Source organism: Lissotriton helveticus, chromosome 1_2 (assembly GCF_964261635.1).
Source record: "Lissotriton helveticus chromosome 1_2, aLisHel1.1, whole genome shotgun sequence".
NCBI lineage: Eukaryota > Metazoa > Chordata > Amphibia > Caudata > Salamandridae > Lissotriton > Lissotriton helveticus.
Genome location: NC_136058.1, coordinates 146,911,371 through 147,149,198, shown reverse-complemented (window position 1 = coordinate 147,149,198; position 237,828 = coordinate 146,911,371). Strand labels below are relative to the sequence as shown.

Sequence of the window (237,828 nt, the reverse complement as noted above, 5' to 3'; positions counted from 1 at the left end):
CTGGGAGTATCTATAAAAGGCATGTATTACATATAAGGCCTTACACCTCAACGCTCCAACGTTCTTCGTCTCACTCTCCTGGAGGTAACAAATTGCCTGAGGAACAAGATCGCCTTTCGTCTCAATCTACTTAAATGTAAAAAGTCATCCATGCTGAAACATTATTTCTCTAGAAATGCCCCCAAAATTTGAAATACTCTGCCTCCAAATCTATTAACCTCTTTCTTTGCTTTATTTAAATTGAAAATAAAATATTTCTATTAAACAACCTAAACCATTGCATTCTTTTAACTTTAAACATTCTTTTAAATCTTGACTTTAACTTTTGCTAGATCAGCCCTCATATCATCCCTGCCAGTTTTGGATGTCACGCCAACCTCTACACTTTATAATCCTCATTCTATAATGTAGATATCTGAATATAGATTTGCATGCTTGTTATCATTCATTATGATTGCCTGTTTAATATAAAGCACTCTAACTTCCTAGTTGGGGTTGAGTTGCACCTTAAAAAGAATAAGCATTGGCAAAGCTAATAGTTATTGCCTATGCGAGGGATTTTGGCTTTGGCAAGGTGTTTTAGTTATGTTGTACACCATCGTGGCTTCTGTTCAGCATGTCTAAAAGTTAGTGTGTGGTGTGGCATGGGATGGGGTGGGGTAGAGTGTAATGGAGAAGGTTGTGGTAGAGTGGAGAGGGGTAATGGGGTAGATTGGAGTGAAGTGAACCGGACTAGATTGGGGTAGATTAGAGTGAGGTAGATTGGAGTGGGGTAGATAGGGAAAGGGTAGACTGGGGTAGAGTGAAGTTGGGTAGAGTGAGGTGGGATATAGTGAGGTAGAGTGTAGTGGGATATAGTGGGGTAGAGTGGAGTGGGATATATTGGGGTAGAGTGGAGTGGGATATACTGGGGTAGATTGGAATGGAGTGGGGAATAATGGGGTGGTTTGGAGTGGAATGGGGTAGAATGGAATGAGTGGGGTAGATTGGGTGGATAATAAAGCAGAATGGAATGGAGTTGGGTTATATTGGGGTAGATTGGAGTAGGGTAGTTTGGAGTGGGGTGGAGTAGATTGAAGAGGAGTGGGCTGGATTGGGGGAGTGGGTTAGATTGGACTTGAGTGGGGTAGATTGGGTCGAGGGGAATGGAGTGTAGTAGTTTGGGTATAGGGAAGTGGGGTAGATTAGGTGGACTGGAGTGGGTAGATTGGAGTACGGTAGAGTGGAGCGGGTAGATTTGAGTGGATTTGGTTCGATTGGCGTCGAGTGGAGTGAGGTAAATTGGAGAAGAATGAAGTGGGGCAGATTGGAGTTGGGTGTAGTGGGGTAGATTGGGTGGATTAGAGTAGGGTAGATTGGAATAAATTGGGGTAGTTTGGAGTGAGGTAGATTAGAGTGGAGAGTGGTGGATTAGAGTGGGGTGGGTGTAGATTGCAGCGGGGTTGATTGAAGTGGAGTAGGTTGTGGGGGAGAGGAGGCGATTGTGGTGAAGTAGGGTAGATTTGAGAGGAGTTTGATAGATTGCAGTGGAGTTTTGAGTAGAGTGAGCCAAATTGGAATGGAGTGGAGTAAATTGGTCTGGGGTAGATTAGATTGGAATGGAGAGGGTTGGATTGGAGTACACTGGAGTAGGGTGGATTGAGGTAGATTGGAGTGGATTAGAGTGGGGTAGATAGGAGCAGGGTGGGGGTATTGTGGTGGAGTGGAGTGGAGTAGACTGGAGTGGGATGGGGCTAGATTGAGTGGAGTGGGGTAGATTGTAGTGGAGTAGACTGGATTGGGGTAGATTGGAGTGAAGTGAGGTACACCGGTATAGACTGAAGTGGGGTATATTGAAGTAGGGTAGATTGGAGTGGGGTAAATTGGGGTGGGGTACATAGGAGTGGGATAGATTGAAGTAGAGTTGGGTAGATTGGGATAGACTGTAGCGAAGTGGAGTAGGGTAGAGTGAAGTGTTGTGATGTGGAGTGAGTGGCATGTCATAGACTGGAGTGTCGCGTCACTGAATAGAGTGGTGTGGCATAGAGTGGAGTGGAGTGGAGTGGTGTAGTGTGGTGTATGCATGGTGTGGTAGTGCACTGCCATTATAGTTAACACATTTTCAATTGAAATGACCATTACAATTGCACCAAAATACTGTTTTACTGCACGCAAACCATAATGTATGCAAACGTCATCACCTAGTGTATTGATGTGTTTTATTCAAATATTTGTTTCCATCACACTTCAGAATTACAAAAAGAATGTGCTTGATTTGCACTCTTTGTGAAAGATTCTGAAACATCAGCACAGTTAAAAAATGTATGTTGTGTGCTAAAAAAAAACTCTCCTCCTACGTGGGTACTCAGCTCAATCGTCACATAAATTCTCTCACTTTGAAGTCAGAGAAAGAAAAGTAAACACCAATCTCAATCAGAAGACAGCTTGACATTTGACTTCTGTCTCTGAATGCACAGCACATGTGACAAGATAAGAACAAGATTCAAAGGCCTATTTACAGAAATCGAGTGTGTGGAAGAATACAATAAACAAGGTTTGGGCCACAGGATGGACAAACTGAAGCTGAAAGGCCTAAAAGCCAGCAAATAGAAAGGCAGAAAAATGTGAGAGGATTTGGCACTGCGGCCAGAGTTGCAGATTCAGGAGTTGGGGATTAGGGTTCGAGTCTCAGTGTTGGGGCAACATCATGTAATTCTGGGCAAATCACGTAATCTCCCTGTGCTCATGGACAGCGCCTGAATACCCTCACAGTTGATAAGCCGCATTATATAAATCTACAAACTTTAACTGAGTTACAAACTACAAGGCCAATGGTCAGCAATGGATGAAAGGCATTCCTAGGTTAGATTAATGAAAGGCCCCAAGATGTATTTAGCAAACCAAACGGCCATGCTGTCTGGTAGGCTTCGACCCTACAAAAAGGGGAAGAAAACAGGCCTGCATTACAGTAATGGATGAAAATGTAATGTGTGATGAGGGAATAAAGATGATGGGTCTTATTGTTAGAAATCATGGTGGCCTTGCTTCGATTCAATCCCAAACTATCTGGGAGGCTTCTAGAAAAGAGGAGATAAGGTTAGGGGAGTAGATGACATGGAAAATAGGGTACATAAGAGATTTATAACCGACTTGCTAATCCAAATGTTAAAAAAGTTGTTATGGGTAAAAAGACAGGCGAGGGAAAAAATGTGAATAAATCCTTTGGTGATAACTTGCAACCTTTTTCACCTAATAGATTTACTATGTTGAATTTTGTGGTTTAAGGTGAATCTAAGCAGAGGAGAAAAGACAAAGAAGGCAGTTCCTAAATGATGGTAGATGTAGGATCTTTTCTTAAATATCCTGAGGAATGTACAATTGCTTAACTCCAGGAACCTCGGCACCAGTAAACACCACACCTTTCACGTTAGTGGCTTTTAGAGATAAAATCTGGACTTTACTGTTGGATTGGAGAGATAGGACAAGCGGGTCCAATGATTGAGCCACAAAAGTGCTGGTGGCTCTGGTGTCTCCAGAAATCTTCATTAAGGGCGCTCAGATAGAAGTGGAGATGGGACCAGTAACAGCATCCCTCTTAAGGAGTACTCCTTTTCCTCTCTAATGGCCGTTATACCCAAGACAGATTCAATATAAGGTGTTGGCAAAATGAGGACACAAAAAAAAACAATAAACACCACACCTTTCACGTTAGTGGCTTTGGCCCAGATTCTTAAGAGCGTTAAGAGGAGATGTTTTTTTGTTAACCACAGATTTACGTTTGAGTGTGATGCTGATTGCCCTGGGATCAGTGTAGTCCCAAGAGGATATAAGGATAAAGCGGTGTCCACCTTGGATCTTTGTTTCAACATTTGCATGCAGGAGCCCCAAAGAAACCGGTGAATTGGGCCCCAAAGAAGTGTGTTTGGTATGTATAGGTGATCCAGTACTAACGAAGAGCCATTCTACTTTGCAGATTGCGACCCAGAGGAAGTCATCTTTTGGATGCAGGTATTGGATCCGAGCTGAAATAACCCTCCAGCAGATGTTGGGCCCATCATTCCTTATCTACCCCACTACCATAATTGGTCTAGAGTTCTTCTCATATATATCTTTCCTCTGGAAGCTAGAACGAGTACCAGAGCCTGTGAAAAAAGTTCACAGCATTTATTTCCTCTTCTCTGAGATTCCCACATAAAAGCAGCAAAAGATGACTGGTCCCCAACGGATGTATATATGCATGTTTTTTGTGAGCCAGCCACGTGACGATGCATTCCACAATCCATCCTTGCACCCTTTAAAACCAAACAGTAAAAAAGAAATTGAGAAAGGAAAATCCAAATGCCCAGAATGTGCAAAACCAGAGGAGAGACACAAAAATCAGAGAGAAAAAGTAATTTATGCTGAAGGCGATGATATGGTTAAAATACCTCAGTAGCACAGGTACTTTGCTCACACCTGAGTAAATAGGTGTGCTGAGACCCCCTGCGCCTAGTAGCGCCTTAGATTCATTCTCACCCCCTCCCTGTAGCTCCGGTCCTGCTTCGGCCGAGTGTTGACGGCGAGGGCAGGGCGCCGGTTTTGGCGGCCATCTTGGGTCGGGCTGGGCTGGTGACGCGATTGACAGCGCTATAAAAACAGACAGTGATGGCTTCGCGCAGCGGACGCGAACAGCGGACGCGCCGGACCTGCGCCGGAGTCGTGCCAGAGTCCTGCCCGTCTGTGCCCGTCCGCGCACGATCGAGCACAGGGCTCAGGAACTCTGGCACACACATCACCTATACTACTAATGATCTCCTAGCACTGAACTCTGACAGGCACAGTCTGTCTCCCACCATATGCGCCACTCTCAAGGAAAATAATATCCTCTGTATCCCCAGCCCTAAGAATTGCAGCCTTTTACTCCCTTTAAAATTAGCTACCCTCAACACTAGGTCACTACAGAAACACCACCTGGAAATTTTCACCCTCTTACAGGATGAGACTATCGACATTCTGACACTCACCGAAACTTGGTTGAGTGACACCTCCTCCCCGGGTATCATAGCCGCCCTCCCTAGCGGGTATGATATGATCTGGCATAACCGCCCAGATGGGGCCCGAGGCGGCGGTGTAGCAACGATCTTTAAAAAACAGTTTACGGTGACCAAAATCCTAACTGAGACCATAAATGCCGTCGACTTATTGGGGATAAAAATCACCATGAATAATTCCTGTCTTATCATCTTAACAGTTTACTGCCCACCCCAAAGTACTCCAATGTTCAATGATCTCTTTTTCCCTATAATATCGGATCTATGCACACGTTATAAAAATATTGTGGTGACCGGTGATTTTAATGTCCATAAGGATAAAAGGGATAAAGATCTATTAGCTCAGAAACTGCAGATTTCCATGACCGCTCTTGGACTGGCACAAGTAGTGGAGGCCCCAACCCACATAAAAGGGCATATTCTCGACCTCATCTGGTCCTCTATACCAAAGGTGGCTCTCACAAATATTACACCTTGTATCTGGTCGGACCACTATCTAATCTTGTGTGATATACCACAAAGCAATTCCCAGGCTAAACTCCCATTAAAAACCAAAAAAGTGCGCCAATGGAAAAAAGTCAACCTTGAAACCCTGACTAAAGTCCTGTCCAAATACAAGCAGAAAGCCATAATTCCATTAGATGGCACTGACCTAGATCTAAACTATGACATTATTGCAACCACCCTCAGACAATCAATTGATGTGATAGCCCCTGAAAAAACACAAAAAATAAAGGGTGTAGAAAAAGGGGCCCCCTGGTTTACCCAAAGCTTGCGAGATCAAAAAAGAAAGCTCCGTTATCTTGGAAGATGCTGGAGGAAATCTAAAAAGGACACTGACAGGGAATTATACAGATCATCGTTCCAACTGTATAAAAAGCTCATCGTATCAGCTAAGAAGGACTACTATGAAACACGTATGAATAATGCCACAAATATCCAGAAAGAAACCTTCCAAATACTGAAAGAGCTAAGCAAAAAAGAGGAAAAGGCAGATACATTGATTGATTGCGACACTTTCCAAGGATATTTTCTTGAAAAAGTAGCGACCATACTGTCAGATATTAAGAAAGACAATTCAACTATACACACCATGCCATTGTCCCCTTTAAACCCCTCAACCCCTATCATCACTAGATTTCCCGAAATTGATTCCACTACCCTTAGACAACTAGTAACATCTACCAAATCAGGTTCCCCCGCCGATCCCTGCCCTCCCGATATTTTTCGATTAGCAATTCAGATTTTAGAGGACCAGATCTTAGACCTCCTAAATAATTCATTAGCTACTGGATCATTACCAACTACCTTTAAAGAGGCACGGGTCAGACCCCTGATAAAAAAACCTGGGGCAGATCCAACTAGCCTGAAGAACTACAGGCCAATTTCCCAGCTGCCATTTCTATCAAAAGTACTAGAACAGCATGTGTTAAAATCATTGTCATCCCTTCTAGAATCTCACCATCTCCTCCAGGAGCGGCAAGCTGGTTTTCGTGCCCACCATAGCACGGAACTAGTAATGCTATCAGTACTGGATGAGCTCAGATGCATGGCTGACAGTAAAAAGCCAAGCGCCCTGATATTATTAGACCTTTCAGCGGCGTTTGATACTGTCAGCCATGCACTGCTTCTGGACAGACTAGCCAGGTCCGGGATAAGAGAACTAGCTCTCCAATGGCTAACGGCCTTTTTATCGGGGAGGACGCAGAGGACCCAGCTAGCAGATCAGGTCTCCGACGTGGGCGCCTTAGTTTGTGGAGTCCCGCAAGGGTCCGCGCTCTCTCCACTTTTATTTAATCTGTACTTACAGCCATTGATAGAATCCCTGGCAAACATGGGCTGTAAAGTTTTTAACTATGCCGATGATACTCAGCTGCTGCTGAGTATCGACAACACAACATCGGCTCAGTCCATAGCCCAAAATATACTACGGTTCACAGTAAATTGGATGTCGTCCAACTTATTAAAAATCAATCCAGACAAAACGGAAGTCCTCGTAGTCTCAACCTCTACTTCCCCCTGGAACGATCTGTTCTGGCCACAGGAACTTGGACCTACGCCAAAACCGTGCCCTAGTGTAAAGAGCCTCGGTATGAAAATCGATCAGGAACTCTCGATGACCAACCAAGTGTCCGCTGTGGTTGGCTCCTGTACCAACCTGATCAGGCAGCTACGTAAGCTCGTCCCCCTACTCTCAATGAATATGCTCCGAACTATTGTTTCAGCCACAATAGTGTCCAGAATCGACTACGGAAACGCGTTATACCTAGGTCTCCCAAAAAATTCCATCAATCGTCTTCAAGTTATCTTGAATGACGCAGCCCGCCTAATATTCGGAGTTCCCAGGCGGACCCATGCCTCCCCCCTGCTTTATAGATTACATTGGCTCCCTATGAAGCAGAGAGTCGAATTTAAGAGAATGTGCATTTGTCACAAAGCAATTCATGGACAGGCCCCAGCCTATATAAAAGATAGGCTGGAAGTGTATGAACCTAGACGCGCCCTGCGATCCTCCGACTCCTTTCTGCTATCCTGCCCACGCTTTAAACTGGCAACTAAAGGAGGCAGATCCTTTTCAGTCCAAGCTACCTCCATCTGGAACAAGCTGCCGGAGGTGCTTCGTAGAGAACCCAATCTTCTCCGCTTTAGGAAATCCCTGAAGACCTTACTTTTCAAGGACGCGTTCACATCCCCGTAAGATTGGCCGATATTCCATATCTTCCCTTCTTGTTTCTTGTTGCTGTACTCGGTCAGAAGCGCTTTGAGACCTGTCCGTGAGTTGGCGCGATATAAAACCCAGATACAAATACAAATACAAACCTTAACTAGCTTACACTGAGTCCAACTTAGGCAACAGAATCGTAGTGGTAGGTGACCAGAGCCATCCAGAGTGGAAGCATACGAGTGACCCATTGTTCAGCATATTTTTTAAACCTCCAAATTGAGAATATTGGGACGAGTGGGGTGGGGGCAGACTCTCTTTTTTCCTTTTGGCATCTTTCTCTCCTGACTAAGACATACCCTGTCGTGGTGCAGCGACTCCATACACCGCTGTTGATCCAGAGCATAAATGTACCTTGTGATTGTCTTATGTGCATCAATATACTGCAGGCTGCCACACAGTTATATGCAGAGAACTGCAATGCCTTGCACGAGAAGTGGTGCCAGACAGAAAATGGTGGATACCACTAGTGTTTTTAGAAGCTTTGTTTTGGTGTCCACTCAACGGATAAGGGGGGATACCCTTTCACTCCCCTACTTCCCGAAATCCATAGCACTGCCAAAGGAGAGGGCTGCAGATCTTATATCAAGGTGTATTTTGAACATAAAGTGAAAAGTTTGTCAATGTTTTCAATAGTTACCTCTTCGGCAAATATTAAATAGTGCACACCCAAGGCTCCACCAGATAGCTTGGAGATATATGAATATAATTTGCATGGTAAGAGGAAGGAGAAGTGAACCAAATTGTAATTTAATTTTGTATGTAGTAGTATACAATATAACAATTCCTGGTTTATTCTAAGATTATATTGAACACAGATGACACATGTGATGACCAGGTAGCAGATGCAAGGCCAGAAGAACCCTGCTCCATTTGGAAGTCTGCTGATGAAATCACGGGTGGCAAGGCTTTTTCCTATTAAGGAATGGACCTCTGCTGACATGGGGAGCTAGATTCATAGCTGGACTGTGTCAGGGCTTCATTTAATCACAGCCACATTATAATTGAATCACCCATCTTAACAAGTTGAAGCACATGCTGAAAGTGAAAAACATTGGCTTAAAGGTATTTTCTTTGTATTGTCGTTTTTGATTCAACCTTTTTAAGAACACTTGAAGCAACAAAATCCTTGGTTTTTAATACAATAATAACATTTCATAATTTGATATTTTGGCTGCACGCTAGTTTTTAAAACGATGCTGCTCGATCACTTAGCCTGCGCTTTCTGAAGTCAGTTTTCATTGTGTCCAGCAAGAGTTTCACTAGGTCCATTTTCCCCATGGCGATCATTGCTTTAGATAGTTCAACAATCTCCACTGTATGATTCCGACAAACCACCTGTAGCTCCTGACGGACACGCACAATGGGGTACTTCTCCTCAGCCTTCTTCACCCAGACGTCAACCTCTTTTATCAGGGTCCCGGCTGTCATCCTTTTTTGACTAAACAGAGTGAGAAGAGTTTCCATTAGACAGCGAAAGCTCTCAGTGTGCGAGGACCCAATGTCGTCCAGTTCTATTGCCCGCTTGAAGCACTCGACAGCATTAAGTTCCTCACTTTTAACCCTCAAGCACTTTCCTCGGAGGAGCTGAATTTCAGGTAAGGTGTCTCCAGGATCAAATTCCAAAGCTTTCGCAAAGAACACCAGTGCATCGTTCAGGGCATTTTCATCCACCAGAAACTGTTCTTGCATGGCATCAACACCCATGTAGTAACAGACCTTCAAAGACATGAAACATGAATTACTGTAAGACACAAAGAGTTCAACCCATCAAATGTTTCTTAACATTGCTAAGATATTGAGCCCTCTCTGACAAAATCACTCAACATTTCATATTTCAGAGGGCCTGGTTGTATCACTAGTGAGCTCGGAGAACACATCATTCTTTAGGGAGGAGTACTAGGCCTCTGTAGATTGTAAAGCAAATCTCAAGTGAAATGATAATTGAGAATGAATAGTATCCCCAATAGCAAATATCTTCTACACTGTAGGTTTAAATGGCACTTGTCCAGACACATCTTTTTCTTTTTCATTGAAAATTGAAGACCTTTTATCTTCTTTGCCAAACTCCGAATTATTAAGGTTCTCGGATGAGGCACAAGCTAAATTTCACTTGGTATGTAGTGGATATGCAAGCGGTGATATACAACTGTACTCTCACCAGAAACAAAGCCAAGCTCACATAATCTATTTCATAACTAGACAGAACAATTGCTGGCCAGGGTTAGACAACATCAGTTTGTATTCAGCAACCTTAGCCCTACAACCTTGTCCTTTGAGAACTTCAGCCTCTATTTTAGAAAACCTTGCCTTTTATTGCTCCGATATAAGCGAAATCACTTCGGGCCAGATGTAGGTAGCCTAATACCGGTCGATAATGGCCGAAATTACCAAATTTCGGCCGTTACCGACCGGTATTAGGCTTTTGAGATGTAGGTGGCCAATTTACAGACTCGGTAATTTACCGAATCGGTATTTTAAGGAATCTGTAAATTACGATTCCTTAAAATACCAATTCGGTAAATTACCGAATATGCAAATGACCGAATCTGCAATGTAGGGAGCACTCAAATGAGTGAATTGCATAGTTAAGGATTCGGTATTTACCACCAACTCAAAGTTGGTGAAAAATATTGAAAACCTTTGGTAAAGCATTTTTGTGCATTTCCAAAAGTGCCATGTGGCAGACATACATGCCCTTAGGGTGTGTATGTGTGCCACATGTGCACACATGCACGATTCAAGGGTGCAACAGGGTGTCAATGTGACACCCTGCCACCCTTGAATGTGTTCCCCCATCACCGAATCGGTATTTACCGATTCGGTAAATCCCATTCATTCCTATGGGCCTCCAGGCCCATAGGAATGAATGGGAATTACCGAATCGGTTAATACCGATTCGGTAAATACCGAATCGTACCGATTCGGTAATACTTACCAAATTTTTTCCTACATAGCATTTACCGATTCTAAAATACCAAATTGGTTAAATTCGGTATTTTAGATTCGGTAAATTTGGATTACCTACATCTGGCCCTTCATCTTTTAAAATTGCGCTCTGATTTTATGCAACTGACCTCGTTTTGCACTAAGAACTGGGGAATTTAATCAAGCAGACTGTGTTTTTAAAACGATTATATTTGTTTATAAAACAACTGAATTTGTCTTAACTTTAAAACCGACCTGTATTTGCACTTCGCACTTTGGAACAGCAGGGACGTTTGGGCATCTTGGTGGGGCTGCCAGTTTGATTTCAGTCTGCAGTCTACATGCCAAATCCCAATTGAAGCATCGAGCTTAAAAAGAGCTTTGAAGTCGTGCCAAAGGCAAGCCCGTCTGCGCCCTTCCGTGCCTGGACAGCAGGAGGAAACCTGCCCCTCCCAGCCAAAATAGGACAGTCTATTTGCATCCAAGCTTCGCTCCTAAGACAAGCCCCACACAACAACTATTTGTACTATTGGGCTATAAAGGAGGAAGCATTTAGGTGCAACAATTACGGATTTGAGCCAAACACATGCTGCATCACTGCATCAACAAACAATTATGAAAACTGCCACCTCCTTTAAATTATTCAGCGTCAACTGCCATTCTTTAGTTGACCATTATGCTAATTTCTCTGATTCTATCCAAGATCACCTACTCGATGTATTGTTTCTTACTGAAACTTAGCTTGGGCAGTCCACAGTCGCAGAGCATTAGCATTTCCCCCGGTTAAAATATTTAAAAATGCAACAGAACCAACGGCCGAGGAGGTTGCATAGCCATTGTGTACAAAGCGGCTATAGGTTGTAGTCTACCCGCGTGCACAATCCAGGATTGCCCATTTCAAAATCTCCCTAAACAACTTCTTCACTTTACAGGGCTGCCAATTTACCATCCCTTGGGCCAGTTCAAAGCATTTAGAGAAGCACTCACAGACGGACTAGCCCCACTAGCGATAAAACATACAAATGTCACTATTATTTGAATGTACACTTTGACTCAGATCAGGACAGCGAAGTTTCCAACTTTCTGGGCAACTTTACAGACCTGCAACTGTCCCAATTAGTTGTGGGAGCTACACACTTTGCCGGCCACCTTCTCGGTATTTTGTACATTTGTTAATTTCTCAGTGGTTATTGATCCACATATACAATACACTTATTGGTCTGTGAGAAACAAATTCACCTGTCTAGAGAACTTGCAGACATACATAAACATAACAAGTAAAATTACCATCACAAGACATAAACATTTAAATAAAGAAACAATTAATGATTACATTCACAAACAATTTGAGAGCTTCTTTCCAACCCACATGTCCTGGACTGACCATTTATTTATTTATAAAGTTTTATATAATATGGTCCCCATGACTATTAATATCATCTTCCAGGCATGCACCTGGGCCACCCACACTATTCTGAAAAGACAATGGCAGAAACTGGATCTGCATGAATTTGGGAATTGTATTCAGGCTTATCATCCTCAGTTAGACTTCAATGTGGAGGCTGCCTTAAACAAGGTAAAGGCTTTTCTTAGTTCAACTCTTGAAGTCTTTATCCCCGATCGTCAGGCCCTGATCAAAAAGAATACGTCGACCCCATGATTTAATGAGACACTAGTTGCTGAAAAAACTTGCTGTAAAGAGCTTGAACGGGCCTGGAGGTAAACCTATGATATACCTGCCATGGGACAGATGTAAAATGTTACCACAAAATGATCAACAAATCCATGGCTGAGTTCTAGCAAGAATCCAGCAAAATACATTTTTACGTTAGTCAATAGCTTTATGAAACCAGCTTTATCGGCTGAGCCTATTGAGGCCTCTAACAAACACTGCAGCAAAGTAGCAGATTATTTCATTGGAAAATTCAAGGACATCTATTCGCACTTTTCTTCAAGCACTATTCCCACTTTGCCGGGCAGTGCCTGTTTGCCTCTCTAGAGGCCCTCTGTAATCAAGTCAAATATGGATTTCCCAGTGACCCTATTAGACCCAACCTATCCTAATATTCCAAGATCTTTTACTTCCATTCTTTTAAAAATCATTATTCTCTCTCTGACATATGCTACTGTGCCTGCTGCCTGGAAGCACGCCAAAGTAATTCCCTTGCTAAAGAGACCTTCCCTGGACCCGATAAAGCCAGAAAACCACCATCCCCTCCTTCTTCTACCTTTGTTTTAGCTTAAGTGGTGGAGAAACCTGTCAATAGCTCATTGACAAAGTTCCTGGAGGAGAACCAAATTTTGGACACTTCCCAAAATAGTTTCAAGGCTTCTCACAGCACAGAATCTGCACTCCTAACGGTGTCAGAGACACTTTGCAGTGCCTTGGATAAAGGAAGATCATCAGCCCTAATTCTGCTGAATCTAACCACTGTGTATGACACGGTGTCACATAAGGTGCTCCTGCAAAGATTACATGATATAGAGATACGAGGGTCAATTCTGACCTGGTCCGCCTCCTCACCTGACTCCAGACAAACTACAGGGGTGTGGAGACAGCTTTGTGTGAGGACATGCACAGCCCTATTCAGGTGTGTCAACCCCTCACATCACTCTAGCCCAGGAAGGCTCATCAGCCTGGTAATGGTCTATCAGGATATTCAAGGCATACCTTCAGCTTCCTTTGTGTGAAAGTCTAGAGTGAATGCACAAGAGCCCAACTGTCATCCTAACTCAGGTGTAGATTCTACAGACCGGCAGAGGCACGGAATGGCTAAGCAAGAAATTGCTCACTTTCTAAAAGTGACATTTTCAAACACACAATTTAAAAACCAACTTCACCAAAAGATGTACTTTCAGATTGTGAGTTCAGGGACCCCAAACTCATCTCATCTATGCTGCTTTTAATACAGTACTTAACCCAGATACGGATGTCACCCCTCTCACTGACGTCAGCCCCAAGGACAAGAGGCTCATGGCGTTCAAACCCATCACCTTAGATTCTGCACTGTGCAAACTCCATCTATGTAAATCAGGCTCACCCTTAGATCCGATGCCTGCTCACGTTTTCTCCACAGTTGCTCCTGCGATTGTGCAACCTCTGCTATCGATATGGAACTCCTCCCTTAGATCAGGACAATTTCCGGACACTTGGAAGCAGGCAATTCTTATCCCCCTCTTAAAGAAACCCGACGCGGACCCTGCTGTTCTCAGTAACTACCGCCCGATATCCCTGCTACCAAAACCTGCCAGAATTTTGGAAAAAATAATACAGGAACAACTAGCGGACTATATTGAAAGCCATGACCTGTTGCATGACTCGCAATCCGGTTTTAGGACCGGTTATAGCACGGAGACGGCACTACTAGAGGTGGCAGAGACCGTGCGGGAGACTGTGGACAGGGGAGAGGTAGCTATGTTAGTGCTCCTCGACCTGTCTGCAGCCTTCGACACGGTCTCCCATGCCATCCTCCTGGGGAGACTCCGTGAGATGGGGATTCACGGCACACCTTTGGCCTGGATTTCTTCCTTTCTCACAGGCCGCACACAACAAGTCTGGTGCCGCCCTTTCTGGTCCAGGGACAGGAAACCACTTGACTCCGGGGTGCCCCAGGGTTCTGCTCTTAGCCCCCTCTTTTTCAACATCTATGTCGCACCCCTAGCAAAGGTAATCGAGTCTTTGGGGGTAAGAGTGATATCGTACGCTGACGACACTCAGCTTATCTTTTCTTTTAAAGATCACTCACCCTCAGGTTTCGACAATTTCAGAAGCTGTCTTTCCAATATCGTGGCTTGGATGACCTCAAACACGCTAAAATTAAATACGGATAAGACTGAGGTGCTATTTTTTAATCAGACGATTCCCCTACCCCCCTCTACATGGTGGCCTGTGGAACTCAACCCTCCACCTGCCCCAGTGAGGGTGGCCCGCAATCTCGGAGTTCAATTTGATAACGACCTATCTTTTAAGACTCAGATTCAGAAAGTCACCTCAGCATGCTTTGGGAAACTTCATATGATAAGAAAAATCTCCCCCTTTCTTCCCAAGGAAGCTCTGAAAACAGTGACACATGCTCTAATTACGTCACACTTGGATTACGCGAATAGTCTGTACGTGGGACTTCCTGCCTACCTGCTTCACAGACTGCAAATTGTGCAGAATGCTGCTGCCAGGCTAATTTGCAAAGTCCCCTATCGTCACTCAATCTCCCCCCACTTGAAGAAATTGCACTGGCTACCGATCACTGCTCGCGTTAAATTCAAGGCCCTGATACTAGCCTTTAGAGCTCTTAATGGGAAAGGCCCAAATACCTGAGTCACTGACTAAAACCAGTGCACTCCACTCTTAACCTCAGATCGAATCACCTTCACCTGCTGTCAACCCCCCGATTTCGTTTTGCGAGAAAGGGTGGTAGAGCCTTCACAGTGGCAGTATCCAAACTGTGGAACTCTCTGCCCATCAGTCTTAGGATGACTGACACTGAATCTCAGTTCAGGGGCAAACTGAAAACCTTTTTATTTTCAGCCCACTAAATCAATAATATAAACAAGCAACTGCCACTCCTTCCTGCATTCCTCAGCGCCGGGACAACCCCGTTGGGGGTAGCTGTGCGCTTAATAAATGTCAAATAAAAAAAATTAAAAAAATAAACCTCCAAATCTCTTTCAGCTCCCAATGGGAAATTACACGTAAAAGATGTTTCAAGGCAATCCCAATGTTACCCTATGGGAGAGATAGTCCTTGCAGTAGTGAAAACCGAAATTAGCAATATTTCACTATTGGGACATGTAAAACACACCAACACATGCTCTCTCTTTTAAATACACTGCACCCTGCCCCGAGGGCTGCCTTTGGCCTACCTTAGGGGTGACTTACATGAAGTAAAAGGGAAGGTGGATGGTGGGATTGCCCTGTAGAGTGGGAGAACAAAATGGTTAAGAGAACATGGAGGAGGAAGAGAGGGGCGATGAGAGATTGTTGGTTGGAAGGTGAGATGGATGAATGTGTGGACTAATAAATGAGTTTACTTAAAGAAAGAGGGGAATAAACAGAATGGTGGATCAATGACAGGGGAAAGGAAGGACAGAAGGAAGTAAGGGCTGAGAGAAATTTGGATGAACGAAAAAGACAGACAGGATGGAAAGAAGTGAGGAATGATCACTGATAGAGAAAAAGAAATGAACAACAGAAAAACGGGAAGGAACGAAAGAAAGCTGGAAAAAAGACAGAAGTAATGTTCGAAAGAAGGAAGGATGGAAGGTAAAAGACTAAATAAAGGTTTGAGGAAAGGATGGAAATGTCAGAATTTCCTAAAGGAGACCATTCTCCTGAGTAGCTGACTGGCTGGCTGTTTTTTCTCAAATGGTAGCTCATTCCAATTTGGGATATAGATCAAAGTGAGGGGGAGTTTTACTGCCTTGGATGTACACCTGAAACAATCTTGTATTGTTCAGCTACCTGCGTAATGGTCCTATTTATAAAATGAAAAGTGATAATGATAAAGCTGGTTTGAGGGGCCCAGAGCTCTTGTATATGACTGAACAGGCTCTAGTTTATACAGCATGGGTGGTCCAATGCCTGACTCGGCTGCTTTAATGGTAATCAATAGGACACAATGTATTAAATGTTTCAGAAGGTGAAGCAGACAATTTGTAACTATATACATTAATTTCACAAAAATTGCTAATAGGGCATTAACTTTCCACTAATACTACCTGGCAAATGAGGTCTAAATAAGTGCTCACGCCTATACATTAGAAGCTTTTGAGAGCTGGAAAAGAGATGCAGAGGAGGCTCAATGTCACCCATACAGGACGTTAGCAGCTAAGTCCCGATGAGTTAGTCAAATACATTTAACCTTGCCACCAATCTCAGTTTTTAAGGGTTTTTTCTAAACATCAAGCAAATATTGCATAATTCTGACCATATAGCCTAAACTTGAAAAGAGTGCTTACATTTAACGAAAGTCTATAATGCTTAGAGTCTATCACATCTTGGCTCTTGAAATGAGAAAGTGTTGATTAGGTTGCTGAGCTGATACTTTTACTTTCTTGTTACAACTGAAGACTGTGGTCTTCCTTTCTCATTATCTCAGTCTCTGGCTCTTGTGTATTCTCTTTGTTTTATAAACTCATGTGACTCCCACTGGAAGTCTCCTTGTAATATACTATGGGCCAGATTCACAATGGTAACTTACACTTTTGAGTACGTTTACTACTTTTTGACATTTACAAACTCTGAGTGAAAGTTACTACTAAAAAGAAAAAATAATAGTAAATCCAGCACTACACATGGTCAATAACTGGTACTGCAACTCCCATAGTGAATAATGGAGGTAAGGACTCAAAATAAAACCCCATAGGAAATAATATTAAATTAAATGATTTAAAATAGTTACAGATATAAATACAATATACATTAATGTTAACAAAATATAAAAATAGTACATGTTTATTATTTAATTGTAAAATATTTTACTAACCTATTTTGAATTAAAAAATAAAGTAACAATACTTTTTATTAAAAATAATGATATAAATGTTCACTCATTCTATACATCAATTAATAAATATTAATGCACATTAAAAAGTTTCTTTAGCTGGGAATTCTTTTTTTTATTCATATTTCAGAAAAATAGTTGTTCTAATTTAATATATTTAATAGTGCTTTAGAAATGTTTACTTTGTTCTATATTTAAAGTAAATATAAAATGAATTTGCATTAATATTTAACACAGACATATTTGTAGTATTTATTTTTCAGTTAAATTAATTTTTTAAAAAATCCTTCAATTTATCATAGTGAGAGTCCACAGCCAGGGTGGAGATCTCTGCATGGTAAAGCATTTAGAAAAATAAAAAACATTAAGTGTGCTGGATCTGCTCCTTCTTAACAGATTGCACGCAGTCAGCCTGACTCCCTTCCCCTCAACTTCCACCACCTTCTTCTGCGGAGTTCCGCAAGAATTATCGACCAGCCCCACACTTCTAAATGCCTACATGGCCCCACTCGCCATGATCCTCCGCATCCATGGAATCAACATCTTCAATGCAGATGACACCCAGCTCATCTTCTCCCACTCCGACCAAACACTGAGCACTGGAACCAACTTCACTTCCTACATGTTGGAAGTCGCCAGATGGATGAAACCCCACTATCTCAACCTTAACACAGACAGAATGGAACTTGTACTCTTCAGCAGAGACAGATGGCTGTGGAACTCCACCTGGTGGCAGGCAGAATTCGGGCCCACCCACTACCCCAAGCAAACCAAGCAAAGAACCTTGGCATAATGATCGATGACCAGCTTGCCATGACCAGCCAATCGAATGCAGTTTCAGCGTCCTGCTTCCACACACTCAAAATGCTCAAGAAAACTCCAAATGGCTCCCAGTCAACACACACAGGGCCGTCACCCAGGTTCTCATCACTAGCAAGCTAGACAACTGCAACACGCTCTAACACCCAACGGATCAGAAGACTTCAGACCATTCAAACTCAGCTGCTAGACTTGCACTCAGACTTCAACCCTGCAACATCACCCAGCACCTCAAGGACCTCCACTGACTCCCCATCCACAAACATGTACCCTTCAAAATACTCAAACGCCCATACAAAGCCCTGCACAATCTTGGCCCTGCCTACCTCAACAGCTGCATAAACTTCCGTCACCCACCAGCCACATCCACTCAGCCGGACTAATGCTCGCCCACACCCCCACATACACAGAGCTGGAAGTTGAGCCTTTGCCTACCAGCTCCCAAAGCCTGGAACAAACTGCCCCTTTACATCAGAGCTGCTTCATCAGAGGTCTGAAAAAAACTGAAGCACTGGCTCTTCACTTACACATGGCATTGACACAGCTTAGGCGGCATCTGCGTATCAACGCTAGGATGCCCTCCAAGGTTAATTGTGCGCTCTACAAATACACATAATATAACAGAGGGAAATAGGAGATAGCACTGCGTTTACCTGGCCCATATCCAAGTATGTTTTGAGACAAGGACAAACATTTAAAATGCTTTCCAGATCTGATTTGGCATTTGTGAGATTCTTCCTTTCTGGCAGGCCACCAGCGCCCATCTTCACACGTTCAAGGTCTCTGATGTAAATCCTGATATAAATCTAGAGATAAGAGAAGTTGTCAGGCTGATTTCATCAACAATCACTTCAATTCCAACAAAAACACTTCTTATAGACACATATATTCATTCATATTGTCCTTGTTTATTATAATGTGCTTGTACAAGCAATGATTGAGATAGGTGCCACATTGAAAGCTGAGAATAATAAGGACGTTCACCACAATATCAGGAGTAGTCTAAATATCATGTGCAGTATCACCCAGCCAACTCTTCTGCTTTCCCCATCAACTCATGAGAAGTGGGATCGCAGGGAACCTGATGAAACGGCAGGACGTGATGTCACATGACCTTTGAACTTCATGACATTATTTCGGTTCAAAACAATCAGAGTCCAGGATTAATAAACTACCTAAATAAGAGACAAATGTGCTAAGATTGCAATGGCAAAAAGTTGTTGAAAATTGTGCACTGACTTTTTGCAAGTTGAACTGGATTTTGCAAACGGACTTTTCGTCAGATAGCAAAATCACCATTTGCAAGAGGTCTCAGAACAATGTGACAAATCGATATTCATTATGTAGCTAGCAGTTTGCAACACCCTGTGATTAGCTGCAAACACAAGGATGGTGGCCTCCAAGGGATAGCAGGCCATCATTCCTGTTAGCATTCGCAATCAGCAAACTATTTTTAAAACAAAAGCAGCCTGAGTTCCTTAAAGGAATCAGCGCTTCTTTTAAAAGATAAACTCAGAAGGGGTAAGCAGTGACCCTGTATCACTACCAACTCCACCTGAGGATGCCAACCCGAATCCCAAAGGGGGAGGGGTCCCAAGAAGACCTCTTATCATTTGCAAACTGGTTACCAGCTCCTTTGAGGAGTTGGTAATCAGTCAATGCTTTGGAACTAGCTTTGCAGTAGCAAACCACTGATACATAGATTCATTTCGAAGGAACACCCTTTCAAAATTGAGGTTCGGTATGGGTTGCAAAACCAATTTTACAAGTCGGAAAAACTTCTCCAACTCAGTTTTGAACATTACAAATGGGGATTTTGCGGTGGCAAACTAAGTGATTTCGCAAAACGGAAGGTATGCAACTGCAAAATCCTTTAGTACATCTGACCGTTCGTTACTAAAGTAAGTAAAACTTTATTTTACTCAAAGACCCAAATATTAGGTAGGGTGTTGCCATGATACAATAGGAGTGTAGACTTGATATGCCAGAGATGCGCAATCACATACCTAGATACTGTCATTGTTTGCACACTTCGACCTCAAATGCTAAAACACAAAAATCAAATGCCTAGTACCACTAATCACATACACAAGCACCTATGTCATCCACCAATGGCCTTAGAAAGTCATAGTAAACAGGCACAACAATAATATGCCAAGCTTCAAATGGCAAAATATAACCTAAAATGGCTCGCCACACCCAACCCATGTCCAAGCAAAACAAGATATGCAGAGGTATATCTTATAAGCTCAGGTGTGGCAGCACGTGACTGGTGCAGACCCAGGAATGCAACTATAGCCTCATAAGCTCCAGTACATATTCCCATTGTACCCTCACTGTTTTAAGGTGTAGCCTACAATTCCTATGACACACTCACTAATTTCAGGTTTAGCCTCAAATTCCAAGTGCAGTCTCCCCATGTACAGTTTCAGCATAACATGTCCAGTGCAGCCTCCTGATGCACAATTGAGCCAGAAATGGCTGGAATTTATGTAGAGTTTATCACCCCCGGGCATTACTGGGTGTGATAAAGTCTACATCCCCATACTGAATTTTGGCAGGTCGAACCTCCTGGATTTTAAAGGAAAAAAGTAGTTGATAATTACCGGAATGTGCAGATTTTAAAGCGGTATGCACCAAAATCTGAATGATATTCCCCATTATTAGGGGAAACTTGTTATAAGTGCTATTTATAACCTTACCTTGGGGCACTCACACAGAGGGCTCAGACCGAAAAGACCAGTGCAGGTTATCCATCATCAGGTTTAGTTGCAAATGTGCAGCATGTCCTTGTTCAGGTATGATGGGGCCCACAATGGCCAGGGCAGACTTCATATGCACATGGCTTGTCTCAAATTCCCAGTACAACCCAGCCAAGCATAAGTACAGGGACTCAAATGCCAAATGTGCTCTTTCAGTTTAGCTACACAATCCAAGTTCAGCCTTCCAAGACGCAGATATTCTTCAACTGCCTAGTAAAGCTTCCCTAGCACATATATAGCCTCAGATGCCCAATGCAGCCTCACCATGGAAACACATTACCTCAGATGGCTAGTGTACCCTCTTCAAGGGGTATATGACCTCAAATGAGAATACATCTTCCTATGCCAAGGTTTAAAGTCACATGCTCTGTGCAACTTTCTAATATGCAGAGGTATCCGTAAATATTCAGAGCGGTTTTGCCTGCCCCACCCATCCTTTAAATTCCATGGTCCCAAAGGCTAACTCATACAAGTAGATGGTGCAAGTCAACAACCATCTAGTTTAGATGTTAACTACTCACCATCCAAAAACGATTTCGATTTTTTGGGCAGATGAATTAAAATGATGATATGCATACCGACATCAAAATAACCTGTTGCATTGTATTAATGATATGCATACCTAACACATTTTGGTATCCCATCACCAAACTAATTAAACTTGGGGCCACTGAATTACTTCTTACCTCTCTGCTGCACTAGCCTCTGAAGAGGCAGGTGCCAGGAAAGTACTGCCATGCACCAGAAAAGGCCCAAGCACAGCCTACCAATTCCGATCCATTTGTTTACCAGTTTCAGCTGTGAGGCTCCACTCTAGAGGTTTTCTCATCCAGACATTTCTTTTCCTTCTTCTGATCGATCAAGGGAAGGACATGTTACCACTCACTACCCAACCTCTCACCCCTCAACACCACATCAGACATGCTGGTGTATTTCTGAACTGTACGATGTCGGTGTTGACTGGATCTGGTGTTAATCAAAACATTTAGATTTTACTGAAAATAAATATATATTCTTTTTACTTACTCGTAGGGACTTTCGGTCAGCCATCTTTATCCACTGGTCTGCTTTAGTGTCATTCACATTTTGCATCCACCCGCCACAGCATAGGGCACTGGGTTAGCCCACATCAGCCTTTGGTTACTTTATCTGTGAGTGACTCTGCTCAAGCACAAAGTTGTGACCCACAGAGGAAGTAGCCCCTTTTAATGCAAGAAACACGGGCCAAAACGTGTTTAAAAAAAAAGATCTTTAAAAATGTTTTAATAATATTTTTAAACTTTAAGAAGTCTGGCAGTTCCCTGACCCATAAATGCACTGCTTCCAGTTGCCATGTTTGTGGCAGTGATTTTCAATCCATTCCAAGATGGCCACCTTTCAACTGTATACAAACAGAAAGACAGCTACATAGGCAGTTTTTGTAAACCTTTATCACAAAACATTCAAATACAGCTTTCTGTGCATACGAACGCGTGAGCACGCACCAGCTGCCATTTTTCTTGTATTTGCTATAAAGATTTACAAAAACATAAAAAATTGGTAAAGCCAATAGATTGCCGGCCAATGCCAGACCTACTGGTTTTGCCAATGCCTGTTTTTGTATTTTGCACTAGACATGCTTGAATGAAGAGGGTTAAAGCAGTGTTTGATGGCCTGGAAGAGGGCCCTGGTGTTCCTTTCTGCCTCTGGCAGTGCGTTTTTCTCTAGGGATTATCAAGTTTCAGATTTCTGATATCCTGAGGCCTTAGAAGAAGCGCTTAATCTGATTAGAAAACTGCAAATAGCAATAAAATGTGTCTGAGTGGCTGTGTTGGGTAATTTAGTTTGTGACAGTGTGTCATTTATCAGACTGAGTGTGCATAATGGTCTTATTTGGGATTTTGTATGGGTATTTCAAGACACAACTAACTTTAAGAAAAAACTCGTTGTTCCACTGCAGGTTTTGGGTTTGTATAAAAAACAAAAATGGTAAGGGCACATTGTTCAGAACACATTAATGAATTAAGCATGCGTATAGATACACAATTTGAACCTTTTACTGGAGGAGAAGGCTGCTTTCAGTAGATGATCAAGTGTTGAAATGTGAACAAGTTCGGTCTAGCAACCGAATATATTTGCAATAGTATCAGAATTAAAGAAGATGAAAATTGAGTGTAGAACCGATGTGAACTTTACTGAAAATGGGGCAATGTGTTCGATTTGGCTTTACACCTCGGTGATTTTTGCGCTAAATTAATGAAACTGGCAATCTAATAAAACCCTTTCGAGGCTATAGTACACCACTAACAAAATGAACAAAAATTCCGACAAGTACCCAGTCACCCGTCCCAAAGGCGGCGTGCAACAGGGAGATGATATCCACCTTTGTGAGTTGTAACACAAAGTAACAGAGAGCCGAGCCAGAGTTGAGCCAAGGGTCGGCTCTGGCTCTACGATCCCGGGCACGAGCCGAGCCTTGGAAATATTTGGCTGATAAATCATTCAACAAAAATCAAGTTAGAATATGATAAGATGTCTTCAAAATGTAAATAAGTGTATTTATTAAACATGCCGAAGAGTTTTACAGCAGTATAACGAATTATATCATCCATTGAGAGCTATTTATTAACTCCTTAACCGCGGCGCAAATTCCACAGCGGTGCAGGAGTTCTAATGAGTGGGCGGGGCCGATGCGCGCACGGAAAGGGTTAAAAGCGAGTTTTTAACCGCTTCCGCGCTACCGCGTTTACCTGCTGTGCGCTGAAATTTGAAAAATGGCTTGATTGTGACAAAGCCAGCTCGTCATGCGCGCAGCGCAGGTAACGCCCATGACGAGCTGGCTTTGTCACCCGCGCTGAAGGGGTTAAACATGTCCTAGAGGCAAGTCAGTTGTTATGTGTACCTTACATGTGGCCAAAAGCCTTATTATTGATGAAGCAACATTATAGGCTACCAAAGCAAACACAAGAGGCGTTTTTGTTCCGTGCAGATCCAGAACATGCATATTTGAAGGCGCTCTCATATGTGATAATGAACAAAAAGAAGGCTCAGATTAAACTTGTACCCAAGATCACACAATTTGGTCAAGGAAGAAAGCTGGATTGATCCCAGATTCACACTGTGCAATTCGGCCACTAGATTAGTATGTCTTTCCGACATCAAAAATGAATGCTTTGCTCTTAATTCTTGGACAATTAACCTTTTATTTTTGGTAGTTTTACAGAGCGCTTAACAACATTCATACAATGCGGAGCCGAGGCCAGGATTTAAACCTAGCTCCCCCTGTTGCATGGTCAGTAACTCTAGCCAAAAAGCCATATGTCCTCCTTTGAAATCGTAGCTTGTTTTGAGCTCAAAGTTCCAGAAGGACCTCGAGCTAAGCCAGAGCGTTGCTTTTTTTAATTTGTTTTTTTATTGCAGATTTATATAGGGCGAACTCGAGCCAAAGGTATTGGAGTGCTTTACTTGAGCACTGGTTACGTTACACAAGGACACATTCAGGCACAGGGAGATTAGGGGCCATATTGTCAAGAAAGGACGATACATTATCGCCGCTTTTATCGGCAGGAAACTGCAGCTAAAGCGGCGATAATAGGCTTGATAATATGCCCTTGTGAATTCCCATAGAAGCCCACGTTCTGGTGTTAACCTGGGCTTCTATGGGAATTCACAAGGGCATATTATCAAGCCCATTATCGCCGCTTTAGCGGCAGTTTCCTGCCGATAAAAGTGGCGATAATGTATTGGCCTTTCTTGATAATATGGCCCTAAGTGATTTGTCCTGCGCACTGATTTGACAAAAATCTAGGTAATCTCTCTCCTTATCCTTTTTAGGGCTCGCCTGCTGATGCGCTTCAGCGCATAGCTGGCGAAGCTCTATAGGGGCTTATCCAGTGTTTATCCACTGGCGATTCCACTGGCGATTCCTTCAAGTGCATGTGCTTTTTAGGTCATTGCGCTTGCGCAAGCCCTAAAAAGCGCGTGCACAATGCCACCAGCCGCCTGCCTGCCTGCCTCGCATTACCACATCAAAGGCAGCCCTCCGAGCGCATTTCTCACCCCCTAATTATTCACGGCCGGCCGGCAGGCACATCAAAGGCTGCTGCTGCCGTGACTCGCATTTCTCCTCCCTCCTCCCCTATCACTGCCCAGGCCGGCCGTACTTTCTCTTTACAAGGGCGCCCATTCCTGAATCACTTGAAATCTCTCCACATTATTTGCATTTTGTTAATTAAAAAAATTAACTTCAACACAGCGTTACACATTTTTCTCGACTTCGGAAGGATGAGTCCCAATCTCATTTGTACAAAGTGTTGTAATGGGATTATTGGAGAGTTAGAGAAACGTGCTCACAAGTTACATTTTTATGCAAATCATCTGAGTAAATAAACAATAGCATGGTGCCGTTTGCGTCCTTGACTTGATCTGGTTTTTATTTTTATTTTGCTATTATTCTCACAAAGGCTAAGAAGGTCTGCCTACTTTAGTATTAAGTGCTATACGTCGCATAAGCAACAGCTAACCATTCACTCACCCACGCAACGCCACTCACCCATGCAACGCCACTCACCCACGCAACGCCACTCACCCACGCAACGCCACTCACCCACGCAACGCCACTCACCCACGCAACACCACTCACACACGCAACGCCACTCACACACGCAACGCCACTCACACACGCAACGCCACTCACACACGCAACGCCACACACGCAACGCCACACACACACGCAACGCCACACACACATGCAACGCCACTCACACATGCAACGCCACTCACACATGCAACGCCACTCAGCCACGCAACGCCACTCAGCCACGCAACGCCACTCAGCCACGCAACGCCACTCAGCCACGCAACGCCACTCAGCCACGCAACGCCACTCACACACGCAACGCCACTCACACACGCAACGCCACTCACACACGCAACGCCACACACACACGCAACGCCACACACACACGCAACGCCACACACACACGCAACGCCACTCACACACGCAACGCCACTCACACACGCAACGCCACTCACACACGCAACGCCACTCACACATGCAACGCCACTCACACACGCAACGCCACTCACACACGCAACGCCACTCAACCACGCAACACCACTCACCCACGCAACGCCACTCACCCACGCAACGCCACTCAGCCACGCAACGCCACTCAGCCACGCAACGCCACTCAGCCACGCAACGCCACTCACACACGCAACGCCACTCACACACGCAACGCCACTCACACACGCAACGCCACACACACACGCAACGCCACACACACACGCAACGCCACACACACACGCAACGCCACTCACACACGCAACGCCACTCACACACGCAACGCCACTCACACACGCAACGCCACTCACACATGCAACGCCACTCACACACGCAACGCCACTCACACACGCAACGCCACTCAACCACGCAACGCCACTCACCCACGCAACGCCACTCACCCACGCAACGCCACTCACCCACGCAACGCCACTCACCCACGCAACGCCACTCACCCACGCAACGCCACTCACCCACGCAACGCCACTCAGCCACGCAACGCCACTCAGCCACGCAACGCCACACACACACGCAACGCCACACACACACGCAACGCCACACACACACGCAACGCCACACACACACGCAACGCCACTCACACACGCAACGCCACTCACACACGCAACGCCACTCACACACGCAACGCCACTCACACACGCAACGCCACTCACCCACGCAACGCCACTCACCCACGCAACGCCACTCACCCACGCAACGCCACTCACCCACGCAACGCCACTCACCCACGCAACGCCACTCACCCACGCAACGCCACACACACACGCAACGCCACACACACACGCAACGCCACACACACACGCAACGCCACTCACCCACGCAACGCCACTCACCCACGCAACGCCACTCACCCACGCAACGCCACTCACCCACGCAACGCCACTCACCCACGCAACGCCACTCACCCACGCAACGCCACTCACCCACGCAACGCCACTCAGCCACGCAACGCCACTCAGCCACGCAACGCCACTCAGCCACGCAACGCCGCTCAGCCACGCAACGCCGCTCAGCCACGCAACGCCGCTCATCCACGCAACGCCACTCACCCACGCAACGCCACTCACCCACGCAACGCCACTCACCCACGCAACGCCACTCACCCACGCAACGCCACTCATCCACGCAACGCCACTCATCCACGCAACGCCACTCATCCATATGCAAAACGAAAAATGTCAAACTCTTCTATTGCGAGACCTATTGCATTTTCAATGCTTGTTTAGGATTTGGGAAGAGGAAGGGAAAGAAACTATTTCAAAATGTGAGAGAAATTGCTCTCTTAAGAATGCTCTGAGAATCAGGATGCCCAAGGTCTGGGCCAGAAAGCAGGCCTTGTTGTGTGAGTTCTTTGGAATGCACCAACCAGGGCGAATGCTGAGTATGGGACCTGTTGGGTTGCATTCTTTACATTTTCTGGTGCCATTATCCACACGCACCAGAAGAATGCACAGAAGGTTGTGGAGGGAGAATTCTGGAATGCAAGGGAGCGGGGACAGTTGGTGTGCTCCCAGAGGGTGGTTTTGGCTCCTGCTGACTTGAATACATTTTACAGACTATGCCTGGGTTCGCATTTTTACACTCGCGAGGAGTTGCCAGTCAGGAGGACGTCCCACATGTCTTCAGTTGCCGATTCTGGGCTGCACTGTTCCTCCGCCTGCTGAAGGGAGAAGTCCGCTGAAGAGAGAAGACTTCCTGTTTCTGGAACACGGTGTGGGGTATACATTACCCCATTCCAAGGTACTGTAGGAAATTCTTTTTTTTTATTTCAAGTCATTTTTATTGAGATTGTAATAGGAAACAAAAGTAAAGAACAATACAGTAAGTCTTCCGTTACATAGATGGCTCGATGATATCGTTAAAGGACAATTACACAAATCTAAAGAAAATCAAATCACATCACATGTTGCTTGCATAGCCGACATATAAGTACACACAAACATAATGCATGGGAGCAAAGGTTGAAGTCAGTAGGGGTATCATTATATATGCACTTAAATGTTGTATCTAAACCACCAAAGGGGCTTGACCCTTGATCACACTCTAACCAAAGCTGTTCTGAGTACACGATAGTCCCTATTATCTCAAGGTGGATCATAGTGAAAGGAAGATATGTCCAATGATTTCCATAATTTCTTATGAGAAGGCCTCCATGTAGACTCCTGGAGTGCACCTCTCAGGAATGAAAGCCATTCCTGCCAGATTTTGAAATTCACCTCTGCTGCATTCTTCCATTTGCATAAAATCACTTTACATGCAAGCGTTAGCATTAAGTCTAAAAGTTGACGATCCTGATCATATGGCAATTGTGGATCAAGCGCACCCAGAATGACATAAACAAATTCCTTTGCAGGCCTTATCTTGAAAATGTGGTGAATGCAGTCAAATATTTTTCCCCAATATATTTCTAGAGAAGGGCAATTGAATAGCATATGTGCGAGATCACCAGAGCCTGAATGACAGTTCCAACATGTAGGCGTATCCCTTAGGTTACATTTAAAAAGCTTTTCCGGGGTCCAAAATGCCCTATTTATAAGCATATATTTTGTCTGAAATAGGATGGGAGACACTTTGTGGGCTAGAGCCGTCTTATGTATCACTTCCCAGTCAAACCCTATCCCGGTGAGATTGGGTTCAGCTTCCCATTTCAATTCCACCTTTCTATGGGCTTTCTTAGGTAAGGGCAGTAACATTTTGTACACCTTAGAGACAAAGTGACCCGCAGAAACAAGTCGTGGAAGATGAGCTATTAACCACGGTGTATGGGGCGAGAAATTACGAGCTGTCAATATCGCCTTGATTTTTAGAAATTCATAGAAATCCATAGGAGTGAGGTCATATTTTCTTTGTAAAATCGAGAACGGGAGCGGGTCTTTACCGTCATACAGGTCCATTGCCATGTTAATGCCTTTCTTGGACCAGGCATCCCAATAATGACTTTTACCATTTTGCTTAAGATATGGGTTTCTCCATAAGGACATGTAGGATGATGTTTTAAATGTCATGTTCGTTTTGTGCGTTTGATCAAGTCGCAGCAAGGCTCGCCTAGTATTTAACATTATATATTTAGAATGAGGCAGGTGTGACAGGTCCATGGTGAGCAAGGTTTCGAGAGGGACGTGATCCGTAATTGATTTCTCAATATCAACCCATACTGGAGTGTAAGACGGGGATTTTATCAACCACTGCGTTCCCTGTTTACACAGGAAAGCTGTCTGATAGTTCCTGAACGAAGGAAGACCCAGGCTGCCTTTATCTTTTGCTAATTGCAGCTTCGTCAGTGATACCCTGGCTTTCTTGCCCCGCCACAGGAAACCACCAAACAGCCTATCCACCCTAGTAACAAAGTCATCCGAGAACGTCATGGGGAGCATGCTAGCCAGATAGTTTACTAACGGAGTGGACATCATTTTGAGCGTCTCCGCTCTGCCCCACCAGGAGAGGAATTTGGGGGACCAACCATCCAACAGCGTCGATATCTTTTTTAGGGTTAGTTCCTCATTTGTTTTCAGGGTGGATATCAGATCTTTACCGAAGTCCAATCCCAGATACTTAAAACACTTCGGTTGCCACATTAGACCGGAGTCTCCAATGATGCCCTTGTCACCTATGTTGTTCAGGAGTTTGACCTCCGTTTTATCTTTGTTTAGTTTGTATCCTGAGACCCTGGAAAAATCCTCAATATCGGACATAAGTGCGGGAATGGCTTCCTCTGCTCTTTCCGACATCACTAGGACATCATCCGCATAGGCTGTTAGTTTCACGGTGCAGTCCCCAAATGGGATGCCCGCGATGTTCGAATCGTGTCGTATGTGGTATAGGAATGGCTCAATTGCCAGTAAGAACAGAGAGGGAGACAAGGGGCATCCCTGTCTCGTACCCTGTTTCAAGCAGAAGGCAGAGGAGAAAGAACCGCCAGCCCTAACTCTCGCCGAGGGACAGCAGTATAAAGACATTACCAATGTTGTGAATGTGTCCCCCAAGTTAAATTTGTGTAATACTCAGTGGCGGCTGGTGACATTTGTAAGTGGTAGGGCGGAAAATGAATTTCATTGAGCACCGTAGCGAGTGAGCGTAGCGAGCGAGCCCGAACTCTTAGAAAAAAGAGTGGACAAATGGTGAATTTTCAAGCAAATTTGAGAAAGCCGTAAGGTTAAATTAAAATAAATTATTTGTGAAATAGGATAATAAAGCAAAGACTTAGGTACAAAAACATAACGCTCTAATGTTTACCTTACTGTTTGCATACAGCTCTTAGATGACAGTTAATAGCTCACTGTTCTATGTTAGCATTTTAACTTACAAACTGCAAGTAACAAAAGGATCTCTCTGACAAAAGCAATGACTTATTGACACTTTGGGGCCATGTGCATTAGTGGGTCAACGCCACAGACCACTGGAGAAGATGTACAAACGTAACCATTGTGGTGCCGGAAGTGGCAAGCAGAATACATAGATTTCCCTCAGGTAATCACTATGATATGTCAAGTATTGCAGGGTCCAGGGAGTGAGACGGAATGTTGAGTGGAAACAGAGATGACTGACAAGGTGATGGATAGCACTGTTGAGCAGAAGGGTCACGGTATAGTGGAGAATAATGATGGAGGAGAAATGGGTCAGCTCCTAGTGAATATCAATTAGAATATTGCCAACTTGAAGAAAGTCAAAAGCAAACACAGAACAGCACTGCTCCAAATAACTGTTCGAAACTAAAAGTAAAATGAAACAAACACCTTTGGGAAAATAGAAAGTAACGTTATTGTCTATGGGGATCATATCTTTCAAATCGACACAGCAGGTGACATTGGGTGCGTGCTTGTTGTACACTGCTATAACAGAAGAGCATTGCAAAAACGTTATTGTGTTGCATTTAATGAGACCAAGATGTCGTGTATAATTAGAATTGTTTCACTGGTCCTGGTTCCACACCCATCTCTAATGCACACTTTCAGATACAATAGAAAAACACACACTAAAACCCTGCCATGGTTTGTGATTGTGCATATAAAACAGCCCGTCCCTATCGCAGGGTAGTCAGTCATTACCCCGGCGCGCCTCTGCAGTTTCTCACCTTGCTGTCTGTGTTTGTATTGCTTGCGGTTCACACATGTCGAGCAATCTGCTTCCCTTAATTAGATTTCAGAAACTATCCTGCAATTTGAATATCTCCACAACAACGGCTTGTTTCTTTTTTTAATTATACAGCAAGGCATGGTGCACAGAGCAGATCTGACGGTCTTCTACTGCTCAGCAACACAGATCGATGGAATATTAGTAACCTTTGATCTGTTTCAGCGCTAAACAAAATGCGTTTTTCAAATCAGCAGAATATGCCGCAGATGTTGGTGTATGTGGCAAATTCAGCAAATCTATAAATATGCCGAAAACGCCACAGCCTCATCCTGATTATAGTCAGTGTGAAAGAGTGCCCATAGTGACGGTGCGCCATCCATCAAGCTTTATTATAATCGAGTGTCTCGTGCTCCCTCCCCGGCTCGCGCATGAACAATGTATGAAAATAAGTGAGATTTCCCAGGCCAGGAAATAATGCCCGGCGCTTTGACTTTGAATGTGCACTTTAGAGAGGGCCGAGCAAAATGCTCATGTTAATGTTAAGTCAAACTTAACTTACCTTAGGCTCTGCTTCCCGCCTTCAAGTCCCGACTCCCGCGGCGCCGTCCTTTTGAAATTCCCATGGTGCTCGACTCGTCGTGACGCAGCAGGAAGGCTGCAGGCACTGGCAGCCTCCCTCCCCTCCCCTCTACCACAGCACAGCGCTGTGATTCGTTCGGCCGGCTGCCCTCCTTACGTCATTTCTCTCTGTATGCTGGAGCATACAGAGAGCAGGGAGAGTGGGAGGGGTTACTCGAGGGCGGGGGGAGCGGCTTGCCTACTGTTGTTAATACTGTCTGTTTGGACAGCCTCTCAGGCTGTCCAAACAAACAGTATTAACAACAGTGGGAAAGCCACTCCCCCTGCCCTTGAGTAACCCCTCCCACTCTCTCCCAAACAGGAAATTCTATTTTCTCGCCGTGCGAGAAGGTAGAAACAAATGGTAGTTCTCTACTATTTGTTTCTGCCTTCTCGCACGGCGAGAAAGCAGTGGGGCGGCGCCCAAACGCCCCCATGGTGGATCCGCCACTGGTAATACTGCTCTCAGGAAAGACCAGTCGACCTTATCAAAGGCCTTTTCAGCATCCAATGTTATCGCTGCAGTTGGTGTGCGTAGGAGGTTTGCTTTCTCTAACACATGTGCCAGAACCCTTGTATTGTCGCTGGACAATCTATTTTTAAGAAAGCCTGCCTGAGATGGGTGAATTAACTGGGGAAGGACCTTCTGGAGGCGAGCGGCGAGTATCATAGCTAGGATCTTACAATCAATATTGATTAGTGAGATAGGTCTGTAGTTTTTTGGTTGCGTTGGATCTTTCCCATCTTTGGGGAGAACTGCAATGATGGCTTCTGACAAAGTACCTCTGACTGCACCCTGATCGTTTATTTCATGGAATAGGTGTAGTAGGGGTTCAACTAACAGAGAGGGAAAGGTTTTGTAAAATCTAGCCGTGAACCCATCCGGACCTGGAGCTTTCCCTGACTTCATATTTTTGATTGCTTGTTCTATTTCTAGAGCACTAATCGGTGCATTAAGATTAATTTGGTCACTAGTGGAGAGTTTTGGGAGATCGCATTCGAAGTAACTCTGTATCCTGCCCTCCTCTACGGATTCATTTTTTCCATAGAGATTTTCATAAAATTCCCTAAATACCTCTGAAATTTTGTCCGGTTCCGACTGTGCAACCCCTGATGCATCTTTAATGACATTAATAGTATTCTTCTGAACCTTAGACTTCAAATACGACGCCAGACTCTTCCCAGCTTTATTTGATTCGCACAGTTTGAATCTCCTTCTCTTATCTAGCCAAACCCCTGCTCTTTCGCTGATTATTTTGTTGTATTCATATTTCTTATTAGCCAGGGCATGTAGAGATAAGTCATCTCTGTTCCTCAAGTGCTTCCTCTCTAAGATTACAATTTCGTTCTCCAGGGTTTCTAATTTCGCGTTGTAATCTTTGTTCATCGCTGATCTAATTTTGATGCAAACACCCCTTATGGTGCTCTTCAGGGCCTCCCACCTTATGAGATCTGAAGTGTCCCCTTCTTTGTTATCCTGCAAGTAAGAAGAGATAGCAGATTGTACTGCAGTACGATGTTGTTCTATGCTTAGGATTTCATCATTCAATCGCCACGACGTTTGCCGAGAGGAGGGTATAACATTAGCAATGGATAAGGAGATGCAAGAATGATCGGACACGACTCGTGGCTCTATGGATGTGGAATCTTTTCGGGGGACCCCGTTTTGTGATATGAGAATGTAGTCGATTCTAGAGTACGAGTCATGGGGTGAGGAATAAAAAGTAAAGTCCCTACCCGTTGGATTTTGTAGCCTCCACGCATCCACTAAGTGAAAGCGTTGGCATAGGTTGAGAAGCGCTTTATGTGATTTATGTGGTTTGAAGGGACAGCGGGAATCCCTATCCAATGTTGCATCCATAGGGAGGTTGAAATCCCCCGCTAATATGTGAACCGCAGAGTCAGGGATGTTCTCAAATTGTTTATTCAGGTCATCCCAAAATTTGAGGTCGCTAGTGTTAGGTGCATGTATGTTCGTGACGTAGAACTCCGTATTGTCCTTACTTAGTCTGGCCGTGACCCACCTCCCATCGCCCCCAGTACTGGAAGATAGAACCTCTACCTTAGATTTCTTTGCTATAAGTATCAAAACGCCATTCTTTTTACCCAGGGCATCCGCACCCACTACTTCACTATAAAATTTGTTCCTCAGGTGGTAAAACTGCTTGTTCTCAAGTTTAGTCTCCTGCAACAAGACGATGTCACCTCTCAATCTCCGTGCATAATCTAAAATCTTCTGCCTCTTGACAGGTTGGTTCAAACCTTTAACATTCAAAGATAGTATCTTCAGTTTATCGATATTAGCTACCCCCAACGGAGTATTAAATGCATTATTTGTCATCAGCAGACATCGCAATCGTATCCTCAACCATATGACTCTAAGAGTACAAGAAGTAGCCTATATGGGTAACATGAACATGTGTCCTGTGAAGCCAACTCATGTGGCGACAGACTCCACAATTTTTCCAAATATCATGGACTGGTACAAAGAGGGCCATGCAAGCAAGAAAAAACAAAAGCATAGTACACAAAACACACACCCCACCCCACAATACCCTCATCCCCCCACCCTCCCCACCCCAACTGTAGATAGTAGACATGGTGAGTAGAGAGAGACTGCAACGTTCCCCCCCGTGATTATACACCAAGATGTAAATTTGGAACAAAGAAACTATGACAGCAAACCTATAGGCTATTGCCGAATAAACCATATGTACGTATTATTTCCTGGAAACCATTCACTTGTGCTCCGAAGCAAAGAACCCAAGAACAGAAGAGATGTGAGTACTATAGTCCTGTCTTGACACAAGGATCTAGTATGTGTTTGACAACAGAAGCAACTAACGTTTTCACCCCGTGGAAAGACATGGTGAGGGCAATAACAACATACAACCAAACTTCCTAATTTCCAGATGGCATTTGTAATAAAGCGCAAGATCCTTATTATATGGCAACAACGGAATATAGGATATGTGAGACCACTTGAAGGTACAAAATAACAATATGATAGGATAATGATAAGATAATGAACACATCAAAAGGTAAGTGGGCAATTACAGATGCATTTCCATGGCTAAAGAACGCCACAAAAAATCGTATCCAACAGTAAATGCAGCAAAATAGTAATAAAACTTAAGCAGAATCCGACAGGGTCATGTAGACGTCATCGATAAGAGAGAGTAGCACTTATGTAATGCTAGAACAGAGGATGCTCATTTGTAGCCTGAGGCCGAGGCCGATTCTGACAAGCCATCAGGATTATTAGTATCCATGTCTAAATCCTCAGGACCGTCCAGCATGCGTTTAAGTTTCATGGGATCTGAGAAGATGTGTGGGGAACCTTGGACGGTCACTCGATATTTCGCTGGACCCACAAAACCATACTGGAAACCCCTTTTCTTCAGTTGTGGGCGGAGCGCCAGAAACGCCTTCCTGACCTCCACCGTTTCCTTGCTATAGTCCTGCGAAATGTAAATTTTTGAAGACTTCCAGAGGATATGGTTGTTTTTCCGCGCAAAATCGAGAATCTGTTCTACATGCTGGTAGCGGAGTGGCTTGCAAACAATGGGTCTAGGGCCTTTTTGATTTTTGTGGATTCTGCCCGGCACTCTGTGCGCCCTATCGAATTCCAGTGGATGATGGAAAGTCATGTTGGTAGCTTGCGTAAACCAGGATTCTAGGAAGGTCACACAGGAGCCCAGTTGGTCCTCAGAACCTTCCGGAATTCCAAAGATGCGAAGGTTCCCCCTTCGGTTTCTATCCTCCAACTCAGCAAGTTTCCGCGTCGTCTGGTCCGCGACTATGGAGAGGCACTTAAGGGCGCCACAGGTCTTGACCTCTATGTCCTCAAGTCTGCTGACCCTAGATTCTGCCTCCAACAATCTCGCATTGGTGTCACGAATATCCTGTCTGATTGCCACTACCTCCTCTTTAGTTGATTTGGCTAGATCTCTTACCTCATCCAGTCTGTTTAATATCATCTCGATTGGGTCAGGGCCATCCTTACCCCCTTTGCTAGGTGAGTTCGGAGTTGATTGATTAGATTTGAGTCTTTTCAAACTCTTCGCCAGATCTTTGTTATCTGCCATTACTGCTTCTTAACTGTCCTTGAAGATATAGGAGCGATAGATTGCCAGCACCAGCACAGGGGTATATTCACGAAAGCAGACTAGCTGCACACAGGATAGATGGGTCGTGCAGGGTGCCTTCAAAGTGGGCCTTCCGTGTGTAAATGCAGGCTTCTGATCGAAAACTGAGAGCCTATGTTGCACCTTTAAAACACCGATTTGTGCTGATTCAGCTCTAAATTCTTTTGTGTTAGAAAATAAAGTTCTTAATCCATTGTTCACGTGTATTTCATTTATTTTTCATGAAAATGTATCTCTTATTTCACATGAGAATCCAATGCATTTCGGCAGTGTCTTCCTGCCTTCATCAGGGAAATAGTAAATCTACAATTTAAAGAAAAATTATTTTAACCTAGAAATTTTCTAAACATTTGTATACCAATAGACAACTCTGCTTTAAATTAACGTTTCTATTGAGTCTGACAAAACTCTTGCAATCAGTGTTTACAACAATAGATCCACAAACATATTATCTAAAAATAACTCAATAACCGTGTTGTTCGAATATTAGTGCTTATTAGCGTTTTAACTATTATGAGAATCTTATTCACCATAACCGTTATATCATGTCAACAACAATAGCGCTACTTGAATGTTACTTATAATAATAACCATAATAAACAATTGCGAGCGGCTTTATTCCTGAACGCGGGTAGAGACTGTTGCTTTGTTGCAATGTTTGACCGCGGGTCTAAAAAGCTGGCCTCGCGTTACGCGCTGGCAATATTCTTTGCCGTGTGTGACAAAACCTCACGGGTGTTTAAAATGAGGGTGCTTGAACTAGCGTGCTATCAAATGCTTACAGTTCGCGCTCATTCTAAAAAGGAAAGTTATGTTCATTCTACTCTAGCGCATTTAACAAATTTGTTACCGGCTGTCTCACTGCTCACCTCGGCGTTTCTGTTTCTCGCGCCATTCCTCTGCTAGACTGATCCACCTCTCTTCCGGTACTACATGCTTCGCGCATGCGCCCTATTTAACACTCGCTAGCCCATTTTTTTATGTGTTTGTTGTAACTTTATTGAGTTCCTGACTGTGGAGATCTACGCCAGTGCTTGCTTTCACTATGTAACTGTGTTGCTTCCAACAATAGCAACATGTGAGTCTCAGCTGTAAATACAATACAATTATGTACAATCACAATTTAAAGGTCATGAATTTTATAAGTAACAAAGAAATTCTGTTCTTTCGTTGAGTCCGCCCGGCTTCAGACTGCCCAAATTAAAAATCCAATAATTCTCCTGTTTGAGTAGTCTGTTTTTGTTCATTAAACCTTCCAATTTAGGCAATGTTTCAAGAACGCATACTCGTAGTTGACTGACGTTGTGTTGCATTTCAGTGAAATGTTCCGCCAAACTGGTTTTCTTGGATTTAAGTCTAATGGTGCTCTTATGCTCATTCATGCGGATTTTAAGTTTGCGTTCTGTGTGTCCTACGTAAACGTCTCCGCAAGGACATTTAATCAGATAGATTAAGTTGCTGGAGTCACAAGTTGCATTCACTTTTAATGGAATGGAATATCCTTTTTGTGGGTGTGTTATACTTGATCCCTTAATAATGTTGTTACATGTGCTACAATTATAACATGGGACTGTTCCACGAAATGGTATTTTGGGAGATTCCTCCTCCAATGGTTTCAAAAGATCTGCTAGATTTTTAGCACGAGTGTGTGCGAAGATTGGTTCCTCTGAGAAAATTCCTTTGAAGTCTGGTTCCATTGTGAGCATTGGCCAATGCTTTTTAATGACTTGTTTTAATTGGGTACTAACTGTGGAGAATTTACTCACGCATGTGATGCGTGTGTTAGGTGCTGTAGTTTTCCTAATTAGTAACTCTTGCCTGGATTTATGTTGGGCTCGTATTAATGCAGCTTCAGTAATGTCTGATGGGTATCCCCTTTCTGTGAATCTTTGTTGCATCATGTTTAATTGTATTCTACATGTGGAAGCCTCTGAGACCACTCTCTTCACCCGTAGCATCTGAGAATATGGTAGATGTTTTTTGAGCGCAGGAGGGTGGTGACTTTTATATTGCAACAAGTTATTTCGATCCGTGGGCTTTCGATACAAGTTTGTGGAAAATACATCAACCTCTTTCGTAATTTCAACATCCAGATATTGTATTCTAGATGCATGGATGTTCCATGTGAATCCAATTTGGTCCATTTTCATGTCCATACCTTGTAATTGCTCCTCCAGTAGGTTTAGGGAATCTCTCCATATTATGAAAATATCATCTATGAACCGTACATACATGACTATGTTATCAATCCACTTCGGGTCTTGAAATACATGTGCTTCCTCAAATGCTGCCATAAACAGATTCGCGTACGCCGGAGCGGCGCAATTTCCCATGGATGTCCCGCTTTGTTGCATATACCATTTTTTGTCTTGTTCAAAATAACTATGAAACAATGTGAACTGCATAAGTTCTAAAATGAATACTTGTTGTTCATGGGAATACTCACTATGTACTAGGGCACTTTCAATAGCTTCCAAACCTTGCGGGTGCGGTATTGAGGTGTAGAGTGCTTTCACATCGATGGTAGCCATGATCATGTTTTCTTCTGGTTGAATGGTAGATAGTTTTAACAGGAAGTCTGTAGTGTCTCTCAAATATGATCTTGTTTTCAATACTAGTGGTTGTAGGTATCTATCGAGATATTTCCCAACCGGTTCATGAATGCTCTGTTTTGTGGACACAATTTGTCTGCATGGCGGTTTTAGTAAGTTTTTGTGAACTTTGGGAACTAGATAAATTGATGGATTTTTATGATGTTCCTGTGTGAGATATTTAAAAGTTCTTTCTGTGATGGTTCCTTGATCGTGAGCTTTTTGGACGATGTCCTGCAGGACTTTTTTGATTGCTGCTGTGGGATTGATGTCCATCTCCATATATAAATTCGAGTCTCCAAGATGTTCTTTCATGGTGTCTTGGTAATATGTTTTGTTTAGGATGACTAACGCTCCTCCTTTATCTGCCTTTTGGCATATGATGTTCTGATTCTTTGCTATTGATCTAAGACTCCCAAATTCTTTTTTAGTGATGTTTGTTTTATGTGGTTTATGTTTGGTGTTTAGTTGTTTTAAGTCTTTACTACATAGTTGTTCATATAGGTCTATAGTCTGTCAGGAAGACACTGCCGAAATGCATTGGATTCTCATGTGAAATAAGAGATACATTTTCATGAAAAATAAATGAAATACACGTGAACAATGGATTAAGAACTTTATTTTCTAACACAAAAGAATTTAGAGCTGAATCAGCACAAATCGGTGCCCGGGGGGACAGCTACACCCAACCAGGTATAGGTTCAAGGAACCATCACAGAAAGAACTTTTAAATATCTCACACAGGAACATCATAAAAATCCATCAATTTATCTAGTTCCCAAAGTTCACAAAAACTTACTAAAACCGCCATGCAGACCAATTGTGTCCACAAAACAGAGCATTCATGAACCGGTTGGGAAATATCTCGATAGATACCTACAACCACTAGTATTGAAAACAAGATCATATTTGAGAGACACTACAGACTTCCTGTTAAAACTATCTACCATTCAACCAGAAGAAAACATGATCATGGCTACCATCGATGTGAAAGCACTCTACACCTCAATACCGCACCAGCAAGGTTTGGAAGCTATTGAAAGCGCCCTAGTACATAGTGAGTATTCCCATGAACAACAAGTATTCATTTTAGAACTTATGCAGTTCACATTGTTTCATAGTTATTTTGAACAAGACAAAAAATGATATATGCAACAAAGCGGGACATCCATGGGAAATTGCGCCGCTCCGGCGTACGCGAATCTGTTTATGGCAGCATTTGAGGAAGCACATGTATTTCAAGACCCGAAGTGGATTGATAACATAGTCATGTATGTACGGTTCATAGATGATATTTTCATAATATGGAGAGATTCCCTAAACCTACTGGAGGAGCAATTACAAGGTATGGACATGAAAATGGACCAAATTGGATTCACATGGAACATCCATGCATCTAGAATACAATATCTGGATGTTGAAATTACGAAAGAGGTTAATGTATTTTCCACAAACTTGTATCGAAAGCCCACGGATCGAAATAACTTGTTGCAATATAAAAGTCACCACCCTCCTGCGCTCAAAAAACATCTACCATATTCTCAGATGCTACGGGTGAAGAGAGTGGTCTCAGAGGCTTCCACATGTAGAATACAATTAAACATGATGCAACAAAGATTCACAGAAAGGGGATACCCATCAGACATTACTGAAGCTGCATTAATACGAGCCCAACATAAATCCAGGCAAGAGTTACTAATTAGGAAAACTACAGCACCTAACACACGCATCACATGCGTGAGTAAATTCTCCACAGTTAGTACCCAATTTAAACAAGTCATTAAAAAGCATTGGCCAATGCTCACAATGGAACCAGACTTCAAAGGAATTTTCTCAGAGGAACCAATCTTCGCACACACTCGTGCTAAAAATCTAGCAGATCTTTTGAAACCATTGGAGGAGGAATCTCCCAAAATACCATTTCGTGGAACAGTCCCATGTTATAATTGTAGCACATGTAACAACATTATTAAGGGATCAAGTATAACACACCCACAAAAAGGATATTCCATTCCATTAAAAGTGAATGCAACTTGTGACTCCAGCAACTTAATCTATCTGATTAAATGTCCTTGCGGAGACGTTTACGTAGGACACACAGAACGCAAACTTAAAATCCGCATGAATGAGCATAAGAGCACCATTAGACTTAAATCCAAGAAAACCAGTTTGGCGGAACATTTCACTGAAATGCAACACAACGTCAGTCAACTACGAGTATGCGTTCTTGAAACATTGCCTAAATTGGAAGGTTTAATGAACAAAAACAGACTACTCAAACAGGAGAATTATTGGATTTTTAATTTGGGCAGTCTGAAGCCGGGCGGACTCAACGAAAGAACAGAATTTCTTTGTTACTTATAAAATTCATGACCTTTAAATTGTGATTGTACATAATTGTATTGTATTTACAGCTGAGACTCACATGTTGCTATTGTTGGAAGCAACACAGTTACATAGTGAAAGCAAGCACTGGCGTAGATCTCCACAGTCAGGAACTCAATAAAGTTACAACAAACACATAAAAAAATGGGCTAGCGAGTGTTAAATAGGGCGCATGCGCGAAGCATGTAGTACCGGAAGAGAGGTGGATCAGTCTAGCAGAGGAATGGCGCGAGAAACAGAAACGCCGAGGTGAGCAGTGAGACAGCCGGTAACAAATTTCTTAAATGCGCTAGAGTAGAATGAACATAACTTTCCTTTTTAGAATGAGCGCGAACTGTAAGCATTTGATAGCACGCTAGTTCAAGCACCCTCATTTTAAACACCCGTGAGGTTTTGTCACACACGGCAAAGAATATTGCCAGCGCGTAACGCGAGGCCAGCTTTTTAGACCCGCGGTCAAACATTGCAACAAAGCAACAGTCTCTATCCGCGTTCAGGAATAAAGCCGCTCGCAATTGTTTATTATGGTTATTATTATAAGTAACATTCAAGTAGCGCTATTGTTGTTGACATGATATAACGGTTATGGTGAATAAGATTCTCATAATAGTTAAAACGCTAATAAGCACTGATATTCGAACAACACGGTTATTGAGTTATTTTTAGATAATATGTTTGTGGATCTATTGTTGTAAACACTGATTGCAAGAGTTTTGTCAGACTCAATAGAAACGTTAATTTAAAGCAGAGTTGTCTATTGGTATACAAATGTTTAGAAAATTTCTAGGTTAAAATAATTTTTCTTTAAATTGTAGATTTACTATTTCCCTGATGAAGGCAGGAAGACACTGCCGAAATGCATTGGATTCTCATGTGAAATAAGAGATACATTTTCATGAAAAATAAATGAAATACACGTGAACAATGGATTAAGAACTTTATTTTCTAACACAAAAGAATTTAGAGCTGAATCAGCACAAATCGGTGCCCGGGGGGACAGCTACACCCAACCAGGTATAGCTGCTACCATAGGTTCTACAGATATCACTCCAGACGGGGAGAGAGCCCCGGAGGCACGAAAAACACGAATACTTTCCTGTTAAAACCGCGGTGCTCTGTCCTATACCTACAGTTGGCACCTTTAAAACAGACACGTGTGTGAAAAACACTGTATGCACGAACTCCCATTATTACTGCCAGTCCTGTGTTAAGTGACCACATATGTCGGTTATCAGACCTCCCAGGCATTTAACAGGCATCTCATCGTTGCTCCTCGATTACACTACCCCTCACTGGAGATGTGGTCGCCATTTTACATGCATTCTACATGCATTCTACCCTTAGCTCCGTAGTCACAGCTCAATGATGGTACTCTGTCCAGAAGAAGGGCTGCTTGCATACAAATTTGTGACCCGACTTGATTATAGGCTTGTTTAAACCTATGTAGGCGAACCCAGCTGAGCAAGTGCACGTAGACCCAGTCCTTCATTAAGCACTGCTCTGTGTCCATACAATACAGACGCCTGGTGCTACTATCACCATTCAGGATTTGAAGGGCCCTCTGTGTCAGTCGTTAGCTGGAATGTATTCCCAATTGCTTTGTATGTGGTCCGCTTACCACATCGCGCTTCAAGAGAGACTGTGCCTGGCTAGACGCTGAAAGCGTTAATATCTGCAGTTGCGCCCGCCATTTTGAAAGTGCTCCGTGCGCACATTAAGGTCCTTGCGGTGCGGTCTAACGGCTGTGTAGCGTGAAAAGTACTCACACGCGGGCCAAAGAAGCCCGGAAGATCATCACCGCCGCCGCATCTATCACCGCACAGCGCGATGCGTGAGAGGAGCTCGCTCGTACTGCCCGCAGTAAGTTCGCCTGTCCTTCCGGCGTTTTGCAAGGTGCGCTCAGGAAAATCACCGATTGCAGGGCATCCTCGCCGACCTCGCTTCTGGAAGCCTGTTCGCCGTTTGCCCCTCACATTCCGACCCACAAAATACTCGATTGTGCCGATTTTAGATCGGTAAAAAAGGTTCCAATCCCGTAATTAGCCTTGTGTCACGGGAGGGGGAAAGCACTACGCCGCCATCTCCTTCTGCGTCCAAACCACGCCCCCGTACTGTAGGAAATTCACTTGTAAGCGCATGGAAACCAGGGCAATCTCAAGTGCGTTATTGGCAGTTTCCAGCATGCGCCCTCAGCCTGACTTCCAGTGTGTCCTCCCCTGCCTTCAGTGCGTGCCTCAATGTCAAGACGCCACCTATTTATTTTTATTTATTTATGTGTTTTGTATAGTGCCTGAATCACCCCCGAAGGGGTATTTCTGCGCTGCGGAAATGCGGGAGTAAACTGACACGGAAGGGTCTAAAACAGAACAGTTTTAAGAAGCCTTCTAAATTGGAGATGATCTGGACATTGCCTCATCGGAGTGGGAAGCTGATTCCAATACAGAGGGGCAAGGTGTGAGAAGGTTTTCCCACCCATCCTTGACTTCTTAACTCAGGGAACTATAAGGAGGGATTTTGTTCCCGAGCGTAGAGCCCTAGCGGTAGTGTAATGATTACATTTCTCGGCAAGGTAGGCAGGGCCCATGCCATACACCGCCTTATGGACGGTGCAGCAGATTTTAAACTTAATGCGTTTACGCACCGGGAGCCAGTGAAGCTGTTGGAGAAGAGGAAGAAAGGCAGTTCTTGAGGGGACATTTAGGACCAGACGTGCAGCGGCCCATGCCATACACCGCCTTATGGACGGTGCAGCAGATTTTAAACTTAATGCGTTTACGCACCGGGAGCCAGTGAAGCTGTTGGAGAAGAGGAAGAAAGGCAGTTCTTGAGGGGACATTTAGGACCAGACGTGCAGCGGTATGCTGGACCACCTGCAGATGGTCCAACGAAGACTCATTAGCTGATACCAGCAGAGCGTTGCAGTAATCCAGTCTGCTTAGTACCAAAGTCTGGATAAGGTTTTCCGTGTAGAGTCTGGGATAAAAGGGAAGACTCGCCCCAAAAAACTGAGCACATGGAAACAGGTCCCGACAGTGTGTGTCACACGTTCCTTCATAGTCAGTGCCTGATCTACGTAAATGCCTACACTTTTGACAACAGTCTTAGGCGCAAGGAGGGCACGGAGATCCCCTGGTCACCAATCCGGTGACTACAACAGCAGAGCCTCTCCGAAGAGCATGATCTCGGTCTTCCCTACGTTGACTTGGAGGAAGTTACTCCTCATCCAATTGGCTATTGCTATCATGCCTGAGGAAAAGGTGGACTGGGCGGAGAGAGCAGATTTATTGAATGAGAATATAAGCTGCATGTCGGCAGCACATGAGATTGGAGTAAAACTGGAAGACCTCAAGAGGTTGGCCAAGGGAGCGACCTAGATAGTAAACAACATAGGACTTAAACATGAGCCCTGAGGCACTCCCTCCTACGCGAGGCGGTCATCTTAGTTTGGAATCAGAGCTGTTTCACAGCGATGGGCACAACGCTTTGTCTGCGTGCATTTGTTTAGGTGAGTCACACACCGGCCCTTTCATACCAAACAAACATTGACATTTGCAAGAATCTGGAATTGTACACCACTTTCTAGTGTTTGTCTATTTGAGGTGACAGGCACACCTTGGCTGACCAGCTTTCGACCCAAGAAGTATTGGTACAGGTGCAAGTTGACAAAAGGTTTTATTGTGCTGGTCACACGTTTTTGGTGATTCGCACACCACTTTCAAGTGTATGTCTATTTGTGGTGACACGCACACCAACTCAATTATAGCTCATCGACAGTCACAATATTTTGTGCACCTGTGCAAGCGTGTACATCATTAGCACTTGGCGTAATGCACATATTTGGGGCATTCAGGGCCAGATGTAGGTAGGCTTTTACCGGTCAGTAACGGGCGAATTCGGCCGTTACCGACCGGTAACTGGAATTTGAGATGTAGGGGGCATATTTATACAGAATGGGTAAATTTACCGATTCTGTAAAATACCGAATCTGTATTTTTACCGATTCGGTAAATTTGATATGTAGGTGGGACTCTTCTGAGTCCCACAAGCCTTACCGAATCGGTATTTTACCATCAAATTCAATTTGATGGTAAAATACCGATTCCGGTGTGCATGCACATGTGTCCATGCACACCTGTGCCATATGACAGGCAGACCTGCCCTTAGGGCATGTATGCCTGCCACATGGCACCCGAACCTGTTTTGGGGGTGCTAGAGGGTGTCAAAGTGACACCCCCTGCACCCTTGTGAAATTCGGTATTTACCGATTCGGTAAATACCGTATCGGTAATGCCCATTCATTCCTATGGGCTTCTATGCCCATAGGAATGAATGGGCATTACCGGTCGGTATTTACCGAATCGGTAAATACCGAATATTACCGATTCGGTAAATGCACATCTGGATTTACCTACATCTCAGTACTTCTATTTTACCGATTCATAAATACCGAATCGGTAAAATTCGGTATTTATGAGTCGGTAAAATAGATTTACCTACATCTGGCCCTGAGTGTTTTGCCTTACCTTACTCTCATTACATTCCTAGGACCAGGGCATCATGCAACAAGCGATAGCGACACCAGTGGCATTTATTCCTAATCCAGCATCTCCAGAGTCAGATTGTAAGAGGTGGAGGGAAGAATTCAAAGCATATCTAGATGCCCTCGAGGGAGTCTTTCACACACAAGAAATAATATGCCATCCTTAGACATTGCTTGGGTTCAGAGGACTGTAACGTTTTGAAACACATCCCAGAGGTGGTTTTCATGGTCGACGGTGAGGGTGACTACATGGTTCAAAGTGTGAAAAAAAGTCACTTTTGAGAGACACATCTTCTACAAAAGGGTACAATTACCTGGAGAGTCCACACTACTCAATTTAGTGGCCTCATGTGAATATAAAACATTTGAAGAAAAAATGATAAAGGATCAATTAGTTGAGAAGACAAGTAATAGGAAGGTACAAGAGGCCCTGCTATCTAAACCTGATTTGACGTTGCAAAAAGCCTTAGATAGCAACGTGAATAGAAAGTACTATCTCATATATGGAACAGATGGCACTAACTGACGGGTAGTGCAGTCTCAAAATGTCCTAGCGGTCATAAGCGAGTACAAGATTGTTCAGGAAAAGGCTGACGGGACCAAAAGGAGTTCAGCTAGAAAACGTCTCAAGTGTTATAGATGTGGCAGTACGAATCATCTTGGGAATGCCAGAGTGTGTCCAGCCACGGACAAGATATGCGCTAAATGCTCAAAAAAGGGACATTGTGCAAGGGTGTGCAGATCATTTGGCAAAGGTTCATTGAAGAAAGTGCCCAATGTAGAACTATCCACTGAAGGGGAGTCGTCATCCAGAGAGGAGGATCAGATCTTCACCATCATGGACGAGGAAGGTGAAGTCCATGATGGGGACATTTGTGGTATTATTTCACAAGGATCAAAATGACCTTTGTGTTTAGTAAATATTAATGGTGTGGATGTCAGGTTTGAGCATGTCTCAGGGTACCCATTCAACCTTATAGTGAGAAAGTTTGGAAAGAGTTATTTCAAAGTCTGGATCTAAGAGGGACGTCTATATGCCATGTGGGCTATGGTGGGTAAATCACTGATGTGTTGGTGAATTTGATGCTGACTTCGAATTCAGGGGTAGTAAGTCTTGAGGAGTCATATTTGTGGCAAGGGATGATGCATGTCTTTTAGGGTGGCAGGATCAAGGAAATCTATTAATCATACTGGATCCGAACAATTCCCATCAAGTCATACTAAAGAAGGACTATATCCAGATACAAGCAGGAGACATTGGAGTCCATGTATCCTGACATTTTAAAAAAAGAACTAGGCTTGTTTAAAGGTTTTAAACATAAAATAAGATTGGTTGAGGGAACCCAGGTGGTGGTGCATAAGGTCCAGAGGGTACCTTTAGCCTTGCAGTCAGAACTAAATCAAGAATTGGACAAGTTGTGTGCCACTGGTGTGATAGAACCAATTGAGTTCTCTGATGTGTGTAGATTTGCGCTATCTCATTGAGCACATATGGGTAGATGACTACAACGCTCAAAAGGGGGTAAATGGTTTAGCCTATTGGATACGACATCAGCATATCACCAAATTGATCTACACCCTGATTCCAGGTATTTCACATCATTCATTACTCTGGAGGGTCTCTTCTAACTCAAGCACATGCCCTTTAGACTTGCTTCTGCTTCCACGATCTTGCAGAGGGTTGTGGAGAGGATGTGCAAAGGGATGCACGGAGTTATGGCTTTTCAGGATGATGTACTGGTGAATGGTGCTGGCCAGGACCAGCACAATGACAAGATCCACCAGGTTGTATCCTTGTAAAAAAAAAATGGGTGTGTCTCTTAGCATCCATCCACAAGTGTAGGTTGTATGTGCCCACAGGAGAGTACTTAGGCTACACATTGTCCTCTGAGGGGGTTGAACCTAAAGCCAGCTTAGTGAAAGCAATAGAAGATTCTGCATTCCATGTGGTAAAGACCAATTAAGGTCCTTTATGGGTCTTGTTGAATTTTATGCCAGGGTTGTCCCCAATTGTGCCGCCAAAACTTTGCACATGAGATGTCTTCTCAAAAAGAACATCAGGTTCAAATGAGACAGTGAATGTGTAAACGAATTTGACTAGATCAAAAAGGAAGTAGCACACGCCATTCTCCTCTAAGCTTCTGACACCAAGAATCAAACTATAATCATGACTGATGCTAGTCATTGGGGATCTGGTGCCGCACAGAGGGGGCAAAAATAGCTTTTGCTTTAAGAAGCTTCCGGGAGCTGAACCTACTTAATGCGTTATTGAACGGGAAGTTCTGACCTGCTGGTTGGTCATCACACATTTCAAGCTTTATTTGTGGGGTTCGAGGTTTATCGTACAAGTAGATCATAAACCTTTGTTACAACTCTTTGCCACAAAAGGGGGGAGAAAGCTACTCCCAGGATTGCTAAATGGCAGTATAGACTTATGGAACACAATTATAGTGTTGAACATGTTCCTGGGAAGAAGACTTTGTTGGTGGACTGCCTATCCATTCTTCCCAGTTATGAAGACAATAGTGAAGATGGGGAAAACAAAAGTAGTGACTCCGAGATAATGTAGTATAGATAGTCATTCTGAAGGTGCCATATCAGAACAGGAGTGGAGAGATGCCTATGAAGTAGACCAAGAAATCAAAGAGGTCATGAAGGACATAAGTAAGGGGTGGTCGGGAGGGAATTCTTGCCAAGGTCCTATCAGTAAGTATAAACATGTTTTTGATGAGTTATCGTTTGTCAATGGATTACTATATTGAGCATCATTATGTTTATGTTTATGTTTATTAGATTTGTATTGCGCACAAATACCCGAAGGTTTCTCGGCGCAGAGGATTGTCAATTGACATATTTCATGATGAAGGAAGGCATTGTTCAAAGAGCCAGGTTTTCAGTTGTTTACGGAAAATTAAAAGGGTTGGACTGGTCTTGATGGTAAAAGGAAGAGTGTTCCAAAGCCTCGTAGTAGCTACTAGAAAACGTCTGTCTCCCCAGGCAACTGTTCTAGTGGGAGGGAGAGGCAGAAGGTAATTGGATGCCGAGCGGAGGGGCCTGCTCAGAGTGTAGATCTTGAAGGCTTTTATTAGAAATTATGGTCCAGAGTTGTGGATAGCCTTATACGCAATACAAAGGGCTTTAAATTTTATGCGGCTTCTGACTCTCAGCCAGTGCAGTTGACGTATGGCCGCAGAGACGGAGTGATGCTTGGGGAAGGAAAGTCATACTCTTGCCGCCGCATTTTGGACCGATTGCAGTTTGTCCAAAACCTGCTGCTGGGCATTCAGCAAGAGGGCATTGCAGTAGTCCAATTTTGAAAATATTAGAGTGGTTATAAGAGTTTTTCCTGCCGCGGGAGGTAAATAAGGGAGTATTTTTTTGATTTTCCTGAGAGTGAAAAAGGAGGATGAGATCACTGCATTAACATGATGGTGAAATGTTAATTTGGTGTCGAATATAACCCCAAGATTTCTGACTTTGGCAACCTGGACTGGCGGGGGGCCCAGGTCAATAGGCCACCAGCTGTCCGGCCATACCGGAGACAAGTTGCCAAAAGTCATCACTTCCGTCTTGTCCGAGTTTAATTTTAAGCAGTTCATCGACATCCAGGACCCTATGGCTAGCATAGCCTCCTGGAATCTCGATGCAACTTCCAATCCATCCTTGTGAACAGCCAACACCAATTGGGTGTCGTCTGCATAGGTGGTTAAACTCAGCCCATATGATTTTATGACCCTCGCCAAGTCCGACACATAGATATTAAATAGTGTCGGACTTAGCGATGATCCCTGGGGCACCCCGCATGGCAACGTGGATGTGGGCGAGTAAAATGTGCCCAATTTCACCGATTAGGAGCGGTTAGCCAAGAACGAGGCTATGAGATCTCTGGCTAGATGGTTGACCCCCAGTGTTGAGACACGGTCGATCAAGGTGGAATGATCGACCGTGTCAAAGGCGGCGGAGAGATCTAACAATATGAGGGCCGCCGCCTCACCATGATCTAGAATTGTCCTGATCTCATCAGCCACCTTTATCAGTGCTGTTTCTGTCCCATGGCCTTGCCTAAACCCAAACTGGGTATCATCCAGCAAGTGATGTTGACTGATATATTCCGAAAGCTGATGGTTCATAAGTGATTCGAAAATTTTAGCTGGGAAAGGAAGGCAGGCTTTGGGTCTGTAACTGGCTAGTTCTTGAGGGTCTAGAGAAGGTTTTTTTAACAGAGGTTTTATTATTGTTTTTTTCCATATCTCTGGGTACTCACCCGTAAGAAACATGGAATTACAGCTATCAGTAAGAGGCGGAGTGATAGTCTCGCAAAGCAGATTAAGTACCGAAGGTGGGCAAGGGTCTAGAGGGGAGCCTGAAGTGATAGTTACTGTATATTTACTGATCATGTCAGCTGAAAAGGGATGAAAAAGAGGGAAGGTTGAGCCTGCTAGTGTAGGCACAGGTCAAGGGTCCAAGCCTTGTGAGTGAGTTAATGAAGAAAATGTTAAATATATATTGGTAACTTTAGTGGCAAAGTAATCCGCCAAGGAGTTGTAGAGGTCTTGAGATGGCTCAATAGCAGAAACTGATGGAGGAGTCGATAAGATGTTAACTGTTTGGAACAGTTTTTTGGATGAGTTTTGTGCAAGCTCAATTTGAGATAGATAGTAAAAACTCTTATCAGAGATTATGGCACGTTTGTAAATGGCTAAGGCAGCTTTATAGCATTGTTTGTCATGAGGGCTATAATGTTTACGCCAGTGTCTCTCAAGGTTCCTGCAGTGCTGCCTCTGCAGTCTGAGTTCCTCCGAAAACCATCTCGCAGACTGGGTGGATCGATTAGGAAAAATTTATTTAGTGGGTACAGCCGTACTGAGTGCGTCCAGGAGTCAATCCTGGTACCTGATAGACGCCTGAGTAGGGTTAGCAGCAGCCTCAAAAAGGGGGGTGGTGAGTAATTGAGTGAGAAGAGAGAGGTCTAACTTTTTCCAGTCTCGAGTACTTTGCGCAATTTGCGATTTATATTGTGCTGGATATGGGTTATGTGCTTTTATGCTTAAAATAACTACTTCATGGTCTGACCAGGTTAGGGGCAGCACGTTAATCAGAGATATGGCCGAGTTGTTAGTGAACAGCCCATCCAGGGTGTGGCCCGCTTGATGGGTCGGGACTGAGACTAACTGATGTAGTCCTAGCGCTTCCAGGTCGGTGGTAAGTTGAATCGTATCTTTGTCCAAGGGGGATTCAAGATGGAAATTAAAATCTCCCAGGACTGTGTAATCCGATGGTCCTGTGAAAGGTTCTATTATCTCACCAAGATTTGAGAGAAAATGTTTACGTGGACCAGGAGGTCGATAAAGAAGAGTACCCTTAAATACTTGGTTGTTATTTAGTATGATGGAAAACTTAAGGGCCTCACAGTCCAGAGAAGACATAGGTTCAGTTTTTAGAGAGAATCTAGCTTTGTGAACTATAGCAAGTCCCCCGCCCCTACCCAAGGGCCTGTCTAATTTGGATACGCAGAAACCCTCCGGGATAGCTGAACAGAAGTCAGGTCCCAAGGCCGCATCACCCCAGGTTTCTGTGATAAACAGAATGTCCAGCTCTAGGCTTGTAATTAGCTCCAAGATTTCCAGATTATGCCTAGGTAAGGAGCGTGCATTAATGAGAGCAGCAAGATAAGGGGGCCGTAGCTTTGGAAGGGAAGGCTGGATAAGTGGGCGAGGAACCGGGAGAGTGAAGAGGCATGTGGAACAGGAAGTGATGGGGATGTAAAAAACGACCCAATGGGTAAAGGAGAGCAACAGGATGGAAAAACACTTACATTTATCTCCTTTAACTGGTCAGCGGTATAACAAATACGCAGGGCTTGACGTGGCGAGGGGTTTCGCACAGGGGGGGTGGCCCTGGGCCCGGTTCCGGCGCGGACGGGCGCAGACGGGCTTGCCTTAAGCGCGCCTTTGGCGCGCCCGCTGCGCTCGTCCGCTGCGCTTCCGTAGGAGCATAGAGTTTAAATAGCAGAGTAGGCGAGCAGCTAGACTGCTAGCCTCTAAGCCCGGAAGTCAAGTGTAACCCTTCCCACTATGGCGGTCTATCCCTCCACAACAAGTCGAATCATCGGTGGTGGAACGGGGATCGCGCCTGTAGCAGCAATACACAAAGTAATTTCGTATTCAAATTATAATGTGCATAACAAAAATAGTGCAGAAAAATAAAATGCAACAATTTAAAACCGCTAGGAGCCCAGCGTGAGAGAGCGTCCGTCAGCGGGTTTCGTTTTAAAATCGGTATCTAGTGGCAGGAGGCGCGCTAGTACCAGCATGCGTTATCAGTAAGCATTCGCCATAAATGTCAAAAGAAATCCAGGGAGAAGGCTAAGCCAGGAGTTTAAATAGCCAAGTAGGCGAGCAGCTAGACTGCTAACCTCTAAACCCGGAAGTCAAGTGTAACCCTTCCCACTATGGCGGTCTATCCCTCCACAACAAGCCGAATCATCGGTGGTGGAACGGGGATCTCGCCTGTAGCAGCAATACACAAAATAATTTAGTATTCAAATTATAATGTGCATAACAACAATAGTGCAGAAAAATAAAATGCAATAATTTAAAACCGCTAGGAGCCCAGCGTGAGAGAGCGTCCGTCGGCGGGTTCCGTCTTAAAATCGGTATCTAGTGGCAGGAGGCGCGCTAGTACCAGCATGCGTTATCAGTAAGCATTCGCCATAAATGTCAAAAGAAATCCAGGGAGAAGGCTAAGTCAGGAGTTTAAATAGCCGAGTAGGCGAGCAGCTAGACTGCTAACCTCTAAGCCCGGAAGTCAAGTGTAACCCTTCCCACTATGGCGGTCTATCCCTCCACAACAAGCCGAATCATCGGTGGAGGAACGGGGATCGCGCCTGTAGCAGCAATACACAAAGTAATTTCGTATTCAAATTATAATGTGCATAACAACAATAGTGCAGAAAAATAAAATGCAACAATTTAAAACCGCTAGGAGCCCAGCGTGAGAGAGCGTCCGTCGGCGGGTTCCGTTTTAAAATCGGTATCTAGTTGCAGGAGGCGCGCTAGTACCAGCATGCGTTATCAGTAAGCATGCGCCATAAATGTCAAAAGAAATCCAGGGAGAAGGCTAAGTCAAGAGTTTAAATAGCCGAGTAGACTATAGTAGGTCCCGATGCCATGAGGGCCAAGGTACTCGCATTAGCTCATGAAGGCCACATAGACATGCGTGCCATGAAGAGGATGTTAAGAGAATAATTCTGGTGGCCTGCTTTAGGCAAACGTGGAACATTTTGTAAGGGACTGCAGGAGGCAACTGAAGTTTCCAGCAAAGCGTGGGTTAAACTGGAGATAGATATCATAGGTCCCATGATCTTGTCTGGCAGTGGACCGGAGTATGGTATTGTCCTCATGGACTACTATATTCATTTGCCTAAATCAAATTTGTAAAAGTTCCCAATTCTGTGTGTGTGATTGAATTTCTTCAATCTCTGTTTGCTAGAGAAGGGGTGCCTGATGAACTGCTTTCCGACAAGGGTTGTCAGTTTACTTCAGCGCAATTTGAGGAGTTCTTGAAGTTCATGTCCATTAAGCACACCAAGACATCCTTTTATCATCCTAGAAGTAATGGTCTTGTTGAGTGAGTTAACAAGGCTATTCAGGAGAATGTGCAACTGTCTAAGGCCAACTGGCTTAACTGCAAGATAGAACTCAAGAAACTGTTGTGGGCAGTGTGCACCACATCCAATACGGATACTGATGTGTCTCCATTCATTTTATTGAGGGTGCGTGTGCCCACTTCCAAAATGTTGAAGAGATGGATGGGTGAGTTTATGTTACCTGAGAAGAAAATAAGAGATGTAGGTTAAAAACGGGTCGAAGCACAGAACAAATATGATCAAATGTACCTCAAGCAGGGGCCTAGGGAACTGAAGGTTAATGTGGGTGATGTGGTAAGAGTGAAGTGTTCCAGGATTTTACCCAAAGGTGAATCTAGGTTCCCTGATCTCAAGAAAGAAGTGAAAGTCAACAAGAGTGCTGTGGAACTGGAGGATGGCAGATGGTAGATGGTGGAACTAGGGAAAAATAGCTGTGTCTAGAGTACGCCAGGGTGAGGTTGAAGGTCGTGGAAGATCTGCTGAAATGGGTCGTTCCCTGTCTACAAGAACTACCAAACTGCAGTCCAGGTTTCAAGATTATATCTTACAGTGATAAATAATGCTGTCACTCATTTTGTAGTCATCACACTATCTGTGCCTTTCTTCCCATGAAATGTATGTTTTATTTATGTTCCTCAACGCTCTCTTAACCGTATCTTGTTTATTGTAAATTCCGCAATATTGGGGAATTGTTATCTTTTGTATTTTGTTTTTATAGGGGTTGCATTCTTTACATTCTTCTGGTATCATTATCCAAGCGCATCAGAAGAATGCACAGAAGGTTTTAGAAGGGGAATTCTAGAATGGCAGGGAGCAGGGACAGTTGGTGTTTTTCTTCGTTGGCAGAAGGTGGTTTGAATAAATCTTACCGCCTATTCCTGTGCCCCTTCTTTACAGGACTCAAATGTTTTACATCAAAGTGTTACATCATCATAAAAGTTCTCCATAAGGCACATACTAGTCTTATTGCCGCATGCAACCATGAACAACTCAGAACAAGTACCTTAGCTTTGCCATTCTTTAGGTGGACATGTACAGCAAAGCTATTCTTCTTGATCAAAAAGTTGCCCTCCCCCCAGCCCAGCGGACCACCGGGGAAATGCCCTGTGCCCGCTATGGCCAGTCTGGCCCTGTCTCTACCTCATGACACACCATAGCGGTGTGTGTACTGGTATGCGCATGGAGCACTTTTGAGAGGGAGGTTTACTGGCGTGGATTTCCAATTGCTAATTATACTGCTTTCCCCAGAGCTGCAGTCTGTGGTTCTGGATTTATTGGGCGAGTTTTATAGCTCTTTTATGTTATGTTCTTTTTTCTCAATGTAAACATAACTCTGGGACTTTTGTTTGGAGGTCTTTTGTTTTGGATCAATGAGATACATAATTTTGATGACTTTCAAGCATACAGAGTGTATGTGGTATGTATATAGGGTTCTTTAGAACAAGTGATATGAGTCTTATGAGTGTATGAGAATACTATATGATAATACCGGCATTTATGTGGTGTTCGTTTAATTGCAATATATTTTCACAATCCTTGCTTTCGGCGAGGATGAAGGATTGAGATTACGCATTGCATAGATGATCTGCCACAAACTTCAGGGTCACAGTGTGTATATAATTACCTAACTTTACTTATAGAACATTAACATTTTTCAGACAGAGGATAGGAGACAATAATTGTCTTAGTTTTTTTTTCCTTACAGGTCTCCTTCCTTGCTGTTCCTTTCTCACTACCCTTTCCTTTACTCGATCGCCTCAAACTTCTGTACCTTTAGCATAGGCTTCTCATTCCATATAGACAAAGTCACCCAATTCAAGCTGCAAACTAGCAGGACCACCCGGAAATGGAACTCTGTGGATATGCCAGCTTTTTTAAACTCTTTAAACACTTCCCTTTCCCCACAGAGTACTGATGTGGAGGTAGCAGACCTTAGGCTTAAAGAATGGCTAAATACAGCCATCAATGTCCATGCTCCCCCTATTTGCTTTGGTAGCTCTAGAAGCATGGATGCTCATAAATGGTTTACACCTGAGCTAAAAAGATTAAAACTGGAAGTTAGACAACAGGAGAGAGTATGGCGATCTAACTATTGCCCACAAGCTAGGGAAGCCTACTGTCTAGCTAGGAAAGCATATTAAAAAAAATCTTACATAATCACAAGACTGTTTACTTCTCAACGAAAATCTTAAGTTCCACCAACAAGTCGAAAGAAATTTTCAGAATTGTGAATGAATTATGTAATGACGATAGAACCTCCCCTCCGGTAGTCCCTACACAAACACTCTGTAATTCCCTAAATATCTTTTTTAGCGAAAAGATACTTGCGATTATACAGAATATATCCAAACTCCCAGTTTGCGCCCCTTTGGATGACAGCTCTTTCAACCCATTAACACTACACTCTTTTCCTCTCATCGACTCAAAAGTTTTTTTAGACCTATTGACTAGAGTCAAATCAGGATCTCCTGAGGACGTCTGTCCCCCTCATATCATGAGGGAAATTGGTTGTGCCATCCCTCACGGCATGATACCATTGCTCAACAACTCACTCATGTCCGGGTCGGTCCCCCGCAGTTTCAAGCAGGCCTTATTGATTCCCCTCACTAAAAAACCTGGTATAGACCCTTTCGACCTCACTAATTATCGGCCTATATCTCTTCTGCCCTACCTATCAAAGATTTTAGAGGCTCATGTCACCAATTGCCTTTCAAACTTTGTGGAAGATTCTGGTTATTTGCAACCTAACCAGGCAGGCTTTCGGCCTGGTCATTCCACAGAGGCAGTGATATTGGCCGTCCAGAACACCTTGATGTCTAATGCCGACAAAAATCTACATCAGGCATTGGTGCTTCTTGACTTGTCTGCAGCATTCGACACGGTTGACTATTCCATCTTGGTCAACCGTGTCGAACAGGCCGGCCTCAGAGACTCTGCCTTGGCCTGGCTGCAATCTTTCATATCTGAACGCACCCAGTCTGTTCGGCTAGGGTCTTTCACAGCTTCCAAAATTAATTCCTTTTGTGGGGTCCCCCAAGGCTCCTCCTTGTCCCCATTGTTATTTAATTTATACATGCGGCCCCTCTTGTTTTCCTTGAGAGAGCACAAAGTCACTGCATACAACTATGCAGATGACTTACAGCTAGTTTTTACATTAAACTCACCTAATGCTGTTGAAGACTTTCATGCAACTATGATCCAGATTCAGAGGTGGATGTCCCTAAACCATCTCAAACTAAACCCGGGGAAAACAGAATTGATTTTGCCCGGGAAGAGCGAGATTAGTTGGGGCCCACATTTCTGGCCTTCAGATATGGGCCTCCCTCCCAAAAAGTCCCAATCAGTAAAGAGTCTGGGAGTGACTATTAATGAGGACCTTGCCTTAAATTCTCAGATCGGAACAGTAGTCTCCTCAGGGTTTTTCCAACTAAGAAAAATAAAAAAAATTGCACACCTTCTTACCCACTCAGCCCTGATTCAAGTAGTTACTGCCCTAGTCCTTTCCCACATCGACTTTTCGAACAGTCTCTACCTAGGTTTGCCTGTAGGCCAACTCAGAAGACTGCAACACCTCCAGAATTCAGCTGCCAGGCTGATCTGTAAGGTACCTAAATGGGAATCGATTAAATTAGGGCTCGAGAAACTGCATTGGCTACCTGTGGCTCAGAGAGCCGCATTCAAAGCCGGATGTATCATCTTCAAGGCTTTACAAGGCAAGGATCCCCTGTTCATAAGGCAACTGATAGGGAGATACACCCCCTCGCGCAGTCTGCGATCAGCCCACAAAGACCTACTTGAGGTACCCCGGTTCAAGAGAAAGCGACAGGGAGGCAGTTGTTTCCACTTTCTAGCAGCCTCCCTGTGGAACTCTCTGCCTCTAACCCTTAGACAGAGTAAGGACCTCCTTACCTTTAGAAAAGCATTTAAGACCTTCCTATTTACACAGGCCTACTTGAAATAGTGACTCCTGCTGGCATCCCTCTTGTTATGTTTTTTTATCTCTCCTCAGCGCCAAGAAGCCCATGGGCGTACGTGCGCTTTACAAATTTTAATTAACATAACATAACATATGTAGAACTGGGGATATCGAGGGGTAGTCCATAAACAAGCATCGTACTGATCCTGAGGATCTTGTTCTCAACACTAGTTTTTTTACACTTGAACCTGCTCCAGTTGGAACAGTCCAACTCGAGCTGCAAAGCCAGGTTCTCCTTGAACTGGCTTGAGAGATTGCCAGCGGCTTAAATTAATTCAAGCATTCCATCCATCACCTTGCTGTTTTTGCATTTACCGCCCTTAGTGCGGCAGGTATGCCCAGACGTGGTTTCCGGGCTCACTGTTCCACTGGAACCAAGCTATACCTGGCTGAAGAGTTGTAACTATGGCCAAACTGGTCCTAGGTTGCTTGTGTTACGGTTCATTGACAACCTGGCCTGGCAGTTCAGGCCGGACTGTTCCCATGATGAACAAGGCCAAGACTGATTGGCATATGGCTGGGTCAAAACTAAGGTGGCATTGTGGGCAATGAACAATGGATTGGGATGTGGCCCGAGCGATTGCTAGTGGCTAATATTAATTCAAGAATTCCGTCTATCATTTTGTTTTGCCTTGGTACTATACACAGCCTTTCTGATCGAAATGCTGTTAATAAGCATCATTCCCTACCATAGAGTTTCTGAGTGGACTAAAGACATGGTCTCATGTGTATGAATGCACTTACAAGCCCTCCAGAGGATTCCAGAGTGAGTGAGCAAGAGGAAGGAGGGGTATTGTTGCCTTGCTGAGTGCCAATAAAGATCTGTGGTATGGAAGGGCAGAGCCTGTTGTGAACAGTCTGAATGATTGTGGGCCTACAGAAGTGTGAACTTGAAATACGAATGTTCTGGCAGAATATAGAGGGTGCCAGGAAGAGTAGCACTGAGGGGGGAAGCTCAAGTTATGAACCTTTTTGAGTGCCACATCCTGGAAATGTCTACGCCCTTGGTGATCCAAGGGCTGTATAATCAGTCTATACTGATTGAAGCTACCAGTTGCCATATTCCCCCAGTTGTACTTGACAATTTCTGTACAGCAAGGAAACAAGAATCACTGGTCTCCGCTGAAGTAGTAAGTAGAAATGCACAGTAGGTAACATTCTTGAGTCACTAACCTGGGTGTGTCAGACAGGGCATATTTGGAACCCCTTAATGCACTCTCCATATCGCAGGGGCCTTTGGCAATCCCATGGGGACCCAGCTAAGCTGTAAACCAAACTTGCCCAGATAAAAATATTAGGCTTTTCCAATTAGTTCTGTGATTCCAACAAAGACTAAAGAGAGATCATCCCTCACAGGACTATTTACGCTGAGCTGCTGTATTATGTAATCATCCTTCGTATAGTTGGGACGGTATAGATACCCAGTCCCAGATAAGATTAAGTAACATAGAGAAACACATAGGTCCTGATTCACAACAAGCCTCCTCACTGGTGATTGAGGCCTTGCAGTCTTGGGGGGAGTCTCCGCAATTGGTGGGGATTCTCCGCGATGGGAATTCTTATTGCGGATATTCTGACCCGAGTGCAGAGCCCCCCCCACGATTCTAGGGCCTCTCAAACCCAAGGTCACTAACATAAGGGAAGTGTCTGGCTCCCAACATGAGAGTTGCCCATTGTGAAACCTAGCTATCTCGCTAGCCCTTGTCAGTCCCAGTTGTGTAAATATATAGTTTTGCCGTATAGCAGCAAAATAGCTTTGCTGGCCTCACTTTGTTTCAATCGTCTTGCTATAAAAGGCATAGGTTTGCACACAGCCTTTCATTTGAGAGAGAGCCTGTATTCAGTGATTTGTTTGAAGGTATCTGGCCCTGATGAACCAGTATTAAACAACATGAATACAAAGAGTAGGAGAATAAAATAAACAAGCATTTACAATGCAATGGTCTCGGCTTTGTTAAAGTTAGAGCTATTGGCATTCCAAAGGGCATTTTTTTCATTTTTTTTTTAAAACATAAACAAATGGTATTGTCATTTACAATGGCAATAGGTGAGCATTAGAGAGTAGTAGAGAGTATTAGCGGACACAGAGCCACACACACACAGAGAGCCACACACACACACAGAGAGCCGCACACACACACACAGAGAGCCGCACACACACACACACAGAGCCGCACACACACAGAGAGCCACAAACACACACACAGAGCCAAATACACACACAGAGCCCCCCACACACACAGAGCCCCACACACAAACACAGAGCCACACACACAAACACAGAGCCACACACACAAACACAGAGCCACACACACACACACACACAGAGCCACACACACACACAGAGAGCCACACACAGAGCCACACACACACAAAGCCACACACACACACACAGTCAGAGCCCCACACACACAGACAGAGCCCCACACACACAGACAGAGCCCCCACACACACAGAGCCACACACACATAGACATCCGTCAGTCTAGGTCAGCCACACACCCATCTCTGCCCAGTAACGCCCCAGGGAACAGAGGCAAGAAAAAAACAATGACAAGCAGGGAACGATCAGTAGCAGGGAACAGAAGCACGGAAAACGAACAGTAGCAGGGAACAGAGGCAAGAAAAAAAATCTCAAGCCAATGAAGTCATACTCCACAGAATCCACGACCACGGTGTGTCCAGCGTTGTTACCTCCCTGATAAAAACACAAAGGGGGCGTTTACTGTAAAATGTCAAATTAGTCCACTTCCTGCCAAAACACAAAGGTGGCACGGTTAGTGCCAGACTCCACTTGCTACACAACACCCGCGCCACTCAGTCAATGCCCATGCAGCTCAAGGGCGTGCCTGGCTGTCACTACTGTCCTGGAGCGTAGCTTTTATTTCTGTAGCAGGTGCAGTGGCGCCGTGCCCATAGGGGCCCACTGAACCTTCAGTATGACTATTTCACAGTTTAAACAGCGGGAGGAAAGGGAGGGTGGTAATACCAGGCACACGAAACACCTGTTACGCCACTGCAGCTGCCTTGTCTTACAGAACACCTGATCTAATAGGTGCATTCTTTCATTTGGTAACGTAGTGTCTGAAGAAATATTTTCCACTGAAATGCCCTAGTGGGCAATGTCGACACATCGTCCGTGAATAAGGATGCAGCATTTAATCAGTTGCGAAATTTTGACGATGCATTGTGGGTAGATCATAGCGTATTCGCCGTGTGAGATATGTATTATAGGCTAACATGGCAAAAGATAACCTCCGACCTGAAAATGGCTATCCTTTCACCGCAGTCGCCCATTAAAATGTACATTTCAATAAAGTGGACTGTCCTTCAAATTGACTAACTGACCTTCACATCTACCCCTCAATCAATAAACTCCCACCTCTGTGATGGGTGGTGCTTCCCGTCTCCTCTAAGCGAGCTCTTACCTGACACCTGCACACCAGGTCCGCGTCCGTGGCAAGCAGGTCGACTACCTTCCATTTCCCCCCTTATCACCCAGCTCTACTGTCACCCGGTTGCCCCCGTCGCCACCCTCCAGCGTCCCGTTGGTAATGCCGCTCAGAGCTGCCATGCTGCAATTAGAGAGCAGGAAAGGGTGGCCAAGAACCGCTTCCGCCCTCACCAACATGGCGGAGACCCCAGACTTCCCCATCAAATATGGTGGAGGGTCGTTTTCCGCTCTCACCATTGCAACATGATGCCACAGAGACTCACATCCGGTTTCGGCACGTTGCAGATTACTATTGCGTTCCCGCTGTGTTTTACTATAGAACCTACATTGTGTTTACGCAACAGCAGTGATATGGTAACACAATTAGACTGCTACATTCTACAATTGGATTCGAAGTATGTTTGCTGTATGCTTCAGTCTTCAGAAACGTAGTAAAATTAGTTTTGTATGTAGGCAGTGTGTGAAGAGACAGGGCGGCGCTCGTAAAAGCAACGAACGAGGGGGCAAGGGCAGGAGAGCAAGAACAACGAACAAGGGGGCAGGGGAGCAAGCACAGCGAGGGGGCAGGGGAGCAAGCACTCACCGGAGGACTCAGCAGCTTCTCTACTTCTTCGCAGTCGGGCAGAAATGGCTTCAGAAAAGCGCCGACATTTTCAGATTCGGGGGCGTGGTTTTCGTTCTCTCCTCTTCCCATTGGCTGGAAGGTAAAATTCCAGCCAAAGGGAAGAGGAGAGAAAGAAACCAAGAAAGAAGCGGAAAAAAAAACGCCCTGAATCTGAAAAAGACGGGGCTTAAAGGGAGTGATGCCTCTCTCCTCCAATGGCTGGCCTCCGTTTAGGAAGCCAGCCAATGGAGAAGAGGGGCGGGTTAGTGCCCCCATACTAAGAAACATTAAATCTCGGAGCGAGACTGCGCAAGCGCAGCCTAAGGTCCTCGACCTAAAAAATTAAAATTATGGAAAATAATTGTTGAGAACAAATCAAACAGTCTAAGGAAGACAGAGAGGAATTCCCCAAAATGACAAAAACTGTGGTTAGAAATAAACCTATCATTTGCATGATGTGATATAGTACACGTATTTAAAAATATATACAATATGCCGAGGAGATGATTGGAAGTAGGCCAGCCTACCACCATATGATACCTGATGTATCTGCAGTGGGCTGTAAAAGAAAACAAACTGCTAACTTACACGAAAATCCATACAAACAGTCAATTTCTATTTTATGCAGGTAAAATTGGTGAGAACTACAATTTCACAGCAAAAAGTGAAATTGAAACCTGGTACATACAAGTTATTCAGAAACAGCCTTTTTTTACCTGTGCTCGGGTGCAGTAGGCCTGCCAGTTTAGTTCTGGATCTTGTAAAATATCAAGCGCCATGTTACAGATGCCAATCGCCATTTCCTGCTTTCCAAGAAAATGGAAGATTTTGGCGAGCCGATTCAGTATGAGTGGATCATCCTTTGCAACTTCGATCGCCTGTTTGCCAGAAGGAAGCAATGAAAAAACACACAACACCTTACTTAACGTTTGCCTGTGATAGAACCAAATAAACTAGGTGAAACTGAAAACATTTCCTATTTGAGAATTTTATTAATCTAACCTGGTTTGAATTAGTTTTGTATATGATTAGACCACTTCAGTGCACCGAGTTAATAAATATTCAATTAAAACACTTCCTATGAGGTCTTTTATGGACACACCATCCTTCTCATCGCTCTCTATAAAGTGATTCCACTGAGAAAGGTAGCCCAGCATGGCATTTTTTTTTTTTTAAAGGTAAATGGAACTTCATTAGCAGTCTGAAATCCCTAATCAGCATTCACATAATCAGTAGGTAGGGGGACATTTCTGCCACAGAAAATATCATTTATTCCTGTGGGCAGTCCACTAGATTGTAAGATTGTCTTCAGGAGTAAACATCTGACCAGAAAAGGGACAGGGCTATTCTTCGTGATCAAACAGTTGTCACTCACACACTCCTAAATATGTGAGTACTCACACAGGTCTCTTTCTACTCTAGTGTGGGAAAGGAGCAGGCGCACACTAGCTGGGAGAGTATAATAAGTAGTTTCTCCACAAGGAAATATGTTACAAATATCTGTATTTGCAGATTTTCACCAGGAGCACTTCAGAGGATTGTTTCCATGTGGGATATGTACACTGTGCAATCAGTAGGCCATGAAATCTATAATGTGCTAAGATTTCCATGGCACATTAATTGTTATTCTAATGAGTACATGATTTCCAGCATATAAGGCTCATGTTGCAGTTCATGAGCCTTTCTTAGTGATGTACTAGTGCTATTGTGATGTGCTGCTCTAATCTAATCGTCAGTGTTTTGATCAAGTGGGCTGGGCTGCTGGATAATTCATATATATATATATTCACTGAAAAAACCATAGGTTATAGACCATATATAGTTAGGAATTAGCATTTACAAAACCTTGAAAATTCACTGAAAAAACCATAGGTTATAGACCATATATAGTTAGGAATTAGCATTTACAAAACCTTATTTTACTCACACAAAACCATTGAAATTCCATATATAGTTAGTTGCACTAACTATATATCGCGCACCCGCAATCCACTGCTGATGATGTCACATATTACATCATTCATGACATGGTCAGTGACATCACTGATGACATCACTGATGACATCTCAAATGACATCACTGATGACATCACTGATGACATCTCAAATGACATCATCTAGTGTCTGTGTGTTTTTGTAAAGTTTAAATATGTTTTACATATTGAAGAATGAGTGGATGTATGGAAGACTGAGTGTGTGTGTGGCTGGCTGGGAGGTGTGTGACTCTGTGCATATCAATGTGTACTTGTATCAGTGATTGTATAAGAGAGTAAGTATGTGTTAGTATATGTGTGAAAAAGTATGGTGTTCTGTGTTTAACTGTATAGATGAGGAAATCGAAGTGTGATTGATTCTTCACAGGACTGACTAGGTGTATGAGTGCATATGATAGTGTTGTAATAATGAGTGACTGTATGTATGAGTGATTGTATGGGTGAATGAGTGAATGTGTGTGTAGACGTAGGAATCAGTGAGTGCGTATGTAGTAACTGGTATTGGTGTGTCATGATGTCATCAGTGATGTCATTTGAGATGTCATCAGTGATGTCATCAGTGATGTCATTTGAGATGTCATCAGTGATGTCACTGACCATGTCATGAATGATGTAATATGTGACATCATCAGCAGTGGATTGCGGGTGCGCGATATATAGTTAGTGCAACTAACTATATATGGAATTTCAATGGTTTTGTGTGAGTAAAATAAGGTTTTGTAAATGCTAATTCCTAACTATATATGGTCTATAACCTATGGTTTTTTCAGTGAATTTTCAAGGTTTTGTAAATGCTAATTCCTAACTATATATGGTCTATAACCTATGGTTTTTTCAGTGAATTTCATTGGTTTTTTAACAGCTAATATCTGTAGCTGTAAAATGTATTCTTCTTTAAATCCAAAAATATATTTTATATGTTTATGAATAATTTTTTTTTTTAATATTTTTTTTTCTTCGTTCCCGCTTCGCGAATCGGGAAGCTTCCCGTTAGCTGACCTTGATGCCGCGAAATAGACCGCGAGCCGGTAAACGTTTCTTTACCGCAACTGCCGCGTTAGAAAACAACATCGTGACGCCTCCCGTCCGCATGACGTTTCACGTTGTCGCGTGATACGTCATATGACGTGCTACGTTAGCGAACTGGTACGCGAAGCGAGTCGCAAAGCGCAGGTTTCTGGAAGCAAACCGGGAGGCCCTGCAAAGCGCTTAACGTAAACACAGCAGGTCATGTGACTTGGTAATAACACTTTTCATTGGTTCATTTCACTTTTGGTTTCCTAATGATGTAAGACTAGGTCATATAATCTAAAATGAACACTTTTCATTGGTTGAGAACTCTTGTTTTTCCCAAATGATGAAAATCCCTCCTTCTTTCCTCACTCTGACTTTCATCATTGTGAGAGAAAGACCCTTTGTGATCACTGAGCAATGGCTTCTTTAGTAGCTTCAGCTGGTGCTTCCCCACCACCTCCACCACATCCAAGGAAGAGTGGACCACCTGCTCAAGTTATAATTCAACAAGAAGAGGAAGAAGAGGAACAGAACGACGAGCACGAAGAGAGGCAGTTTTTGCCTGAGGAGCCCAGGACGTCTCACCGGAAAGAAAACTTCATTTGGCAATTTTTTAAAATTCCCAAAGGTCAGAAAAAAGTAAATGCAAGATACGTAACTTGCCTTATATGTCAAGATAGACTGTCCAGAGGAACCGAGAAAAAATACAGTTTCGGAAACTACACAATGCATCGCCATATGACTAGGTGGCATCCTAACAACTACAGTGCTGCACAGTTTCGGAACGACCTAGATAATCTCCCTATTATGGCCAGAAGATCTGTTGTACCGGAAGTAACGGGACCAGAGGGCAGGGAGATGGTGCCAAATATACAAATGAGATTTGGTGAAGTAAAACACATCTGCGTATTTTGCGATGGATTCATTTGCTACGGAGAAAGAAGCATCACTCTGATCAACAGAGCTATTGACTATCATATGCAAGTTTGTACGAAACGCCCAAAATAATAAATACTTTTTTTTTGTTTTGTTGCTCCTGTTGAGCCCTTTACAATGAATCGTTTTCATTGCCCCCTCCAAGAAAAACCCCAAAAAATATAAAACTGTTCAGAAAAATTCAAAAAAAGTAAAAAAATGTTCCGAAAAATAATAAAAAAAATATAAAACAACAAAAACAATAAAAAAAAAAGTTCTTTTCAGAACTACCTCCCCGTTATTAAAAAATTGGTACAATATTTGGAACTGTGCCAACCTCTATTTCTCTTAGTTCGCTTCCCAGTTCGCTCACCGGTACGCGAACCGGAAGCGAACCAAAAACAGTAAGTATAAGGGAAGGAAACAGACACTTATGTTAAAAAAAAGACAGCTATAGGGGAGTAAACTAGAGATACTATTACCCGTAATCCACTGCTGATGATGTCACATATTACATCATTCATGACATGCTCAGTGACATCATCAGCAGAGGATTGCGGGTTTTTTGGCAACGTGCCTTATCCACGGTTTAATAACGCTGCCTTTTGCTTTATATAAGTTTTCAAATTGTATGAAATATATACCAATAGGTCGTTATGAACCTTTAGGTAGTGCTTTTCTTCATGAGGTCTGGTCGCTTCCATACACATACAGATGTTTCAAAGATGATCAAGAAGTTTATCTGAATGGAGAGGAATGCACTGAGACGCCAGATCATTCACTAATGTGTAGGCACATACAGTTACACGGTTCATGCAACAAACACCGACCAAATATGGCTTGCGTGTTGCAAGGCACGCCAGTTCCTGCTATCATCCCCACGTTCAAGTTGTTGGAAAATGGTAGTTATTTGATGCTCAATAATGAAGATTGTTCTGGGTTAATTAAAAGTATTCCTTTTATCGTAACAGTAAGTGAACGGGTTATTTGCTGCAGAAATGTTCTATTTCCTCCCACACATGAACATAGGGAGTTTTCAATCTCGCCACAAATACCAACCTTGGGAGCAGATTTCAACGGCATGGCAAGAATAAGAGCTCTTTTGTCTCAGAGAGAGGTGGCCTTGAGTTCGGCCCGTGAAACTTTCGTGCTTCACATAGCGAACACCCGTACAGAGGTGCAGACCCTTTTCAATTCAGATTTGCCTTTCCATTTCAGCAAGATGGTTCGGACTATCTTTAACGCATCCTCCACAAAGGCCCTGGCGCACTTTTTTAAAGTTGTTACCAGTGGTCTCGTGACTTCATTTGAGAAAATCTTTGGAGTCATCCCTGCTTTCTTTCATTCTATTTTTTCCACTCTGCTTCGTGGATTGCCATTTTTACTTGCATTACCAGCGGACGCTCTTGTGCTTTTTTACATTTTTAAATATGGATGTCCCTCCTATGCAACCTCCCACCCTGCAGCTGCTGACACTGTTCCGCAATCGCATGCTAGAATATTATGGCACAATGCCGTTGGCGATATTAAGCACGGCATATGGATTATCTTTTCGATTCTCCTACTTCACCTGTGTCCAGCCTGTATTTCACTGCCTGACCTGTGATTTCGATTGGGCCATTGATTTGTGTCTCTGCGGACCGGTTTCTCCTGACGTCGACTTTAATCAGCTGATGACTCCTATCATTACTCACGAGTTGGTTTGTCCTGGCGAAAGGATTATGGCTGTGGCATTGATGCATGGACTAATTGGTCCCTGGAATTTACTGGCGGCAACACAGTCTTTCTTGGAACAGAGCTTTCTTGAAAACCCACCAAGCTGTCCTCTGATGGTGATAGAGGATCCGGTGCTGGGAGAGCACGTATGTTCTTTTCCGCTTTTAAATTGGATGGCTGAACTGTTTTCGGATGAAGACGTGACTTCCTATTGGAGGCTGTTGCAGCTTATTTTGCATACACAGTTATGTCATAGACCTTTTTCATGTTTGATATGCTGAGTACTAGCATTTCATTGACAATTCATTGACTTATTTGTCAAGTTTTTATTATTTACCTTGCCTATTGGCTTAAGACTCGATAAAGTACTTGGCTGTTTTATTTTTCTTTAGCATTAAATTTTCCTAGTTTTTAATGCTTTACCTTGCGGACCGTCCACATATAAACTTGCAATCTGCTCTCATGAGATGGCACTTCTATTATCTTATTCAGTTCGTTTCCGGATCATGGGGAGGTGTCATCTAGGTCCTGGATATCTTTACACCGTGTTAAGTTAGCATGGGCTCATTACCGGTTTAAACGCCATTTTTCCTTTTTTGCAACTTCTGCACACGACACTTAGTTGTTGCTTTAGCTTTCAACCTAGTAGTTCATCGTGGTTTACATGAGAATAATATGTTATTGCTCTACTATCTGCTTTGCTTGTTAAACTATATCTGTACAGCGAGTGCTAAAGTTTCAAGAACAACACGATACAGAATTGTTATGAGGTCTGATCTCCACGACTTCATACTCATAACATAAGTGCAACTTCTGCCAATTCTGGGCATGAGGCGGGTTTTATATTGCTTTGCCGAACACACATACACAACACTTGATGCGGTTCACATGAAGAGAGAGCTGGTGTATGCTGATGTGATTCCTTCAAATCTAAGACACTAAAGTATGGGCACGCCCTAAACCAACACAAAGAGACCTTCTTAGCAAATAATCTAATATGTGTATTAGGGAGGGTGAGATATAAGCAGCCGCGGGCCGTGGAGGGAGTTACGGTGAGGCAGGGAGGCGGGGAGGGGGAGAAGCAGGGTGGAGCCCTCTCCACCCTGCCCCTCCCCCTCCCCGCCCCACCGTAACTCCCTCCACGGCCCGCGGCTGCTTATAAGTGTTGCTAACTCTTATTCATTTACAGCATGTTAACATACTGTCACCATTCGCTTTTTATGTACTAGTAACTATGCTGGTAATTTTGCTACTGATAATATGTGTACTTGTATTATCTAAGATACTACGCCTGAGAAGACGGCATTAGTAAATAAACATTTCAAATACACATGTGTTCTTCTTAACTCCATGTTCTGGTTTCTAAGAAATATATAACGACTGACTGTTCATGAGTTCCACGTATCCTGAGGTACTATAAGTTCATATTCTGGATTGTCTAAACATTGAGAGTTTGTTATATCCAATGTGACACTGTACCTAGCTTGCTAAGGGGTTTTTGATTACTAAGGTGAGTTTTGGGACACCCTAATTCGCCGAGGTTCCAATCCTCTGTCCACAGTTCTGTGTGAGAACAGAAACCCTGCGACAGGGGCACCCCCGACCCTTGCTGGAGCTTCATCACACTTGCGATACAACTCCAGCAATGCGCCACCTTTACGGCACAGATACATCACGCATCTGTGCTGTTTTTGCCCCATGATGCGCCGCATTGTAAATGCAGCACACCATAGGTGACGGAACAGCGGCACAGAATGACTAACACATCCCTGGTGATGCGCCAGTCATCATAAATCTATCCCTATGCTTCTTATCTTGTTAGAGATGAACCGCCATATGTATCATCAAAGTTTTTTGCATTTCCTAAATAGCGAACTTTAAGGAATAAATAGCGATTCTTTACCATTCCTAGTTTGCGATGAGCTATTTGCTAATTACAAATTACCCATTCATTTCCTTCATTTCCATAGGGCGGTTGGACTCACTTTTAGCTCGAACGGCTGAATGGATTTCCACGAAACTTGGCAAAATTGTAGGGACTGGTAGCCCGATGTGCCTTTGCTATGTCTCAAGATATATGCTCCAGTGGTTTTTACGAAAATTAACTTTGAAAAATATATATTGGGCTACATTGGCCTATATATATGTTGGAGCCCAAATGTAGCCCAATGTAGCCCAATGAAGCCCAATGAAGCCCAATGTAGCCCAATGTAGCCCAAAGATGGCCGCCAGAGACGAAAAAAAACAAATGTAGCCCAAATATCAGCCAGATGTAGTCCAACTATAGCCCAGTGACAGAATGACCAATCAGCTTCGCAAACCTCCGTTACGCGAAGCGGAGCGCTGTTACAGATATATATCTTTTTTTGAACGTTAATTTCTCAAAATCCACTGGAGCACATATATTGAGACCTAGCAAAGGCACATCGGGCTACCAGTCCCTAATATTTTACCAAGTTTCGTGCAAATCCATTCAGCCGTTCGATTATTATTATTATTTTTTTTTTTTGCCCCGCGGGGCCCTTTTAAAACCTCCACATCAAACCTAGGGGGTCAGCGAGGATCTACTATTCCCCCTTATGGTCATTTGCCCCTTCGCTTTCGCCTCCTCTTGTCTCTCGATCCTACCGAGAGACAAGATGGCGGCCGCTACGGACTGTTTGGAATGTTGACAGACGCCGGAGAACCAATCAGCTTCGCTTCACAAAGCTCCGTTGCGCGAAAAGTACGCGTCCTGGAGCGCTGCCCGGTCCGCTGTTACAGATATATATCTTTTTTTTAAACGTTAATTTCTCAAAATCCACTGTAGCACATATATTGAGACCTACAAAAGGCACATCGGGCTACCAGTCCCTACAATTTTGCCAAGTTTCGTGCAAATCCATTCAGCCGTTCGGGCTAAAAGTGAGGCCAACCGCCCTATGGAAAACTCAATGTTAAAAACACGTTTTGGGACCCCCCTTTTTTCTCGGCCCCCCTTGACGAACCCCCCCCAAATTTTCAAGGGCTGCTCAGAAACAAAATGTGCCATTTTCCTGAAGATTTCAGCCAATTCCGTCCACAAACGCCAAAGTTATTAGACATAGAATTTTCAAAAATCCCATAGAGAAAAAATCCTAACTATATATACCTACTGGCGACCGCCAGTAGGTAATATTTATATATATATATATATATATATATATATACACACACACACATACATATGTGTTTATATACTGAAAAACATAGCTTAGAGTGACGTTATAGTTAGGTGAACTTTTCAGTGACAACGTAAAGTTTTAAACTACAAAAACATTGAAATTCACCAGTTACAGCAGTTATAGTTCTCTACCCTATTGTAACTATAACTCGCACCCCATCCATGCACAGTTTTTGTCATCAATGATTTAATTTCAGATGTTGCAGTGATATTATCAATGTTTTCATAGAAGATATCATGAGTGATGTAATATGTGGAATAATTAGCTGTGCATGGCGAGGACGCGAGTTATCGTTAGAGATAACTACAGCTGGTTCATTTCAGTGTTTTTTTCAGTTTAAAACATTACATTGCCACTGAAATTTTCAACTAACTATAATGTCACTTTAACCTTTGTTTTTTTCTGTGAATATTCAAGGTTTTTTAACGTAAAGTAATATTTGATTACCATACATAAAGCCAATCCTCTGCTGCGCACGGCCTTCGGGCATGTGCGGTGGGGCTCTGCACCCAAACCCCCGAGGACAGCCAAGCCCGTGGCCAGTCAATCCTCCCATATTTTCTTTTTACCACAGCCATATGCAATGATTAAATTCTGAATCTGACACCTCTATACAAATGAACAACTTTATATGTAAGTTTAATTTACAGAAAAAAACGAGGAAAACGGAAACAAATGTACTTTGCCAAAGCAATCCAATGGATCTGTTCCAGAATAGCCGCAGTCATGGATACCCATCGGAGTCGTCGAGAAAGTGTCTTTTCTTTCGAGCATCATCCCTACATAACACCAGGCCAAACCTAAAGAGAGAGAGGCACATTACAGACATTTACCATTTATAAAATATCATTGCATTGAGGGAAATATTTACTTTCCTTTGACCCTTCTCTTTTGCAAGACTTGTAAAGTCGGCATGCAATATATTGTTATCCTTTCTACACGCTATCCTAAAAGACTGAGCCATTCTGCATTCAATGACATTATTAAGTTCCAAGGTGGCCATCAAGTTCCTAGAAGCTTAGACATAACCAGTTTTTAAAGCCAGGAAATGTCAACTACAGGCAAATGTGAGATATGTCAAACTTAATAGAAAAAGGTCAGTGATTAGTTAAAAATTAAGTACCAGGGCCCTTTTTAGGAGGCCACTGCAGCTTCCACCACCCATTGCCCCTGCCAGCACCACCAAATGCCAGTACCAACATATCTACTAACCGTAACACTCCTACAAATGTTACAATCCAGACTAATCCAGTCCTCCACAGCTATAAGAATGGTTTGGGCAGCACGCATTAGTTATGTTTAGTTTATATTGAATTAATAAAAACTTTTGTGCTTATCTCTAAACCAGACAAACAGTGCCACTGTATGGAAGACTGGCAAAAGTGCTAGGGTTGACAATTAAGTGCCAGTGCCGAGCATGGGAAACCACCAGCTCAAGTTAAGCACTGAGGAAGGCTAGTACTCAACTTTTAACAGCAAGTGTACAAACATTAGTTTTTTTTTTTTTTGGTTGAACTAAGGTCACTGAATTTGGTACATGCTATAACATGGATCTATCAAGCTCAACTTACTCTAATTCATGAGTTACAGACAAGAAACTGTTGTGGGAGCTGGTTTTCTACAAAACCACTGGTTTCTTGTCTACGCTGCCTACTGGCTCTCCTACACTAGCTTTTTTCCTGTGCTGTGGGTAAGTATATATCCTCCCACACCTTGCACCATGTTAATTTTCCAGATTTTTCTCTGCCCTTTATTAGCAAGGGAACTGTGGCTTCCCTCTTCTTCTCTCACTGTCTATGTCGTTTCCATACAGATGTAAGGAATCGCTTTTAAGTAGGTTCTTTGAAGCTGCCCCACAATGACTGAACCTCCAAGCCTGAGCACTCTTGGTCTAACTGTATGCTTTGCAATTCTGTGTCCTACAGATTTTTAAACAACAGGGTCCTGATATGTTTGTCCTTTACTGCAATAGGTTATTTTGGTATGCAACGTTTACAATGAAATTTTTACAACGCACTACCATTACAACGCAGGTATTACCACGCATACCATTACAACGCATTGCGCTGGGGGGCACTCTAGGGTAAGTAATAAGTTTAATTTTCTATCCAACACCTTCCCTAGTGTCCACGGGGACTGGAGTTGGAATAGAAAATTATACTTACCACTATCCAGCACCCCAAAGCGCTATGCGTTGTAACGGTATTCGTTGTAAATACCGCGTTGTAAAGGTATGCGTGGTAAAAGTATGCGTTGTAACGTCATACATCCGGTTATTTTGGGTGGATGGATGTAATTGCATGTGTACAGTGTGAAGTGCATGGAGATTGTGTGCAGAATGAATGGTGATCTCTGCTAGGAGAGACAGTGTGCAGCACAAGGTAGTGATTTTCTACATAGCATAATACCACTGTTCATTCCTAGTCCTTGTAGCTACCCCTTGTGCTACTCTTCGGAACCTGTCACAGTTTAGTCCTTGTCTGATTTCAATTACAATATATATGCAACTCACATCCATGCACAAAATGCAGGTTTGGCCAGGCCTTTGTGCTTCCAGGTTTTCATATAGATAGCTTGCCACCAGGTTGGCTCACTGTGAAGCCCAACATATGTTTTGTGGCTATACTAAGACAGGCAAGACTGGCAAGTCTATAACGTTTTTACAGGACTGAACCTTTTCTTGTCACTTGTTGCCTGCACTTCCCCATCTTCATCAAAGCCATTGAAATTAGGTTCTACACGTTGGTTAGCTGGGGTTATGACGATTGAACGTGGCACCCCAGCTTGATTCACTTTGGCTTCCTGCCAGCACCCACAGTATTAAATAAATATTGCCACCCTTGGATTATTTTGCTCTGTCTGTCTGAACCTCTGGAGACACTCTGATGCATGAGCACAGAGGGAAGCCTACCAAGCAAGGCATTCTTTTTCCCAAGGTTGAAAACAATCCCTAAACCCTAGAGAAAGTCCTGGTGCTGTGGCCTGGCCAGGAAGAAATAAAAGCTGTACTGCCCAGGGTAGAGAGGAGCTGGCCTCTAACTAACAGGAGAAGAAGTCAGGCCCCAGTGAACTGTCACTTGTGTAGAGGACATTTTGAGATAGTGAGACACAGGACTTGGAGGAGAACAAGTTACTAGCCTTAAGTAATCTTTCTGGTAGAGACTCTATCTAGACACAGATCCTTACCTTTTGAATAGTCACCAGGTGTCAGACTGGATCCGGAAACTTTTCAGAAGTACCTCTGCATGGCACCTGTAAATTCCACCCCTTGGATTTCCCATCCAGAAATTACATGCTGGCCTATATGGGCACCATTACTGCGCACTGATGTCAGTTGATTTCGAGAGTGTCCGTGCCCCCAGATGCAGACGCAGACCTAAAAGCAAATTGGTAGACAGTGTGCAAATTCCTAGATATGGGATCTGATTAATGTATAGAGTCCAATTAGAGAACGGAGAGGATGGAAGATCAGTGAGGAATATGCGGCTCAACCGAGTCTCTACAAGAAACAGCTTTACTAGTGGTTAATAACTTGTTCTTTTGATAGAGACTTCTAGCTGCAAATTCCTCACCTTTTGAATAGATAACAAAGCAGTACCTATTGGCGGAGGGTCTGTGAGATGACTCAAACAGGAAGTCCTGCAGGACCAAGTGGGCAAAATGACCCCCCCTGCAATCCTGACTGTCCGGACAATAGTTTTTTATGAGCATTTGAAGGGACGCCCACGTAGCTGCCCAGCAGATATTTAGGACAGGGACTTAGGGCCAGATTGAACCCTTATTCACACAGCGCAGTGCAGAAGCTGCAAGTGCTGCGCTGCGTGAAAAGGAGAGAGGAGGAGAGTGTCATATTTACAGAAATATGGCTCTCTTCTCCCCTTTCCCTAGTGCCGGTATTCAAATCAGCTGCGGTGCGCCACTGAGGCACCTTTGCAGTAGAGTGCAAAGGTGTCTCTTTATGAGTGTAGCATAGGTTTTGTACTGGAAGGATAGTGTTTCAGTGCAAAATACAATGACTAGACTTTTTCCCTCTTTGTATGTGTGCTGAAAAGTGCAGCACAAGTATAAAGCGAGAAAAGGAAGTAGAAATTACAGCATTTCTCCTTCCTTGTGCCTACTTCAAAAGGTTGCAGTTTTGTGACGCTAAACTCTGTCTTCTTTATTTAATAACTAGGGTTTAGCGTCAGAAACCTTGGGTGGTTGCATTGAAATGCATGGTACACCCCCTTGGCACTATGTAATGCAAAGCAGCTCTATGCGCTGCTTCACGTTACTTTCTCGTTCTTTCCAGCACTAAACAAGCTTAGCGCTGGAAAGTAAATTGGAAAAAAAAAGATTTTGCGCACATTTGCGTCACTTTTGTGATACAAACAGGGCGTAAACTTTTAGTAAATCCCCCCCTTAGTGTGCTAACGCAGTGGTAGCAGCTTTCAACCTGGTTGAATGAGGATGTAGTCCTTCTGGAGGCTGCTTTGTAGCCAATGTGTAGCAGATAAGTGTAGAGCACAATCTAGTGGGAGATGATACTTTTCAGCACTGCCTTGCCTTTTTCACTCCAGCAAACCCCACAAAGAGCTGATTGTCCACCCGGTGTTCTTTGGTATGATCTATGTAGAAGCTCAGCTGATTTCTTGGGGTCCAAGCAACAGAGTCTATCCTCCTCCTTTGACCAGTGCCATCACAAAGGGAGAAGGAGGAAACAAATGTTGTAGCCCTTTCAACAACTGCATCACAACTGGTGAATACATTAGACCTCATCTGACAACCTTAAGAAAGGCTGAAATATAACCCTCATCTGTGCCTAAACCAAAGCTTTACCTAGCAAGAGAAAGGATAAACAACAAAGCGTCAAATAACTTGGACTGAAGGCGGTCAATATGGAGTGCGCTTCACCAAACCACATATTTGTCTCAATAACAGGAATACACAGTTTTCTTCAAGGGATGCTTAGCTGCAAAGATGATATCAACCACCTCCGGAGCAAGGTCAAAGGTCTTCAGCTGTTGACACTCAATCTCCAAGCATGAAGGTTGAGTTTACCAAGGTATGTTGCAGAAACCCTGCCTTGTTGTTGCGACTTCAGGTTCTCCCAGAGGGGCAACCTGATCAGAAACAATGCACAAGCCCAGGAGGTCTGGATACCATACTCTATGTGCCCAATCCAGAGCAACCAGGATGGCTTGGGCCAGGTCTGCCCTGATCTTCTTGAGTAATCAGGGCAGGAGTGGGATAGGTAGAAAGGAATACAGGAGTCTCATGTACCACACGAGGTGGAATGTGTCTTTGAGCGAGAAATGCCTTGAAAACTCCCAATGCGCCAAAGTGTTGACATCGCATGTTCTCAGCAGCGAACATATCAAGCCAAGGTTCTCCCCTTCGCAGGGGAGACCTTGCACCACCTCCGTGTGTAACTACCATTTATGATCCATTAGGTGCAGACGACTGAGCTTGTCTGCCTGGCAGGTAGTTCATCCCCAAGAAAACTCCTTAGTGCTCCAGCCATTTCCAGAGGCACATGGCCTCTTGGCACAAGGTCCATGACCTAACCCCACCCTAATGTTGTAACACCACATGGCGGTGGTGTTGCCCACGAGTACCTGAATCATCCTCCTTTTGACTGATAACATAAAGGCTTTCAGTGCCAAGCAGATGGTCCTTAGCTCCAGAAAACTCCATGTAGGGCCGGGACACTGCTAGAGACCAGAGGCCTCCCATCTCCACCTCTCCCAAATGACCACCTTAACCTAGAATCAATGCATCGTCACCACTGTCAGCTCTGTCTGTGGAAAGGAGAGCAGTCTATATCTGACCCGTTCGCGATCAAGGACCACCACTGCAGATCTTTCGCAGTCTCCTCTAAAATCTGAACATGGTCAGAGAGGTCTCCTTGAAGTTGGGCCCACTGATACTTTGGATACCACTGCAGAGCACATACATGCCACCTGGCGTGCTCGAACAGAAGGATGGAGAACCCAATCACTCCCAGCAGCCTTAGAGTCTAACTCAATAAAATCCAGGACCAAGCCTGAAAGATTGGGATCTTACTCTGAATGTCCTGGACTCTTTTCCCCGGGGGAAAAGGTTTAAAACAGAACAGTGTCTAGAATTATTCCAAAAAAGGAGAGCATCTGAGAAGGAGTCAGGTTTGACTTTTTCATGTTGATAGTGAACCCCAAAATGATGGTAGGTTCTCTGTAGTCCGGAGGTGGCTGAAGATTGCCTGGGGTGTGCCTGCCTTCAAAAGCCAGTCATCAAGTTGTGGGAAGACTGGTACCCCAGACCTCCAAAGATGAGCTGCCACCACCATCATTTCTTTTGTGAAACCCAGAAGGGCACTGGGGAGACCAAATTGGAAGCACAGCAAACTGGAAATGCTCCTGTTCCACCATGAAGCGCAGGGGGGAACAGCGTTTACAACGCAACTTTTACAACGAAGTACCTTTACGACGCAATCATTACAACGCAACTTTTACAACGACTTGCGCTGGGGGGCGCTCTAGGATAGGGAATAGTTTTAATTTACTATCCAACACCTTCCCTACTATCCACGGGGACTGGAGTTGGAATAGTAAATTAAACTATTCACTATCCCGCGCCCCCCAACGCAAGTCGTTGTAACGATTTGCGTTGTAAAACTTGCGTCGTAAAGGCATGCGTTGTAAAAGCATGCGTTGTAACGACGTGCATCCAGCGCAAGTAACGCCGATGAGCCAGCAGTACTAGAATGTAAAAATAGGTACCTTGCAGGTCCACTGCCACCATCCAGTCTCTAGGCTCGAGAGCAGACAAGTCATGGGCCACGGGGGGCATTTTTAACTATTACTTTTGGGGGAAGGCGTTGAGAGGGTGCAGAGCTAATATAGGCCCCAGGCCTCTGTCCTTCTTGGGCAGCAGAAAGTAGTGGGTATAGCAACCGCGTTCCACGTCTGCTGCTGGCACCCTGGATTGCCCCTTTGGTGAAAAAGTATTTCATTTCCCGCTGCAAAATGGAGAGATGGTCCTTTGTCTGTCATTGGAGGGACAGTGGAAGGTGTGGTGGGGAAGAAAGGACTGAGAGATCATACCTTTTTTGAACTACCTGCAGGACCTACCTGTTTAAAGTGATCTCCTGCCAACCTGGACACAACTTTCAGATTCTCCCTGCCAAAAGTTAGCTGTGCTCTATCAAGGGCAAGCTAAAGAGGTTTGGCAAGTCAGGCTGTGGGTGGCAGGGAGTTGCAGACTGAACAAAAATGCTGAGTTCCCTTTTATGGTTTGACAGGCAGGGGGTAAGGGGTGTGTCTTTCAAAACCTCAAACCTGGTGTGGTTGGCGAGGAGTGGTCCAGGGAGCGAGCCACATACTTGCGCTCTTTAAGCTGCTCAAAGGCCGAGTCAGCCTTATGCCCCACAAAAAGCATCCCATCAAAGGGCATTTCCATAAGCATGAACTGGGCATTGGTAGAGAAGCCAGTAGAATACAGTCACCGGTAGCCGTGATAGCAACACTAAGGCAAATAGCTCACTCGATGGAATCGGTGATGTCCAAGCCACAACATATTGTCAACATCACAACCATCTTGAATTGGTCCCAGACACTGCAAAGGTTGTCTGGGACACCTGGGAGAACTTGAGCCACCAAATCCCAAGGGCATCATAGTAATGGCACAACAAGCAGGTGGCGTTGACAGAGTGGAGGGTCAAACTGGTGGAAGAGCAGACCCTCTTACCTCATGCCTACACGTTTGGATTACTGGTATGGAGGGGTAGAGGGACACGTGTTAGGATTATACTGACTTGTGGAGGAGGCCTAAACAACAAGGCTGTCTGGTGAAGGAGGTTGCAAGAGAAAAGCAGGGACGCCCGGAGCAGGATTATAGTGCCTGGCTACTTGCAGGCTGACAGCAAGGTTTGGCCAAGGTCCCTAATAAAGTGTCTGTCAAAGCCTCATTAAACTGGAGGAGAGGCTCAGCAAAAGTCTATCCAGGTTATAGACCTCAGTCAGAACATTTATCCCATGGTAGGGAAGCAGAGGTCAAGAACTTCAGCCCTACACATAACCATAGCTTACGAAACAGATTCCTCTCTGGGAGGTCCAGGAGGAGAAAAAAGGGCCATCTAAGAAGAAGTATCAAGTCCACTAGCATCCTGCATGTCTTTGTGCCAATTGTCATTGTTATAGTGCTGCGGGAACTTATCAACCTGATCATAGTCAACAAGGAGTTCCAGGTGGGCTTTCTCCCTTGAGGAATAGGAACATCCAGTAGGGCAAGTAGTGCTTTGTTCAGAGTCAGTGCGACGTTGGCCAAGATCAGGCTGTCACCAACTCGATATCGGAGAGAATGATTGGTTCCTCTTCCTCCTGTGTTGACTGAGTTGGCGTGGGCATCGAGGAACCCAGGGCTGGCACGGGTCTTGAGGCCAGAAGAGGGGGTAATAAATTCAGCCGGGCTCGGAGGGACCAACTGGCGCCAATGACAAACCTATGAGTGGTTTCCCAGAAGAAGGACCTGGTGGCTTCTTGGGGCCCAAAGGCACGCCAGAAGGAGTCAAAAGGGATCGAAAGAGCCAGATCATGGCTGCGCTGAACTCTTTGATCTGGTGTGGAATGGCATTTGGCCATGGACACTCGCATTGTGCTGGCACAAGATCCGAAGTCTGCTGTCCTCAGGAGGCAGGACAAGAAGAATGACACCGACTCTGCATATGCTCAGGCGAATGAAAGTGGCACGAGGGAGTGGAATCCCGCTTTTTCTTCTTGTGTTGTTTTTTAAATTTACCTGATGATTTGGAGGGCAGAGAGGACCAGCCTCTTGAGCATCTCCGGTGACTCTGGGAGAGTGAATTAACCTCAGACGCGGACCGTGAATTGCAGGTGCCCGACAAGAAGTCTTCTTATGCTTGGCGATGTAGAGTTTCCTGATGGCCTTTGAGTTCATTTACGTACAGTCAGTGCAGGTCTTTGACTCTTTGCTCGACCCCAGGCACCACCAGCATAACTGATGGGAATCACACACAGACATCTGTTTGCGACAGTCCCGACAGGACTTGATGCCTGTCGGTTTGGGTTGGTGACGTTTCTTGGACGCTGTGAAACTGTTTGAGGTACAAGTCAGCGGGAGCTCCGGATCCGCATCTGGTGGCAAGGAAAGAAAGGAACTGCTGTCATTGTGCAGAAGTGGCATCTATTTAAGACCTGCGTGTCATTTTCATAGAGGATCAGCGCCAGTGCAGAGATGGACGGCACCACCTTTTGGCCCACAAAGATACTGCTGAAAAGTTTCCAGATCCATTCTGACTCCTGGGGAATATTTATAAGGGGGTGCATTTGTGGCTAGACATCTCTCCGAAATTATAATACTCTTAGTGTCGTGAACCTGCTTGTGGGATATTGTGGGAGCCCGTATCACCTCAAAACGAGCACAAGGTGTTTTCCCCTTTCATCTTAAATCTTAGGGCAGATCTCCCTTGCTTGAGGGTGTTTTATCTGAACCTGTAAATATTTCAGTCATCTCTATAACCTTTACATATTCACAGATATTACACTATAAAGGCACCAAGAACTATAACCTCTAAAGCTCATTTATACAGCTGCTAATAGGAACAACGGGACTAATGGGTGCCTCATGTCCTGTGGGTACCTCTGCCATCTTCCTATGCCTCAAAAGTCGGCCAAGGCTGTTGTATAATTTGTGCTCAAATTCCGGTGACCCTGGTTATGATTGTCTTTACTTCAAAAGTAAGACTTACTGAATTCACACTCAGAAGGTCAGCAACCACATTTCTACCTTACCATCTGTGGCAATTACAGACTAGGAGGATATATACAGCCCCTTGGGGATGGTCAGTAATTTTAATGGGACTGGATAAGAAAAGGGAAAGCATTTAAACTTTCCTGCACACTCGTGACTGTAAAGCAAATTCAAAACGCATGGACTATACATCAAAACACAAACAGTAAGTATGTTATGTATCTGCTGTAGAATTCATGGATATATTGTATGGGGCTGATTCTCAAAAGTATTTATGAGTACAGGAACTAATACTACAGGAGTACTCTTTTGCATACTCTTATGTGCCTTTGTGAATAGACCCAAATATTGAAACTCCTTATTAGTAAGTGTGCCAAGTGAGCCCAGCAGCCTGCATCTTCAGGGGTATTTAACTGATTAATGAGCCTAAAAAAAGATACAATTTACTGACTGTATAAGAAACCTACTGGATACGAACGATTGACATGTCCTAAACCTCCCCTTTTCACAATATTGCACGGCCCAATTCTACAACGAGGCCTCAACCGGAAATACCTGATTAGCTTTCAGACATTGAGAGATCAGACACCTCTATCTGGGTTATGACTGGAGTGCTTAGACACACCCTGGGTGGATCTGCCTGCACAAATTGCAGTAGGAAAAACCTGGGGCCAATACCACTTGCAAACATTGCTGGATAATCTGATATTTTGCACTGTGGAAAGGGTAAAAATGTGAGAAATCAATGCAGCATCCCACATTCATAGAACTCAGACTGATGAGGTAATTGTGCACTTGTTAAATACCACACCCACTGTATTGCAAAGTACAGTGCACTCGGAGTGAAACCCACTGTGTTGCTGGGATTTCTCTTACTCACCTTGTCATTATATGGGTGCTTAATGACACTTAAACAATTAATGAATTTCGATACCCCAATCAGTATGCTTGAGTCCAGTCTTATTCTAAAACACTAATTATTTTCTAAGGTTATTTGCCATCATACAGGTTTTGAAAGTCTACTCTAAAGGAACATGTGAGGAAGGTTGAAGGTACAAAAACTTTCAGTTTTGTAAATAAAAATAATTTATGATAAATGTGGTATTTATAAATTAGATAAAAATGAATCCAGATGATACACAGCACCATATTTGTAATTGTTAACACATGAGACAACTATAACGCCAGATCTGTAATGTTAGTTGTTAAATATATGCAAGCGGTTGGTTCCTCCAGGCAACAAGTGGGGAGGGGTGCACCAGGCATGTTTGCCCCCAAAAACTGCTGCATGTAGAAATAATCAGGTGTAGTAGCCAAGACACTTTTGTGGGCCAAAACGTGTCTACAACAATTAAAAAATGGTGGCTTCTTGGAACCTTATCCATGACGGTTTAGCTTTTCCATATGACACCTTTGCACATACCTCGATAATGAGAGTTACTGGACTTAATGGCTTCGCGGAGCAGGACCAAAGTCCTGTTGAATGATGGCAACCTTTGATGCTTGGCATCCTCCTCCTTGTTCATCAGAATCCCATCCAGCCTGTAACAAATAGAGAGGTGTTCAGATACAGACTTGCTCCTGTTTACCTCAAAGAGAGACAGACACTAGAATGAAGATACCCCACACAGGCCCAGAAGGACCAGTTGCATGTAATGTTGTGGCATAACTTTAGAATTATTTAAATAGAGTGTGTGGGTGGTAGGTAAAGGGCAGTTTGCTGATACTCACTTCCTTCTGTTGTCATGACTGAACACTTGCTTTAATCCACCTTTGTGTCACAAGCAAGCGAAGAGAAGGACATGGCCCAGAAAACATGCCCCATTCACTGTCCATGACTTTGTAAACAATTGCACTTTAAGTGACCTGTGAACTCTCGTTTTTAATTTAGCTTTGCTGTTTGCTGAAGAATGGTGATTGCCCTTCTTTTGAGGAATGTTCCGAAGTTTATATTTCACTTTTTTGGGCCTTTTTGGGCAGCTGCACTTAGTAATAGAATACCTCCATTAGAAATTTGATTATTGTGCTATATTTGAATATGTTATCGAAGTATTTAGGACTTCCAGTTTTTATTTGCACAGATATGATCCATCACATTGTGGTAATTTGTACTTTCAAAATTAGATTCTGCTAAAGATTCTTCAAGACTTACTGACTTGATTATCCCTGAGCTGTTTTAATGTAATCAATATTCCCGTTTTTGGTATATTCGAGGTAGTTTTCCAGTTTATCGTTTACTTAAAAAGGGGTAGCATAGTGGAGTGAATCTCATCTGCATGACTCATCTTATTACAAAGAGAAATAAATTATTACCCAGTGTGCAGAAACCACCTTTGGGTAAGGCACGTTTTCTTTCAGAGAAAGGCAACAATTAAAATGTTTTTTCAAGTGACTAATGTGCCTAAATTTCCATCACTTATCATCCCTTGCAACAGAAAATGTCCTGCATAATTGTCAATGTTATTGTTCTCTTTTTGCGATTTTTGTTAGAAAGGTTGCCATTTCTGATTTCCTCTTATAGGCATAATCAATGGAGAAGTATTTACCACTGCATACCAATGCAGATATGGACCATATATATCACAACAATGAGTCATTCCCCCGGTAGATATAGTTTAAATAAAGAAAACTAAAATGTGGTCGCTTTGGAGTAACAGGAGTTTCGCAAACATAATATAAGATTGAACATGATTGGAGCCTTTCATTTTATCGTCTGCAAAGGACACGATCCTAGGCATGTTATCAATAAGCATCACAGAGTTGCAAGTAAAGAAACCTTTATATAGCAGTTGGTTTTAAAATGTTATGTGTATGGTATTACAATAAAACAAAAGCATTTGTAATAAAAATGAAAAATCCCTAAGTTTAATGAATATTAGGGCCTTTAATACATAAATTAATTTTTAAAATCAATCTCCTTTCCTTTCCAACAAAATCAACCTTCTACAAGCCTAAAGCAAATTGCATTAGGTAATCTATGTAAGAGTCAGATAATAGTCTAATCTTTTTCAGTACATGATGCAATTATTAAAAAAAACATTGAACTTTATGCAACACCCCTACCAAAAGCTGAGCAAATACAAATAAAATTTGTAAAATACTCCTTATTTTGCCTATTACATGAAGGAGGCATTACAACTCAGATAAAACCAGGTTTTGTATAAGTATTCAAAGAGAAATATTGAAATAGAAATTGAAAAAGTTGTTGCTAGATATGTGTCTTTAAATGACAACTAAGATAACTTTGTTGACCTAATGTGGAAAAGCTAAAGCTTAACCCTTTCAACGCACTGCGAATTCTCCCGCTGTGCGGGAGAATTAATGAGTGGGAGTATTTTGGACGGCCTCTGGCCGTCCTCCGCACATGCCCACCGTGACGTTGGACGGCCTGGGGCCGTCCTGAGCACTGAAGAGGTTAGAACTCTACCTAATCCACTTTTCAAAACATCCCAACATTACAATCAAAACAAAGTAGTTAAGCTTCCTCTTGAACAGTTTTTTTCAGAATCAATTTAACATACACCATCACTATCCAATAGATTCCTGAGATGATAAATCTCCATAAGGAGGCCTAGTAAAACAAGAATAAGGCTTAAGAAGGTTCTTAAGTAATTCTTCACATAAAAAAGATGGTATGCTTTCTTCAAAGAAAAAGCATTTTTTATAAGGGTTACAACTGTCTCCATGACAGCAGAAAAAATATTTAACTGGGCAGGGCGGATACAAGTCATTCAAACAAAAGAATGGTCAAGACTCTTTGCTCAAAGGGAGGGTAACACACAAGAAGAAGAAGAAGAAAATCCATTGAATAAGAAACAAGCACATGGGATTGACAAGAAACCCAACCATTGATAATTAATGGGCATATCAAAGCCCACTATTAGTACTGGTCTTGTAAACAATAGGTCGTTTGAAAGCAGACAGGTAAAAGCTCTCTGTAGGTGAGGCCTATCTAATTGGCCAGTTGGATGCACAACTGTAAAGTGGAATTTGTCTGTTAGCCCAATGGAGAAGCTTTGATATGTGATAAAAATAGAGAAGATGGTCAGACTGAGTATGATTTAAAATGTAAATAAATGTAAATGTGTTGTATTTGTAAAGCGCAAGGCTGCCCACGCGACGGGGCGTCCCGGCGCTGCACTCATACCGCTGTGGAACCCTTCCTGGCTTTTCCATGTGAAATGTCCACTCCTGGGCACCCCCAAGGTGAAGCCAGGCATTCATGCGCTGCTGGAGCCGTTGTGGAGATTAAGCAAGCTATTGCCCAGAGTCACAGAGTGGGACCCATGATTAGACAAGGCACAGAGGCGAGAATTATAAGGTCCGAGGAGATTGAGTCCAAGAGCTGCCGAGGCGGGAATTGAACCCTGGTCCCGGGCCAGACCTCTGCATCAGGGTCTGCCGCTCTAACCATTGAGCCACGCTTCTCCACTGGTACTCATCTGGTACTTGTGGTTTTGCTTTTACCCATTAGAAATGCAACATTGCAGACATCTAAAAGGAAAAACAGAACTGGATGAACAAGTCACGCCTCCCACGAACCGCCCTGAGAACCCTGACACTGAGTTCAGGCAGAAGAGTTATTAGTAATATAGGTTTAAATTTGTCACCGGGGGCTGCACAAGTATTCTTCATTCATTCAGTACACTTCCTTGAAATATGAATTTTGATGACTAAAACTTTAGGTTTTGATGCCCAAAACATAACCTTCCTCCACAGACTGGGTGCCGACTACTGTCCAATATCCCTCCTCAATAGGAAGTTAAAATCTTTGCCACACTGGTTACTACTCATCTCAAACAAGTCCTACACACACTGTTACATCCAGACCAATGCGGCTTTATGCCGGCCCATAGCACAAGACATTGCCTTCGATGCCTTCACAAGGCCCTGGCCCACTGTCCTCTTCTGCCTCCTGAATTAGCTTTACTTTTTATAGACTTTGAAAAGGCGTTCGATACCGGTGACTGTGGGTACCTACAGTTAGTGCTGATAAGGCCGGAGTCCGGCCTCGCTTCCGTAGAATGGTCCAGGCCCTTTACTGCAATCCCACAGCGTGGGTTCAGATCAATGGTGTCCTCTCTCATGCCTTCCCCATTGGACGAGGGACTGGGCAGGGCTACCCCTTTACCCCACTCCTTTTCATGCTGGCAATTGAACAATTTGAGCGACTCATCCGTACTGATGCTCAACTGCATGAGTGGAGATGGAGTGATGATCACGAAGATCGCATAGCCTTACACGCAGACAACGTCCTTCTCTATTCGGTGGACCCGCAACAAGTGGTCCTCATTGTCTCCACCTCCTGTGATACTTTGGGGAGGCCTCAGGTCTCCAGGTGACCACCTCCAAATTAGTGTTGGTGCCCTGGCCCCATTTCAAGATTGCTTTGACTGGCAGGAAACCATTCATATCTACTGTCTCAGTTTGAAATACCTAGGTATCTGGGTCGCACTACACCCAGAACTTACCTGGTTCCTTTATCTTGAGCCCCTGACATTGAGGTCCAAAGCCGACCTCGTTAAATGGCAGTCTTAATGGGTGGCAGTTATAATGGGTGGCATATCTCTGAATAAAATGATGATCCTGGCGCAGTTTTTTTTACATCTTTCAGAATCTGCCACTCATACCATCACAACCTCCTTCCTTTGGTGCGGGTTCTGACTCCGCCTTGCCTTTGTTCACTGCCAGCATGCCCCATACGACGATGGTAGCTTGGGTGTGACCACCGTGAAAAGTCCTTTTTAACAAAGGCTTTATTACGAATAGCCTTTGAAACGAAAGCAGCAGCACGACGGTGTCATTACTATGCTCATTTTTATGCCAAATCATTTATTATCATAAATGGAATCTCAATGCCAGTTTCCATTATGAAGATAAGGCTAGCGAAGCTGGGTCAGGGTGGTTTTAGGGCTAAGGGAAGAGGCATTTTTAGGGCTAAGGGTGGGGGGGGGGGGGGGGGGGGTTTCAGGATTGCGCTACGTCCTCTTGCCCAAAACACTTTGTGCCATCCCTGAGGCGCCGTGGCACGCATGAGGCAGAAGCAGTCTGCGCCTTCCCTGTCTCAGGCCACTGCTGAGGCATGGACCGCAGACTGTCCTGGAGTCGGCCCCGCTACCAGACCTGCCCTGTATAGCTGAGTCACTGCTCTCACAGGACTGCCTTGACGCACCCTTATGGCGTCAGGAACCGCCCGGGGTGATCCTAAAGCACGATGCGCCGTCACCAGTTGTAGGAAGTTTGGGCTATGAAGTTTCTTCGATCTGCAAAGTAGCAAGTTATCTGGCTCATTACAAACGATTTCCAATGAGCAAGTAAGTGGAATGTTTTATTACAAAATTATGCATTGTAAGTGGCCGCATCATTGTTTTTGTATATTTGATAGCACTCTACATGCCGATGTGCTGTTGTACTTAGTTCTAGAAACTAGTGTGATACTGCAAGCTTCGATCTAACGCTTTCGTTGTTGGAGCCGTCGGCCTTACGGCTTCATTCTAGCATCATACATCCATGACCAACCTCTAACTGTTATGTTATGTTATGTTAGTGACCTCTTATATAGCGCATGACTCACCCAGGGGCATCTCAGCGCTTACCCAGAGGAGAACCAACAACGGAGAATACAGATACCGGGGGCATTGAGAGGTGGATTGCGCTAGAACAAAAAGGCTTTAAGATGTTTTCTAAAAACATAATCAGAGGTAGATTCACATAAGGCTTCCGGTAACGTGTTCCAGTACTTAGGGGCGACGTATGAAAAGGTTTTGCCCTCTGTACGGCTAAGACGGATACGTGGTGCCTTCAACAGTGCCAATTCTCTATTATGAGTTGAGCCAATTCTCTATTTGAGTTATTACATAACTCTATTATGTAGCCTTTCACCTCTGAGCAATTCACGAGTGGTTTAATGGTGGCTGGTTGGATCCTGCTTACCAGTTGGAGCTATCCCTTCTAGGATTCCCTTAAATCCTAACAATGCTCTATGCCTCCCCAATCCCCAAAGCCATACCCCTGATGACCAAAATGGTTCTTCTAGCTGGGAGGGCCACATTGTGCCACACTCACTGGGACACAAGACTCACACAACAAACACCTCTCTAGCACGGCATCTGGTTGCGGGCGGTGACAACATTGCTGGGCTTTGGGAGATGGGATCTTATTAGCATTTCACAATGATGTCTGGTCGGGGACACACATGTGGTCTTTCCAGGAACTCCAAACCACTTATGCCCTTACCAACACACAATTCTACAAATACCTTCAATGAGACACACTCTTCAATTTCATGCCTCGCAGACCGACTCTTTCCCCGAGTTCAATCCGCTGAAGACTAACTCCTTATGGGTGATCTGAGTTATGGTGGGTTCTGAAAAATGTAACGCACTTTGATCATCAATGCCCCAGGCACTTTAGACCATCTTAGAGCCTAATGGGAGAACTGGATAGCTCCCCTAGAAATGATGATTGGAGAGACAACTGATGGTGCCTGTGGTTATCACCATTTCTTCCAGGTTGTGATTGATCCATCTCCAGCACAAGCCGTACAACCCATTCCTCCACCACCAGCTATTGCACGGCCAGTTCCCAAACCACGAACTATAGGTGCAGATCGTAGATTGGCTGATCTTCCAACTAGACAACCAAAGCCTGTCGTCACCCAAACTTCTGCACATCCCAATGTTGGTGCCCACTCAAGAACAACTGTTAGCAAAACAGCCTACCAACTGACCCAGGGCCCACGCATTAAAAATAATTTTCGAGGGGGCTATATTGATCTCCCACCGGAGGCTAATGAGTATGTGGTCGTGTTGACGGGTGTCCCCCAGATTGAAAACGACCAGCACGAGAACCACTGGTCACTGAAGAATAAGATCATGCACTGGCTCAACGTGAACAGACCGATTCCAAATGGTCGGAAAGGCAATGTCCTAATGGTCCGTCGAGTTCCATGGGTGGGTCCCTCAAAGAAATCTAGTCCCGGGGACTGTATAGTGGTAACATTTGAAGATCCATATACAGCACACCACATTTGCTCATGGCCTACTGATGGCGAAGGCCTATTTATTGTACCTAGGCCACTGTCCTTTTTTTACCCCCCGCGCACCACGGAGGGCGACTGGTCTTTGGTACGCCATCGGCCTTGGAGGGGGTACTCTAATAAAGATAAAGACCAAGAGCTATCAAGATGCTGGCTTGGGCTCCCAACTATGAATAGGTTTGGCTGCCTTGAGGATGTCGATTGACTCCCAACACAAGCTGTTCCCCCTGTGCCAGAAAAGGTTTTAAATCCCTTAGTCCTGTCGCAAGATTTTGAGGACACTAATTTTATCGCACCCATACAACGTATAATTCCCCAACTGCTAAATGTGGGGACCTTAAATCCTTTAAACAAATTAGGAACTCAAGTAGCTGCGCATGCCTTAGACGTTACCCCCATGATTGCTGTGTCACCGGATGTTCCGCTGGATGGTAGTCAACCCTCCATATCAGGGGCTCCTACCCGACCCCAGATTGATCCACTCCCTAGACAAAATATACCTGTTGTAGAGGCGATAGGGATAGAGCCTGATCCCAACATACCAGGTAGTTTGCCTAGACAGGCTACTTTAGGTGGAACGGAGTTAAAGATTCTAAGCTGGAATGTGGCAGGGCTTGCCCGGAATTTTGACAATCCAGATTGGAACTCTTTTTTGGATCCTTTTAGCATGTGTCTATTACAGGAGACTTGGTGCCTAGAACCCAGGCACAGGGTAGGCTTTACAACATATTTTGTTCCTGCCATCCAACAGCAGGGTAGTAAAGGTCGCCCCTCTGGCGGCCTTCTTATTTGGGTCAGTATTGCCTTGGGCTTAAGCGTAAAACATAAATCCACCCAATCTCCCGATCTCCAAAGAATATCAATATCTTGTAAAGGGGGGAGGAAGTTAGAGGTGTTTAATCTATACTTAAGGGGGGCCAGAGGAGGGGTTTCAACGATACCATCAACAGGATTAAATAGCGAACTTGAATCCTGTAACGTTGATTCCTATGTAATTCTCGCGGGCGACTTTAATTGCTGCTTCGAGCCTCTGGCAAGTGAGGACATCCTGGACAACTGGGATGACGACACAAGAAGGGGTATTCCCACGCTTGCCCTAGACCCGATCCATAAATGGACGCAGAGTGCTTTAGATATTAACTCACTTTGCATGGAACACGCCCTGAGAGCAACTAATGGTCGCTCCAGCTCAGATTCTGGGGGAGCGCACACTTATAATAGGGTGGGACACACCTCCAGAATAGACTACATTATGTTGAATTTCAATTTATGGCCATTCCACCGAGACATGGAAGTTATATCGTCTTGTGATAGCGACCATAATCCCTTGTCTCTATCCCTCATTTCGCTGTGGCAAGACAGGAAATGGGACAAGGCCAACCTTGTATGGAAAACATCTCATGAACTTGATCCTTCAAACTGTGGCAGGCGGCTAAAATGGGCAAAAGTAGCAGCTGATGAGGCCAGGATGGAACAAGCGAAGACTATAATGTCAGCAGTGGGGTTAAGTTTAGATGCTCCGGAAAATTCCGCTAATACAGTTCTGGCGACATTTACACAAACCATTTTGGCCCTAAAAGAATTGTTTATTATTCGGCAAAATAGGCCCAGGGCCGTAACGAAAGGTGTCTCTAAGTTCAGAGATAAATGGTATTCTTCCGAATGTCGGGTTGCTAAATCGGATCTCATTCTTGCGGTGAAATCTAAGGATCCAGGGAAAATTAGACTTGCTAGGAAAGTACACAAAAAAACCTTAGCCATGGCTAAGGAAGTACATGATTTTAATTTCTGGAGTGACTTAATGGAGGCTAGTTCCAAAAAAGACTCTAAGGGGTTTTGGGACCTGTTGAGAGCCAGGGATAAGCCCATTGATGCACAACTGACTTGTAACATCCCAGGAGAGTCTTGGTTTGCCCATTTTTCTAAATTATATTCTGTCCCCTCAGATGCATTAAAATCTAATATGGTTTTGCCACTCAGATCACCGGGTGCCTCAACAATAATTAATGACTGCCCCTTCAGTGTAAAGGAAGTAGAGGGGGCAATTAGGTGCCTTGTTACCAATAAAGCTGCTGGCCCGGATGGCATTCCTGGCGATCTGTTGAAGGAAAATGCATGTGTGTGGAGTAGACTAATTGCCTCACTTTTGAATGAGGCTGTTTTGGGTGGCTCCCTACCTGACTCTTGGAGGGGTGCTGAGGTCGTCCCGATTTTTAAGAAAGGCTGTCGGGACGACCCAGCCAACTACCGCCCAATAAGTCTGCTCGACTCAACCCAAAAGGTGGCGGGCAAAGTAATTTTAGGTAGGATTCTTCAATGGGCTGAAGAAAACCAGATAATATCGGATTTCCATGCCGGATTCAGACCAGGAACAGGTACCATCGAACAGACATTTCGTCTGTTAATGTTATATTGGAAAGTGGTTGTATTGGGCAAGGGCAGTCTGTATTTAGTCTTTATAGACTTGCGGACTGCCTTTGACCTGGTCCCACGAGCCCAACTATGGAACACCCTAGAAGGGTTGGGTATCCCTCCATATCTGTTGGGATTGCTTATCAAATTTCACGAACGCAGCTTTGCTAAGATTAGGTGGGGTGACCAGGGGCAAAAAACATCTTCCATTCCTGTAGATAGGGGCGTCCGCCAGGGTTGTGTGCTAGCGCCCACTCTGTTTACATAATATGTAAACGGAGTGGTTGAGCATCTTCTTCAACATCCATCAGATGCTCCCTCCCTGGCTGGCAGAAAAATACCTACGCTCCTATTTGCTGATGATACCCTCCTAATCTCAAAGACCCCTGCAGGTATTCAAAAGTTGCTTTCTAGCTTTAAGGACTTTTGTGACATCAAGGGCCTAGCTATAAATATAGGCAAAACCAAGTTCCTTGTTCTGAACCCCCCTAGGAAATCTGTAATCCCTCCTGTCCTAGACCTAGTCCCGCTTGAAAGGGTGAAGGAGTTTGACTACTTGGGTATACGACTCTGTGATTCGATGAATTGGAAGTCCCACCATCAAAAAAAAATTCTGAATTACAAGAGGGTTACAGGGGCACTGCTAAGAGAACAACGTGCCTCATCTTTAAAACCCATTGGGGCACTGTTGGATATCTACAGGGCAAGGGTGGTGAGCGCGGCCTTGTATGGTGCAGAACTGTGGGGTGTACAGAGGGTTAATACCTTAACATATCTCGAAAACAACTTCCATAAGGATTTAATGAAGTTGCCTCATAGTACCCCTACACTCCCCCTGTTACTAGACGCAGGTACACGTCCTATAAGTGACCAAGCCAGGTTACGCCCTTTGTTATTATGGGCCCGGATTTGGAATGTACCGCAACTGTGTAGCTATGCTGATGCCCTAAGAGAACTCCTTGCCTTACCAGGCTGGTATAAGGTCGCCTGGCTTAGGGAGGTTAAGCGCCTTCTCTATGAAATAGGTTTGGGGGACGCTTGGGTTAACAGAACAGCTCCAACAAAACAGTTGCTTAAGAAACTTTACTGGTCATGGGCGTCCAATGCAAGACTGAGCAATCCCAATCTATGTAGATAAGCTGCAGAGTTTCTACTAATTAAGGAGCTCCCATGTAGAGAACCTTATCTGGATTTGATCCTTAACCCGTGGGATAGATCGCTGTATTTTAGATTCAGGGTGGGAGTTCTTCCTCTAGGGCAGCTAACCTCTAGTTGGAAGCCTCCGCTGCAAACTATTCCATACTGCCCATTTTGTGAATCAAAAATTGAGTCCGCTGCCCACCTGTTGTTTGAGTGTCCCGCATACATAGTGCCCAGGTCCAGATGGCTGAAACCATTATGTAGGAGCCTTGGAACCAGATCGCATCTGGAGGCCTTAGGCATATTACGATCTGATGCACGTCCCGTGCTGGCCTGTTGCCTGGCGAAATTCCTGGGCTGGGCATGGCGGATAAGAACTGCAAGGAAACTCCTGCTTCAATAAAATGATAGTGGATCCAGCCCCTAACCTGCTTTTTACGCCTGGGCAATAGAAATTGTATTAATGTCTTTTTATTGACTTGTAGATTTGTCTATTGTTAGATTTTAAACGTATTTTTAATCTCTGTATTGTAATGCTTTTATGATATGTTAATATATCGAAATAAAGCTATTCATTGATCCAAAAGTACCTCTTCCCACCTAGACTACATTGAGTGGTCCTCCTTCCCGGGCACGCCTACCTCGTTGTGGTGACGCTCCCGACGATTTCTATCACATGGTCTGGCTATATCCTAAGATTTAGGAGTTTTGGGCTGTGGTGGTGGGAGAGCTAACTGACTTGCTGGGGTGGGAGGTCACACTTCTGCTGTGGATCCTCGATAGCGTTGGGGGCACTGTGCCTGATGGGAAACAACTTTACAACGTAACTTTTACAACGCACTACCATTACAACGAAACTTTTACAACGCAACATCCATTACAACGCATGCAAGTACAACGCAACCATTACAACGCATGACACTACAACGTACACCACTACAACGCATGTCATTACAACTCAGTCATTACAACGCATACCATTACAACGCATAAAATTACCATCCAACACTTACCCTACTGTTCCACCCCCTGGAGTTAGAATAGTAATTTTTACCTCTACACTATCCAACACTTACCCTACTGTTGCCCCCCAGGAGTTAGAATAGAAATTTCTACCCCTACACTATCCAACACTTACCCTACTGTTGCACCCCGTGGAGTTAGAATAGTATTTTTTACCCCTACACTATCCAATACTTACCAAACATGCAATGTAATGTTATGCGTTGTAATGGTATGCGTTGTAAAGGTATTATGCGTTGTGATGGAATGCGTTGTAAATGTCGTTTTTAAAATTTCGTTGTAATGGCATGCGTTGTAATGGAATGCGTTGTAATGGATGTTGCGTTGTAAAAAATGCATTGTAAAGGTATGCGTTGTAAAAGTGTGCGTTGTAACGTCATACATCCGTGCCTGATCGGTCCTTCTTGGCTATGGCTCTTATGGTTGCCTTGCGCGATATTGCCGCTCGCTGGAAATCTCCCACCCCTTGCAGTGGTGCAGGGGGGGGGTGGACTGGTGTGCCCAACAAGAACCAAAACGGTCTACGAGACCAGGGTTGGTCTCCTTCAATATGGTAGTTTCCGAGGCAAGTGGCTGGGTCAGTTAGCCTATGGGCCCGTCTGGAGACAATGATGTTGCTGTCGTTTTGTACTACTGTATTGTGTCATTTGGTAGCCCATGCCTAGATCAAACACTGTATAATCATCTCCGGCAAGCTACTTGTGTGTCCTGTTGTTCCTTCTATGCAAAAATCTATAAAAATCTGTTTATCTAAAAAACAAAAACTTCCGTTTTTACAGTGGTTACAGCCAGCTGCTACATAGTGACAAATGCATGTTTAATATGCACAAACTGCATCAGTGAATATCACACCCCGATGCTTGGCTCGCAGCCTGAAATAAGTATTACCCAATATTGCGAATTTGATCCTGTGCCAAATTTCACTCTTGCCAGGCATTTGTACATTTCATGGCCTCAGACAACCTGTTGGGCTGGAAACAGACTTCCAGTAAAACTCAATTTTGGAGGACACTGAAATCTGAGGTCAACGGTGAGTCAAGGATACCTTGCAGGAAAACTAGTATCCTTTTGTTAGCCTCTATGTCTGGCAGTAGACAGTACTCATATCAAGACGAAATCCTCTCTCCTAAGAGACCTGGAGGCTAGTTCCTTAGGTTGCTGGCGGGCTGACCCGGGGAGTTTAACGCTAAACTCTGTGATCTGTCAGTGAAGAGGTGAAACCTCAGCACTGCCAACGCAGCCTTCCATCTCTTCATCGTTGCAAATCCTGAATTAATTCAATTAATAGTAACACCTGTTATTCACAGTGCTTAGACACAACAACCAACTTTTCTGTGTTGTCTGGTCATTTTGGTTGATTATAATTCTTTTAGGTGACTCATTTTTGGGGCAAAAGGAGAATCGGTGTACACAAGAATGTAACTACTCAAGAGGTGGAGAAGTGAGAACCGGATGAATCTTCCTACTGTATGTCCATCGACCAAGCCTTTTCTCGTTGTTTAAACCTCGGGCTGGTCTCACCTGCCAATGTTTGGAGCGTATTATTTGGCTTTTTGTGGCCTGTTTTATGCGATGCTGAGCCCGCTTTTACTGTTGATTTTCCTGACATTAAAACAAACATTGCCTGCAGCAAGCTCCAAACCCAGGCAGTCTTCAGCGTGTCCTTACAAACAGTGCTTAATTTGTATACCAATGTGTGCTGGCGCCCAAAGTTGTGCTCAGAAGCCCACGATCAGCACTGTCGAACGTTCGGCTGCCAAATACCCTGGCTGCATAGTCTTGGTCCCACCTCATGCCTCTTCAATCCACCCCTAGACACCCCATTCCTCTTAATCTCATTCTTGCAGGTAATTTTCCATCCCATAGTTCTCCCTTTGTCACTGTTTTGCCATCTTTCTCTTCCTCCTTCTTTCCCCTATTTGTGTTTCTTTCTCTCTCTTTTTCTGGATAAGTCTGTTAAGAAAAAGTGAGTGCTGATCCCCCCAAAAAAAGAATGCTAGTTGGCCCCACCTGCAATCACTGGCTCAAATTAAGCACTACTTGCAAGTTCAAAACGGCCCTAATTTTCAAACATAAGCCACATTTTTAACTATGTAATTCAATGATGAGGGACATTTTTATCTTGGTGCCCAGGCTTATTTTCTGTCCAAGACTGATCCAGACCTACTTTAAGTAGGTGGTAGTTTTTGGCGAAAAGCTTGGTCTGGCAATTTTTAAATTTTTTTTAACAGAGTGTTATATAACACGAACTTGACCCGAATCGGGTATCAGAGCACTTTACATAGTACCAGTGGAGTTACATGAGGACACATTCTTTTTTGTTAGGCACGGGGAGATTAAGTAATGTGCCCAGAATCACAGGATGTTCAGCGTCATTACCGAGACTCAAACCCAGTTCCCCAGATTCAAGGTCGACTGACCTAGCCGTTAGGCCAAGATTAAGCTTTGCATCAAAACGTATGTGAACCCCTGGTTACCTGGCTCAAAAACTGGAATTATCAGGAGAAGGCAGACACACAAGAAGTGCAAATTCTCTACTACTGAAACCTCAGACCTTTTGCAAAGAGAAAATGAGGCTGCGAGCCTTCTTTGGCGCAGTTCCTAAGATATGGGCCTCTCCCACCAGAAATTCGCAGAATCCCCTACACTGCTGCTTTCAAACATGAAGTAAAAACAATCCTAATGAACGAGTTCCTGCCTTAATTGGTCAAAACGTTTAAAATAAATCAATTAAATAAATACAATATTTGGACTCCAGTGATACACCCGTAACTCAATGAGGTGCAGAGCATTTGTTGTGTTGAGAAAAGGGCAAGTTTTTAGAGCAAAACACCTATTGCACTGGATAGTAACAGCGGCGGCCATCCGATAAGGTGAAGGAGTGTTGCCCCACGGCTTGAAAGCAGTGCAAAGGATAAATAAAATGATAATAACAGGACGCTATTATCATATAATAAGTGGCATGACGGTTTGGTCAATATGGTCGTCCGTCTCGTGACGGCCAAACCGTCATGCGCACTTTGCATGCAGCCACGGCCGGTAGTGGGAGTGCCTGCAGGGCGGTGACGCGGGGATGGGCAGGGTGGGAGGTAGTAATGTATGGATCCCAGGTAAGTAAACATTTAAATAAATAAAACTAGCTTCATTGAGTGCACTGCATCCCCAAATGCGATGCAGTGCGCGCAACATTATTAATTATTTAAATGTTTACTAACCTGTAAAACTCCATAATCCATACATTACTACCCCTCTCCCTGCCCCTTCCCCTCCCCACGTCACCGCCCTGCAGGTACTCCCACTGCCGGCCGTGGCTGTTTGCATGTTCTTCACCAACTGTATTGCACAGCACAGGCTCCCAGTCCCTCTCTGAGCGCCAAACCATAGCATTCAGATCACTTACAACGCTGTAAAGCAGCGTCGTAATTGGTCAGGGGAGTCTGGGAGCTTCTTGGTTCCTGTATCTGAAAGGGCAGCGGCTGGTGATGGTGACCAGCAAGTACATTTTCTAATTTCTTTTCTTTTTTTTTCCTAACCGCTCCCCCCCCTCCCCAATGTCTAAGTTCCCTACAAGTCGCCATTGGATAGTAAATAGCATGTGTTATTTTGTACCCCCTTGCGTCACTTTGTGTTGCTTTTCACCAGGGCCGGAGAACCAAAACCAGCCCTGGCAAAGTGCTCGGCCGCCCCCCTTGCCCCAGGGGGGTTAGGGGTGCCGCCGAACTCTTTGCAAGGGCCGGTTTTTGGCCGGTTTTGTTACAGGGCCGATTTTGCAGCATGTTGGAAAAACGGCCCTGTAACAAAAACGGCCCCCAGGGGCCCAACATCGGCCCCCACCCGTGCGGCCCACCGGGGGATTGCCCGGTGCCCGCTAGGGCCAGTCCAGCCCAACTTTTCACGGACGTAATGTCTTAACAATTGTGACATATATTGTAGTGCACCATGATACTGACATCTGTGCGTGACCCGCAGGTCACAATTCGAGATCAAAACTGGGCAGAATCAGCTCTTTATCCTTCCGAGTTTGATGAAAAAGAAAGTACCATGAATTTGACTTTTAGCAAAAAGAATGCCAGTAGCAAGTGCTTTATTTTAATAGCTTTTTATTTGCTGAATCACGCATTGGTTGATGATATAATCGGCTCTTTTTAATGAGTCAGCACTTTACAGTAGAAATGAACATCGTGTTAAGACATCTTTAGGGTAAGCGGCAGAAGAGCAAGCTCGGGGAATCTAGCTCAATCATGCCTTACCACATTTTGATAAAACTTTTGTAAATTAGGGAAAATAGTTTATTTTAAGTGAAATGTATCTAACTGTAAGAAATTAAATGAAAAAAAGGCACATTTTGTATTCTGTATTGTCATTACTGACCAAAGCACAACACGATAATTTTACTTATCGAAGATCACTTGAATTATGAAGCAGAAATCGGATAAAATGGACTAAACTAATACAACACATAAATAGACCTGTGATCGCTCCTGCCTTTTTACTTCCCACCCTTTTCTCTCGCCGAAGGAACTCAGCAAATTGTTAATATCAAGGTTTGGAGTTAGTGTGTGTTCCAAGACAGATTTCAGAGCAGCCCTCCACCAGCCTCCCAAGAAATCCGATTGGCTCTCCCGATGTCTTTTAGCCATGTTGTACACGAGTTTGGCTGCTGTTCCGAATGACGAAAATGTAGTGGCGTGGAGTGTTGTGGCGTGGAGTGTTATAGAGTGGAGAGAAAGTGTCACAGCATGGACTAGAGGGCCATAGTGTGGAGTGGTGTTGAGTGGCACAGAATGTGGCAGAGTGGAGTGTCTGAGTGGAGTGGCGCAGGGTGTCGTAGAGTGGCGCGGAGTGGAGTAGAGTGTCGTAGAGTGGAGTGTCATATGATGGAGTGTTGCATAGTGGAGTGTCATATAGTGGAGTCTCCTAGAGTGGAAGGATTTGAGTGAAGTGGAAAGGATTACAGTGGTGTGGATTGGAATGTACTGGAGTGGACAGATGTGAATTAAAGTGGAGTGGTTTCGAGTGGACTGGAGTGGATTTGAGTGGAACGGATTAAAAGGGATTGGAGTGGATGGTGGGGTTATCCTTTAGAGTTCACTTTGACAAAGGAAAGCCCAGACAGCATGGCACAAGCTTTCTCTCCTGAGCAAAATATAATTTTGCCTTCCTGAAGTATTCTTCATAATTACAGCATAAATCTTGGTCTTCTTGTATCTGTAGAGGTTCAACGCCCTGGTCACCAGCATCTACCACTTCCATCTGTCTCTACGAAGAAGTGCCATGCATACTGTCTTTCTTCTCAACCACATTATCCCCTCCCTGACAGAATTACTATAGGTCCCCTTACATACACGCATTAGGTTCAAGAAATGCTGTATCATCGACTGGCAATGGCCAGTGTCTTTCCAAGCTGCATTTTGGGCTTGCCATCTGTTTAATCTGTACAAGAGAGACACCAAAAACAAGGCGCCACAGATGACTGCCTACTTCACCTGTAGATGGAAATGCCTTTGCCAGTAACTTCCAATTCCCCATTCTACATGGCTGAACGTATAACCATCTATGATGGCCAAAAGAACACGCAGAGCCAAATCAAAACAAAACTCGTGTCAAAAAACTCTGGATGTGAAATGGTGCCGCGTCCTAAATCAGACTTGTTCTTCCCTTTCAGAAAGGAGTTGAACCACAGTGCTTACAAGGGAGGGTATCTGTGCAGTCATCCCCGGATCCTCTTGTCTCAAGCACAAGACCCCACGTTTGACCTCTGCATGGAGGTCAATTGTTGCCCACTCTCATAAATGTACAGCGCTTTCTTGCTTCTCTGCTACGTTTGAGCTACACATATTCATATATATATAACTTCTTGATATAAAAAGTAATAATTTTACGTGTGCTCGAAGCTCTGAGACTATGAACCACTGTAAATACTATTTGCAGTGATATAAGAACTTTGCTTATGTTTGTAGGAAAATAACCTACTGGAATAAGCTATTAAAGTGAATGAGATCGGAACCTTACCTGATGTACATGGTCACCATAGTGAAATACCAGCTTCTTTTTTCTTCCACAGGAATCTGAAATATGGAAATGGACATTTAATACAAAAGTCTAAATATTTATTTTATACAGATGTATAAAATATAGTCCGAAATTGAAATGACACTGTACTTTCTTAGATCCTGAAAAGTATGCCGTATTCACCCTAATACACGTGCCTCCGCTTCAAGCAATCGGTGGCCTTAGTCAAAGCACTTTTTCTACCCACGAGCAGATTTGTAAAAAGGATTTGGCAAAGAACCACTGTATGTTTATGTGCTAAACATTTGTGTTATATTCACCAAACAAATGATACAGTTTCATCATTGCACAGTTTTGTTGCACTATGAAGAGGAATATCCTCCCTGGGGGCTCTTGGCGCTGTTGGGTAAACTAAACTCCAAAAGGAAAGGTCGGACAACAGCAGTGAAACAATAGTTGGCGCTGAAGCATAGCCTGGTCTTTAGACGTGATCTTCAGTGGATTACCAATGAATCTAAGCAGAGATGAGGCATGGACCTTCAAAGTTAACCCTTCACAACTAAGCCATCTACTTCCTGGACACCTAGACAGCACCGTAGTGCCAAGCCACCTCCTGGTTTAGCAGTATCTATAACATGACATAACACCCTAGACTAATATAGCAAGAAATAAGAATTCAGTGACTCAAAAACTTAAGTATGCATTGGATATAATGAGGAGAAACTAATATTTGTGTCTGTAGGGGCATATATGTTTTCTGTTTTTTCAGTTATTTTAGATTTCCTTTTATTTATTTTTATTTTCTTGTGGTATTCAACAATGTACTTTGCAATTAAAATAATCATATCCATTTGCACTATTTCACAACATCTCTGTGTATATGATTGAGGATGGAGCAAATGGCACGTACAGCGGGGCAGAACATGGAGAAAACCGAATTCACACTATTTTTGCTGAGTTTGCAAAATGAGAAACAGAGACAGCAAACTTTCAAAAGTGTAAAGTGGGACTACGTTTGAGGCAAAATCAGTTTGTTCCATTCTAATTACAGCACACGCAAAGAGAGTGCAAAATAAGTTTGCTGAACTAGTCTTTCTGAGGAAAAAAGTTTATAAAGTGTATCTATAGATCGATTTATTTTTGTGAAACACTGGACGGTATACCTACAATGATATATGTATGTGTCGCATACGGTTTTATGGCGTGCCATGATCCATTTCAGGCATTGTTGTCTTTTGGCAAGAATCTTTCGTAATATGGGCTGCAGTTCCATTCTTAAATATTCTCACACGCACTGCAAATTAGTTAAAAATGGATTCCCTCATTGTTTCACCAGTGCAGTTCAAATAATATGTTGAATGGTCTGAAAAAAAATCACTTGTGCTCATTGAAAACAAACTGCACTCACTGCTTCGTTCCTCAGATGGAAATGGGAATGAATGCGACCCTAGTTTGTTTTATGAAATACAGGTAAATCACACAGGTACACTGAAAACCATTTAAAGGGTTGTGGACCAGTGTTCAGAGGCGTTATATCCAGCGAAAGCGAATCTCCCATTGGTTTGGGCATTTTGAAACAAACCGCACCTATTGGACTTGCCATTGCTTGTTAGCAATATCAGGTAAATGAATAACAATAATTTTATTGTGACTAATTAGAATTAAAAATGTTTTTAAATTCTGAAAATATGAGATTGTCAATTATACTGTATTAAGGTGTAAGGAAGAGGTAATAGTTATCCTAGTGTCTCAATCACTCCTTTTCTCCCATACGCATCACTTTCCTCTGCTTCCCCCCACTCTGTTAGCCACTTCCGCCCTTTTTGTCCCCATATCTTTCTGGAATTCCCACCTGTATATCTCACACTTTCCCACATTTACTACTTGCACTTAGGCGACCATCCCTTTGTGCTTCAGCACACATTTATGACCCAACGACAGGCACAGTGAGAAATTCAATTTGTCTTCTGCCTCAGCATCTGAGCTCTCCATCATGTCCTGTCAAACACCCACCCATAACATAAAGTCACTCATTCACCTGTAGGAGACTGATCTCAGAGTATGCACATTCCAAGAGTCATATGTTGCATGAAAAAGGAACTAAAGTAAAAGAAAATACTTCTAGGTAAAGCAAGATGATGTAAAACGAGAAATATGAACTGAGATTGCATAGATGATATTGAATACCTCAAGCGTTTTTTCAGTCATTGATGAAAAATCAATTAGGGTCTAATTCACAGGGCCCCTGCAGTCGTAGGGGACTCTCCGCACTCAGGGCAAAATCTATGCAATGAGAATTCTCATTGTGGGGATTCCGCCCCGAGTGTGGACACTCCCCCTGCCTGCGGGGCCTGCGTCGTGAGTGCAGAGGCCCTTTGTGAATCAGGTCCTTAGGGCTTCATCTACAAGAAAATGATGCAGCACGGCACCGCAAGTCATTTAGGTGCGCCGTGCTGTGTCATTCTCAAAACACAGGGATGTGTTGTATTAAAAACAATACAATGCATCCTTTTTAGGTCGAGCTGGAGAACAATGCGAAGCATTGTCCAGCTCGACAACTATAGTTGCCCGTCTCCTGGGAATCTGAGATAGGGTTCGGGCACGCGCGCCGATTGGTGTCTGTGGACGCGCACGTCCAGGCCGGCGCTCCCCCCCACTCACTGGGTCTGTCGGACTCCTCGCGGTGATCGTACACCCACTCACTCGGGCTGTGGAAGGAGCGAAGACCTCAGCGCTGCCCGGGTGTAACTTGGCAGCCTCTCTCGGCAGGTAATCTCCTCGGGCAGCCTCTATTCGCGGGAGGGAGTCTGTCGCAGTCAGAGCGACCACCACGGCTGATAAGAGCGCGCACAGGAATCCGAGGAGATGAGACTATGCGCGTGTGGTCACGGGACCGCAGCGAACCAGAGCGCGACGTGACGTGGTAGAGGCCGGGTGGCTCTTAACCCACGGGTTGCGCAACAGAGAAGGTGCGGCGTAGTGAAGTTATTTTACTTGTTACTAACTCTGACTGTATTGATGGCATGCATTTACAATGGGGACAATCTTGATCACATTCCGACATCTGGGCTGTGCTCGCTGGGCCTTTGATAGAGGAGAGGAATGCCGTCCCTCCCTTTTCGTGGTCTTTGCGGCTGTCCGCGTTGCAACCTCGAGGCAACGGCCGCAGTAGGGGTGATTGGCAACTGGGGCGGTTGAGGCAGGGACCTCCAGGGCTGAGTTGAGTGGTGCCACGCTGTGAACAGCGGAGGCGACAGTGGTGCCAGGCAGGCAGGGACAGCAGGGCAGGGAGCTGCCGCCCGATTTCCACACCCATCAAAGGCATCGTAAGGAGCCTATTCCCACGCTTTGTGTTGTGACTGCTGCGAGTGCAGGAACTGTACAGCAGAGAGAGAAGCCCAGAGTGACCCGCGAAGGCGGGCGTCCAGAGCTGGGTGCAGCTTGTTTTCTTCAAATGACATACCTTTGCAGGCAGGACATGCTATCCCGCAACGGCCTTTTTTTAGCAAGTGTTGTGCGCCTTAACAAATGCATTTTATTAAAGCACTGAAACGTCGCGCTTTTACTTTAAATAATTCTTTTTTTCATCCGATTCCTTAAATGCATTGTAGGTAGCACTTAAAGCAGTGCACCTCAGCCTTAAGGAATCGCTATTTACCACCAACTCCAAGTTGGTGGTAAATAGCGATTTCCGTTCAAAAAGCACTTTTTTGCTTTTTGAAGTGTGCCATGTGGCACACATCCATGCCCTTAGGGCATGCATGTGTGCCACATGTGCACACATGCACATTTCAGGGGTGCAACAGACCTTGAAATACCTCCAATACCGAATTGGTAATACAGAATGTCTCCACATTCATTCCTATGGGCTTCCAAGCCCATAGAAATGAATGGGTAGGTATTCGTTATTACCGAATCTCAATTACAGATTCTGTAATAACGAATATTAAGAATTCGGTATTTTTTACCGAATTCTCACCTACATCTGAAAAAACGATTCCTAAATACCGAATTGGTAAAATTCGGTATTTAGGAATCGGTATTTCCCAGTTACCTACATCTAGCCCTTAGTCAGTAAAGTTAAAGACATGAACATAGAGACCGAGGGATCAGTTTCAAACTTGTTTTTTAATTACTGTCGAATCTGAGCCCCAGATGGACCTAGCCCAGTTAATGCACTGGCTTGCTCACAGGCGTTATATTCAACATCTTCAAAAAGCAAATTTGCCTTTGGTTTGGGCATTTTGAAAATAACCATTTTGTGTGTTGTAAGGCATTCAGAATTCAAGAATGATGCCGGCCAGTAAAGATTGGAGGATGCAACAGAATGTAAAGTGAGAGGAGCAGTTACTATTAATGTAAAATATACATCTCCAACTGTGGCAGAAAGAAGACAAATCGAATATTGTGCTATCTCCATTGTTCCCTGGGCCTGCACCATAGATTTCTTCCCCAGGCACCTGAGAACCTTTTGGCATCTGCGTACCTACATTTTCACATTAGCGGTGGCCCACACACTTAAGAAGCAGTTTGACATGATCATATTCAACATTAAGACTGCTCACATGCTGCTGGAAGTAATTCTCATTCTTCTAACCCCACTACATTTAAATGGCCTGAAAATGGTGCAACCTTTTCATTAGTATTTCCTTTTTTTGATTACAGCATTGAACAAGCATTAGCAAAGTCAACAGGTCTTGCAATGGGTGCTGACATTTTGGCTTTGCTGATTAATATTTAGTTTGTGACTCGTATTTATACGAAGGGATGCACTGTATTTAAACCAGCACTGTATTAAAACCAGCACTGTCTAAAAACAAAATGTATATACTTTTATGTAAAAGCGCACATTGCACCAGTTATCCCTGGCACTGAAGGGGACTTCTTATTGTATGGATGCGCACAAGAACAGCAGGCCATCAGTTACAGTCCGCATGTGGTATGCTGTGGTGGGCAGTAACAGAAGGTGAATGACACTACAGCAGACCAATGGATGAAGAGGACTGAGGTAAATTCCTTGTGAGGAAGGAAGCATTGTATATATTCACAGAAAAAAAACAAAGGTTAAAGGGACATTATAGCACAGTGTTGTCATTAATGATGTCATTTCAGAGGTTGCAGTGGCACTATCAATGATGTCATACAACATGTCTTCTGTGATGTGAGTTATAGTTACTTCAGGGCACAATTAACAGTTATTTGAGATAACTATAACTGGTGAATTTCAAGTATTTTGTTTGTTTAAAAATGGTGTGTTTTAAATGACATTTACACCTAACTAGAAGATCCCTTTAACATTTGGGCTTTATTCAGTGAATTTTATTACAAATTCGTAACTATAGCATCACTTTAACCTTTGTTTTGTTCAGTGTATTTCAATTTTTTTTAACGTAAAGTAGGATACACATTGTTGTGCATGGCGTGCGGTAAGCACAGGGCCTGGTCTGGCTTTAGGGCAGGCTCTGCACCAAATGCCCTGCGGGCACCCACCCCCTTAGGTTTGGGTGAAGGGCCTGGCCATTGCCAGGCCCTGAGCCAAAGGCCCCGCGCACGGCTAACTATGTCATGCAACAATATAAATGGTGCCATTTTAAGTAAAGCAGACCAATTGGCTTTGCCAAAGGGCTTGAAAGCCGTTTGGTTTCATCAAGAAGTCAGCACATCATAAAATAGACCTATTGGCTTTGTCAAAAAGTCGCCAATAACTACAATCACATTTATATTTAATATATTCACACATTGCAATGTTTAATATTAGTGAGTGTCACAAAATATTTTTGCAGCATTATTTAAAAAAAGACATAAAACATGTCTTTGAGGTATTTCTTTACAGCGGTTCAGACCACAAAATGCAACCATACAACCAACCACAAGGGGGCCCTACCCTCCAGCTGAAGAGTATATGTCTGCAGAGTGCTTTCAAAAAATATGGTAAGCTTTACTTGGGTCATGGTTTCAATGATCCAACTGTGATTTTTTAATAATGTTTCTGGGGGCTTGTACGCTAACAGTACATTAAAAAAATGCTTAGTGCCCCCCCTGCCCCTTCTAGTTGCAACACTAAGATACCAAAATATTATTAGAACACCCTTGCAGGGCATTATGAGGTGCCCCTTGAACGTAACAGTGATTTATGTCCATTCTTCCCTCCCTTTTGCCATGTCCATCTGTGCCAACAACATTAGGTACATATCCCATGTCCTTCCTTCCTTCCTCCTGGCCCTACAGTAGTTCAATGCACCACTGCAAAAAGAATGTAAACAGAAAAGCACCATATTGGTATTTCTTGAAAATTCCTCTGGAGCAGTTCAAGTATATTTCTTAAAGGCTAATGCTAAGAGATTCATCTTGTCTTTATCATATTTATACCTTCCCTTGACCCCAAGTCCTTTCAGAAGCGCCTCCTCCTCCTCCCCCGCATCAAGCAAGCCCATCCCTTGCCACATCCACTCTTCTGCTCTGTCCAATCCCTGCAATGGTACTTATCATCGTTTGAGCCCTCTGGATGTGCTGACTTTTTTTTCTAGCAGACCTCTTGTATTTTTTGCAAAAACTTTGAAAAATGTGTAAAGGGGACTACATTTGTGCAAAGTTTTCTTAAAGCAACGCTCACCTATTTCTTGGAAAAACTATGAAATGTATTCATAGATTGTCCGGTTATACGTGATTTGGCTTTTGCATGAAGAGTATGAATTTTGCAACGCTTTTAATGTTGCACAGAGGGCAAGGTTGGGGTGAGGGGGACAAACAAAATCTTCAGAGCACCTCCAGGGATAGCAAGGCCATCATAGCTTAACAGGGTCATTAGCAGACTAAAGTGCTACCTATGATGGCCCTGCTTTTGATCTTCTCACCTGCCCCTAATACTTGTGACTAATCCGTGGGTAAAACAATGAGGTAGAACTCATGAAGATCACTCCTGCCGTAAACCTTCTGCCCTTTTATTTAGACTTCAAGGCATTGCACATTCCAAGGTCCATGAATTATGAGTTGCTCCATGCCCAGTTCTTCATGGAATTTAGGGGCTTGTAGTCTTGTTTATGCCATTATAAAAACAAGACAACAAGTCCCAGAATTAAAAAATATCTCGACTGGAGCAGCTCATCTTGCGCGAACCTGGGAAATTTAGTAGCTATTGATCACCACGCGTTTGCCAACTCAAAGCCAAGTTTTACTCCTAAAGAGCAGATCAATTTGTTGCCCCACCCAACACCTGTAGACTGCCACTGTGAGGTAAGAGATCATTGTAACCATGTCCAAACAGAGACAGCAATGCAGTCCCTGTTTAAACTTTACCTTTCTTTTCAGTGCATAAAAACCATCGGAAGTGTGCTCTTGACTACAAAGGAGGAGGAGGAGGTAGAGATGTGGCAAAATACAATCACAAAATATTATTTAATCATTTTACTGACCTTTAACTTACAGACAACTTGTGAATACAGTTTTATTTATAGACCAAGTGCCCTCTTTGCCCCAATGTAAAGGTTCTATTTTTTTGTCTGTTTTATGAAATGTTTAATAAATATATTCTGATTTAAAAAGTGAGGATCCCAAACTCAAATAAACAATTAAAATCTTGAATTAATCATGTTTATTCTTGACTTAAATTCAGCATGGTTCTTTTCGATAAGTGGCTGTGAGATCCTCCCAATCAAGACCCTTTATATCTGTGCTACTCAATCATTTGCCAGGACTCCACAGCCAGAGGTGGAGTTGCTTGTGTAAATTAATCCACTCACTGAAACACTACAAATTTGAATGTCCGGTGGTAGGCTCTGTAGGGCTTCTGTCCTGAAGCTTTACTGTTTTGTTACCTTTCACCAGCTGTTTTCCCCACTCTCCATGTACCTACATTTACCTTTCAAAGATGTAATTTGCTACTTTTGGAATTCGTAATGGTCTCCAGATGGTGACTTTAATTCACATCAGACTAAGCACAGCCAGTCTTGACTTGTGCTATCATATTGCGTAGGGTTATTCTTTTATACATGTGTGCGTCAGCCAATTTGTGGTTTTTACCAATTCCCTTTTGAGTAATTCACCATGAGCAGGGCCACTGGAATGGGTTTCTACAGCTACTACATATTCTACATAATTATGGATTTGCCACATAATCCATTGTCTGCTGCATAATCTTCAAATATTAACAAAAAAAACGTTCTTGCTCAAAAGGATTCAAAGTTGCTAAACATGTAGCAACACAAACCGCCTTTCAGTGGAAAGCCATTCGTAAAGGTAATGCGCATTCCAATATGTAGCTGTTACGCTGGTACTAACCAGGTAAAACCTTTGCCCAGTGTTAACATTTGCAAAAATTTCAAAATAATAAAACTATACCATCACAAAATGTGCCGCATAATGTGCCTTTTATTGCTGCATACTTTAGTCAACCCTGCTACATAATTTGGTCCTCCTCATTACATAATTCCAGTGGCCCTTACAGTGGAAAAAAACTGCATATAATTCAGACTCCTTAAATGAAAAATAAATGAAAGATAATCTGGGTGAAATGCATTGCTTTGATAGTAAAGCTTAGTTGGTTGAAATGTTTACTTCAGATATCTGTGTGTATAATTTGTTGGTGCACTGGGGACTAATGACTTGTGTGTTTATGGACTTATGAGGTCCCAGCCTGGGAGAGAATACATTGTGAACATGTGGGTCAGTTTGATAGGCTGTACACAGTATAAAATACGCTGGCACAAAATAAGCAAAAAGTTTTAGGGGGAAATGCACTAACTTTTTTCAGCAGGGTTGCATCACAAAAGTGGCACAAACCCCGGGCAAAGTGTTCTGTTGGGATTTACTTTCCAACAGAAATCATGATTTGCTTTGAAAAGTTGGCTCACGTAACAGGAAGTAGAGTTATGCACTATTTGGGGCAAGAGGGCGTTCCGTGGGTCGTGCGTGGGCATTCCCGTGCAACCTTCATACAAAGTGGTAAAAGTATTACAATATGTGAAAGCATCGTTTATGTACTGGAAGGGTACCCTTCAACTACAAAGCTACGCCTGACATCACACGTCCACCCTTGCATTATTGCTGAATGTAAATAAAGCGTACTTGCAAACTGTGACTACATGCCTGTGCTGCAGCGAGTTGCTTCTGCTATTGAAAACACACACATATATATATGTGCACGTTTACGTTTAGTATAAAACATGCTACAATGAAAAAGTTGTAGTAGGTAACCATACTTAAATGTTGTAGGCCTGCACATATACAAAGTGCTGAATTAAGTTAGCCTAAATGCTGATGCCATGTTAACCGGAAAATAATGCATTAACAGAGAAAGGCCTGTTTTCACATTGAATAGTTGTTTGCGCAAGATGTTTTTCTTCAATTTACTGCAGATGTTGCATCTTCAGAAGCCTAGTGTTAGCTAGTGAATAGACATTTGTTTTACGACTGAAAGAATGATTCATTGAAAGAAGTTTTGGACCACAAAAAACAACATTGTAACTTTTAAAGGACTAATGTCTGAAAGGCTATTATGTTCTTGTCAGAGCATGGGGAGTGAACCTGTTCCCAGGAGTCTACTGATATTCTATTGGTGTGTGAAAAATGCGGAAGAAAATAATGTTGCCACACGGTATTTCATTGCTTTTTAGACTATATAAATAAAAGAAAAACAAATACGAAAGAAAATTATGTTGCCACATAGAATTTGTGTGGTTATATTAGCGCATGTTCCTGGAGTAGGCAGAACAATCCAACTGATTCCCACCCCTGCACTCTGACCGGAGGCTCATCTTTGAGTTTCTGATGCCTTTCTTCATGAAAGGTTACTTTCTTCGATTTTTCCCTAAAATGTCTGCTGTTATTTTTGAGTAGCATGCTTTCAGACTATAATGCAATGGCTTTATGCTTGTGCACTGATTCTCTGATTGGTACTCTGTATGGATATCTGAACTGACACATTTTCTCTCATTAATTCCAATTTATTAGGGGGGCGTGGCCGACCAAGCAACATGGCGGACGCAACTGGCTAGTGCTCCCGTACCTTGATCCCCTATTATCCGCAATAATTCTCCTGGCGGTGCTGGCTGCGACGTTAATGCCCAAGTCTGGATTCCGGAGGGTGTGCTGAGTCCGCAGAGTGCTAGGTCGTGCAGTTTGACCGGCTGGTTGAGTAGTGTTGCGGCAGACAAGCGCGCGGCCCTGGTGACGGTCGCCCTGCATGCGGGCATTTTGAATGTTGGCGCCATGCTGTGAGCTGATTGTCCTGAAATGCCGGCGGAGCCCCCGGCATCGGTGAGCATTGGCAGCGGAAGCACTCCCTCGCCCCTGAAGTCCTGGTGTCCTGCTGCGGAGACCCTCGAGACCACAGCAACAAGTGAGGGGGCGCAGCTGTGTGCATGAGGGCGCTCGTGCGGGGCAGTGGTGACTGAGCGACGGGGACAAAGCCTCGAGTTGGCGCTTGGGCTCCAGGGCGATCGAGCACCGCAGAGGCGGCAGCGAGCTCTCACCCCGTCCAACAGCAGCGGAAATTGATATAGACTGCGGGCGCACTACCTGCGAACCCTGGAGCTGCGGGCTGTGTGGGGCCAGTGCCAGCATGGCGTGGACACTGTAGGAAGCTGAGGAGTTGCTGTTGGAAGGGACTTGGTGCCGCCTAGGGCCCCGTGAGGCGAGACGAAGGGAGGCTTGAGGCATGGTGAGGGCCGGCGAGGCCCAGGTGGCTACTGAAGAGAACTGCAGGCACGTGGCGTTGCCCCCCTGACGGTTTGAAGAGCTGGTGCCCCGCTGTGGTGTCCCCTGTACCTACCGCGGGTGCGTGGTGGAGAGGAGACGGGAGGAAAAACACAGCACGCGATTGCCAGTGCTGGGGGCTTAAGACAGAGTGAAGGCCTGTACATGGGCGGGGGCGGAGATTATCCCCATCTACAAAAAGGGGTCACCTATGGAGCCGGCAAATTATAGGCCTATTAGCCTCATCGACGTGTCCCAGAAAATTTACGCAAGGATTTTACTACATCGACTGCAGGAATGGATTAGCGATCAAGCTATTCTGACCCCGTTACAAGCTGGCTTTAGGGCCAGAACGTCTACAATAGACCAGCTATTTAGGCTCCAGCTACTCCACTGGAAGCATGTTGTTCTGGAAGGGGGTAGCCTATACCTAACTTTCGTGGACCTGAAATCAGCATTTGATATGGTGGACCGTAACCAGCTATGGAGTATTCTGCTGGCTATGGGGATCCCACCATACCTATGCTTTCAGTTTAAACGACTTCACGAAGGGATGCTCGCCAGAGTAAGGTATGGCAAGAATGGTTAACTGACGGCCCCGTTTCCTGTTGCTAAGGGGGTTCGACAGGGTTGCATGCTTGCCCGACCCTCTTTTCCCTCTTCTTAAACGGGCTGATAGAAGACCTTCTCGCAACCAAGGACATAGACTCCCCAAAACTGTCTTTTTCGAAGATTTCCCATACTTATATTTGCGGGTGACACCCTGCTGCTCTCAAAGTCAGCCATGGGCATGCAGCGTGTGCTAAATAAATTCAGCCAGTTTTCTAAAAAGAGGAACCTTGTGGTCAACATCAATGAAACTAAATGTATGGTTTTCAATGCTAATTCCACGAATTGCCCACATCCGATGATGGAGGGTAGACCCCTGGAAAGGGTACCCATTTTTGACTATCTGGGTCTCTCACCGAGTGATAAAATGGGGTGGGGCCCCCAAATGGCCAAGGCCAACCTAAAACTTACACAGGCTGAGGGGGGAATCTTAAAAGTTCAGAAAAATTGTGTTTTAAAAACCATAAGCCCACCACTCGAAATATATAAAGTCCAAGCCAGGTCAGCTTCCCTATATGGGGCAGAAATGTGGGGGCATAAATTATCAAACGCTCTCAGAATAACTGAAAATAATTTCACTAGGCAAATCATGACCCTGCCAAGAAACACACCATTAGTGCCGCTAAGGATGGACCTAAATATTTCTCCAATTGCTGATGCCATGCATACACGTCCACTGCTGTATTGGCGGAGGTTGTGGAGCATCCCTGAGTTGGTTAGCTATAGGGAAGAATTAAAAGCGGTAATGGCATCACTAGGGGCAGGCAGCATTCCTCTTTTATTATTTGTAAGACACTCTCTTAGTGCAATTGGCATGGAGAACCTCTGGATTAATCCAGAAGTATCCTGCCCAGCCATCACTAAGAAAACTTTGGCTAATACAATAAAAGAGTACAATTTAACGAAAGTTTACCGGTCAGTAACTAGATCAAGCCTAACATATGGGTTCTTGGACTTTAAGTCCCATTATGAATTTGAACAGGTGATAGATTCCATACAACCCACATTAGCGAAAAAGCTGTTCCTTCAATTCAGATATGGAACTCTCCCGCTACATGCAATTACAAATAGGTGGGCGAGAGTCCCTAATCGTCTTTGTCCTGGATGCCTCATGGAGGAGGAAACTGTAGTTCATGTTATGCTCTTCTGTGCGGCATATAAAAGAATTAGGCAGAAATGGATTATTCAACTTTGTAAGAACCTGGGTATTAGGAATTACCTTGTCTTTTTTAGGATCCTAAAGACAGATACTGACCCAGTCTACGTGGTTGCAGTAGCAAAGTTTCTGTTCTCTATGTGGACAATTCACAGGAATCTGCTAAAAATAGATTAGAACTCTACCATCGGCAAAAAGGTCAATTCATGGAGCTTTTACTTTAGCTTGGGTGGAGGCGATCTTGTGGTATGTATCTTGGGATCGGTAGATTAGAGGGATATTTTTACTATTTTTATATTGGCATACTTAACTTACATTTATTATAGAGTGTTTTAAATGTATTCCCACAACGATGATTCTTAAAGAATGGCATTATTTTATTAGGAACAAATTTAATGTATATTATTATTTTACATTTGCAATTACCTTGGATCTGCAATTGTTGTAAAATGAATGTGCTTTTATTGTTATATACAACCGCAATAAAGTCTTTGAACTGAAACACCCAAGGGTACGGGCGCAGTGGCTGTGGAATTGCACTTCTGTTTGCGCCCATCTCATACAGGCGCTAGGAATCGCTACAGGTACTCCATCTATGGCCCCGATACGGAGGCCTTGTGCAGCGGGTGGAAGTGCTGTGAGTAAATTGCCCAGACCTGTGGCGGCCGCTGTGAGAGGGGGTTTAGAATCGCTTGAGGGTCCCGAAGGACAATGAGGTACATTCCCAGTAATACTGCATTGGCCCTCTGAGCGGAATGACTTGAGGATTATCCTGGAGACAGTCCTCTGAGCAGATATAGGCGACCTCGCAGGAGCCTGTGGGAGCACAGCAGAGCGGAGACGAGTGACGGGAGGAGCAGATGGCCCTGGTGGGAACACCTGAGGAGCCGCTGACCTTGCAGTGGTGTGGCAGCGTGATCAAGGAAGTGGTGGTGAGACTCGGTTGGGCTCGAAAGCTTCCGGAGCGGCCCTGGACCGAGGGGGTTTTGAGAACGAGCAGGCGGTGCTTAAGCGAGCATTGCCCGACAGAGACTGTAGTAGCGCCTTGCTCTTCAATTACCAGGACGCTGCTGTTGTTGTGCCGCTGCCTGCTGGAGGCCTTGATGTTGGCTAATTCTCCCTGACCTGCGGCGCAAACGCCACTGGGACTGAGTGCGCCACTACTTATGGCAGGCGAGATCTATTCTTCTGCTGGTGGGCTGATCTGGCAAAAGCGATACACGTGCCCCAGGGACTAGTACTTCAGTTACGACACACCAGAGGCGCAGAGAGTGGCCGGCTAATACCCACAGCGCAGCAACTGGTGATTGGCCGGATACGGGCCAAGACACAGCAGGGACTCCTGAGGGCCACCAGCCTTGACCCTATGCAGGGAACTACGGAAGAGATGTCAGAACCAGCGACCACAGCCCTAGCGGCCAAGATGGACTTTGTCCTCGCAGCGGTGGAGCGAATTGGTGCTGCACTGGATTATACTAGGACCTCTCTGGAGACCAGAATCGACAAAGTCACCTCGGACGTCACTTTACTTCACGCAGATCACCAGAAGCTCGCTGATAAATTGGCTGCACACAACCAAAATTTAAAGGAGCTCCAACCTGTGACGCAAAATCATACAGCCGCACTAAGGACTTGATAGACCGTGTACACATACTGGAAGATCTGGCAGAGGATGCGGAAGGGCGCTCACGCCGTAACAATATCCGCGTGGTGGGCCTACCGGAAGGCGAGGAAGGTAGGAACCCGGAGCAATTCACAGAACGCTGGCTGCGAGATCTGCTGCCCCAGGGTTCCTTGTCTGTACAGTTCGTGGTGGAGCGGGCTCACCGTATCCCGGCGCAGAAGCCACAGCCGGAGCCAGACAGCCTCCCTTCATATTCAAACTACTCAACTACAGGGACGCGGTGCTTCGTGAAACAAGGAAAATGGACCCTTTACAGGTGGGCGGAAGTACAGTTATGTTTTTCCCAGACTACACTGCTCTCGTACAGAGGCGTAGGAACAACTACACGGCAGTGAAACGTCAACTCCGAGCCCTGGAGCTCCCTTATTCGCTGCTGTTCCCTGCCCGGCTACGAGTGGTCACAAAGGATGGGGCCCGCTTCTTTGACTCCCCTGAGGAGGCATGGGACTGGCTAGAGGAGTCGGCATTGTGGACAGGCGTGCGGCCCGCGCGCCTGGATGGTGACATCCTGTCGAGCAAGAGACCGAGGCGACGACGACAGAGGGAGCAAATGAAGTCGGCCAAACCCAGGGGCCTCAGCTCCTACCCTAGACAACATGAGGAAGGAACGACGAGACGTGCTGGAGGCAGTCGCGACCCTTGGATCACCACAACCTCGTGAACGGTCCGACTGTTACAGACAAGCTGTGTTGGTGTCCAGTGGCTCCTCGTCATCATCCACAGAAATCTCGGAAGAGCTTGGTCTGCCAGTGGTCCCCCCGCAAACGGCTGACGCCGTTATTGGATGAAATGACGGACCGATGTATTTTAATGCGAACTGTTCTCGCAAGTAGAATGCTTTTCACTATACTGCATAACCTGGCTGGCTGTTACATGGGGGGGGGGGAGTGGATAGGCTCATTTGGGTTGCGCGTCACACGTCCTCCACATTGAGATGACATCTTGGTGGGATACCTGTCGCCGAGCGAACATGCCCCCCCTAGAGTGCCGTACATACATGCCTGGGTTCACAGGTTAACGAGCCAGTGGCCCCACAAGATATGTCTGAAGCTCAGATAGTTGGCACACTAAGCATATTGACAACAAAGGGGAAGATTATAACATAACATCACTGGCGCGCAACCCCATAGGTAACACATTGCCTTAGTTTAGGACTTGTCTGTGTTTCAGAAGTTTGGACGGCCATCACGAAATGACTGTCCCAGATGTTCAATTGGCTGTGGTTAGTTTTCTGTTGTTATATATCAGATGCAGCAGTTCGACACACTCATGCAGTCCATGAGTCTCCGCACCCCGCGAGATACCCCTCCCGATGCCTCACCCCTGGTATCTCTATTGATCATTACAAGCAGAAATGGCGCAAGCTAATATCATCACATGGAATATACATGGTATGTACACACCTGGTCACCGTTACTCCATATATGCATATTTACAGCGACACTCGGCTGCCATCGCACTGCTGCAAGAAACGCACATGACTCAGACAGAGCTAGATCGGCTGCATAGGCGCTGGAGAGGGCATATTTACGGCAATACATACTCGGCGCATGGGAGGGGCACGCTAACTTGGGCGAGGGCAGGTACCCCATTCGTTTGCGAGGACATTGTGACAGACCCTGATGGCCGATACACATTAGTGTCGGGAACACTTAATGGCCAGCAGGTCCTTTTAGTATCTATATATGCCCCAAACACAGATCAACCCTCGTTCTTGGTACGACTGTCTGCAATGCTGTCTCCCTACGCGGGGTTGCCCTGGCTGTTGGGTGGGGACTTCAATGCTGTCCTTGATGTGCACATGGACAGATCCTTCCCGCCCCTTCGGGCAACGTCTGTAACTTCCAATGCACAGGTGCTTGCGGACTGGTTGACACACAGGGCAATACAGGATATATGGCGTATAGTGCATCCCACAGACCGCATTTATTCCTATTTTTCTGCAGCTCACCGGTTGTGGGTTCGCAAGCTCTGGTCCCCTTGGTTGAGGTAGCGGAATACCTAGGTAGGACACACTCCGATCATAATCCTTTACGGCTTCGACTGAACTGGTATCCTGGCCGCCCCCCCCCATACCCACCTGGCGCCTCCAGCCTGTTACGCTGGAGGATCCAGAATTCCGTGCGTCACTGGGATCAGCTGCGCTGGAATATTTTGAGCACAACGAGGGGACGGCGAGTTCCGCACTGGTAGAAATGCAGCTGCGCCAATACGAAAGAGACGGAGAGGGTGGGGGTGGCCAGTCAGGACGATTGGAAGCCCTAATAACGCAGCATGCGGACCTTATGGAGAGATTGCGCTGCCATAATTTCACTGCCCACACGGCTCGCACACACGCCAAAGCAGACAGGGCAGGCCGACTTCTGGCCTGGCTGTTGAAACAAGAGAGTAAACATGCACCAATCGGGGCACTACGCATGCCGGAGGGCTTCCTGGTATACAAACAAAGGGAGATACACTGGGTGATGACGGAACATTACACACAACTGTACCAATCCAGGGGGCTGGCTCCAGGGCACATCAAGGGGTTCTTAATGGTCCTCTTACATTGGAGGAAATCGGGGAGGCGATTGGGTCCATGGCATCCGGGAAGACTCCAGGTCCGAATGGCCTGCCCGCTGACTATTACAAAGCTTACCGGGACATCCTGACGCAGCGTCTACACACTATCTACTCCACGGCCTTGATGCACAATGGGTTGCCACCGTCTATGCGGGAGGCTTATCTGGTGTCCCTTCTCAAACCGGGCAGGACCCCGAGAGCCTGGGGTCATACATGCACTTGGCGCTCCTGAATGCGGACTACAACATTTTTGCTAAGCTGCTGGCAGAACGCTTGGCGCCGTTGGTCCCCGAGTTGGTCCATACCAACCAAAATGGGTTTGTACCCAAGCGCAGCACGTCGTTGAACCTGTGGAGGTTCTTTTGAGTGGTGGCAGACAGCGGGTAGGAGTGGCCCAGGGCAGGGTGCTTGGTGTTGGATCTTCAGAAGGCATTTGACTGCTTGGAGTGGAGCTATCTGGCGGCGGTGTTGTCACGCTATGATTTAGGCTGGGGGTTTCTACAAATGGTGGGCCTGTTATATCACAACCCCACAGTCCAGGTGTGGCTAGGGCCATACATTTCCGAAAGCATCCCGATCTGTAGGGGAACCAGGCAGGGGTGCCCACTTTCTCCCCTCCTGTTTGCACTGGCAATCGAGCCTTAGGCAGTGGCCCTGCGAGCAGCATTGGGAGTGGGAATACCTCTGGGAGATGCAAAGCATCAGGTCTCGCTGTATGCGGATGACCTTCTAGTCTTTGTGAGGGATGTTGGGGCTATACCGGCTTGCCTAGAAGATATTTTACGCGACTTTGCTACGCTCTCTGGACTCTGGGTAAATGCAAATAAATCCTGCTTATATGCGTTCGGAGGGGACGTTCAGGATTCGGGCTATGTTCTGGCATGTGCGCAGTTGCAGTGGAATGCTGATACTTTCCGCTATCTGGGAATCCAGATATACCGTCAACCGGCTGACCTCTTTGACGGTAATTTGGGTTGGGCGGTGACAGCCATCAAGTTGCAAATTAACTTCTGGAAGACGCTCCCGCTCACGGTCACAGGCAGGGTGGCGTTATCTAAAATGGTGATCCTTCCACGCCTTCTATATTACTTCGCCAACCTGCCGCTGTATGTCCCGGCAACCTTCTTTAACAAACTTGCTACCCTCCTCAGAGACTTCTTTTGGGGTAATGCGCGCCATAGGATAGCGCTAGCGAAGTTATACTTGCTCACAGACCAGGGGGTCTAGCTGCACCCTGTTTTGAGCACTACTATTTAGCTGCTCAGCTGCAGTGGATAGCCCGATGGCTCGCAGACAGAGGTCAAGAGGATACGGCGACTACAGCCCCTCCCCTCTTTTTGGACTCCATTACTGGGCTTTTTCATCCGGCTGCTAAGTTACCCACGCCGGCTCCCCTCCGCTTGGCGGTGGCTTACAAATGCTTCCGCCGCTGCCTGTACGTCACTAGAGAGCTAATTCCTTATGCGCCTGCCATACCGCTAGTGGGCTCCTCCAGCGGGCCTGGGGTACTCACGTCCCTGGAGCTTCTGGAGTGGCACAACATCGACGTGAAGACTCTGGGAGATCTGTATCGGGATGGCATGCTTCTGTCATTTTAATCACTAGCTGAAGAGCTGGGGCTACCGCAGGGACACTTTTAAAGTCACTGCTCCTTGATCACTACACTGGCTCTAGATGGGGGATATGGCAGGGGAGCCGAGTCAACACCTCACCATACAATATCTCCACATATTGGGTCGCGGCCGACATTTAATCTGGTGGTTTGCGGCATCCCTCCGCACACATGCGGTGATAAAGTTAGACTCCCTTCAACGCGGGTGGGAAGAAGACTTGGAGAGGCAGCTGGAGGATAGGGAGTGGGAAAAGATATTGAAAAGTCCTAAGAGAATCCCCAGTACCTCACTCCTGAAAAGATCAACAGGTAGTTTCACCATGCGGATGCAGCCTGTCCCCGCTGTACAGAGGGGGCCGGCCTAGGGCATATGCTGTGGGGCTGTCACACACTGCACACTTATTGGCGGGCTATTAGTGAGACATTGGGCGCATGTACTAACCGCAGCATACCTTTCGAGTGGCCCACTTACTTATTACACCAATTTAGTAGGGCGCGACCACAAAAGTCACTTCTCGTTTCCTCGACCTGGGGCTAGTCGTTGCCAAGCGCCTTTTAATGAAGTGATGGAAGTCGCAATCCCCACCACACATGAGGGCATGGAGGTATTCCCTCATAGCATGGGCTAAAGCAGAAGGAATTGCTATCACACGGGAGGAAACGTTGAGCCTGCGTAAGACGCCAATAGCAGCGCATTGGGAGGGTCTGCTCCAGAATATTATGTGCATGGAGGAGGACACCATAGAGCAGCGGTCGCTTGTTGAGGGAGACACCCCTGCAACTTGAGATGGGCAGTATGTCGGGTGCACCCTTATCCCGCCACACAGGTGCATTTATACTGTCCACCGACTAAGCAGCGATGCACCTATGTGAATTGGCAGACGAAGCAGCTCTGTGGAGTGCTGTGAGCCAGGGAGTGAGGGATGGGGCGGAGAGGGGGTGACAGATGTTATTATCATGGGGGGAAGGTGAGGGGACTAAAGGATAAATGAAAAGTGGAAAAGATGTAATCAGAAGTCGAACTTAGCTGCTGTGGTTGGTTTCTTTCTTTAGTTACCGTTTGTTTACTCTATAACATCTGTGCATTCACGCAAGATGTATGATCTGTAAAACTCTACATAATATGTCTCCAGAACCGCATTATGACGGCATTGTGGACTTTACTTCTGCTGCAGCGACGCATATGTTGTAGTTCTATCTGGAACTGTGGCTAAAGAGTCACCAGAATACATGGTGACCATCCTGAGCTTGTATGTACGAACTGAGCGTCACTGTCTAAAAATTCTAATGTTACCAGTAATGTAATGCTGGAGATTATCTTGCATAAATATGTAAATGTTTTGGAAAATAAAAACAGATTTAAACAAAAAATAATAATTCCAATTTATTTTGAATAGGTGAAAATTCCTCTATGGAACACACTTGTTGTATTATTACTATACTAACTGTGATATTAACCAATATTTTGTTCTATGTTATAATCAAATATCGATAGATGGATAATAACTTTTAACGCTGAGATTTGCCTAATGAATAAGTAGATAAATAACTAAGATTTTTTTAAATAAAACCCTTTAACTCACGCTAAACTCTCTCAAAATCTGTGACTCAGCCAGGAGGAGCTTCAGCCAGGTGGGATTTCACAAGCATGGCATCCAGGCTCCAGACGAAGGTCCAGCAAGGCATCCAGGCTCCAGACGCAGGACCAGCAAGGCATCCAGGCTCCAGATGCAGGACCAGCAAGGCATCCAGGCTCCAGACGAAGGTCCAGAAAGGCATCCAGGCTCCAGACGAAGGTCCAGCAAGGCATCCAGGCTCCAGGCGCAGGTCCAGCATGGCATCCAGGCTCTCATCCTGGTCATCCTGGATGTTGCGTGACTTGAGGGGGTTGTTGATGTGTGCTGCACTTGGCCCTGGCTGCTCCATTCTGCATTTCATTGTTTTTTTGCCTATTTTCCATTGGAGGTCGACTGATAGGTGATTTTTTTCCATTAGACTAAAAAAAACTCATGCTGGGCTGACTTGCGTGCGCTTTTTTGCCGCTAATGGGCCTTTCATTGGTTTTCGCCCGCTAACCCTGGAATTGATATCGCCACGACGCTAATGTTAGCGGCAATTTTCATCGCTGATCCCTGAAGTTATCGCCATGTAGCGACGTCTTGTACGTACATCGCTAACAAGGCAATAGTTTTCAGCGATGCACAGCGGTAAGAAAAATGCCGCTAACTAGCATTAGCGGTAGTTTTTGCCAGTCCTTGTACATATGCCCCATAGCGTTACCCTGCATGCCACTTGCATATAAATGCTATTCTTCAGTCCCCCATCAATATATTTTGAGAACATGAGACGAAGAGAGAAGTTATATTGTTGTTTCAGTTACAGTTTATTGCTTGTACGAGTTCACGTGTGGAAGGGACGACTATTCTTTAACCTAAGGAAACTGAAAACAGGAAACTTCATGAACTAGGTGAAGGCCAATATTTGTGAATTAAGCAAACCTGTAAAGACATAATAAAACTTCGCAAACACTAGCACGGCTGCCTTTCCCACAATTTTCTCTATAAAAAATGTCTTTGTTTTTTTCAAGTTCTTTTTGGTTGATCATCGCCACAAAACTTTCTTTTTTCGTAAAATGTAACATTCTGGAAAAGATGCGGTATTAATTTGAAAAGTGTGTAGTTCTAAAATATTTTCACTCAAAAAGATTTTGCCACTCCCTTTCCTCAATATATTCGTAAATCACCGCCTAATCTAAATACAGAAAATAATTTTTCAACAAGGATATCACTTGTTATGTTATGTTCAAAATATTGCATTTTAAGTCTATAGTGTGACTGTCTTTAAAAGCTTTAATGGGCAAATAGAAAAACAGTTATCCGAACTAAAACTCCAGAGAGTTACTGTTTTAATTAAATAAAGTTATTCCCAAACGACTCTTTTGTATACAAAGTATCGCTGTGATTTTGAATGTACCCAGATTGCAAGCGTCTGTGCTGAAATACATTTAGGGTTTGGGGCGGGAACAGAAGACTGTTAGAATGGGGTTGTCATGTTTAAAATGTATCGAATCTTTAAGTTTGTAGGTATTCGCAAAAATTATACGTGACAGCAAGAATAATGTCATGTTCAAAATATTTGAAGTAAAGGTGGTTCCAGACTGACGGAAAGGAAGGCCTTCACACTAATGAAATTGTGGTATGGGGCAAGTGGTTTCTCACAATTGAAAACATTTTCCCTCTGCAGAAAAAAGGCAAGATGGATAAACGTGCCAATGCACATTTGTTTTTTTCTTTTTTTTATGATAACTATCTTCTGCAAATCAACAATGCACCTGATTTGTTGGTTTATTACCTGGAATTTTTTGTGAATCTATGAAATATACTCACACACTTTGAATTTTTTTTAAAGGGTTTTGTGAATGGGGCCTTCAGTGACTGAGAAATATAATTGTTAGTTTACAGTACACTGTGTAATTTAATATCAGGATACCGCACTGAAAATGGGTCCAGTAACCACAAACCAAACCGGCTTGGGATTGGAGCGGGATAGTTGAGTTTGCTGAATGCCAACGGTAGAGAGCTCTTGCAAATGAGGTTCTTTCTTAAGAAGGTGGAAAGAGAATACAACAGAATCATGAATGTGGTCCCATTCTCTGGGGCATTCACAAGCAGCAGGCAAGATATGCTGCATAGATACAGTGGGCCTGCAGTTTGTACTTCGAAATGAACTGGGAACATTTAAATATTTGTTTATAGAGTTGCCTAGAAAACTGTGTGTTTTGAAATAACTTCAGATTATGCTGTGCTACAGTTTCAAAAAGTATTCAAATTTGCCAGGCAACAAATATATACACATATACTAATCAGTGATCCTGGGGCGTACAGTACACATGTTGTACCCTTTCACAATCAATGCTGAGAAGCGATTTATTCTGTGTGTTTACTCTTGCATCTCTTTTGTTATTTTAAAAAGAAATGGTATGTGATATTGTGCTTTAGTATTCCAGCACAACAGAAGAAACCTCTCCCAGGGCGCTTGGCATCAATGACTGAACTCTGCTGCATTGGTTGGTATCAGGGGAGGTCTTGGGAAACAGCAAGAGCTTTGAACTTGCCCTCCAGTGGTTTACAGATTTAGTTATCCAAGCAGACACAACTTAACATTTTGAAAGGAAACCGCCCTCAATCCTGCCAATTCCACCTTTCAGTGTATCATAAATAGGTAGTAGGAAGGTCCTGTTACTAATACGACAAAGCACCAAAGGCCAAATAGATACTATAGCTTTGTGGTCACAAACCCTGCAATTTGCAAAATCACATGGTTTATACCTGCAAAAAGTATTTTGAAATGTATTATGCTCAATTTACGAGTTGCAGTGGCGCTGGTGACATTTGAAGTTGGTGGGATGTAAAAGTTGTGTATGACTTTAAAGTAGCGAGCGATGTGAGCAAGATAAATGGACGAACGTGGAGTCCATGGTGGGACCTCCTAATGAAAAACAAATTAAAAACGGCCTCACATCATACCTCATTAAGATGTTCAACAGTTACTGAAATGTGCAAATTGTACAGCATGACAACTTCAGCCCTTTAAATGTGCTTGCCCAGTGTCTTGCACTGCATGTGGCATCAAATTAGGAAGAAAATGCTTTAACTAGGCTTCGGGCAGCACCCATTGCTGCTGGCTGCAATCAGTCGTATAGAAATATTTGCAGACAGGTCTTGAACTGGGATGAAAAAAGTGGGGGCTCTCTAAAAGGGAACATGTAAAATAAATTTCTGTGATTACCATAGTGTGCCAACCAACCAGTATTTTGGTTTCTCTCTGAGATGTTTGTGCATCTAGATATATAACACAACAACTGACATACACTTAAAAGCCGTCAGTACAGTTGGCTTTGTCAACTGTTATTAGCTGATAACAGATAAATGAGTAAAAAATGATTTGTTATAAATAATTAACATCGGAAATGTTTAAATTCTGAAATTGTGAGTCTGTGAAATAAACAGTATAGAAACCTGTGGAAGGAGTTTTGGCCTTCAGTTATATGCACTTTGTGTTAGATATGTAAGCCCTTTCTTGCTGCATATCTACAACCACCTCTCTTTCCTCTTCAGCACCCTCTTTTCACTATTCCTCGAATGCACTTCCTTGCATCTCCCTTACTTTACCACTTACAAAGGATTCACAGCACCCACTCACGTTTAAGAAATGTATTTCCTTTTGCATTGTAAATATTTTGACATCTGTGTACCCCCTTCACACATATTTCCACAGAATTTCATATGCAACTGGAATACATGACCATTGTTCTGTGTGCTGTGCAGAGGGGCCAACCCACTGACAGCGTCAGAGCTCTCAATCATAGCCCCTCATAAACACCTAGCAAGGCTCAAAGTATGCAATATGCAAGAGTAATACGGTGCACAGAAAAAAGTACAGAAACACAACATAATGAAATACCTAACAGTCATGAAGAATCCAAGATTAGGTAAAACGTAAAATAGGAGAACAACTAATTCGCTGACATGCATTGCCTTAACGTTTTTAACATTCATGGTTCGTAAATCAATCCATGTTTTTGGCATTACTGTTAAGGGCATTAAGATGGGGCCCCTTTTATCGCTATATAGCAGATAACTGTCTTTACTATAAGCACATATTTCTCCCTTTGCGCTTGTTTTGGATATTTGGATCAACTTCCCAAGGGAACAAAAACCCTGCTCGTCTTTTGGATCAATTTAGCTGGGTAAAAAATAGAGCAGTTCTACTTCTAAAGCAGCCAGCGAAGGGCAGCCAAGGCCTGGGGTGTCACAGTGGGGGAGGTTAGCGTGACCAGGTGTCTCAGCACAATATACATAACACACAATTAGCATTATAACATTTACCATTACGGAGGACAAGACACCAAATCACACATGTGACGAATGGGATAGGGTGGGATCTATGCCTCTGTATGATGGATAGCTGCCCTCACACAGGGATGGAGAATCCCACATCCAAAACTGTGAAGCTGAAAGCGTCACTGGCCAATAGTGGATACTATCATAGACTACAATGGCAATGATGAGCTTTAGAACGGTAAGCCTGTGTCATGCGTCGTCACGGTTCAGAAAGTTGATTTACTGCCTGGCTTCTGTCTCCTGCTTCAGAGCAATGTGAAGCAGGCAGCATGAGACAGACAGACAAGACTTAACAACACTGATGTCTTTAAAGATACGATCATATCTCTAAATAAATAAATCAATTTATGATTAGTGTAGGAATTTCAGTGGGGAGCAGCCCTAGAGCCCTACTGGAGAAATGAAAAAGACTTCTAACTCATAAAAGGGGTATCACCCATTACAAATTACAAACAGGATGGGACATGAAAAGGGCACCCCCTTCCTATTTGGGAGTCACAGTGGACTGTATCAATTCTTTATAACCGCAAGTTTTATTGACACTGCATGGTGGGTGGTCTCTGGTTCACAAAAGGGAAACTGTTACAATGGAGCGGTCTTTCCAATGGGAATCGGGTTGGGCAGCATTGGGTGGGAGGAAGTAGTGATCCATGGGTCAACTGCCTGCTCCTCACAGTGGGTTCTCAAACTGCAACATTCTTTCAAAGCAGGCCTGTCCTTTTCGGGGCACTGGCTACTTTTTGTATTTGAAAAAATATGTTTGCTGTTTGTGAAAGTAAATGCAAGGATGGTTGTCTGCTGTCTCTTCCAGGACACTCTTTGCCATTCGCAGTCGTTCCACTGGGCGGAGAGGGGAGGGGCGGGTCGCAATTTGCACACTGCCCAATTAATATCGCTTAGACAGATATATGGTTTATACTGCATACCACAAACCTGTCAGTGTGCAAACTGGACATCCTGAAGTACAAATGTAGTGAGTATTTCCATTCTGTGTAATAAGAGAGACGATTAAGTCTAATAGGCTTACAAAAAACATATTGCACATCACTGGGTACCAGATTTAATAACATTCATGCAGAACTACGGATCACTGACAGAATATCGAAAACACAAATATCGTGTGGACAGATTATCGTGTGAAAAATATCGAGGACCAAAAAATCAAGAAGGTAAGTGCAAATAGGTATCTACAGATTTACTAGTCTTAACTCCAAATCTATGCACCTTGAATATATATAGCGTCATGGTACATATGTGTGGAGTTCAATCTAGTTAATCTTTGCTTACCTATAGAAACATACCTTCACAATATTTTTGGCATTCATATTTTTGACACAATATTTTGTCGCATTATATTTGTATTTTCAATATTCTGTCTAAATACCTTCTACGGAGCAAAGCTATTGAGGAGCAGTGCTCGAATTAGCCTGTGTCATAAAAGTGTTTGCATGTGAAACTTGATCCTTGCTGCCATTCGTGGTGCGAAATGCACTGCCATCCATCGCGTGAGCACCTGCGCAAACACAGAGAAAATCTGGCCAATATGAGTCATCTCTTTGCTGTGAACAGCTCTCCTCTGCCCGACAGGGCTAGACCCGCGCTATCTAAATATACCAGGTAAAATAAATAAAATGTATCACACCTTGATGCAAATAACTCCTTGGGGGGGATCTGTGCAATCACAAATCCAGCCGTTTTCTAAAACACATGAATGCATTCTTATTCTAGAAATCTACTTTTATATAGAGCTTTTTGCTTCTGTTTCTAAGTGCTGTAAACAATGTGTTACTTTGACCCTATTTAAGGTTTTTGTTAGAATGGATGGCTGAATTGCCATTGGTGAGTTTCAAATTCATGATTTATTGATTATACAGATGTCAGCAGCTAGGGCGTATTTCTGTCAGGTACCTTTTCGCAAAGCAGTGGCGTAATGCAAAACGATGTCCCGTCCCCCGCACAATGTCGTGAATGGCCCTTCCACTCCCATTTCAGTCATAGATAGGTAGTGCTTAATTTGTAAACATATAAGTTCCAGGGCCCAGGGTAGCGCTTAGGAGGCTGACTGCTGCTTGCACATTAATTTACTAGACTAACGTATTTTCCTATGGATAGGCCATCTGGTGAGCTGTCCTAAAAAGTGCAGATATTAAGAATTAAATGCTGGTGCTGAGCACCGGAAACACCGGCACAAATTAAGCACTTTTTATAGGTCCTGGGCTTCATTGAGGCCCCCTCAAGAGTGGTGAGCATTACGCCTCTGCATTGAAGCTTGATATGGAGATAATTGGATCTTTACGCAAGATTCCCAAGATGTCAAGGCTGGGGAAGCATTGGACTTCGCCCTTACTATCTCACCACCTTTTCTTCTTGGGGTTACACTAATATATAGGCAACGCGGTCCTGTGGGCTCCTTTCTAAAATCCTTGGATGAAGCCATTGCACCCAGGGCCTTGCACTATACTAATCTTTTGTTACTTGGCGACCTCAATATTCATTGGGACAGTAAAGAGTCGGCTGATACCAGTGCATTGAATGACACCTTAGGCCTTATCCACCTGACGCAATGGGTCAATTCCCCTTCACACAGCGGGGGCCATACTCTTGATGTGATCTGCTCTAACTTCTCCCTAACAGCTCAGGATCCCCTACCGGTTACGTGGTCTGATCACTCTCTAATCCACTTTTCCTGGTCGATTACACCTCCTGATCCGCCCTTGAGGCTAACTGAAGGCAGACCTCCCCCCACCTAGAGCTGGCAGCTTTTGGCAGGGTTCTGACAGAATTACGTCCATTGGCTGGGGAGGGACTGTTGGAGGCAGTAGGAAGCTTTCACAATTGGATTGTGAGAGCAGTGGATCAATTGTCCACACAACAGGACCACAAGAGAGTACGAATGACCTTGTCCAAACTCTGGTTCTCCAATGAACTTAAAGAACAGAAAAAAGCGTGTGAAAAATTAGAACACACCTGGCGACAAGCTTATTGCCCGCTGGCCAAAGTAGCACTCAGGAAATGTCAGAACTGCTATTATGACGCAGTTAAGAGTGCCATGGGTTTGTTCTATGCTGAGCGCATTGTTCAGTCCAGGAATAACTGAGAGGAAATATTTTCGATTGTTCAGAGCTTTTTGAAGCCGGTTGCAGAGCGTAAGGCTGCCCCCGCCTCCAATTCCTGGTGCGAGCAACTCTCTGACTTTTTTTATCAATAAAATATAAGCTATTCAGGATAGCTTGGGACCAGATGGCTTGGGCCTGATAGAACATTCGTCCCAGGTGGTTCGTGAGCCTGACCGCACCCACACGACTTTTACAGTATTCACGCCCATTCCGTTGGCTGATACCCTGACTATTCATAAAGCACTTAAATTAGGATCCCTTCAGACCCTTGTCTCGCCAGGCAGCTGGCAACAGTGGCAACTGTAGTCAACCCCGAAGTTAATAATATTATTAACTTGTCCTTGCAGTCCGCCACGGTGCCTGAAGAATGGAAACAGGCTAAGCTACTACCCTTGTTAAAAAAAATCCTCATTGAACCCAGACATCCTGGATAGCTATCGACCAATCTCACTCCTGTCGTGCCCACACGATGACACTAGGACCCTGAGGCTCAGGGTCAGGGGGACAGGGACACCGGACACCACATCCGGTCAGGGGGCGGGGGTCAGGGAATCACTCGCCTGCAGGACCTCAGGGCGAGAGGTCAGGGGACCACGAGCGCGCCGTGCAGATGCAAATACATGTATGATAATAAAGACAGACGCTGACCACCCTACCGTCTCATGTGCCTTCCTGATCCAGACCATCGCGACGCGACAACTGGCGACGAGGGTGGCGACATCAACCTGCGTGGATTCGTGGGCACCTCGTCGAAAAGGATCGATCAGTGTCAGGAGACTGGTGGCCAGGGTCAGGAGAAAACGGCTAGAAGACAGAGCGCAGCGACGCGGGAGCCCACCCCGGCCGCTGCGAGGAAAGACTGCCTGCCCCCGGTAAGCGCTGTGCATGAAAGCGCGAAGCTTGAAGATTTGCCGCGAGCTCTCGCGAGAGTCTCAGCGGCCATCTTAGGGGCAGGCGGGAGGACCAATAAGCGAGCGGCAAAGGCTTGGCGGCCATTTTAGAATCAGGCAGCACTTCCATTGGCTGCAAAACACCGCGTGACTATCGGGGACCATCTTAAAAGCAGGCAAATAAGCCAATCAGAAGCGAGATTGGCTCGGCGGCCATTTTAAGGCCAGGAAAAATCGATCTGCCCAAAAAAAAGTGCCGATTTTTTAAAAAAAAGGGCAAAAGTGCACATCAAGCACAGGCAAAATGAAGGAAAGAGATAAATGAAGAAATTAATAAAGGCAAAAAGGCAGAAAGAAAGAAAATAAAGGCAACAGAGAAAAGACAATAAGGAAACAATAAAGGGGCACAAACGGAAGAGAATTAAGGGCATAAATAAGGAGAATACAAAAAAGGAGAACAAGGAAAAAGACAAAAGAAGACGTGAATAAAGGCACAAAGACAGAAAATAAAGAAAATCAAATAAAAGCAACAGAACAAAGGAAACAAGGAGAACTGGCAGACCCGAAACCAAGTGCGCAATACAGAAGACCACTGCCATTCAGCCTGTCTGAACCGCAAACAGGGATAAGATGGGAGAAATGGCTCCGACGTTTCGAAAACTACGCTGACGCAACAGATGTCACAGCAGCCAAGAAACGAGGGCTGTTCCTAAACTACGTGGGCGATGAAGTCGAGGATCTGTTGGTGACACTGCCAGCTGCGGACATTGACACTTATGACAAGTTAACAAAGTGCCTGACAGACAAGTTTGATCCGCAAAGAAATGTCGATTTCGAGAGGTACAGTTTCACGATCGCCTTCCAACAGGCAGAGGAATCACTAGACGATTTCGCAACGAAGTTGAGGAAACTAGTGACTCACTGTGCATTTGACAAGTTTGATAACGAGCAGGCCATAAGGCTACTGATCATCGCAGGCTGTCGGGACATAGATTTCCGAACAAGAATACTGAAAGAACCGATAACGTTGGAGAATATCCTCGCCCTCGGGAGGGCAGAAGCGCGAGCAACAGCACACGCGAAAGAAATGGGACGTGGTAAAGGAAGAGGTGGAGAACAAATTAATCGGATGGCGAGCAACAACAACAAAACAGGAAACTGGAGACAAGACAGGGGCGGCCAGGCAGGGAGGAAGCAACAAGAAGGAACGTGCTACAGATGCGGACTAGAGTTCCCACACCGAGGCGGCCCATGCCCAGCATTTGGCCAGACGTGCCGAAAATGCAACGGCCGAGACCACTACGCAAGTGTGTGTCAAGGGGCACAGTTCAGAAATGACCGTGGAAGAACGAGTAGAGGAAGGATGCCGACGCGCAGACACATCAGGCATGTCGAGACAGGAGTGAGGAGTTCGTCCGCAGAATCAGGGGAAGAAGAAGAAGAAGAAAAAACGGAGCGGCTATACCTCATGACAGAGGTTAACACAGACTCAGAAGAAGAGGAAGAAGAATGCGACGAAATAATATGCCTGGTGGACAAAAAGAAAATAAAGAAAACGGAGTCCGTAACAATCAAAGTGGGACCACATGATACCACGTTTGTGTTAGACAGCGGCGCAACGTGCAATATCATGTGCGTCTCTGAATATGAGAAGATGAAAGTGAAGCCGGCTCTGAAGCCATCCCGAGTGAAAGTATTCACATGGGGGGCAAAGCGTCCAGTGATCAACCTAGGGAAGTTCAAAGAGGAACTACGATATAAGGATCAAAGGCTAACGGAGCAGATACATGTGCTCAAAGGAGACATCCCAGCACCATGCTTGTTGAGCAACGTCACGGCACAAGTGATGGGACTAATGGAAATGACATATCAGATGTCAGAGAAAAAAATAAACATTCTAAAAGAATATCCCAAATTGATAGAGGGTTTAGGAAAGCTGAAAGGACGGCAGATAACGTTGCACATAGATGAGACAATAAGACCAGTTGTGCAACATCACAGAAGGGTGCCCATACACCTACAGCCACAAGTCGAGGAAGAGCTGGAGGCCCTACTAAAACAGGACATCATAGAACGAGCGGATGGGCCGACACCATGGGTGTCACCCATCGTGGCCGTCCCAAAGAAGGACAAATCGAAGATAAGAATATGTGTGGACATGAGGATCCCGAACAAGGCAATTGAACGTGAGCGACACCCTGGCCCACATCTAGACGACATGATTAGCTGTCTCACAGGCATGAGAAGGTTCTCGAAACTGGATCTGTGCAAGGGATACCACCAACTTGAATTAGACCCTCAGTCGCGATACATCACGACGTTCTCCACCCACCTCGGACTATTTAGGTACAAACGCTTGAGTTTCGGGATCTCGTCGGCTGCAGAAATATTTCAGGAGACAATTCGTCAAGTCATCAGGCCGGTCAAGAACAGCCTGAACTACAGTGACGATATCCTGGTGTTCGGGAAGTCGGACGAAGAACATGACACGACCTTAAGGGAGGTATACTCACATCTAGAAGGAGCAGGTCTAACGCTAAATGAAGAAAAATGCGAACTGGGGCGAAACGAGCTAGTGTTCTTCGGTCACATATTTTCCAAAAAAGGAATGCGGCAAGACTGCAGCAAGGTAGAGACATTGGAAAAAGCAAAGAAGCCCACAGACGTGGCGGAAGTGAGATCGTTTCTGGGGCTAGCAAGTTACTGTGCACGCTACATTAAAGATTTCGCCACCGTCAGCGCGCCACTGAGAGAACTGACGAAACAAGGCCAAAAATTTCAGTGGACCAGCGAGTGTGACAAAGGGTTCGAAGAGATAAGAAGGGCAGTGACAGCAGTGGTTCATTTGGCATACTTCGACCCGAAGTTATGCACAGAGCTGACAGTGGATGCCAGCCCCGTGGGGCTGGGAGCAATTTTAGCACAACATCAGCCCGGGAGAGACTCCCCAAGACACATCGTTGCATACGGGAGCAAGAGTCTGACAGACGTTGAGAAAGGATATTCACAACCCGAAAAAGAGAGTCTGGCAGTGGTGTGGGCCTGTGAACATTACCACATGTTCGTATACGGAAAACCGTTCACGATCGTGACTGACCATCAGGCGTTGATAACAATCTATGGCAACCCGAATGCAAAGATACCGCCAAGAATAGAAAGGTGGGGAATCAGGCTCATTGACTACAGTTTTAAAATTATTCACAAGCCAGGAAAAGAACAAAACCCAGCAGACTATGTGTCAAGGCACCCCCTGCCGCAGAACTCACAAGCGACCACGATGGCAGAAGAGTACTTGAACTTCGCACTGAAACTCAGTACACCGGCGACAATAACAGAGAGTGAACTAAATCAAGAAACGAAACAGGACGCCACCATGCAGGAGGCGATGAGGATCACCAGGGCGCAGCGATGGAGACACGTAAACAACAACATGGTCGTAGGAAAGGGAATAGACAAAGAAGAACTGCTGGCATTCAAAAGAATAAATGAGGAGCTGTCAGAATGCGAAAATGGAACAATAATGAGAGGCATGAGGATAGTGATGCCCCAAACGCTAAGAAGAAGAACGGTGGATTTGGCACATGAGTCACACCGGGGCATGGTAGCCACTAAAAAGATGCTGCGGGAAAAAGTGTGGTTCCCGGGACTTGACAGCATGGTGGAAGAGATGGTGACAAAGTGCCACGTATGTCAAATAACAGGACCACCGTCAAAACCAGAACCCCTGCAAATGTCCCCGCTGCCACAGGCGGTGTGGACCGAGCTGGCAGCAGACTTCTACGGGCCACTAGAAACAGGAAGCTATTTCCTGGTTGTGATAGACGAGTACTCAAGATTTCCCCTAGTAAAGCCAGTGTCATCAACATCGGCGAATGCCACGCTACCAGTGTTAGATGACATTTTTGCAGCATGGGGCTCGCCGCAGACATTAAAAACAGACAATGGCCCACCCTTCTCAGTAGAAGAATTCAAAAGATTCATGGCGTACCTAGGCATACGTCACAGACGAATACGCCACTGTGGCCACAAGCAAATGGGATGGCTGAGCGGTTCATGGGGACCATCAAAAAGGCGGTGCAAAGAGCAAAACTGACTCAAATTTCGATCGGACAAGCCCTGTGCCAGGTACTCAGGGATTATCGGAACACACCACACAGTTCCACAGGGAAGTGCCCCGCTGAACTGGTACTAGGGCGAGTGAGCAGAACGAGACTGCCGCAGGTGAAGGAAGGAGAAAAAACGGAACAGAAGGACGTCGCTATCAGAGACAAGGGACAGAAAGCAAAAATGAAAGAGTATGCCGATCAAAAAAGGCATGCCACGCCTCACAAGTTAGAGGAAGGGGACATGGTGCTCGTGAAACAGCGGCAGGTGAGAAAGTCAGACAGCGCGTTCGCAAAGGATCCGCTGAAAGTGGTGAAAGTGAAGGGGCCCATGATCACCGCTGCTGCTGGCCAACACCAGATCACAAGAAACAGCTCCCACTTCAAGGAGGTGAAAACGGAAGAAGAAGGAGATATGCCAAAGGAGGAACCCACCAGAGAGACTTGGCAGGAAGATCCACCACCCGTTGTTGGAGAACAGCGACCAAGGCGAGAATGTAAAAAGACGAAGAGACTGATCGAAGAGATGTGAGGGGACTATCTCTCTCTCTCCCTCTCTCTCCCTCTCTCTCTCTCTCCCTCTCTCTATCTCTATCTCTCTCTACGATAATCAGCATGAGTCACAAGGACAAGTGGCAAGAAACTTGTTTCGCAACAAGGGGGGAGATGTCGTGCCCACACGATGACACTAGGACCCTGAGGCTCAGGGTCAGGGGGACAGGGACACCGGACACCACATTCGGTCAGGGGGCGGGGGTCAGGGATCACTCGCCTGCAGGACTTCAGGGCGAGAGGTCAGGGGACCACGAGCGCGCCGTGCAGATGCAAATACATGTATGATAATAAAGACAGACGCTGACCACCCTACCGTCTCATGTGCCTTCCTGATCCAGACCATCGCGACGCAACAACTCCTACCAGCTGTGGCAAAGGTATGTGAGAAGGCAGTCTTCAAACAGCTGTCTGCGCTTATTGAAACGTCTGGTGCTCTTCACCCGGCTCAGTCCGGTTTCAGAGCCCCATACAGCACAGAGACTGCTTTGGTTCGAGATAACAGAGGCTATTAAGAATTGCTGTGATTCTGGTGGCAGAGCGGTCCTGGTTTTACTGGACCTCTCTGCCCCATTTGATACGGTTGCACACTGTCAGCTTTTAGCTCACCTGTCTAATATTGGAATTTCAGGCCAGGTGTGGGACTGGATCGAATCCTTTCTGACCAACAGATCATAACAAGTGTGGGTACCGCCTTTTTCGTCCACACCAAGAAGTATTACTACAGGCGTTCCTCAGGGCTCAATGTTGAGCCCTCTACTTTACAATGTTTATGTGACTCCACTGATATATCTGGCGGAAGGGCTGCGAGCCGAAATTATAGCTTACGCTGATGACACCCAGCTGCTTTTCACATGGAAAAAAGATGAGGCTTCCGTGGAGTCAGCTAGAAATTGCCTAATGGGAGTTTTTAATTGGTTGGCGCAGGCCCAACTTAAATGTAATGAGGAAAAGTCTAAGGTCCTCCTCTTTCGCCGAATTTTCAGGATGACCTGTGGCCCGAGGGCTTCCCCATGCCAAAAACCTTGGGTAGTCCAGCAAAAAACCTGGGGGCATGGTTCAGTGAGGACCTCAGATTCTGAACTCAGATTAATAAGTTGGCAGGAGTGTGCTTTGGTACACTGAAACTCCTCAAGAAATTTCTGCCGCTCCTGCCAAAAGCGGACAAAGAAATGGTGACCCGCGCTCTCATCCTGTCGCCGCTTGATTATGCTAACTCTCTCTACATCAGCCTCCCTTGCTACCAGATAAAAAAAGCTGCAGACTATTCAGAACGCGGCCGCTAGAATGTTATTAGGCATTCCACGAAGCCTCGGAATCAAGCAGTTTCTCCGTGATTTGCACTGGCTTCCTGTTGACCAGCGCATTTTGTTCAAGGCACTAACCATCGCCCACGGTGCCCCTTACAAGTCTGGACCCTCTTATCTTAGGAGACGTTTCAAATTCTATACGCCATCTAGGCATCTCCGGTCAACGGGTCAATGCCTTGTTGCCAACCCACGATACCGCCTCGCCAGAACGGGAGGGAGCTCCCTTTCCTTAAGGGCGGCCAGGGCCTGGAATAGCCTGCCCTTCGAGCTCAGGAACTACCACGATCTTAGGACGTTCAAGAAACAATTGAAAACCTTACTTTTTGATTAAGTCGTTTAGATGCTGTTTCCACTTCTGCTTACTCCTGCATAGGCTTATCGAGCCAGGACACTTCCGAGTATCTGTGCGCGCTACAAATGACTGTTAACATAACATAACATAACATAACATAACATAACATATGGATGCCCAAGTGTTAGCACAGTGTAACTGAGCAGGAGTAAGTTATGTCTGTGCCAGCTACTTAAGGAACTTGGGAGGAGAAAAAATATACTATTACATTTTGAAGTGGCCAAACACATGTGTATCTGTCTCGCGAGACCTACACCTCTCTATCTTCATGCATGGCTGAAAAATGTTCAGACAACACCAAAATGCACAAACAATTTCTGATCTCAAGAAAATTGACACCTTTAATAAATGCAGGGCTGGAATTCTCACTGCTTGTAAACATGTCCATTTGCTCTCTCTTGTCAGAGGGCTGAGTTCATAAATCCCATTGCCAGTGTTACACACCGTACCAAGTTATGTACCCACTTTAGAGTGGTTGAAAAAAATGGTGGGATTCAATTTGTTGCTCCCAATGTGAAAGAAACATGTTAACCAAAACAAGCACTGACCAGGGCTTTAAGTGGGTTGGGTCCATCTGGGTCTCAGAACTGCTAGCAAATAAAAACGGACATTGATTTAAAAAACTTGAAGTTAATCCATGTCGGCAATCTAGTTACAGTTTATATTTCACATCTTTTATTTTATCTTGCATTCCCTAATAATGTTAGCTATTACCAGAAAGCTGTTTTTTTTAATTGTTCCCATTATCTTATTAGTCTTGTATGGTGCATACTTTGAAGTGAGTTGCCTCTCATGTTTTTACCGGGACATCATTTAGAGTTCATTGCGAGTTTCCCATAGTGCCTTCCCATAGTTGCCCAGTTTCAGATTGCTTATGTGTGACATTTTGATAACTTCAGTGTAATTATGAGTGACATTCAACGACTAGGAGCAACACTTACTCGTGAGCAAAATCAAGCAATGAAGACGAGGGAAACATATAAATATCTGAAATTCCATCCTTTTCAGCAACGAGATACTCTAAGAAGACCTTAAAACTGCTGCAAAGCACCAGAAATGGAAGGGCAATATTCTAGTAAAAAGGAGTAACTCACAGCTAATACTCATAAAATACAGTTTTGCAAATATGAAAACTGTCACTACACAGAACACTTCTTGCAGCACTCCATTATTCAGTAGAGCTATATTGACATTTTTACTGTTGTATGAAAACTCCTGGACATACAAAGAATTCAGCTCCACTGCCAGTTGGTGTTAAACCCATGTTATTTAAACAAAGCACCCTCCACCAGTCAGGTGAGCACAAGGTGCAATGTGCGACAGAGGTTCCACAAGTAAACAATCTGCGTGAGAAAAGCAGTACCTCATGGCTATCCTGGTAAAATACACAGTTCTGTGAATATGACTGGTTCATGTTCTTTGCAGCATGGATATTAACCCATGGCGCCTGGCAGTTTGAGAGATCCACTTGTAGAAGGTATCATTTAAAGAACGCGCAGTCCATGGAGAGCTGGCTATAAGTTTGTAGGTTTTTTTTCTGAGCTTATAAACAAAAGATTTTAGTGAAGGTTTTGCCCTGTATTATTCTTAAATATAGATATCCTAAACAGTTATTGTATATAAAATAAAGAATACAGTATAATTACACAAATTAAAATCAAAGAGGGGTCCTGCCGCCTCCATGCACTGGAAGCCACAGAGGAGGGGGCACAGATAAAACAGGGTAAACAGATTTTAAAAGTCTTTCTTGTAATACCTTCACTCCACTGCACTATAGATTGTCGGATTGAATATGTATTACCTCTCCATGACACACCTCAGAAATGGAAATACCGAGGAACCATACTACCTCGCCAGTGCGTTGCACCCATGTTATTATTATTATTATTATGTCGATTTGTAGAGCGCGATTGCTGCCCGGGGGCGTCCAAGCGCTAAGAAACCAACAGAACAAGAGGAGGTAGCCCGGTGTTATTGGGCAGCAATGAAGAGGAATGTTTTTAGCTGTTTCCTGAATGAGGTGAGATTGGAGTTTTTCCTTAAGTGGAGGGGTAGGGTGTTCCATAGCCTGGAAGCGTTGTAGGTGAAAGTCCTACCGCCAGTTCTGGACTTTTTTATTTTGGGAATTGTGGCCGTGAAGGTCTGGTTGGAGCGCAAACTCCTAGTGGGAAGGTAGTGTGACACTAGGTTGCGAGTGATGAGAGGGCCCGTTTTCCAGAACGCCTGGTGCGCAATGCATAAGGCTTTGAATTGTATTCTTTGGAGAGTGGGTAGCCAATGCAGTTTTTTCAGTCCATTTTTGACTGATTGACGTCGAGGGATCTGTAGCAAAGTGCGTGCGGCACAGTTCTGCACCGTCTGTAATCTCCGTATCGTGTACTCAGGGGCGGCGAGGTAAAGGGCGTTGTTATAATCCAGTCGTGACTGGATAAGGCCCTGAATGGCTACTTGTTTTGCCTCCATCGGTAGAAGATGGAGTACCTTCCTTAGCACTCTGAGGAGGCCGAAGCAGGTGGCTGCCAGTTTGGTAGATTGGGTGCCGAAGGACAGAGATCTGTCTAGCCACACCCCAAGGCTCTTGATGCTGTCCTTTGGGGCCGGAGGGGTGCCCAGGCAGGGTGGCCATAGAGTGCTGAGGGAGTTAGGGTTGGCAGGGCCCAGGAGCATAAGCTCTGTCTTGTCTCCATTCATTTTTAATGAGGAGGAGGACATCCAGTCCTTGACTTCCTCTAGGCATTTCCTCAGCCCTCCTTTTGAGGTCTGGTTAACTTCCTGTGCCAGTGAGACCACTAGCTGAGTGTTGTCAGCATATGAAATGATCTTAATTCCATACTGACGAACAACTTCAGCCAGTGGCCTCATATATATGTTGAAGAGCGCCGGGCTCAATGAGGAGCCCTGCGGGACTCCACATTTTAATGGTCTGCTGGTAGAAGAGGAAGTTCCATCAAATACCCGAAAGGATCTGTCCTGTAAGAAGGATTCAAACCAAGACAAGGCTTTGTCCTTTATGCCGATGTTTGCCATGCGGTCCAGCAGGGTGTCATGGCTGACCGTGTCGAAAGCTGCGCTTAAATCAAGGAGGATCACTGCCACTGATCCTCCCTGGTCCAAGATGTTTCTGGATTCCTCGGTGACCATGAGGAGCGCAGTTTCGGTGCCATGTCTTGGTCTGAAGCCCGTTTGAGTAGGATCAAGAAGCTGGTGGTTTTCGAGATATTTGTTCAACTGGCTGTTGATGTGTCTCTCTAAGATTTTACCAAGCCAGGGAAGGAGAGAGATTGGCCGGTAGTTACTGAGGTTCGAGGGATCCAGAGTGGGCTTTTTTAATAGTGCTCGTACCATGGCTTGTTTCCATTGTGGCGGAACTACGCCAGTAATAATGGAGGAGTTAAGGAGGTCCATGATGACGGGCAGGGTGATAGCTGAGGCTGACATAATGATGTCTGGTGGGGCTGGGTCCCCTGGTGACCCGGATTTGACTTTTTTTGCCAAGGACTCAAGAGTCGAGAGGTTAAGAAGAGCAAAGTGGTCCAAAGTGGGGGAGGAGTTCAGGTCAGAATGGCTTGCGATAAAGGTGATGCTGGGAGGAGTAGGGAAAGATTCATAAATGGTAGTAATTTTATGCAGGAAAAAACCTGCCATGTTGTTGCAGTGTTCTGCGGTCTTAGTCTCATCTAAACTTGGTGGTAATTTGGTGAGGCTTTTCACGATGCGGAAAATTTCCCTGGGTTTAGATTTCGCCAGGATAATTTCGTTGGCGAAATAGGCTGTTCTACTGGCCTTGATTTGTTCTTTATATATTTTGAGTAGTTTTTGGTATTGGATTTTGTTTTCTGGCAGAGAGTCCAGGCGCCATTTCCTTTCTGCTTGTCTACACTGACGTTTTGTAGTTCTGAGGGATTCAGATTACCATGGAGCTGATTTGTGACAGCGTTTTGTGGTGGTTTTCCGTTTAGGTAGGGAAAGGTCGAGTGACTTGGTAATCCATTCCTCATAAGAAAGGTTTGCTAAGCATGGGTCCACATTAGGCGAGGGTGTGTTACTGGACAGTTTTTTGGTCCATGTCTCGATAGGGAGGCGGGACCACGGTCTAGCTACTCTTATAGTGGGTTTGGTGGCTGGGGGTTTGGTGGTGTGCCATAGAAGAGGGACCAGTAGATGGTCAGTCCAGGGGAGAGGGAGGGGTGGACTAGTTGTCAAATTAGTACAATTACTGAAAACTGGGTCAAGCAGGTGTCCTTGATCGTGGGTAGGGGAGCTGACCAGTTGGTGTAATTGTAACGCGGCAAGATCGTCGGTAAGAAGAGCTGCTGTGTGATCTGGTTTGGAATCGAAGTGAAAGTTAAGGTCACCCAACAATGTGAAATTGGCGGAGCCGCTGACACGGTCTGCCACACTCCGTGCTAGTTGGATGTGGAATTGTTTTGGGGGGCCGGGAGGTCTGTATATGAGGGTGCCTGAGAAGCAGTTGTTCGGCGAGAGCTCCAGACTAAACGCTAGGCTTTCGCCATGTAGCGCCTCGTCCTGGTTATCTGATGACTTGTTCATACAGCCTCTTCCCATGAGGCTTCTTTCTGATGCCAGTTATTCGATGGATTGGAAGGATTAGAGAAACTTCTAGAGTACTTCACAGCCTCGCCCAGGCTGTCACTGACAGGTGCTACAGCTGAGCCAATCCCTGAGGCACCCATATATCTCTCTAGGGTGCCCTTTGCCCACCCCAGGTTGCCGAGAATTATAGAAGATCATCACGTCCATGGGCAAATATAGGAGAGCTTTGGATAAGACCCAGCTTTACTGTCAATCAAGAGATTAACAGAACCTTCACCAGCCTCCATGTTACACAACCCCAGAAATGAGGATCGAAGTGGTACTAGTGACACTTCGTATAGCGAGCAGTGCCGGTCAAGGCACGGGCCAGCTTGTTGCGATAACTCCCCCCTGCACGGGCTCGGCTGCAGCCGCTGTCCAGGAGTCGAGTTGGCAACTCGCTGCACTGGTCGCATCATTCTGAGATTATTGCTGCTCGGCCCAGTACGGCCGGACAACACTGCAGCAGGCTGACTGTGAAACATCACCATCACCCGCGTAGCTAGGGGGGGTGAGGGGGGCGGACCGCCCCAGGCGGCACTGTTTCGGGGGCGGCGCGCGTGCGGCGGCCTTTATAATTTATTTTGGTACACTCAGTGAGTGTCCCCAAATAAATTATAAAGGCCGCCGCAACGCCCCCATTTGAAGTGAAAGCAAGCTGCTTGCAATTGCTGCACACACGTGAGTCGCGACCGGGTCTCCCTACAGCTACGCCTGACGTCACCAGGCCGAAATGCGCAAGACCGTTGCAGGCAACTGCAAACGTGAGGTGCGTGCGTGCCGTCTGCAGAACACCGATGTACTGCAGAAAAGTCCAGATTCCGGTGAGCCAGCCTGTTATCTTTTCTTTTACCCGTCAGATGTAATCATATGTTTTTTTTAACTGTTTGAAAGAGCCAGGGCGTACACTGACTCCGTGACACACACATCTCTAGGCGGGTCAGCCCTGCTGCCTGTGGCATAGTTTAAGTGGTTTTTGGGAGCGCGCCGCCCGACGTACATTGGTGACCCATGGCCAGTCCGGACCAAGCTGCTGCAGTAGAGAGTGGTGGTGCGGCCTCAGCAGGCGGCTTGGCTGCGCTGCCCTGTTTAGAATCGTTGCAGTGAACCGACCCAGAATCGTCCTTCAGGATTGTAGCAAAAAGCAGTGTAATGTCCAGACCCAAATCCTTTCCCATGGTGCATCACAACTGCAGAGAGGTCAAAAATAAAGCATTCTGGTATGAGCGTGTTTGTTGATTACCTGCAACAGTAGGGCTCCACTACCACAATCAATCAATGCCACGAGAGCCACAAGGGGGTCCTGCACCGTGGGCGCTGCCCGGACCATCGGACAGTGCGGGGCGGGGGTGGGGGGGAGACCGACCATAGTGCCACACTGTTCCCCTGACCTGCCTACGAGGTTTGTTCAGTATGCAGCTAAAGTAGAACTCTGCGTCGTTGGCCCACTATATCTTATATTGCCAAGGGTTAATATGCCTGATGTAAAGAAAGTCTGCCACCATTACAGAACTGTATTGTATGTGGATAGCTCAGTGGGTTTCTGCTTTTGTGACAGAGATCCCTTTCTTACTTGTGGTTCAGCCGCACCTGGAGCTGAGGTCGGGGTGGAGGGTGTTGATTATTTAAAAAATAAATAATAGCTTTGAAAGCATCTGCTGCAGAGTTTAACTTTCTTGTTGCACAAATGAGTGTGATTTCCGATTTTTGTCTGTTTCCATGGACTTCATTGCATAATGTTGGTTGCAAGAAAGTCACTTTAAGTGTCATACATTTATTCACTGAATATCTCTCACAAATCCACTGAATCTATAAACATTTCACACACAAGCAATTTGAAACATTAGCAGCTGTGCTTAAATGGGTGTAATGTCTAATATTTATATGTTTCCCTTGTCTTCATTGCTTGATTTGCTTGCTATAAAGTGTCACTCATATTTGTGGAAATGCCACTCATAATCACACTGACATTATGAAAGTGTCACACATAGCATTCTGAAACCTTGGCAGCTATGGTGGTGAGGGGGAGTATTTTTGGACTAAGCCTGAGCAACCTGACTGATGGATGAGGTCGAGGATCGGTAGCATAAGGGAGACTAGTGGGCTCTTCATCCTGTGTGAGAGTACAGCAGAGAGAGAAGAGGGACAGATGGCAGATCAAGCAGTCAAAGCCTTCCCAACTGCGGCAGAAGACTGGCGGGAAGGTGGGGGCGGGGGTGTGCCACTCCCACCTTTTTCACTCCACCATTCCCTAGTTCAGATGTGACTAACTCTTCCTTCCTTTATGCCCGGCCTGCTGTTAGCTGTACATCCGGTGCCAGCTGCGCCCCTCCACGTGCATAAACCATGAGCTGAACATTGCAGGCATTACCCTACAATTGCAGAAAGTTAGACATGGTCGCCGGTTGTACAGTGGGGTGTCGGAGAACATTCCATGAAGTATAGAACCCTGCAAATGCTGGTCATTTCTACGTTTTTATTTATTTATTTAACCCCTTGCATGCTGATGACGGAACCGCTCCGTCATCAGCTGCGGGTGCGCTGTGCTGATGACGGAGCGGTTCCGTAATGGCCCGCCCCGCGAATTCCGCGCCTGCGCTGAGGGTTCTATTGAGCGGGGCGGGCCATGACGGAACCGCTCCGTCACCAGCATAGCTCAACCGACGCTGGTGACGGAGCGGTTCCGTCACCAGCATGCGGCCGCCGCGCCCCCTTAGCACTGCGGCGGAATAGCCGCCGCAGTGAAGGGGTTAAAATTTTATACTATACGCAGACGACAAAGTACTCTACAGTTTTTTTTTTACAAAAAAAATGTGAGAAATGATTTCAAGTAATAATCATACATATTTACAAAGAAATGTTCAGGATGACGTCAGAGCATTTTCAGAGAAGGTAATAACCAAGAGAAATAACCAAGGATTGGGAACACCCAGTGGTGCTCGAATAATTTTCAGAGTGGTGTCGCTGCCATCAATGCTTCATCACTGAACTCACAATGTTGTACATATATCATTAAAGCATGGTGTGTTCGCGCATTGTCATTTATAGACAGCACAATCTCCATTGAAGGGGTCACTTAACTTGCAAAGACATCCAGTTTTACAGATAAAACTAATATAGTGCACAAGCGATGTGTGGAAATCGGGTGTCAATCAATCAAACAAACAGGATTTGCATAGTGCTACTTATCTAGGCACTGGGGGGGTGGGGGTGGTGCTGCTGATGAGGGACGTTAATTGAATAACCATGTTTTTAGGCCCTTCCTGAAATCCTGCAGGGTGGCAGTCAGTGTGTTCTTCTCTGTACTGCCGGTCACCGGTGTATTAAACTGTGTAGCCTTGGACCGTGTCATGTATTGTGCATGTAACTTGCATGATCGAGGTAACTATTAGCGGCGATACTACGTGTCTCTGTCGTTTTTCATCAGCACCCCTCCACCCCCCCCCACCCCTCTCCCCAGGGGCGGCAATCTGAGGGATAGCCCCGGGCGCCACAAGCTCTAGCTACGCCCCTGATCACCATTGCGGCGTCGGCCCACATCGGGGCCCGCCACTATGGGTGGACATGGTCACATACGGCACAGTGAGCCAACAACGTACGGTGCGAGCAGCAGCGGGCGCACTGACAAACTTAAACTACAATCTGTTGCACCGCCCGCTAGCACAGCGGATGGCCGGGCCAGCCCGCCAATGTGTGAATGACACACAAGTTTCTGTCCTCTTCTGGCTGTCACTGCAGTAGCCATTTTGCAGATTGACTCACTCCATCACGTGACGTTACATTACAGTGAATCTGAACGGCGCAGGCGGGTGAATTAACTAATCTTATTACATTGTAGCCTCAGCCTGCCTGCCTAAGCCAGCCCAGAGCGAGGTGATCCAGCCACCCCCAATCCTAACACAAACAGCACTACCTGCGCACTTCAGCCAGCTTTCTGACTGAGATACTAACAGCGCTCTGGCTTGACAGCTGAGGAGGCGATATAAATGAGTGACTAGGCATTTCAGTGCATTGATGCGGATCACCACACTGAAATGCGTTAGTCTAACGTCTGATGCGTTGTACTTGGAATGGCTGCCTTTTAGAGGATCATATAGGTGGTCAAACTACCTGCTTATCCAATCCTCAGCTTCTAAGCAGAGCGCACAGAGCAATGGTCATGTGCTCCAGTTGCAATTGTAATTATGTGCAAATGTGTGAGAAGGGAAGTTACACAATAGTCAAAACATTGATAAAGTGTAAAAAGGAAAGGCAGTGTTTAAAGGTGAGTAGGTGTATTGTGTCTATCAGGGGTGGTGAAGTGGAGGATATGTGATGAAGTGTATTCAGGAGAAAGTGAAAATAGGATGCTGAATAGGAAAGGTGTAAGGTATGCAGGTGGAAATAAAGAGGGTGTACATGTCTAACACAGATCGAGACACTTCGAAGATCACTACCCCTTCAACAGGACACACAAATGTTTCATTCAGGCTCACAATTTCAGAACTGAATCCTTTTCAATATGAATTATTTATAACAAAATCATTGTAGTTAGGTAGGATCCTTATGCATGATTACCCCCACTTTTTTCCTGGTACTAAGCTGTTTTTTGATAAATCTGACTGGGATCCTGCTAACCAAGACCCCAGTCTATCTGCTTTCTCCCTTAAATTGGTATGTTTAGTACTTAGGTACATCCCAGATTAGATAGTGGGGTACCCATCAGTCCCTAGTATATGGTACTAAGTTACCCAGGGCATAGGTAGCCCAGAGGTCCCCCATGGGCTAAAGCATGCATTATGCCACCCATAGGAAACCATTCAAATGGGACTACAGTCCTGTCATTGTAGCCTGTGTAAGCTGGTGCTAGCACCACTTAATACAGATATAGGTTTCCTATATCTGGGGTCACAGCACTTAAAACCTATAAGTCACCCCTATAGCAGGCCTTATCAATCCTGAAGGCAGGGTGCTTGGTCCTAAGTGGGAGTGTGCCCCTGCATGAACAGGACACCCCTACAGCCTACGGAGTCCATTCTCCCGGGTTGGAAGTGAAGCAACCATATACTATATAGACGGGCATCGCATAATTATGTGATGACCATCTCGAAACTGGCTGCAATTAATCCTATCATGTTTGGTACCAAACATGTTGGAATCATAACCCCACACCATAAACGGTGAGGGGGGTATGATTCCAAGCACTGGAAGAGCTCTCCGTTAGGCTCTCCGTGCTCCCTGTACCAGCCTCCTTCACCCGGACAGCACAAAATGGTTGTTGCGACCAGAGACACAATTCTGCCCTCCTGCTGCTGAGCCAAGCTCGAGCAGGGGAAGGCAGAAAAATAGGCATCCTGTCACAGGGAGGTGTGACCACCTCCCAGACAGGATTTAGTATATTGGGGCAGGGTGGGTGCGCTTGCAAGCGCCACTCAGTCTACATGAGTGGCACATTTGGTGTCCCCATGCATAGTCCAGTTCAAACCCTTGGCTCTCGCTCTTCCGCGTAACTGGACAAAGGACATGGGGGTAACCTTCCCACTGTCCAGACCCTCCCCTGGGAGGGTCCCCTGTATAGTCCCAACCCTTTCCTAAGGGTACTTAACGGCTTACCTATGGGTGGGTGCCTAGATCTGTTGTGGGACAAGATTCAGAACAGACACGACTTGTTCTACCGTCTGGGCACTCTGGACTTTGCGGGACATCGTTTGGGCTCGACTTTGTCTCCCTTCCAGTCTGCTGCATTGTCTGAGCCTATGCACTAAACAGGAACCTTCCAAGGCCTGTGGGCATCAAAGACACCTGAAGCAATTGCCCTCGGAGTGAAGGAGTCACTCCCCTGCAATCGCAGGCACCGCAACTAAGTCGATCGGTCTGCTGATCCTGAGCTCCTCCGGACTCCGTAAGACACAGGTGGTGGTTTTGCACAGCTCTCGAGACTTTCCCTGCCCTCTCACCAAGTTTGAAGCCAGTATCCTTCCTGGGGATTGCAATAACCGATCCCCTGTGTACCGCGTCAACTTGCAGTTGCAAAGGCTTGTTGGCTTCCTTGCAATTAGTTCTTTGGGCTCCAAGTAGCCCCAACCTCGAGCACCTCCAGTGACCAGAATCTTCAGCCACACCGTATTGTGTGCATCGTACCCTGCATCTTTTGGTGAGCTGCTTGAGGTCCTCTCCCGACTCCAGTACCTCTGGCCTGTAGGTCCATCTGAGGGTCACCTTTGTTTCCTTTGGGCTCCCCTGATTGCTTGAGGTCTGCTCTGACTCCCCTGCTTTTCGTGAGTCCCCTGGACCTTGCTGGTCCCGACATCGCACCTTCTTCGACTTCTTTGTTGGTTGTATTTGCCAAGGCTTGTTGGTGCTCCCGCCGGACACCGACCCCTCAGCACCCGACATCTGATGTGGGACAGCTCGTGCACGGCTCCTGGTCTTCCTCAGCATCACCTGGACCTCACAGCTGCTGAGTCAAAGTCATCGTCATCCATCCTGCAACACCCGACATCGGAGGGCATTCGTCTACCAAGTCTCCTGGTGACTCCTGAGTGACATAGACACTGTTCCCTCTGCTTGCAGGTACCTGTCATCAAGAATCCATCCTCCGTTTTCACCGGACATTCTTCTCCTTCAGCAGCGGCACTTTCCTGAAGTCCTGCATTGGGTTCGACAACGGTTTCCGACACCAATTCACACCTATGCACCGGGCTTCCCTGGTGTAGGTAAGATTGGTACTAGGGTATCCGTGGGTGGGGTGGCTCTCCAACCTGTGTTTTATACGGGGTGTCTTCAGGGTCCACTGGGAAGGGGCCTTAATCTTTAAAATTCCAACTGCGACTTAGACAAGGAGTTGTACAAAGCACGCGTTAGTGTTCCCACACTGCACACGCTCTCCGTTGGGTCCCTATCTACTCACCTTGAGTGGTTCCTTGGGTCCCCAGCACTTCTACGTCCTCTTGACCATGTCTTGACCCGAGTCATGGTTCTTATACCACTTTCTAAGTATATGGTTTGGTCCACTGTATATTCTGTGCTACTTACTGTGTTTCTTAGCAAAGTATTGTGTGCATTGTGATTATATCCGGGTAGGAGATATCTAAACATGTTAGAGAGTATATCATAATAAATACATATATTTTTATAAATACCTTGTGTGGTTCTTTATCACTTAATCTATACTATAAGATTGCATTCTGGTAAAACAAGCTTCTTTACACTACTTCTGGACTAAGCCTAAAGGTTGTTCTCCACAGCTACCACTTAGAGAGCTTTCTAAGGTTGGCTAAGACCTCTTAAATCACCATACGGGTTGTCTGGACTGGTGCAAAGTGCCCACTTACATTAGTGGACATCATATACCAGGCCAGCTTCTCACACTCCTTCATCTTAAACAGCTACCGATCATTGAGAAAGACAATTTATTCTGGCTAGTGTTAGGTGAATGTCAGTTGTTGTGTTATAAATCAGGTTACAATAACAGAAAGCTCAGAGAGGCATCAAAGTACAGGTTGGGTGCACACCATGGGAATCACAGAAATGTGTTTATGTGTTTAAAACCATGCCCTCGATTACACAGGCCACACCCTTTTAGGGCTCACTGACAGAATATTGAAAACACAAATATCGTGTGGACAGAATACTGTGGCAAAAATATCAAGGACCAAAAAAAATCAAGACGGTAAGTGCAAACAGGTATGTATGGATTTACTATTCTGTACCTTCAAGATGTATATCACAAAGGTACATATATGCGGAGTTAATTATTGTTAAACTTTGCAAAGCAATCGAGGGTCGGTTAAAGCCCTGGCATTGATAGACACAATATGTTCCTCCCTTGTATGGTACTCACACACACTCATAGGCCACGCAGACAAACCCACTTACAGACACACATGTTCACAAAGTCCTAAAGATATGCAGACACCCATGCACACAGTCATGCAGGCATTAATGCACATGGTCAGTCATAACCCAGTGCAGATGAGGTTGAAGATCTGCATTAGTGTAGAACAGGGTGATGTGCAAAGGGGAACAAAATGAAATATATCTGCAGGCAATGTGATGCACAGCTTGGTGTGATGTGCACCAAGTGAGCACTAGTGATACGCTTAAGGGGAAAACATGGGGATGCACCACAGGGGAGTATTGTCTGAGGTGTTTCCCAGAAGCAGTGGGTGATTGCCCTCAAGATAACAGTGGATTCTGTGCATCGTGATGGAAAACAGGAGTCATGCATGAGGTAAGCATTACATGTTGTGCGTCACTGGAGAACTCGTTTATTTACAGTTCAGGGGCACACTGACGTGTGTATACTGAAGACTTTGGGCCTGATTCAAAAACTGCACTTTGTAATACGTTTTGTAGTACTATTGTACTGCTACAACAGTTACTATAAAGTACTATTCTCAAACTTCACTTTTGTAGTACCTTACACTTTTCAGTCAGCTTACTACTTTTCGGTATTTAAGCTAAAGAAAGTAAAGCATTGATAAGCTAATTGGTAGGCTAACAAGGTCATTTATCTGCTAGTTTTTGTGAAACAAGTTCACATCCTCAGGCGGTAATTGAATGAGCTTTAACAGAAATATGCAAAACCTTTTGGACACCAAAGTAGATATCTTATCTCACACCTCCTATAAATTACTTTAAGGAATGCCAGCCTGCCAGTATTATCGTTACACCGTTACTCAGAATTTCAACTTTTAAATCCTACACAAGAATTCATCTGAAGAAAGTAATTAACTGATACCAAAATTAGGCTATCAAAGTGATTTACCGATTATCGTTCATAAAAGAAGTTCACTTCTTCAGACAGTATTCAAATGAGCTTTAAGCATCTAGATCAGTAAGTATTCGGGAGCAGTGGCAATTGGTAGGAAACGGGGGTGGCGGGCGTGGGGAGAGTTGAAAAATACAAAATATAAACAAAAAACACTTACTTCTTTTGCCGTCTCTCCTCCTTTGTCTCTACGCTTCTCTTCCTGACTGAAAGTCTGGAAGAAGCAGGAAGCACCCAGGCTCCCCTAAGCCAATCACGATGCTGCTGTATCCATGACCGCAGCATCGTGATTGGTCTGAGCGCCGTGGTTCGGACAGGAACTGGGAGGCTGTGCATGTTCTCCACTGAAGCTATGCATTACAGTCCGGTGGAGAACATGCACAGTGCGCATGACTGTTTGGCTGGCCCAAAATCGCTAGCCAAACCGCCATGCTCACTTATTGTGCACAAACCAATCCTCCTCCTCTGGCACCAGCCCCGCCCGCCCTAACCCAGCCCCCCTAGCAATGAAATGATAGTGACTCTGTTATTATATTATTTTTCTTTTTCCCACTGTTCTGAGAGCAGTGAGACAATGTTCCTCCGCCTTAGTGGAGGAGCCGCTCCTGCTCGGGGGTACTAGAGCATGTTGGTCTAAAGGTGCACTGATAAACTATTCAGAGTTTTTGCACATCAACTGGTTACCAACCCAAGCATTTTAAACTCCAACAGATATAGAAATCTATGACAGCTCAAAATGGTCATTCAGAAGTTTTACCAAAAAAACCCTGCCTCTTGCATATTAATAAGCAGAATACCCCTAGTAAATACTGCCTACGGACTATGAATGTTGCATTGCCACATTTGCATTCTCAGAATACCAATATGGCATCCCCTGCCCCTTAACGGGACAGGAGCAGCATTTTTTTGTAAATGTGTCTTTATGTGAATGAACATCAGGGAAATAGGTAGTAGCCTCCTGGATAGCAGTCTTCTTCCCCCAGTGCCTGTATGTGGAAGTCTCAAAGTAGAAGCTGTCCATCATAGACCAATTAAACTTTAGACACTAGCCCCTTTGAGGTTTTGATAACTGACTGCAATTGTTGTTAGAAACCATTTATACATACCATTACCAACGTCTGCAACTTCGAAGCCACACAACTTATAATCACACATACCATAGATTACTTACAGTATCACAAGTTGGAGATGGCCTGCATACATGCTCGAGCTGTGAAGTCTCTTCTTAATGTCTATGTTTCTCCAAAACTCCATTAACACCTTCACTCCACACTTCAAAGAACTGCTAAACGCCTCAATAACATAAGGGTCAATCCCTCGAGCAATGAAACACATCATAGCAACTCCACTGTAAAATAAACTTCAGTAAAACTAGAACAGCTGTGCAACTTTTCCCAATGTCAACCCTACTCTAACCCCAGCATGATCAGAAAACAACACAACGAATATGTTGAGGCTCACCACTGACAACTGGGGATCAGGTCAGTCAATAGTAGTGATTCGGCACAAAATAACCCTTCAAATCTTGATAATGGCACATTTAATCTGATACTAATATATCTATTCATGACCTTTGTTATAGTACACAACAAGGCTCGTCTGGAGTGACAGAGAAGTGAACAGAAAAAACTCAGAAATGGCTATAAAATTGGTCAACGGTTTCTTTTTTGATAGCATCTAGCAAATTAGACTCCGATCTTCATTGTCTGCAGCAAAGATCATCACTTGTGAGGTTCACCACGGCTCCTTCATATCTCCATGACAGTCAAGCATCTGTTTGAAACTACGGTCATGTCTGATCTCACAACACCCACTTCAGTTCCAGATGTATGCTGGTGATGCTTGTGTATATCAAATACTAGGGAAACGCCCCAAGCATTATTGGAACATTGCTTACTGCCTATGACACATCTATTTTTACATGACCGATCAAAAATAGAACTTATATGGGAGGCATAAACAAGAGTTTGATTCCATTCGACTTGCCTCTAATCCTGGGAGCAACTCCAGAACTTTCTCCAGTTGTTACAATTCTATGCATTTGGAATGATGCTGACCGTATCTTCCCGCAAGGCCATACAGTAGTCAGAAATACTAAATTGGAGACCATGACAATGAGAAAGGTCCCCCTTTCCTCCAGTCACTGGGTGAACTAACAAGAACTCTGGTCCTGCCTTGCTTAGATTATCTTAACATAAAGTCTGCAGGAGCCCTCCAAAAAGATGTATGGAAGATGTAAATGATTCAGAACGAAGCTGACAGATTATGCCTTAACCTAGAGAGCTTGCAACATGTCACACCCACCCTAAAGGTTTTCCATCAGCTTGCAAGGCACCAGAGAATTATCTTCAAGGTCCTCTGCATCTGTTTTTGAAGTATATCACGGTTCAGGTCCAAAACTACAGAAGCTTACCCTAATATGCTACATCCTATAACCTGGGATCTATCACTGACAGATCGATTTACGAACCAAAATTCAGGAGCAACAAATATGGAGACAAGACTGAAAGTGCTGGAAGCTCAATTTTGGAATAACTTGAAAATGTATCTTGGAGCTCTGCCTGATATGGACAAGTCTAAAATGAGCTTGAAATACATCAGGTCTATTGTAGGAGGCATTCCTGACAAATCTCAGACTTCACAAATCCCATACCTATCAGCAGAGGAACTGGCCACTGTTTTTTCCATCTCCAAGCAGGTGTTCAACCCACAGAGAGCTCCTTATCTTGACAACCGTTTTACAGACTCACTGATCTTAGATATGCAAATAGGTTATAATACAACACATAGGCACACTACCAAATAGGGCCACTTACCCTCGAAGCAGAAGACACCACTGTTCCAGCTTGGAGGTGGGTGTTTGGGCTTACCATTTATGAGACTGTTTAGTTGAAACTCAGCCACGAGGTGCTCAAGCCCACAGAGAAGTCCAGCCTTGAAGCCAGAGTAGTGTAGAAGCCAGATCAGCGGACAGACCCAACATAGTCACATTGAAACATTAAATTATTCAGTGCCTCTGCCTCATTGACTATTTACTGACTAGCTGAAACAGACTATAATAAGGCTTATTTTTTGCAACTTGCAGAGGATATGCTATGCTTACCCTAAAGACTAATATTTGTCATATGCGCTATCTTATTTGAAATATAGTGCATAAATATTAGAATAATGTTTGGGATGGTAGGATCTTATGATTTTGTGTATTATTCCTAATTAACTGCTGTTTTTCTTTGCGTATTAATTGGAGATCGTATTCTTTCTTTACTGACTAGACAATGACCCAGATGCAGTAAATATTAACTCAGAACCCCTAACAATGCTAAGGGGGCCTACACGACAGACACTAAGCAGCTCAAACGTCAGAAGCAATCAACGTCTACACACTAGAGGATTTTTGTGCCTTAGGCTGACAATAAGGGCAGAGTTGAAATACTATTGCATGTTTAGCAACAGGACACCCTGATAAACTTTGCAAAGTGAGCATGATAGGGTAAGAGCTGCATGCATGCAAACACCTCTAAGATTCCATACATATCAAGATCAGCGAAATTCAAATTCAAAGTAGGGTGACCTTGCGTTGCTTGGAATCTTAGCACCAAATGAAATAAAATCACTAGCAATGGGCGAAAGGTAAATCACATTATTTTTCCACACAAAATACGTTTCATTGAAGCAAAATTCAGTTTTATTGTCAGCAATGCACACACAGTGTATCTTGCATAATGTCAAGACCTGAAACAGAAGTCATTTTTGGAAACCAATTAACATAATATTATATATACTTTGAATGCTTGCCTCAAGTTTGAATAGTTTCCCACCTGGCTAACCCCAGTTAGGCCAACACACACAGCAGAATAAAATGACAGGGCAACCAACCATGGTGATGTTTGTTCTTCAAACTCACGCGTGAGTGGTTAGACCCTTAAAAACAACATTTCAAGAGATGTTAGCCTATTCAAGAATACATCATGTAAAGTGAGTAAAAAATCAAGTTTTTTTAAATTAATTAAAAACATGCCATTATGATCTATTGACGGTCAGTTTCCAATCCTCAGCACTACAACATTACAGAACTAAGTATACCCCAAAAGCATTTTTGTGTAGGAGAGCAATTATACAATCTTGCAGGATGTGTCAAACTGAAATTTCAATATTCATATCTATTTACATGATATTTCTTCCTTACAAAACAAATGTCTTATAATTTCATTTTCCCTTCCATCACCCTGAGGAAATTCTATCACAACAATAGAAATGCACTGCGGGTTTATAAATAAGTGCCACAGAGTTTTCATAATTTTCTTGTAATGTTGACCTCTTCTTTGTCGAAACCCTCCATCTGATGAAAGCTCCAACCTCTCTGATTTATGTTGCATCAGGCGAGCCCTCTATTCTCTCCACAGTATTGTTTTCTTCGACATCTTGCTGAGCCTGCCGGATTTCACTGTAAACTGTGTCAGTCCCCTTCATCACAGGAGCTTTGTGAGAATCAGGTGTGTCTTGCATCACTTCAACGTATTCCACATCATTGCTTGTTTCATCGGGTACTTTCTTTTCTTCTGTAGGCTTTTCAATGTGATTTTCACCATTTTCATTGTGAGCATAGTATGGATCTTCTGTCGTATTCTGGCCTGTAGAGACTTTTGCATTGTTAGAATTGTTTGCTCTAGCCATTTCTAGAGAAAGCTGTTTGACCTTTTTCTTCCTTTGCAAGTACCACCATATCAATCCGGCAGCAACAGCAATGGAAATGGTGACGACAGATAATGCAATAATTGCCTTCTTCCAAGATGCAAGAACAACCTTTGCCGGCAGAAGGCTACTAGCTCTGGTTATTTTGGCTTTGTTTGAAGCTGTACAGAAGTAGGTTCCCTCTTTGGACTTATTGAAATCATAATAGATCCAAGAGGTATAGTGTTCGGGCACAGTTGTGACATTCAGAATTTGGTCCTTGTAGCTCTGGTCTCTATGGTAAAAGGTAAATGTAATTGGCAGAGAGCCTTGTTTTACTCTGCACATTAGGCTTAATTCATGTCCGTCCTCCACTTCTCCGTTTGGTGGAATCATGGAGAAAATTGTTTCTTGAACAGGAGCGGTCCCGCCCTGCTCTCTGGGGACATTTGGTCACATTGGGACTCCTGCAGGGACCACCAGCTCGGCAGCTGTGCTCCTCGCTGCTTGGCTGCTGAGTCGGTCCGGATTCTGGAGCTCCGAGTGGGCTCCCGCCGTAGACGTCTCCCGTTGCCCAGCAACTCACCGTGGCCCGGGTGAACTTGAAATTACACAAAATAGTGATTTACCCAAGGGAGGATGTGGGTCCAGAGAGGATTGTACTGGATAGTGTGTATTAAGTACAAAACTGACACAAAAAAAACTTCTCACTGGTGCTTACTCTAAGGGAAATACTAAATACTGTTTAGCATGACGCAAACAAGGCGTTTTTGAGTTGTGTGTGACTGATGTCATAATCAGCGCAAGGTGTAGTAAAACATTCACTGCACAATTTATTTGCCATTAACTCGGCAGGTTTACAAGCAGGGTTGCGTTGCACTAATCTTGAAAAATCTTTGCCACTGAGTTTATTGAGAGTCATTACTTTCATAATACATTATCTGAGTTTGCAGTCCACTTCTGCCACCTAAAGTTACCTTTGACTTCTCCACTCGCTCTCTTTAAAAGGCAAAGTGTACAAAGTGGAGTGTTATAGTACCCGGGTCCCGGAACGGTTCTTACCACAGTTGCTACCCTACAACTGCCTAGTACCAAGAGAATAATTATGAGATACATCGAGATTAAATTCATAACTGATTGACAGAAATAATTGCTAATGTGGGTACTAAATGCATGATTTCACGAAATGCCTTTTTTCTCAATCTATATCATCAAATTCTTTTTCTGATCTAAGACACTTTACTGGGTTGATACGTTGTCTAAAGTTGTTGTGTGCTGCATTTTGAATAACCTACAATTTACCAGTAAGGACATTTTAACGCCCTCACGAAGGGAATTGGAATAGTTCAAGTTTCTCCAGCTAGTAACTCAGGAGCTACTGGCAGCTCTCCAGCAAACTGTACGTAGGTCTCTTGTTTGCAGCCCAGCCTACTACATTAGAAGCTTTTGCTTGGAAAAAATAAAATTTGTAAACGAGAATTGAGAGGGTGTATTTAAAATGTAAATGCATATGTTTTCAAAACTCAGAAGATGGTGTTCAGAGAAAATGGGTTAAATTTCCAAAATATATTTGAAACTTACATCTGAGTGATAAATCATGTGGTGTTAGGGAGAATTATTACTAATATTATTACCTTGTCCCCATGGGCAATGCAGCCATGGTTCTTCATATTATCTATGTAGAGGCATTCCAAACTGACAAATGCTTTTTGAGTTCATGCTGGCAACCCTGACTAATGTACTGAGGTGATCACTGCTAGTAATCTTGCATATGGTGCCCACTAATGTAATCTTATCTGATGAGGTCAGTATTACAACACAAATAATATTATTAATAGGATTATTTTCATTGATCAAAAGTAGCTCTTGTTACATAAAGGCTAGGGACCCCTGCAGTATAACTTGGGTGAACGGAAATTTAATATCACTATTGCAACATCCTACTAGGTGAAAGACGTTTTTTATTTTTAGTGCAAGAAAAACAACATTTGAGAGTAGCTTTCTGAGGCTTTCCACCTTGGGCATGCTATGCAGATTCGTATGTTAAAGTGTAAATACTCTGGAAAAGGACTGACATTTTTGAAAGGCTCAAGCTGAACCACTTGTTCAAAACTAAACGCCAAATGTACAAAAATTGGGGATTTCAATTTCCCAATTGCGATTTTTACTGAAATGCAGCTAGGAATTTGCAATTCCAAATGTACTGAAGAATATATTTAAAGATAGCGATTCTTAGCCGGGGGGGGGGGGTCTCAAATGGACCGATCTCATGAATATTAACGAGGTAGGTTGCAGTTTGCAACCCATTAGGAATCATTGCCATCACAGAAATAGTGACCTGCTGCTGGGGCCAGCAGACCACCTAGTTTGTGATCGCTTTTAAATAAAGTAATTTTTTTTAAATGCAGCCCATTTTTCTTGAAGGAAAATAGGATGTGTTTTTAAAAAAAGAAAACAAAACGTTTAAGTTTCATTTTTTAAGAGTAGGCAGTGGTCAATGGGTCACTGCTTGCTCTAAAAAAGTAGTCTGCTTTTACATTCTGAAAGGGGAAGGGGTCTCTTGGGGACCCCATTCTCATTGTGAACAAGTTAGAACCCCCTTCGAGGTGTCAGTAAAATATTAATATTTGCGACCCAAATTCAACTGCAAAACCTTAATACATACCACTGCAAAATGGTATTTTGAAGGGACGCCCATGTGCTCCTTCCAAATACATATTTGCCAAGCCAAACTGCAATTCAGTAATACGTTACCGAACCGTAATTTGGCTTTTGTACATTACAAAATGGCTTTTTGTGGTCGCAAATGGCCCGACTCCCCAAGAAGATTTGGACATAAGGCACTACATTTTTGGCACTTCATGGCAAATTTTGGACTCTGGACGTATTAGAAGGTAGTGTTCAGTTCTGTTAAACAATACATTTCTTGAGAGCCCCAGATATTGCTAACATAGATATGAAATCTCATTCTTTGCTTTGTGTAGTGATTAATGAATATAGATAGTGACTCAGCTGGTTCCATCTTTTCTACCATCCATGCACTATGCAAAAACACGGCAATTTGTGACTGAGGTTTAGAACTCGTACTTCGTCTATCTCTTCTTAGTAACCTTGCAGCACCCTGCAATTAAGTGGTCATTTAATCCAAGTGGGGCTTTATGCACTGGACGTTCACAGTGCAAAAGATCTGCAATGTTAAAGCACCACCATAACAATTTAACTTCTGTATGACTTACAATTAAGCCTAGTAGCATCGTATGTTTTTGTGTTACCTGATGTGAAGTTAAAATAACAGAAGCATTTTAGTCTTATGTAGGCACTTACAAAAACTGGTGATAAAGCTGAGCTTAGAGGGGCAGCACATATCTGCACAGCTGATATAGTGGTGTACCATCTAACCATCAATGCCGCCACAGTGGAAACTCTTGTTATTTACTCCTGCTCTTTGATCTCTTCAGCTAGATGTAGGGTGTCAAAATGATCAATTGCACAGTTTTATTCGTCCTATGAAGCCCCAAAACATGGGCATTTTCACTCTGGGTGAGACTAGTCTTCTTGTTCCAGAGGATGTATTCCTTCTAGGTGGTTTGTGTACAGTGACTGATTTATAGCTAGAAAGGTCAAATCTCTTTATTGGAAAAAAAAGACTGTAGTCAGTTTCTTGCGCTTGATGCTCTCCTCCACTCAAAGCCAGTGAAGACAATGTAGGATGTGAATCACTGTGAGGGAGTGGTGAGTCCATACATCTATTACTCAGGAGTGAGGTGATATCGCTTGCTTTGATGCAAAAACTAAGTCATCTACTTCGCATCCTTCTTGAGTGGTGCGTAATAAGCCAAAAAAAGCTCCTACTTTCGTAAGAAGCAGCACACGGACTGGCACTGCTATCCAGGTGATATTTGTGAGTCTCCAAGACGAAAAAACCCTGATTAGCCCCTTGCCTTTGTAGCCCCCTTGCACACCATCTCCATTGCTCTGGCTGCCCCCTTACACAGTCTCTTCTGCTCCATCACCTGTCGCATATTCGCCACACCTGGAATTCACATGCAGCCATTTCCCAGTCACTGGGAAGCAGCCCAGATGTGTGGGCCTGTGAGTATGCAAAGTTTACATCGGGGAAGTCAGGTCAAAGTGGAAAACGTGACCCAGTTTGACCCTGGCAAACTTCCCATATTCGGTGTGGGGAGTCAAGGCGCTCTAAGGCTCAACGTATTGAGCTCCTACCTAGAGAATCTGAGCAGATTTCATATTACAAGCTTTGCACTGGTGCCAAAAACAGATCCAAAATAGATTTTAGATTAACCCATGCTGCAGAAATACATTGGCCCCAGGATAAAAACAGTGAAATTGGCAGTGCACTCAAAAGCCTGGGGCATATTTACATGAAAATGGTGCAGCGAGGTGCCGCAAGCAATTCTGCCGTACCGAGCGGCGTCATTTTCAAAATGCAGGGATGCCCTGTATTACCAAGAATACAGTGCATCCTTGTGCTCACCCCTGATACAAAAGCTGCCTAGCGCCAACGCAGGCACTTTTGTACTTTGGTGCAAGGGGGCCTGCATAGCAGGGATGATTGTATTAGTGCAGAAAGGGACACCTTCCTGCACAAAAACAATCATTAATGGCATTTTGCTCCTGTTAAGTGTGCTGCACAAGGCAGCACGCATAGAAAGAGCACAAAACGAGGAGAAATTAAAGTATTTCATCTTATTGCACCACATTAACACCTTCTTTTGAAAGGCATTTGTTTCTGGCGCTGCCTCCGATTAACAGATCCTTGTAAATCTGGAGCAGTGTCAGAAAGCCATGGGTGTTGCCGGGAACGCCCACAGCAACACCCATGGTACGTACGCCCCTTTGCTGCAGAAGGCCATATTTATAAGGCTGTGTTAAGCCACACAAAGTGGCTTAGCGTGCTATGTAAATTGGAGCTTTCATAGAGTGCCACCGAAGTGTCAAAAAATGTGGCGCTAGGGGCTTGGAACTATGCCCCTCAGTTTGGAGGGCAGTGATCGTTTTTGCCAAACTAGTTCTAGGGTGCCTAGACACACAAGTGTGCACAGCAAGACAGCTCATCTGGGAGATACTGCATCTTTTGGCTTGTGTAGGCCGAGGTGCCCACCTTTGATTGAACAGCTGCAGTAGGTATGACTGACGATGAAATACGCCCTGAACTCTGATACCGGGATACAGAAATCAAACCCGGAAATGCGTTAATTCTGGACAGTACTAACGTGAGGATGCAATATCATACCATCCATTATTAAAAAAACAGCATGAGATTTCTGCATTGCACTTTGACTTGCATTATGGCAAGGATATATTTAGTTCAGAGAAATTAAGATAAATACAAATTTATCAAATAAAAAACACGATTATCCGCCAAAACATTGATTAGTGCGATATTTGCAGGGCCACCTGCTGTTACTTATGTAAAGGCAATAAATTAAATATGTTTGCTCGATTTGTGGACCACCAGTAAGGGTTTCAGGATAACTGCTCAGTGATCAAACCCGAGTCCACGCTTGGTCCACTAAATACATGTGCATAATACATGCAGGTTGGAAGCCTTGCAGTCTCTTTCGTGAGAAAACTTTACCAAAACCAATGTATTTCTTGAAACAATGGGGAATATTTACTAAGAAATGACGCAGCGTGGCCCTGCAAACAAATTACCAGCGCCTTGCTGTATCATGTCAAAAACGCAGGGATGCGCTTTATTCACAAGAATACGACCAAACCCTGTGTTTTCTCTTCTGCTGGCACTAAAAAAGATGCCTCGCGCCAACGCAGACACCCTTGTGCCAGGATGCCTAAGTTGCAGACTTGATTGTTTATGTGCATGAAGGGACACCTTCCTGCACATAAACAATCATTAAAGGCGATTTACTCCTATTTGTACTGCAGAATGCAGCACACATAGAAAGGGCAAAAAATGAGGAGAAATAAAAGCATTTCTCCTCGTTGCGCCGCTCTAACACCTGCTTTTTAATGGCATTAGTTTTTGGTGCTTCCTCAGATTTACAGATCCTTGTAAATATGGGGCAGTGTCAAAAAGAAATGGGTGTTGTGGTGAAATGTCCACAGCAACACCCAAAGCACACCCCTTTGACACAGAAATCTGCGTGAAAGGGTATGATATTTACAATGCAGCATTAAGCCATCCAAAGTGGCTTAGCGTCACATTCTAACGCGACGTTAAAAGTGCTGCTCCGGTGGTGCAATGCCCTTGTAAATATGCCCCCATGTACCGCACAGTGTTTCCGCACACATCGTTTTCAAAGAGGCCTATTGCTTTGATGGGAAGAAACCCACACATTGGATATCCAAGGGCTACTGGATGAATGACGTACAACAAACAGGCCTTTAAAAATCCAACAGGGACTGAGTTATTACTACATTAAAAAATGCGTACCTTTTAATACAACACTACGCACATTGTAAAGCTACAATAGTGTTTGCCTACAGTTGTACGTTACTCAACGGCCTCACCATGCGAGATTCCTAAGGTAACAATAAAATTGGAATACTGAACTAAGCCCAAAAGAGGGGTATACATAGACGACATACATTATCATATTCACTTATCGATTAAACAGTGTCTACATTTTTTTTAAGTGATGGTATCACATCAATATAGTAGAAGAGTAATAACTAAAGTGATGCACAGCTGAAGTCTGAGACAATTGCCGTAACTACTTTCAGTCGACGTGACAATGTTATTACTTTGCTTGCTTTCTGCTTAATGTGTTTGGAGGACCTCCATGGATACTGTTTCTCAAAGTGATAAATGTGGATTTCTTTCAGTCCACACTTCTGTTGTTTATTCACAGCTGTCTGACACTACATTCACACTACTTTATCAGTTCATTTTGACCCTCATTCTCCCTGCATTCTTCATTCAACCATTTTTAAAACAACTTTACAAGTGCATGATATGGCATTACTGACCAATGCTTAATTTGTGTATGTGGTGGGCACAAACACTCCATTTTGGGGGACCAGGGCTCATTTAGCTTTATCTGTTTTTTTAGCCATGCTGTACAGATATGTAAAGAGTAACAAACAGGCAAACGCGTAGCTAGGATGGGCTGGTCTGCCCCAGGCGGCACCTTTTTTGAGGCAGCTGAGGCAGCCGCGCGGGCGAGCCGGCACTCTCACTCACTGACTGGAGGAGGCCCGGCCGAGGCCCGTTGTGGCCGCGGAGGCCTGTGAGCTGTGACTGTAGGGCGGCGCGGTGGCCCGTGGCTGGTGGTGCAGCGCTGCTTTACAAATAATCACGGTACCAGGACACTTTGAGTTTTGACCCGTGGGCCGGCCGTGACACCCGTCGGACGGGACAGTGACAGCCATCTCCCATTCTGATTTAAGCACACCATGCATTTAATTATAAATGTATGTCGGTTGATTCCACTTCCGATTCGAAGCAATGCAATCACGTCATCAACTCAGGGCCCCCACCTCCCAGCCTCGCTCACAGGGCCGTCAATCAGGTAGCGTGCGCGGGCGCACAGCCGCAACCAATGACGGCCATGTAACATTTTGGGCCAACCCTCTCGCCGCCGCACCGTAGCCAGCCAGCTGAGCCAGTGTGACGCGTTACGCGCTGCGGCTGCGCGCTCACCGCCCCAGCCCCTCCTGTCGTGTCGAGGAGTGACTGTGGAGACCACCACCACCATTTTTCCTGCCTGGCCTGGCCGGGGCCCTGCAGCCCTGCCCTGTTCAGCGCTTTACAGTACTGTCTCTCTCTGTGCTGTGGGCTGTGGCTGCGGGCGGGCGGCACTCTGCGCGACACACACCAACATAATTGAGGTGAGAGAGAGTAGGTCGCAGCGGGGGGGGGGGTTGAGTCGAGTCCAGAGATGGGTGCAGACATACCAGGGTGGTGGGGCTTGATAGCTGAGTTTCAAATCGCTATGTGTGACTGTGAATCTTCATAATTTCAGTGCAATTATGAGTGAGATTTCAACTACTATGAGTGGCACTGACTTGCAAGCAGAATATCATACAATGAAGACGAGGGAAACTTATAAATATTGGAAATTAGACTCACTTGAGCATAGAGAAACTCTGATAAGATCTTAAAACTGCCGCAAATGCCCGAGATGGCTGACTCACAATTACGAACTAAATTATCAAAATCATGTCACACCTACTAGCAATCTGAAACCTTGGCAGCTATGAAAGAGGGTGGGCATCACTTCACATGACAAAGCTTTGAAGACCATGCCCATACTTACATATTTCATAAAAGTGTCGATAGGAAGTATGTGTTTTATTCTATTGCTATTTAATTGCTGCCCGTGTACAATGCTGCTTGTATAATAAACTCGTGAATTTTGGATAGAATAATGTATTGACTAATAAGGAAAAAGGCGAAAATAATGCTAATTAGGCAAAAATAAAAGAGGAGCATGTTAAAACAAGGAGAATAAAACAAATCACTTTAACCATGTGGTGGGTGTTGTCCAAGTCGGGATCATGCAAAAAATGAATGTGATGGAAAAAGGTTCATCTCATGGACTGTTGTGAACGTAGTCGGTAAAGCTGCACTGCAGGGGCCACCTTATTCATAAGCAAATGTTGTAATCTGGAATGTAAGACGTTTCAAATAACTACTAATATCAGCCTCAGATGCCACCACTACAAAACAATAAAATCGGACATCTCTAAAACAGGTCACGTGGCTCTTCTAAGAATGAATACCAAGAAGAGCAAGGACTAGCGTTTAGACTGCAGAACCATAGGACCCTAAACCGGATGTGATGGTCCTAACACAGAGCTAAGCTGCCTCAGGCCTGTACCATAAATGAATCAGAGTCAGCTGACTCACCGACTCCAGCCGCCGCAATCCGCACATGACATGTGTTACAGCAATGATTGCTGGGCAGGCTTCAGGAGGGGCTGTGAGACACCCAGCTGGCTGTAGTATTTCTAAATGCCACACCAGTATGGTGAGAGTCCCCGGGTCCGGTGCACCGCCCCCTACACAGTTAACTTACTTGGACGAGTTAATAAACTATGAGAACTGCATGCACTCTGGAGACATTTTAGATTTAATGTATGCGGCGGGTCGCATAGTGCGCTCAGTAGCTCCAGAAGTTAGTTACAAAGATGGACAGCCCTACAAATCTTTTACTGTTGATTCTAGAGCATTATATTGCACAAAAGACCACCACAATTTAAAAAGGACATCTAGTTTCTCTTTTGAGAGGAGTAAACATCTCAATGCCCATTAGATTCCTCATGTTAGACTAATGTTCTGATTTGTTACCTTTGCCTCAAATTGTAAAGCGCTCTGATGGGAAACATCCTTTACAACGCAACTTTTACCACGCAGTGCCTTTACGACGCAATTTTTACAATGCAAACCATTACAGCGCATTGCGCTGGGGGGCGCTCTAGGATAGGGAATAAGTTTAATTTACTATCCAACACCTTCCCTAGTGTCCACGGGGACTGGAGTTGGAATAGTAAATTAAACTATTCACTATCCAGCACCCCAAAGCGCTATGCGTTGTAAAGGTTTGCGTTGTAAAAACCGCGTTGTAAAGGCATGCGATGTAAAAGCATGCGTTGTAATGTCATACATCCCGCTCTGATATCCTTCGGGTTCAAGTTCGCGCTATATAAAACTTTATAAATAACTAAATGTAACTTTCATGATCGAGGTAACTGTTAGCAGCAATACTACGTGTCTCTCCTCGGAGACTCGGACATCTTTCAAGTGCTCACCATCCTTTTTCCCCAGCACCCCTTCCCCCCCCCCCAAGGGGCGGCAATCTGAGGGGTAGCCCCGGGCGCCACAAGCTCTAGCTACGCCCTGGATAAAAAAATTACTTATAGTACCATATATCAAAAGGAAGTATAGGGTGATGGAAGAAAGAGACATGAGGCGTAAACAAGGCTAGGCTACATTGGCATGTAGCAATCCCAGCATTTGGAAGTGGGCGTCTATTAAAAACTTTGCACCCTGCACTTATTTTTTTATTTTTTTACAAATCAAGCACTGGTTGAGACAGCAGAAAAATTCTAGCAGTGGTTGAAGTACATAAATAAAGTATGGGAACTGTGATCTTGAATGCAATTGGGTAGAATCAGGGAATCTACTACAGGGGTCAGAGGCCTGGTTAAAAAAAACAAATTATTGTAAACTATTTTGTTTGCATGTTACCTTCAGGAAAATTTATATAACATAAAACACACACACACCTTAAATGACAAATAATTACAGGTTGTTTTAATTTATGGAAATGCTTTCTATTACGTTATTCAATCTCAGTTGGTTAATGGGATCTTTGTAGAAGTCTGTGGATCATTGTAGAAGTCTGTGTGTAACTCAAGAGGAACAGAATGGAATCATGCTTGACACAGGGTGTAGAATATTGACTTGTGCATTTATAGTGCTACAAGGTCTCAGCATGCAACTGAAATCACCTGGAATATGCAAGTCAATAGTTTAAAATCATATTATTCACAGTATAAGATATAGGATAAACTGCGACGGATTGTGCAAACTGATTTGGCGTCTCCAAGTGCTTCCAAAATATATAAATGTAATAATATGGAGTCAGACTGCATCTTGTGGAAACTAACTCAGCTGGTAACACTCTTACATTACCTTCGGAAAAGAATACATCTTTGTCACCATGAAGCTTAAAATGGCTCCATCGATTAAATATACCCTTTCCCAAGCAGCCTGTAGATTTACTAATTAACCAATTGCACGCATTTAATGTCTTTCAAATAACTGGCACTCTGGCCAGAAGGCTTGTGGCGCTATAGCTGTCTGCTCTGCCTTGTATTCACGGTACAGTTGACCCCCTTCCCTGCGCTTTCAGGGAGAGAGGCCGCAAGGTCGGCATTAACGGTTAGAGAATTGTTTTTTAACAACAAGTAGGGAAACTGTTTTTGTAAGTATAAAAAAGCCAATAGATCACGCCCACTTAAACCACTGATTTCTCACCTCTGGGGAGTATCGTTTAAGGGTGAATTGCAAAAAATTCTGCTTGAACAATCGTCGATGCCTGATTTATTTGGGGGGGTTTGTATAAGCACTGAGCATTGCTTAATATGGTTACGCAGTAAGCTGGTGTTTCACATGGAGATTCATTCTACTGCAAGAAGATGGAATACCATGGAAAGACAGCAGAAATCATCACAGTAAATCAGATTCATGCGTGTTAATCCCCCAAAAAATCCAATTTTGCTCACGAATTTACTGGGACCCCAAGTAATGGTAATTCCACACTGACATAAATTACCTGTTTCATTTTGCAGTACATTTTGTCTCCTAATTTCATAAACAACCTTTTTTTACTTTCGTCACAGCTAATCAGGTAACAAAGCAATACAAAATCAAAAAATTTATGAATGACTATGATATTCTTTTTACCCAGGCTAATCAGGCAATGAAGCAGCAAATCAAATATCAACGAATGAACATCACTGGGCTGTTCCACTCATCATCCTGACTAGAAATGCCACTGACCTCTTGCCGCCCGTGTGCCAGGGCCTTGTCGTACAGGTGGATGCCAGTGGTCAGTTTGTCCATCCGGTCCTCCTCGCTGACCAATCCCACGTCGAAGGCGTATGCGTAGCCCTGCTCCGCCAGGCAGCGCGCCGTGCGGAGCCGCGCGCCCCCCTCCGCGCGCCCCTCCGCCTCCAGGCCCATGAGCTGGGACAGCCTCTCCGCGCACGCGGACCCCTCCTCCTCCTTGTTCAGCCGGTCGTACACGTAGGCCAGGTTGGCCCAGGCGTTGAGGTTGTTCGGGTCTTCCTGGCTGATGTTGACGAAGATCTCCTTGGCTTCGTCGAAGTCCTCGAGGTAGAAGGCGAAGATGCCGAGCAGGTTCCTGATGGCGTACTGCTGGGGGCCGCTTTCAAACTCCAGCTGCACCTGCAGGCTGTCTCTCTTCAGCATGATGTCCCTTCGCCGGAAGTGCACCGGGGTGCAGGATTCGAAGTTTAGGTTCATTTCCAGGTGGAAGTGCCCCGGGATGTACTCCATCCCGTCGATCAGGGTCTCGATGTCTATATCGTCTGCCTCCTCCATTTTATGACAAGGACACTTCGGAGCCTTCGCTCTCACGCCTCAGCTGCAGCCTTTCCTTCACGCCGGGGCCTCTTCCTGGATACTAGTCATTCTGGTTCCTCTGATTCACGAGCCGCCTGGGAGGAGTTGTGAAAGGGAGCGGCTGCTGCACAGAATGCCGTGCACTGCCCGTCTGTGTGCTCAGAGGTCACCAGCGGGGGAAGAGCTGGGAGAGTAACCTGGTTTTACTCCTGCAGCTCCCGAGCTGCCCTGCTTTTCAACCTCCTACTGTCCCCACGGCATTTACTCTCTGTATTGGGGTGATGCCTTTCTCTCCGGAAAGGATATGTGATGGTGCATGTCTAAGACATTGGTTTGACTATTTAAAACGGATTGTCTGAAGACCAATATTTTACACAGACATCTACATAATGACAAGTTATGATGTAATGCTTAACTTTGATAGAGCGCGATTGTGATCTTTTCATTTGTAGAGGTGCATCATAATCACAAGTAGTTTGCACCTGCATTTATTTTTGTCGTATTAACATTTAGTCATTAGCATGTAATAATACGAAAAGGTAAAATGATAGAAATATTCTGTATAATGTGGAGAAATCCACGTGGCCGCGGTGCCATGAACAATGTAAATCTTAGTGTCTGTTTTATATTTGACTAATGAAGCTCATTTATGAAATGTAATGCATTGATTCAAGCATGCACCATATCAATGTCTGTACTCCGGCATGTTTAGCTGAAAATATTAACGTGTAGCATTTGTGTATGAGGCTTACAATTTTTACGTATTTAATGTGCTCATGTAGCGTGTTGCTTTAGAAATGCTTAGTAGACTGTACATTTACGCATGACTTCCATAAGGCCTATGTGCCTCACTCCTATGTTGGCTGGTTTCTGTAGGCCTTAAATGTATTCTCCCTGACAGCTCTCATAGAGGATTAAAAAGCTGAATCTCATGTGCACGTTGTAATTGTTCTGTTCTCACTTTTCTGTTGCAGGTGGAGAAATTCATCCTTGTTAATTAGAATAATGCTTTTGTTTTAGGAGTGAGGTTTGGGGAGGAGAGGATACTTTCGTACAAGGAGTGGTGATAATGTGGAACGGTGTTATTTCTCACTGGAGAAGGCCTGGGAATCAAGGTCATCAAGCCAGGAGCAGGGAGTATTGAAACTAAATGGAAAACTACCTATGAGGAGGCGCCTAGCGGGATGAGGTGATCGAATGTTACCCAATGGGCGTGTCTAGGATTTGGTGTTTTTGAATTAGGGACAGTGCCTCGGGGATTGAGGTAGGAGAAGAGAGGAGAGCGATGGAGCAGGAAGGAGCATCTTAGAACGAGCTCTGTAGCGTTATGCTACATGATTCATTCAACATGAGTGCACTTCTTAGGAAGTCTTCATGCGCTGTCACCTTTTTCCTAACTTGCCTGGGAAAATGTTAAGTAGGGATGTCACATAGTGGTAGAGTAGGGACAGACTAATGCTTTTTACTTGCGAATCTCCAATGAAGACTGATCTAGTCGTGGAGGCACTCATTACACTTCTACACCCTCGTCTTGAAGTGCCTGTATGATCAGTTATTTTTGACTTTGTATTAAACCCACTAAATTCAAAATATGGAGTCTGTTATTCTTTGGAGTCATGATTCTTTGAACCTGTGAGTCTGACCAAATGAGTTATTTCAACTCTCTATTCTTCTAAAGCAGGTACAAAAGTTGTGGGTTCCAGAGTACATTGATGAGAGGGAACCAGGCTCCTTCAGTTGGTAGAACTGTTGGATGGTTAACTCTTGGAATGAGGGGAACATTTACAAAAGTTAGGGTAAGTTTAGCCATAGAGCCCTGAAGAGCCCAAAGGATGAGAGCGCAAAGGACCAACCGAGAGTGGAGGACAGCGGACTTTGTCAGAGAGCGACGAAGAGTGACGGTACGGCGGATACAACAGTTCACAGTGGAGTTAGTATGAAGTGTGTGAATGCGTAAAGTAAGATTGTGAAGGAGGGTGAGCTGCTGTGTGAGGAGGAGAAGTGACGTCGAAGTGTGCCGCACTGCGATAGGTCGGTTGGTGTAAAGCTGCGCTGGGTTTGGTGGATTGTCAGCAGGAAGTTGAAACAAAAATATTTTGTGGGCAAAAAAACTTGATTCAATCCTGCGATGTTTTAGGGTGTTATGAGACCTTTGTAGGAGAGACAGAGGAGTAGTGACTCGAGTGGGTGAGGAGGAGCCACTCGAGGATACCACAGCACATATGGCCACAATTGTAAGACTCCATACCATAGTTTGGTTTCAAAATTGGCATAAGATTACCGAAAAGGATGGTGATTTGGCTTTCCCATGTTATGGTTCATTTAGATTGGAGGTGCTGTACCAGTGGAGTGGAGTGATGGCTTCATTGCGACCTCCGCCTAGACTGACACAGTTTGAGGCACATGATGCATGGATGAGAGCAGCACAGAAACATACTGTTTTTTAAAACTGAGGACTTTGATATGAACTCACCCCAATTTTTTTAATACATTTTTATTAAATTGTTTTATATGTGTATGGTCCACTTTTATGATTCTTGTGAATCGAATAAAGTTATTTGATGATGATGAGAGCAGCACAGACAAAGAGCAGAGAGCGTAGTCAGGGAAGGATGAAGAGAGCGATAAAGGCATATCAGGATGTGCGATGGGCCGCACAGTTGGAGGGTAGACACCATCGAGGGAGGGAGGCTATTCCCATTAATAGTGAAAACAGGATACTCTTTGAAGAGGAAGGAAGAGGATGATAGTGACACTGATGGCAGTTTGCTAGATAGGTTATTAGCAGAGCGTCTCTGCCATACTATCCAGAGTCAGATGAGGCAAGGTGAGCACTCATGGAGAAAACGGGAGAACCGCTGGCAAGCCGTAGTGCAAGAGTAGTGGGAAAGATTTCAACAGGAATGGAAGGATCAGGGATGCCAGCATTAGGGGGCACAGAGATGAGTGGAGTTAATGCTACTACGCGGTCACCAGAAGCCCTTATGGTACCGGTCACCATTGGTCTAATAGTGTCAGTGTATGATCCAGGTCAGGTAAAGAACAGTAGTCCAGCACGGTCCGCAGTAGGAGAAAGGATTAGGAAATGTGGAAATGGTCCATATTTGGTATGTGAAGAAGCTAGTACCCCATTGCCAGGCACGGCAGACTCTTCCAGAGGGCCCATTGGGTCTAGTGCACTAAGATCAGTGCTATTGGCAGACTCACTTTCGGACTTGAGGATGTGAAAACCTCCAGTCTGGGGACCCACAGGGAGGATAACGGCAGGAGGGATCGATCAGGGAACTCCTGGGAGTCAGTACGCTCTACAGCATACAACAGAAGAAAATCCCCGCTGAAATCAGCACAGGAAAGCAAAGAGGTGAGCAGTGCATCAAGTCAGGGAACGATCAACGATGAAGTAAAGGCAAAAGTGTTAGATGTAGTAAGCTAAAGGTAGAAGTGGATGAGATCATAAGCGGAAATTTGCACCTGGAAAGGAAAGAACTTTATGAACAGGATGAGCTGTTGTTTGTGGCAAAGGATGTTACCCATAAGGCAAAGAAGGCCCATGAGAAAGTGAGCGAATTGGCACAGAGGTATGATGTGGATTTTCTAGAACCAAAATGTTACAGGGAGGTCGTAGGTTAAATTACAGTGTTCAAGAATTAGTAGAGAAAAATCATAGGATTGAAGACCCACATTCGAGAATTGATTATAGGGATACGTGCATGAAGCATGCTAAACAAGTGGGAGGAAAGGTGGTCCAAGAAAAAGAGGGCCAAGATAGGAATAGGAGATAGGCCGCCTCCAGGAGTAGAGGGTTAGCCATTGCAAGAGGTACCAAGCGGAGGGTATGTGCATTGGCCCTGGAGCATGGGTGATTTGGCAGCATTTACAAATGATTTTCCTTGGCTGAGGGAAAAGTCTTTTGAGTGGTATAAGCAAGTTGATCGCTTTGTCAAGATGTCAAAAGTACTGTGGATTGATTTGAATACTCTGTTCGATATTGTGGTATCAAGTGATTTGTGGTCATCTTGTAAAATTGCTCTTGAATGGCCATCTACTGAACCTGAGCGAGACCCATTAACGCATGGACCTTCACCTATAGTTATGAAAAAGTTTGAGCAGGTGATTACATGGTTACAGTCCAAGATTTCCCCACAAGACATTGATTGGGTAAAAATAGATCGGACTACTCAAGAGCCCAAGGAATCAGTACGTGCTTACAATGAAAGGCTTTTACAAGCCTTTAAGCAGCACAGTGGATTGGATACGTTAGATTCTAAGGATATGAGACAGTTCGTATCAAAATTCATTTTAGGATTGAAGTCAGAAATTAGCTTTATGATCCAGCAGCATCTGATCTGTTTACTGTGACAAGGCCCAGGTCTTTACACTGAGGGGGTCTGAGTCTACAAGTGCAAGTTCCCCAACCTCCGATAATTCCACAGGGGAATTGAGTCTACCAGCAGATGCCCTTCATTGAAGCTTTTGATTAATTTGATCCAGACCAGTTTCAATGATGGTGCCTAAGTGGGGAGGAAGACTGTACCCATGGAGCAGTCTTGGAGGTAGACCAGAGAGGACTGTATGTGGAGGCAGATGTGGACGTTCATCCTATTACATTCTTGATTGATACTGGTGCTACCTGTTCTGCTGTGAAGTCCGCAGTAGTCCCAAACCTACCCCTCCCGGGACAATCGATCCAAGTTGTAGGAGTTGCTAATAGGAGAATGACCAATCCATTGTCAGATGAGATATCTGTGAGAATATAACCTTTCAGGATCAACATCAATTTGTGGTGTGCGATTCGAGTCCAGTCTGCTTGTTAGGTTGTGACCTTTTATGTAAATTGAATTGTACCATCTATTACACACCCAAAGGAGTGGAGTTGCAGACGAAGGATGATGACATTGCATTCAAACTGGTGAATCAGAATCTCTGCATAGAGATGTTTCCCATGTTGACAATAGAAGATCTGCCATACGACTTGAGAGACTCCGTCCCTCCAGAGGTGTGGTATTTTACAGGAGAAGAGATAGGACTATCCGAGGGGTTGAGCCAGTTAAGATCCAGATCAAGCAAAATGCTCAATTCCTGAGAACTCCCCAGTACAACCTGACGCCAGAAACAGTGGCAGGATTCCAGCCTGTAATTAAGTGCATGATTGAACAAGGTATCTTGGGAACCCATTCAATTTCCCTATAGTGGGACTGCAGAAGCCAAGTGGGAAGTTTCTGCAAAAGGTCAACACGATTGTAGTTCCATGTTGTCCTGTGGTACCGACTCCATCAGTGATCCTGTTTCAATTTCCTTTTGATTGACCTATGTCAGGCATTCTTTTTGATACCGTTACATGAGGAAAGCCAGTTTTTATTCGCTTTCCGCCTGATAATCGTGTGTTGACATGGTGTTGTATCCCACAGATATACTGAGAGTCCATCGATCTTTAATTGGGTCTTGAAGAAGAATCTTGAGAGCCTAGTGCTGCTGCAAAATTCAGTTCTCATGCAGTATATCGACGACCTCCTGATTGCATCAGAACCGTATGAAGCTTGCAGGATTGATACCGTTGCACTGTTGAATCACCTAGGAGAGAATGGACACAAGGTGTCTCAGAGCAGACTTCAGAACTGTTTGCCCGAAGTTCAGTATTTGTGTTATCGCATTGAGAAAGGCAAGAGGAAGGTGTCACCAGATCGCATTGAGGCGACCATGAAAATGAATGCGCTCACCACACAGAGGGAAGTCAGGATGTTCTTGGGAATGGTTGGGTATTGCCGTCCGTGGATTCCCAACTTCTCATTGAAGGTGAAACCTGTGCAGAGGTTGACACACAAGGAGGTGAGTGATCCAGCACCATGGGATAACAACTGTTTAGTTGTCTTTCTGGAGCTGAGACTGTGTCGCGTTCCAGCTCTAGGAATGCCTGATTTCAATAAATCATTTTCATTATTTTGTTGCGAGCACGAGGGTTGCACAGTTGTCAGCACTCACACAGACTCATTGAGGTGTCCGTAGACCAGTTGCCTACTTCCCAGCTACCCTAGATCCGGTAGCTTCACCATTGCCCGGATGTCTCAAATCTGTTGCTGCAACAGGTGTCAGCATTGAAAGATGAAGTATTGTGATGGGTCATCCTCTTACTGTATATGTTCCACTTTCAGTTGAGCTTCTAATAACGAGAACCAAGACACATCATTTGACAAATAACAGACTCACATGCTTTGAGCAATCAGAGAATGTGACTCTGAAAAGAAGTTCTGTATTGAATGCTGCTACTTTGATGCCTATTCCAGGTGTTGAGGATGAAGATTGTGAGGACCATGACTGTCTTGATGTGACTGAACTATGCACCAAACCAAGACCTGACATTGTTGAGGAACCTCTGCCTGAATCCGATGATATCCTCTTTGTAGATGGTTCATGCTTAAGAGACAATGCGGGTTCTTTGAGGGCAACGTATTCTGTCTGTACTACCTCTGGAGTTGTGGAAGCCACTTGTTTACAGGGAGTACACTCCACACAGGTGGCTGTCACCTTCTACACCGACAGCCAAGACGGGTTCAGTGTGGTTCATGACTTCGGACAGCTATGGTCACAGAGGGGGTTACTGATGTCATCAGGCTCTCCCATCAGAAATGGGGAATATGTGAGACAATTGTTGGAAGCTTTGCAATGACCAAGAGAAATAGCTGTGGTAAAGTGCCTTGCTCACAAGAGGGGGGATGAATGTGATGATTGGCAATAGGTTTGTGGATGAAGTTGCACATTTCTGCACTGAACAAGGATGCATTTTTAATGGGGAATACACGAGAGAGCACAGAGAGAACCGAGCTCAGCATGATGTTAGCCATAGCGGACACTAGGGATGAGGTCAAGGGTCTGGAAGGAGTGGTTGTCTGCTCAAGAAGCCGCCGGCTGGATTAAAGTAGCTTGTGAGGAAAGAGATTATGGCATTTGGGTTTCAACTGATGGTTGAACAGTGCTGCCAGATGATTATTGAGTCCTATAGCGAGGCAGATTCATGGAGCAGTTCCTATTGGAAAGGATGTCATGGTGTGAGTGTTTAGAAAGACGTGGTTCAATCCGCAGTTTCGTGCATTTGCTCTAACAGTGTGTCAACAGATAAATGCTGGGAAGAAGGCAGCCCTACGCAGGGAGGTCTGCTCCCCATGTAATTTGGGCAAGTGGAGCAGTCTGACGACCGCTCAGGGTTGGGCGTTCTTTGGGCTACTTTTGTAGTCCAAAGGGTTTATAGCCAGGTTTGTGGGAGGGAGGGGTTTTGGTCTGGGCTGCATTAGAACAGGTGCGCAGGAGTTATTGGTTTTTAATTAGGGTTGTCTCTTTGGAGCAGGTGCATATGTGGTTGGCAGAGAAGTTGCCATCGATTAACAAAGTTTAGTCTTGCTAACAGAGCAAATTCAGTCTGAAAGGGAACATGTAGATTAGTTCACACCTGAATTCACAGGAAGATCAAGGTTATGTAGGAAGTCTACTTGAGTAGGGGTTCATAGTTGTAGTAAATGGTTCAGGAGTTTAAAGGTCACAGTTACAGTTAAACAGATCCGGAGCGGGACCAATATTACTGCATTAAGTTGTTGTGGGGGTAGCTTAATATAGGTGAGATAAGTTGTATAGTGAGGTTTTAGTTTTATGGGGCTATTGCCTAAGTTGTTATTTGATATGCACCTGTTTCAATAAAGCAGCCTTTTTCATGCAATTCTGGTGTCAGTGGTCCGTGCTGCTCCCTTTCTTCCCCAAGTCGCGTTATGGGACTTCGGTAACTAGAAAACAATTACATTTGAATGAAATTCCTGAAAACAAATTAAAGAATGATTGTGAGAAAAGCACCCGCAGGTCAGAGCAGATCGGACTTAGAGATCGGGAATTTCTTTTTTTTAATAAAGCTAAACAATGGGCTGCATTGAATTGCCTTACTTGACCATATTTAGGCAAGGCAAATAACTTTATTTCAGTACATTGAACCATAAAAGTACAGATAGAAATAGTAATACATGATAAGATGCAATCAATGCTGTTTGATTTAAAATCTTAACAAATCAAATGAATACAAATAATTTAAAAGTATTACAGCCTTTGGTGTCTAAGCATGTACCTGCTGTGGCAGCCCTGCAAATCTCAGCAAAAAGTCCTGTGATATGGACTGGAAAAGGGTCCGTTGTGCCACCTGCAAAGACAGGGCTGGTAACAAATAATTTTAGCCTACGGCCAGCATGTAACACTTGAAATGGACAAATCAAAAATGCCTAATCATTTTTCCGGCAGTTTGCCATAAATCACAGTTAAAATATACAATCGAATAAAAATATTGGGATCGAAGGTGCCTTCAGTAAGATGCATAGAATTATAAAATAGATCTTAAATCGTGACAAAATTCTTATACAATATAAGTCATAACCATATGATCAGTACAGTCTGGCCTCCTCTAGTATTTAGAGTGCTGCACAGTTAGGGAAAGCATAGAGCCTCATGAGTATCAGGGAATTGATTGCTGACTCATCTTTTTCCTAATCCTCCACACAATTAACAAATAACGTGATACAGCAAAAACCAGGCTTTGCCTCATATCTGATTTTAAAATACGAAAGGCCTCTGCAAATTTCCTGACTCCTAAGTTCCGGAAAAACGGGAGTAACCAGCATTTAGAAACTTTCCTGGAAATATGATTGATGCCCGTCATGTATTTAGCAAAGTACATTTTTTCCTCTTTGACTTTTTGTAAGGAAAGTTCTCCTGCACTACCAGTTTATTCAGTATATATTCTACAGATAAGCTGAAAATGACAGGGCTTTCTGCTGAAACCTGATCTGAGTCACACTTTCTTGTGACTTATTAAGAAAGGAAGCAATTTTCAGCGGAAACTTGATCTGCAAGTGTTTCCCTTGGAACTTCACTGAGCTAGGCGATTGCAAAAGACCAGTCACTCGCAAGTGTTTTGTTTCACACACAAGTGATATTATTTAAAGTAGTTAGCAGCGTAAAATGCTATTTTAAATCCCAGGCTTCAAGAGAATTATAGGGAGTATGCTCTTTTCCGATCTCACAGAAAACATCAAGTTATTCTTCCTGTTCTACCTCAAAATTGGTTAATGTAAATTTGACAGAAGAAACAAAGCATCATGGGGCCAGTCACAGTCTCCTTAGTCTGACGCACTCCATCAAGTTTCTGGCAAAACCTTTTAAGTTCTTTTTTGGTCTCACCTGCTAACAGCACATACTTTGTGGCAGCTGTGAGAGATATTGTTTACTGTAAAAGACTTGGGGCCTTATTTATGAAGGCCTTGCGCCGCCGGTGCGTCACTTTTTCCCATTTTAAAAGTGGCGCACCGGCAGCGCAAGGCCTTCATAAATAAGGCCCCTGGAGCCCACCTATTACTTACCATACCGTGGCATTATTGTCACTGTTCTTTGCTGCTTTCTAATTTGTCAGCACATGCTGGACATCACTTCTTTTTATTTCTGTGGAGCATGGAATCAGCACAGATTGATTCATCTTAATTAGTGTAAATCCGCTGCTCATGCAGTGATTGAGGTACTATTTCTTCTTCCTCTCCTACCCTATTTCTCCTTGTTGCTTCTTCTACTCCCAACCCATCACCGCAACATCTAACTCCACAACACTGCTGCCAGCTAGCTCATCCGAGTTATCCCCGACTGATATCTGTTTTGCTCCATCACCCAATAGCCCCTCCTGGCCTAAAATGCATTTATTTGTTATCAAACCAGCTCTGCAGAAGAATTGTACATAATAACAAGCTCCTGCATCGGCTAAAAAATGTTTACATAGATCATAGATATTTACATAGATCATAGGTCGAGATAATTGGTAACATTTGATTATAATTGCATTTATATAGTATAAGGCTTTGAGGTGCAAGATGGGAAATTAATTGTCAACTCGGGCAACATTACATACCACAAAATTGCCAATCCACTTCATACCACACATTGCTACTCCACTCTACGCCACTCAATTTCACTTCACACACCACTCAGGTCCACGTCACGCAATTCCACTCCACACAATTCAACTCCATACCACACAGTTTTACCCCACAAAACTCCACTCCGTGCCACACAATTCTACTCCATACCAGACAGTTCCACGCAACACCACACTATTCCACATTCCTGTATGCCACACAATTCCACTCCACATAATTCCACTCCACACCATTCCACTCCATGCCACACAATTCTACTCCACTTCCCACCACACAATTCTATTCCACTCCATTCCAAGCCACTCAGTTTCGCTCCACACAATTTCACACCACACAATTACACTCTACACCAGTCTACTCCACTCAATTCCACTCAACGTCACACAGTTCCACTCCATGCAGTTCCACTCCACAGAATTCCATGCCACGTAGTTCCACTCCACACAATTTCACTCCACTCTACACATCTCCACTACAGGCCACACAGTTCCACTTCACAATACTCGACTCCACTCAATTCTACTCCATGCTACACAATTCCACTCCACACAATATAATTCCACTCCACATAATTCCCCTCCTGCAATTCCACTGCACTCCACACAGTTTCACTCCACACCACACAGTTCTATTCTGTGCCACACAATTGCACTCCACACAATTCCATTCCACTCTATGACATACAATTCCACCCCCCACAAATCCACTCAACAACACACAATTCCATTCCACTCAATACCATTCCACGCCACACAATGTCACTCTGCTCCACTCCACGCCACACAATGCAACTCCACTCAGTTCCCCTCCAAGCAATGCCAATCCATGCCACTCCCCTCTACCTCACACAATATCACTCCACAACACACCTCACAGTGCCACTCCACACCACACAGTTCCACTCCATGCCACACCACACAATACCTCTCCACACCACACAATGCCACACCACTTCATTCCACTCCAAACCACACAACTCTGTGTCACAAAATGACAATCTACAACACACAATTCCACTGCATGTAACTCAATGCCACTTCAGTCCACTCCACACCATGCAATCCCACTCCAACACACCCAATAGATCTCATATAGGCTAGTCCTATTGGCTTTGCCAGTGCTTATTTATATTGTAGATATGTCTGTCAGATGCTCATAAAAGTGGCATGAGGGCTTTGTGGCAGGCCCCAATTTTATATTTGTTGTGTTTTCGTTGCTGTCGAAGGAATAGCAGAAATTGCAGCATTTGGATGGGGGCTGCCTCACAATGTCAGTCATTGTATTTTTGTACTGTTGACCTTGGGTTTCGCTACCGTTTTCCCATAACACATGTAAGAGGATGGGGATGGAAGGGGCAGTGCCCCTCATTATTTGTGTTTCAAAATGTGGCTATGTCTTTGCCACTGAGTACCATGACTTGAGGGAGGAAGGTTCAATCATAGTGGTATCCTAGATTTTTGGATTTTTAAAAATATTTTGTATTATAAATAGGGCTGCCAGTTTTATGGCATTTATTTTTTTGACATTTCCATATGTATTTATGCATATTTATTTTTTGCTAATTCTATCTGTCTTGATCCATATTTATTTTCCATTTTGTGAAAAAAAGGTAGCTGAAACAAGTATATTTCCACATTTATTTAACCGATAAATGTACACTCATGGTTGAATGCCTGAGAGGTTTCAATGATAAATGAATGCACTTATATGAAAACATACACATTTCAATATCAACCTTGTGCATGTCTACTGTAGTTTCAGCCTCTTTATTAAAAATTACTTTATTTTCTTAACCCCATTGCCTGTCAATCTGCATAGCTATTTGCTGGCAGAAAAGATTGACAGCATTTAGACTCACTCAAAAAACAACCCAGTTTCCATTTTTATCTACATTAAAAAATATATACAGACAAGAAAATAAATGGTTTTCTCTCTGTTTCTGTAAAAACAGAAAACAGGGAGCCTTAATTATAAATGTAGTAGGTTGCTGGAGGCTTGATTGCCCTCAACTTTATTGCATTTTTGCTATTTGCTACATCAAGCCAACGTTAAGGAAGGCTCTCAGATGCATGCATGCACAAATCCAAGCCTGTGCTCATGCCTGGCAGTTATTTTGTGTTCCATGCCCTGTATGTGCTGGACCTGTCAGCGATTTTGTCAAGCATGCATATTTAGTCTAGCATTTTGGTTTGAGGTTGCCCCAAATGTTATGCATGGTTTGGGTGATGGTGCCATGATTCTTGGGGCTATAGGAGAATTCTTCCCCGATTTTTGGCAATTTCTGTTGTGACTGATCAGAGTCTTGGGGGCTTTGGGAAGCGCCTCATGAAAAAGTTACATTTGTTTACTTTAAGCAGTATGAAAAATGGGGGCTGTGGAACTGCATGCGATGCAAGCAGATTTTCCTTGTTTTATGGGTATTTTCTACTGGGGGATCTATCAGTCTAGTTAGCTATCTGGGGTTGCGTAGTTGTGATTTATTTTCTGCTGCAGTTGCTTTGCCTGTGGGGGGCAGTAAGAGGCATAGGTAAACCCCCAGAAGTTGTCTTAAATTCTGGGTAGCATCCAGAGTAAGATCCTTATCTGCATGCATGCTTAGACTGAGGCATGTGTTTGTACCCAGCACCTATTTCCTCTACCAAGTCACTTTCTGTGTGTATCAGGTCTTTAGGCTCTTCTGTGAGCATGTGGGTTAAGCTTGAAACCATTTTGTGTGCCATGCTTTTTTGGTGTGAGTGTTGGCTGCCATGAACTCTGGGGACTTACCAGAAGTCTTTGTTCTGTCGAAGTACCCGTAATACACAGAGGCTAGCTCCAACTCTCCCGAAAGGCACTCCACACCCATACAAATTCATTGTGAACCATGAATACCCAAGGGAAATGGAATAACAGCGAAATGATAGCTGGTGCAAGACTTTCTTCACATCAGACAGATTTCAGTAAGCACAACTTCTGTACTCTGGTCTACAAAAGAAAATGCAACTTTCTTTTGACTACCATCATAGGCTATTCTAGTATTACTTTATTTTAACGCAAACAAATACCTTGTTTGCAAATACCTCTTTCTCAACTGCTCTACTTAAATTTCTTTTAATATGTAAGTGTATCTATTACTTTTTATGCTGACATCCTCAACAAGGGGAATAATAAAATGGATGTTTAACTCACCCTACTTGTAATTCTCTAGAAGAAAGAAATAAAAAGTTGCAGATCATAAGAGGTGAGTTAACAGCACTCACAACCCAATAAAGTTCACAAAATATTTAGAAGATACAGTCTTTGACTTCTTATAAAATGATTCCCAGTTCAGCAATGATCATTCCATAGGGTGAATTGAGTCGCAAGCAAATCCTTACAAGAGATTATTAAAGTTCAGGAAACGACTGTCGTGGATACAGGCACACCCTTCTACCAGAGTCCTGAGACCAGTAGTAGTGATAGGAGATGCAGACAACCAAGGCAACATGAAGAACAAAGCGTGGTCCAAATATTCCTGGGTTTTCAAATCTCCAGCGGCAAGTTTAGGAAAGATTTGATTCACTTCACTATTCTCTTTTTATAGTGAAGAAGCAAGATGAGCGCTACAGAATCTCACAAGGTAAGATTTACAAGTCTTGTGATATTTCATTTTAATTTCACTTTCACTTGGTCTCATTTCTGACCACGGTGACCGCCATCTTGTATGAGGCAGTTCTGTAAACACATTTGTGCAATGGAAGTGTGTTAAGGCATTTTGCAGTAATATTCCATTTCCTTTTATTATAGCTTGTAAACCCACCTCTATATTCCTCCTTAGCCATATATACGATAATGACACTGGGCTTGTGGGGGTATTAGAACATCCTCAAAATATTCCTTAAAGTGTGGCCATATGTTTCAGGTTGTGTGCATCAAGCAGCATCTGCTTTGGGGTAACGTAGTACCAGTCTCCTAACTGTATGTCTATCTTCAACAGAATGCCACATGGTGGGTTTGGGTAGCCCAGTCTCAGACTTGCGATTAGGGTCCAGGACAGACAGTTTTTCAGGAAGAAATTCCTTTATGAGTAATTATGCATTATATCTGTGTTTAATGTTTTGTATTGTCACTGCCTTAATCTCACAACTTGCTGTGTGCTTGCTTTCTTATTTGTTCTTGTCTATAGGGTGGCCAAGAAGGAGCCATATTCCTAACTTTGAGAAGTTGTCTCAACTGAACACAGCACCTAGAAAACACTGGAGCTGCCAAGAAAATTTCCAGTAGCTCTAACATCTCCAAGAAAATCAACAGTGAGATGATCATGGCATACCTTGGGCAACCAGAAATTGTGGTGGGGACTATTTCTTTTTGCTAAAGATCTCATCTTGATAAGAGAGAGCAACATGATAGTTCATGTCTGGCATTCCCAGTTTAAATGATCTAGTCTGACTAGTACAAGTCTATGCATCCAAATACAACATGTATTCAAGCAACGACCTTTATATTTAGGTGACAGATGAGCCTATGTGAATTGACGCAAAACTATATATGCTGTTGATGGGTATGATGAAGCAGTGACCCACAATACATAGTAATGTTTACTAGAACAATTAATGATAATGGTGGGATGCTTGAACCATACTCTTACCTCTGTTTATTAGCTTATTAGAAAATGAAACAAATGGTGATTGTAAGGTTGAACCAAATAAAATACCCCCTTGCCTAAGGTGCCCAAATACTGAAACCCAAAAGGGATTCTGAAACAATAGGTGATTGTCCATGATGCAGCCGAAGACTTACAAAAATTCATTGCACTAAACACTTTTATTCATCATGGCTAGCTGGACCCAAATAAACCTTACAATGTATCCACCATCCTAATGATCAAACCTTGGTCCTCCAATGGATCCTTTTGTTGAGCTAACACGGACTTGGATATTTAGAGAACGTGAGGCAATTTCCTTACAAGGACCTTGAATAAAGAAATGCCAAATACATGTCTATTCATCACTTTTCTCTGAGACATCAAAACCACCTATCTTGAGACAAGAAAATTATGACGCAAAGAAATGACACACATACAAGATGATTACTCCTGGAAAACATTTATCTAAAGCCTCAATTTGAATGGATAGCACATAAAATTGCACGTCTTATCAGATTATATATTAGATAGTTAGTGCAGATAGCCACACATTACAAGCAGATTCAATAATGAACATTTGCTGGTTGCCTAAAGAGAGAGAGAGAAACAATTAAAATTTGAGATTTCGTATTTGTATCATACAAACCAAATATGGTTGAGAGAGAGTCCGTCTTCAATAAGGATCTGGCCAAATCAGAACTGTAACACAGCATGCCACAGAAGGTGTCAGTTAAACCTTCAGGCAAAAGGTTATTTCCTGCTCAACTTTACCAGCCGGCAAAGTGCATGTTCAGGACAGTCAGGAATTTTCAGTTCAAGGGTTTTGGTATTGAAGGGAAATCAAAGTTCAGTCCGACAGCATGCCAGGCAGGGAAATGGAAAAATGACAGCCAGCACCGCCTCCTCCTCCAGAGGGTAATTTTACTTCCAGAAGTTCATGGTTAACACCCACAAAGTGTCTTTTCCATCAGTCCATGTGGTTTCCATTGATTGCTCACGAATGGATGCTCATGGTGTGATCAATACCTCCCTAAGTATCCCGAAAGAGTTATGTAATCCTTTTGCAAAATTCATTAAGTTCCAAATGTCCATCCTTTCCACGGAAGTAAAAAACGTCCGTTTCACTCACAGTCTGTCCGTTCCCAGGCGTTATCCCTGGGTTAGCAATCATATTGATATGTTTCTGTCAAGAGTGTTGCTAAATCAAAAGTGAGCCCATTGTTGAATACAGAAAATAAACTTTGTGGAAAGGTCTCACAGCGTCTAAAGCGACTACTGTAGCTTGATTCTGCCTTTTGAGCAAGAAAGAAAAAGTATCTGAGGCCTACATGAAGTTTCGCTGAACCGTTACTGTGTTGATTATTATGAATCACACAACAATATTTGTATTTCGACTTCTCTTGATTAATTAAATCACCATTCTTCCTAAGCAGTTACATGTCACTATCAGGCACTACTAAGATTATTTTTTATAACATCTTTTGCATGTCCGTAATTTTTTAAAGCAAATATTAACGTGTCACTCTGAAATACACGTTTTTAATCACATTAACATTAGAGAAAGCTCCAGTTTTTCTTACTATCGATTATTCCTGAATTAAGCATTTTAATCATTTCAGGAGCTTTATTCTGCAACATCTTTTTATTTTGAAACATAGAAGTTATTGTCACCACAATCTCTATATTAACTAAGGTTTGTTTCTTAAAACACATTTCTACATAAATAGTAAAATATCATGTTTCTTCTCTCTCTTTGCTTCCATTTTGACTTTCTCACGTTTCAAACACTTCTGCATGCTTTTACAATGCAGTATGAAATCTCACATTTTTCAGCTCAACCTGTTTACATGTTTTCATTAATAAATAATTTATCGTAATCTCTATAAAAAGGGAGAATCTATAAAAGAAAACGCCATTTAACATTTGCGCTCCATCAATTTCCCCTTTGGTGGCGAATCAAGCCATCACACAATCTTATCTTTTCATCAGATCATATTCTGATATCACATTAGAATTCAGTCTAAATGTTTTCAGTGTAATCTGTTTCAAAATTTTCATGTCACATTTTCTATCTTCTAATTCAACTTCTCTTTTTCTTTTTCCCCCCTCTATTTTCCTCATCATTTCATCTACGTTTACAATATTGATGTATTAGTACTATTATTATCATACCAAAAGCAATTGTCATTGATAGGATTAGTCTCAAAATGTAAAGCTTTCCTTTATGTTGACCAACTAGAGTCATTACAGCGTATGTTTCTCACTTTTTATATTTACCTTCCCTATGTGCTCATGGAGGTTTTTTCATTTGTTTTTCAGATTTTTTCTTTATGTCCTCCCGCCGATCTACTGGATTTATGAAATCCTTTTCTACACTATGCAAAGCACAAGTCAGGTTATGTCGATGCACATATACAGTATCTATAGGTGATGTAGGATGGAAAAATTCCCCCATTATTTCAGCATCTCATGCATCTGGTACTACATTTAGATTTTTTTTAACTGGAACTTCCTAAAAAATCTAATCTTAATTTGAATAATAATATTGAAATTGCCCTTTACAATAGAACACACTTGTTAGTACACTACAAGATATACCCTATGTAAAAGGTAGGTGATCATAAGTCAACCCTTCAGACACAGAACTAGGTAATTGCATGCACACATAACAATCTCTCACATCCATAGGGTTGACGTACTCATACAAAAATTTAGTAAATACATTTAGTGAGAAATAGTTAATTGAACGATCATGGTGTGAGTCAGTACTTGTTAAATCACTAGTTATCATCACTCCTTCTTGTACTTTTGTCATCTCGGTCGTTGTGGTCTCATGTAAATTAGTATGTTTATTAGAATAAACATAATGAGCTAGATTTAGTATTATCAACAACAAGACAAGGATTAGTACAAAATCTGGTAAAAGCAAGCACATACGCTGACGCCTTAGTGAAGATTGATTTGTATTTTCCATCTCAGATGTAGAGGTACAATATTTTTTTAATAGAATGCTCTGGGGCACATGCATCAATGGAAATTGCATTCGCAAATGGTGCGAATCGCAAAATTCGGCCGTTTGCGAATGCAATTCCCATTTTTGGGATGCATTAACATTTTTGTGATTTTCGCAATTTAAGATTCGTAAAATTGCGATTTCTTAAATTGCGATTGCATTTAAGGAATCTCTAATTGAGATTCCTTAAATGCAATGCATCAAGCTTTAAAAATTTGCGAATTCGCAAATAAGGGGAGCAAATTACCATGAAGTTGACCTTCATGGTAATTTGCGAAAACTTTGAAAAATGCACTAAAGTGCATTTTTCAAAGTTCCATTTTACACACACACATGCCCTTGGGGCATGTGAGTGTGCAAAATGTACTTCTAAGCAGATTTCAGGGGTGCAACAGGTATCCTTTGGACACCCCTGCACCCTTGAAATTGCATTCTTAATTTGCGAATTTCTAATGGTGAATTGCAAATAAAGAATGTCTTTCCATTCATTCCTATGGGCCTCTAGGCCCATAGGAATTGGATGGGGAGGTATTCCTTAATTGCGATTCTCAATTAGAGAATCGCAATTAAGGAATTTTAAGAAATCGCTATTTTTTTTAGCGATTTCTTGATGCATTGCAGTTTGCAATTCCTTAATTGCGATTCCTTATTTTTCGCTATTAGGAATCGCAAAATGCAATATTGATGCATGTGCCAGCATGTATCATAATTCATTGTGCGGTAACCTTAGAACAGATTCTTATCACTTTGTCTTTATCCCTTACCTTTCTTTTGGCCTTTATTTTTTAGCACCTTTTCACAACAGTTCTTTCATGGTGGTTTTTGTGAGATGCAATCTTTGAAGCCAAACGTGTAATACTCTTTCTCCCAGTCGTTTGCAGCAGCTAAATACGTCCACTCTGGAGCTGCATATCTTTAACTTGGTGTTCGTGCTCTCTTTGTTTTGCGTACTGGAGATTTTTCTCCGTCTTTATCACTTTTCTAGGACTGACAGGAGACTTCAATCACAGTGGAAGGTATTTATCCTGTGGTCAGTATGTCTCGACCTTTCAGATTTTCTGGGCAACTGGTCTCCTTTTCACACTCGTTTTTCTGGTACACTGTTCACATCACTTGAGTCAATACTTCTCTTAGTTGAGTCCCCTTCGCTTTGAATCTCGTTTTCAATAGGGATCAACTCTCCTTGACTCTTGTTTGAACCAGTGTTTTGTGGTCCCAGTAGCTGGTAGCCTCCCTACTCTGTGCTCGGTCTGGACAGGACGTCTCTCTGTTACCACCGGTCCATTCACTACAGACCCGCACTTTCAAGAGGACATGGGACTCGACGAATGTGGGCTGCATGCACCCAATTAGGTAGGCCACCACATTTCACAGCAGTTATGGTTACAAGTATCACTTGATAAGGCCTATGCCAACGAGGTTCCAAACAGGATTTTTGTATTTGCTTCTTTACTAGTACCCAGTCACCTGGGCGCAAGCCATGACACTGCTCCTGCTGAACTCCAACCTGGTGAGATACAGAACGCACCACATCAGCCAATCCTTTACAATAATCGAGTACCAAGTCAGCAGAAATATTCATAAGCTGATTTGCTTGGACTATAGGCTGCCTCATAGCCCTCTCCATTATAATCTCATGAGGGGACAGTCCAGTTCTTGTGTCTGGGATGCTTCACAAACTCATCAGCACCAGCGGTAGTGAATCAGGCCATTTCAGGGATGTAGATGCACACACTTTTGCCAATCGTGACTTTATAGTTCCATTAACCAGTTCAACAACATCAGATGCTTCTGGCCGATAGGCACAGTGTAGTCTTTGTTCAATTTGCAATGCAGCACAAAGCATTCATACCACTTCATTGTTGAAGTGTGTACCTCTATCCGATTCCAACAAGACTGGAAATCCAAACCTAGGTAGCAGCTCTCTAAGAAGCAGTTTAGCTACTGGTAGGCTATCATTGCATCTTGTGGGGTAAGCCTCTACCCAACGAGGAAACAGACACACAATCACAAGGACATATTTCAATCCATTGCAAGGGGGCTTTTCAATGAAATTGGGCTGCATGCTGGTAAAAGGACCCTCCGATTTTCCAATGTGACTCGTATTGACCACTGTTTTTCTTCCTGCATTTTGTTGTTGACATATCACACATCTTTGACACATACTCTCTGCAATGGCTATAAATCACGGATTGCACCAGGTCTGGCGAAAGAGACGTAACTTAGCAGCTCTTCCCACATGTGTAGGTCCATGGCAATTTCTTGCCATAGGAAACAACAGGCTATCTGGCAACACAGGTTTCCCATCCATGCATACCCACACCTCATCCTCCTGTCTACAATTGCATCTGCTTTAATCCACCGCTCTTTCTCTGCTTGTGGGACTGTATCCTGTAATTCTCTGATCTTTTCCCAAGTTTCCACAACTGAAAACATCAATCTGCATTCTGTGTCATCAGACTGTTCCTTCAAAGAGTCCCCATTAAATGCGTAAGAATTTAGTGCGCAATAACGCACAGTCTCATCAGTGTAATGATTGCCAACAGACACATAATCATGAACAGTGTGGTGGGCGGAACATTTCGCCTCCCTAACCTGAGCCGGCAGTTGTAGTGCCATCAGTAGGTTTTTCAAGCCCTCTCCGAAGAAGTCATGAACCCACGTTGAGACCTCAATTGCCCAAAATCGTGTACCATCTTAAAAACCATATTGACTGTCAGTAAATATGGTTACTCTTATTTGCTCAGTAATGCTGCAAGCCCTGGTAAGTACAATCAATTCAGTCACCTGTGCAAAATACACTCCTTTAAACCATGAAGATTCAACCCCACCCACTTCACTACAGATTGCATACACAGCTCACAAGGTACCTCCTAAATCTCTCAAACATGATCCAACCACAAACAAAACATGATCTGACTCAAGCAACGGGGCATCTTGGATGTCAGGTCTTAGTTTGGTACACAATTCGTTCACGTCAAGACAATCATGATCACCTTCATCCATTACAACTTTATGTTCATCAAGATAGCTGGATTCAAACTCTTGCACCTTATCACAGTCACATTTTCCGCACCCAAGATAACTTGTTCATATTTTGCTAATCGACTACTCGTGAGATGCTGTGTTCGAGTTCGAGTCAACAGAATATGGCACATACACTTTCAAAGTATGACCCATCATGAAATTTTCACACTGCTACAAACTTACACATGTCCCAGCGCCAGCTTTCAAACATCCAGGTAAAGCAGCAGCTACAAGATCTAATGTAGCTGAAAAATATTCAACAGGTCTGCAAGCACTTCCATGCATTTGCTTTAGAACCAATAATGCACAACCTTTGCGCTCACTTCAAAACAGAGTAAAACTCTTGGTAAAGTTGGGCATTCCCAGTGCTGGAGCTCGACACACACTGTCTCACAGTTCAAGAAAAGAGCACATGCTTTCTTCATCCCATGGAACTGGATCTGACACATCTTTGTGTCAGTCTTTGTAGTGGCTTGGCTATCAGAGAAAAATTTGGTATCCACTGCCTGCAGTAACCAACCAGTTCCAAAAACATACAAACTTCCTTTTATGTGTTAGACAGATTCCTTTGCAAAATAGCAGTGATTCGGTCCTGTGACACTTTTCCTTTTTCAACGTAGTGTCCCAAATGAGAACTTCTCTTTTACAAAACTGAAGTTTTGCTGGTGACACCTTATGTCCACTAACTGCCAAATTATTCAGTAGGGTAACAGTATGTGTAACACAAGCTTCTTTAGTTCCGGATGCAATTAACAAATCATCAGTGTACTGCACTCGCACAGAGTGATTCGGCATTTCCAATTATTCCAAATTTCTCTTCAATATTTGATTGTAGATTGAACGACTTTCTGTATACCGTTGTGGAACTTGGCACCATGCCAAAACACGGTTCCCAAACCAGAACGCAAATAAATATTTATATCCGGATGTAAGAGAAGGGAGAAAAAAGCTTGACACAAATCAATCACCGAAAACCAAGCTTCACATGGGATCTAATACAGAATCACAGCAGGATTTGGTACTATTGGACAACAAGGTATCACAATTTAATTAATTTTCCGCAAATCCTGAACAATTCTATATTTCCCGTTTGGTTTTGGTATGCCCATGATAGCTGAATAACACAGACTTACCAAAATCTCTCTCAGAATTCCTTGTTCGATCAGAGTCTCAATCAACGGTATTATTCCAGCAATAGTCTTGGGGCTTACATTTTACACTGGAGTTCTTGGGTATTCTGTGTTTGGCTTTACTGTGGTTCAAATTGGAGCTGATCCTTTCATCAACCCAACGTCCTTTCCTGTGAAATCCCACACTTCAGGTAAGACTGCGTCTCTTAGCACAGGGGGTAAGTCATTTTCAGTAAGTAAGGGATACAAGCCCTTTACTTCTGTCTTTTGTTTAGACATTTTAAACACCAATCTTTGTCTTTAGTATGAAATGTTATTCCTTCTGGGGTACAATATATGTAACAATTCATTTTGCACAGCAAATCTCACCCTAACAAATGTACCGGACTAGAATCACACACCACACATTTATGTAAGTATTCAAAAGTTCCAATCTGCACTTGCATAGGCTCTGTCACTGGGGTTGAAATCAATTGATTTGATACTCCTACTACTTGAATTGTTTCTTCCGAGAGGGGTAGGTTGGGAATTTCCACAGTTCTCACAGTGGATCGTGTAGCACCAGTATCTACTAGGAATGAAATAGGTGTACCATTTACCTTGCCATCCACATAGGGATCATTCGGATCTACCTCTAAGGATGCGCAAGGCACGCATTCCTCCTCCCCTCTCAGGCACCATCACTGGGACGTGTCTGAGTCACTGTCATCCTTCTGCAAAAAATATTGTGATGCCACTTGCACAATTCAATTCACTTGATCATTTGTATGGAAACCCATATTCACATTGAATTACTGTACCTGTCCATTCAAATTTTGAATAGGAGCTTGAGGCATATTTTGATTCTGGCCCCTTATGTTTGGCATCCACTGAGCCATCATACCTTTATTCACCTGTGACTGGACCATTCCGTCTGTACCTGCCACAATTGTCTGCCCATTTACCTGATTAGCCATATTAGACTTACAACTCATGTTTCCAATGCCCGAACTTGATGCAACAGTGACACGGATACATCTTTTTCAAAGTCTTCATATTTGATCCTCGTCCTCTTCCTTGAGGCATCAAATTCTGCATGGGATTTACCATTACACCTTTCATTCCAGTTGTAGTCAGACCATTTCCCTGTATCATGCCTGAACAAGCATTGGCATAGCCAATAGTTCTCGCTTTTGGGACCTTATAAGTATTTAGTTATGCAGCACAATATCCTTGGTGCAACAACATCAACTGTTGCATGGGTATACACATATAAGGTCCCAAAAGCAAAACCTATTGGTTATGCCAATGCTTGTTTTCCTCTTTAAATGAGTGCTGCATTCTACAGCACACATTGGAAGAGCAAAATGACTGTAGTGATTGTCTTTGTGCAGAAAGGTGCCCCTTCCTGCACAAAAACAATCTCCCCATGACACAGGCATCCTTGCACCTTGATGCAAGGGTGCCTGCGCCGGTGCATGGCAGCTGTTTGTGCGCTAGCACAGGGGAGAGCACAGAAATTCTACATATTATTGTAAATATGTCACATTCCTGTGCTTTAAAAGTGCTGCAGCGTGCCGCGGCCAAAGCGCTTGCATTGCTGCTCTGCGGCATTTTTTTGTAAATCTGCCCCTTAAAGTTTATGTTACAAAATTACGTCAGTCTGCTTGTAAGCCTTGGATTAAAATGTTTAAAAACATTTTTTTGAAGTTTTATATAGCGCGAACATGACCCGAAGGTATCATAGCGCTCTACATGACCCCCAGTTGCATTACAGACAGACACATTATTTAGGCAGGGGGTGATTAAGTGATTTGTCCAGAATCACAGGATGTTTAATCCTCCCGCCAGACTCGAACCTATTTCCTAAGCTTTCTAAAAAGGCTGCATCACAACAGCTTCTTCACATGAAAAGTTGTTTAATGTGTACTAATATTTATGTGATAATATTCTCTGGTAAGTCGCAGTACAGTTTTCAATTAAAACCCCGCCGTCAGTACTGTGCAAGACCACAGCTCACAAATGTTACTTCTTTTAAAGGCTCTCCCTCAATGCGGCGTAACTATTACTCAACACAAGCAGCGAAGATCCATTCACGCCTTCCGTTTATTCACGGGCTCTGAGAGGCGCAGCTACGTGAGAGCTTGTGGTCAGGAGATGTCAGAGTCCCTGGCAAGCGTTAAGCACCTCCCCAGTGTGTAAATTAAGCATCGTACCCCAAGAATGGAAACAGAAGGTGATTTTAGCTCTAAAAAACAAGATTACGTTTTATGATGACCTTCTATATGAAGTGGGAAGGCGCGTTTTCACGTGAGAAATATTGAGTGGGAAGTCCAGCCGTGAGTCATTGAAATCCCCCTTCTGAAAACATTGTAATTGACACTTAGGGGTCGATTCCGATCCGGTAAAAAGCGCTCCGAATTGCCGTTCGGAGCGTTTTTCCAGTACGAATCGTACCCTGCAACGTCCCCCGTACGTACGACGAAGTACGATTCGTACCAGGAGCTGGACTCCGTACGAATCGTACAGGGACTGTACGAATCAAGTCCACGTATGAATCTCCCTCGGAACCCGCTGTACGCGACATCTGTACGGTTTGCGGCTGCTTTTTCTGACCCGGCAAGTACGATTCGTGTTGGGTACGCACCGTACGACCCTTTTTCTACGGTGTGTATGTGAATGTGCGCTTTTCCGTACGAATCGCCCTTACCTGACGTGGACCGTACGAATCGCGTCCTGATACCCCGGTCCGGATGGTACTCGTCGAGTCATACGGTGTGTGTACGAGTCGTACGGAGACGGCTCCGGATGCAAATCGTATGGACGAGAATTTTACCGGATCGGAATCGGCCCCCTTGTCTCCATATCTTCTTCTTGGAATCCCATTTTGCCTCTGTATATCGATTTAACGTATTTCAATACTTCCACTGACATTTCTCTTTTTCTATTCGATGTGCTTTGTGTTCCTCTTCTTCAAGAGCCTCATATTGCATGGGTCTAGGACTAGGTTTCACATCATTCATTTGTCTCCTCAAATTTTCAAAAATCCTTAAATTAAATGTCCCGTATTGAGGAAACACTAGGGACCATCCATCTCAGTGTATTCTACCTAATTCTCCAACCAGGTACAAGTGTGATCTCCTCTCTCTAATGACATCTGCAAAGCAGGTGTTCCTTCCGGAGCCACAGGTACTCCTTCCCTAGTAGGTTCATCTTTACATATTAAAGCCTTAAATAGCTTAAAGAATTTCATAATTTCTTTCCTTCAATGCAGTTTGTTTTTATTCATGCAAATCCTTCTTCCGTATTATTGTTTTTACTTCCAATCGCTCTACGTTCTCAACTACCTATCCCAGTGCGGCTCCACACCAACCACCAATACCAGTGCGGCACTTGTATGACGTCAGTCTAACTCCTCATTGCAACTGACCCTCCCTTCACAAACGGTTTCGTCGTCTTTTCCTCTTTCGTGTTTTCAAAACAAATTTCATGCAAAACAAATATGAACATAAAACAGCTTTTTCTGTCCACTAAATGAATTATAGGACCCACTCATTCAGAAAATTCTCATTTGCTTCCAGTGAAACCTCCTCCAGTGCGATTTCACCCTCTTTAAGTAAAAATCTTCAAGATCTTTCAAAGTGCGCTTCCTGAATAAACCTCAACAATTTCAACTTGGCACGCTTTAAAGTTCCCTTTCCCAGTACCGGCAACAACGACTCATGCAGAGAACTCACAAAACAACAGACAAACACACAGTGTATGCCACACTAAGACTCACCCATAGGGGCATATTCAGGGATCTTAGGCCTCGACGGACCCATACTCACTTAGGCCTCGATGGACCTAAACTCAATACAACATAGACATACAATTTCCACAATAGGACATCATACTTCTGTGATCACAAGTTCATTTTAGTCTTTGTCTAATCACAATTTTACCATTAGTCAGAACCCTACTATTTCTTCTAAGCTACTAGAAACACCCTTTTGACTACGTCTCCTTATATCCTAGTTTAATTAGTCAACCTAACCATCCGACAAGCAACCAAAAATCTAATGCAGCAGAAGACTTATCAAAGTTCATTGCACTAAACACTTTTATTCATCATCCCTAGCTGGACCTAAATAAACCTTAAAATGTATCCACTATCCTAATTATCAAACCTTGGTCCGCCAATGGATATTTTATTGAGCTAACAGGGACTTGGATTTTTAAAGAATGTGAGGCAATTTCCTTACGAGGACCTGGAATAAAGAAATGACAAATACATGTCTATTTCACCACTTTTCTCTGAGACATCAAAACCACCTATCTTGGGACAAGAAAATTATGACCCAAATAAATGACACACATACGAGAATGATTACTCATTGAAACGTTTATTTAAAGCCTCAATTTGAATGGCTAGAGCATGAAATTGGATTTCTTATCAGATTTTATATTAGGTAGTTAGTGCAAATAGCCACATGTTACAAAGCAGATTCAATAATGAACATTTGCTGGTTGCCTATAGAGAGAGAGAGAGAGATTCTGTTGTCATATCATACAAACCAAATAAGGTTGAGATATAGTCAGCCTTCAATAAGGATCTGGCCAAATCAGAACTGTAGTACAGCGTGCCACAGATGGAGTCAGTTAACCCTTCAGCTGAAAGGTTATTTCCTGCTCAACTTTACCAGCCGGCAAAGTGATGGTTCAGGACAGTCAGGAAAGTTCAGTTCAAGGGTCTTGGCAATGAAGGGAAATCAAAGCTCAATCTGACAGAATGCCAGGCAGGGAAAGGAAATGGAAAACTGACAGCCAGTACTGACTTCTCCTCCTCCAAGGGGCAATTATACTTTCAAATGTTCACGGTTTATACCCCAAAAATATCTTTTCCAACAGCCCATATGGTTTCCATTGGTTACTCACGATAGGCTGCTCATGGTGTGATAAATACCTCACTAAGTAATCTGGAAGCGTTATGTAATCCTTTTGCAAAATTAGTTACGTTCCAAATGTCCATCCTTTCCACGAAAGTAAGAAACTTCCATTTTACTCACAGTCTGTCCGTTCCCAGACACTTTTCCTGGGTTTGCAATCATACTGTTACATTGCTGTCAAGAGTGTTGCTAAATCAAAAGTGAGCCCATTGTTGTGGTAAACATCCTTTACAACGCAACTTTTACCACGCAATGCCTTTACGACGCAACTTTTACAACGCAAACCATTACAACGCATTGCGCTGGGGGGCGCTCTAGGATAGGGAATAGGTTTAATGTACTATCCAACACCTTCCCTACTATCCACGGGGACTGGAGTTGGAATAGTAAATTAAACTATTCACTCTCCAGCGCCTAAAAGCACTATGCGTTGTAATGGTATGCGTTGTAAAACTTGCGATGTAAAGGTAGGCGTTGTAAAAGTATGCGTTGTAATGTCATACATCCCATTGTTGTTGAAAACAGAAAAGAAACTTCCCGTAAAGTTCTCACAGCGTCTAAAGTGACTACTTAAGCTCGATTCTGCCTTTGGAGCAAGAAAGAAAAAGCATCTGAGGCCTACATGAAATTTCTCTGAATCATTACCACGTTATGATTATTATAAATCACACATCAATAATTGAATTTTGACTTCTCTTGATTAATTCAATCACAATTCTTCTTAAAAAGTTACATGTCAATATTAGGCAATATTAAGATTTTTTTTTAATAACATCTTTTGCATGTCCATCATTTTCTAAAACAAATATTAGCGTGTCACTCTGAAATACACATTTTTATCACAATACCGTTAGAGAAAGCTGCAGTTTTTCTTACTATTGATTATTACTGAATTAAGCATTTTAATCATTTCAGGAGCTTTATTATGCAACATCTTTTTATTTTTATACATATTAGAAGTTCTTGTCACCACAATCTCTATAGTAACTAAGGATTGTTTCTTACAACACGTTTCTACATGAATAGTAAATATCATTGTTTCTTCTCTCTTTGCTTACATTTTGACAATCTCATGTTTCAAACGCTTCTGCATGCTTTTACGATGCAGTATGAAATCTCATGTTTTTCAGCTTCACCGGTTTACATGTTTTCATCAAGAAATAATTTATCGTAATCTCTATAACAAGGGAGAATCCACAGAGGCAAATGTCATTTAATATTTGCGCCCCATCATCCACTTCCTCCTAGACAAGTGTAAGGGGCCAATCCTTTGAAGTAAATCATATGATTTCAAATTACACAAACAGTGATCATACATTAGTCACAAGAAATATCTAGTTTTAATTTAATGTTCTTGTGCTCATAGTATATATCATTATTGACATCTCCTGCTGCCAGTGGATGATACTGGCTATATTGATGCAGTCTATGAGCACCAGAAGAACAATAAGATACAACTAGAATCTTTTTTGTGACTAAGGTGTCACCAATATTTGTGTAAATTCATCAGTTTGTGTAATTTGAAAAAGTGTGAAACAGCCACACTATAAGAAACACTGGCCTGCCTTTCCACTGACAGACATCATAACTTATTTCATCAAACACCTCCAATATGTTCTTCAATTAAATGATGTAAGATAATTAATTATAAAGCAAAACAATATGTTTAATATACAGTGCACACAGTTAGTCCAGTAACATACTTTTAAGAAAGTTTATTCAATTTGCATCTATTTGTTTAGTGTAAGTTGCCCGTCCAACGGACAAGATTCTGGAAAGATGGAAGTTTCATTTATGAGAAGTTGCATGTCTAGCTCTTCTTAATCTTTCATTGATTTAAATCCTGTTAAATAGACAAATCGTCAACATTGAGACAAGTTTGTAAGCCCTGGGTTGCTCTAAGGCAGCAAATAAATGCTGTCCATGTATTTTTCAAAAGATGAACTTCAAGGCTCCAAAAGAATACAGTATTGTGAATGGTTCTTTTGATATTGTAACGATGTAACACTGCATAAAATATGTGAAGAGGGTGCTCCCTTCCATTTGTTCTGATCTCCACTCCCCGTTGGAGACATTCAAGGATGGTATTTGGCATGGGAAAGGGGACTAGCTATCAGTGGTGCAGTGGCACCGGTGCCTAGAAGTGGGAAGGGGCCCAGGCTGAGAATTTGTTTTAAAAGTGTCTGCCTGGGGCCTACCTCTGTGTTTACTGTTTGGGGAGGGTGAGTAGTGGATAGAGGGATATGGGAAAAAACTAGAAATGTAAAAGAGAGAGACAAATCGAATGAAATAAAAAGACAGGGTGGAAGGAAACAGAAGAGAGGAAAAAAGTGACAGACCAGGTGAAGGGGATAATGATGAGAAGAAAAGGAGTTAAGGAAAAGTCGAAAGGCAAAGAGAAGAGGAAGAGAATGGTGCTATAAATAAGGAAGCGAAGGGGGGAAGGGAGGACGGAAATGTGTTGAAGTGAGAGAAAAGGGGAAAAGAGTGATACAGATAGGGAAAGGAAGGAGAGGGTGAAAGGAGAGAGAGGAGAAGAATAGAATGAGTGTGAACATGGGGCCATTTTGAGTTTGAGCATGGACAGCGCATGCAGTATTAGAGTATACATTTGAAGCTCCCCCCACTCTCTGCCCATATTCTTTATTAGCTTGTGTCTTTGTCCTTTGTAAATTCTGGTTTCTTATTCTGTAATCAGCTTGTAAGCCCCTCCTTAGTACCTCCGTGTCTTCATTTGTAACGTCCAATGAGGACTGGCCCTTTTACTTTGGTTGTTACACTGGCTGTTATTTACTCTGTAAGCACTGTTTTCTTTAATGGGTTTCGCCCTCCTACAAGCACAACATGCTTTCCTTATATTTAGCGCACCATGCACGCTTTAACTTTCTAAGCAGCCAGGACATTTGGGGGCCGCTTGTTTAGGAGAGTTTGAGCTATTGGCATTGTAAATGACAATTGCTTAAACTCTCTCAAATGCAACACATAATGCTTTACAAATAGTTTTTGGGTGGATTGTTTCCAAGTGCCCCATGCCGTGCTTGCATTTAACCCTTTCGGTGCTCATGACGGAATGGTTCTGTCATGAGCACCGGTGCTTTTGTGCTCATGACGGGATCAATCCGTCATGAGGACAGGGGCAGGAAATCCCTCTGCTGTAAACAGCAGAGGGATTTCCATTTTTTTGGTGCCTCTGGATCTGGGGAAGAGCTTTTCCAACCTCCCGAGGCCAATCCCTGGTTTTGAAAGTAATGACGACCAGGCGCATGGCATTGAAAACAAAACTTAAACTGAGTTTCAGTTTCAGTGATCGTGGGGCTATCTCAGTCCCCCCTGAGCACCGACACACTTGGGAGAGGTATCGTTGGAAAGGGGAGAATATCCCCTTTCCAATGGTACCCTTCCATAGTGGATCCCTGCTTGGGGAATCACCCCAGGTGGGCGATCCCCAAGCAGGGTTCCACCCACTAGTGCCAGGAAGGGGGAGCGGCCCCTTGGGTAAGGGCCTTTGCTCCCCCATTGTGTTTTGGGCATACCAGCTGTTCTGCCCCCATGGGGGGCAGATGGGGACAGTAGCCCTCTAACACCAGGGATTTTTTTCTTAGGGTGGGGGCTGCCCCAAAACGGGCATGCCAATGCCCCCACCCCCTCACCAAAAGTACAGCCTTTTTGCCCCGCCTGGGGGGCAAAACGCCCACTAGACGCCAGGGATTTCTTTTAGGCAAATTAAATTAGGGTGGAGGCTGCCCAAAATGGGCATGCCAATGCCCCCACCCCCCAAAAAATGTGTTTTTCGCCCCCCGGACGGGCAGAAAGCCCACTAGCGCCAGGGATTTTTTACCGGCGATTTTACTTAGAGTGGGGGTTGCCCAAAAGGGGCATGCCAATGCCCCCACCCCACTAACATTAAAGCCTTTCTGCACCCCCTGGGGGTATATGGGGGCAGTAGCCCCCAGTCTGCCCCACCAGGGGGGGGCAAAAAGCCCACTAGATGCCAGGGATTTTATTTTGGGCAATTGAAATTAGGGTGTGGGCTGCCCAAAACTGGCATGTCAATGCTCCCACCACCCCAAAAAAAATTACAGTCTTTCTGCCCCACAGGGAGCAGAAAGCCCATTAGATGCCAGGGATTTTTTGGGGCAATTATACTTAGGTTGGAGGCTGCCCAAAACAGGCATGCCAATGCCCCAACTCCCCCCCCAGAGAAAGTCCAGTCTTTTTGCCCCCTTGGGAGGCAGATGGGGTAGTGGCCCCTGATCTGCCCCCGGGGTGGGGGGCAGAAAGCCCACTAGGGACCAGCGATTACGCTGGCTTTTTTTTTATGCCTCCCTTGGGGCCATATCGGGGCAACCCCTCCCCCCCCCCCCCTATTCCCCACCAGGACGACAGAAAGCCCACAAGGCACAGATTTTTTTTAGCAATGTGCCTACCTGTGGATTTTGGGCGCTAGTGCAGCCGGCACATAGGGAAATCTAGCAAACCTGTATATTTCTGGAAACTAGACACCCAGGGGAATACAGAATGGGGTGACTTGTCTGGCTCTCACCAGGTTCTGTTACCCAGAATCCCTTGCAAACCTTTAACTTTGTCCAAAAAACTAATTTTCCTCACATTTTGTGGTGGAAAGTTTTGGAATCTGCGTGGATCCACATAATTCCACCCACCCCGCATTCCCCAAAGTCTTCCAAGAAAAACAGTACCTCACTTGTGTGGGTAGGCCTCGTACCCGTGACAGGAAACGGCCCAAAACGCAACATGGACACCACATTTTCACATTGAAAACTGATCCTTTTTTTGCAGAGTGTCTAGCTGTAGATTTCGAACCCTAGCTCTGCCGACACCAATGGAAACCTAGCAAACCTATGCATTTTTTAAAGCTAGACACCCAGGGAAATCCAGTATGGGGTGACTTGTCTGGCTCTCACCAGGTTCTGTTACACAGACAAATCCCTTACAAACCTCAAAATTTGTCAAAAAAAACATTTTCCTGAAATCTGTGTGGATCCACAAAATTCCACCATGCCCTCATTCCCCAAAGTCTTCAGAGAAAAATGGTACCTCACTTGTATGGGTGGGTCAAGTAACTGCGCCCGGCAGGGGCACAAAACCTAGAGAGGCGACATCAAAATTACCAATCACAAACCAACCTGGTTTTCAAGGGGGGTCCCATGAGTTTTTGGCCCCGGGCTTGACGGCCATCTAGGGAAACCTACCAAACCCACACATTTCTGCAAACTAGACACCCGGGGGATTCCAGGGAGGTATGGCTTGCGTGGATCCCCTCACGTTTTCTTACCCAGAATCCCTTGCAAACCTCAAATTTAGCTGAAAAAAATCACGTTTTCCACACATTTTTTGTGGAAAAGTTGTGGCATCACCGGGCTGAAACAAATTTCCTACCACCTAGTGTTCCCCCAGGTCTCCCGATAAAAATGGTTCCTCACTCATGTGGGAGGCCCAAGTACCCGCGACAGGCAAGGGCCATTTAGAATCCCCATGATGTTGTAAAAAAGGACGCAAATTTGGCGTGGATAGCTTATGCGGTCAAAAAGTTACAGGGGCCTAAGTGCCAACTACCCAAAATACCCAAACAAAGGCTTAGCACAGGCGGGAAAAGGCCTAGCAGTGAAGGGGTTACTAGAGGCCATGCCTCTTTTTTAAACGTGGCTCGTCTAAAGAAAGGAGCGTGGCCTCCATTAAGTGCAAGTGCGTCATGGGGCGCTTGGAAACAAACAATATTTGCACAGTGGCGGTGCGTCCATTGGGGGCGCTGGGGCGTTGCTCCACTAATGCCACATGGCCCCATTCCAGAGTAATATAACTCGAGTATCGCAGTCGCAGGGCTGTCTCACGCAGAACGGATGGCTGAAAGTAAACGCTAATGTGTACCCAGCCCCCACCCTCTTCAGCCTCCGATTGCCTCGCGCTGAAGGGGGTGGGCAGGGCTGCGGCAGCACTCAATGGTTTGAGTGACAGTCAGACTGTCGGTGAGACACCGCGCAGGCTGAGGGCTGTTGTGCAGAAGGTGCAAGACCGGCCCAGGAGCAGAAGCAGTACCAAAGGGGGTGGTGATGGACGGAGCATCTGAACCAATCAAACACTCACACCGAGTCAACAGATCTGGGTTTAATCCATCACCGTTCTTTAGCCCACTCTGCCACCCCAGTTCAGACATGGCCATATGCAAATCAGTCTGACCCGGTGCCTCATGGGAACAGTCCAGCCCGAACTGCCAAGCCATGCCTTCCCTGGACGGATTCAAGCTTCCTAGGACCGGTTTCTGGCATTACAGCCGTCTTCAGCCAGGCTTACTTGAATCCAGTGGCAAAGTGAGCAAGGGACTCACGTCTGAGCATACCCTGCCAACTTATGGTGGCCAAAGCGGTACAAAAGGGGGTGGTGATGGACAGAGCATCTGAACCAATCAAACACTCACACCCAGTCAACAGATCTGGGTTTAATCCATCACCGTTCTTTAGCCCACTCTGCCACCCCAGTTCAGACATGGCCATATTAATATCAGTCTGACCCTGTGCCTCATGGGAACAGCTCAGCCCGAACTGTCAAGCCATGCCTTCCCTGGACCAGATTCAAGCTTCCTAGGACCGGTTTCTGGCATTAGAGCCGTCTTCAGCCAGGCTTGCTTGAATCCAGTGGCAAAGTGAGCAAGGGACTCACGTCTGAGCATACCCTGCCAACTTATGGTGGCCAAAGCGGTACAAATGGGGGTCGTGATGGACGGAGCATCTGAACCAATCAAACACTCAGGAGCAGAAGCAGTCAAGCAGAGGTGGCGCGGACCGGTCACAGTCAGGCACGTTTTAAAATTTTTATTAAAACTCCCCCGGCCGGCCCCCACCCCTGCGCCTCGAGTATTGCGAGCTGCGACTGAAAGTGCAGTGTACACAGATTAGTGCAGTGTGTGGCACAGAAAGAAATACGGTAACAAAATGTGTAGAATCCAAAAGTGGAGAGCGTGAGGCTGAACACAGTGCCCGTAGAGGAAGGAATATGTTTTTAGAGGCATGCAGATTTCAAGATACATGGCTATTTACAAATATTAAAAGTACAACATTCACCAACTCAGTGCAGTGAATGATACAAGTGAACAAAGGAGACATGGGAGAAGGCGGAAAACTATGGAAAGACTAGGGAAGTGGTGTGCAGTCTCCCCTCATGGCAGTAGTGCTGGAACAGCGTGAGAGTCGTTGGTGCTGGTGAGATACATCAGCTCTCTGAAGAACCAGTGGAGTGAAAAATCCACGAGCTTCTGAAGGAGCCAGGCCCTCCAAAAGGTCATAGGGGCAGATTTATGTTAACTGGCGCATCCCCAGGGATGCGCCAGTTAATGTGCGCCACAGTGCGCCACTGCTCCGCCACCCATGGTGCGCCGCATTTACAATGCGTCGCACCATGGTGCAAGGCAGTGAAGATGCGTGACGCATCTCTCGGCATACGGGCGGCTCATTGCAGGAGTCATGTCGCAAGTGCGACATGACTCCTGCAATGCACAGGGGCCACCTCTTCAATGCATGGTGAGTCACCCTTATGCCTGCTTCAAGCAGGCGTAAGGAATTGACGTAGAAAGTGACTGAGTGAAATCTCATAGATTTCACTCAGCCACTTTTAGGAGGCGTTCCTGCGCAGGAAGGCCCCCCCCGCACAGGAACGCCTCCTTATGGCGCAGGGCTTTCCAACGTGACGCATCTCCTAGATGCATCACGTTGTAAATAGGGCGCATTGTTTGCGCCGCCGTTGCGTCACATTAAGTGACGCAATTGCGGCGCAAGGAGGCGCAAGGGCCTCATAAATCTGCCCCATAGAGTTTCCATGGGTCTGCACCGCGCCCATCGGAATGATACACTGAGTGTGTGTCTCACACAGAGATTTCGACTGCGGTAAAACTCCAGGGTAAAATATGTGGAATTGGTGCAGAAACACTGATTTCCATATATCCTCAAAATGACATAGTTCCCACCAATTCCCTACCTCTGAATTATTGGGACAGGGAAATACTTTGGATTTTAACGAGACCCTCGTAATGAAGGCCCTAGTGTCCTTGAGGAGGGATTCTCCCTTTCATACAAGGGGGCAGTAGCGAAAAATACACTATCTGAAAAGGGGGGGCCCTCGGCCCCCCCGCACGCATGGCGGCGCGGCGACCGTCTCACCTCCTCTCCCGGGTCCTTCGACGGTGGGGGCGTGCCCGGGGGGCGCGGCCCACCGCCGATTGGCCGGCGCCCCTCCTGACCCGGATTCAATGGGACTGGTTCCGGGTCGGGGGGGGCGGGCGTTAGGAGGGGCCACCCGGCCCCTCGGGAATAAGAGGTAGGGAGCGCCCAGGAGACCCCCTTGTCCCTGGACGCTCCCTCGCTGAACGTTGTGCCCCGCGTTCGGGGCTTCTTTGTTTGAATAATTTTCCCGTTTTTTCTTACAGCGTGGTAGCAGTATCGCAGGAGGCATCGCCTTGGTCGGCGTCGGGACAGCGAGAGGAGACTCCGGCTGGATCGCCTTTGTTCGGCGTCGGGACAGCGAGCTGAACTTTCCTGTTTTATATTTCAGCGTGGTAGCAGTATCGCAAGAGGAGCCGCGGCATCGCCTTGGTCGGCGTCGGGACAGCGAGAGGAGACTCCGGCTGGATTGCCTTTTTCCGGCGTCGGGATAGCGAGCTGGGGATTCGAAGCGCCGGTGCAGGAGCAGGCAAGAAGCGGCTGTGGAAAGCGGTGCGGGCCGCCACAGGTTCGAGGTATTGTGCGGGGCGGGCGTTCCAGGGTCGGCAAGCCGGTGTGTTGGGTAAGCTGCCGGTGTGAAAGGAGACCCGATTGGTCTTGAGGCCTGCAGTCTGTTCGGTGAGCGCCCAGTTGTATAGGCTTGAAGAGCTCGATTGCACGGCGCAAGCACTAGAGAGTGCGGGAACAATTTTGTTAGGAAGAAGGGGCGGGCAGTTGTGGGGGATTCATAGTTCTCCCTGTGATCGCGCCTTCCGCTTTCCCGCGCTTTCCCGCACTTACAGTCACAGGCCGGGGTAGAGAGGGTATACGGAGCAGGGAAGTGGGCAGGGGAGACCCCATTTCGAGTTTAAATCGGTAATGAGAGGGGGGAAGTGTCTGCAATTTAACAAAGGGAATGAGTTCTTATAAATTGACCGCAGAATTGTTTTACAATTATTAGAGACAGTGAGTTGATGTTTATGGTTTTGCTCACAAGATCGTTTCTTTCCTTAGGACGCAATTTGTGATTATTACCTTTACATAAGTACATCTATCTAGTTCGTTTTGCACGCTACTTATTTATAATTCTTCCCATTTAGGGGGGACACAAGTGTGCAAATTGCTGAAACAGGGTGACATTTTGTTGAGTTTTTACGACTGTAAATGTGGTAATTTAGCGATTGAGTGTCCATATCCCTATAGTTCTGGGGACTGAGTCCAGGGACGAGTCCAGGATTGTCCTGCCCTTGATAGGAGTGTCATTTTTGAATTTCGCCTATGCACGGTGATAACTCTAAATTTGTATTGCAGGCCATTTACCGACGTTATTGGGGGCAATCACTAGCGGACAGGACGTAAGAGCATCCAACGCGCAAGGTGGTGTAGACCAAGGACCAAGGACCAGTCGGTAAGAGGGGTACGGGGGGCTAGCATTCATTGCTCCAGGTGGCCGCCGGGTGGGTCTACATTAGGTTTACTCACCCCCTTACATAAGCGGACAAGCCGCTAGTGTTGCGGTCGCCGTTGCATGGTGCTGAAAGCCCCCTGGTGACCCTCCAACTGAAAGGTACACACAGTTGACCTGTTGGGATCTAAGTAGGCAGCGGGTGTTTCGGGGTAGGCGTCATGCCAGGTCCAAGGGGTGGAAAACGGGGGTCCAACATGGAGGCTATGATGCGGGCTATGATGCGGGAGATGACCGACATTAAGCAACAGTTGGGACAAATTAAGGAGCGGGAAGCTCGGTTGGAGGACAGAGAGGGCGAGGCCCCGGGCCCGTCCGGGAGACCGGTCCGCAAGAGGGTGGCACCAGTGCCAAGAGGGGAATTTGTCACCCCGCAAGGGAAACCTAGGTCCAAAAGACCCAAGGAGGCGGTCCCCACCCCAGGCCCAGGGGATCCGTTACCCGCCACACCGCCCGCGGTGGTCCCACCCCCGCATGTGCCTACACCCATTGCCCCTGTGGTGCCGGTGCCGGCAGGTCAACCAGTAGACGCTGGGTCTGCTCCCGCACCGGTGCCCACAATCCCGGGTACAGGCGGGCCACACCCGGCGCCCGCTCTGCCAGCTGTGCCAGGACCACTGGGCATAACCCCAGTGGTACCTGTTGTCCCGGGGGGTAATGTAGATTCAATGCCACCCGAATTGTTATCTCAGTTAACGGCCATGATGCCATGGCTCCAAAAAGGAGGAGCCTTCCCGAATTCTGCAGACCATGCGGCAGAGGCGGCAAGGTTTGTAGAAAAAATCAGATCGGCACCGATCGCCGACAGTGTTGCATTGCCAATTTCTTCTCCCCTTGCAGGTCCAAGTGTTCCCCAGCTGGACGGAGTAAAAGGGCAGCCGCCCCCGGTGCCCGCACTTGGTAAGGAAGTGGCATTGCCGCTCTTGGGGGACGGTGTAATACCTTCCAGGAGCGAAAATCTAGCTCAACATGTGTCTTTAGCTGTTAAAGAAATGATTTGGGCTGATAAATACGTGTACATTTATTCTTTATTGTTGGATAATAGGGAAATGGAGCAGGCAAAAGCACTGAAAGAGTGGATGCTCCCAAGTGAATGGAGGGCGCAGTGTACTAGATTCAGGGTTGAGGAAAATCTCAATAATTGGATGCAAGCATGGGCGGTTTTCACTGCAGTTAAGGCTGAGCGTCCCCCAGATCTGCAGGCTGCATTGGCTTGCTACTCGAGCAGGATTGTGGGGTGGAGTCAACAGTATTCTGGGGAGGCATGGAAGGGTTATGATGTCAATTTTAGGAAGGCATTGGAATTCAATAGATCATTGCCATGGGACTCGGTAGATTCTATGGCTTGGCACAAACAGTTCTCTGACACTGCACCGCCCCCTCAGTTCGGTGCGGTCAAGGCGTACACTAGACCGCAGCAGCCCTTTCGGCCCCCACAAACGAGTGAAATACCTGGGAAATTTAGGGCAGGCGGGCCAGAGAAGAAAGGGGTGTGCTGGGATTTTAATAGGCGTACCTGCGCAAGGGCCGCGTGTAAGTTTAGGCATGCATGTTCCTCCTGTGGGCACCCGTCTCATCCAGAAACTACCTGTAGGTCCAAGCAAGGTCACACAGGACAGAGGGGTAGGGGAAAGCCACTATAAGGCAGACAGGTTACGCCCCCCCACTCCAGTGGATGTGGTGGCAATGATTCCATTGTTGAACAGATACCCTGACCACAAAGCGGCCACCCTACTCCAGGAAGGTTTTTCGAAAGGTTTTAGGATCCCGGCCGGGGGATACACAGGCAGTGCCCACTGTAGAAATCAATTATCAGTCAAACACAATCCGGCTGTTGTGGCCGCCAAAATTGACAAAGAGCTTTCCTTAGGCAGGATAACTGGCCCTTTTCCCGCGGTGCCAGTACCCAATTTTGTGTGTTCCCCACTGGGAGTTGTCCCCAAGAAAGAGAAAGGGCAATTCAGATTGATTCATAACCTATCAGCGCCAAGGGGGGCGTCACTGAATGATGCCATTGACGAAGGTATCTGTAGTGTTAAGTACGCATCTTTTGATCAGGCTGTTACCTTATTGCAGGCCACTGGACCCGGGGCGCTGATGGCGAAATCAGACATAGAATCCGCCTTCCGACTCCTCCCAGTCCACCCGGCGGACCAGCATCTTTTAGGTTTCACCTTTGGGGATAGGTTCTACATGGACAAATGCATGCCCATGGGTTGTTCTATTTCTTGCGCCTACTTTGAGATGTTTAGTTCATTTCTTGAATGGGCCATGAGACAAGTGTCGGGCCATCAAAGGGTCATGCATTACTTAGATGATTTCCTCTTTCTTGGTACAGCGGGTTCGCAGGAGTGCGCACTGGCATTGCAGGAATTTTGCGTGCTCATGCGGGCTTTTGGGGTCCCGCTAGCGCCTGGGAAGACGGTGGGCCCGACCACCTGCCTAGAATTTCTGGGCATCGAGATTGACTCAATGGAGGGATGTTTTAGACTACCCAGGGACAAGGTGTGCAAATTCAAGTCATCACTACAGTTATGCCTCCGGAAGGAGAAGGTCACTTTGCAGCAATTACAGGAGGTGGTAGGGCAATTGAATTTCGCACTAAGAATCATCCCAATGGCTCGCCCCTTCTCCCGCTCCATCGCGCACGCGATGAGGGGGCTGAAGGAAAAGCACCACCGCACGCGCCTATCGTCTGAAATTCGCCAGGATATGCTCATTTGGATGGCATTCCTGGAAGATTTTAACGGTAGGGTGGTCTGGCCCGGCCCGCTCACGACATCGGCGGAGTTGGGATTATGGACTGATGCGGCCGGTAGTGTGGGCTTTGGTGCCATCCTAGGGAATAGGTGGGTCGCTCAACAATGGCCAGAAGAATGGAACACATGGGGCTTGCTCAGCAACATTGGCTTCCTGGAACTTTTTCCAATATGGGTGGCACTGATGGTTTGGCCCGAACACCTATGTAACCAATCAGTGGTGTTTTGGTCAGATAACATGACAGTGGTGGAATGTATCAATCAGCAGGGGGCGCGGTGTCCTTTCATACTTCGTCTGATCAAAGAAATTGTTTTGCGGTGCCTTAAACTGAATGCTAATTTTAGAGCCAAGCATGTCCCTGGTGTTTTAAACAATGCGGCTGACTCCCTTTCTCGCTTCAAAATGCAGGTTTTCAGGGAACATCTCCCCACAGCAGACCCCTCGCCAGCACACTTCCCAGCAGTACTTTGGCAGATTGGTGCCCCAGATTACAGGACCTCGTGGTCGCTAGCCTAGCCCCCAGGACCAAGACGGCTTACGAAGGGGCGTTTCTGTCTTATTGTTCTTTCTTGGGGCCACAGTGGGAAGTGCTTTGGGCGAAGGAGGATGGGTTTGCAGCCTATTTAGAATGGATGCACAAAGAGGGGCGCTCAGTGGCAGCGGCGACCAGACATAGGGCAGCAGTGTCATTCTTCGCTCAAGCTAGGGGCTTCAGGGATCCCACTAATACCTTTATGATACGCAAGGCTTTAAGGGGATGGCGCCGTATTCAGGGACACCAGAAGGATAAGAGGAAGCCCATGGGGTTGGCCCGGCTAACAGCCTTACTGGGCACGCTGGAGATTGTTTGTAACTCGGAGTGGGAAGTGCTTCTTTTTAAGGCGGCATTCTCCCTGGCATTTTATGGGGCACTGAGAATTAGTGAACTTGTGGCAGGGTCCAAGTCTGACATATTAGGTGGCTTGCAGAAGGCTGGGGTGACGATAAGGGGTGACACCATGTGGGTGATTATCCAGAAATCAAAGACTGATCAAGAAGCTAGGGGTCACACCATAATTCTGCAACGGGCACCCGCCAACCCATGCTGCCCGGTGAGGCACGTAGAAGCACTCATGGGACGGATGGTCGGTTCAGCAGGCAGGGCGTTGCTCTGTCACGCCGACGGGAGCCCCTTGACCAGGTATCAATTCAGGAGAGTGTTCGAAATGGGGGTTACTAAAGCAGGTCTTGATCCTAGAGATTTCGGATCTCATTCCTTCAGGATTGGGGCAGCAACTGAGGCGGTGGCGAGGGGCCTCCCTGTGGAAAGAGTGAAGACAATTGGAAGGTGGTCATCAGACTGCTATAAACGTTATGTTCGGATTGACATGCTATGATTACTTGTCACTCACGCTGGGTCTCTTTCCGCTCTCTTACAGTTTCTCAGACCTGTTACGCAGGGGAGGAATTTGTCGTCGGGCACCGCCAAGATTCATCGGCACGAAGCGGCGAACAGGAAACAACAAAGAACAATGTCTGGATTGTTGGTCATTCATATGTGAGGCGAGCGGAATGTGTATTCCTGTCAGGTGATAAGAAAGAAAGGGCGGCACAACTAGGGTTGAATATCACGTTCTTTGGCAGAGGTGGGTTGTGTCTGCACGAGTTTAGGGGTTTCTTCCAAGGGCTGTTAGCACGCCAGCGGTCTCCACCGTCAGTGGTGATACTTCACCTTGGGGAGAACGATTTGGCAACACTGGGCAGGCGCATCTTGATTGAGGAGATTATCTCAACAGCGGGTTGGATAGCTAGGACCTGCCCCGGGTGCACACTAGTATGGTCACAACTAATACCTCGACTTCAGTGGCGGGGGGGTCATTCGGTCAGGGCGTTGAATCACTCGGTAAAGAGGATCAACACACGGTTGGATAGGTTGTTTCGAACCCCCGTGTTACAGTCAATACCTCATGGGTGCATCTGGGGTCACAAGTATTACTTGAAGGACGGGGTTCATTTGACAGAAGAGGGTAATGTCCTATGGTCTGACAATATCTGGGCTTGGCTAGAGGGCTGGGATAGGAGGAGTGTGTCCTTAGGCAGGGGCTAGAGGGGGAGGCCAGATCGTCGGTTAACAATACTGGCCTGTGGCGGTAAGGTCATTATCGGTGAGCACATATTGGAGGTCTGAGGGGGCGGGCATCATCCTATGGAGGTTCCCGCCCGGGGGGAGGGGCCTGCGGGCCACTCCCAGTACTCCAGGGGCAAGGTAATATGCAAAGGAGCGCGGGTAGGAGTAGTTCACGCTTTCCTTAGGCTGGTAGCCACCCCGCGCGCGTGGACTCATGACGCCACCGGCGCAGAGTAAGGGCCCTCCTTTAGTGGGTAAATGGAGTTTGGGGCGTAGACCGGGCAATTCCCGGGGTAACACTGCGCATGCGCACTTCTATGGGGGAGGCGCAGCTTGTAGGACCTGACACCGGTAGTGACCCTGCCATATGGCCAGAAATGTACAAAAATCAAGATAGGATGTTTAGATTAAGCTAGGAACAACTTGTATTAGAGTTTTGTTAAGGTCAGGCTCTCAAACTTGTTGATAACAATTGTATAACTGAATGTCCTGCTGATTTTTGTATTCATTGTTGATTATGCAATTAAAACCTTTTTTAATTTCATACTTTAATAAATACGGCCGGGCGACTAGCGCCCGCCTTCCAAAAAGTAAAACACGTCTCGTGTCCACGTTCCTGGGTGTTGGGTGCCGGATTGGGGGGGAGGCGGCAGCTAGTCGCTGACCATGTGAAAAGGGGGGGCCCTCGGCCCCCCCGCACGCATGGCGGCGCGGCGACCGTCTCACCTCCTCTCCCGGGTCCTTCGACGGTGGGGGCGTGCCCGGGGGGCGCGGCCCACCGCCGATTGGCCGGCGCCCCTCCTGACCCGGATTCAATGGGACTGGTTCCGGGTCGGGGGGGGCGAGCGTTAGGAGGGGCCACCCGGCCCCTCGGGAATAAGAGGTAGGGAGCGCCCAGGAGACCCCCTTGTCCCTGGACGCTCCCTCGCTGAACGTTGTGCCCCGCGTTCGGGGCTTCTTTGTTTCCCACCCACCATCCCTTGGTACAAAGTTTAAGCAGCGTTATGTCCGGTTTAATGGTAAGTTTCAAAGGTATGGACCGCGGGAGAGAGTAGGCTGTTGTTGTATTTTGTGATCTGTTGTCAGGATTTTTTCCCCTTTGTAGAAAAGTTATGTGTGCAGTGAAACGTAATTGAAGATATGTGTCTTTTAGGCCTTTTTTCCCTTTGTAGCTATACGTTGATATTGTGTTTTTGAGTAACATGTGTGAACCGAATTGTAATTTTGTGCCATGTGTCGTTAGGCCTTTTTTCCCCTTTAGCTATGCGTGGATACTGTTATTTATTAGCCAGTGTAGTTGTCCTTTAGAATTTTTTCCATAGGTCGTCGTATTTATTAGGTATGGGGCATGCGGTAAGGTCATTATCGGTGAGCACATATTGGAGGTCTGAGGGGGCGGGCATCATCCTATGGAGGTTCCCGCCCGGGGGGAGGGGCCTGCGGGCCACTCCCAGTACTCCAGGGGCAAGGTAATATGCAAAGGAGCGCGGGTAGGAGTAGTTCACGCTTTCCTTAGGCTGGTAGCCACCCCGCGCGCGTGGACTCATGACGCCACCGGCGCAGAGTAAGGGCCCTCCTTTAGTGGGTAAATGGAGTTTGGGGCGTAGACCGGGCAATTCCCGGGGTAACACTGCGCATGCGCACTTCTATGGGGGAGGCGCAGCTTGTAGGACCTGACACCGGTAGTGACCCTGCCATATGGCCAGAAATGTACAAAAATCAAGATAGGATGTTTAGATTAAGCTAGGAACAACTTGTATTAGAGTTTTGTTAAGGTCAGGCTCTCAAACTTGTTGATAACAATTGTATAACTGAATGTCCTGCTGATTTTTGTATTCATTGTTGATTATGCAATTAAAACCTTTTTTAATTTCATACTTTAATAAATACGGCCGGGCGACTAGCGCCCGCCTTCCAAAAAGTAAAACACGTCTCGTGTCCACGTTCCTGGGTGTTGGGTGCCGGATTGGGGGGGAGGCGGCAGCTAGTCGCTGACCATGCTGAGTTTTGCACTTCGGCACAGGAGAAAACGTGTTATTACACTGTGAAAAGAATTTTCACCAGCTGGTGGCTGAGATTTGCCAGTCTGTCTTTATAAAAGCATTCCAAGCACTGCACCTTGCTTCCAAGCACCTCACCTTGCTCCCAAGCACTGCAGATTGCTGGCAGCACATCCTTTGCTGTTTTCCCCCGCAAGGTGCCACACTGGTGGCCGGGCAGTTTTGAGGCATCACACCGTGTATGCGTACAGTGCCCCAAAGGAATGTGCCCGAGCTAGCACTGCCATCTCTGCTCTGATGTTGTCAAAACGCTCACTGGCCAAGGTCAGGCACTTCCTTTGTAACGTAGACATCACAGCAGCGTCGGATTGCCCCAGTGGGCGGAGGCAAAGGCCAGCTGGGTGGAATCTGAACTTGAAGGCACAAGGTTTGGACCCAATGAAAGCGTGCCGGTTTTTTTTCCACACTAGGGTGAAATTGAACACCAATACATTTTACTTGGGTCGTAGCCGAACATATATAGCCCTTAAAGATTGTCTAGACTCTCCAGAAGCAATATTGTGCGTTGTGTCAGCCTAGTTAGTGCCCAGTATTTCCATTTCAACTCACAGAGCTATTTAATCATCCCTTTGATTTTTGGAAGCAGGCCATTTTGTAGGTGGGTGTATTTGCGGGGTGAACTTGGCGTCATCTGTTCAATATCCTTTCTTAGACTTGAGTGATAAAAGCAGGCAGGGCCAGGATAAGTGCATATTGATTTAATGTCTGGTCTTTTGCCACCCAGCAGGCTCTGACCCCTGAACAACAGGCGTCCTCCTGTTCCATGCTGGGGGGTCTTTGATCCCAGCTACCACTCACGCCACGCCACCAGTGCTGTTTTTGCAAATGGAAGACCTCAAAGGCAGCTGTACAGCCTCGGACCACTCGCTAGTTAACACTGATGCCAAAAACATGGATTGACTTTTAGCGCCTTTTCACCCTGCTCCTTGGCTGCGTTCAAAGCTGGCGGCCAGCAGACACTCACAGGCTGCGAGGAATGAATGAGTAACATCTGTCAGGGGCAGTCAGGTGTCTCTGGGTGCTGTGGGGGTAAGGGGCGAGGGCTGATGCCTACCAGTGAACAAGTATATACAAATAACAATATCCCAACTGGTATTATTCACAGACGATTAGATAGGATATCTATACAGTATTATCCAAAAGGAAACAAGGAGACTCAATTGAGTTATCATATGTGTTCAAGACATCATTTATATCAGTGTATCGAAATGATTTGAATGTAGGACAAACGCAATTACAGTTAGTAACAGCACTGCAATTAATCAATAACAGGTAACAGCCCAAAGTTGTACTAGGTGCACGAGTGCAAAGGTGGATGGCACTACGGCGACGCAAGTGACAGTGAAAAACAGCGTGGACGGCGCAAGGTGAAATGTGAAGAGTTATATACAGTGCATGAAAACAGCATAAAATTCAAACAATTCAGTTTTCCAAATTTTCTGTTTTCTGACAGCCACTGGATAAGAGGCGCCTAAATTATCGCTGGGAAGTCGACGGTGTTTCGATCCCAAGTAATTGGGATCATCATCAGGACTGTGGGGCTGGAGGCAGTGCTGTATGGAGAAGAGAGGGAAAGAGTGAGGGGCATGCAGGGGCATGAATCCATCACAAGTGTGTGAGGGGTAGTTAAAAAGCTTACCGTCTGGGAGCTGGATTGCAACCACGTTACAAAGATCAGTGGGGTATGTCAGGGGCAATCAGGTACTGGGGGGTAGTGGACTCCCAAATTACATCCTGGATTCCCTCGATGTCTGAGAGATGGGGATAAGAACTATTTTAGATAGCAAATGGGGAGCCAATTAAAAACAGAATACTCGAGCCAATATTTGTACTCAGAGTCAAGTTCAGGACGAGAACAGAAGACTTACCAAGAGTCTGAATAAAGGTGGAGTGATTCTCGAACACGCCAAAGTAAATCTTAGCGTGATGGCGAGGGGGGCGGTGAATCAATCTGTAGGAAAAGGGGGGACAGTAATTAAAACCGAAGGGTATCGGATCGGATTAAACAAAAAGGAGAGAGCAGCGCGAAGGGTTACCTTCCGCAGTAGATCAGACAGGCGAATGAAGCGCTGTCCTTGCATTGCTATGGCAACCGGGGGCCTCAAATCCTATCTAAATAGTCATAGGTAGAAGGACTTGCCCGATGACGTGGGGCCAACTCAGAAAGGAACGATTGTCCTGATAGGCGCCGTGGGGGAAAGGGGCGGGAGTAGTAGTGCAGAAAGCCCTCAGGGGAGAGTGCCTGTCAGATTTACGGGTCGGTACTGCCGTCGGGTGCGAAGGCGAGTTGAAAATATAATAAAGAAGGTAAAATGAAGTAACCTGAAAAATAAAGGACAACGTGTGTGGCATAGTATTGAAGCAGTCTTGACATTAACGTTCAATTCACGGCACAGATTACATGTAATGCATATATTCACAGTCATTGTTATACATGTATCCGAATTGGCATTATATGTATCTCGGGGGTTAATTACACATTTGACCCAAAGCAATAATAGCCATCAAGATGGATGTTGTGGGAACTATCGCGTAACATGTTCCATAACATATTATCAGTTTAGTTACCACCATATGCATACCGATAGCTAGTGTACAGTGTTGGCACAAACATTCCATAAATTCAAGAACTTACGGGAGTGGAGAAGAGGGCAGGGGAGAAGGAATTTCGAAGTGGGGGGATGGGGCGGGGGGGGGGAAGGTTGGGATGAAACTGTGGTCGGCCTGGTTGTATCACCTGGAAAGGGGGCTGAATAATTTCCCCACAATGTCAAAAGTCAGGGAAAACCAGGGGCAAGACAAGAAAAGTAGAAAGGGGTGAATTAGATGATAATAGTGCTATTCCACTCATCGATGGTGTTAAGTCCATTATTGACAGAGTCGCACAAGGTCATCCATTTGCATTCACTCTTATTCAAGAGGGAACGTATGTCGCCACCCCTCGTCAGCAGTGTCAGGTGTTCAATTACTTGCCATTTCATGTCGGTATCTCTATGATTTTTTTCGAGGTAGTGGTTGACCCAGGGTGCTCACGTCACTTTGCAGTTAATGCGGCTCTTGTGTTGCACGATCCTGTTTTTAATGGTTTGTGTTGTTTGGCCAATATACAAGAGTTTGCATGGGCATTCGATGGCATATATGACATTGGTGGATCTGCAATTTGTGTGGCTTCTGAGGGTTTGGGTTTTATCCTTGTATTGGAATACTTTAGTATTGGTCGTGAGTTCGCATACTGAACAGCTCTGGCATTTGAAGTGGCCCAAAACTGGCGGCATGCCCCATGCTGCAGTAATGGTATGGTGATCTAAGGTTTTTTCCTGCCAGGTGATGGCTCGTACCAGATGGTTGGCCAAATTGTCACCTCTTTGGTATGAGAAGAGAGGTTCATCCTGAAAAGGTTCAAAGGTTCGTAGGATTGACCAATTCTTCTTGATTATTTTGGCCACTTTGTTGCTATTTGGATTGAATTTGGATACGAAAGGGATTCTCCTAGAAGGTTGTTTGGTTTGAGTGCAGAGGAGATACTCTCTGTGGCTATACCACGCTCTTTTGCGAGCTCTCGAAACCAGTCGTTTAGGGTATCCCCTCGAGATGAGTTTTTTGGTTAGAACCTCAGCTTCCCTGAAGTAGTCATGACGCCACTTGCAGTTGCGCCTGATTCGAAGAAATTGTCCGAAGGGCAGACCATCCCTAAGGTCTCTCGGATGGTAGCTGGTGATTGGAGCAAAGTGTTCCTCTCAGTCGGTTTCCGAAACAAACTGGTACCCAGTTTTCCTTCCTCTACATAGATGGTGACATCTAAGAAGGGCAGGTCATTCGGTTTGCTTTCGCCTGTAAAGCGGAAATGTTCTTGGGAACGGTTCAGCCAGTCGATGAAAGACAAGAGGGTTTCCTTGGTGCCTTTCCAAAGTAGCAGGACGTCGTCGATGTATCGACGCCACAGACTTATATTTCCGTGGAAGGGGTTGGATGGTAGTAGAATAAGGGTCTTCTCCAAATGATGAACATACAAGATTGCAAAATTCGGAGCAAAGCAAGCGCCCATAGAGACTCCTTTAATCTGTAGGAAAAAGGTGTCTTTATATAGGAAATAGTTGTTTTGGAGCGCAATGCGGAGAAGATCCATGATGAATTGAGTTGGTATTTTAGTCGGTTGTGGTCTAAAGTGAAGCAATGATTCGATGACTTGTAGGCCTTCTTGGTGGGGGATGTTCGTATATAACGACTCAATATCAAGTCCTGCCATGAGATTTTGTTCTTCATCGTAGTCCATATCCTCAATGGTGTTAATAAGATCTGTAGTGTCCCTGATGAATGTATCCGTTAGGGGGACAAATTCTTTGAGGATGGCATCAATGTACTTTCCTATCGGTTCCAGAATGGATCCACATCCTGAAACGATGGGCCTGCCAGGAGGATTACATAGGTCTTTATGGATCTTGGGTAAGACGTATACGACAGGTGTACATGGGTGGGGATTATTAAAAAAAAGGAAGTCCATGTGGCTTATGATGTCCATCATTTTGGCTTGTTCAGTCACCGCCGTAATCTTCTTTCTAATCTCTGGCAGTGGATCCTTAGTGAGTGGGCGGTAATGTTCGGCATTGTTGAGTTGCCGTTGAATTTCCAAGTCATATTTATCCGCTTGTATGACGACAATTCCTCCACCCTTATCCGCAGGCTTGATAATGATGTCTGTATTGTTCTTCAAGGCCATGAGTGCCTGTCTTTCAGCTAAGGTGATGTTATATGGAACAAATTGTGGTTGCGATTATAATTCAGCAATGTCGCGGAGTACAAGCCTCTCGAAAGCCAAAATTTCTGGAGGCATCATAGTAGAAGGAGGATTAAATGATGATGGTGGATGAAACCGTTGTTGTGTTGGTGCATTGAGTTCAGTTTCATTAATGAAGAACTGTCTAAGGCGTATTCTCCGAAAGAATTTCAGAAGGCTGGATTGTAATTCCAGGAAATTAGTTCTTTCAGTCGGAACAAAACTTAAGCCTATCTTCAACCTCTCATGTATAATTAGAGAGGTTGAAGATAGGTATAACTTCATTGTTGGCCATGGTAGGCAACTCAGGTACAGTTGATGAGTTAGTTATTATGGGGGTTACCATTGGTAGTATCGGTTGCGTGTTTGTCTCTCTCCTGGTACCTGTGGTCGGTATTGACGGCTTCTCGTTTGTCGTGGAGGAGGTTGGCCACGTCCGCGGCCCGGTCTAAAAAACCTTGGGGGAGCAAGGGTGGAGGTCTGTTGGAGGGTCTGCTAGAGCTGGAGCCTTCACCAGGGTCTGAGTCTTCGGCAGAGGTATTCGAGGAGTCGGAGAAGGTAATGCGTTTGTTGTTTCTATATCTGCCCCAGTTTTTGGTTCTGGGAGGAATATAAGGCGTGTTATAGAATTCCTCGTTGAGGTAGGGGTAGGTGTTTTCAACTTTGTAAAATTTCATATCCTTTTCGATTTTTGTGGCTTTTTTATTTTGTTCAAAGGTACTGAAGGTGGAAATAGTAGTATTCACTTTCTCTAATAAGCTCTTGGCGTCAGGAATTGTCGAGTCGGCTAGGATGAGTTGTTCTAACTCTTCAATTTCTTGAAGTTCCTTGCGACTGTGTTCTATGGCGGTGTCAATGCCCAAAACCATCCAATGGCGGGAACACGTGGTAGAGAGGTGACTGAAGCTGGTACGGAATTTTGGGTCCTGTGTGAAAATGGCAGGGGTATTTCGAATCTGGAGTCCTATTGGGATGACACCAGAGCGAAGATAGTCAGTGAGCATGCGAGCATGTAAATCAGTTCTAATCTGCATTTTCTTCAGTTTCTCTAATTTCTCCAGGAGAACACGAGAATTGTTGGGCGGGTTAGTGGTGGAGGAAGAAATGGGTGGACCAGTCAAGAGGGAAGGACCACCCATGAGGGTCTGAATATATTCCTCTGAGTAAGTTAGAGACTCCTTGGACATTCTGAATGATCTACGAAGTATCAAACAGAATATGGGATAACCAAATTAATCCCGAAATGAGGGCCCAAAAGGGCAGACTCTCGCAGCTCAGCAGCTGCTCACAATCTAGTGTGGAGGAAACAGGAGTGAAAACCCATCAACCTTGTTGGGATTGGTGTAAGAAGATATATACAAATAACAATATCCCAACTGGTATTATTCATAGACGATTAGATAGGATATCTATACAGTATTATCCAAAAGGAAACAAGGAGACTCAATTGAGTTATCATATGTGTTCAAGACATCATTTATATCAGTGTATCGAAATGATTTGAATGTAGGACAAACGCAATTACAGTTAGTAACAGCACTGCAATTAATCAATAACAGGTAACAGCCCAAAGTTGTACTAGGTGCACGAGTGCAAAGGTGGATGGCACTACAGCGACGCAAGTGACAGTGAAAAACAGCGTGGACGGCGCAAGGTGAAATGTGAAGAGTTATATACAGTGCATGAAAACAGCATAACATTCAAACAATTCAGTTTTCCAAATTTTCTGTTTTCTGACAGCCACTGGATAAGAGGCGCCTAAATTATCGCTGGGAAGTCGACGGCGTTTCGATCCCAAGTAATTGGGATCATCATCAGGACTGTGGGGCTGGAGGCAGTGCTGTATGGAGAAGAGAGGGAAAGAGTGAGGGGCATGCAGGGGCATGAATCCATCACAAGTGTGTGAGGGGTAGTTAAAAAGCTTACCGTCTGGCAGCTGGATTGCAACCACGTTACAAAGATCAGTGGGGTATGTCAGGGGCAATCAGGTACTGGGGGGTAGTGGATTCCCAAATTACATCCTGGATTCCCTCGATGTCTGAGAGATGGGGATAAGAACTATTTTAGATAGCAAATGGGGAGCCAATTAAAAACAGAATACTCGAGCCAATATTTCTACTCAGAGTCAAGTTCAGGACGCGAACAGAAGACTTGCCAAGCGTCTGAATAAAGGTGGAGTGATTCTCGAACACGCCGAAGTAAATCTTAGCGTGATGGCGAGGGGGGCGGTGAATCAATCTGTAGGAAAAGGGGGGACAGTAATTAAAACCGAAGGGTATCGGGTCGGATTAAACAAAAAAGGAGAGAGCAGCGCGAAGGGTTACCTTCCGCAGTAGATCAGACGGGCGAATGAAGCGCTGTCCTTTCGTTGCTATGGCAACTGGGGGCCTCAAATCCCATCTAAATAGTCATAGGTAGAAGGACTTGCCCGATGACGTGGGGCCAATTCAGAAAGGAACGGCTGTCCTGATAGGCGCCGTGGGGGAAAGGGGCGGGAGTAGTAGTGCAGAAAGCCCTCAGGGGAGAGTGCCTGTCAGATTTACGGGTCGGTACTGCCGTTGGGTGCGAAGGCGAGTCGAAAATATATAATAAAGAGGAAGTGCATTTGGGGAAGAATAAAAAGAGGATGCTGGGAAAGAGAGGGGGTTGGAGATGTGCAGATGGACAAGATATGCAGAGAAAAAGAGGATACCTATCTAATATAAAGCACACATAATTGAAGGCCAAAACTTCTTCCACAGACCTCCATGCCATTTTAATTCACAGACTCACTATTTCAGAACTTTAGAATTTTAACATTTTCAATGTTAATTATTTATAAGAAATCATTGTTGTTACTCATTTATCTTAAACAGCTAACACCCAGTGACAAAGCCAATCATACTGACAGGCTTTAGCCGTATGCCAGTTGCTGTGCCATTTATCTGGATAAAATTACATCTTAGAGAGAAACCAAAATACCGGTCTTATGGCACACTATAGGAATCACAGAAATGTATTAGGCATGTTCCTTTATAGGAAACACCCATTTTTTTCATCTCACTTAAAGACCTGTCTGCACATATTTCTATATGACTGGTTACAGCCATTAGCTGTTGGTGCTTCCTGAAGTCTGGTTAGAGCATATTTTTACAAAGTTAATGCTGCATGCAGTGCAAGACCCTGGGCAAGCATACATTTTAAAGGGATAAAGTTGTCATGCAGCACATGTACATATTACAGTATCTTAATTAATGCAAGAAGATATAGGGCAGTTTTTAATGTGTTTAATATTTCAAGACTATATGTTCCCACTGCTTAAAAAGTCTTGCTTTATCACTGCATTCATTTGCTTTAAAATGCGCCATTTGTGAATCTTTTTTAAATTTCTTTCTCAGGAGAGGGACTCTCCCTAGACCCCAATTTTTTCCATTGAACTTGTTCAAACCACTAACTAGTGTTTCTATTGGAAAGGTTAGTGCCAAAGCAGTCTTGCTTAGTACCCTAGCCCTCTTCAGAAGTCAGACTTGCTTGGCAACCTAGAAATTCTCTGAAATAATGTATACGTTTTCTTTTATGAATGCCTAGAAGAACTGAATTTTTAGTCCATTTATCCGAGAAATAGTGCTGAAAATCGCACCAACAAAGATGGCAATTAAAAAAAAATCTTCATGGAGAACCCCTCCGAACCCCCTTTATTGCCGTCGGGCTCGCTCGCTATGCTCGCTCGCATACGTTGGTTCGTTCTGCATACGCCCTACCAGTTTCAAATTCCACCAGCCGCCACTGTATTTGCAATTCAATAGGTCTTGCATTTGCGAGAATGTAAGCTATTGACATTTACTGTGCCAATAGCTCTAAGTCTCTTAAAAGCGAGACCTATTGCAATGCAAATGCTTGTTTATGATGGTGTTAGAGTTTGTGGCACCCAGGCTCACTAACATGCACTTGATTTAATCACATGAAAGAGGTTGAAATTTCCGGAAGGTCCCAGCTTCGTGGCCGCAAGTGGTTCCATGGCGAGTGCGAATAGATAGGGAGATAGAGGGCAGCCATGCCTAGTGCCACTTCTGATGTGGAGCGGCCACAAGATTGAGTCAGCGATCTGCACCGAGGCGATATAGGACGCAAATGTATTTAAGAAGTCTAGGGCCAATGTTTAGGCGGTCCAAGAGTGCAAATAGATAGGTCCAGCTGGGAGAATCGAAGGCCTTATCGATATCGGCAAGAAGGAGCACAGCTGGCTCATTCAGTCCAGCCACGGAGGCAATAGCGTTATGTGCGTGACGAATATTGTGTCGGGTGGCACGGTTGGGCATAAAGCCTGCCTGATCAGGATGGACTAGCATTGTAATGTACGGGACAATGCGGTTAGAAAGAATTTTGGCCAGGAGTTTGCCTCCACGTTGAGTAAGGAGATCAGTCTATATGAGGCATGCAGCTCAGGGGGTCGGCCGGGCTTTGGGAATACTACTATCTCAGCGTGACGCCAGTCAGCCGGGAGGCGGCCATCCCCCACAGCAGCATGGAGAGACACCAAATAATGTGCTGATATTTGGGATGAGTATGAGCATGATGACCTAGATGCCCATCTAGGTCATCATGCACAGAATCTGGCAGGGAATGCGGGGGCAGATCGTCTAAAAATCGGTCAATGGTGGCCGCAGGGAGAGTCTCTTGTGAGGCGTATAGGTCTGTGTAATAATCAGCAAAGCTGGTAGCTATGCGAGCAGGGTCTGTAAACACCTCACCCGTCGGTCCCCAGATTTCGGGAAGGGTCACAGGTCGGAGAGTCTGCAGGCACAGGCAGTGCAAAAGGGCGCTAGATTTGTCGCCCACTGATAAATTTGGCTACGTGTGGCAATCCAATACAGTTTGGCTTCGTCCAGCAGGTCACTGGCGTATAGTTGTTGCACAATGGGGAGTTGGTGGCGAGCTGCCGCGCCACTGACCTCTCTGCTCCTGCCTTCTAAGTCTAGGATTTGCGCTTACGTGTGGACCAGTTTCTCACAGCCTGCCGACACTGCGCAGTGCAGACAACAATGTTCACCCCCTGCAGTGTTGGCTTCATGGCCTCCCAAAGGGTCCCAGTGCCGATATTATGTGAAAAGTATTCAGTAAGGGTTGTATACATCTGTTGATGGTAGGAATCGTCCTGTAGTAACCATGTCAAGAGCCTCAAGCAGGGCGGGGAGCAATCAGGGCCCAAATGTAATAGCAGTTTAACCGGAGAGTGATCAAACAGGCCTCTGGCCAAGATCTCTGCCATCTCAATTTTGTAGACGTGAGGAGCAGATATGAATATGTAGTCAAGGCGGGAGAAGGAATTGTGTATGGGCGACTCGCGTGTGGCAGTCTGCCACCCTGTGCTGCGCCATCTATCCATTGAGGGGCACATAACATCATTCCAGTCGCCCCCAGCTAACAACAGGCCGTGTGGAAGCTCAGCCCAAAGGGAAGTCACCCGCTCCACCAAGGTCGATTGCAAGGGAGTGGGGGCATACACACAGACTAGAGTGAGACACCACTATATACCTGCCCTGGGGGTCAGACCAAAACCGTTCATGGACAAATGGCAGTCTGTGATGGATTAATATCGCCACTCTCCGAGAACCCCTAGTACAACCAGAATGGTAGGTCTGGGCAAAGCCGAAACGCGCCAGCCAGAACTTCTTATTGCCCAGCAGGTGTGTTTCCTGCAGCATCAGGATGTCTGTGTTGTATCGCCCAACATGACGGAGTATAGCCCCTCTTTTGAGCTTATCCAATAAGCCACTGACATTCCAGCTAATAATGGTTAATCGCCTTGCCTGAGCGTCTGTCATGTTGGGTATATATCATGCAAATGGACCAACAAGTGCGTATTGTAATGTGCGCGGAGTAGAAGGAGGAAGTAGAACACTGTGACACTAAAAAGTAACATTCATTTCCCCAGAACCCCACACCTCCCCCTTCCCCTCCCAAATACCTCAATAATGTTGAAGTATCTGTCGCGGTATGGCGAACGTCCCGCCCCCAACAGGGGGTAGGATCCACTCCCATTCAATGGATCCCAAGAGAACATGAAACATGCATTAAAGTGTCTTCAGTCAAAGTAAAATGTACAAAACTATGTAGCCCAGATTTGAATTTCCCTCAAGAGAGTCATATCCACAGTTCGAGAGTGTTCATTTATGAAGGTGACTGGGATTGCCAACCATCTGTTACGCATCTACAAGAGCTACTGCAGGGTTGGGATTTTTGTTTCGAGCGTGACCGGCGCTGCTGTTTCCCATTGAGTCTGGCCAGGTCCCGGCCAGAGCCCACCGATGAAGCGTCAGAGTCCATTCGAGGAGGGGCGTTGAGCTTACGCTTAACTGATTTGTATGTCCAGTTAAAGACCTCTTCAGGTGTATCAAAGAAGTAGGGCTGTGATTTGTATTAGACATTAAGTGTTATGTATCATTTTAGGACCCTATTGTAAGTTTCCCGATTCATGCCCTTATATAGGTATAAATCACCATATCCTTATATAGGCATAGAAATCATAACCATATTTAGGCATAGCTCATGCAGTCCAAATACCGCAGGGCTACTTACACTAGTTCCGAAAATCCACAACGATTTCTTGGAAAAACCCGCCTTCAGCAGTCAGGGACTTCCCCTTGCTTGAATATGGATTTGTCCAAGAACTCATGGAGTTTTCAAAGAACTGAGACTCTTTGATGACGTTATTATGTCCAACTGTACGTCAAACCCGGCGCCTTCAAGGTATAAATATGCCCACACTAGCCCAAGCAAACACACAGTGGTTTGGAGCAGTTCGACTATCTACTTGCCCGACGCGCCCTGCTACAGCAAGTGCCGAAATAAGCCGACCCTCCAGCAGACGCATTGAGAGAGACGCTGTATTTTCTCCTGCTGAGAATTCCAGCTCAAGTGTTTCCAAGCTACCCTTGCGGGTTGTTGGGAAATCGAGCTGAGTACAGAGCTGATTAGACCCTAAGAGAAATCTTGGACAGATTCTTGGCAAAAGAATACTATATTTATGCTACACCTCACTTACTTCTTCCCTCGTACTAAGCTTAGGTTAGATACATTGGGGTAGGTGTATTTTAGATGCACCTGTTGAGTACTTTTAGCCTCTGTTATTTATGTATGTATTCATCTATGGTTTAGGAACCATACAATGCTCTTACAGTATTATTTTATTCTACTATTTATACTGTAAGCATTATATTTTACAACCAGTTTTGAGAATGTAACAGTTCATTTCTTATGCTTGAGAAAGAAGACTGTTCAATAAAACCTTTTTATTGAAAACGCCCGTCTATTTCTCTGCACCTCTGGTGAAATGAAGCTTGCACAATTGACTGAGCGAAATATCTATCTATTGTTTCCACCACTCTGTCGATATGTTTTATCTTGGGGAAACAAAGGTGTCATGTTTATGCGGTTGTCAGAGACTAATCCCTTCTTGTGAATTCGAGAAAGTTTCTAGTGCTTTGCTTGCTGCCACACACAATTAAGTCTAGTATATTCGATAGAGACCTAGTCGACCTCAGTCCTACGTCTAATCTATAGGATATATTATTCTAATTCGCAGAGCCTATTGGGAATATAGGAACTACACTACCTTAGAAGGACCGGGAATAGTAAGGAATATTGAATTTTCAGGCCACGCAGACGGGCCTTGGCCTCGGTGAATGACTGTCGGCGCTGCTGGACCAGTTTAGTATAGTCGGGGAAAATCATGATGGGCTGAGAGGCGTACGTTTTGACTCCCTTGAGCGAGCTTGTTGGAGAATCATATCACAGTCTCTGTAGTTGAGGAAGCGGGCGATTAGTGGACTGGGACTCGCCCATGGGGGTGGCTTCTGCTGAGCCATTCCATAAGCCATTTAGTTGAAAAGGCAACAGCGTTGTTGCTCTCACAGCCCTCAGGAAAACCACCATAACTGACGTTATTCCTCCGAGCTCGGCCCTCTGCGGCTTCCACTCTAGCTGCCAGGCCGAGCATCAGCGACTCCAAGTTGGATACCTATTTTTGAAGGGGAGTCACAGCGTCCTCCGTCGCAGAGATCCGTATTTCTGTTTCAGTAATACGCTGGACCGAATTCCGGAGGTCCTGCTGAAGAAGCATGACATCCCACCCCACAGTGCCAATTTTGGCTTCCGATGCATCTCTACATTGAGTGATAGCCGCCAAGAGTGCTGCATTGTCAGGGATAGCAGTCGCAGCAGTCTTCGGGCCGGGCAACAGGGTGTTGGCCCCAGTGTTTTTGTCTATGGTGGATTGTTTGGATGTAGCTGCAGTAGGCTTATCTTTAGCCATTATGATCAATGCTGGGGAGGGACGGCCCAAGATGGAAGTCCAGAGTAGGTGGTAGGCCAGTAGGACGCCAAAACACAGCCCCAATTGCAGGAACACACCACTGGCCTGGCAGGAACGGCCACCGGGTGAGGGCCTGACACCCACAAGCTGTACCAGGACCTAGCCCGGCTGCCTCTGCAGGTGGTGACCGCCGCACCCTCCCTAACAGGCTTTTCAAGCCCCCAAAGCACCAGCAGCGGCCAGGACGGTGCCACTGGTGGCAGGGCAGCTGACAGAACCCGCAAGGAGCCCTGAGAGGAGCTGGGCAGTGACGTTGTCAAGGGAAAGGCCACACACTATGTAGAGTAGGCATCCCCCAGGGGGGCGATAGAAATAGGAGGGGAGCAGAGGCCCAGATCACTCACCGAGACGTCGCTCGAGAGAGGGAGGCCTTGGGTCGCAATCAGGCTCCATATCGGGCCACCACAGGAGCAAGCCCCGCGGGGCGCGCAACCGGAACGGCCACCGAAGACCGGGAGAAGCCGCTTCCCGCAGGCAGATAGTCCGTGAACTCCACTGGGGCCACTGGGCCATCAGGTGCTCAGTGTTGAGGCGGGTGGGAAGGGAGGTGGCAGGCCGCACCTGCTAGGCTTCACCACAGACAGGAGGAAAAGGAGTGGGCAGACGCACGTCTGGGCCCCAACGCCAGGCCGCTCAGGCCAAATCTGGGAGCCTAGAGGTGTATCCCCTAGATGGGGGAGGGTCAATGGTGTTGTGGTCCAAACCGACAGCCGATCTCGTTGGTATCTACCGCAGGGACCCGGGCGGCAACAGAGCAGGAGGCCTGACCGATGGCCCACAAGATGGCAAAAGTAGTCCGTCTCCAGCCGCAGGCAGTCCAATCACCCGGCAGATGGAATCTCGCAGAGCCCCAGGGTGAAAGACGGTCTTGTCTGTGGCTAGGGCGATGTCCGGATGGGGCCCACAGGCAAGCGGGGCTCATGTCTGCCCATAGCCTCGGCAGCAGTCTTGTCACGCCGGAGGCAAGACCCGCTTAGGCCGAATCCCGGGCCCAGCCAGGCCAGCAGATATGGCAGCTCTACGGCGGGATTAAGCACCCGGTGCAGATGTTATGGGTGCCCCACCTCCTCACCGTGTCTCCTGGACAGTAGGTAGGTAGGGAGGCAGCTGCAGTAGGATGGCAGGATTCATGCAGGATTATCGGCGGGGTATGGGAGCGATATTACAGCGCGTCTGCCATGAACTTAAAGTTTTGCCCAAATTTAATCTGCATTCCTGATCTTAAGTGGTCCCATTTTGATTTTTATGGAGTTCCAGCATTCCTGAAATAGGTTGCAGTTTTCAAGGATTTTTAATATAAATAGGGCGGTACGATTTGGTTATACGGTTTTGATTGTGAGTTGTCAAGGGCTGTGTTTTCTACGATATTTGATGATCTGCCCCATTTTTGAGTTGCGGTGTCCAACTGGGTCCAATGGGACTTTGTCCTGAGTTTGAAAAATATGAGTGCTCTTTCACATGTGTTGCTTGTGCTTATTGTGATTAATGCGCTTATTGTTGAGAATTGAGGGTAAGGCTCTCGGACTTAACCTCAACTAAGGTTGAGGTGTTAAGCTCAACCTTAAGGTTGAGGTTTTAAGCTGCGAGGCACCCTGGCCACACCAAAGATAGGGATTTATTGAACTTCTGTTGTGAGATTGTACTAACAGATTGGTGTTTAGTTGATCCTCGCTTTGTGCGTTTGGTAGCACCAGGAGGGTACTAGTCTGTATTCCCTCTTGAGCAACTGCTGATTCTATTTTTCTTTAGGTAAAGCCGTCATGGATTGTTGTACTTTTTGCTATTTTGTTTATGCAAAGCAGATTGGAGTACAGTGTGCTGTGAGCTACATCATTAGTTTGCACCCTGAGATTTGTTGTTTAGCTTGTTTACCACACTGGAATTGGTCATTACGTCATTTGGTGTTGCCCAGTATCTGGCTGGTTCCACAGATTCGCCCAGAGCTTGGGTGTTTCTGTCGCATTGTGATTTACGGGAAACTGCCGGTATATAAATTAGGGATTCACAAATTCTGTTGTATTTTACATGAGTTATGAAGTTCTTTAAGAAAATAAGTGCTATGTTTAAAATGATGGTGCATCTGTTCATCAAAGAAGCTCCTACAGAGGACACATTGGCATATGATAAGGCCACTAATGTCAGACTACACACCTGCTTTTGATTCAAATTGTGGAATACGATCACCATAAAAGATGAATCCTTGCAATTTCCCCCGGATGGCACATTCACTATGAGAAAAATTGAAAATCTGATAAGAGTGATGTTTGAGCTGAACCCCTACCAAGACCTGTAGAGTTTGAAACATTGAATGGATGGGAACATGCAGCATATATAAAGGAAACACCAATATAAAACTCAAACACAAAATCAAATCTTCAATTGGATGGAGTCAAGATTCAATGTGAGACTACAGGGGTGGCAAAAGAGTGTGCTTGAGGGTGTGGGTGTTTCTCCTGTGATTGTAAAAATGTGAGGGAAGTGAAAAAGTCATGAGAGGGTTGTGGGAATGACAAGAGAGAGCCTGAGGGTGATAGTGATACAGATGATGAATTCTTGGATGTGTTGCTGAATTCCTGACCACCTCCATACAATGCTGTCCCTTAGTCCGGAGTGGCACTTCTATTGCAGTGGGAGCCCGTGGAAGCGGCAAAACCCTTTGTAGGAAATGCGAGTGCCTCAGCTGAGCAGGGCTCCCCAGAGGGAGGTTTACACCCTGTCATTTTGGGTCCATCTCTAGAGGTCTCTAGTACACCTGTTATCACTTCAGCTTTAGTTGCAGAATCACAGTGCCTGATTCACAAAGGTAAACTTACACTTTTGTGTAAGTTTACAATTGTTTAGTATTCACAAAGGGATTTACGAGAGGTATCTTTACATTACGAGCTATCGTTTTATGTGTGGAGACTTTGCACTCGTAAATATACTAATTGTAAATCCCTTTGTGAATACCAAACAATCGTAAACTTACACAAAAGTGTAAGTTTAACTTTGTGAATCAGGCCCACAATATATAGATGCCCCAGTACATCTGGTGTCATTACAGCCTTAATGGCAAAATCGCCATTGTGAGAAGTCCTGTTGTATAGCTCCTATATATCCTTATATCGTGTTAAGTTAGCATAGGTACATTTGAGATTTAAACGCCGTTTTTCCTTTCTTGCAACTTCTGCACACGACCCTTAATTGTTGACTTAGCTTTCAACCTAGTGGTTTGCCGTGGTGTATGTGAGAATAATATGTTATTGCTCTGATATCAGTTTTGTTTAATAAACCATGTCTGCACGGAGAGTGCTGAAGTTTCAGGAGCAACACGATATGGAATTGTTATGAGGTCTGATCTCCACGCCTTCATAGTCATAACACAAGTGCAGCCTTTGCCAACTTGGGCTTGAGGCGGGATTGATATTGCTTTGCAGGAGAATAGTTAACACACTTCACTTGACGCGGTGCACATGCAGAGAGAGCTGGTGTATGCTGATGTGATTCCTTCATGCTAGGACACTAAGGTATGGGCCCGCCCTAAAACAACCCAAAGAGACCTTCTTAGCTAATAATATAATATATGTGTTAGGGAGGGTGAGATATAAGTGTTGTTAACTCTTATTCATTACAGCATGTTAACATGCTGTCACCATTCGCTTTTTATGTCTTAGTAACTATGCTGATAATTTTGATACTGATAATAAGTATACTTGTATTATCTAAGATACTGCGCCTGAGAAGACGGCATTAGTAAATAAACATTTCAAATGCACATGTGTCTTCTTTACTCCATGTTCTGGTTTGTAATGATAATATAACGAAAGAGTGTTCATGAGTCCCACGTACCCTGAGGTACTGTAAGTTCATGTTCTGGTTTGTCTAAACATTGGGAGTTTGATATGTCCAATGAGACACTGTAGCAAGCTCGGTAAGGGGTGAGTTGGTTGCTAAGGTAAGTTTTGGGACACCCTAATTTGCCGAGGTTCCACTCCTCTGTGCACAGTTCTGTGTGAGTACAGAAACCCTGCAACATGGCGCCCAACGGTTTCGGTGGTCTTATATCATGACACTCGAGTAGTTTATCGTTCATGCCTTAACCCCTTCACATCCGTTTCCGGAAAACGGGGTGTCGGTGAAACCTACCTATTTTTTGAAATAGGTCTTTATTCAAGCTTGATTCTTTCTCAAACGGTTTCTTTGAGTTACTACCCAGTTGTGCTACAAAGTATTCTTTGTGTGTTCTTGTTTCCAGTGTTGTCATGGCGGCGGTGGCTATTGCGCAGCATAGTCGCGTAGCGGTACGCAACCATCTTCAGACGTACCAAGTCCCAGTAGATGGGATGGCTGTGTTTTCGTGGTATGTGCAGATCCGGCGTTTCCTTACGAGTTGTTTTACTCTTGGGTTACGTTTCCGGCTGTGGACGCTAATTCTGGTTTGTTCCACTCCTACACTGCCTCGGATGTCCCGGCTGAATATACGCCGTACAGGGCATTGGAAATACCTATTGATCATTGGCAGCATCGAGTTTGGTTTGATGGCGCCCTCCCCCACTCTTTGTCCGCTGCGAGGTTAGGTCCACTCTCAATTCCAGGTACAAATTGGCCTGCGTTGGGTGGCTTTACCCCGCACCCGAATCACGGGGCTTGTACCCTGGCAGAAATTCGCAGGCTACATGTTGTTTCCATTTCCGTGATTCGTGCTTTAGTGCAATACATCGGTCGACATCTTCCTGGTGGTCCCCAGGGGGGTGCGGCCGCTCCCATGGAACGAGGCGGAATGCGTCTCAATCCAGTGATGGTTAATTCGGTTTTTGGTGCGCGTCCAGTTGACAACGATGACTTCCCATTCTGGCTAGCAGAGAAGTTTGATCAACTGGAGGCGGTTTTTCCGAATTCTACTCCTGCTGATAAACATAGAATGTTAACGATTACTCTACCGAAGGATATTACTCCTGAACTTGCTGACTGTGAAAGCTGGGGAAAAACATTTGCGGCAGTTTATACGAGGTGCTTCGGCACCCCGTCTATGAATGCTCTGCCTGAAATCATTAGACGTGTTCAGAATGATCACGGTCCAGAGGCAGCGGTTGAATTGGGTATGCGCCTATGTGGTTCTTTTGAGATTGTAAGTGATCTCATTCTCTCCAATGTTAAAGGAGATGCAGTTAACTTTCAGGTGTCGAATGCTTTGGCTGCTCTGCCCGATGCCGACAAACCCCGCCAGTTAGCAAAGATTGTGGTGGCCGCTTATAAGACAATTGGCCGCACAAGTAGAGGTCTGAAATATTTTCCAGTGAAGGATAAAAAACAACCTCAGGGACAATCTGCAGTGACAGATGTCCAGCCCAAGTCCAAAAAACAGAATTGGCCTAAAAAACAGACACAGGGGAAGCAGACTAGGCAAACTCAGGATTCTGTTCCTGCAATACAAGCTCCTGCGCCGGCAGACAGAGTTTATGATTTGCGCGATCGCGCGATGATTAAATCACCTGATCGTTTTCAGGGTTCTGATCAACGCTCTCCTCGTTCCTTTCAGGAAACATCGGCCCAGAAGACCGGTGGTGGAGGAGGGGGTGGACGTGGACGTGGTGGCCAGCAAGGACGTGGTCAGTCCCGCCAGACAGACGGCGCAGTGAAGCAGGAGGATTCTACGCCTAAGCGTCCGCAGTTTGCGAGGAAGAAAGTCGCAGCCTTAACAGCGCATAGATATGCCACAGATAGTGAGAACGCGGCTTCGGAATCTGACGTGGGCTCTGACCTTGCTGGACAGCGCGGCGGAGATTACCATAGTCAGAGAGGCGCTCCGTCCACTACTGAGGGTGACAGCGACTGAGGTGTTTGTTGTAATAGAAACAGCTGATACGAGATTAGCTCCCCCTGAAAGACTTTTTGAAATTGTCCTGTTAATTGAAGGTGACATACAGCGTACTGTCAGAGGGGTATTTTGGGAGAACCTTTCGTCTACGTACGATATTTTGCTTTCCGAGGCTGACTGGCCCCCACCTTTTGTGCTCGCAGCGCCGCGAGGGGAGGAGGTAATCCTTCCCAGTTTCGCGCACACTGTCTCGACTGAGCATGCGCAGCATTTTGCAGAAGAGTGGGCTCGGGCTCTTGCACCGGCTCTCTACCGCAACCAATGTGGTTGGGACAAATTGTCCCCATGCCACGAAATTCCTTTGCGGTCTGAGCCGCAGCCTCAGCCTCAATATCCCATACGGCGTGAAGCTAAATCAGCCGTCGCAGAAATCCTTGAACAATTGGAATATCAGGGAGTTATTGAAACGTGTGTGTCACCAATGAATAATCCCCTTTTTACTGTGACCAAACCTGACGGATCATATCGTTTGGTATTGGATTACCGGCATTTGAACTCGCATTGCCGTAACTGTGCAGTACAGAATACTCACGGCTCTGCCCTAGTGGATAGTCTAGTGCGTAAGCGTTTCAAGACAACGCTTGACATTTCCAATGGTTTTTATGCCCACAGACTGGATGGCTTTAGCTCCCAATGGACTAGTTTTACGTCCGCTGGTGTGCAAAAATGCTTCCGGCGACTCCCAATGGGCTACAAAAATAGTCCAGGGGTCTTCACCTCCAGAATAGTCACACTATTGGAGGGAATCGATCCGGATGCATGTTCTTATGTGGATGATATTTATCTCACAGACGACGAAATTTGGATGCATCTGTGTCGAGTGAATTCCATAATTTGTACTTTTGCTGACATGGGTTACAAATTTAACTTTGCAAAATCGCACATTGCTGAACACACAGTGTTGTTTTTGGGTTATGAGCTCAACAATGAAGGTAGAGGTTTGGCTCCTCACTTCTTAGAGAAGTGCGCACAATTGCGCGCTCCTACAACACTGAAAAAATTACAATCTTTACTGGGCTTTTTGAATTTCGGCAGAACTTACATTCCGGAATATGCCCAGCGTATCAAGCCTTTGTATGCTTTGATACAACCGACTTTCTCAAAATCATGCTGGCTGCCTGAGCATTCAGCCATTTTGCAATCCTTGCAGGCTGATCTGCTCGCTTCTAAATATTTACTGACTCGTGATAACCACACCAACCTGGTAATAAGAATAATTCCTGGGACGGTGGGTTTCACATACCTCACTTTTAATGAAGGTGACACAGTACCTATTGCTTACAAGTCACACTTGTACACTTCGGCTGAGATGCGGTTTCCCACAGTGGAAAAGGTTTTAACTGCTGTACAGATGGCTATTCTAAAGGAACGAGCACTGTCTCAGGGGAAACGCATGCTAGTGGTAACACCCTGTCCTCACTTGGAGGCAGTCACGAAAGCCAGTGTACCGAATTCAAAGGCTTTGCACCCTCGGTGGATTCAGTGGGCAGCGTCATTGTCATCCACGGATGTCATGTTTATTTTTGACGCTTCCTTACGGTCGCAGGAGTACTTGCAGTATGAATTCGTTCATCCTGCTCCTCTGGCTATGCGACCTTTAGAGGACTTCCATTGCATCATTTACACTGATGGGTCGGCGCAGGTTGCGCATGGCTCTAAACATGCCTACGTTTCCGCATGCGCCATTGTGGTCGGTGCTATGTTGAATGATGAGTTCGTTTCCAGGGAAGTGCACACGTTGCCCCTGGGCGATTGCACCGCACAATTGGCAGAGCTTCGTGCTCTCTTACTAGCTTTGGAGTACGCAGATCCAAGTGTTACTACTCTAATTGTAAGTGATTCTTACTACTGTGTCCAGTCTTACAATGAAAACTTGTTCTTTTGGATTCAAAATGATTTTCATGATTCCAAGGGTAGCACAATAAAACATAAAATGATCTGGGTTCGAGTGGCAGAGCTTAAGGCTATGTTGCCACTCGTTTATGTGATTCATACTCTCGGTCATCAGCGCGTAGGAGTTCACGCTGTTGGCAACTCGCTTGCTGATGAAGCAGCGAAATCAGCAGTATCTACATACTTAGTTGCAGCAGTTACTAGGTCTAAAACCAAGATTGATAGCGACATCTTGGCAGCGATTGCTGCCTCTGAGAAGGGAAGTAAACATCCTGCGGGATTCCCTTCGAAGTATAAATACCACTTAAGTCCCGAAAAGGTTCCTTTTGTGACAATTCCTGATGTTGGGGAACGGCTGATTCCCAACTCGGATCGCAGAACAGACTTGATTACAGCGGCTCATGAAGGTGTGGCGTCTGCGCATGCGGGCGTCTCAGCCACTGTAACGCAACTACAACAACGTTTCTGGTGGCGGGGACTGTACAAACAGACGCGTGATTATGTCCTTCTTTGTGACATATGCCAGCAGATTAAACCTTCAACTGCTACGCGTCCGCCACAGACTCAGTTGTACATTTCTAATAGACCACTAGGCTGTGTTTATTTAGATCACTGCGGTCCTTTTTCATCTGATACTGCGTATAAGTACATCTTAGTAGCAGTTGACTCATGCACACGCTTTGTGTGGGTATGGCCACATCGCAGCGCTGATTCACGGACTGTCATTAGAGATTTGCGTATCTTTATAGGGATTTTTGCCTGTGGTACCTTCCATTCGGATCAGGGTCCGGCTTTCGCCTCTAAGGCGTATAAGGATGCCATGACTTCGATGGGGGTCCAAGTCAAGTTTTCGTCACCCTACAGACCTGAGGGTAATAGTGTAGTTGAACGAATGAACCGTGATTTAAAGCAATCTTTGACAGCCCGAGTTATAGGCACTGGCAGAAACTGGCTGGCTCACCTCTATGGCGTGCAGCGTGCTCTTAATAATCTCCCTAGAAGGTCTCTGGGTGGGCGGACCCCATACGAAATGCTCTTTGGCATCAAGATGTACGTCCCTGACCTTGACGGTCTAGACTCTGTGGTTCGCGCCACTTCCTTTGACGCAGATGAACATTGCAATGTTTTACAGAATCTACAAAAGACCAGAGACAGTCTTGCAAAGGAACATTTGCCCTCCACATCGGATGATGCGTTGCAGATCCCGGTAGTTGGCTGGCTACCCCAAGTTGGAGAACTTGTTCGAGAGAAGATCGACAACAAGAAAGAGTTTGGTCCCTCCTATCGAGCTCCAGTCCCAGTGCTTGGAGTGAAGGGCACAAGAACAGTCATTTTACCACCACTTCCAGGTCGTAAGGAAAACAGGTTTATTTCTATTGACAATGTCAAGATACACAGAGTGGCCCATTCTTCTTAGCATGACACCAGCTGTTTCCTGTCCTTCCATTGTGAGAAATTCAATTATGCCCACTGCTTCTAATAATGAACCTGAGGTGGCCATCGAATTACCTGCTGTTTCCAGTTCATTATTAAATAATTTACCCGGAACTAACATTGATGAGACAGACTATACATACCCCACTGATTTGTCCATGCCTGACCTGCAAGCTCGTTTAGCCACGGAATCCAGATTTTCATTTGACTCTGCTTCCCTTGCCTCGAAAAAACCCTCTCAAATTGCGGTATATGCTAGCCTGTTTAAAAAACATTTTTTGATTCCTCCTTGGATATACATTTGGCTGGTCCTTTTTTCGGTTTACCTTTTTATGTCAATTGGTTTTGTGTTTTATTTTTTTCGAATTATGAATGGACACTATGTCGAGGAGAGAACTTGCATTACTCATTTAAATGGAACATTGGCCCCACTTTCCTCTTCACATTCTACACACAGATTAAAAAGAGACTTGACTTTGGTTAACATCACAGCATGGCCTGTTCTGGATGGAATCGCGTGGGATGCAGTTCGTTTTCAGATTCATGGCCCAACGGAAGTCGTTAATGTTCCTAATGTACTAAGAGTTAATATGGGGGATGTGGTGAAACAAAACATTCGTTCTGATGATTGGGATGTTAATGCTGTGGAAAGTTTGTTTTCTGATTTGAAATACTATGCTGCTTTTGATGCTGAGGATTTATATTTAGAATCTGCTAATTATGGTGAATTGTTCTGTTACCAACATTATGGCAATCACTTCTTACACAAAACATCTTCCCGAAGGGATGCTGTTAATTTTACTCAGTGGGAACATTGCCCAGCACCTACACAAGGGAGTTCAGAAACGTTTCTTAAAAAGTATACTTATTTCACTGACTTTAATCAGTCCAATCCCGAGTCCTTTTATTTTAAATTTCACAAACAGCCACTGTCCAAGGTTAGACTTACCGATACAAAATTGTTGTATTCGAAGGCCTTCCTAGATCAATTAGTTACTGGGGGCTATGAGTTATGTAAGGAAACCATAGACCTTAAATCGGTTTGGGGTTCAAGGGCCTGGCAGGTACGAGGCACTGAGGCTTTGCACCGTGCATGTCTCATCCCGAATCATATGTTGTTTTTAAATGAAACCATTTCCCAGACCACATGCTTTGGATTGGCTACATCTAAAAGGTTAAACACCCCGTCTTTCCCGGAGTTGGAGGAATATGAGAATTGGAGTAATTTTACTCAATTGTCCATTAAAGATATACAGGCTCTGCTTCTTAATTCCTCCTTTAACATTTCCAGTATGAATCCCAAGGGTTGGCTGCTTTGGCACCGTAGTGCTGATTCTTGCCAAAATAGATTTTTAAATATAACTGACGGTTTTAAGACTGTTAGATCTGATCCCCGGTTTGATTTGAGTCATACTGTCACCTCTTACTCTGTGGGCAAGTTGTGTCAGGCTTGGCTGAAACATTCAACTTTACCTGCGGTTAAGTATCACCTTTCCAAACTGAATGCAGACGTGGATTTGAATGATTTCATTAAAGGCCCAGCTAGTGGCAGGTCGAAAAGGTGGTTATATGGGGTTTACAATGAAATTTGGAAACTCTCACAGATTGAGGCTGCTTCACGCCTTAGGGCTATTGATCAGGCGAATCTTGAGAAAGTGCTTGCAGTTGTTGACAATAGCATTAATGTGCTTTCCTCTAGAATTTACACTTTAGATAATATTGTGTCGTCTGTTGTAGATATTGTGCATGATGAAGTGTCAGTATTATACCATGGTCAAAATCAATTACGGTCAATCATGCAGTTTGCATGGACACTTCAGACTCTGAAAATGGGTAAAGTTCCCTGGGGATACATGAACGTTTCCTCTTTATTTTCACCGTTTAATTTGACAGACAAACAACGCTTGCTTTCAATGCGTGATGCTTCCTTTTCTATGCTCCATATTGAAAGGTTGGAATCTTTACCTTTTTCTGTGGCAGAAGCCACTACTGCTACGTGGCTTATCCACGGTTTAATAACACTGCCTTTTGCTTTATATAAGTTTTCAAATTGTATGAAATATGTGCCAATAGGTCGTTTTGAACCCTTAGGTAGCGGTTTTCTTCATGAGGTCTGGTCACTCCCATACACATACAGATGTTTCAAAGATGAACAAGAAGTTTATCTAACGGGGGATGAGTGTACTGAGACGCCAGATCATTCTTTAATGTGCAGACACATACAGTTACACGGTTCATGTAACAAGGACCGACCGAATATGTCTTGCTTTTTACAGGGCACGCCAGTTCCTGCTATCATCCCCACGTTTAAATTGTTAGAGAATGGTAGTTATTTAATGCTCAATAATGAAAACTGTTGTGGTTTAATTAAAGGTATAGCTTTCATAGTAACAGTAAGTGAGCGAGTTATTTGCTGCAGAAATGTTCTTTATCCTCCCGCACGTGAACATAGGGAGTCTTCCATTTGGCCACAGATACCGACCTTGGGAGCAGAATTCAGCGGCATGGCTAGAATAAGAGCTCTATTGTCCCAGAAAGAGGTGGCCTTGAGCTCGGCCCGTGAAACTTTCGTGCTTCACATTGCCAACACCCGTACGGAGGTTCAGGCTCTTTTAAATACTGATTTGCCTTTGCATTTCGGAGCCATGGTCCGTTCTATCTTTAACGCATCCTCCACAACGGGCCTAGCACATTTTTTTAAAGTTGTTAGCGGTGGTCTCGTGACTTCCTTTGAGAAGATTTTTGGAGTCATCCCTGCCTTCTTCCATTCTATTTTTTCATCCTTATTTGGAGGGTTCCCGTTTTTACTTGCATTAGCGGCTGGCGCATTGGTGGTTTTCTGCCTTTTTAAATATGGATGCCCTTCCTGTGCAAGACCACGCTCAGCTGCTACTGACGCGGTTTCGCAACCGCATGCTTGATTATTATGGCACACTGCCGTTGGCGACTCTAAGCACGGCTTTTGGATTATCTTTTCGGTTCTCCTATTTCACCTGTGTCCAGCCTGTATTTCGCTGCCTGACCTGTGATTTCCTTTGGGCCATTGATTTGTGTCTCTGCGGACCAATATCTTCTGACGTCGATTTTGATCAACTGATGAGTCCTATCATTGCTCACGAGTTGGTTTGTTCTGACGAAAGGATTATGGCCTTGGCGGTGGCACATGGACTAATGGGTCCCTGGGATGTGTTGTCGGCAGCGCAAAATTTCTTGGAACGAAGTTTTCTTGAAAACCCACCGAGCTGTCCTCTGATGGTTATAGAGGATCCGGTGCTGGAAGATCACGTATGTTCCTTTCATCTTTTAAATTGGATGGCTGAACTGTTTTCGGATGAGGACAGTGACTTCCTCCTGGAGGCTGTTGCAGCATACTTTTCATATACAGTCTTATCATAGACACTGCCTCAAATTGACATGCTGATTGATAGCATTTCCTTGATTTTATTGACTTTTGGTCAAGACATTTTATTTTTGCTTGCCTATTGGCTTGAGCCACATTATACTTGTGGGCTATTTTTTAGCATTAGTTTTTATAATTGAATTTTTATTCATGCTCGTTTATAATTGGATTCTGCTCTCATGTGATGGCACTTCTGTTATCTTATTTAGTCCGTTCTCGGATCATGGGGGGGTGTTGTATAGCTCCTATATATCCTTATATCGTGTTAAGTTAGCATAGGTACATTTGAGATTTAAACGCCATTTTTCCTTTCTTGCAACTTCTGCACACGACCCTTAATTGTTGACTTAGCTTTCAACCTAGTGGTTTGCCGTGGTGTATGTGAGAATAATATGTTATTGCTCTGATATCAGTTTTGTTTAATAAACCATGTCTGCACGGAGAGTGCTGAAGTTTCAGGAGCAACACGATATGGAATTGTTATGAGGTCTGATCTCCACGCCTTCATAGTCATAACACAAGTGCAGCCTTTGCCAACTTGGGCTTGAGGCGGGATTGATATTGCTTTGCAGGAGAATAGTTAACACACTTCACTTGACGCGGTGCACATGCAGAGAGAGCTGGTGTATGCTGATGTGATTCCTTCATGCTAGGACACTAAGGTATGGGCCCGCCCTAAAACAACCCAAAGAGACCTTCTTAGCTAATAATATAATATATGTGTTAGGGAGGGTGAGATATAAGTGTTGTTAACTCTTATTCATTACAGCATGTTAACATGCTGTCACCATTCGCTTTTTATGTCTTAGTAACTATGCTGATAATTTTGATACTGATAATAAGTATACTTGTATTATCTAAGATACTGCGCCTGAGAAGACGGCATTAGTAAATAAACATTTCAAATGCACATGTGTCTTCTTTACTCCATGTTCTGGTTTGTAATGATAATATAACGAAAGAGTGTTCATGAGTCCCACGTACCCTGAGGTACTGTAAGTTCATGTTCTGGTTTGTCTAAACATTGGGAGTTTGATATGTCCAATGAGACACTGTAGCTAGCTCGGTAAGGGGTGAGTTGGTTGCTAAGGTAAGTTTTGGGACACCCTAATTTGCCGAGGTTCCACTCCTCTGTGCACAGTTCTGTGTGAGTACAGAAACCCTGCAACAGTCCCTGGTATACTTGTCGCCACTACAGCTTTAGTTTAGTTTGGAACCTCAATGCTCCAGGGAACCCCCTTCGGGACTGTGCATGTGCCTGGCCTGAGAGAACCTTACTGTGTCCGGAGTGTGGGTGCCCCCTCTATGCTGTTTGCAGGTGGCCCCCCTCAAGTTTTGTTATGCCACTGAAGACACCTCCTCCAAGAAGATAGCTGTCGTAGTATTAAGAGCTGAATTTGAGGAGCTTGAGAAGGGGATTCTTGATCTAGACTTTATACCCATGTACAAGGTGGCTGAGCAAAGGTTCTTGAAAAGCGAGGCAGAAAGATACTCCTACAATGTGCATGCAAGGTTGGAAGAGTTGGTTGAGGATTTTGGGATCAATTTGAATGAAAATAAGAACTTGTGGATGAATTTCAGGGTGATGATGATGCCGGAAGAGGAAATAAACAAAATAGCAATGCCAAGTTTGAAACTGCATGCATGAAAGGAAAAAGAAGAAAAAGAAAGAAGGCACAGGAGGAAGGAGAGAGAGATCTAGTGTGATTGAATCAGAGCCTGGAGAAATTCCTGTTGAAAGAGGTGCTTAGAGGTGCATCCTGACAAATGTTACACTGAATGTACAGGACTGTGAAAATGTCAAAGGTGCTTTAAGTAGATTTGAATATGTTTTTTTTTTAATTGTCCTCCCCAAGGGTTTGTGAGAAGAATGCAAAATGGTCGTAGGTTAGCCAAGGGAGGCCAGACTAATCCACCATCCCCAACTGCCATGGACAAATAAAACCAGGTAATTACTCTATTAAAAATGAAGGTCCCACAGAAGGAATTGGATTGGCTCAAAATAACCAGAACTACTCAAGATTCCAAAGAGTCAGTGCATGCTCATTATCAGAGGTTAGTGCAAGTTTTCTGGCAGCTTAGTGGCGTCCAAAATCTGGAATGTGAGAATCTTAGTGAGTTCCAGTCTCCGTTCGTACTCAATTTGCGTCCAGAAATTAATTTCCATATACAGCAACTTGAAACCTATGAGGGGAATATTGCACTTTGCGGTGTTGAACTTGTAAACCAACTTGAACTTTTCTTTGGTTGCAATAAGGTACTATGTTGCTGCTGGTGATATCTCCACAACTAGCTAGAGCATCCTCGTTCTTACCTCTGTCGATCTTGAGACCTTTGTGGGGAATATTGCACTTTGCGATGCTGAACCTGTAATCCAAGAGTTGTATTGTTCTCCCCAAAAATTGGTTTTACAACTTCTCGCTTCGGGAAAACTCAACTATATCCGAACGTTACCTTCCTCACACCTTACTCTACTCGCTTTCTTTACCATGGCGCAGCCTACTACTCGCTCCTCTAACTGCCTGGCACGGACAAGCATTAATGCGTTCAAGATTGTCTACCCTCCCAACCTCTCGAAGAAAGCAGCAAAGACCTTCAAACACAATCTACTCAAATGCTGACCTGAAACTTTTATCTCTGATACCTGTTTGTATGCCTCTAAGGGCATAGTGGTTACAGACCTTATCTTCTACACAACCAGAAAAGCCCAGTGGAGAAGAGTTTTAACTGATACGCTTCGTTCCAAAGCTCTGTGCAAAACCCCTCACAGGCTCCATATAATCATAATTCCTTCTACAGTCTTCAATGCTGAACTGACCATTTCTCTCTACAATAATGGCAACATCCTTATTCAAGCCTCTGACCTGAATCTGAATCGTTCTGACAGTATTTTTAATAGGGTTAAAAATACAGTTAATAACCCTAATCCTGCTAGTATTGGTCATGGTAGTCTCCCCGTAATTGCTGTACCTTCCACGTCCTCCCACTCTGTCTCCTTTCCCTACAACCCTATCTTCAACCCTGAACCTGCCAGTCTAGATCATTTTAGTCTCCCCATTACTTCTGCTCCCACACACTATGTTTTTGCTTCCTCCACCTCCCCCTCTCTCACTATGATCCGTTCTGATACCTCCCACGACACGGTTAATAAGTGTAATACTCTCAATATCAACCCTGACACACTGTGCTTTCCATCTCCAAGTGCCAGAAACTCTAATCTGATTGCTTCTCCTATTCTGCACCCAATTTTGTACCCCAGCTCCTCACCTTTTAACTCTCTACTACCTTCCTTCTCTCCTATCTCTCCACCCATTTCACATAATAAAGTCACCGTGCCCTCCACCATTCAGTCTCATAGGTTTTCTCTTCAACCTCCAGCTCAGAACCTGGACGCCCTCTATGCTAATCCTCCCCCCAATCGATACTGACCTCAAGGGGGGTCTGTCTCCCCATGTAATCTTTTCAAGGGTAAGGGACCCCCCCATTATCTTTTTCTGGGCTGGGACTTGGTTATGATAGCCTCCGCCTGCTTGAGGAGGAATTGGTTGACCTCAATCAGGACCTCCTTACTGTAAAGGATAACCTCAGGACCCTCCTACACTGCTCATTGAAGACTAAGAAGTTGTGCAAACTCTATCCCTCTTTTGGGCCTGATCTACCTACTCTTCCAGCAAGTATTAAACGTTGCGGACTGGAAAGGTCTTCTCTCACTAACCTTCTTAACCCACGCTGGCCCTCTCAACCTCTTCCTAGCCACCAGTCCATACCCCTTAGGTTCTTGCCTCAGTTGTCGGATGAGGACACGCTTGCACTGTTGCTGTCGTATAATGGCTCTGCAGACCCTCCATTCAACATACCAATATCTCCTCTGACCCTGGTAAAGAACTTAGTGTGAACATTAGATCCGTGAATAAGGATAGCCTACTTCAGATCACCACTTCTCACCTAGTAGAGGCAACTACCAACTCTCATTTCAAATCGATGCGTCTCAACTCAAGATCAGCAGTGAAACACACAGTGGATATCTCTGAACTCATCATCTCACATGCATTGGACCTCCTGATCCTTACTGAAACTTGGCTCAATGACTCCTCTCCCCAATGCTTGACATCTTAATCCCTTCTGATTATGACATAATCAAATGAGATAGGCCTGTCAAATCGGGGAGGGGGGGATGGGCAGGTGGGCATTGCCTGCATCCATCGCTCCAGCCTCATGTTGAAGCAGGCTCAAAATGCTCGGAAGTCCTCCTATGAGCACCTAGACACCGAGATCTGAAAAAAAGGCAAGATCGTTTGTGTGCTTCACACAAAATATCATCCCCCTGAGGATAACCTGCGCTGCTTAGAGCAAATGATGGAGTCCATTTCCGCTTGCTCGGTCCTTCACCCTAACCATATTTTCCTTGGTGACTTCAACCTACACTGGAATGACACAAATGATCCCTTAGTTTGCACCTTTAAGGATGTTCTCTCTGACCTCAACTTCATGCAGGCCTGCAATGGACCCACCCACAACATTGTACCCTGTGATTGGTTGGATCATCACCAAATCTCTTTTCACTTCTTCAAAAAGGTCTTGCTCAGACATGGTCAACCACTTAAAAACAAACAGCTGGTTCACACTCTGAGAGACATCACCATCAATATTCTAACTAACATGAGCAAGAATCTTCTTGAACCTCCCCCTAACATGAACAAAGTGGACGAGTTGATGTGTCATTACATCAACTCTATGTCAAGCATTCCGATCAAACAATCCAAACCCTCGTTCAATGGCTCCCTTAATGAGGAACGTCGCAAACTTAGGATCTCTGAGAGACGATGGAGAAACACTCCCTCCACGACTAGTCTCAATAAGTTAAGGAGGTTTAGTTGTGCTAACAACACACATATTCGCAGTACTAAAACAGATAATTTCAGGGCTCAGCTTGACAGCGCTAAAAACCGACCCAAGAAATTGTTTGAAATCATCAAACTACAAGCTAACCACTCTACTAATCTTATCCTGGCACTCAAGACTCCTGGCCCCAGTAAGGAGGACTTCTCAGCTCACTTTTCAGAAAAGTCTACGATTATTGAACTCGATCTACAACATGCCACTCCTAAATTGCGGTCTGTGAGCTCCCTTGCTACTGCAATACCTACGACAGTGAGTGTGATAGAGCGCGCGAGGCCACCCGACCAATAGTTTTCGCCGTTTCCGGCTTCAGGGCCCATATACTTTTCAAATCACCATATACATCGATCAGGTGACTTCACGAGCTCTACCAAGTTGTGTGTGTGTGTTCCCTGCTAACAATTTTCAGTGCACCCGACTTACCATCCACCGATGCGGGTACCTAATGACCACAATGAATCAGGGAGCTAGCTGTAAAGGAAAGGCAGCAAAATACAAATCCAACCAATAACATTCAAATACTGTTTAAATGACCACGGACAACTGGAAGTTTTTAAATGTTTATCTAAAGTTCATTATTTTCTTGCATGAGGTACAATAAAACAAGGCAATCAATAACCAAGATAACGTAAATCACATAGGCATAAAGAAATAATGACAGAGTAATCATCAAGGTACTAATAAAATGTAACGAGAAAAGATACTATGCAATTCAGTATTATCTAAACAGGGATAGCCTAAGTGTGGGTGACTATAGGAGAGCTTATAATGAATAACACGCTTCACTTAAGGTGAATGGGCCTTTGAACAATCTAGGCAATGAAGTTCTAGACCATATCAGGAAATGACACACTGCTATGCAAAATATAATTTCTAACCAGTGAGAAGACATAAGAACAAAACCTCACGGAAAAATATGTATTTAGCTTTCAATGGTTGCGGAAAGGCATGGAAAATATAACATATGCAATGATGAACTTTATTAAAGCAAAAGTCAGAAATTTAGAAGGTGCAAGATTTAAAGAGTTTTCAGAGCAATATTTACCTAGAAAGGTGTGGAAACCAAACCCTGGCCACGGGTCAGTTAAGGACAGGAAACCCTCAAAGAAGGATACCCCTCAAAGGACAGCAGGTGCAGAATGGACACCCAGGATAGGACAGGATACCCTCGGAATAGGAATCAGGACAGGACCCTCAGGACAGGGCAGCAAACCCTCAGGACAGGACCCTCTTCAGGACAGGACCGGAACCCACAGTTCGGAAGCAACGCCTGCGCTCCACCCGCTCTGCAGCTATCGATCAAGACCCCGATTGGGTCAGCGA

General features: G+C 44.7%; 1 protein-coding gene across 1 annotated transcript; it reads right to left on the bottom strand.

Annotated features, from left to right (window-relative positions):
• Positions 1-8,459: 8,459 nt before the first annotated feature.
• On the bottom strand, positions 8,460-162,749 carry TTC22 (tetratricopeptide repeat domain 22). The gene is made up of 7 exons (XM_078670243.1): positions 162,082-162,749; positions 98,034-98,089; positions 80,832-80,950; positions 70,361-70,479; positions 61,555-61,716; positions 18,632-18,784; positions 8,460-9,450 (listed from the first exon to the last, which is right to left on the bottom strand). Exons 1-7 carry the CDS (start codon positions 162,643-162,645, stop codon positions 8,920-8,922), a joined length of 1,704 nt encoding a protein of 567 aa, XP_078526369.1. The 5' UTR covers positions 162,646-162,749; the 3' UTR covers positions 8,460-8,919.
• Positions 162,750-237,828: the final 75,079 nt, after the last annotated feature.

Excerpts from the sequence above, each read along its gene's own strand:
- TTC22 (XM_078670243.1), bottom strand. The coding sequence starts at position 162,645 with ATGGAGGAGGCAGACGATATAGACATCGAGACCCTGATCGACGGGATG. Across the intron at positions 98,090-162,081 it reads TGGCACACGGGCGGCAAGAG|ATTCCTGTGGAAGAAAAAAG; the intron begins GTCAGTGGCATT and ends TCCATATTTCAG. Across the intron at positions 61,717-70,360 it reads CATTGGATTGCTTTGGCAAA|GCGATCGAAGTTGCAAAGGA; the intron begins GTACATTTGTTT and ends TCTGGCAAACAG.